Source organism: Macaca mulatta, chromosome 8 (assembly GCF_049350105.2).
Source record: "Macaca mulatta isolate MMU2019108-1 chromosome 8, T2T-MMU8v2.0, whole genome shotgun sequence".
NCBI classification, from domain to species: Eukaryota; Metazoa; Chordata; class Mammalia; order Primates; family Cercopithecidae; genus Macaca; species Macaca mulatta.
In genome coordinates this window covers 151,462,827-151,726,921 of record NC_133413.1, presented here as the reverse complement: position 1 = coordinate 151,726,921, position 264,095 = coordinate 151,462,827, and the positions used below count along the sequence as shown (strand labels likewise).

General features: G+C 53.9%; 3 protein-coding genes and 5 long non-coding RNA genes across 27 annotated transcripts; 4 read left to right on the top strand and 4 right to left on the bottom strand.

Moving 5' to 3' along the window:
* Positions 1–19,214: 19,214 nt before the first annotated feature.
* Positions 19,215–33,241, top strand: GPR20 (G protein-coupled receptor 20). The gene is made up of 2 exons (XM_001082031.5): positions 19,215–19,470; positions 28,913–33,241. Exon 2 carries the CDS (start codon positions 28,937–28,939, stop codon positions 30,014–30,016), a length of 1,080 nt encoding a protein of 359 aa, XP_001082031.2. The 5' UTR covers positions 19,215–19,470; positions 28,913–28,936; the 3' UTR covers positions 30,017–33,241.
* Positions 33,242–80,563: 47,322 nt separating this feature from the next.
* Positions 80,564–179,610, top strand: SLC45A4 (solute carrier family 45 member 4). 2 transcript variants are annotated; one of them, XM_077944141.1, is made up of 9 exons: positions 80,564–80,791; positions 131,775–132,414; positions 165,045–165,233; positions 167,030–167,209; positions 167,828–168,849; positions 169,658–169,757; positions 170,881–171,092; positions 174,242–174,601; positions 175,099–179,610. In XM_077944141.1, the coding sequence occupies exons 2-9, from the start codon at positions 132,174–132,176 to the stop codon at positions 175,222–175,224; spliced, it is 2,430 nt and encodes an 809-aa protein (XP_077800267.1). In that variant the 5' UTR covers positions 80,564–80,791; positions 131,775–132,173; the 3' UTR covers positions 175,225–179,610. The 2 variants fall into 2 exon arrangements, with proteins under 2 accessions (XP_077800267.1, XP_077800268.1); XM_077944142.1 differs by lacking the exon at positions 165,045–165,233 and having other exon boundaries at positions 174,242–179,610.
* LOC144330880 (uncharacterized) lies at positions 80,942–93,745 on the bottom strand. Its single transcript, XR_013397475.1, has 2 exons — positions 85,664–93,745; positions 80,942–84,767 (listed from the first exon to the last, which is right to left on the bottom strand). It is a non-coding gene; the product is annotated as an uncharacterized LOC144330880 (long non-coding RNA).
* Positions 146,001–151,163, bottom strand: LOC144330879 (uncharacterized). Its single transcript, XR_013397474.1, has 2 exons — positions 151,059–151,163; positions 146,001–148,986 (listed from the first exon to the last, which is right to left on the bottom strand). It is a non-coding gene; the product is annotated as an uncharacterized LOC144330879 (long non-coding RNA).
* Positions 179,611–180,740: 1,130 nt separating the features above from the next.
* LOC106999969 (uncharacterized) lies at positions 180,741–202,322 on the top strand. Of its 2 annotated transcripts, none has more exons than XR_013397470.1 (9): positions 180,741–181,585; positions 185,533–185,645; positions 185,729–186,392; positions 186,858–187,112; positions 187,772–187,862; positions 191,505–191,593; positions 192,655–192,911; positions 199,989–200,079; positions 201,454–202,322. It is a non-coding gene; the product is annotated as an uncharacterized LOC106999969 (long non-coding RNA). The 2 variants fall into 2 exon arrangements; XR_013397471.1 differs by lacking the exon at positions 185,729–186,392 and having other exon boundaries at positions 180,744–181,365; positions 181,465–181,585.
* DENND3 (DENN domain containing 3) lies at positions 189,279–258,759 on the bottom strand. 18 transcript variants are annotated; one of them, XM_077944134.1, is made up of 24 exons: positions 258,548–258,759; positions 257,707–257,845; positions 250,558–250,837; positions 249,304–249,419; positions 246,059–246,201; positions 242,936–243,047; positions 236,001–236,120; positions 234,839–235,057; positions 230,704–230,825; positions 225,593–225,748; positions 222,961–223,057; positions 221,071–221,174; positions 219,980–220,179; positions 218,407–218,928; positions 210,367–210,626; positions 209,093–209,263; positions 207,660–207,789; positions 205,061–205,168; positions 199,978–200,117; positions 195,818–195,984; positions 194,605–194,738; positions 192,579–192,697; positions 192,366–192,503; positions 189,279–190,996 (listed from the first exon to the last, which is right to left on the bottom strand). In XM_077944134.1, the coding sequence occupies exons 2-24, from the start codon at positions 257,749–257,751 to the stop codon at positions 190,796–190,798; spliced, it is 3,804 nt and encodes a 1,267-aa protein (XP_077800260.1). In that variant the 5' UTR covers positions 257,752–257,845; positions 258,548–258,759; the 3' UTR covers positions 189,279–190,795. The 18 variants fall into 18 exon arrangements, 15 of the variants coding, with proteins under 15 accessions (XP_077800260.1, XP_077800262.1, XP_077800264.1 ...); XM_077944136.1 differs by lacking the exon at positions 257,707–257,845 and adding an exon at positions 236,664–236,851; XM_077944138.1 differs by lacking the exon at positions 257,707–257,845 and adding an exon at positions 236,664–236,851 and having other exon boundaries at positions 192,366–192,500.
* On the bottom strand, positions 213,205–218,394 carry LOC144330878 (uncharacterized). The gene is made up of 2 exons (XR_013397473.1): positions 214,659–218,394; positions 213,205–214,492 (listed from the first exon to the last, which is right to left on the bottom strand). It is a non-coding gene; the product is annotated as an uncharacterized LOC144330878 (long non-coding RNA).
* Positions 258,760–259,001: 242 nt separating the features above from the next.
* LOC106999967 (uncharacterized) lies at positions 259,002–261,364 on the top strand. The gene is made up of 2 exons (XR_001446894.3): positions 259,002–259,289; positions 260,885–261,364. It is a non-coding gene; the product is annotated as an uncharacterized LOC106999967 (long non-coding RNA).
* The last annotated feature ends 2,731 nt before the right edge of the window (positions 261,365–264,095 follow it).

The window sequence follows — 264,095 nt, the reverse complement described above, 5'->3', positions numbered from 1 at the left end:
GCCTCACCTGGCCTCCTCATCTGCTGGGATTTAGGGGAGACGCCAGCAAAAAGCATGCACATGCCAGCCCTGCAGCACCCCATTCAGGGCGAGAGGCAGAGCTGCAGCCGGGGTCTGCTCCTCACCCCACAGTCCCGGTGAAGGAGGATGCGATCTGCAAGCCCAGAGCCCCCCGCTCAGTCCTTTGAGGCTGAGCGTGTTCACAGTCTGACTGACGCTCCCGCACACACGGCACGGCCAAAGGGAGACCTCTTGTGTGTCTGATGTGCCCCCATCCTGTGGCCCATCAAGGTGGGGTCCAGCTCCGTCCTCTCTGCCCTGCAGGGTCCAGCAGAGCCAGCCTGGAGCTGCTGGTGGGGAGAGTAGCAGGGCTTTGGGATACCGCAGCTGGGTGTGGCCCCAAGGGTGGTGGAGGGCTCGGGGACTCTCGGAGCAGGCCTGGCAGCTGGTGGGTGTCAGGGGGCTGGCCCAGCCACCACCCCCTACTTCCATCCATGGAGACTATGGCCCTGGGAGAGGCCTCCTCAGCACCCAGGGCTCCCGGGGGTCAGGACCCTCCCCCAGAGATCAGCCTGGGTGGGCCTGTCTTTTCACCCCCACCAAGGTAGGGAGAGCCCTCTCCATGAGTTGCCCCCACCAGGTCCTGAGGCCCAGAGCAGAAGCCCTCCCCAGGTATAGCCCAGACCACTGGCAAGTGGGGAGGGACAGGCTGGTCTGCAGGAAGACCCCCAGCTGGGCTTCAGCAAGCCCACCCCTCAGTGTGACTTAGGAAAATCTGTGTCTTCAGAGGGGCAGACCTCACAGGAGGTCTCCAGGGAGAGTGGGGAGTGGACTTCCGCCGGGGTCTGCCCAACTTACCCACCCACCCAGGTTCAGAACGCCCCTCTCCCCTGCACCCCTGGCCCACCAGGGGCCCCAGGAGTGGGGTTCCTGCCTCCTGTCCTAAAGCCCTCTCGTGTACCTCTGGGCAAGCGTATTGACAGAGGGCTTTCATCCCACCTCATTTTCTGGGAACCTCTTAGACCCTGGAGGGGCCCTCAGGGCTCAGAGACCACTGTCAAACCAGAAAAACACGCTGTTTCTGGCACTGAAGTTCCCAACCCTCAATCCAAGAACAATTTGGAGAATTTGTGATAAGGCTGTTTCTCCTGTTCTTTCCAGATTCAATGAATGTCCCTGAGCTGAGGAGAAGAGAGGAGAGATGAGGAAGGCAGAGAGGGGACAGGGGGAGGAAAGCAAGGAACAGAAGGAAGAAGGGGAGGACGGGGAAGGGAAAGAGAGGGAGGGAGAAAGGAGGGAGGTGGTGACGGGGAACATAAGAAGGGGAGGAGGCAGAAGATGTTTGGGGAAGGGATGAGAGATGGGCCTGGTGCCTGGGCCCCGTGCCTCCCACTCCTCAGCAGATGAGGCCTGTTGGGGAGGCTGAGGAAGGGAGATTGGTGTCCCCACAGGGAGCAGAGCAGGGCTGAATCTAGAGATGCAACAATGCAAAGGATCCAAATGTCCCCACCAGGCCCAGAAGAGGGCGGGGGCAGCTGGCTCCGGTGGGAGCCAGCTCCGGTGGGCTGTGCAGTGCCCAGCAGCAAGGAACGTGGGGCCAGGGCCTCCAGGCCTGATGTGTGCTGAGGCTGCATGCCGAGCCCCCCATGGGGAGCCCGGTGGGAAACAGAGGGCAGCCACAGAACAAGTGACCCTCCCTGGAGGTCGTGGGCCCCAAACACTGGATGCTGCCCAAGACACGGCAGGTCCAGGCTGAGGAACCCTGAGGTCCCGACCCTCTCACCATGGGACAGGGCCTGCAGGAGGCAGCCTCCAGGCCCCCTGAACCTGACAATACCTCGTCCTCCTGGTGTGTGGATCTGTCTTCCATGGGCTGGGATCCATCCGTGGTTGCCATCTCCCTCGTCCCCACCAGTGGGCACTCAGGGACAGGAGTTGAGTGAGGCTGCATATGCGATTCGGGGAACACAGGCACTGGTGGGAGCAGCATGGCTTGCTGGAGTCCCAGCTTCCTGGCCACTCTGGAGTCAAAGAAGGCTGTGGGTCTCATACCATGTCCTCAGAGCTGCTGACTGCCCTCCACAGGGGCCTTTTTCCCAGGAAAAATCTCTCATTCCTGGGACGCTACCACGGCCAAAAATATGACCTGACAGGTACCCATCTGACGGGTGCTCCTCAAGCAACCATCCGCGGACACATGCTGGACCTGTACGATGCTCTAAACGGGGGGTGCACACTGCAGCCCTCTCAGCATGGGGGCCATGCACCACCCGTTACCAGGAGAGTCCCCGTGGACATCGGATTACAGCCTGCTGGGCTGGGCTGGGGAAGTGGCCGCCTTCAGCGGGGCACATGCCTCTCCAATCATCCCAGTCCCCCTCTGCAATGACAGGGCCCCAGGGAGCTGTGGAGAAGGGGATTTCTTCTTGCAAACAAAACCCCACAGGGAACCCCAAGTTCTAGCTCTAGTTTATTCCTCTATCCAGCAAGCATCAGTCAAACACCTCCTGCCTGCCAGGCCTGTGCCAGGACAAGGCGACACCAGACCCTGTCCTCCGGCTACATCAGGGAGGAATTGGCGAACAAGGGAAGGAACAACAGGAAGGTAGCAGTGGAGAGGCCAGGCGCGTGCGGTGGCAGTGGTAGTCCTCTGTCCTGCAAATCATCCAAAACCAAACAGCAAGGAAATGCAGGCGGGGAAGCAAACCCAGGAGCCCCTGATGCCCACGCTCTTAGCCACCCATCCACCTGGGTTCGGAAGATGCTCTCGGGGTTCACACTGAGAGAGAGGCTGGAGCTGGGCGATGGCCCAAGTGAGTTCAGAACAGGCTGTGGGGCGGGGGCACTCCCACATCTCTAGCAGGGCTTAGAGAACAGTCAAAAGTGGATTCCAGTCTCGGCGAGGCAGTGAGCATCCCCTCCTTGGAAGGTAATCGAACCTCTCTGGGGACTCTTGGGATGGTAGATGGGAGAGGAGATTTCTCCCCAGAGGGGAGACCAGCCTGCTGTCCCGGGCTCGGCAGCAGCTGAAACTCCTTTTGGGGAATTTTCTTTGGAGCTGATTTATGAGGCACAGGAAGAGCCCAGTGTGGTGCAGCCCCACACCGCTTGTGTCCAAACACAGCTTGTTGCTGTGGGCACCCTCACCCCCTGCTCCTGGCCCAGGGTGGGGCGACTTGCCAGGGCACACAGAGGCCCCTACCAGGAGCTGGCCTGATCCCTGACCTCTGACCCTGGGAGCATTTGGGCAGTGCTGGCTGAGGAAGCAAAACCGCCAGTGTGGCGTCCATCACACTTTCTACGTGTTTTAGCAGCCGGGTTTTTGTTTGTTTGTTTAAGAGACAGGGTCTCGCTCTGTTGCCCAGGCTGGAGTGCCGTGGTGCAATCATGGCTCACTGCAGCCTTGAACAACTGGGCTCAAACGCTCCTCCTGCCTCAGCCTCCAGAGTTGCTAGGACTGTGGCATGTGCCTCCACGGCTGGCTAAGCAGCAGATTTCTTCTTGCAAACAAAACCTTACAAGGAGAAACTCCAAGTTAGAGAACTAGCTTATTCCTATACTAGCAAGCATCAGCCAAACACCTCCTGCATGTCAGGCCTGCACATGACAAGGTGATACCAGGCCCCGTCCTCCGGACACATCAGGGAGGGGTCAGTGAACAAGCTAAGGAATGACAGGAAGATGCTGTGAGCGTGGCCAGGCGCGTGCAGGGGCAGCGGCTGGTTCCCCTCCCTGCAGAACGCACCACCTAAGATAGAGGCTGCTCGTAACTGGAGATCAGCAACATCCCCTGTTCACAGAGAGGGAAACAGAGGCACGGAGGGAGCATGTGAATGCGGAGAGGGATCAGTTGAGGAAGGAATTCAATGGGATGAGGCGTAGGTATCTGCCCAAAAGAATTAAAAGCCAGGACTCAAACAAGAACTTGTGGGTGAACATGCGTAGCAGTGCTGTTCACAGTGGCCAAAGCCAGGAAACACTCAAATGTCCGTCAACCATGACTAGATGAACAGACAAAGAAAAGCTGGCGCATCTCTGCAGTGGAATGGCAGGCGGCCGTGAAAAGGAAGGGCACTCTGACCCAGGCTGCGGTGTGGACGATTCTTGAGAAAATGAGGCTGAGGGAAAGAAGCCAGACACGATAGACTGTATATTGCATGATTCCATGTACACAAAATGCCGAGAGTAGGCACATCATAGAGATGAGCACAGATTGGTGGTTGCCAGGGCTCGGCGGGAAGAATGGGGGTTCCTGTTCCGGGCGATGGAAATGTTTTGGAAGCAGAGATGATGGAGCTCCACCCTGTGAACGTACTAAATGAAGCCGAGGTGCACACTTTAACATGGTGACTTTTATGTTATGTGCATTTTTTTCCCAAATAAGAACAGGACGCCACTGTGAAGGGCAGAGACCGCTCATGGGGACTGGATGGCCAGGAAGCCACTGCTGTGTGCCAGGCCCCTTCCAGGCTTGGGGTCATGCCCCCTCATATTAGGCATGGCCACCAGTGTGAGTAGAAGAGATGAATGTGATGGGCACTTCAGGGACAAAGCTTTTAGGAACTGGTGCCCAGTTCTTCCACTCTCCCCTACCACAGGGGACCTGAAGCCTTGTGTTGAGACAGCACCAGCTGCAGGCAGTGGTGGAGCCTCTGTCATTCGGGTCCCCAGGCCACCAAGGAGGAAGAGCCCCATCCCCTACCGCACTGACCAGCAATTTGTGGTGTGAGTGACACCCACACCTCCATCAATAAGGCCACGGAAGAATCAGGGGTGTGTGTGGCTGCAGCAAACCCAGATGGTCCTGGCCACTCACCTGCCCTGAGGGGCCAACATTTGAGCTCGGCCCTCAATGAGGTGAGCAGTGACCGGCCTAAAGGAAGAGCGCTCCTGGCCGAGGGAGGAGCAGTGCCAAGGCCCCACAGCAGATGTGTGCCTGGTGTGTTCAAGGACAGTCAGTGGCTGGCAGAGCCCACAGTGGGAGGCACAGGCTGTGGGGCCCCGGCGGCCCAGGTGAAGCACTATGCTCCCTCATCAAGGGATGGGAGGCCCTGGCGGTTTTCAGCAGGGAGGGATGCAATCAGATGTGGGCTCTAGGAGGATGCTCTGGGCCGTGTGGACACTGGGTACTTTGAGAAGCAAGTGGCAGGATCCCAGGCTTCTCAGTGAGGAAATTCAGGAACTCACATAATGGGAAGTGCAGAGGGACTGTGGGCTCTAGGACATGGTGACCATACCCAGCTGTGCGTCTCTAAGATTTTCCCCACCCTCATTCTCAGGCAGGCTTCCCTCATGCTCACAAAAAGGCTGCCTGTCTATCCGGGGACAAGAGAGAGCTCAGAACCCACAATAAGCCTCTGGTCACCTGTCACTGGCCCAAAGCCGGCTAGGCTAACCCACCCTAAACCAATTACTGGCCAGGAGGAAGGGTAGCCAATCTGTGATTTGTCAGCAGTGACAATATAAAACCCTCACAACCCAGCCATGCAGAAAAGGCTTTGAGAGCTCAGACCCTCAGAAAGCCAGCTCCAGCACTGCTCAGCCACTTGCCAAAACTCCCCGCTGTCTATAGGGCAGAGCCCAGACTCCTGAGTGTGCCTTTCCAGGCTCTGTGTCCTTAGATGATTTCACCCTCGCAATGATCCTGAGAAGTTAATGTGATTACTCCCTTGAGAGATGAGGCAACCGAGGTATGGGGAAGTTAAGTAACGTGCCCAAGGCCACTCAGCCATCAGGTGGTGGTGGCAGGACTCACACCCAGACAGTGGCCCAGAGCCTCCCCTGCCCCTGCCGCCAGCATCTGACTAGCGCTCTCCATGGATGGCCGTGGATTTCAAGCCCTCTGGCTTCTGCCTGAGGTTTTCTCTGCGGGTCATGCTGTTCGCTCCATGGCAGGCAGGTTTGCTCCCTGGTCTTCACAGAAAACCAATTCGGGGATCCCCCACTCAAAAAGCTTTCCTGGGCTCGCTCCTCTTAGCAGCTTGAGGCCTCGCCTCAGCACTTCCCCTGGCCTGAGTGACCTCCAAGGCCTCGCCTGTGAGAACGAGGATGAGGCTGGGAACAGGGTGACCTGAGACACCGTGTGGAAAGGACGCCCCGAAACCCCTGTGGTCCCTGCCCTGTCTCCGGCCCCCCTCCCGCACCTGGAGTTTCCGCTGATGGTCCTAGTGTAAACACACCAAGGCGGGAGGAGAAGAAGTGTCAGCCTGGCCTTAAACAAACCTGCTCAGCCGGAGATGGGGAGCAGGCTTGCAGGCAGCAGGGGCTCTGGCTGGAGGGATTTGGATGGGATTTAAATAGGACTTGGTTTACAGAGGGAAAAAATAATTATCTACAAGGCCTCGGATAAAGTAAAGCCCATTTGTTCGTGAGTGAATGAAGGAACACGTGGAAACTGATGATGTCTACCTGAGACTGGGCTCAGGCAGTTACTCCGTGGGAGCCCGACTGGAGGCTGGCCGTGGGAAACAAGTGGGCTGACCCCCGGGATCCACTCGAACTGGCATCTCAGTGTGTGCACAGGAGCCAAAGGCCAGCTCAGGCACAGCCACCCTGGCAGCACATCAGAATCATGGCAGAGTCTTTAAAATGCTGATGACCGGCCCAGCGTGGTGGCTCACACCTGTAATCCCAGCACTTTGGGAGGCCGAGGTGGGTGGTCAGGAGTTCGAGACCAGTCTAGCAAACCTGGTGAAACCCCATCTCTACTAAAAATACAAAAATTAGCCAGGCATGGTAGCGGGCACCTGTAATCCCAGCTACTTGGGAGGCTGAGGCAGGAGAATTGCTTGAACCCTGGAGGTGGAGGTTGCAGTGAGCTGAGATCGTACCACTGCACTCCAGCCTGGGCCACAGAGTGAAACTCTGTCTCGGAAAAAAAAAAAAATGGTGATAACCAGGTCTCTGCCCAGACCATTAAAATCAGCCTGTCTGGGCCAGGCCTGGACACCCGCGTTTGATGGGAGCTCCCGGTGGTTCTGATGCACAGGCAGGCATGGGCACACATGGGCTCGCTGGACCCCACACAGCCACAGACCAGACCCAAACCACAACTGTTGCCTCATTTACTCCTCACACAGCCCCAAACATTGCTGTCCTCACTATGCGGATGGGGAAACTGAGGCACAGGGAGGCTAAGTAACTGCTTCTGGTAGGAGGCAGTGGGGCCTGGGTTGAGATCTAAATCTGCCATCCCAAAACGTCCCCATCACCCTGTTGATGGGTCAGTTTTCTGTTGCCTCCTCCCTCAGATCAGGGTCCCCAGGGCAGATACTGTCCTCATCAGACCTGCAGTCCTCAGGACCATGTCCTCCCTCCCTCCGGACTTGCTCCACAGGCTCCTGTGGGGAAGGAGCTGTGTGCTGGCATGGGTGGGCCTGGGTCTGAGTCCGGACTCTGCCCCCTGCCAGCTGAGTTGGGACCCCTGGGCCCTTGGGTAAAGGCTGGGTCCTGGCAGGCCTTGGGGTGGAGAGGGGGTTGGTTCCTGGGTCTGGGGCTCTGGGGCAGGCAGCTCTGGTGGGCAGGGAGGTGCTTCACCCCTGCCCTGCTCCTGCCCAGGTAGAGGACGTGACACATTAAGTATTCCCCCGGACAGTGGACAGGGCTGGGAGGCTTCCGTCGCCCTGCCGGGCAGTCCCACCCAGATGGACCCAAATGCTGAGTGAGGAAGTGCAGAGCCCATGGCCCAGCTCCCAGCACGAAGAACACTGAGCCAGGGGCAGGCTGGCCCTGAACACTCGTGGAACTTTGGCAATTCCCATGCCTCTGGGCTTCGGGTTCCTCATGGGTAAATTAAGGAGTCTGGACTCAATCCAGTCAGGGCCATGCTGCCCGCTGTGCTGGTCCAGTGGGCCGGTTTCCCAGAGGGCCCGGGGGAGGGTGTCCATCCAGGTTCCTGGGGAGCAAGAGCCTCATTGATTGGTGATAACTGCCTGGGACCAGCCAGGGATGAGGCAGGCGTGCACCAGGGCTTCTCTCCAGGCCTGCTGCACCCACGACCTGGGAAGGGAAGTCGGCATTGAGCGACACATTTCTTGTTTTTTTTTTTTTTGAGACGGAGTCTCGCTCTGTCGCCCAGGCTGGAGTGCAGTGGCCGGATCTCAGCTCACTGCAAGCTCCGCCTCCTGGGTTCACGCCATTCTCCTGCCTCAGCCTCCCGAGTAGCTGGGACTACAGGCGCCGCCACCTCGCCCGGCTAGTTTTTTGTATTTTTTTTAGTAGAGACGGGGTTTCACCATGTTAGCCAGGATGGTCTCGATCTCCTGACCTCGTGATCCGCCCGTCTCGGCCTCCCAAAGTGCTGGGATTACAGGCTTGAGCCACCGCGCCCGGCGAGCGACACATTTCTGCCTCTACTGGTGTATAGGCCTGATGGTGACATGCAAGTGACTGAACAATTAGACAGCAGAGGAGTTTCTGTACTAAAATTTATTTTGTATAAATTAATAATAAATACAAATCAGTGGAAAGAAGAAATTAACGGTCCCCTGCTTTCCCGCTGCCCAGAACGAATCCTTGCTAATGTCCTGCGAGCGTCGCTTCCAGTCGCTCCAGGCAGCTTTTCGCTGTTCTTTAAGGAAGAAAAGGACGTGTGTTTATAGAACGGCACGAGCTCACCGTAAAGATGTCAAACACGGCCAGGATGTACAAAGGTGAAGGACGAAAGCCTCCCAGACGCTGCTGCCTGGAAGTAACCCCACACAGCGGTGTCCGGCCCCCCCGGTGGCCTTCTCTGCCAGGGTCCCGGAGAAGGACAGATAGACGCATGGTCGATTGGACAAGTGAGGCGGATCTTCCACAGCCCATTTCTCTGTGGGTGTTGACGGGGCTCATCTGAGGCTCATCCCAGTCTCTCTGACAGAAATCTGCCCCTGGAGGAGGGTCTGGGGCATGGGGGCAGAGAAGCCCTTCCCAACAGCTGACCTGGCTCTAACCCTCCAACTCTCAGTGTGGCTTTGGGGACGGCCTGCCCCACTGGCACTGAACGGGGCCGGACCACGTGTGGTTCTAACCCACGTGGGTTTTTAGACCCTTGACAGCCCAGACGAACCCTCATGGCACAAACATGGGCAACTGCACACACACACAAGGTCTGGGGGTTCGTGAAGCCATTGGAGCTTCCCAGGACCCCAGATCCAGATCTCTGAATCAAAGGATGTTGCCCGCACTTCCCCAGCTAAAGAGACGAAAGAGTCTAAGAGCTTCCTCTTGGAGAATGTTTTCAAATGACCTGACTGCCCACCTGCCCCCCACACAGGAGGTGCCTGGTAGAGACAGAGGCTGGACTGGTGGCTAGGACCCCAGGGTCTTTGCTGGGTCTGAGAGGGCCACACCCCCTTCCCCACCCATGGCCATGCCCTGCCTGCCCACTCCCCAGACACCCACAGGCAGGACGAAGCAAGCATCTGCTTCTACACACACTCCCGCAGTAGTCCACCCCCAGCAGTCCTGCCCCTGCCCCCGGCCCACCCAGAACTGGCCCTCAGCCGTGACTCCCGCCTGAGACCTGCTGCCCCTCCCGCCACCCACCACTGGGGTCTCTCTCCTCCCACCCCTCCAGGAAGCCCCAACTGCTCCTCCACCGACCGCCAACCTTAATCCCACCTGCCACACCAGGCAGGGCCTTCAGGGACAGGGCTCCCCCGGGTCTGGCTGGGGTCTGCAGAGTTTCTCACTTGCAGCCCTTGCACCCCATGGCCCGGCCCTTGTGGGGAACAGCACAGGTGGCTCTGTGCCCTGGTGCGGGGCCACTGTCATGAGGATACTGCCATCACCACCATTGCTATCAGGAAGGCCATTTGTCCCCTTGTGTTTGTGGATCTGCTGCCTGGTTTCCTGCCGGGCTCAAGGCTCTCACACCCCCACAGAGAGGGGCCTGAGTCACAGGGTCAGGGAGGGCACCCAGTATGGGCACAAGGCTCATTTCCTGAGAGTGGGGCGGGGAGCGGGGGGAGTGGGGACTGGAGCCCAGAGTCCAGCTCGTCAGAGGGAATGCAGGGCCCCGAACCCAGACCATGACCCTCTTCAAAAGCAGAGGCCCGGGCAGGATAGGAACCGGGGAGCTGGCCCTCCAAAAGCACCCCTGGCCATGGGCAGCCACCCTGCAGCCTGAGAATGTGCCTGCCCCACCCAGGCGCCTTCACCTCTTCCCTGAGCTTCAGCCACTCCCAGTCGCTCCCACCAGCTAAGCAGCTTCCGGGCCTGCTCTCTGTCCTCCTGACACGCCTCATAAGCAGGAAGTGGTCTGGGGCCCTCCACAGGCAGGCCTGCTGGATACCAGACCCCAGCAGCTCTACTTGAGAAAGATGTGGGGAGCGCCTGGGAGGGGATGCAGGGAGTGCCTGGGAGGGGACTTTGAGCACCTCCCCATTCCTCACTGGAAGGAGGACCCTCACCTCCACCTCAGGTCAGGGCACAGAGGTCATGAGAAATGCCCGACATAGGGCCACCTGGGGTCTGTGAGAGGCTTTCTTAAGGGGGCCAGGGTAGATGGGGGGTAACCTGCATCGAACTGAGTGTCTTGATGGCTGACTCCAGTCAGAGGATGAGCCCTGATCCTGCTCACACACTGAGCCCTGATCCTGGTCACACACTGATCCTTGGTTCTACTCACAGCCTGAGCCCTGATCCTGGTCACACAGTGAACCCTGACCCAGGCCTCACATTTGACCCCCCATATGGCCTCACGAGTTGGTCAGGACAGAGAGGTCAATGCTCTCGACTCCAAGTGAGCCAGCTGAGGCTCTGAGCCATGAAGCCCTGGCCTTGGTCAGCTGTCATGCTGAGACCTGAGCCTGGGGCTTAGATTTTGAGCCTGGTTCTCAGACTTTGAGCCTGGTTCTCGCTCCCACCTCCGAAGCGCCTGAGGACTTGGCCTCAGCTGGTGCCCTGGAGGAGCAGTGACAGAGTTGAAGGAGGTAGCCCCTCCTGGATCAGCACCCACGGGGCTGAAGGCAGAGAGGGTCTGTGCGCCAGGCAGACAGTGAACAAAGGCTGGTAGGGGTCCAGAGCTAGGCAGAGCCAGGGCTGCCAGTGGGGGCTGAGCTCCCCTGGGAGGCCTCCAGGAAGACCGCTCAGGACAGAACAGGCCCATTTTAGGGGGTAGCAGAGACAGGGAAGGTACTTCCTTAGTGAGAGACTCCACAGCTCTTTGGACAACCTCAAACTGGGCCCCACCAGCAAGAGCTGGAATTCTGATCCCAAGGAGTCCTCGTCCCAGCTCCCAGGGCAGGCCCTGGCCACCCTCTGGTCCCTTTTTTAAGCCTCAGGTTTCTCATCTGTAAAATGCGGGAGACAATCAGGTTCCCAGTGGCTTGTAGAAACTATTGAGGCTGTGTGCATTTCAGGATCTGGTTCAGATTTTAGAAAGACAGTAAGATGCACCTAGCGGATGTCACATACTCACATGCACCCCATGGGGTCTGGGAAGCACCTCCACCACGCACACTGATGCTTCTGCCGCGAGCCTCGTTGATATGCCCACAGGGAGGGACAGATGGATTCTGAACACCCTCAGGCTGGGTTCAGTCAGTTTATGCGGCTGAGTGAGCTTGTGGCAAACCTACCTAAGTGCTTCCCTATCTCAGAGCAGTTTGGATTTCGGGATCCTGGGTTGGGGCTTCAGCAGGCACACATGAGATCTGGTCTGCAGCCCTCACCAGGGCTCCGCCTACCCTGTTGGGACCGCCCATTGGTGGGTGCCATCCACTCCCCTTTGCTTGGTTCCCAGTGCCCTCCCCTGCCTGCCAACCAGGACACTTGGCATCAGCCTTCCGGAAAGTAACCTACCCCGCCAACAACAGCTTCCCTCCTCCCATTCCTGAGCACTCCTCCAGGGCGGCAGGCAGTCGGCAGAGGCAGCAGGCCTCTATAAATAGTGGCCCTGACTCCTCCACCGCCTCGCTGGGGTTGTACCCCCACTGCCCAGATGGACAGACCCAGGTTGGGAAGGAGACAGGCCGGGACTTGCCCAGGGCTCCCCTGGGAGGTAGGGGTCAGCCCTGGTGAGTAGGGGAGGAACCCACTACAGGAAGGTCTCTGCACAGAGAAACGTGAGGCTCACAGCCAGGGGGGCCAGTCCGAGACCCTGGGCTCACCTGAATGGTTCAAATCCTGGCTCCACCTCCCAGTAGCTGGGGGGTTCCTCGGAGCTTTAGTTTCCTTGCTTATGACGGTGAAGGTGATATCAGCAGTCCATCCCATGCCGCCATCCCCCAAGACCACTGCATCCCTTTCACTCACTAAGAGATGGTCTCCTGGCCCCTAGGAGGAGAGGGCAGGGTGAATGGGTCCAGTTCTTAGGAGCCTCAAAACCTAGACAGAATGAGATGAAGCTGCAGCAGGAAGGACTAAGGTTAGAAACGGGAAAGAACTTCCTGTTCGTTAGAGCAGTGTGTGCCACCCCGGAAGGCTCTGTGGGGAAGTTTATACAGGCAGAAAAGAGGCCCAAGTGCTTGCAATGGGGCCATGCCAGCCTGGAGCCCTGCCCTTCCCACCCATTTTTAAAATGAGTAGGCATTTGCATTTATTGAGCTTCTGCTATATACCTTCCCACATGCTCAGCAACAGAAAGGAGGAAGAAACAAGTGAAATGTTGGCCTTGTCTCGGAGGAGTCAAACATTTGGCTGGAGACAAACTTGGCTCAGGAGAATCCCAGCAAATGATCCAGGCCCAGACTGCCCTCAGAATTCAGGGCTAAGACAAACCAGTCAGGGCAGGCTTCCTGAAAGAGGTGGCCATGTGGCTAGAGGCTGGTTTGGACCTGTGGGAAAGGCCTTCTAGGTGGCGAGAACAGTGGGGCAGAGTTGTGCAGGTGGGAAGGCTCTCAGGCTTCTGCAGAGATGGTGAGGGGAGACCTTGGGGTCGCATTCTCGGTCCTGTGCCGGTGGCCAGTGCCTGGGAGGACTTGCTCCGGAAACCCTGAACCCAAGCAACTTCCTTAAAGTCGCTCTCAGAGCCAGAGAGTTCAGAGCCTGGGTCCCCGCATCCCGCTCCGTAGAGGTCACCAGTTCCCCTGCCCGTCAGTGCCAGATGTCCAGCCAATAGCTTTTAGCATGTGCTGGCCTAGGTCGTTTCGGCCACTCACAGTGACCAAAGCTCATTGCTATGAGGGAAGGTGGAGGGGTCGGGCAGAGAACAGCAGCCACCACTGCAGCGTCCCTGCATGGACACTACCCCTGGACATCCATGCTCCCAGCTCCTAGGCCAGTGAGGAAGCCATGGTCGGGAGAACCCAGGTACCCAGGGCCGCTCCTCTGAGGCCTGCCGAGCAGACAGACACAGACAGACACAGCTATTCCCGTCCCAAGGGGCCGTCGGGGGCTGGGAAGTGCTGAAATAGAAAGCGGGTCCCGAGCCCTGCTGGGGACGTGGCCTGTTCTTGACCTGAGTGGACTGGGCCAACTCTGGAGGGAGTTGCAGCTCAGCCCAGCCCGGCCAGTTTGTGGTGGCCGGTCTGGGCCACCCCGGGCAGGCGCCTGGACCCAGAAGGGATCTTAGACCCCACACTCTCTCCCCTGGGGTTCCCAGGCTGTGGGGTCCTTGTCACAGTTCCCCAGGGGATGGGTTCCTGGAGCTTCCAGAGAGAAAGCAGGCCTGGCTCAGCGGGGCAATTTGGGGGCTTTGTAAAGGCTGAGAGACTCCAGCTCCACCCTCCTAACTGCGTGACCTTGGACACGTGACTGCCTCTCTGAGCCTCCCTTTCCTCTTCTGAAGATGGGAACAGGATGCCCCATTATAAGATTATTTGGTGAAGTAATCGACCTGAAGTGCTTCCCCTGTGCCTGGCACGCCAGAAGCGCTCAGTGAGTGGCAGCTGTTACAGGTTTGTCTCGGTGAGCACTGCTTATTGAGTGACTGACCTGCTAGACCAGTGGTTTCAACCTGTGGATTACATCCCAGCAGGGCTCCACGCAGCAGTGCCTCGTACTCGGCCCTGTTTTGTGTTCCAGTGCCTGCGATAAGAGGTGCCAAGCAGGGCCCACATGGCCACCACCCCCAACCACCAAGCCCGCTGGACCTGTGCTTGCTCTACCACCCCCAACCACCAAGCCCGCTGGACCTGTGCTTGCTCTGGCGCCTGTGCTGATCCCACTAGAGCCCTCCCTGGCTGGGCCAAGTGTCAGAGGAGGCCATGGAGGCAGGGAGCAGGGCCAGGCCCCTGAGAGGGCCCCAGGGCTTCCTCTCTCCCTCTCCCTGGGGAGTCTATTGCCCCAGCAGCCCCAACGGGGGTCAGACCCCAGAGTTTCGGCCGCCTCCTCAAACCCCAAGTGGAAGGCCCCGGGGTAGTGGGAGCCCAGTGGCCTGGCCTCTGAGCTCCCAGGTTCCCACCTGACTCTTCAGGGGCCAGCTGTGTGAGCCCAAGGGAGGGAAGGGACTTAGTCCCCTTGCTCCCTGTGGGGACCCTCACCAGGAGGTGGGTGATGATAAGTGCTAGTCCAGGCGCAGTCCAGGTGGAACGGGACACACGGGAAGCGATCCTCCCACGGTGGCAATCCTCGGTGCCCCCCACGGTGGCAATCCTCATCCTGCTGTCTCTGCCCTGGGGGAACCCGCCACTCACCCAGCACCTCACTCACCCAGCACCTCACTCACCCAGCACCTCACTCACCCAGCACCTCCTGGACTGGCCCTGGGTGGGCCTGGAGACCCAGATCATGGGAAGGGCACCCCCTCCCAACAGCAACCTGGCCGGCCACAAGGAGGCCAGGGCGTGAAGGGGCCCCCCTGCCCAGGTGGCAGGAAGACTGGCATGGAGCTGAGCTGCCTCAGAGCTTTGATAGCTGAACCCCCTCTCCGGGCCTTGGTCTCCTCATGTATAAAAGGTGGGGCCAACTTAGAGGATCCCAAGGTCCTCTGGTCTCAGTGTTCCCCCTGAGGCCCTGCTGCCCCATTCTGTAGGCTAAGACTCAGCTAGCCCCACCCACACGCCACACTCAGACCTCACCCCAGGCTCCTGGACACATGGCAAGGCCAGGCAGAGCCAGTGTGAATCCTGGGAGAGCCTGGGAGGCTTGTGACCAGACCTCCTCCACCAGCAATCCCTCCCGGACTGGGTCTTTGGAGCCTGGGACTTTCCCTCTGCCTTCTCACCAATGAGCCCAGCACCACCATCCCCCACCATTCCCTGCAGGGACCCTCCCTTGGCTCCATGGGGCTCAAGGTTGCAGCTTCTTCCATACGGGTCCCCGCAGCAGCACCAGCCCACGCTGGGTCTCACCACCGTGTGCCAGCCGTGGCCAGGGCCACAGCCCTGCCAGACCCCATGATGAGGCAGTGTTCTGGGGGTGCCCCTTCCCACAGTCCACGAGGCTGAGTTTAACAGAAGGATACTGGGAGGCTGCAAGCCAGGCATGGTTCCGGCCAGGGTCTGCATGCCCCCTTTGCTGTGTGACTTTGGACAGGCCTCCCTCCCTCTCTGGGCCTCAATTTCCCTGTGCGTAAGAGCAGGCGGTGAGATAAGATGCCCTGGAGGGACCCCTGAGTGTTGAGCAGGCATAGGGGGGTGTCTTGGGGCACTGAGGGAGCCAGCCCAGAGGGCAGCAGTACCAGCAGCCATGCCAGGATGACACCCTAGAGCTCCAGAGCCAAGCGCTAACTGTGCACCGGGCACAGCACCAGGTACCCTGGACGTCCCTGGTTGTGACTGGATTCCAGGCATTCATCCCATCTCTGGGTACCTCCCCACCCACCTCTCAAAGGCTCTGCCCTGCAGGGCCTCATAGACTGCTCTGGTTCCTCCAGCCTCCAACCCTTGGAGCCCCGACACGTTCTGCTACCGTCAAGTCCGCGTCTTCCCCTCAGATAGGAGGAGACCGCAGACTGAGCCCAGGCTGTCCCCTCACTGCTGTGGGCCTTGGGACTGGTCCTGCCCCTGCGCCCCCAACCCGGTTTCCTTGGTTCCCACTGTGGAGCTGAGCCTCCCTGTGGAGCTGCGATGTGGCCGGCAGGACCCGGCACTTCCTGAGAAGAGGGACACTGCTTCCCAGCCATCAGCACAGGCCACGGGGCTGAGGCTGAGGATCAGAGCAGACAAGAGAGACACCAGGCTGGGCTCGAACCCAGGGCTGTGCAAGGGGCCCCCACATTCCCTGGACACGCAGGCTCACCTCTCCCTGGGGCAGAGAAGGGCCCCTGCCCACCCCAGCTCTCTGGCAGGTGCCTGCCTGCTACCCAGCAAGTCCAGAGTGCAGGAGAGGGCCTGTGGGCACGGAACCCCCCAGGAAGGAGCCTGCAGGTCTCCCGATCGCCCCTCATCTGGAAGCTCTGCACTCCCCATCTGTCCCTCCTCCATAGCTCTGGCCTCTCGAGTAGGTGGGAGTCCTCCAGAGCTGGCTGGCATCACCCCATCTTGGCAGGTCCCCTCGGGCACGCCTCACCCCTCGACACATGGCAGGAAACCGCTGCCAGGGGCCCGCGGCTGTTTACATCCTCAAGTGGCACCAAGACAAGGGTCCCTCAGGAAGACAGACAAAGTCTGCAGTGTCAGGCACCAGCAGGGGTGGCAGAACCCGCCTGTCACCACCGTCTGCAGTTCCCTGTTATCCTGTGCCCTCTCCATCCTGTGGACTGCTCAGTGGCCCGTTGTTGGCTTAATCCCTCAGGATGGGGACCCTGTAGCACCAGCACTGCCCGTGATGGGCGGGGCTTGTCAATCCTGATTGCAGCATGGGCGGGGCTTGTCAGTCCTGATTGCAGCATGGGCGGGGCTTGTCAGTCCTGATTGCAGCATGGGCGGGGCTTGTCAGTCCTGATTGCAGCATTACAGGATTCCCAACTGCAGCCACCACAGCAAAAAGGCCTTGGCATCACAGGCCCATCCTCCTGGAAGCACAGGCTCTCGGACCCTCTCCAGGGTCACCGGAGCTGCAGGGTCGAGTCTTGGAGTCAAGGTCAAGGATGGAGGACAGGAGCCATGGGTCCACCTGGCTCCTATGGGGGTTCACAAGGGGCCACTTCTGCATCCTGCCCAGGGTGGCCTGGTAGCCCTGCTGGTGGCTCATGTGGAGATATCATTGTGGCACTTCCCTGCACCCCATGGGGAAGGAGGAATGGTTAGGCTGCTGATGCCTCACCGCTGGCAGGGCCTCCAAGGATGCTTCCATGGGCTTGAGAGGGCTCTCCACCAGGCCCAGTTCCCTCCAATGTCTGCCTAAGGGGCCCCTCCCACCCTGCAAAGTGTGCTGGAGCCCAGGATAAGCGGTAGGTGCGCTGGAGCCCAGGATGAGCGGTAGGTGCGCTGGAGCCCAGGATGAGCGGTAGGTGCGCTGGAGCCCAGGATGAGCGGTAGGTGTGCTGGAGCCCAGGATGAGAGGTAAGTAGGCTGGAGCCCAGGATGAGCGGTAGGTGTGCTGGAGCCCAGGATGAGCGGTCCTTCCCTGCGAAGGGCCAGTCAGATACACATGAAGGGATCCTGACCCTGGGCACAGCCACTCTCTGACCTCTGACCCCAGTCACAGACAGCCTGGTCTGACTCGCCAGCCTGGTAAAGATGACAAGGGGGAAATTGTCCCTGTGCCCAGTCTCTTCTGAGGGTTGTGGGGGGTTGGCTCTGAGCTCGGGACCCCCATCCCTGGCGTCCCCCCAAGAGGATCCCTGGGTCCTGCTGAGAAGAATCTCCCTGGGGGAGGAGTCAGGGAGGCTGGCCTGGGCTGTGACCCCTCCCCAGGCAGTTCCCCACTGTTTGCTGGGGGACCATCTCTGAGATTTCTTTGAGAACAAGCCTGAGTGCAAGGCTGGAGCCCCAGGCCCTCAGAGGTGGGCATGAGGCCTGGCACCAGTGCGGTAACTCAGCCACCCTCGCCTGCTCAGGAAATCCGAGGCTCCTCTGGCTCCAGCCCTGCCCAATCTGGGCTGCCTCCAGGCTACCCCCACACAAAAATGACATTGTGTCCACCCCCACCTTCCACAAGCCCGGTGAAACCCTGCCTGCCGGGAGCCAGTGCTGGTCCAGAGAGGTGCGAGAGGCTGATGGCCAGAGACTCCTGTGCCTCTCTGGGCCTCAGTTTCCCCAGCTAAAACAGACATGACAATGTTCTAAAGGAGATAATTGCAGCCTGTGGGCTCAGCCCTGCGGCAGCAGGGAGGCTGCTCCAGAGTAAACAAACCCTCCTCTCCCAGAACTGTCAATGGCTCCCCATTGCAGCACTCTGGTACCCATAGAGGCTGCTGAGACTCAGTGTGGAAGTCCCCTGCCCACTCCCAGCTTTGCTCCCCAGGAAGTATTCTGATGGCCTCCTGTCCCTCTGCCCATCTGGTCTGCCTGCCTCCCATTATACCTCCCTCTGCCCCCTCCAGGAAGACTTCCCAGACTGCATCCCTCCCCAGCAGGCTGTGTCAGGACCCCAGGACCCACCTACACTCTCTTGTTGTTCTGCATTGCAACCAGCCTGAGCTTGGGGATGCCCAGTGCCTCCTCTGGGGAGCCTTCCCTGAGTCTCCGGTGTGCAGCATAACCCACTCAGCAGGCCCTCGGCGCTCAGGTGGCTTGAAGATTAAAGTGTGAGTATGAACAGAAGCACATGGGATGGGAAAGAGAGGAGATGGCGCTCTCGGCAGAGGAGACAGTACACAGTCCCAACCACTCCTCAACAACCCTGCTGCCACCCCAGGCTGGCCACAAGGCCTCCCGACTCTGAGGCTGTCTAGGGGGAGGGGCCCTCCAGCAGCCCTCTGGGATCAAGCCTGTCAATGAGCTCACGCTTCCTCCAGCACTGAGGTCCGGGAGCCATGCGCTCTCCCCACCTGCTGGCCTGGGTCATGTCCAGGTCTTTCCCACACACCCAACCCCATATGCCACGTGCCGCCAGTGCGTGGGTGCCAACAGAGGCCCAGATGCCAGGCGTGCAGGCTCTCAGTCATGGGCACACATGGACACAGCCAGACCCAGGACACATGCAAAACAGAGAACCATGCAGGAACCTAGGCTTGCGTGGGCTGAAGCCTCCGTGCACATGCCCCTCCCGGGAAGGAGCCTGGGCTTTCATGTGTTCCCACCTCTGCCCTGTACACAGCACACACGAGTGCCAGCCACCGTCTCCTGGATGGTGCAGCTGAGGCTCAGCCCCTCCGTGCCTCAGTTTCCCACCTCCTGCCCCGCACACGACACACACAAGTGTCAGCCACCCTCTCCTGGATGGTGCAGCTGAGGCTCAGCCCCTCTGTGCCTCAGTTTCCCCCTCTGTCTCCAGTGGGTGTGGGGACTCTGGCACCCCAGGCCCCTCCGTGCCTCAGTTTCTCCTTCTGTCTCCAGTGGGTGTGGGGACTCTGGCGCCCCAGGCACCCTCCCTCGGGCTCTGAGCCTCGGCTCCTCCTGGGGGCGGGGAAGGAGCCTGCCCCGCCCCCACCCTGCCTTTGCCCAAAAGGAGCCCCAAGCGCTGGCCTGACGTCAGGCCCTAGGAAGGCGAGGTCCGGGCTGCATGCAGAGCTGAGAGCTGAGGACTCACATCTCCAGCCTGCCCGGGTGAAGCACGGTAAGTTCCCCTGTAGGCTAGCCCCAGCCTCCCTCTCCCCAGCTCCCCTAGACAGGAGGCTCCTGAGCTGCTCCCTGCTGGGGTTCTCACTCCCAGCCAAGCAGGAGTGGGAAGGGAAGGGCAAAGAAACTGCCTCCAGATCCAGTCTGGGGAGAGCTCAGAGCAGGTCCTGCCTGACAGGGAGCCATTTCTCAGATGAGAAAACGGAGACCCGAGGGAGAACGCGGGCGCGAGCTGGGCCGGCTGCATAAGGGGGAGCTGGCTGCCCACCCAATTCTGGATTTCATTCATTCACTCACTCACCCCTCCATTCAACACTCATCGAGCATCTGCTGGGCTCCCAGAGCTGGGTCTCGGTTTCCTCACCTGGCAAGGCAGCAGGGTTGCCCACAGGCCAGGCCAGGGACAGAGCTGGGGGACCTCAGAGGCTCTTGGCAGGCTCTGGGGCCTCGGCCACCACCACCCCGCAGCTGGGGCAGGGCCATGGTGAAGGCTTTGTAGACACGGGCTCCAACGCCATGCTCCCTCTTCAGAGTGCCCGTCCTGCCATCCCACAGCTCAGGCCCTCTGCAGCAGCCTTGGTGCTTTCTCTACCCCTTAGGGGTGGGGAAACTGAGGCCCAGGGAAGACTTGCTTGCCAGCCCCCAGTGTGGACCTGGAAGCTGGCTCTAGCCCTGCAAAGCTCACACTGGGGCTGCGCTGTGAGAAGGCGGCGGGACAGGGTCCCGAGGGGGCAGCGGGCTGGGAACTGGCCAGCAGCCAGGGTGCTGGCGGGGCAGACGTGGAGCAGCTGGTGACCTCGCAGGACGGGGAATGCACCCCACAGGAGGCTGGGCCTGTCCACTTGCCCTGTCTTCTTCCTTCAACAGCTGGCCGTCTTGGGGCTTCCCTCCCCTCTCCCCACAGGACTCATCCAGTCGCTGGGCTCCGGGGCGGTCTGCTGTGTGGCCATGGGCAAGTGGCTGCCCCTCTCTGAGCCACACGGTGCGGGCCCATCAGCAACGGTGGGGTCTGTGGCTGGAGAGCCGGGCGTGAGGGTCATGCAGTTTGGACCGTTTCTGAGCAGCTCCTGGGGTCCACAGGGGTGGTCTTGTTGTCTTCTTGTTAAGTAGTGTTAGCATCTCCTCTTTATAGATGAGGAAACTGAGGCTCAAAGAGATCAGAGGGGTCTTTTAAAATCATTTGCTCAGTCACTCAGCAGTGACTCAGTGACTCCGAGGGGCCAGCCAAGGCCAGGGCCCCTGAGGCACTCCAGTTCAGTGAGGGAGGCACAACCAACAGGAAAGCAGGGACGTAGGGAACTGCCCGTGGCAGGGCACTGCAAAGGGAGCCAGGCGGTGCAGGTGTGCAGGGCTGCGGGCTCGGGAGGGCCTCCCTGAGGAGGGACGTCCGGGCCCAAAGAAGCTTAAGTTGACCCCTCACCGTACGTCCAGAAGCCCTCCCCACACCCCTGGCATCTCACAGAGCCCTGAACACAGACTCTCCTTCCCACCTCTGGCCCTTCATGCTCACTGTGCCCTTCCCGCTGCCAGGAACACTGTTCCCTCTGATCCTCCCGAGGCCCATCCCGGCCGTGACCAGTCACCTCTCACCCTACCCCGAACTGTGAGATCGGAAAGGTGGGGCCAGGTCTGCCTGGGACCCCTCTGTGCTCCCAGCTATGGGGTCTAAGTCCCGGTGTGACACCTCCAAACTGCACGGGGCCGTGTGGCCTGGGGCCTCTGATTCCCTCTGCGCACAGGGCTGGGCACAGCAGAAGGCTGATCCCGGGCACTGGGACAAAGGGCCAGCAGGCAGATTGAGGCGGAGCTCAGCCCCTCCTGCACCCCAGCTGGGTGAGCCCGGGCACATGACTTAGCCCCTCTGTATTAGTTTCCCACAGGCACAGTGGGGCTGGAAGCACCCACCCGGGGCATCTTGAGGGAAGTCAATGAGACCCTGGGAAGGATGAGCCCAGCAGGTGCCCTTCGAATTGCGGGATCATAGCTCTCCCCCGGGGCAGGGGCATCCAGGGCACTAGGGCGTCAGAGGGGCTCAGGGAGGGCCCTGTGGGACAGTGACTGTGGGTGCCTGGAGCCTTCACCAGGTGGCACAGGCAGAGAAACAGCATTCCAGGCAGAGGGAACAGCACGTGCAGAGGGAACAGGCTGAGAGGACCAGGCTGAGGATCTTCAGGCGAAAGGACCAGGCTGAGGCCAGGCAGGTGTACATGACAGAATATGCCCGTCCCAGCAGCTGCTGGAGAGGATGAGGCTGGGGAGGGTATTTCAGGGGCTACTGCAGCTACAGCTATCCCAGCTAGAGGTGAGCAATGAACCCGGTGATGGAGAGGCAGGGAAGGGCTGGCAGGTGACATGCAGTACCTCCAACTGGCCATGCCCCTCCCAGAGACACTGGTGTTTCCGTCAAAGCCACGGTCTCAGCAAAAGGGTTCTCAGCTGGTGGAACTGAGGCAGAGTCGTGCCAGATGGGGCCCAGGTGTCCTTCCCCACAGAGCTCTGTCCGTGCCCACCAGCGACATCTCTCTCTGCACGGGGTGGAGGGAGCCCTGGCTTGTGGGTGTGGGGGCTGGGGAGAAAGACTTAGCTTCTGGCCAGGGCCACTTGGGACCTGCTAGGTGACCTGGGGTGAGTCTGACCCCATTTGGAGAGCTCAGCAAGCACCCACCCGCCTCTGGGTGGAAGAAACAGAGGCTCAGACTTTGTCAAAAACAGCAGGTGATAGTCAAAAGCAGATGCTGCCAAACCAAGAATAATCATAAAAATAAACAGGCAGACAGTTCCCCCAGTCATGGCTATTTTAGCCCTGGAAGGCCATGAGGGCCACCCCGTCTGGGGTGCAGGCTCAAGCACACACAGACCCGCGGGCACACATGCGGCCTCAGGGCCTCGAGAATCCCCCTGGGCACAAACTCCTGGTCCAGAGATGCCTAATCCAGCCCCTCTCTCCCCAGCCTGCGCTGCGCTCCACTCCGGCCTGCGCTGGGTCCTGCCAGCTTACCTGGGTCTGATTCCCAGCCCCACCAGCTCCATGCTGGGTAACCGTGAGGACACCACTCACCCCTCTGGGCCTCGGTTCCTCATCTGTAACAGCTGGGACTGCTGTGTGGATGCTCAGAGCCCCTCTGTGGGGAAAAGGCTGGGCCCATCCTCCACACCTCCACAGGCAGCACACAGGGTCCTGAGCCAGACCCCCAGGCAGGCTCAACAGTCACCCTGGGCCACCTGCTGCCCTGGGGCCGGGGCCACTCTGCTGCCTGGTCTCACATGTGGCACGACGGAGGCAGACAGTCTGCTGGGCAGCCAAGAGAGAACTCCCAGGTTGGGGGTGGGTTTGAGAGGAGCCCAGGGAAGTAAGGACACAGCCCTGCCCACCCACCTGCCAAGGAGGGAGGCTGGCATGACCCTGGTGCCCCCCTGGAGACCTCTGGGTAGGTGCCAGCACCCCAAGTCCGGGGATCTGGCCTTCCATGGCCAGGTGCCCAGCAGAAATTCAACAAGCTGTGGGTGGGGGCAGGGAGGCAGCAGCCCCCATCAGTGCTCTGGGCACGGAGTGGTGGTGTGGCCATTGGGATGTATGGAGCAGGAATCCCCGGGGAGGGGACAAGGTCGAATAACGTCCATGCTCGATGCTCATTGCCACCCCTTGGAAGGTTCCCAGGACTGTGAGCTTCACAAAGGCTCTGAGAAGTCCTGTGCTGAGCACACGTGTTGGCCCTGGCCTCTCCCCGCCTGTGAGCAGGCTGGTCCAGACAGGGCCCCATCCAGGTGCCAAAACCAGGAGCCTCCAGTGCTCCTATGTCACACATCTCCCGTGTTGGGGTATCTGCGGTGTTTCTCACTTAGTCCAGATACCCTGCCTGATTTCATCCATTCATTCAACAAGTATGGTTCCCAAAGTCCCAGCTGAGGGAACTGGGGCTCCCAGTGATGAAATGATTTGCCCGAGGCCTCGAAGGTGGCGGGTGGTAGAACTGGCTTGCAAACCAAAGACCATTGCCATCAAGAGTGGTGATGGGACCAGGTGCAATAGCTCACGCCTGTAATCCCAGTACTTTGGGAGGCCAACGTGGGTGGATCACTTGAGACCAGGAGTTTGAGACTAGCCTGGCCAACACGGTGAAACCCCATCTCTACCAAAAATACAAAAATTAGCCAGGTGTGGCGTGGGCACCTGTAATCCCAGCTACTCCGGAGGCTGAGGCATGAGAATCACTTGAACCCAGGAAATGGAGGTTGCAGTGAGCCGAGATTTCACCACTGCACTCCGTCTCCAGAAAAAAAAACAACAAAAAAAAGAAAAAGCAAGCAAGAAAGAGTGGTGATGGGAGATAGAGGGTGGGAAGGAATGTAAGTGTGGACACAATGGTCAGAGTGATTGGGACGGGCTTCCTGGAGGAGGTGTCAGCCTTGCTCGGCTGGGAGGACTTGTGGGTAGTGAGGATGGGGCTGGGAGTGGAAGCCAATTCCCAACCAGTACCAAGACACTAGGTAGGTAGGTTTCAGAGGGTCCAGGCCAGGTGGCATTCACCCTGAATGCCAGGGTGAGAAACCAGGCCACACCTTGCCAGCCTTGATGGGGCTTGCTCAGGGCATTCATGCAGCCGAAGGGGAAGACGGGTGCTGCTCTCTGCCAGGCCGATCTGGGTGTGGGCTGGTGGGAGCCCTGCCCCCACCCACAGCCCTGCCTCAAGATGCTCAGAGTCCAGTGGGGAAGCCTGCAGCACACAGCAGCGCCACAGGATGAGTCCTGGGCTTGAGGAAGCGCAGGGTGCCCTGGGAGGACGCACCAGGGAGAGGCAGCCCAGGGAGGAAGAAGAAGGCTTCCTTAAGGAGGCAAGTCCAGGCGGAAGGCCTAAAAATGGGCATGAATAAGCCGAAAGGGAGAGAGCAGGAACAGCTTGGGGACGGGCCTGGAGGGCACGTGGAGTGTTTAGGCCCCGCTAGCAGATTCCTCTGCAGAAGCATCAGTCAGGTGCAGTGACTGGAGAGGTGCGTCCCCAGCCCCGCCCAGCAGTCTAGGCCTCAGGCCCCTCCCAGGGAGAACCCCCGAGCCAGCAACAGTCCCACCTTGGAAGGCTGTTTTGCCATGTGATACCTATGGGGAGGGCATGAGGGGCATCCTTCTCCACCCTCTGCCCCCTCCCCTGGAGGAGTCAGCAAAGCCTTGAAAGGCTGGGGCTCTCAGCGGTGTGCCCACCTGGAGGGGCGGGGGCTCTAAGGGTCTGCCCACCTCAAGGGGTGGGCCAGAAGCAGAAAAGAAAGAGATGCCGCAGCACACCTGCCCCTGCCCCACCACACCTGCAGCTGGTGCTCCGTCTCAGCCAAGGCCCGAGACAGCCCTGCAGGGCAGCATGTCCGGCCATTCCCACTTCACAAGAGGAGAGACTGAGCCTCAGAGAGGACCCACCCAGGTCAGAGCCCTCCCTCCGTGCTGGCAGGGGCAGTGAGTAGTGTGGGAGCTGGACCTGGTCTAGGCTGCTCGCCCACTCGCCCTCTGAGTCCCCCGCTGGCAGCTTGTCCCATCCTTTCATCCTGAACCCCTACTCTGGGCTGGCACATCAGGACAAGAACCCTCAAGGGAGATTCTATTTTGCCCACTCTACAGATGAGGAAACTGAGGCTCAGAGACTGTAAGGCCACATAGTCCCTTCAGAGATGGAGTCAGGCTTTGGCAGGGCCATCCAGGCCAGAGCCGGGGCTCCATGGCCACACTCCAGGTCCCCACCCTGCCGGGTCTCCACTCACTGACTCTCAGCCCTGGAGAGCAGGCCCTTGTTCCCTCTGTTCTGTCCCCAAGGAAGTACTTGTGTGTGGGTAGGGAGCAGAGCAGGCCTGGGCCAGTGGGGAAGAGAAACCTCCCAGCCCTGGCACAGCCTCCAGGCCCTGAGCCCCAGTACCATGGCAGCACGGTCAGGACATGGTGCCAGCCCCTGCCTACGGGGCTCTGGCCAGTTGGCCCCAGCCATGGAGTCTGCTGTCTCAGACAGGCCCAGGGTACCTGCCAGGAAAGAGGGAGGAGGCAGGGCCATCTCCCCAACACCCAGGTTTGGCTTAGGGAAACTGGGCTTGAGGACAGGGCCCTGCCTCCCCTCTCTGGCCAGCTCTGAGGGGAGGACCACGCCTCTCGCCTCAGTCCAGGCTCCCAGGGTGAGGCAGAGCTGTGGAAGGCACAAGTGACCCCATTTAGCAGATGAGGACGGTCAGGCTCACTGACCAGGCCCAGGTCTCGGCTGAGGGAGTGGCAGAGCTGGACTCACACCTGGGTCTCTGTGCTGGTGACTGCGCGTCACCCGGGCCCTCCAGAAAGCAGAGTCTGTGCCTCTTCGGCAGGCAGAGCCAGGCAGTCCCGGGAGGGGCAGAACCTGCTCCTTTCCCTAGTCGCTCCCCAGGGGGCCACTTCCGTGGGCCCGTGAAGGGTCTGGAGTCCCCGCCTGCGTCCCTCCTCCCTCTGAACAAAGAGGGTGGTGAGTGGGAGCCCCAGAGAGGCCCCTTAATAATGGAATCCGGACATCCGTCACTGTGGGAGGCAGGTGGGGACTGACAATAAGGAGACAGACACAGCCAGACGAAGCTGGGAGAGGAGGGCAGAGACAGGGACAGAAGGTCTGGGCCGAGGGCCCAGGTCGTGGCTGGGATCAGGGCTCAGAGTGCCACAGGAATCAACGCCCATTGTGCTATTAGTTTTTGTTGTGTTTTTGTTTTTTTTTTGTTTTTTTTTTTTTTTTTTGAGACGGAGTCTCACTCTAACGCCCAGGCTGGAGTGCAGTGGCCCGATCTCGGCTCACTGCAAGCTCCGCCTCCTGGGTTCATGCCATTCTCCTGTCTCAGCCTCCCAAGTAGCTGGGACTACAGGCGCCTGCCACCGCGCTCGGCTAATTTTTTGTATTTTTAGCAGAGACAGGGTTTCACCATGTTAGCCAAGATGGTCTCGATCTCCTGACCTTGTGATCCGCCCGCCTCGGCCTCCCAAAGTGCTGGGATTACAGGCGTGAGCCACCGCGCTCGGCCCCATTGTGCTATTAGGATTGGGGTCAGTGTGTGACCAGGGTCAGGCTCAGAGTGGGACAGGGATCGAGGTTCATCACCTTACTGGGATCATGGCTCAGTGTGTCACCAAGATGAGGGCTCAGCTTTGTTTGAGATCAGGGTCAGACCCTTAGTGTTGGGAATCAGTGCATGCTTTGCTAGCTCCCTCTCCTCACCATTGTGGCCTCTGGGGTGTCCGGCACATTCTGCCCATCCCCCCAGCTCCAGAGGCTGCAGAGCCCCCACATCCCTAGCCAGGACCCCAACACCTCAGCGTTGTTGGTGAGCCTGATGGGCTGGCCCTGGGGAGTTTTCTGGGAGGGCAGAATCCCCAGGGGCCAGCGTCACCCTGGGACTCGCTCCCGGAGGAAACGTTCTGTGTTGTTTACGGTTTCTCTCTAATTGGGACACTAATATAGGCCCCGTACAGACAAATTGGAAAAGCAAAAGGCACACAGAAAGGAATCCCAAAATAGTTTTTGGCCCTGCAGTCTCTCAGTCCAGCTGCGGAGCCTCCTGGACCTTTTCTGACGGTGTTTCATCCACAGCAGAGGAGGGACCCATCTCCTTCCGGGGACCTTCTGGGGCTCCTGAAGCCCACAGCCTCGAGACGCCAGGTTCCCAGCCCCCATGTGCCCAGCCACCTCCCCTCCCCTGGCTGCCTGCTGTGGCCCAAACCCCCTGACTCTGGTGGCCCACCAGGACTGAGGGAGGACTGATCGATTCATCCAACAAATGCACCCATCCATGCCCGCGTCTCAGGGCCTGGGGATAGAGAGCTTGCTTGCAGTCGGGGGGAGCTGGGAGCTGAGCCTGGGCCCTTGTGTGGTGGGGGTGGCAGGAGGGGCTGGACACAGGCTTGGGCAGCACTTGACTCCTCCCAGCAGCCTCCAGGGTAGCACGCACCCAGGGCTGGGGTCCCAGAGGCAGAGGGCATGCTGGGTGACCTCATGCAGGCACTGACCTCTCTGACCCTGAGGAAGAAGGTGGCCGCCCACTGGAGGGACCTGGCCCTCTGAAAGCAAGAGTTCTTTGCTGCCCTGAGCCAGGCCAGGGGCTGTTTGAAGTCAGGGCTCGTTGTTCCCCAGGGGTGGGATGGGGCCACGCACTGGTCAGAGGGAGTGGCGGGGCGCAGCGTGTTTACAGCAGGCAGCCACCAGGAGGGGAGGGGGCAAGGGTCCTCCCTTCTCCAGCGGGTGGGGGAGGGGCGCTGTGCGGAAGAAACAGCCCACGAGCCTCCCCACCCTCCCTTACCCCAAAGGCTTCTCCTTTCTCCTGAAAAAGCCAGAATTGCCCTTATTTGGAGGGTCAGCCCAGCTCTAGGGTGGGGGTAGGGCCGTTAACCCTTCATTTATAAATAGAGGGATAAATCACTGCCGAGTTAAACACGCCAGGGCAGGAACATAAACAGAGTGGGTGGCTCCAGCACAGCCCCTCGACCGCTCCCCACCCCGGCCCCCCTGCCCAGGCCAGACGGGAGCTTGCTGTTTATTTGACTCACACCCTGGCTCCAGGCTTCAGCCCCAGCCAGCCACCCCACAGGGGCCTCTGTCTCCTTTTCTGTGGGTTGGGGGGATTATAGGGTGCCTGCCTCTCAGGGACAGTAGGAGCCTGGGGTGCCCAGTGGGACTGGACCTTGGCTCCCATCCAGCCCCACTGGACAGTCTAATTCCCTTTGTGAAGGCCCCTCATGAGGACCCCCGTCCAGGGCATTGACCTGACACTGGCCTTGGAGGAGGGGAGAACAGATGGGTGGTCCCGGAGGTTGGGGGCCATGACGGCGGGTGTGGGGACAGGGGAGTGGGCAGGGCAGTCAGAGGTCCCTACCACCAGCAAGGCTCTGGCCCAGCAGAACTGGTTCCTCGGCCACCAACTCTGCTGGTGCTGCTGTGCTGACCCGCTTGCTTCATCACCCCATCAGCAACGCTATCACAGTCATATAGATGAGGAAGCAGGTAGAGAGGCTACATGGCCTACCCGAGCACGCACACTAGTCAGTGGCACAGCCGGGTCTGGAGCCAGGCCCTGGAACTGCACACTGGAGCCCCGTGGTCGTGCCCTTATCAGCTCTCCATCCTGAGGACAGCCCTGCACTGCACATGTTTCCACCTCCTCCTCCTGCCAGGACGGTCGCAGAAACCTCCACATTTTGTCAAGGCTCCATGCTGGCCAGTGCCAGGGCTGGAATTTGAACCCGTGTCTGAATCTGAAAGCCTGTGCCTTTTCTGCTGACGTCCGAGGCTCCCTCTGGGTAGAGCCAAGGGAGCAGGCATTTGAGGCCCCGGACCAGGCGAGGGCATGGAGGTGGGGGCTGCTGGGTGTGCAGGGGCAGATGGGCTGGCTGAGTTCCGGGCCTCAGGGCAGGGCTTAAGGCCAGGCTGGCGCCTGGGGTGACCTGGTCTCCTTGCTTCCAGGCCTGGGGTGTGCAGGCTGCCATCATGCCCTCTGTGTCTCCAGTGGGGCCCTCGGCCGGGGCAGTCCCCAATGCCACCGCAGTGACAACAGTGTGGACCAATGCCAGCGGGCTGGAGGTACCCCTGTTCCACCTGTTTGCCCGGCTGGACGAGGAGCTGCATGGCACCTTCCCGGGCCTGTGGCTGGCGCTGATGGCGGTGCACGGAGCCATCTTCCTGGTGGGGCTGGTGCTCAACGGGCTGGCGCTGTACGTCTTCTGCTGCCGCACCCAGGCCAAGACACCATCAGTCATCTACACCATCAACCTGGTGGTGACCGATCTGCTGGTGGGGCTGTCCCTGCCCACGCGCTTCGCCGTGTACTACGGCGCCAGGGGCTGCCTGCACTGCGCCTTCCCGCACGTCCTAGGTTACTTCCTCAACATGCACTGCTCCATCCTCTTCCTCACCTGCATCTGTGTGGACCGCTACCTGGCCATCGTGCGGCCCGAAGGCTCCCGCCGCTGCCGCCAGCCTGCCTGTGCCAGGGCTGTGTGCGCCTTTGTGTGGCTGGCCGCCGGTGCTGTGACCCTGTCGGTGCTGGGCATGACGGGCGGCCGGCCCTGCTGCCGTGTCTTCGCGCTGACTGTTCTGGAGTTCCTTCTGCCCCTGCTGGTCATCAGCGTGTTCACCGGCCGTATCATGTGTGCACTGTCGCGGCCAGGTCTTCTCCGCCAGGGCCGCCAGCGCCGCGTGCGGGCCATGCAGCTCCTGCTCACGGTGCTCATCATCTTTCTCGTCTGCTTCACGCCCTTCCATGCCCGCCAGGTGGCCGTGGCGCTGTGGCCCGACATGCCACACCATGCAAGCCTCGTGGTCTACCACGTGGCCGTGACCCTCAGCAGCCTCAACAGCTGCATGGACCCCATCGTCTACTGCTTCGTCACCAGTGGCTTCCAGGCCACCGTCCGCGGCCTCTTCGGCCAGCACAGAGGAGAGCGTGAGCCCAGCAGCGGTGATGTGGTCAGCATGCACAGGAGCTCCAAGGGCTCGGGTCGTCATCACATCCTCAGTGCTGGCCCTCATGCCCTCACCCAGGCCCTGGCTAATGGGCCTGAGGCTTAGTCAGCAGGGCTCATGCCAGGGGCTGAAGGTCGGGGCTATCTGGGCATGCCAGCCTGGACACCCACCATGCCAGGGGTGGCAATCGGTTTCATCTCGATTGATTGGTGATGGCTACCCAGAACACCGCAATGAGTCTAAGGCCACTGTGCTGTGGTTGATTAGCAATGTCTGCCACTGGCTCCAGCTGGGAATGCCAGTGATTTGCTGTTCCTGGGGTATCGCGTGCCCACTGAAAACTCACAGGGGTAGCCAGGAGCTGCTCCTCACTTTGGCCAGTTTGTCTCCAGAAGGAGTTCCTCAGAAAAAAGGACAAAGTGGATTCCATTTATTAGAAGGATGAGATGAAAAAGAAAAAAGAAAAAAGAAAAAAGGACAAAGAAATAAAGGTACTCGGAATTCCCAAGAGAGTTAACAACAACAATGCTCCCTCCAACACCCACACAGAAGGAAAAACAAGGACAGAAAGCAAAGGCCAGGGAGCATTAATGTTGCATTAATTGAGGTGTGGGGGAGTGCATGTCTCTGCAAGACCCCCCCCCACTTGAGGCCTCTGTGAATTGCACGATAGAACAGCAGACACCCACAGGCCGCTCTGCTGTGAGCAAGCACTTTGATATTTGGGTTGACACTTGAACCCGCAACAACCCACAAAGAACAGGCGATTTTTCATCCATTTCTTGGTGCTGGAGGGGTCAAGTGACACACACAGGGGCCACAGCTGGGAAATGGCAGGGTCAGAATGAAAACCAGCCCCACCTCCTCCAGTGCCCTTGCACCTCCTTCCACAGAGACTGCACCATCTTCCCAAAGCCCTCACTCTAGGAATAGCCTCAGAACGGCCCACCTGCTGCCCCAGGCAGACGGCAGTGCTCACTGTCCCATCCTATGGGTAAGAAAACCAAGAATGAAGTCACACAGCAACGAACCCAGGCATGCCGGGCTGCAGCCACCATCTCCCCATGCAAAGAGCCATTTTTCTCCCCTCGGGGGGCAGAGAGGTCGTGACCAGCTGCTCTGGCCCAGCTCACTATGCGCCCCCCTGCCTTCACTAGGGAGGGAGCTTTTCTCTGGCTGGGGCCTCTGGCCATCTGCTCGGAGCTGGACTCCAGGACTGCCTGCCTTTGTACCTTCTGCGAGTGTCCAAGATTCCAACCCTTTCGGGACTGGTGTATGGGGAAGGGGGCCTGTGGCGACGGAGAGGAGTGTGGGCCATCCCTGGCACTTCTGGCTCCGAGGCCCTGCCATCATACCTGGCCATAGCCACTGAAGCAGGCGAGATGGGCTCGGGTGCCCAGGCCAGGCCTTTGGCTACAGAGAAGTCCTACACACTCAGGGTGACCGTGGCCTGTGTGGCTGCGAGCAGGAGGGGGAGGAGGAGGAAAAGACTGGGGCTCCCCGACTCGGCTCGAGGCAGAGTCTCCTATCCCCAGTTTAGGGTCCTGGACTTTATATCCCCGTGTTACAAATGGGGAAACTGAGGCTCAGAGGGAGAAAGGGGCTTGCCAAGGTCATAGAGTGAGTGTCTGAGTCATCCAAGGCCAGTACTGTCCTCACCAACCCCAACTGTGGCCATGTGGGGCAGCTGGAGTGGGGGGTGCTGGCCCAGAGGAGGCAGAGGCGTGCCCAGCAAGGTGGTGGAACTGCCAGGGCTGCTTCCTTCCTGGGTCCGGATGTCCAAGAAACAGTGGGTATCGCCATGGCCACCAGCATTCTTGACACTTACCAGGCACCAGGCACAATTTTGGAACCGTCCCCCAGCCCCTAGCTCTCTGGCGTGGTTCAGAGAGGGGCTGTGGCTTACTAGGGACGCAGGGTTCCACAAGGCAGAGGGGTCCAGAAAGGAGGCGGCTGGGGGACGGGGCTGTGCATGCAGAAAAACCCCACTGACCCCAGGAGCAACCTTCATGGCGGCTTTCAGGCAAGCAGGCACCAACGGCGAGCGAGCCGCCATTCCCAGGGCTGCGAGTCGGCACCCACGTGGTCACGCATCTAGAGCTGAGGAGCAAGGGGTCAGGGCTCAGGTGTCCTGCTCAGCCCAAGCCCAGCTGCGGGCGTCTCTTCCAGGCTCATGTGGCCCAGCAGTCCCTGAATGGCCTTGCTCCTCTGGGACACCCGCCCCCATGCTCACAAGTCATTCAGGGCCAGGGGCTCTGGACTCCACTCCTCCAGGGGCTGTGGGTCCTCCTGCTCCATCTTAGGGGGTGCCCAAAGCCCCAGAGACTACCTGCTGGCTCCTCAAGCAAGCTCTGCACGTGGCCTGGGGTATGACACCCCTCTGCCCTTGGTCCCACACTGTGCTGTGAAGATCCCTCCAGGCCGGGGCCGCAAGGAGGCAGGGGGCAGCGGGAAGGGGTGCTCAGGCGAGGGGAATGGCCTGGGCAAAGGTGAGGCCGAGCGCTGCCTCGCTGGGGCCAGTGAAGGGCCTTCCGTGCAGCTTCCCGGCCCCCATTCCCCTGCCAGTGTTTCCTGCCCCTCCTCCTCCAGTGTTCCCTGTCCCTTGGGCCTTCAGCTTCCCTGTCAGTGCCCCCCAACCTGGCTCCATTCCTGGTTGTCACTCTAATTCATGCTGAAGAGTGAATGGCTGACACTTGAGGATTGCTGTGCTCAAAGAGGCAGGGCTTGCAATTTTTCTGGAACAATCCCTGTCTTCAGGCGGAGGGCTCTCTAAGGCGGGTGAGCCAGGTCCCCCTTTTTGTCCCCATGTCTGAAATCCCATCATTCAACTTGGGTTCCTCGGGCCTCAGAGGCTTCTCAGACTGCAAGAGGTCAGGAGGGGAAGGAGCTCCCTTGATAGGCAAGCCTCAATTTCTCGACACCCTACTCCTCTTTCTCCTCTCCTCAGCCTTAGAGCTGGAGGGCAGGGGGCTGAGGGAGGGGGCACCCCAATGCCCTGGACTGCCCCACAGCTTCCCCAGCCGCTTGCTTTCTCCTCCCGATGGCTGGCTCCTTCCCACTTCAGCCTCCTCTGTACCCTCCACTGAGTCCCAGGAGCTTCAAAAGTCAGACCAAGACTGTCCTTGGTCCCACAGGGGCAGAGGTGAGATCTGTGCGCACCCCCTCTCCACACTTTCATGGGGACAGAGCGTGAGATTTTTGCGCCCCCTCCCCAAGATCCCCCTTTCCGGATTTTTAAAACGCCCCAGTGACGTGAAATGGTGTATTTATATCCGACATCAACAATCTCCTGCACGAGATGGCCTTGTCCGGAATTAAAGTTGTTTATTCTATTCCTGCCCACGACTCTGCTCCTGCCGCTGGTGGGGGGCATGGAGCTGGCGGAGGGTATGGAGCAGGGTGGCGGCCCTACACATGCTCCAACTCCGTGTCCTGCGGACCAGCAGGGCTCCACGGGGAGGCAGTGACGGCAGTTTCGTGGTTTTGTCATCCCTGCTGGGAGGCAGATTTAGGGGCCTTGAGCTCCGCCCAGCTCTGATGGGCAGTGGATGGAGGGGGCACAGGTGGCCGACTTGCCAGCAGGGTATGGGCACAGCAGCTTGGGTGGGGGTTGGCATGGACCAGCAGAACAAGGGGGCTCCATCCCTGATCCCAAGCCTGCCTACCCAGGGCAAGGACGTGGAGGTGGGTGAGGCAGCCAGACCACCCACAGCCACTGAGTCTCCTATCATATCAGCAGAGATACGGCCTAGAAGGAGAGGGAGCAGATGGGTCGGCTGCTCCGACACCCCAGGCAGAGGGAGGACTGGCCGCCTTGTGGGCCTACTAAGTGCTGCTGCGTGGCCCCTTCTCTGAACCTGGGAAGGTGGGATGGCCACCTCCATTCCCGGAGGAGAAACTGAGGGGGTGGCCAGGGAGGGGGCTCAAACCAGGGCCCCTGGGTGCCCAGTTCTTGGTGTCTGGTCTGGCACAGCGGAGCTCCGGGTGGGGAAGCGCTGTCTGGGGGCTCATCACTCCCACGGTCTGGCACCCGCGGCGGCCGGAGGCGTCTGGAGGTAAATATTAGGGTCTGTTTAGATTAAGCTCCATTAATAGCAGGAAATGTCGCCTGGGTGCCTGCCCCAGCTTCCTGGGGGCCTGAAGGCATGGGGCGGGGTGGGGGTGCACTGTCTGAGCTGGACACCCCTCCGTGTGCCCTATTGGAGCTGGACACCCCGTATCTCTACCCCTCCACGCCCTGCTTGCCGCCTCACTTAGCGGCTCCGATTCCAGCCTCCCTGCCTCTTCACACACAGTCCTTCCTCTCTCCTTCAGGGCCTCCGCAGCCCAGCGCTCTGTGTTCCCCACCCCATCCCCTCTTGGGGTAAGGCCTCATGGGATGAGAGGGGACCCACGGGGCCACATTTGCCTACCCTCCGGAGCTGGGCCCCCACCTGAAGGGGTCTGTGCGCCCAATTTACAGAGGAGAAAACCGAGGCTCAGAGACATCATGGGACCAACCCAACGTTCCCAGGCGCCACCTCAAAAAGGAGCTGGAATTCCCCTCCCAGCCCTGCCTGACTCCAGGGTCAAGGCCACCCCTACCTCCTGACCCCCTAACAGGAGTCACAGAAAGCTGTGGGCCAGGGAGAGGGGCAGTCAAGCTCAGCGTCTGCAGGTCTCTGACTGTGGAGGGGCGGGCCCAGGTGCAGGAGGGAGCGGAGGGATGAGTAGGAAAGGCGGGAGGGGAGAGAGGGGCCCAGGGGAGGGTCTGCGGTTGGAGGGCCAGGACAGGCCTGGGGAAGTGGCTCCGCCCATGAGACCAGAGTCTCCTGCTCCCAGGCCTGTCCCCTGCCATTCCCTCCCCCTGGATGGTCCCTCACCCAATCTCCTCGGACCACCTGCTCTGTGACTCCTGGCCCTCACCCCACTGGCCCAGCAGCCTGTGCTTATCCCTAGCCAGGGCCTTCCGCTTGTCATGTCCCAGCCCCTCCTCTGTCCCTGCTCTTCCTGGGGCCGCCTCTTGAAGCTAATTCCTCCCACCCCCACCCCCACCCCACCCCCACCCTAGGACAGGCCACAAGGCCGAGCCTCGCCCTCCAGACTGGACCCTGCCCCACCTTTCCTCGGCCTCACTGATCCCTCAAGGACTCAGCACAGATGACCCCTTCACCACCCCTCGGCTCGTTCTGGGCCTCCAGATGTGTCTACCTAACCCTCCCCTGCAGCACCTCCCCGGAACTCAGCTGGAGCTGACGCCAGGCCCCTGCAGAGCCCTGGGGAGTCCTGTGCTCTTGTGCACAGCTGCGGGGGTGCTCAGATCCTACCCCCATGTGGCCAGCCCCAGGGAGAACGGTCAAGTGTTGGGCACAGGACGGCGTCACCCAGGAGGGCTCCAGTGAGGAAGACGTGCTCGACGTCCTTCCCTCCCGGTCATCTCTTTGCCCACCTGGGCCAGAAGGGACTTCTTCCAGATGGCTCCCAGCTGGCCTCTCATGGAGGGTGTGGTGCTGGGAGCGCCAAGTGACGCAAAGATCTGGACAGGCCAGCAGGGCCAGAGGTGTCGTACCCCCGTTTTACAGATGAGCTCACCTACTGCGACCACACACCCTGCTGCCCTGTCCAGCTCGGCCCCTGATTCGCCGATTCCAGGTTGCCTCTGAGCCTGGGCTTTGCCCCTGTAGGTGGGAGCCTAACACCAAACTGCAGGTACCCCTCACACCTGCCCAAGGGAGGCAGTGGAGGCCTGGCAGCTCGGGGGTCCCCCTGAGACCTCAGCCATGTCCCTGCCCCTCTCTGGGCCTCAGTTTTCCCATCTGTAATCCAGAGCTTAGAACGAATGGATCCCTAGCCCTGGTGTGCGAGGCACCCACCCAGTGCCTCTGGGCCCTGCCCACCTCCACTGCTGCCCCAGCCCTCAGCACAGCCTCTGCCTATCACGCCTGCGTGGGGACGCCCTCCGAAGCTGACGCCAAGGGCTGCCGTGGGAGAAGCTCTCTTTTTTGTAAACCAGCCCCAGGCTCTCTGTCTGTCCTTCTCCTACAGCCCGCCAGCTCCCCAGGGCACCAGCGTGGGAGTCCCGGGCAGAGCGGGGAACTCCCCGAGCCACACCACAACCCAGGCAGGCCTCGGGACGCTCTGTGCTGAGACGGAGTGGAGGTGGGGTGTGAACCTGGGTGGGAGGAGTGGGCCAGGTGGGCTGTCACGTGTCCTGCACTGGAACATCGGGGACCCGGGTGCCTCCCTGGCACGTCACAGCATCGAGGGCCCCTGGGTGTCCAGTGTGCTGTCTGACCTCCCAGTGAGAGCTGCCCTTTGAACTACCACTTCACCCCAAGGGCCAATCAAGAAATGCCACATCATCGATGTGCTTACGATTTCGATGACATTGTAGCATCACTGGGTTTTGGGGAATCCTGGGTGTTTTACATAAAGGGAGTCCACAGGCATCTTCAGCCACCAAGGGTCCCTGGGGGAACAGACACCGACCATCTGAACCTGGTGTGTCTGGGCAGGGCTCCCAGGGGACTGGGAGGGCTGGGGCCACCACTCTCCTGGTACCTGCCGCACTGCCCATGAGAGGCCCATCCCCTTCCAAATGCATTGCACATTTTACAAACTATTCTGCTTGGAAACTCAGCAAACGAGCTACCTGTGCCGGGAGGGGGGCAGCACGAGGGCTCAGCACCCATCGGGCCTTCACATCCGGGCCAGCCCCTGTCTACTGCAGGCATCCAGGCGGTATCAGTGACCTAGGGTCAGGGTTCTCCACTCACCCCCACAGGCACCCCTCCTAGTGGTCTGGTGGGGTTGCAGGGTTGAGGTCCAGGAGTCCAAATCCCCCACCTCAACCATCCTTTCCAGAACAAAGCCATGGAAGGGTTCGGGGGAGCTCCCAGAACCCTAACTCAGAAGATCACAGAGAGGCTGCCACCCCCAGCCCAGAGCAGGCCCTCCAGAATACAGCCCAGGTAACAGAATGGCCCGGTCGCCGGGCCCCTGAATCACACTAGCCCCTGAGCAAGTTACACATCTTTCCTGAGCCTCAGTTTCCTCTATGTCAAGGGAAGATTACGGACACGCTCTGCCTTAAGGCAAGGTTGCAATAAGTAAATGAGTGCGTGTGGATCTGTGTGTAGGCATGTGTTGTGTATGCCTGCGTGTCTGTGTGTCTACATGTACGCAGGCATTCATGTGTACATGCAGGAATGTGTGTGTGTGCGTGTGTGTGTGTCTCAGTCCCCTTTCTGTTGCAATATCCACATGAACAGAACACTACAAACTGGGATAATTCCTAATGACTAGGAATTAATTGGCTCAACAAATTCCAGAGGCTGGGAAGTCCAAGATGGAGGGGCCCCAACTACTGAAGGCGAGACAGAGAGAGAGACGCAGAGACAGACAGCGTGCCAAACTTGTCCTTTCCTGAGCAACCCACTCCCAGGATAATGAACCATTCCCTGCTTTTACCTTTTGTTGCTTTGGGGGAAAAAGAACCATTCCTGAGATAATGCATTAATCCATTCATGAGGGTGGTGCCCCCATGACTCAAACACCTCCCAAAGGCCCCTCATTCCAACACTGTCACACTGGTGATTGAGTTTCTGATATGCGAACCTAGGGGGACCTGTGGGAACTGTAGCAGGATGCATGTGTGAGTGTGTGTGTACGTGTATGTATGTACAGTCATGCGTCACTTACTGGCAAGATACATGCTGAGAAATGCATCATTAGACCATTTCCTCACTAGGTGAACATCACAGACTGTCCTTACACCAACCCTTTCGGAATGGCCTCCAGCAGCCCTTGGCTGTACACTACAGCCTCTGTACACTACAGCCTCTGTACACTACAGCCTCTGTACACTACAGCCTCTGTACGCTACAGCCTCTGTACGCTACAGCCCCTGTACGCTACAGCCTCTGTACGCTACAGCCCCTGTACGCTACAGCCTCTGTACGCTACAGCCCCTGTACGCTACAGCCCCTGTACGCTACAGCCTCTGTACACTACAGCCTCTGTACACTACACCCTCTGTACACTACAGCCCCTGTACACTACAGCCCCTGTACACTACAGCCCCTGTACACTACAGCCTCTGTACACTACAGCCCCTGTACACTACAGCCTCTGTACACTACAGCCTCTGTACACTACAGCCTCTGTACCCTACAGCCTCTGTACGCTACAGCCTCTGTACGCTACAGCCTCTCTACGCTACAGCCTCTGTACGCTACAGCCTCTGTACGCTACAGCCTCTGTACGCTACAGCCTCTGTACGCTACAGCCTCTGCTCCTGGGCTGCAAACCTGTACCGCATGTTACTGTGCTGAATCCTGTAGGCAACTGTAACGCGGTGGTTGGCAACTGTAACGCGGTGGTAAACAATCTAAACTAGAAAAGGTAACTCATTGTGCCATAGTGTGAAGACTGCTAGGACATCATTGGGCAACAGCAATTTTTCAGCTATTTAGAATCTGATGGGACCACTGTCATAACAGGCAGCCCATCATTGACTCAAACGTTATGTGGAGCATGGTTGTATATGTGTCATGTATCTGTGTGTATGTTCGTGTATCTGTATGTGAGTCTGTGTGTATATTGGGTATGTATGTGCATATATATGTATGTGTATAGGCATGTGAGTCTGTGTGTATGTTTGTGAGTCTGTGTATGTATTGTATATGTGATGTGCGTATGTACGTGTGTATGTACGTGAGTCGGTATGTATGTCTGTGTGCACGTGTGTGTATGTTTGTGTTTGTATGTATATGTGTGTATATTTGTGTGTGAGTCTGTATATGTGTGTGTACATGCATTTATGTTTGCGAGTCTGTGTGTGTATGTGCCTATGTATGTGTATATGTGCATGAGTCTGTGTGTGTGTCTGTGTGTGAGTCTGTGTTTGTGTGTGTGTATGTGAGTCTGTGTGTCTGTGTGTATGTTAGTCTGTATGTGTGTGTATGTGTTGTGGGGGAAAGAAAGAGAGATCAAACTGTTACTGTGTCTATATAGAAAGAAGTAGACATAAGAGACTCCATTTTGTTCTGTATTTGAGATGCTGTTAATCTGTGACCCTACCCCCAACCTTGTCCTTGCAAGAGACATGTGCTGTGGTGACTCAAGGTTTAACGGATTTTGGACTGTGCAGGGTGTGCTTTGTTAAACAAGTGCCTGAAGGCAGTATGCTTGTGAAAGGTCATCACCATTCTCTTAATCTCAAGTACCCAGGAACACGTACACTGCCAAAGGTCACAGGGACCTCTGCCTAGGAAAGCTAGGTATTGTCTAAGGTTTCTCCCCATGTGATGGTCTGAAATATGGCCTCGTGGGAAGGGAAAGACCTGATCATCCCCCAGCCTGACACCCATGAAGGGTCTGTGCTGAGGAGGACTCGTATAAGAGGAAAGAAGGCCTCTTGGCAGTTGAGATAGAGAAAAGCATCTGTCTCCTGCCCGTCCCTGGGCAATGGAACATCTCCGTGTAAAACCGATTGTATGTTCTGTTCACTGAGAAAGCAGAAAACCGCCTTAGGGCTGAAGGTGGGACGTGCTAGCGGCAATGCTGCTCTTTATGTACTAGAAAGGTTTATGGAGATGTTTGCATATGCATATCAAGGCACAGCACTTTTCCTTAAACTTATTCGTGTCACACAGATCTTTATTCATATGTCTTACTGCTGACCTCCCTACGATGATCCTATTATCCTGCCACTTCCCTTTTTCTAAGATGGTAAAGATAATGATCAATAAATAGTGAGGGAACTCAGAGACCGGTACCGGCGCGGGTCCTCTGTATGCTGAGTGCTGGTCCCCTGGGCCCACTTTTTTTTTCTCTATACTTTGTCTCTGTGTCTCATTTCTTTTCTCAAGTCTCTCGTTCCACCTAACGAGAAAGGCCCACAGGTGTGGAGGGGCAGGCCGCCCCTTCAATGTGTGAGTGTGTATGAGTCTGTGTGTATGTGAGTCTGTGTGTGTATGTGAGTCTGTGTGTATATGTGAGTCTGTGTCTGTGTGTATGTGAGTCTGTATATGTGTATGTGAGTCTGTGTGTGTCTGTGTGTATGTGTGTGTATGTGAGTGTATGTATGTGTGTATGAGTCGGTGTCTATGTGAGTCTGTATGTGTGTGTCTGTGTGTATGTGAGTCTGTGTATGTGAGTCTGTATGTGTGTGTATGTGTGAGTGTGTATGAATCTGTGTGTATATGAGTCTGTGTGTATGTGAATTTGTGTGTATGTGAGTCTGTGTGTATCTGTGAGTCTGTGTGTGTGTGTATGTGTGTGTATGTGAGTCTATGTAAGTCTGTGTGTGTATGTGAATCTGTGTGTATGTGAGTCTGTGTGTGTGTGAGTCTGTATGTGTGTGTATGTGAGTCTGTGTGAGTCTGTGTGTGTATGTGAATCTGTGTGTATGTGAGTCTGTGTGTGTGTGAGTCTGTATGTGTGTGTATGTGAGTCTGTGTGAGTCTGTGTGTGTATGTGAGTGTGTGTGTATGTGTCCTCCCATAGTGTTTGGCACTCAATTAGTGATTGAACTGAGCTAATGAAAGCAGGGCTGTCCTCTGGAAGTCCCCAGCATGTTCATTTGTTAATTCAATCAACAGTTTCTCTACCCACCCAGTGCCAGGTGTAACTGAGTGCCTCACTCCCAGCAGAGCATTTGCCTACACACACACACACACACACACACACACACACACACACACACTTAGTCTATGCACCATGATCACAGTGGCCGACCCCTCCACTGGGGCTCATTCCCCTGGGGCCAGCCCTATTTTCTCTGGGCTTCCCCGGAACTTGCACACACGTGGGGGTGGGCAAAGCTAAGTGGGCACATTCTGGGCCCCAGACCAGCCGGGGCAAGCCACTCCAGCTGGCCCCAGCCCCTCCGCTGATCTGCTGGGAATGCCCACAGGAGGGAAGTGCCTGGGGCATGTGACCACCAGGTGGCGCTGCTGGCCTGGGAGAGGCTGCAGAGGCACCTGGACCCTCTGACCTTCCTCTGCCACCTGTCTCTCAAGGAGTTGTCACCAGAGCTGGGCAATCCGGGAAGAATGCTTGGAGGATCTGTGACTTCCTGACTGGCCTGTGAGAGACCGCCCCTCCCTCTAGGTCTCTTTCCCCGCCTAGGGGAGGGCTTGTGCTCAGGGGTCACAGCCTGGAGAGAATGTCTGTACTCCTCCCTACCTGAGTGACTTTGCAGGTTCCTTTGCCATCCCAACTTGGGGACAAGTGAGGACGTCTTCACCGTGTGCCTGCCCACTGCCAGCCTTGCAGATGGAGTCGGGTACAAGTGCCCTCCACCCTCCACGCACAGGCAGGCTAGCTCCTCCCCCCTCTGTATACCCGGACATGAGGGGCTCTTTTTTGTTTTGAGACGGAGTCTCCCACTGTCACCCAGGCAGGAGTGCTGTGGTGCGATCTCAGCTCACTGCAACCTCTGCCTCCCGGGTTCAAGCGATTCTCCTGCCTCAGCCCCCCAAGTAGCTGGGATTACAGGTGCGCACCACCACGCCCAGCTAATTTTTGTATCTTTAGTAGAGACAGGGTTTCCCCATGTTGGCCAGGATGGTCTTGACCTCGTGATCTGCCCGCCTCGGCCTCCCAAAGTGCTGGGATTACAGGTGTGAGCCACAGCGCCCGGCCTGGAGGGATTCTTACAACACCTCCTCCCAAGCAGAAGGAGGCTGAGGCACAGGAAGTGAGCCCTCGCTCTGCCCAGGGCACACAGCTGGGTGCAGAGCCCACTCCTCACCTTTGCCTTCTCTCCAGGTCCTGACGCAGTGTGCTGCCTCACAGAGAGAAACTGTTTTCCCTGTTGTAGAGATGGGTGGGGAGCATGCAGGGAGACAGAAAATGCCTTGTCTGGAGTCACCCCAGCGAAGAGCAGTGGGGCTGGGGCTGGGCAGCTGCATATGGATCAGGGGGCCGCTGGGGCGCTGCCTCTCCTTCTGGATGACAGGCTGCACTTGCAGGGACTTGGGGGAAGCCAAGAGTCCCCACGGCCATCCATGGTCCCCAGGTTAAAAACCTCATTCACCACCTGTGAGCCTAGAGAGGCCAGAGCCCTCCACCCCAAGTCACATAGCCTGGCAGCCGAGCCCACTGTGTCACACAGCCTGGCAGCCGAGCCCACTGTGTCACATAGCCTGGCAGCCGAGCCCACTGTGTGGGCAGGAGCGAGAAACCAGCCCGATGGCTCGGATGTCCTGACAGGCAGTCCTGAGCATTGCTAACCAGATCACTGGCACTTGCCCCAAAGCCGGGTGGCAAGGGAGAGAGTGCTTTGGTGTGTGTCACTCGGCGGTCTCTGGCCCCTTGGGTCAGGCAGAGGGGACAGGCCCCATCTGTAGGGACAGAGGGAGACAGTGACAGTGTCCAGTAGACCCCTGGCCCGACAGCTGGGCCATGCCCCTGCCTCTGTATCCATCTGCCCACTGAGGTTCAACTGAGGGTGGCCTGGCCTGGCAGGTGGGCACAAGGCCCAGGTCCCAGATTTCTAGAGAGGTCGATGGGACCTCCTGTCAGGGGGCCCAAGGGAGTGGGCAGTGTGGTCGCTGGGCCCTGAGACCCTCTGGGGAGCCCGGGCATGGCCAGGCCAGGGGTCTTTCCATCCCACTCCAGCTCCCAGGCTCCGAGTCGCCTGCCACCTGTCTCACTTCCTTCCTGTCCACCAGCCCGCAGGCTCCCTGCTGCCACCTGCTCCAGCGTTCACTCTGCCTCATCCATAGGCCTTTGCTGGACTAGGGGAGGCCGGAAAGATGGAAACAACTCCAGAAACCCAGAACCTTGATTCTTTTTGTTTGTTTTTAGTTTTGAGGCAGAGTCTTGCTCTGTCGCCCAGGCTGGAGTGCAGTGGTGCAATCACAGCTCACTGCAGCCTCGGCCTCCTGGGCTCAAGTGACCCGCTCACCTCAGCCACCCTCACCCCAATGCCCATAGCTGGGACTACAGGCACATGGAACCATGGTCAGATCTTTTATATATTTATATATATACTTTTAGTAGAGATGGGGTCTCAACATGTTGTCCAGGTTGGTCTCCAATTCCTGGGTTCAAGGGATCCTCCTGCCTCAGCCTCCTAAAGTGCTATAATTAAAGGCATGAGCCACCGTGCCTGGCTGATTCTTTAAACCAGGATTTGAAATTCTTTCTTTGTATCTTGTCCCTGCAGTAGCTAATAGTTCTAGAACCTTCTATCCATTCACTTCCCTCTTCCCCTGTGGCATGACCCCCACAAATCTTTCACAGAGGAAGCCTCAGGCCACAGTGCTTTCCAAGGACCCCTCTAAGGGGACAAGTTGGGGGCCAGCCTGAGGGAAGGGGCTCCCGCTGTGTCTGTGTGGGAGCCCTTGGGAGACGATGCTGGCCCCCCAGGGTGGGTGCTGGGCCTGCGGGGGAAGGTAGAGATGCCACACCTGAGAGCCAGCCCAGGGGTCCGTGGGGCCACGGGTGCAGGGGAAGGAGAGGCCGGGTGGTCAGATAATACACTGCCCACCCCAGGGCCCACCTGAGCCCATGCTAGGTACATTGTTTGTGGGGCTGGGACCAAATCCCAGGTCCAGCCCTTGACTGTTGTGTGACCTTGGAGGAGGTGAGTTCACCTCTGTAAGCCTGTTTGCTCCTCAGTAAAACAGCCATACTCATGCTAACTTCTTGGGTGGTTGAGATGAAATTCTGGGGAAGGGGCAAGGCACACAACTTAGCACCACACACAGCCCATCTATCATCCAGTATGCATTTATTGAGCACCTACTATAAGCCTTGGCATGGAATCAGGATGAATGAGGGACAATCCCTGCCCTCAAGGAGCCCGCAGCTCCAATCCCGGGCAGTGAGGGCCTGTCGGAAATGTAAGCCGGGCTCAACTGCCTGCGAGAGAGGTGGGAAAGGCTTTTCAGAGGAAGTGACATTTAGCTGGGTTTTGAAGAATGAGTAGGAGTCTGTATCTGGAAGGGCATCTGCTGCAGCAGGAACTGTGGGGGCAGAAGTAGAGATGCAGCTGTGTCGTGGAAGCACGGGGGTCACAGGGCCTGGCTGGCTGGCAGAGGAACCTCAGGAAGGTCACCTCCCCTCTCTGGGCCACAGTTTCCCTATCTCTGAATGAGGATAAGCATGTCCACCTCCCAAATGGGGCGGTGGCTGTGGCAAGCGCGAGGTGAATGCTAATGTTCCCCATTTAATTTTCCATGTTCTGTTTTGAGGCCAGTCAGGGTTATTTCGGTCCACACTCAGCTATTTCCAGGCCCAGAGTCCTCCTTTCCCACAGAGGACAGCGCTAGGCCTGCCCCAGCCCACTGCCTACTCCCAGGCCGTGGTGGGAGGCCGGGGCAAGGGGCACCTGGAGAAGAAATGCAGACTCAGGATGGATCAGAGGCAGGGTGCGGCCCCAGCCACTCCAGGAAGCCCAGGGCTTCAAGGCCCCGTGTGAGGTCCCCGAGGCCAAGCAGCCCCGTTCCAACCCCCTTTTCCAGGTGAGGTGGGATGGAAGCTCCCATGTAGTCAGGGTAAGAGAGCAGAACATTCACCATGCCCCCCAGAGACTGCCCCGCTGCTGCCCAGCCTGCCCAGGCAAGGAATCTTCCCATCCCCACAGCCACAGTCCTGGTGGGCCCCACCCGGGCCCCTCCCTGGTCTCCCAGCTGCGCAGTTCCCACCATCACCCGCATTCCGGCCCAAGGGGTTGACCCAGGGGTGTGACATCCGGGAAGACAAGGGGTGGGCGTAGGGTGCTGCCTGACCTTCTACAAAACAAGTTGTCTTCCTGGTAGCCCTGGGCAGCTGGCCAAGGGATGGCCCATGGGGGCCCCGCCCTCTAGCCAGGTTCCCTGCTGCTGGCCAAGAAGCTGGGGTGCTCTGGGCTGCCTCCCTCTCCCTTCTGCAAAGCCCCTGATCCCCACAACCTCTCTCCCACCCTGAGAGCCTGCCAAGGGTCCTTCCTGGCCGTCCCTGGGCTCGGCCTCCTTGTGGTGGGGCACAGGATTGGGTGGCAGGAAAGAACAGGGGTGGCTGGGGCTGGGCAGCCAAGGTGGGCAGAGAAGAGGCACAGAGTGGCAGGTGGGGAGGGAGGGGCACAGCTGGAGACAACAGTGTGTGGAGGCTCTGGGCAAACACATCTCATATCCAGCCCGTTCTGAGCGATCCATCAGTGTGGCTGCCCCTGGAATGTGCGGGGGTGCCAAGGCAGAGTTGCAGAGACTGTTACTGATATGCGTCGTGGGGTGAGTCGGGGTGGGGGACATATATTCCCACTTAGAATTCTGCATTGTAGATCCCATGCGTCCTGACACCTCAGTCTGCTAACATCTAGAAACCTCAGCATTTGAGAATCTTCAGGTCCAAGGGTTCTGAGAGCTTAGAATTGTAGGATTTGTGAATTCTAGAAACAGGCAGGAAGATCACCTGCAGGGTGTCTCCTCTGTTCATGCGGCCTGGAGGAACCTCTCGGTGATCCCTGGCCGACCCCTCCCCAGCACCCAGCCCAAGAAGCAGCCTCAAACACCTCCCTTCCCAGCCCAGGCAGTTGCCCAAGCTGCAATACCTCCTCCCATCCCCATCCTCAGACAGCGCATCCCTCCTGCAAGGTCCAGTCTGAAGCCGCCACCTCCCCCAGGAGGCTTAGCCGTCCTCCTCAGCCCAGCCTGACTCTCAGGATCACGCTCACCCTGGGGAGGCTGAAGCCACCAAGTCATGGTCCCAGTCCCAAGGGAAGGGCAGGCCTAGAGCAGGGGGAGGTGTGGTGAGAACACAGCCTCGGACCCACAAAGAGGAGTTCAAACCCCCTCTCCAGCCCAAATGGCCTGGGCAGTGCCCTTGCCCGTCCACTTCAGCGGCCTCACCCGACTACTCACGATGGCTGCAGATGGAAACCGCCCACGTGTCCCTCAGCAGCTGAAAGGATGACTCCACAGTGGACAATTACTCGGGTGTAAAAAGGAGCAAAGCACTGGCACATGCGACAACGTGAAGGGACCTCAAAGGCATCGTGCTAAGTGAAAGAAGCCGGACACGAAAGGCCACGTAGTGCACACGCCTCCAGAGACGTCCAGAACAGGCAAAGTCAGAGGCAGAACGCAGACGTGCCAGCCAGGACTGGCTCCCTCGGGGGCTCCCAGGGGGGATCTGTTTCCTTGCCTTTTCCAGCCCCTGGGGGCCCCCTGGACTCCGTGGCTGCGGGACCGGATGCCAAGGCCCTGGGGCAGGGCACGACCACCAGGACCCATTGGGAGTTGGCATCTGACTCCCTTCCTCTGCCCTGGGTGCCCCCAGTGAGGAAGAGCAGACTCTCAGCAGCTCTGCCCAGAGTGGCCTGGCCCATCAGCCACGTGCCCCCTCAGCCTTCCTGCAACCATTCAGAGATAGCAGTAAACCCTCCTCCATCCCAGTGTGTGGGCCCAAAGCTGAGATCCCAGCCCAGGTCTCCCAGCTCACAGCACTGCCCGGGGCCACCCTCCTGCTAGACGTCACCACATCAATGAGCATCTATCCTGTGCAAGGAAGAGGCCATCGATGGGGTCCAGGTGAGGGGACAGCCAAGCCCACCAGGAAGTGGCCTTCCCTCACCTGCCCGTTCTGGGCCAGGTCAGCTCCACCTGGAGTCCGAGCCCAGGCCCCTCCAGTGGCCTCTGCTGGCTGCAGCAGACTGACCACCCTGGAGACCCTCCTGTGCCTGCCCCAAGACCCTCCATGCCACCCTGCCTCCAACTTCTGTCTTCTGCCCCCACCGCGCCTTCGTGGCCCTGCAGGCCGCCCATGCTCTGTAAATCCAGCCCACCTGGGCACCCCGAGAGACATTGGACCCATCACATCCTGCTCCCTCCTCTGCCCCCACCCCCCATCCGACTGGCACTCCCTTAGGGCAGCTCCTTCGGGTGGTGTCCTCTCTGAGTCCCAGGGCCTGGCACTCAGCAGGCCCTGGGAACATCAACCAGGGGCCCTTGAAGCTGTGTCCCTGGACACAGTCCCTCTGCCCCAAGCCCTGGCACTCTCAGCCCAGGCTTGGCAAAAGCTCCTTGTCCTCCAAGGACTCGGCTGCACTAGCCACTCAAATAAATTGATGTTCCCATCTCCGCTGACTCACGGATGAGAACATGGGGACCCCTGCCAATGGCCACACGCACCCCCAGCCCCACCTGGGAATAGCCCTGCACCCTGCGGGGACAATGTCATGAGCCTGAGAAGCCACCAGCTTCCCCCACTCCATCAGCACCAAGCTTTAGCCTGCTTGAGCTGTTGGGGGCCCCCTGCCTTGGCACTGTTCCTAATAGAGCCTAGGCTGTTGTGTGAGCCCTACAAAGACGAGGGACACCAGGCATCATCTTACAAATGAGGAAACGGAGGCTTGGGAAGGGGAGGAGGTTGTGGGTCCCCGTTCCCTGCCTGCTGTAACACTGTAGGCTTGGGAAGGGGAGGAGGTTGTGGGTCCCCGTTCCCTGCCTGCTGTAACACTGTAGGCTTGGGAAGGGGAGGAGGTTGTGGGTCCCCGTTCCCTGCCTGCTGTAACACTGTAGGCTTGGGAAGGGGAGGAGGTTGTGGGTCCCCGTTCCCTGCCTGCTGTAACACTGTAGGACTCAGAACCTGGCCAATGCCTGGAGGCGGCTTCCTCGGCCAGAGCTGAGCCTCAGGCTGCTGCCACCCCATCTCTCCCCCAGTCCCATTGCATATGGAAACCAGAAAATCAATCCTAAGTCCCCTAGTCAAATGAACGGACCCTCCTCTTGGCCAAGGACATTCCAAAGTTAACCTGAAAAACGAGTTCAGGCTGCGGTGGGAAGCGGGAGCCAGATACACCTTGCTATCCCTCCTCCGTTTTGGAATTACTGGCAGAACGGTCTTTCAGTCTGATAAGAAACATCTACCATTGATTCTCTCTGAAGCCTGCTGCCTGGAGGCTTCATCTGCATGATGAAACCTTGGTCTGCACAACCCAGTATCTTAACCCAGACATTCCTATCTACTGACAATAACTCTTTCAACCAACTGCCAATCAGAAAAATCTTCCAATCTGCCTATGACCTGGAAGCATCCCTGCTGCCAGTGTTCCGCCTGTCTAGTGTAACCAATGTACAGCTTATGTGTATTGATTGATGCCTTGTGTCCCCCTAAAATGTAGGAAACCTAGCTGTGGCCTGACTACCTTGAGCACGTGGTCTCAGGGTCTCCTGGGGCTGTCATGGGCCACCAGCCATTCATCGTTGGCTCAGAATAAATGTCTCAAATACTTTAGGGAGTTTGACTTTTTGTTGATATATACCTCCAGGCAGGTCTCACTGCAGACTCACTGGGCCTCGGGGGCCTCAAGGACCAGTGTGGCCCCTCCTCTTGGAACAGACAGCAGAGGGAATCCCCCCAAGCCAAGAGGACTTGGGGACCCTGTGGCCCAAATGGGTCATTTCACAGAATGGGAGACTGAGGCCCACACAGGGAATGGAGGAGAGTGAGGTGGAGCAAGGCCCTTCCCAGCCCTGGACGGCCCCTTAACCCTTTTGTTCCCCCTCGCTGCCAGGCTTGTGGCTGGGTAGGCCTGGGTCTGCAGCCCTATGGGGCCTGGAGGGACAGCTGTGTGAGCAGAAGGTGCCTTGCGGGCCAAGGCAGAGGCATCAGGGCCCAGCCGCGTTCAGCAGGAAGAAGGTCTGTGAGTGGAATGTGGGGGTGCAGCAGGGTAGGGGGTGGCCAGCCTGCAGCTCAGATGCTGCTCTGGGGCCTCAGCTGTGACCACGCTCAGCCTCTGTGTCCTCCCCTGTAAAATGGGAGGAATCGCCTTCCACACAGGACTCAGGGCTGGATGAGGGCTGGGTGGCCACCACCACCTGCCCTGGGACAGCAGGAGCTGCAAAGTCAGTCTCAAGGCCTGGGGGAGGAACCCAGTGCTGGGTGCCCAGAGCCCAGACAAGATGGGTGTGGGGGCAAGGAACCTGGCGCTGGGTGCCCAGGGCCCACACAAGATGGGTGTGGGGGGAAGGAACCTGGTGCTGGGTGCCCAGGGCCCACATGAGATGGGTGTCGGAGGAAGACGACCCCTCCCAGGGCACCCCAACCAGGGCTCAGGGACTTTGCCCACAGGTTACCCTCTGGATCTTTTGGAACATTCTGCTGAATAAAAACTGGATTTTAAAAAAGAGGCCAGGCACGGTGGCTCACGCTTGTAACTCCGGCACTTTGGGAGGCCAAGGTGGGCAGATCACTTGAGATCAGGAGTTCAAGACCAGCCTGACCAACATGGTGAAACCCTGTCTCTACTAAAAATACAAAAATTAGCCTGGTGTGGTGGCGCATGCCTGTAATCCCAGCTACTTAGGAGGCTGAGACAGGAGAATCACTTGAAACCGGGAGGCGGAGGTTGCAGTGAGCTGAGATCGCGCCACTGCACTCCAGCCTAGGCAACAGAGAGAGACTCCATCTAAAAAAAAAAATGAAAAATAAAAAAGGTATATTCTATGAAACTCTATTTGGGGTGTGCTCTCGTTTTTAACAAGTATTTAAGAAGTATGCTGGTGCAAGGCGTCTCTAAATGCTTCACAGTGTTATCTTTAGCAAACATTTTATCTGATGGTCTTCTGAATGAGGAGCTCCTGAACATTCGGCAGAGGAGGCAGAACAGAAGAGAGGGCAGGCAGGGGCGTCTCCCTTCTAATCAAGGTATGACTAAGGGCACAACCTTATTTCCAAACTGAATAGTGGACAAACCGGGAGAGGGAGAGTCTGGCAGGTTGAAGCGATGCTATCAGTGCGGCTGTCATGTCAATCACGGGGCTGGCCACCGTTCACAGCTCTGAGGCTTCTGGATCTTTCCTGCTTCTCACCTCTACTCTGCTCAGGCAAGCCTAGCCAGGCAGGGACTGGAGTGGGGGGCTGTTTTCCAGTTCACAGAGGAAGTCACAAGGCCCTATGACACTCGGGGCCTCGGGAAAGCCAGCCAAGGACCAGGACAGCTGTTTCGGCCTGACAGCGTCTACTCTTGGGTTAAGCATCACCCTCCGTTTGAAAAATAGAAGTGAGGCTGGCAGTGGCTTATGCCTGTAACCCCAGCACTTTGGGAGGCCAAGGCGGGCAGATCACTTGAGGTCAGGAGTTCGAGATCAGTCTAGCCAACATGGTGAAACCCCCCATCTCTACTAAAAAATACAAAAAACTAGCCAGGCGAGGTGGCGGGCACCTGTAGTCCAAGCCACTCGGGAGGCTGAGGCAGGAGAATGGCGTAAACCCGGGAGGCTGAGCTTGCAGTGAGCTGAGATCCAGCCACCGCACTCCAGCCTGGGGACAGAGTGAGACTCCATCTCAAAAAAAAAAAAAAATACAAAAATTAGTCGGGCGTGGTGACAGACACCTGTAATCCCAGCTATTCAAGAGGTTGAGGCTGGAGAATTGCTTGAACCTAGGAGGCAGAGGTTGTGGTGAGCCGAGATTGCACCACTGCACTCCAGCCTGGGCAACAGAGCAAGACCCTGTCTCAATAAATAAATAAATAAAATTTTAAAAATAATAATAATAAAACAGGCTGGGCATGGTGGCTCACGCCTCTAATTCTAGCACTTTGGGAGGCCGAGGTGGGTGGATCACTTAAGGTCAGGAGTTCAAAACTAGCCAACATGGTGAAGCCCTGTCTCTACTGAAAATACAAAAAATTAGCGGGTGTGGTGGCATGCACCTGTAGTCCTAGCTACTTGGGAGGCTGAGGCAGGAGAATCACTTGAACCTGGGAGGTGGAGGTTGCAGTGAGCTGAGATCGTGTCACTGCACTCCAGCCTGGGTGACAAAGCAAGACTCCATCTCAAATAATAATAATAATAATAAAACAGAAGTGGCATGGTGGTTGACACATGTAATCCCAGTACTTTGGGAGACTGAGGCAGGCAGATCGCTTGAGCCCAGGAGTTCAACATTAGCCTGAGAAACATAGTGAGACTCCATCTCTACAAAAATAAATAAATTAATTAGCCAGGCATAGTGGTGCCCACCCATAGACCCAGTTACTCAGGGGGCTGAGGTGGGACGATTGCTTGAGCCTAGGAGTTCAAGACCAACCTGGGCAACATAGGAGACTTTGTCTCTATTAATAATTTTTTAAAATTAGCCACGCCTAGTGGCACGCACCTGTAGTACCAGCTACTTGGGAGGCTGAGGCAGGAGGATCACTTGAGCCCAGGATGTTGAGGCAGCAGTGAGCTGTGATCGTGCCACCACACTCCTGCCTGGGCAACACAGCAAGATCCTGTCTCTAAAAAGAAAAAAAAAAAAAAAGAAGCAGCAGCAGCATTCGAAGGAGGATCACAGAAGACCCCCAACTCCCTGGTGATGTCACCCTGAAGTCCAAGAGAGCTGAGGCTGGAGTCTTGAATGGAAGGACCTGGCCTGGATTGGGCTGCAGCCTTGGAGCTGGATGTAAGACACTGCTCTCTATCACGCCGGGCTTCCCCTGTGGCGTGGCACAGCGTGGGCTGGGCACCCTGTCTGGGATCAGCGTGCTCCCTGCAGGATGACAGGGTAGGCCTTAGGGACGTGTATGGGACTCACCACCCACAGCAGGGACCCAGGTCCTTCGCCATCTGGCTGGGGTCAGCCTGCCTGATGCATTGCTTCCTGCTCACCACCCCCAAGCAACACTGCAGTCACTGCTTACTTCCATACCAGGCCTTCGCTGCAGTCACTGCTTACCAGGCCTGTGCACTTGCTGTTCCCTCTGTTTCCCTGGCCTTTCCTCAGGAGAGCTTCTATGCCTCCTTCAACACACAGCTGGGCCGCTATGTGGTCTGGGAAGCTCTCTCTGAGCAGAGGCAGCCACTGTACCCCAAGGCCCGTGGGCCCTCGTCCTCACCTCCATTCAGCTGTGGCCCTGCTGGATGGTCACCATCCAAGTTGATACTCTTTCCCAGGGCCCTGTGAGCCCAGGGACTCCATCTGCTGTCCCCCGACTCCCTGCTGCACCTGGCCCAGGGTTCTCCACGAGGAGCTACTCCATGAAGGCTCAGGGACCAAATGTGGAAGCCCCAAACATGGGCTCCAGGGAGGAGGAGAGACAGGCAGGGGCATGCCGTCAGATAGGGACAGTGAGGACACAGTTCACATGCTGATCTGTGTCATCCACATAGGAACCTGGGGAGATGCCATTCTCTTCTTCCCAAGCTATAAGAAAGGGAAACTGAGGCTCAGAGACATAAGAAACCTGCTGGGTTTCAGGAGTCTAACCTACCAAGGACCCCAGGATGCCTCACACCCTCCCCAACCCCACTTCCCAGCACCAAGTTGAAGACAAACTGGACCCACACCCTGACCAAGGACCACCACCACCTGCCGCTGCCCACCTGCAGCCCCCGGTCTTCCTGCCTGGAAGCAGGCATGAGAGTGCGTGTGCACATGTCCACACAGGCATCTGCTGCACACCCACCGGCTTTCTGGTCCCCTAAACAATCTGTCAGCTGTGACTGCCCACGTCCTGGCCCAGGTGTGTGCAGAGGGGTGGGATTAGGGAGGGAGCCTGGAGGATCTGCAGGGAAGGCCAGGTCCGGGTCAGGGACTCAACCAAGATAACTGATGGGGTGGAGATGGCTCAGGCTTTGAGCAAGGACTTGGAATGTAATCCTGTGTCCAGATCCTTGTCAACAGGAGGCTTAAAACATGGGCAAAAGGTTGGCACTCAAGAAAGACTGGCCTGCCCCTCCAGGGCCCAGGTAGGGCGCACCTGTTGGGTCAAAGCTCTGGCTTCTGGTCCAGCAAGATCCAGCTGAAGATGGTTACTAAGAGGCCTAACTTCAGAAAACACCCTAAGCTCTATTACGTCCTGAGCCTCGGCCCTGGTCATTCCTGATACTCGTCGAGCCCTGACCTCAATCATAATCTGAGCCCTGGCCCTACCCACAGTCTCAACCAGGGGCCTTTATCGGGCAGTGCCAGTGCCCAATGAGTCCTTGAGCTGCAGCTCCATGACTTCTTGGCCCCAGCTCCAGCCCCTGAGGATGTCAGAGCTGCATCCCCTGCCTGCGAGCTGCCCCGTCTCTGGACCCCCAGCCTGCAGGTCAGTGGGAGTCCTCAGGGCTGGCAAGCGTGCTCCGCACGGATCTGGGCGCCAGGTGCTGGGTGGAAAGGTGCATTACATCTGCTCTCCTGGGCACCCAGCAGGAGGCTGAAACAAGGGACTGGAGCTGAGGGTGGCGATTTCTCTCCAGAATATTTCCCATGCTCATACTGTTTGCCAGGATCTGAAAGACTCACAGGCCCATGGGTTCCCCTCTCTCCCAGGCTGCGGTCCACAGAGGAGGTGCCGGCTGTGTGGGGTGCTGGGCATTTGAGCAGCCTCAGGCAGCCGGAGGTGTCAGCCAGGCAGAGTGGACAAGAGCCATGCAGACAGAAGTGCAGGGGCCACTGGGAGACCCCAACAGTCCACAGGAGGCTGGGGCATCTGGGTGGCAACAGGAGGGTGGGGAGGACCCAAGGCCTGGAGGTCAGAGAGGGGATGGCAGCAGACTCTGGGAGAGCAGTGGGGCTGGGACAGAGAGGGATGAGGGGCTGTGCATTTGCCGGGGTCTTGGCCTGTGGTTGGGAAGCCTGGGGTTGGGTGGGGCTGGGGATAAGGGCCTGAGCTGAGCCCCAGGGCTCTGGCGAGGAGGCTGGGAAAGCGGTGGAGGTAGAAGACTGGCAGGAGGTGTGTGTCTGTGCACACGGGCGTACACACACACACACACACACACTCACACTGTGTTTGCACCATTGACTCCTGGGCAGATGCTTTTCCCCACTACCATCATAACTTCCCTTCCCCTCCACCCTGCCAGGACATCTTTTCCCAGACTTCCCACTCCCAGGCCATTGCCCCACTTTCTCCCCATCTAAATCTTCCCAAACTGCCAGCTCTCCTCCTCCCGGAAGTCCTTCCTGCCAACTCCTGCCCCCAGGTCTCCCCATTTTGGCAGAGGTTGGCATGCAGTGACTGTCCCTCCCTTCCCCAGTATCCATCCAGCACCCACCGCAGCCAGACCTGTCCTGGATCCTGAGGGCTGAGGCACATGACATGTAGACATTCAGGGGACAGGTGGCATCCTACTGCACGTGCATATCCTCATCTAGCCCTCACACTCTGAGGGTGGGCACTGAGACAGTCCTGTTATGCAATGAGGAAACCGAGGCAGGAGGCTAAGACACTTACCCTCAGTCACAGAAGGAATTTTGTGTCTGAAAAAGACCAAACTCCCCGCCTCCAGGTCTCTGTAAACATCTCTGGGAAAGGGTTTGGCTGCCTCTGCCATGGGATCGGGGCTGGTCATGGCCTGCCTGCGGTCTCACCCACCTGTGTCCTCCGTGGGTCCCTGCACACAACCCCAGGCTTTCCTCCAGCCCTTTCTCTCACCCCTCCCTTCACGCTTTCCTCTGCTGCTTCCTCCTCCTCTTCCCTCCCACACTCCTGTCCATCTTTGGTGCAAAGACATGAACTTGCTTCCCACGGACCCTGATCCCATCCCTTCCAGGCCCCATCTTGACTTCTCTAGGTCTTTTCCTAAATAAATTCCAGGGAAGGACTGGGGGCTGGTCTCATGGTGATGGGCTTTGCTTCCTTTGCCAAGTGCTATCACATTTCATCTTTGCAGTGACCTGGCTTCATCCAAAGCACCAGGCCCAGCCCCTCCAGCCTCACCTCCCTCCACCAGCCGCCCCTTTCTCTGGCTCCAGCCCCTCCCTCCCACCTCCAGACCTGTCCCCAGGTGCACTCTCTCCACCCATCTCCTCCTTCACCTGCTCACCCCCTGCCCTCCACAGGTCCAGTTGAGATGCTCTTTGCTCCGGCAGCCATCCTGGCCTGCTCTGTCTCACCGATGATCCTTTGCAGTGTCCCTTCCCTCTGCCTGCAACACCCTGTCCCACCCTCCTTCTCTGGAAGCCTGGCTCTTTGTGCATCAGCAGGGGAGATGAACCAAATGCTCCGGATGGTCCAGAAATGCCATTCTTCTGGGCCTAGAAAAGAGAACTGGGTAGGAATCTCTTTTGAGGGGCCAAACCAGATGCCAAGCCCATGAGCCCAAGGATGGCATCTGCTCAGAGGGGATTTTTCTAGTTCTCAGGGAGGGCTGTAAACCTAAAGGCAGGCGCTGGCACAGTCACCCCGATGCCCAGGGGCACACTTCAGCCCTACCGGAACACCATTCCCTGCTCTGTGCCCCCTTTGCTAGAGATCAGTGTAAACACTAGCCCAATTATTTATTGTCAAACTAAATAGACAGGCTTCAGACTCTGGCAGGATCTTCCCATTGAATTCTCAAGAACATATTTTTGAATTATATCTTAGTATCCCATTTGATAAGAGGACACCAAGGCTCAGAGAGGTGAAGTAATTTGCTCAAGGGCACACAGCCCATTGTGACTGAGCAGAGCTCGAATCCAGAACTGCGGAAGCCCAAGGGCAGCCTCCCTCCCTCTCCGTCAGCTGCCTGGCTTCACCCAGCCTGCTTACAGGGACCTGCTGCCCCCACCTGGGTTAGGGGTGGGCTCTAAAGATGATCACGGTGCTCCTGGCCCCATCATCACATAGGCGGGGCTCCATCCTGCTTCTGCCACAAGCTGGGTGACCTTAGGCAACTTACCTAACCTCCCTGAGCTGCTGCTTTCTTTTCTGCAAATGAGTTACTAGGATTTATCCTGCATAAACAAGACATGTAAAAAATAAACCAAAAGGCTCAACACAAAGCCTGCTATGCAGATCACCCTCAGTACGTGTCAGCTTCTGCAACAGCTCATGACTGTATGCTTAACACTGGAAAATCAAGGAGTGTTACAGGACCAGAGCAATAAGGCCCCAGTGATGGGGTTTCAGGCACTGTGACAGCATTCAGGGGTACAGGAAGCTCCACAAAGGCCCTGAGGCCCATGGCCCCTCCCCCCGGCGGTCACCAGGACAGGTGGAGCAGTTATGGGCCCTCGGGATAGATGACCTGTTGCCGTCCATTCTTTTCGGGGTAAAGTGCTCCCCTCCTTTCAGGGAGTTTATGGGGAGCCCCCCTTTCTGCTTGGTCCTGGCCTGAGCATCTCCCAGCGTGGTGGTGCCACTGCTCTGTTCCCTGATGCCTCTGCCCAGACCTTGGCTGCAGGGCCCATGTAGCAGAGAATTACTCCCACTTCCATAGACAGTGCTGAGGCTAAGAGCAGAAGCAGGTGCTGGCCCAGCACCCACCTCTCGTCTTCATCCTTTCCCAGACTCCCTTCCTTCCTCCACACATCCTGGACATGCCCAGCTTGGGTCCTTGGCCGCACAGCCCTCAGCGTAAACCCAGAGGTCAAGTAGGTACCCCTGGCCACACGGGCATAGGAGCGAAGTCCTGCAGGGCTCCCCCTCCCCTAAGCTTCCAGCCAGTGCCCCCACCCCAGCTTCGTCTGGGCTTCGAAGGCTTGGTGGAGCCCCTGCGAGATGCTGCTCCCGCGGAGGAGGCCTGTCCCATTGCCGTGGGTTCACTCTTCTGCCACTTTATTTTCCCAGAAAGGCAAAAGACAACTTGGGATAGGAGAGTGGGGACAGAATAGAGTCTGATATACTTGAAATTGGAAGCAAAAATCCCAGCTCCCAGGGGCTGGGAGAGAGGCTGAGGGCAGTGAGAAGGTGGAGCGGGGACACACCAGGACGCAGGAGTCTGCAGGATCACAGCCGAGGGCGTGGGGCCCACCTGACCAAGCAAGAGCAGGGGGCCCAAATTAGGAACTTCCCGAGGGGAGCAAGCCCTGGAGCAAGCCCAGCGTGCCCGGCTGCCCTCTGCGTCCCCACGGGCTTCTACACCTCTAGCCCACAGGCGACCCAGGCAGGGACCTGACCTCGACTCTTCTTGCCCGCAACCTCCTGCACCAGCGCCAGCAAATGTTGCCCCTCCTGCTGCTCCCCAGCTTAATTCCCAGCTGAAAACAGAGGAAAGGCATTGGCAAGACCAAAGCCACTTCTTTCCGGAGGCCCTGGATTCTGAAGCAGGTGCCCAGGTGTACGGCCACACCGGACTCCCTCTCGATCCTCCCTGGATCTGAGCTAAGGCCAAGGGCCGGCCCCAGCCCTGGCTGCCTGGTAACTATGCCCAGAGGCCCAGCACAGAAGGTGTAGCCTGCAGAGGCACTGGGCAGAGGGACGGAGCCCTGAACGTGCGCAGAGGACACACCATCTGCGGGAAAGCAAGGCCATGGGACTGAGTGAGTGGTGCAAGGTGCACTGCCCACCAGCAGGGACCCCCATCCATGTGCTACGTGCTCCTCCCAGGCCATCCAGGTGCCTCTGCTAGAGACAGTCACAGTTTGTGATCTGTTCATTTGATTAGTGTCTGCCACAGCCTGTCAGCTCCCGGAGGGCAGGGTTCTGTCTCTGTCCCGTCCAGCTGGGCCCCCATATCCTAGCAGGAGCTCGGCCCATATTTGTGAGAAGAAGAGAAAGAGGGAAGGAGAAGCAGGCACCCTAGGGCCGGCACAGAGGGCAGGTTGGAGGGTCTGGGGAACTGATTCAGAAGATGGATGTGGAGCAGGGGTGAGTTACCCTCCACAGCAGCTCAGGGTTTGAGTCCTGGGAGCAGAGTTCAGCCCACGTGAGAAGAGGCCACATCCCAGGAATGAAGAGGTGGGCCTGACACCTTCCTTTGTGGCTGTGGACCGCTCTCCTTTAGGGACCACGTGCACTCACTGCCATCTCATGCTGGCCCTAGGAGGGGTGAACACCCTGATACCTCCATTTTCACAGAGGAGCAGCGGGAGTCCCAGAGGTGAAGGTCCTCACCAGGCAGGCAGCTGGGATCTGCTCCTACACTTGTCCTCTGCTGCCCCAGGTGCAGACAGGGGCCGAGGCTGAAGCAGGAGCTGGCCTGCTTGCCTGCTCTGTGTTCCCTGAGAACCCTGGCAGTCTAGTGGGGGCAACCCTGGCACTTCCAGAGACCCCGCGCTGTGCGGGGGAGCCCCTCATGGGCTCAGGCGCAGGTGCATGTCCTCCCTGCCCCAGAGGCTCTCGCCTCCTGCCACAGCTGGGGGCCGCCTTGGCTGAGCGCCCAACAAAGTGTGAAGTGCTTCCCGAGGGAGTCCCCGGGGAAGCCCCAGCCCCGCCTGCTGTGGCTGCATCAAGGAGGCGGCCTTCCTTCCGGGCTCATCGCCTGGGCCTCTGGGGTCAGGCCTCGGGTCACCCTCCGGCTGGGACAGGAAGCCTGACATGAGTCTGGAGTTGGGGGTAGGGCAGGGCCAGGAGCCGGCCCAGCGGGATGGGGATGCCGGCTGTCTGGGCAGACACCAGCAGGGTCAGGGAGGAGACTGGGGCAGGGTAGCTGCCCTGTGACCTGCCCCCCAGGGATGCCGCAGAGCCCAGGCCTGCCCCTCCCCTCCTGTGCAGGCTGTGATGGGCTGGCATCTGAGGGGAGGGCCAGGAATCCCGCCACAGCTCCAGGCCAGGCACCATCTTTCCTGCCCTGGAAAAGGGCCTCCCTGCCTCTACTCCGGCCACCACAGCCCGATGTCCACATCTGTGTCATCCAAGACTGCAGCCTGAGTCTCTTCCGAGTACGTGAGGTGCAGCTAGTCCGAACTGAGTTGTATAGTAAGCGTGGAATACGTCCCCACGTAGTATGGGACAGACAATGTGAAATACCCCATTCATACTTTGTTATATGAATGACACGTTGAGATAATATATTGGATATATTAGATTCCATAAAATATTTTATTAAAATAATTTGCATCAAATTCTTTTTCCCTTTTCCTAACGTGGCTACTAGAAAATTAGAAATTATTCACAAGGCTGGCATGAGATTTCTATTAGAGAGTGCTGTCTCTGACAGAGGGAGTGTCTCCAATCTAATTGACACCCATCCCTCCCTTGCTTAAATAAAGCCCATCGGGTCTGGGGAAAGTCTCCCGTATCCAGTGTAGACTTCTCCCAGGACTCAGTCTCACCTCTGCCTGCCAACCCCACCTTCCGGCTGCCCCTGTGGGGCCACATCTCCTCCCACTGCTGGGCCCCCGTAAGCTGCTCCTTCGCTAGGAGTGCCCTTCCCTAACCCTGCTTCCTCCTTTGTCTGGGGATGTCCTCTGGGCTTTCACAGATGCCGGGAGTGTCACCCTTTCTTCAGTGCTCCCATGCCCACCTCCCCTGTCCACCCCCAGCAGCCCCTGCCTCTACTCCACTGGCTTGGGCTCAAGAGGCGGGGCACGGTGCCGGGCTCAGGTAACTTGCCTCGGAGCGTCAGTTTGCTCATCTGTGAAATAGGACCCACACTCATGGGACCCACGTCCCAGGCGGTCACTCAGCTCAAGCGAGGTCATCTAGACAGCTCCCTCGGGGCTGCTGCACAGAAGGAAGCTTTGGCTGGAGGATTAAATGTCCAGGTCACCAAGCTGGCCACCCTCCTGAACAGAGCTGGTGAATTCTGAAAGAAACAGAAAAAGTGTTTCCTGAGCACCAGCCCTGCGCTGGGCCCGAAGGTGATCGAGCAGGTCCAGCCTGGCGCCTCCCAGTGCCGTGCTGAGAGGGCCTCTTCACCTAGGGCAGGGCTGGCTTTCAGACCAAATCTGGCCAGCCACCTGTTTCTGTAGGACTGCAATCTAAAATGGTTTTTACATTTTTAAATGGTTGAGAAGAAAACTAAAGAAGGGGCCAGGTGCAGTGGCTCACACCTGTAATCCCAGCACTTTGGGAGGCTGAGGCAGGCAGATGACCTGAAGTCAGGAGTTCAAGACCAGCCTGGTCAACATGGTGAAACCCCGTCTCTATTAAAAATACAAAAATTAGCTGGGCGTGGTGACGCGAACCTGTAATCCCAGCTACCAAGGAGGCTGAGGTGGGAGGATTGCTTGAACCCGGGAGGTGGAGGCTGCAGTGAGCCAAGATCGCACCACTGCACCCCAGCCTGGGTGACAGAGCGAGACCCTGTCTCAAAAAACAAACAAACAAAACGAAAACCAAAGAATGAGAATATTATATGAAGTTCTATTTTCAGTGTCCACGAATCAAGTTTTGTTGGAAGCCAGCCACACCCACTCCTTTACATCTGCTCTAAGGCTGCTCACAAACTGCAGCTGCAGAGGTGAGTCTTACAACATAGACCTCATGGCCCACAAAAGAGAAAAGATTTACTCCCTGGGCCCTTCCCGAAGGAGTTGGCCAACCCCTGCCTTAGGTAATCCTCCAACCCCTTGGGTGGGTGCTATTGGCCAAGGGAGAAACCGAAGCACAGAGGGACTAAGTGTGTCCCCTGAGGGTCCCAGCCTTTAGCTGTGCTCCTACCCGTCATGATGCCTGGTGCCCACCCCCAGCCCCCGGACCCAGAGGTCAACTACGAGTCCTGCTTTTCCCGCCCACCTCACACCCAATCTTGGTGTTGTCTTGTTTTGTTGGCTATGTGCCGTGTTCTTAACGTGAAGGAGTCACTCACACTTACCGGAGGCCCTCGTCTGCTGGGCGGTGCTCCGTGCCTCACACACATCTAAACAACCTTAACAACCCCCTGTCATCTGCCGGGGCTGCCGGAACAAAGTTCCACTCGCCAGGCCCAGGCGGCTGAAACAACAGGCATTTATTGCCTCGCAGCTCTGGAGGCCAGAAGTCTGAAATCAAGGTGTCAGCAGGCCGGGTCCCTCCGAGGGCCAGAGGGAGGGGTCTGTGCCAGGCCTACCTCCTTGGCTTGCAGAGGGCCGTCCTCTCCTTCATGTGGCACATCTGTCTCCAAATCTCCCTTTTTCTAAGGACACAGTCACATTGGATTAGGGCCACTCCAATGACCTTATTTAACTTGATTACCTCTGTAGAGACTCCCTCCAAAGAAGGTCACATTCTAAGGACTTCAATTTGAATTTGGGGAGTTGCAATTCAACCCGTAACACCCCAAGAAAGAAGACCCTCTCCCCATTTCACAGATGAAGAAAGAAGACCCGGCCGGGCGCGGTGGCTCAAGCCTGTAATCCCAGCACTTTGGGAGGCCGAGACGGGCGGATCACGAGGTCAGGAGATCGAGACCATCCTGGCTAACATAGTGAAACCCCGTCTCTATTAAGAAATACAAAAAACTAGCCGGGCGAGGCGGCGGGCGCCTGTAGTCCCAGCTACTCGGGAGGCTGAGGCTGGAGAATGGCGTGAACCCGGGAGGCGGAGCTTGCAGTGAGCTGAGATCCGGCCACTGCACTCCAGCCTGGGTGACAGAGTGAGACTCCGTCTCAAAAAAAAAAAAAAAAAAAAAAGAAGAAAGAAGACCCTCCCCCATTTCACAGACGAAGAAAGAAGACGCTCCCCCATTTCACAGACGAAGAGGGCTGGGACCCCTGCTTCAATGTGGGCTGGGGGCTGCAGCCCTCCCTGGAGAGGGAAGCTTCAGGAGAAAGTGGCTCCCAGCCTGGTGGGGCGAACCAAGTTTACCGGGATGATTGTCACAGCTACATTTCAAAATCTAGGCCCTTGCAACAGCCTCCTCCTCCTCGGCCTCCTCCTCCTCGACCTCCTCCTCCTCGATTAATTGACCTCAGGTGCCCACAGGGGTATTGGTGTGTCTTCTCCAGGTCCCACCCCGCCTGAGGAGCTGCCCTGGCACCTCCAGCCCGGCTGCCCCACCCCCGGTTGGCATATTCTCAGCTCGGCATATTCTCAGGTCAGCCTGCTGCCGTCTAGCTGTGCACCCCGGCAGGCATCTCTCTGTGCCCACCTGTGAAATGGGTGTGATGTAGCTCACATGAGTTCGTACTGTAGCAGGAAACCCCGAAGGAAACCCTGAGCCCTAGAAGGAGCTTTGCGGGAAGCACGCTGCCAGAGACCCCCCAGTAAGCAGTCACGGCCATCTGCTGAGCTCCGGGGTGAAAGCTGGCAAACTGGGGAAATATCTTCAGTGCTTAGGGCACTCCTGCAGGGCTGGACTTGCCTAACGGCGGGGTAGGCAAAGTAGAGCTGGACCTCGGGCTGCTTGCTCCAACCAAAGCTTCCCCTCCTCCACCCCTCCTTGTCCCCGCCCCTCGTCCTCCCTGGCCTCCAAGTCCCCACTGTCGGGGTATCCGTGTCCTTGAGCTGGTCCCAGCGCCTTTGTTCTTTTTTTTTTTTTTTTTTTTTTTTGAGACGGAGTCTCGCTTTGTTGCCCAGGCTGGAATGCAGTGGTGCGATCTCGGCTCACTGCAAGCTCCGCCTCCCGGGTTCACGCCATTCTCCTGCCTCAGCCTCCGAGTAGCTGGGACTACAGGCGCCCGCCACCTCGCCCGGCTAATTTTTTGTATTTTTAGTAGAGACGGGGTTTCACCACGTTAGCCAGGATGGTCTCGATCTCCCGACCTCATGATCCACCCGCCTCGGCCTCCCAAAGTGCTGGGATTACAGGCGTGAGCCACCGCGCCCGGCCCCCAGCGCCTTTGTTCCTGCTCTGGAATAGGAATGGCCAAGAAAGCCTTTGGGAGGGGTGCTGCGTTTTAGTTTAGATTGGAGGGCATGCGAGCTGGGCAAGGCCGGGCAGCATCTGACTGAAGGAACAGTGTGTGCAAAGAGGCCAGAGTGTGAATGACCTTTGACCCCAGGCCCTCTCTCCTTGCCCCCACCACCCCACCCCCGCCTTCTGTGGCTGTGGCCCTCCAAGGGGCTGGCAGCCTTAGAGAGTCTCCAGGCCTTGCTGTTTTTGCAGTGCTGCTCCTTCAGCCCGGAATGCCTTTCTATCTTCTCCGTCTGCAGAGACCCTGCCTGCCCCATACCTCCTGGCCAGGAGTCCAGTCCCCGTGTGCCCTTCACGTCCCTGGGCCTCAGTTTCTCCATTCACAAAGTGGGCTGATCCTGTCCTTGCCGCCCCTCATGGTGGGGGTTGGTTATAGGGTCGGCAGAGCCCCTGGGAGTAGAATCCTCTGTCAACCACATGATGTCCTATGTGTGTCGGGGCCACAGCAGGTGGCGGGGGGCTCAGACCCAGGCATGGCAGGCACCACGTGCAGCTTGCTCAGCAGCCCCAGGGCCTCCCCATCCCCCGGGGGGTCATGTAGCAGCAGCCACGCCACGGGGCGCTGCCAGGGTCCATGCCGAAGGCTGGCCAGTCTCAGGACCGGGGCCGGCTCTTGTCTCTTTGTTCTTCTTCACCGTTCTGGGTTCGATATCAAGGGACTGCCACGTGTTGATGCGAGAGCCCACTGTCGCCCCCAGAGCTCAGTCAGAGCTGGGGTTGTGCTTCCCGGGGTGTCATGCTAGGTGACCTAGACAGAATGCTTGTAGTTCCCCAGCAGCTTCCAGGAGCCTGAGAAGCTTCTGGAAGGAGCTCACTCTCAGGGGTGCTCTGGCCTTGGGCTGAAGAGCTTGTGTCTCATTGCTGCCGTCTCATCGCTGCCCGCTTTATGGAGGGCATATCACACCCTCCTGCAAGCCCTGTGGGCCGGTCGGGCTGCATTCCCTGTCACGGATGAGGAGACTAAGGCTCGAGGTGAAGGCTCCTCCCACCCAATGTGGGCAGAGTCCTGGGACGGAGCACAGGGTTCTTGAAGGAGCCACCAGGGATAAGCAGAGACCTTATTCAGGGGACCCCAGGATTATGGCCAGCTCCGGAGGCAGATGAGTGTCCTGGAGCCACCTGAATGGGGGATCAAGACCCTCCAGCCCATCCAAGTCGGCACCTCCTATAGCAGGCCAGCCTTCCTGGAGCCTCCGTGTGGCACCACTTCAGCCAGGGCCACCCATTAGTCCTCCCCTCCCAGGGCCCCTGAGGTGGGTACTGCTGGTGTTCCCACTGTACAGGTGAGGGGACCAAAGTAGAGCCCAGTGCTTCCCAGCAGCCAAGGTTGGAGCCAGCATTCCAGCCCAGCCCTCTGGCTTCTGAGCTGAGGCCCCGGCCCCTCCACCACACCCCACTCATGGCGACGAGGGGAGGGAGGGCCCCTGGACTCTTCGTCAGGACAGATACGTGAGGCCCAGAGGAGCACAAGGCCTTCCGGAGGGCTCCAAACACGGCCAGGACAGACTATGACCTGGGCCTGCACAGCTTCTGGTGGCTTCACCCTGGGGAGCCCAGAGCCCGGGCATGAGGCTTCTGGTCTTGTGTCTGCTGCAGGCCGGTCAGCAAGACTCTGTGCCTTGGACAGCCCTGGTTGGGCGGAGCAGCCATGTTTAAGGTGGGTGGGTTTTGTTCCTCACTGGCCTCCCACAGACCAGGCTCTGGGCTGGGCACCAGGATGGGATGGACAGCCTTAGTCCCTGCAGAAGTCACCAGGCGTCATCACGGGGGCCGCTGGGAGGTGGCAGCTGCGCATCAGGGTCCTCCCCCGAGAGGCATCTGTCCACCTGATCAGTGCTGTGCATGCAGCTGGACGCACAGGAGTCTGCACACAGGACTCGCCTGGTCAGTGAGGCCCGCATTTCCAAGCCCAGTGGGCCCACAGGACAGTGGCAAAGAGGCTGTGACTGGCATTCCTTGCAGAAAGCAGGGGTCTCCTCGAGGGGCGCCTGGAGACACGTCCCAGAACAGCTGCTGGGCCAAGAGCCAACAGGGTGCCCAGCACGGGTAGATGGAGCATCAGCCACTAACAGGAGGAGAGGTGGGGTGGCCTTGGCTTTCAGGGACCCCCACTGAGGCCCAGGCCATGGCAGCAGGAAGAAGGAGCTTTGGTCCTGCGCCTGGCCAGTTCCTGTTTCTCTGAAGCTGTTCAAACCCTTAAGCCCAGGGCAAACTCCCTCAGGAAGACGTGCACGACAGACAGAAGCGTGTGTCAGAAAAAAGGGCCAGGGGACAAAATGCAAAGCAAGACACCCTGGGGCTGGGGCATGGGACACTGAGGGACTGTGAGTGTGAGCAAGGGACAGGAGGGGTGTGTGTGTGCCTGTGCAGCGGGGCACACCCAGCGGGGCAGGATCTGTGGGCACACATAGACCAGCGGGACAGTGGCAAAAGGGGAGTGTGGGACAGCTGCCGGCGTGGGCACGTGGATGTGTACATGTTTGTGCATGCACACGTATGCGAACCTGTTCACCTGCAGTCTGAGGCAGAATGTGGGCACACCTGTGCGCTCTCAAATCCCCATCTGGTGCCCTGGTGGCCCCCACTCAATGGGCTACAAATCTCTCTCATTGGCATCAGAGAAGTGAATGCTCACAACAACGTGTACCAGTGCCATGTGCTATACACATGGGGAGACTGAGGCACAGAGCAGTGAAGCAGGTTGTCTGATGTCATAGCTTGCAGAGAGTGGAAGGGACTCCAACACCTGGGTCCGACTGTGCCTGTGCCCTTTGACCCCACCCCATCTTGGGGCCGGGATAGCCAGGATGCAGCCTCCAGGTGGGCCTGGGGTTCATTCATCCATGAAGCCAGCCTCTCATGGCCCTGGAACAAAGGGGCTGAGCTGTGGTGTGTCACCTGCTGGGCCAGCATTCACAGCAGAATCCCTGACCCTCCCCGGGCCTCTGTGAGGGGACGTCATGGCCGAATGTTGTATATGTGGAAAGTTGGCCTCGACCCTCCATGTGATCTCCCCAGTCACAGACCCGGCTCCCCGGACATGCCTGCCTCCCGCGGTGGCTGTGCACCTGCCCTCACCCTGGAAGCTGGTGGGACTGAGGCTTTGCCTGGAGGCCCAGGAGGGTCAAGCCCAGCTCCTCAAAGCCATGCTCTCTGGAGACTAAGGAGGATATCCCAAAGGCCCGGACCCCCCACGGCTGGGGCCCCCAGACCAGCTGCGGCCGCAGAAGTTCCTGCTTTGGGAAGGAGCGGGTGGGGAGGGCGTAGCCTGAGGGTGTTCCAGGTGTGGGGTGTCAGCAGGGTCAAACCAACCTAGCAGGTTGAGCAAGAACTGGGTTGGTCTCGTTCATTTCTGTACCCCACCCCTGCAGGATGAGAGTGACCTTATTACCGGCCTTAAGGACAGCCTGGGGCAATGGACACAGGGGCCAGGGCTCTGCCTTCCCCTAATGAGTGTCCAGGCCACTGGGCCACGCCCAGGCCCATTTCTGCATCGGTAAAGGGAGATCAGAATATGGCCCTAAAATTGCAGGTGGCCTCGAATGAGCAAGGGATGAAAAGTGTCTAGCATGGAAAATGCTCCATGGATGTCAGCTGTCATTGGTCATTGAGGCTCAAATGGCATCATGGCTGTGAGAGCAATGAGGTCATACCTGTGTCAGAAACCTGAACAGGAGTTGAGGGGCAGCAGGGGGTGAGGGGCTCCCCAAATGCCCAGTCACCTCTGGACTCAGAGATGGTATACTCTCACATCCAGCCCTTTGACCAACACAAGGCTCCAGTCTTTTTATTTTGTATTTTATTTTATGTATATTTTTATTTTTATTTATGTATTATTATTATTTTTTGAGACAGAGTCTCACTCTGTTGCCCAGGCTACAATGCAGTGGCGCGATCTCTGCTCACCGCAACCTCTGCCTCCCGAGTTCAAGTGATGATCCTGCCTCAGCCTCCCAAGTAGCTGGAATTACAGGCGCCCACCACCATGCCTGGCTAATTTTTGTACTTTTAATAGAGATGGGGTTTCACCATGTTGGCCAGGCTGGTTTCAAACTCCTGACCTCAAGTGATCCACCCGAAATCCCAGCCTCCCAAAGTGCTGGGATTATGGGTGTGAGCCACTGTGCCCAGCCATTTTTTGTATATTTTTATTTCATTTTATTTTGTTTTATTTTTAATTTTTAAAATTTTTTTGATTTTTATTTTTTGAGGTCGAGTCTCGCCATGTTGCCCAGGCTGAAGTGCAGTGGTGCAGTCTTGGCTCACTGCACGCTCCACCTCCAGGGTTTACGCCATCCTCCTGCCTCAGCCTCCCGCGTAGCTGGAACTACAGGTGCCTGCCACCACGCCCGGCTAATTTTTTGTATTTTTAGTAGAGACGGGTTTCACCGTGTTAGACAGGATGGTCTCGATCTCCTGACCTCATGATCCTCCTGCCTTGGCCTCCCAAAGTGCTGGGATTACAGGCGTGAGCCACCGCACCTGGCCCTTATGTATATTTTTAAATTTTTGGTAGAGACAGGGGTCTCACTTTGTTGCCCAGGCTGGTCTTGAACTCCGGGACTCAAGCGATCCTCTCACCTCAGCCTCCCAATGTGCTGGGATTACAGGCATGAGCCACCGCGCCCAGCCTTACTTTACTTCTCATTCGAGTCCTCTTGCTGGGGAAGAGGCTCCACTATTAATGACCCTGACCACTCTTGGGATCAGCAGTCTGGACTCTATGGCTGGGTGACTTTGATGTGTCACTTAACTGCTCCAGGTCTCAGTTTCCTCATCTGAGCAGAGGGAATCGTGTTAGCACCTGGTCCAATGAAGCAGGCTCTTAGAGGGTTGGATGAGTTGCTGTGAGAGGTGCTGGCCCTTCAATCCCACCAGCGCCCTGGCTGCCCCTGCCCTGCCCTGTCAGCAGGCTCAGGCCTCCTCCTCCCAGCCAGCCCCTGCACCCCAGTCCCTCCTGCTTTGGGGCCTCAGAGTTCTCCCGGGGAGGCACCCCCCTGCCCCTCCGACAGCCTGCACTCTCCCCAGCCCCGTCTCTGGTCTCTGGGGATGGGTTGCCAGGGGAAGGGGTGGGAAGGAATGAGGAGTCAGTTTTGAAAGAATTCTCAGATGGAAAGGCCTCAAAGGAGCTGGTCGCCTGGTCCAGGCCTTGGGGAGCAGGAGTGTCAAGAAGAAAAAGATGATTCTGGAAGCTCTGTGAAGATGGGCATGGAGAGGGCCAGGCTGGCCACCAAAGCTGAGGTCTCGGGGAGGTGGGAGGCCGGGGCCCAGCAAACCAAGGCCATGTAGCTCTGTCCTTCCAGGTGCCCACCCGCCCAGTCCCTGAGCCTGCACACCGCTGCACAGATGGCAGAGCAGAGGGCTTAGAGGTCCCCCAGGCAAAGCCTTCAAGCAAGAGGTGGGCGGATGGGGCCTCGAGGCTGCAGGGATTTGGCCATTCCATCAAGCTCCCAGAGGATGGTACCCACCCGTGGACTCAGCCACCAAGGTCCCCTCACACACCAGCGTGCCTCTTGTTGGGTTTTTTCTTTCCAGGGCACTCCCCACCCTCCCCTGCTCTCCACCCTGGCCTCACCCACCCTTCCGCACCCATCCGCCCCCTTCCACCCGCCATCCTTGTCTGCCTCACGCAGGTTCATTCCTTTCCATTGTCTTCTGGACTCTGGTCCACCCAAAGTGGGCGGCCTCCAGAGCAGGGAGTGCCCACCGGCTGCTAGAACAACTACTGTCACCTGGCAGGAACCCGCTGGGGCCACTCAGAGCCCGTGGAGACCCACTGTCTGATAACCAAGCCCTCTTCGCACACAGGTGACTCCAGCTCCCGACACTGGCCAAGCACTCATCTTGGCAACCAGCCTCTGTGCCTTTGCTCAGGTGGTACCTGCTGCCTGGAATGCCCACTCCTTCAAGTGACCCCGACTGCAAAGCCTTCTCCAGAGAGCCTTACTGAGTCCCTGGGGAGGGACGCCTCCCTGGCCCTCCCCGAGCCTCTAAATTATCTTGGTGTGTTGTACAATTGAGACCCGACTGGGCTGCCTGGGAAATGGGAGGTCATTCAGGGCTGGGACTGTGGCTAAGTGGCCGTTGAGTCTGTAGTACCTAGGACAGGTCCTGGCACAGAGAAGATGGTTCTCAAATGAAAGAGAAAGAATGATGAATGGGGCTACTGGTTCAGAGAAAAGAGACCAGGTCACCCTGAGTCCACTTTAGGGCTGTGACTGTCACATCACCTTCATGCTGAGTCCTGGCCTCAGTCACAGACTGAGTCTTGATGCCACTCCTTACCAATCCTCATAACTGACCGTCCTGATCCACACTGAACTCTCTAGTCACATTCTGAAACCTGTCACAGGCTGCACTTTAACCCTGGTCACACACTGAGCCCTGATCCTGGTCACACACCAAACCCTGATCCTGGTCACACACTGAGCCCTGACCCTGATCACACACTGAACCCTGATCCTAGTCACAGACAGAGCCCTGATCCTGGTCACTGAGCCCTGACCCTGGTCACACTCTGAGCCCTGATCCTGGTCACACACTGAGCCCTGAACCTGGTCACACTCTGAGCCCTGATCCCGGTCACACACTGAACCCTGATCCCAGTCACAGACAGAGCTCTGATCCTGGTCACACACTGAGCCCTGAACCTGGTCACACTCTGAGCCCTGATCCTGGTCATACACTGAGCCCTGAACCTGGTCACAGACAGAGCCCTGATCCTGGTCACACTCTGAGCCCTGATCCTGGTCACACACTGAGCCCTGATCCTGGTCACTGATCCTGGTCACACTCTGAGCCCTGACCCTGGTCACACTCTGAGCTCTGACCCTGATCACACACTGAGCCCTGACCCTGGTCACACACTGAGCCCTGATCCTGGTCATACACTGAGCCCTGACCCTGGTCACACTCTGGGCCCTGATCCTGGTCACAGACGGAGCCCCTGGTTACACATAGAGCCCTGGCCCTGGTCATAAACAAAGCCCTGATCCTGGTCACAGATGGAGCCCTGACCCTAGTCACATACTGAGCCCTGACCCTGGTCACAGACAGAGTCCTGGGCCCAGTCACACACTGATCCCTGATCCTGGTCACACACTGAACCCTGATCCTGGTCACACTCTGAGCCTTGATCCTGGTCACACACTGAGCTCTGTCCCTGGTCACACTCTGAGTGCTGATGCTGCTCACACACTGAGTTCTGACCCTAGTCACACTCTGAGCCCTGACCCTGGTCACACACTGAACCCTGACCCTGGTCATACCTTGAGTCCCGATCTTGGTTACATACTGAGTTCTGACCCTGGTCACACTCTGAGCCCTGATCCTGGTCACAGACTGAGCCCTTGCTTGGACATTAATCCCTGACCCTGGTTATATGTTAAACTCTGATCCTTTCCTCGACTTAGCATTGGCTCTCATTTTACCCACTAAGCCCTGACCCTATTTGCTTCCTGGCTGAGCCTAACCCTGTTGACTGACTTGTGACCTCTTTGCTATCTGCTGTACCCCTCCCTCACCAGGTAGCCTGGAAAAGGGCTCCCAGCTCAGCTCCACCCAAATCAGAGGTGGGCCTGGGAAGTGTCTGCTCCGGCTGCGGTTGAGGAGGGTGGAGCCTCCCTTCCCACTCATGGGTTGCCAGGCAGTCTGCTGCCTCCACCCTAACCCACTGGCCCAGGGTGGCATCAGCACAGCTGCCCCCACCTCCCAGCATGCTGTCGAGGGGCTGACCCTGGGCACTTGGCCCAAATACTCAGAGCCGGAGAGCCCAGTAAACACCCTGGAAAACAAGCCTCCTGGCACCACTGCCTCGGGAAATGGGGTCAGCCCTCTCTGCAGCCTGCGTTCCTGGCTCCAGACCTCAGGCACCCTGGGCAACTTCTCTTGGGCTGTCCCGCCTCAGGGCCAGACAGTAGCAACCCTGCCATGGGCAGCTGCCTAACAGGCTGCCACCCTTGACCCAGGATGCCCTGCTGCACCCAGTTGCTATGGCCCCAGTCGCCTTTGGCTTCAGCATTGCCCTATCCCACCTCCCTTTTTGTTTTTTTCTTTTGAGTCAGGGTCTCACTCCCATCGCCCAGGCTGGAGTGTAGTGGTGCAGTCTCATCTCACCGCAGCCTCAACTTCCCAGGCTCAGGTGATTCTCCTACCTCAGCCTCCCAAGTAGCTGGGACTACAAGCGCACCATCGTGCCCAGCTAATTGTTTGTATTTTTAGTAGAGATGGGGTTTCACCATGTTGGCCAGGCTGGTCTTGAAATTTCAGGCTCAAGTGATCTGCCCACCTCAGCCTCCCAAAGTGGTGAATTACCACTGGCTCACTGCAGCCTCAAACTCTTGAGCTCAAGTGATCCTCCCTCCTCACTTTCTGGAGTAGCTGGGACTAGAGGTGGGTGCCACCATGCCTGGCAAATTTTTAAAATTTTCTGTAGGGTCTCACTATGTTGCCCAGGCTTCAGCTGATCTTCCCACCTTGCCCTCCCAAGTGTTGAGGTTACAGGCACGAGCCAGCATGCCCAGCAAAAACCACTATTTGTTAAGTACCTGTGGGGTGTTGTGTACCCACGCTTAGACCAGTGCCCAGCATGGATGGGGCCCCATTGAGGCTTTGCTGAGCCAACGAGGGCTGGCTTCACACCCACATTTTCCCTGGTTGCTTCTCACTAGGGCCTTGGCAGTGAGGTGCTAGCACCCCACTTCACAGGTGAGAAAACTGAGGCTTCAGGAGGCTTATGTAAGCTTTTACAGTCGCGTTCTACTCCCAGCCCTCCAGTGATTGCGCCCTGCAGCTTCAATGTTTACCAAGAATCCAGCCACGGCTCCTCCACTGCCAGCACCCTGCCTGCAGCCATCAGCTCCCTGAATTGTCAAGAAGCATCCCACGCCCTGTGCCCTCCAGCCACCCTCAGCAGCAGCCTGAGCCTTTTTAAAATACCAAGATCCCTGAGTCCCTCCTCTGCTCAGACCCTCCTGGGGTTCCTGTACCCCACTCAGGGGGCTTTGCTGGTCACCTGCTATCCATAACAACACCTTCCTTGCTCTGCCCTCTTCGCGTATTTAGTACCACCCGGTCTTCCACTATGTATTTATGGCTGTGTTTCTTGGATGTGACACCCTTGAGAGCAGGAACTTTATCTATTTTGCTTCACACTCCATGGGACCCTGACCACCTGTGCTTCTTGCAGAATGGGAGGATGCATGAATGAACGCGTGTGTGCATGAACGCAGGAACGTGTGAGCACGTGAGTGAACAGGAGAGCATCAGACCTGGGATGTGCCCCATTGCCACTAGTTTCTCCAGGGCGTGCCATTTCCTACAGGGCCTCCTTCTAGGGGAGGGCACATGCCTGTACCCACCTGTACCCTAGACAAGATGCAGCTGGGAGCCAGGCCAGGCACGCTCGCTCATTCACTCCTTTCTTGTCCATTCCTTTGCAAGTTGTGAACTGTGTACCAGGGACCCAGGGATGGACAAGGTGAGCTAGAGCCCACCCACATAGTGCTCACAGCTGAGGGCAGTGGGTTGAAGGCAGCTGGGGCTGGAAGGGGGCTGGCTGGCAGGGCCAGGAGAACTGCAGCAAGGGGGCTCAGGGCAGCACTACTGTGCCTGATGGTGGGGTAGGGGGTGTCCAACTCCCACTGGGAGACCAAGCTAACTCCTCTGCCCATTCCCTCTCTTCCTTCAGGCCCCTCCTCAAAGTCCCCTTCAAGGGGGAGTCCCCCTGCCCCCTTCCCTGCATCTCCACAGCAGCTGTCACTGGCCAGCTTACTGCACGTCACTTGCTTCCTTGCTCCTTGGCCATCTCTCGGCGGGGATGCAGATTCGAGGAGGTGTGGCCTCCCTAGCATCTATGGCAGGGTGCCTGGAGCAGAGCAGGTGTTCAATGTTTTGTTTTTTTTTTTTTTTTGAGACAAAGTCTGGCTCTGTCACCCAGGCTGGAGGGCAGTGGCACGATCTCGGCTCACCGCAACCTCTGCCTCCCAGGTTCACACCATTCTCCTGCCTCAGCCTCCCGAGTAACTTGGACTATAGGCGCCTGCCACCACACCCGGCTAATTTTTTGTATTTTTAGTAGAAACGGGGTTTCACCGTGTTCACCAGGATGGTCTCGATCTCCTGACCTTGTGATCCACCCGCCTCGGCCTCCCAAAGTGCTGGGATTACAGGCGTGAACCACCGTGCCCGGCCAAGGTGCTCAATGTTTAGTGACTGAGTGAATGAACGAATGAATGATTAGAAATCACATAGGCCAGCCTTTGGCACCTGGGCAGGTCTCAGTGAGTATTAACTATTGGTGCAGTGACACCCCAGGTGAGCTCTGGTCCTGCCCTTGCCTTTTAGGCCCCCATCTGTAAGGGAAGACAAGAACTGACTCCACAGGTCTGCTCAGAGGCTCCAATGAGACTGTGGACAGGAAAAGCATGTTGTAAAGTATAGGTGATTCTTTAAATGATGATTCAGGACTTAAAGCCTAGGTGGGCTTTATTTTTGCTATGTGCTGGGGGAGGCAGGAATTATTGAGAGCTGGGGTGGTCTGGGAGGGCTTCCTGGAGGAGGACACATGGGACAGGCAGACCCAAGGGAAATGCTGGGCACTACCAGCAGGATGAGCAGTGTAAGCAAACCCAGGAAAAGGGAGAGCCAACCCAGAGGGCTGAGGGGGCTGCTGACTGAGCAGGGGCAGGGGTGGGAGTCTGGAGACGAAGCTAGGCTGAGGACCGTGGCCTGGAGGCGATGTCTGGGAGGGAGGCTTACCCTGGGTTCCACCCTGCCCTGGTGCCATCAGCAGGTGGGGCCTGCCCCAGGGACCTTGGGTGGGGTGACCCCAGACATCACCTGCCTTTAGCCTTCAATGTGAAAAGCCGTGCCAGATGCCCCAACCTGCTGGCTGCCCCAACCTGCTGGCTGCCCTGGGTGGCTGCCTCCCTGCCTCCTCTCCAGGTCACCCTGGTCACTTGGTTCATGGCTATGGCTCCAGTGCCAGCCCCTGTACTGGGCCCTGCCCCTCCACCCCATCCTGAGAGATGGGCTAGAGATGCTGGCAGATGCAGCAACCACTCCACACTCTGACAGTCTAGGAGCCCCTGGCAGGCCCCGTGACCTTGTGCAAGGGGGCACGAGGACTCAGAGCCAGATGGCCTGGATTCAAACCCTGGCACAGCCACTGACTCGCTACGTGGCCCTAGGCCTGCTACCTCCCCTCTCTGTGCCTCAGTTTCCTCTTCTAGCAGATGGGGAATCTAACGGCACCCAGGGCAGGGCTGCTGTCAGCACGAGATTACTGTGATCAGGCAGGGGCCCAGCTGGCTTCAGAGCCTTGTGGTAACTGATCCGCATCATTATCTGGGCCCTGACCGGCCCAGCTGAACAAGCACTAGCCAGCCGCTGCCCCACTAGGCTCTAGATCAAATTTCTCAGCCCCACCCCATATGCCCCACACACGGGCCTCAAGGAGCTCTGTAAGACCCCCATCTGGAGGCTTAAAGACCTCCTCAGGAAAGAGGCCAAATGCTGAGGCCCCTCAAACCTGGACAAAGTCAGTGTCTGATCATGTTGACTTATTTTCCAGGTTTCATTGTGAGATATAAGACAGCTACAGAGAAAGGCATAGCAGAGCCGCAAGCGTGCACATCCCGCTGCACATCCCCCCAGCCCCTCACCCCTCTCGTGCTTCTGAAACCTGGCCTTTGTCCAGGGAGGGCCCATGTGGGGAACGCCCTTCAGTGAAAACCTGCCTCAGTCTCTTCTGGGGAATCTTCAGGGTCTGCCCAGGCCTGGAGGACCAGCACTGTGCTGACAGCCACAGCCAGTCCTGGGCAGCTGCCCTCTCCTGGCACTGCGGTCACTGATGAGCTCTTCCTAGTAAATGACCTCCACTGGGCCCTGCACCATCATTTTCTCACATAATCCTCTCATACAGTCCTTTGTGCTAGAGAAACAAAGATTCTGTCCACCTCACCGATGAGGAAACTGAGGCTCAGGGAGGGGAGGGGGCTCACCAGGACACAGAAGCGGTGGAATGACCGGGATTGTATTGAACTTCCAATGAGACACACCAGTATCTGCAGCCGTGTGGCCCCAGGTGTCCATGTGACCTGGGGTATGACCCCGAGTGGCTAGATCACTCTATCACCAGGTAGCTGTGTGACTCCTGGTGATTGCGACCGTGGGCAATCGCATGCCTTCAGGTAGCCACGTGACCCCAAGAAGCTCACATCATAGGATGCCACATGACCCCTAGGTGGCCATATGACCCCGGGCAGCCGTATGACCCCAGGAGGAGAAGCTGTGGGACCCCAGAAGCCCACTGCTCTTAAGCCAGTTCAAGAACCTGGAGGTTCCAGGATTCGTGTCCCAGCCCTGGGGCTGCCCTGAAAGCCCTTGGCTGCCCAGGACACTGGGTGGGCACATGCCCTTTAGGGTCTCAGGTCCCCTCAGGGCACCTTTCCGGGACCTGAGGGGTGTGGACCCCCCACCTGCCTCCCAGGGCTCTGGCCCCTACCCTCTGCAGAGCTCACGCCCTCTCCATTTTGCCTCGGGGCTCGCAGAGATTAGGTATTTTCTCCAAGGTCACACAGTAAGCTAGAACTCTGCTCCGCGCCCTTAGCCACACCTAAGCAGAGGCTGCTCCTGGGGAAGGGGTGGAGCGGGAGGGAGGACGCTGGCAGGATGAGTAGACACAGCCTGAACATCAGCACCCTAACAGCGAGAGCCAAGCGGGGCAGTGTCTTAGGAACACCTGGCGACACATGAGCATGCTAATTGACATGTTGGGGCTTTGTGAACGAGTTTGTTTAAAAACGTGTTTGTTGCATTGAAAAGAGAAAAGATTTGTGAAGGAGCACAGGAAGTGTCACTAAGGGACTGTCTGGCTGGGACACTGCTTCAGCTCGTCCCCTCTCTTTCCTCCCTCTTTGGGACCCACCTACTTGCCCCGCGCCCTGCCGCCCCCGCCCCACCACTGTGTAGGCTGCAGTCTCTGGAGAGAATCTTGTGCCTCCCTTCTCTAAGGAAGCTGGGCAGGGGTGCAGGGTAGCTGGAGCACAGCAGGCCCTCAGTTAAAGGCGGGTTGTTGTTTGAATCATAGTAAAATTGGAGCCAGTTCATAGAGGGCTTCCATACGTACCACCTCCCTCCCTCCCTTTCCTTTCGAACTGGGATCAATGGTTATTGCTCTCAGACACTTTCTCATGGCAGGAGAGCACCAGGGACACTCACAGAAGAGAAAATGGCAAATGCCAAGGACCGGGGGTGGGCTCAAAAGGGTGGCACAGACAGTCACCTGGTGTGACAGAGGAGAGAGCCAGGGGAGGGGGGACCTGCCAGGCCTGCCAGGAATGTGGAGTTCCCGGCGCCCGCGGGCTCTGCTGGCACCCGCATGCCTCACCAGCCCTCTAGCCTCCACCTCCTTGGGGGCTTCCTGCCCGGAAGCCCTCCTGCTCTTCCTGGGAAGAGAGGCTGCTCAGGCAAGTCACGCTAACTCTGAGCCTTGGTTAGTTTGTCTGTGCAATGGAAAGGCTGACAGAGGGCCAGGGAACCTGAGGGCAGGGGCTGGAGAAGTCTGGGTGGCCTTCATTCCTTCTCCTTCTCTCTCGGTTTACGTGTTGTGTGGAACACCTTCTACCTCTCTCCCATGGCCCAGCGTGTTCACCACAAGGTCCGAAGAGGGGAGGCTTGTCTTTTCAACCAAGGTAGGAGTTGTCCACGCCAGGTCACCAGCTGGCCTCTGGCTTGGAGTAGGTCACAGCATGTTTGTGGGATGTGGATGTTTTGCACCAAACGGGTTCTTTCCCCTTCATTTATGAGGCACAGAGAAGGAAAGGAAGGGAATGATGCCCAGCAATGGTAAGATGGATGTGTTCACGGACATCATGCTTTCATTCATTCATTCAGCCCGTTCACCTAAACTAACCAGATATGACCCCGGTATAACTCCCGGCTCTATCTCCTATCAGCTGTGCAGCTGCAGGGACCAACAACCCATGTCGCAGCTTCCTCCTCCGCAGGATGACATCCATCTCACAGGAAGGTGTGCACACACGAGGGCTGGGGATGAGAGGGGCCTGGCCCCACTCCGAGGCATCCCCCGGTGAGGCATGGAGAAGACAAGGTTGGAACCTAAGCAGCAATGAAGGCCTCACACCCTGGACTCGCCCCAGCATCAGTGCGGGGTTTGTTGTGCTCACAAAGACGCAGGATTTGCCACAGCATTTGTAGGGCCCTTCTTCAAAGCAGTGAAGCATTTAAAGATGGCAACAGCAGAGCGCTAAGCCAAGCGTGGAGCTATTCTGAGCACTGGGTATGTGTGATTACACAGGTCACACACCCATGACAGCTAAGGGCCCAGGCACACCTGCTTCTGAGCCAGGCCAGAGTCCATGTCTTTCTGACCCCTGGGCAAGAGGGCTTCCCCTGTATCAAGCTCTCTCCTCACAGGACTGGGGGACCAGTCATTTAAGGAGGGTATGGAGTGGGGCAAAAATGTGTGGGGGCCCCGAGGATTCCATTCCCAGGCTTCCATGGGCAGCTGGACAGTGGGGCCATAGGCCATGGACACATCTCACCCTTCTTGGTGGTGGCAGGTGGGATGAGGCCCTGGCAGGGTAGGCTGGGAAAGAGTGCTGCAGGGTGGCCCTGCCACTGCCCTCTTGCACAGGCATGCACACACACATGCACATGCACACACATGCATACACACACATGCACATGCACGCATGCACACACGCACACACATGTGCACACACGCATGCACATGCACATGCACACACGCATGCACACACATGCACATGCACACACATGCACATACATGCACATGTACACACATGCATGCACACACACATGTTGAGGTGCTTGCACAATGGGGATATACTTTTTCTTTTATTTTATTTTTTCCAAGATGGAGTCTCGCTCTGTCACCTGGGCTGGAGTGCAGTGGCCAGATCTCAGCTCACTGCAAGCTCCGCCTCCCGGGTTTATACCATTCTCCTGCCTCAGCCTCCCGAGTAGCTGGGACTACAGGTGCCCTCCACCTCACCCGGCTAGTTTTTTTTTTTTTTTTTTGTATTTTTTAGTAGAGATGGGTTTTCACCATGTTAGCCAGGATGGTTTCGATCTCTGACCTCGTGATCTGCCCGTCTCGGCCTCCCAAAGTGCTGGGATTACAGGCTTGAGCCACCGTGCCCGGCCGATACACTTTTTCTTAACCTTACTCTGATCTCTGTGTTTAACTCCAGGTTATAGAAATAAATCAATTGGATGTTTCCACATCTCAGGCTTAGAAACTGCCTTCTAAGTTTCATTCACATGAAATTTCATGCCTACACTTCCATTTTTTTTTTTTTTTTTGAAACAGGGTCTAGCTCTGTCATCCAGGCTGGGGCACAGTGGTGCAATCATAGCTCACCGTAGCCTTGAACTCCCAGGCTCAAGTGATCCTCCTGCCTCAGCCTTCCGAGTGGCTGGGGTTACAGGCATGCGCCACCACACCCAGCTAATTTTTGAATTTTTTGTAGAGATGGGGCCTAGCTATGTTGCCAGCCTGGTGCATACACTTCTATACTTGCATTCAGTTACTCTTCTAGAAACTTTTTTTGTTTTTGAGATGGGGTTTCACTCTATCGCCCAGGCTGGAGTCCAGTGGTGCGATCTCAGCTCACTGCAACCTCTGCCTTCCAGGTTCAAGTGATTCTCCCGCCTCAGCCTCCCAAGTAGCTGGGACCACAGGTGCACACTGCCCCAATCAGCTAATTTTTGTATTCTTAATAAAGCTGAGGTTTCGCCATGTTGCCCAGGCTGGTCTAGCACTCTTGAGCTCAAGCAATCCACCACCTCAGCCTCCCACAGTGCTGGGATTACAGGCATGAGCCAACATGCCCAGCCCCAGTAAATATTTATGGAGTGCCTACTACAAGGCTGACCCTACACTGGGCTCCATGGCTACCATGGCTGGTATGTACCCCACTATGCGCTCCTTACGGAGAGAGATTGGATCGTGTTCCCAGCTCCAGTACTAGGACCCGGCAAAGCGTGTGGCACATAGTAGGTACACACTCAGTAGTTGGTTACTGCATGAATGATAATGAAGACAATTCAATCAATACTAGCAATTTGTGAATAAACAAAGTCTTTGCCTATCTGTCCTCCTGATTGTATTGTCATTTTTAAAAGCATTGTTTTGCTATTTTGTTTAAGCTTCATGACAACTTGTGAACTAGGTACTATTAGAATGCTCACTTACAGAAGAGGACTCAGGGAGGTTAAGTAGGCGCCCAGGCTCACACAGTTGGCTCACAGCACAGCTGGAATTGCCACTGCCGCCATCCTTTGGCCATTGAAATAAAAATCACCAGGGAAGTAGATATACTGGTTGACCACTCACGATGTGTCTGATGCTGCTTTGGACTCTCTGTCTACAGATCACTGATGTACTTATTAACCCTCTGTTGAGATAGTGCATACACATGGAAAAACACACACATCTTTTATTTATTTATTTACTTAAATAGAGATAGGGTCTTGCCATGTTGCCCAGGCTGGTCTCAAATTCCTGGGCTCAAGCAATCCACCCTCCTTGGCCTTCCAAAGTGTTAGAATTACAGGCGTGAACCACTGTGCCCAGCAGGCACATGCATCTTGACTGCACAGCTGGAAAAGTCATCACAAATTGAGCACACTGTAACCAGCACTCAGACCAAGACACAGAACACAGCCAGCCCCCTGACACGTCCTCTGTGCTCTGCTTCCTGGCTCTGGCACCCCTCCCTCCAAGGGTAACCACTATCCTGACTGCTAACCCATATACACATTCTACCACTTTATCCACATGGAAACATATATGGCTTTTTATCCTCTGGCTCCTTTTTCTCAACATCATTTGTGAGAGTCATCCATGTTGTTGTGTGTAGTTGTCGATTATTCACTGTCATTGCTGTCATTCCACCGTGTGAATATATCACAATTTATGTATCCATTTAATGGCTGACGAGCATTTCAGTAATTTCCAGTTTGGGGCAATTATAAACAGTGCTGCTATCAACAGAAACATGATGTTAGGTGTGTATCCAGGAGCAGAATTGCTGGGTAATCAAGGCCTTTCAAAAAGATTTTGAAAGTTGTACCACTTTGCATCCCCACCAACAGTGCCTGGGAGTTCCAGTTGCTCCACTTCCTTGTCAACACTTGATATTGTCAGATTTTCCCATTTCCGATGCTCTTGGAGACTCTGCTGTGCACTTCACTTCTAAATTCCTTTAGCAACGGGTGAGATGGATCTTACGATTTCTATTTTACAGATGAGGACACCAAGGATCGGAGAAATGAAGTAATCCCTCCAAAGCCACTTAAACCCTGGCGAGGGCACAGGGCTGGGACATTAACAGGGTTGGCCTCGGCCCATCACATCTGTCTGTTAAAGTCGCCTCCCCAGACCTTGTCTTGATGGGGTTTCCCAGCAGCCCTGCCCTAGGGATTGTGGCCCTTCTACACGTGGAGAGAGACGGATCAGTGCCCCTGGCAAGGGCCAGACCTGAGAGGGAGGCCCAGACTCCAGGAAGCTCTGGGTCGGGTCTTCTTCCCGCCCTGCTCTCCAGGCTGGAGAGGGGGCCCGCAGAGTGCGGGGCGTTGCGTCAGTTGGGGACGGGGTTGGCCCAGGACCAGGCAGGTCTTCGGAGGGTGCCAGGGAGGGGAAAACAGGAGAATTTTCTACTGCAGCGGAGGAGGGGCTGCAGCACCTGGGTGGGGCCCACCTCGCTGCGCCTCGGGCAGGGGCGGAGGGGCGGGAGGCTGCTTGCCAAGGGGCTGTGTTGCCGGGGGACGGGGCCTCGCGGCTAGCCGGACCCCTCTGCGAGAGAGGTGCGAGAGGAGCGGGGAGAGAAGGTGGGGATGGGCGGGGGCCACCTCCTACGGCTGCGGAGAGCGATAGGGTGGATTGGGGGCCAGCTCTTCAGGGGGGAGGGGGCGGACGCTCGGTGCCGAGGGGCCGGGGCCGGGGTCGGGGTCGTAGCGGGAGGAGGGCGGGGGCGGGGCTGGGCTAGGGCCGGGGGCGGGGCCACGGCTAGACGGGGGCGGGAGCCGTGGAACCCGCGGGGGCGGGGCAGGGGGCGCGGAGGGGCGGGGCGGCCGTTCGGGGGCGGGGTGGGCGGCGGAGGAGGCCAATGGGCGCGCGCGGCGCAGACCCCGCCCTCCGAATCCCCGTCCCGCGGCGGCGGGTGCTGCATAGTCATGAGGCGCAGGGGCCGGCGCTGCGTCAGCGGAAGCGGCGCGGAGCGGCTGTTTCCGACCCGATAAAGCGGCGTTGTCTCCGCGCGCCGGCCGCAGCCTCGCAGCGCTCCCTCCGCGCCCGCGTCGGTGACTGACTGACCGCCCGGCCGGCCGGCCGAGGGAGCAGCCCCCGCCCGGACCCGCCGCCGCCTCCCGACCCCGGTGCGCCCGGGGCTCCGCGCCCCCGTCGCCCCTGCCCGGCCCGGCCCGGCCGCCCCGCCGCCCCCGCGGCCCCGGCCGGAGGAGACAGGTGAGTGGCCTGCCGCCCGCAGCCGCCCACCCCACGGCCCTCTGCACCTCGCACCTGGGCGCTGGACACCTGCCGCCTCCCCACCCCCACCTCCCGCACGGCCTCGGCCTCCAGGTCGGGTCCGCGCGGCAGCCGCAGACCCGCACCTTCTCCGGGGGAGGGGACCTGCCCCCACCCGGCTTGCGCTGGCTCCTCAGGGTTCCCCCATTACTTCCCGCCTCCTCTTTTCGGATTGCACCTGCCCTGGTCCCCAGCCCTGCAGCCTCTCTGATTCCCCCACCCTGGCCTTCACCCTGGAGCGCGCGCCTTCATTTGGACCCGGCCCCCTTTCGCACCCATCAGTCCTCCCCACCCTCAGTTCCTCGGATTTCTCTACCCAGAGAGGAGCCTGGCGCCTCTAACTCCTGATCCTGACCCTGTCCTGTCCTCCTAACCCCTGCCTGCTGTCTCTAACTTCTGAGAATTCAACCAGGGATGCACCACTTGCGAAGTGGCCCCCTCTCCCCTGTCTGGACCGTTCCTCCCAACCCAACACACTTCCTTCTTCCCCTTCCCCCTCCCCTTCTTCTTCCCCTCCTTTCGCTCTCCCCAGTGCACACACGCCCCTCTCAGCACTGCTAGCCAGTGTCCCCCACCTCGGACCCCCAGCCTGCACCGCCAGACTGTGGCTCTGCCCCGGTCTCATCGGCACTGTGCTCCCTTGTGTCCCTTTGAAGATACCTTGATTTTCTGAGGCCGACCTTGTCCCTGGAGGAAAGAGGCCAGGGCATCAGTTCATCCAGGCCCAGAGTCCCTGCTCTGTGGAAGTCTCCGCACCTTTGCGTCTCAGCACCCGCTGCCCCTTTCCCCTTTGAGCTTAACCCGTTCCTCCCCCAGGTATCCTGCTCTGGATTGGAGCACATCCGGCAGAGGCTTTTCCAGCGGAGGCGGATCCACACGGGGCCCAGCCTCCTGGTTAGCTATTCAGAATGATTCTTGAAGGCGGGGGCTAGGGAGGGCTGGGAAGGGCCGCTTGACCTCCTAAGGAGCCTGAGGTTTCTTGTCTCTCCAGTGTGGGTCACTGATGGAGTGTGGCTTCAGGTTCACAGACCTAGCCATTGACCTCCATCTGATACCTCAGCTGACTCCAGCAAAACGGGGCTTGTCGTTTTTATTATTGTTATTGGGCTGTCTTTTCCAGTCTAGGACCCAGAGCGAGGAGGGTTTACCAGATGAGTGATTCAAGTAATTGTTGTGGGGTCATATGATTCTTGTGGGCTGGCAGATTCTGAATCGAAGCCCATTTCTGCTGGGGAGAAGCGCCACTGCATCTGCCTGGCATTACTGAGAGCGCCCTGCGCTTCCATTCCCCAGACGGTCTCATCCTTCCTGTGTCATTGGCAGACAGGTAGAGTGTGGTAGGAATCTTTTCCTTCTGCTATTTTGTGCTGGCTTTAGGAAAAAGTAAGAAAACAAAAAGCTGGAGTATTGGTGTACAGGTCAGGGAGTGTAACGCATGGGGATCAGAGCAGGTAACACTCACCGACCTTTAAATAAATGTATGATATCCTCACTTTCCTGCTAGGTTTGAATTATTGTTAAAAGATCAAACAGAGATTATTTAATGCTTGGGAGAGGTTTTGCAGAAGCCACTTGAGGATGAGAGGCAGTCGTGCAGGTTCCGGGTGGAGGAGACTCAGGCGCGGTTAAGAACTCATGTGCTTTTAGAGAGGCTGGGGAACTAGGTCGTCTTACACATTAAGGATTTCACATCCATTCAGGCTAATTGTTTTTGTGGCAGTGGCTGTAAAGGAAAGAAGCAAATCGTTTGAAATGTGTTTGAAATACATAACTGGGTATTTAAAGGTGTATTTTTGTGGTCCAGGTGTTCACAGGGCGGGGAGGGGGGAGGCTGCCCAGGGCCACCTCCCGGGGCTTGTGGGGGGAGTGGCCTGCTGCCCTGCCGAGATGCGAGCTGCAGCTTTGGCCCTTGTTGCATCGTGAAAGCCCACCAGAGATTGGACTGGGTGAGCTCCAAGGTGTCTTGCAGCTTGTAACACCCTCTAACTTTGCTTATTGGAGAGGAGGGGGTGGGGGAGGGGCGGAGCAAGCCTGTAAACCGGATTCTGCCTCCTTTCCGTGAGCCCTGAGATCCCTCCCCAGCCCGCCCCGCAGATCTGCAGGGAAGGAGAGGGCTGCGGCAGCGGCAGCTCCCCGCTTTCCCGATGGAGGAAAGGAGCGGAGGAAGGTATTTCAGCCGATCTTAAGGTTGCTCGGTGGTGAATGGATTGTATCTGTGTTGTCAGGAGAGAGGTGGGGAGGACGGAGGAGCGCAGCCCTGGGGTTCGGGCTGTGATTGGCGTTCTGACTGTGGTGCTTCCCAGTGCCCTCTCCCGCTCTTCCCGAGGGCCCCGACGCCCAGTGGCTGGCTGGGCTGGTTTGTGACCAACAGCCTCGTGGCCTGACACCGAGTGAGGGTGACTGACAAGCACTGTAGGTGGCAGACAACCCCAAATTGCCAGTGCCCTTCTTGGGAACACCCCTGGCAGAGTCATGTCTGTAATTTGTGGAGCCAGAATGTGCTGGAAGCCGCGTTCCTGCTAATGATGGGTGAGGACTGCTCCTCACTGGCCGCCTAGGTTCCCCAGGTTTTCATCACTGCGTAATTATGCTGACGGAGGCGCACTTAGTAAAACACCAGCAGCAGGGTTGTCTCCACCTGAGCCAGGAAACAGATCTGACCAGAGGGAGCGAACCTCTCAGCTGAAGAGCAGCCTTGTAGAAAGGAAGGGGTGAGAGAGGACCCCAAAAGCAGGCGTCTGCAGTGGGTTTTCATGCAGAGGACCTGAGCGACTGCACCTCCCCCACCCGCTCCTAGACAAGGTCCCCTTGTTTAGATTAGCTTAATTACCCCCACGAAAATCAATGAACAAGGATCTTTTTAAATGTGAAACTTTCAAAATGTGCTCCTACTGGCCTTTTCCCCCCAGTATCAAATGCTAACTAAGCCTTTGTGAAATCAGGCACTTTCAGAGGACTGGGAGACCTCTTTAATGTTCATGGAAATGAATCTTCTCTACTCTGGATCAGGAGGGGGCCTGCCGAAAGAGAAGCTTGACAGGTCATATCGCCATTTTCAACCCCTTGCCATTTGGGTGGAGGTGACAGGAGAAACAGCTAGTGGAGGCCTCATAGTGTTTATGAAGTGGCCTCCTTGGCAAGTGACTTTTCGAGGAGGCATTTTAAGATTAAAAACATCCACAGACTTAGAGGGCAGCCGCATAGCCCACTTAGTGTTTCATATCCCGGATAGAGTGGCCCTTGGAGAGCCGTGGGTGGGTCGCCATTGTCCCCACCTCAGACGACGTGGGTGTTAGTGCTCCAGAAAGGCAGTTGGTAGGGGTCATTTGTTGGTGCCACTAGTTAGATTTCGGGAAACAGCACAAAACCCTGATGATGGAGAGAAGGGCTCTGAGTTCTCTTTGGCTCAGCTGCTGTGTAGCTTGGGGACGTCAGGTGAGAGGGAGAGGTAGTTCTCTCTCTCCCTTTGTTTTTGATTTTTTGAGAGAGAGTCTCGCTCTGTCACCCAGGCTGGAGTGCAGTGGTGCAATCTTGGTTCACTGCAGCCTCCGCCTCCCAGGTTCAAGTAATTCTCCTGCCTCAGCCTCCCGAATAGCTGGGACTATAGGTGCACATCGCCATGCCCAGATAATTTTTGTATTTTTAGTAGACATGGAGTTTCACCATGTTGTCCAGGCTGGTCTTGAACTCCTGACCTCAAGTGATCTGCCCACCTGGGCCTCCCAAAGTGCTGGGATTATAATCTCTCTCCTTGACGTGCGTGTGTGTGCATGTGTGTGCGTGCATGCGTGTGTGTGCGTGCATGTGTGCGTGTGTGTGCATGCATGCGTGTGTGTGCATGTGTGTGCGTGCATGTGTGCGTGTGCGTGCATGCGTGTGCGTGCGTGCATGTGTGTGTGTTTAAGAGTCAGGGGATCTCATTGTGTTGCCTAAGCAGGTCTTGAACCCCTAGGATCAAGTGATCCTCCTGCCCCAGCTTCCCAAGTAGCTGCTGGGATTATAGGTTCGTACTACCACACCTGGTGGGATTTCTCTTAAGTGAGAGGGGCTGGGCTGCAGCTGCATTATTTTGAGGGTCGTCCCAAGGCCCACCTTCCTGTCTAGTGAGGGCTCCAGAACACAAGTTCACTCTGAGAGTCTGTGGGGAGCCCCGGGGGGCAGGGGTGTGTGTGTGGGAAGTAGTGCTGGGCATTTTGTCCCTAGCGCAGGAATAAGGGTGCCAGCCAGTCCAGAAGTGGGATCCTGAGGCAGCTGAAGGGATTTGCATAACCTTTCAAGTCATTGAGCCCGGCCATCTTACCCTCCCACCTCTGCTGGGCACAGGCCCTGGTGAGGGAGGTGTTGTTCAGACCTGGGTCTCGGTACTTTCATCCTCCTAAACCTGTGGAAGGATTTTGCTGGCAGTGAGAGGAAGCGTCATTCCTGAACTCTGGCCCAGAGGTGCTGAATTTGCTGCATTGAAAAGTGGCTCCCCCCCTGGGATTCTTTAGGCTGCTTGCTCTGAGTTTTTGTAGTTCGCCCCGAGGTTTCTCCTGGGGTTCTGCCTGGAAATCCTGGAGCCACCTGAATTGACTGGCAACCAAATTTTTCCTGTTTCAAAGGAAGGAACATCTTGAGTGAAAAATGCATAGCAAACCCTTGAAATAGATAATAAAGAGGGATCAACACAGTGTGCTTACCTGGTCAGGTGTGGTGGTCATTGTACTTTTATATATGACCCTGATTGCACAATTTTAGGACATCACTCAGGCCGGGCACAGAGGCTCGTTCCTGCAATCGCAGCACTCTTGGAGGCTGAGGCAGGAGGATCACTTGAGTCCAGGAGTTCCAGGCCAGCCTGAGCAGCATGGCAAAACCCCAGCTGTACAAAAAATACAAAAATTAGCCGGGCATGATGGCACATGCCTATAGTCCCAGCACCTTAGGGGGCTGAGGTGGGCAGATTGCCTGAGCCCAGGAGTTTGAGACCAGCCTGGACAACATGGCAAAACCCTGTCTCTATAAATACAAAAAAATTAGCCAGGTGCGGTGTCTCACATCTGTGGTCCCAGCTACTCGGGAGGCTGAGGCTGGAGGATTGCTGGAGCTCAGGAGGTCCAGGCTGCAGTGAGGGGAGATCACACCCATGCTGCACTCCAGCCGGAGCAACAGAGTGAGACCCTGTCTCAAAAAGAATAAAAATTAAAATTAAAAAAAAGACATTGTAAGTCCGGAAAACAACAAGTAAGTTCCTTGTCACCAACAATTTAGTCGTCATTTTAGGGAAATACATTTATTCAAGAGCATGGTTTTTGGTTTGGTATATGGGAAGGGAATATTTTTTAAGTTCTTCGACGGGGAGTGGTTTGACATCTCCACGATGGAGATGAAATCGCGTCTTAAGAGCATGTTAGACGTGAGGGGAGGGGGACTGCCTGAGTGTCGTAGACGCAGCTCTTCTGCTGTCAGTGATGGGTGAGTTAGGAATGGTTTTTAGAGTTACGTTGCTGTCAAGCAGAGGCCTGCAAATATTTTTGCTCATGTGTTCTGTAAAATAACTTTGAGGCCTGGCACGGTGGCTCACGCCTGTAATCCTAGCTCTTTGGGAGGCCAAGGCACGTGGATCACCTGACGTCAGGAGTTTGAGACCAGCCTGGCCAACATGGCAAAACCATCTCTGCTAAAAATACAAAAATTAGCCAGGTGTGGTGGTGCATGCCTGTAATCCCAGCTACTTAGGAGGCTAAAGCACAAGAATGGCTTGAACTGGGCAGGGGGGCGGCGAGGGGAGGTGGGTGGGTGGTGTTGGTAATGGTGATGGTGGTCATGGTGATGGTGGTGGTGGTGGTGGTGGTGAGCCGAGATTGCGTTACTTCACTCCAGCCTGCGCAAAACAGCCAGACTCCGTCTCCATCTTAAAAAAAAAAAAAAAAAAAAAAAAAACTTTGAAAAACAATAGACACGTTTTTAAGTTGACGTTTAAATTTTTTGGTCCTAATTTTAAACAACTGCAAAAGATGCAATTTCTAGCATAATGTTGGCATTTAAAAGTAACCCTAGTATTGCTTTTTAAAAGGTATCCAATGTTAAATATCCTAATGATGCCTGTCATTAGTCACCCTTTAATAAAATGAACAAACCGTTCTTAACAGTCTTGACATGTCATGTTTTTTCTTTGTGAACTTGTATGTTTGCTCCGTTTGAAAGTCTTTTTATCCCTCATTCTTCTTTTCCTTTTTTTGAGACAGTGTTTCCCTCGGTCACCCAGGCTGGAGTGCAGTGGTGGGATCAGGGCTCACTATAGCCTTGACCACCTAGGTCCATGCAATTCTCTCTCTTCAGCCTCCTGAGTAGCTGGGACCACAGGTGTACGTCATCGTGCCCAGCTAGTTTTTATTTTTATTTTTTGCAGAGATGGAGTCTCACTGTGTTGCCCAGGATGATTTTTTTTTTTTTTTTTTTTGACAGGGTCTTACTCTGTCCCCCGGGCTGGAGTCCTGTGGTGCGATCATGGCTCACTGCAACCTCGACCTCCTGGGCTCAAGTGATCCTCCCACCACCGTCCTCCAGGTAGCTGGGATTATGCCCAGCTAATTTTTTCTTTGTGCTTTTGGCAGAGACGGAGTTTCACCATGTTGCCCAGGCTGGTCATGAACTCCTGGCCTCAAGTGACCCTCCCTCCTGCCTCAGGCTCCCAGAGTGCTGGGATTGCAGGTGTGAGCCATCGTACCAACCTATGGACTGTTCTCCATACTTCTCTGTGACAAAAGTATATATATATTGCAATTTCAAACATTTCTGTGATCATTAGGCTATGTTAATATAATCCAGAAGAATGTTTTTTGTCATTGTAATTATCAGTACAGAATTGATCACAGAAGCATAAATATCATTGATCTTGATAAACAATTACTAAATGCACAAAATAAAATTACATTGGAAGGAGGTCTCAAAGAACTGGGGGGCGGGGCCCATTTAAGGTACCTTAATTAAAGGGATAATTGAACTGTTTTGGTATCAGGTACACCTCTGTTGCTGGAACATTGCCTGGGAAGAGTGCCTTCCTCTTGTCTAGGCGGGGCAGGTAGGGTGGAGGTGGGGGCTCCCTGGGCACTGGGACTCTCTCCACGGCAGCTTCTCAGGCAGTCCAGTTTTAGGAAGGCGTTTATGGGGACCTTGCGGCTCTCTGAGTTCCCCACACCGGAGGCCCTCTCAGGATGCCCCTGTGTTTGCACAGGGTGCTTGTGGTGCCACTGCGCTTAGTCCACAGGTAAGGCCCATGCCACTCTGTCAAATCACGGTACCCATGCTGCTCTGTATTAAGCTTTATTATTTAATTACATGTTTTCTAAATGTGCTATGTTAAAGGGCAGAAGATGAACCATTTCATGAGCAAGCATGTTGCAGCATTTTTATTTGGTTGGGCTAAAATAGTAAGCCTATGGAATTGTGCCTTGGGTTAAATTTTAATTCGACAGAAAGGTGTGTTAGAAGCAGAGAAGACCAACATGGCCAGACTTTAGATTTGTTAGAGGTTTTTGCCTGGCAGGAACCTGGTCACCCTGCTCCACCCTTCTTCCTGCAGGGGCATCACTGTGCCCGTTCTGGAGCGGGGCAGCTGGTCTCAGGCCATCAGGTCGCCGCTAGGATCAGGGCCATGGGGTGGATTGGGAAGGTGGGCCTCTCCCTGAGAACCAGATGAGGCGGGTGCGGGGCATTGATACTTGGTCTCCCTGAGAATTTGCGCAGATCTGGAGATGCTGAAAAAGTAGAAAGATTTACTATTTTTAGCCTTTAGATCTAATGAAATTAGGTATGAAAATCGGTTTAGTAACCAAAAAACAACTACTTCCCTTCCCACTCAGAAACAGCATGCTGAGGACTGAGTGCAGTAGAACTTTGCGTCGTGTGATGGTTTTATGACATAAGAGGAGATTTGATGGAGCTGGGGTCTCTGGTGTTTCCCAGCCACTCGCCCAACTCTGTGGAATCGGTAACGTGGGTCCGCCTGAAGTTTTAACCTGTCTTCTGTCCTCAGGGCTGGCCATTAGGAGTCCACTTAAGAATGCGTCACTTCCAATTCGGCTGTACAGATATTTGGGGAGGCAATGACGTCCTCCGTGGGGCCAGTGCCTTCGTTCCAGGGATGGGTGAGGAGAGGAGCAGTTCCAAGGTCATGTTCTAGGAATCCTGCGCTTCAAACACCGAAGAACAGGACCAGGAAGACAGGCCAGCCCCTAATCACCCCATAGAACCGGATTAGCCTCCTTTGGTCCCTTCTCCAAAGCAACAAATCCTTATTTTTTTTTTGGTATTTTGGGTGTCGATACTGAAATCAAGGTTTCAGGCTCTTAAAAGACTTTGAGAGACGTTTTGGCTGCTGAAGAAGACCAGGTGCAATGGAGTCCAGTTGTTTCTAGAAATTCCTGCCCGAACCTGGGGCTTTACTTCAGTATGCAAATCTGCTCCCAGCCAGGAGTACTAGAATAACTGCTAGTGGTTTTTTTCGTGTTGCTTACGTAAAACGGCATTAAAAGCTTGGAGTGTGGACGTCCTCCCCCATCAGGGCCTGCGCACCACCTCCCTCTGCTGGATGGAGCCAGATCCCGGGGCTGCGGCCACGGCTGCTCCGCCGTCGTCAACCGTGCCCATTCGAAAGGCAGCTCTGATTTGGTGGCAAGAACGAAGCCCACAGCTCAGGTGGTCTTGTTATGGACTTGCAGCACTTGCAGCCTGGAGCTGGTGTCCCTAGTGTGACAGCTGTCTCCCTAGGTAAGCTGAAGGCAGTGTCAGGGCTGTTGAAAACATGTCTAGCCCACTACTGAACTATTGAGGTGTTGAGAGCGTTTTTAATTCTTAAAGACATGGGGTTCCCCGTCTGCTTTCTCCTTCAGTGGAAACCTGAAGCCTGGCGTCCTCATTGTGGGTGGGGTACAGGGAGAGTTTACAGTCCGGGCTGGGCCCTCCTTGGCTTTGTGACCTTCCAGAAGCCACCCAGTGCTCAGAGTTTCTGCTTCCGTGTGGTAACTGGGACGTGTGAGGGGTCTGTCTCCAGCACTCAGTAGGCACCTGAGAAGGGGTCACAGCAGCACTCACGCTGCCAGACAGTGCGGCATCTGCATCCGTGCTGGGCGCCCAGCTGGGACCTCTGGAGCAGCGCCTGGTAAAGGCGCTGATGAGGGAGAGGAGCCACCGGGTACAGCCGGCCTAGTGCAGTTGTGGGCCCCTGGGTCGCACTGCTCCTCAGCTCCCCCACCCCCTACTGAAAAGTGCCTTTTGTCCTGTGCCTGGAGAAATGCGGCAGTGCCCTCCATGCCTTGGATTCGACTGAGGCAGCTTTTCGGTCATTCCCCATGCCGGGTAGGTGCTGCTGGAGGGGGCTCTGTGGCCAGCCCTGCCGTTGGCCCACACGAGATGCTGGTTCCCACACCCGTCTTCCCTGGCCAAGAGCTTGGAAGGAAGGACCGCTGTCTGCCACAGGTATGGGCAGCTGTGCCCAGCTGGCACTGCCCTCTGGGTTGGCTCCCTGGCTCCTGCAGAGGTCGGGGAGGAGGTGCTGCCGCTCCCTTTTGTTTCCTGGTTGTTTCTTTCAGGCTGTCCAGTTGGCTTGCTGGGTGAGCCTTTGGTGCCCACTTTTGCCCTCTTGTTGGGCACTGTCAGTAGGCTCAGACTGTGAGCTAGCAGGGGACTGGGCCTGCTGTGGGTCGTACGTTCCATTCTGGAGATGGTCCCTAGGTGGCTGCTCTGTGCCAGGCGTGAGGCAGGTGCCTGAGAAGCCAGCCATCTGGGCAGGGTGATGGGGCAGGCCTGGGAACCCCAAGGAGGGCATCTAACCCATGGCTGGGTGCGGAAAACGTCTGAGCAGGTGGTCCTTGAAAGAAACAGAATGTTGTTCTTAAAATCTTCTTACTATGGATGTTTCAAGACATGCCTAAAAGTAGTGAAAATAGTGTAATCATGTCATCCTCAATTCATCACCCGTTAGCAATTCTGTTGACTCTCGCTAGTCTTTGAACTGAGTTTTCAAGGACACGGCCTGTGGGATGAAGGGAAGAGCTTTGCAGAAAGAGCCTGGGGAATGTGGACATGAGGACACGGGGGATGGTGGGCCAGTCGGGTTTGCCACAGGGGCTGTGCCCGCGGCGGTGGGCCTTCCGAGCAGCACTGTGGTCCACCTTCCACAGCTGGAGTGAGGAGCTGGGTGAACAGTCACATGGAGAAGATACAGTTTTTTTGTTGTTGTTGTTGTTTTTGCGATTTTGGGTGTCGTCTTTCTCTTTAATACCATGGCTGTGTGTGAGAAAAATCTTGGTAACTTTTCCTGAAATGAAATGAGGTAATGTTTAAAGCTAATCAAATTTAAAATAAAATTGGAACATTGTTTTTCAACAAGTGAACTAGCCAGTGGCAGTTTTGCTAATTCAAAAATCTATGCAAAAAGAAGAAAGCATTTTGCCATTTCCTAGATCTCTGCAAATGGAAAGTCTGCAGGTGCAGGCTGTGTGTGGCAAGGCCGCTGGCCGGGCTATCAGTCCCGGGTTGGTTCCTGACAGTTCATGCCGTCTTCACAGCAGTGCGACTGTGCCGATAAGGGCCCTGTGGCTGGTTCCAGTTTGTGGTTGTAAAGTTCAGACAGGTTTTTGATGAAGTTTTCTGGGTCTGTGGGAGAGCCTGGAAGTTCTGTAAATGCAGGCTGTGGTTTCTGCCTGGTGATGATAGGGTTCTGGGAAATAGGTTTTAAACATTTCCATGTGGATTTTCTCCTGATCCCCTCAGAGCCTTGTCCATCTGGGGATTTATTTTTGCCCACACGGTTCTGCCTCGGCTTAGCAGGCCTTAGGCGTGGACCCCAGGCCTGCCTCCCCCGCCAGCATCCACTTGCCGCATTGCCAGGCAGGGAGAGTGCCCGGCGCCCACCAGGTGCCTGCCTCCTCTTGGTGGAGCCCTGTTGCATTTGGCTTTAATAACTCACAGGGGAAGGTGGCCAGGGAGCTGCCTGTGCTTTCTGAAGCACCATGTGGATGGTGTAGAGGAGAATCCAGAGGGAGCAGTTTCTGACCCTCCTCCCAAGGCCCTCACTGGTGTTTCTAGTACAGTGTGGCAAACCTTGGGGGGGGGGACTCAGTAACTTAGGGGGGTCAGGCTGCTTCAAACACATACCATAGACCAGGTGGCTTTGCAACAACAAACATTTCTTTCTCATGTTCTGGAAGCTGGAAGGCCAAGAACAGGGCACAGGCAGATGGGTGTCTCCTGAGGACCCATTTCCTGGTTCAGATGTCGCGCCGCCTTGCTCTGTCTTCGTGTGATAAAGGGCATGAGGGTCTTTCCCTCTACTTTTTTTTTTTTTTTTGCGCAACAGAGTCTCGCTTTGTCACCCAGGCTGGAGTACAGTGGCATGCTCTTGGCTCACTGCAACCTCTGCCTTGGTGGGGGGTTGGGGGGGTACAAGCAATTCTCCTGCCTCAGCCTCCTGAGTAGCTGGGACCACAGGTGTGCACCACCACACCCGGCTAATTTTTGTATTTTTAATGGGGGTGGGGTTTCACCATGTTGGCCAGGCTGGTCTTGAATTCCTGACCTCAGGTTATCCACCCACCCCGGCCTCCCAAAGTGTTGGGATTACTGGCGTGAGCCACCACGCCTGGCCTTCTTTTTTTCATTTTAATTAAAGTTTTTTTTTTTTTTTTAAATGAGGTCTTGCTCTGTCGCCCAGGCTGGAGTGCAGCAGCCCAGTCATAGCTCACTACAGCTTGAATTCCTGGGCTGAACCATCTTCCTGCCTCAGCCTCCTGAGTAACTGGGACTACAGGCGTGTGCCACCATGCCTGGCTAATTTATTATTATTTTCTGAGACAGGGTCTCACTCTGTTGCCCAGGCTGGAGTGCAGTGGTACCATCTCTCAACTCACTGCAACTTCTGCCTCCTGGATTGAAGCGATTCTCGTGCCTCAGCCTCTTGAGTAGCTGGGATTACAGGTATGTGCCACCATGTCTGCCTAATTTTTGTATTTTTAGCACAGACCAGGTTTCACTGTGTTGGCCAGGCTGGTCTCAAACTCCTGGCCTCATGTGATCCGCCCACCTCAGCCTCCCAAAGTGTTGGGATTACAGGCATCAGCCACTGTGCCCTGCTAATTTTAAGTATTTTTATATAGAGACGGTCTCACTATGTTGCCCAGGCTGGAAGCCTGTCTTCTAGGGGCCAGGCTTGGATGGTGGTCTTGCCGGGCTGACCCCGGGCTGTGGACACCTTGTCCCTTTGTGCCAGAGGGGGAAGAGCTCCGGCACCAGAGCCGGGGAGCCTCTCATGAGACGAACTCCGCACCATCCTGGGCTGTGCGGGGTATGGGGCTGCTGGGCTGCTGGGGCTCTCAAGGCCTTTAGCCTTGAGAAGTTGTTTTCTCTCATCACATTGGCTCAAAGGGTGACCTGCTTGGGTGCTTCCAGTCTCTGGAGACCTTTCAGACTGATGTTGGGTTCTGAGTGGTCAATCGAGGGGCGTCAGTCAGTGCTGCCGTGGGGCAGTTCAGGGAGGTAGAGTTGCGTTTTCTGCATCCCCCTGGGTGCTACGGAGTGGAAGTGGGTGCTCCAGACCAGCTTCTTTGTATCTTAGATGCCTTCACGTGATTGCAGAAGGGATTTCCTTATACCTGTCCCCTGCTGAGTGCTGTAGTTCCTGATAACATTGAAACTTTCAATGTTAATAGCCCTGTGATGTGCTGATATCTCCATTTTAAAAAGAGAGAGATCTTCATGGAGGCATGGAGCCTAACTTGGAAGGTGGCGGCCCTGGGAATTCTGCCTGGTGCTCTTGGGCTCTTCCTGCCAGGACCGGGAGGTCCTGCAGAGATTGGATCCTGGTGCTTCCCTCAGGGGCCTGGGGCAGATCTCTAAGTTCTGGGAGCCCCAGGGCCCCGCCCATAAAGCAGGCATGGTCCCAGCATCCCTCCTGCTTTCCTGTCACAGGGGCTGCCTTCCCTGGCTCACGTGCCTCCAGCCTGTGGCAGCTCCTCTCTGACCACACAGCGCTGCTTCCTCCTGTCCTGCATGTGTTCTCACTTCCCCCTCTGGAATGTCCACACCTCTCTGCCAACCCAAGATAGGCCTGCCTGCGGCTGTTTCCTGAAGCCCAGTGGGAGGAGTGTCCCCGGGGACCTGCTGCCCCCGCTCTGCTGGGCGTGAATGCTCCATTACCTGCCAGTTCCTGACTCACCTTCGAGCTGAGGCTGCCACCTGGGAGTGCCCTGGGAGCCCCCAGAGGGTTAGGTGAGGCCTGGGTTTGGCATTGGCCCCCAGTGGGGCTCTGCAAGTGGTGACTTAGGAGCTGACTGCCTCCCAGGGTGCCTCCCATCCAGGGGTCCTGCACCAACTGGGCCTGGGGCTCAGCACCACCACGCCCCTCCTGTGTATTGCCCTCTGTCTTCACACGTGTGTTTCTTCTGCCATGCCAGCTGGTGGCCCCCATTTAGCACAGGCTGGTGGCCCCAGTTTAGCACCCTGGGACATGGGTTACCATGTAGAGCTCACAGCCTTTCCTGCCATGGGAGTGCTGGTGCCGTTCCACTGCTCACGGGGAGCTGGCTGTGAGGGGACCGCTCTGGGGAGGCCTCATGGGGCTTCACAGTCCCAGCCTTGGACCAGCAGGGACCGTGTGTCCCAGCAAGCCTCAGGCCGGCCTTGTCCCCACTGGCCATCTGCCTGCAGTGCTGCCTTGGAATCAGGTTGGTGAGGCAGGTGCTTGGGTCAGGGCTGCCTCTGCGACCTCCTGCTCTGCTTCCAGGCAGGGGCTGCCCCAGGTGCACATTCCCTCTGCACACACTGGTCCCTCCTGATGCAGCTCACTCATCCACAGCAGGTGTTGACTGAGACCCCCTTCTGTCCAGCCACCCTGACCAGTGGCCATGGGTTTTCTCAGGTGGCACATGTCCCCAGGAGCTCAGGCAGGGTCCCTGTGCTGGGGGAGTGCTGTGCTAACCGTATGCAGAGACCCTGGTCCGCGGAGATCCTGGTCCAGGGACTCAGGGCCTCCTGGTCGGCAGCGTGGCATGCCCAGGGGTCTATTTTTTGCTCCCAGCTGGCCTGAATCCCCAACCAGATGTCTCAACCCTTTTTCAAACCACTCTTTCTCACTTTTTCTTGTGTAGATCTTTACATTGGATGAATTTTTTTTTTTTTTTTACATTTACTTTTTTTTTTTTCTTGAGACAGAGTCTTGCTCTATTGCCCAGGCTGGAGTGCAGTGGCACTATCTCGGCTCACTGCAAACTCCACCCTCCAGGTTCAAGCGATTCTTGTGCCTCAGCCTCCCAAGTAGCTGGGATTACAGGTGTGCACCGCCATATCCAACTGATTTTTGTGCTTCTAGTAGAGACGGGGTTTCACCATGTTGGCCAGGCTGGTTTCGAACTCCCAACCTCAGGCAATCCACCCGCCACCCGCCTCGGCCTCCCAAAGTGTTAGGATTACAGGCATGAGCCACCGCTCCTGGCCTGTTACCATTTTTTGATTGCAGAGAAGTTTTATACACAGAAAATGCATTTCCAAGCGTGCCTTCCCCCTTGTCCCAACACTCTTAAGCTAAGCTCAAAGGCTGCTATGCCACACTATCTTCATAGTACTTTTTGGATTCCATCCTATACTTTGTACAGTGCTGTGATATGTATTTTGTTTTATTTTATTTTATTTTATTTTATTTTTTGAGACAGAGTCTCGTTCTGTTGCTCAGGCTGGAGTGCAATGGCGTGATCTTGGTTCACTGCAATCTCCACCTCCTGGGTTTAAGCGATTCTCTTGCCTCAGCCTCCCAAGTAGCTGGGATTACAGGCACCTGCCGCCACTCCCGGCTAATTTTTTGTATTTTTAGTAGAGACGGGGTTTCACCATGTTGGCCAGGCTGGTCTCGAACTCCTGACCTCATGATCCACCTGCCTCAGCCTCCCAAAGTGTGGGGTTACAGGTGTGAGCCACTGCGCCTGGCCGCATTTTTTCACTCTGGGGGCTTGAGGAAGCAGGTGTCTGTAGTCACAGTGAATTGCTGGCATGCATTACGTAGGCCCACACATCCAGCCTCGGTGGGGGTGGGGGGTGGGGGCGCTGTCCTCGAGTCACCATGCGTGTGGGTGTCCGATCCCCATTTCTGATGACTGACCTGTAATCTGGGCCCTGGGGGGTACGTAGGCCTCTTGCCTGAGTGTCCCAGAGTCAGGCATCTGCGCACTCGTCTGTCCTGCAGTTTAGAACCAGCTTCAAGGCTGATGGTTCTAGTCTTGATTTGTTAACAAGCTGATCAAGAATTTCTTAGAGTCACCCTTCATCATTGTTGATAGGGTGTGGTTTTTGTCACTGACACCTTCCGTGACCCATGAGGACTCTGTCTGCCTGTGTGTGTTGTGGAGTGATGGAAGTTGCTGTGTCAGTCAGGTCCTCGTGTTGCCCGGCGGCAGGTGGCACCTGCAGAGAGAGAGAGGAGGCAGTGGAAGGACTGGACCGAGGGTCGGGCAGGGCTGAGGGACACCAGCAAGGAGGGGTGAAGCCTCATGCTGTTGCTTCCACTCCAGGCCCAAGTGGCACACAGAGCTGTTACTGGAACCCCCCAAGGGAGCAGGGGTGTAGGAGTGGGCCGCAGCCTTCTGAGGAGGGACCTGAGGAGCCTGCGTGCTTGGCCAGCCTCCCGCCCTGGGCATGTGGGGGCTCTTTGCTCCACGGCCTCCTTGTGTAGTTCCTTGTTGGGTGGGAACTGTGGCCATAAGTTTACGGTAACTTGGAGCCTTGGGAAGGAAGCAGAAGGAGGGGACTGTGTTGGCCCACGTAGCTGAGGAACCTGAGACCAGAGCCGGATTGGTGGGCCCATGTGCTGCGTGGCCTGAGCCCAGAGCAGGATTGGCAGGCCCAGGGTGCGGCGTGGCCTGGTCAGGGATGTATGCGGGTCTCCTGAGTGTGAGCCGCTCTTCTCCTGTGAGAACCTGCCCCGGGTTGTGCATGGATACCCGCTTGTCTGCTGCACACGGCTTCGAGGCAGCTCCAGGGCGGTGAGGGGTGGGGAGTAGGGCGCACGAGGTCTGGTTTCTCTGTGCTGTGATACCTGAGTTAGTGCATGGCCTCCCAGCACCTGGCACGCAGGAGCAGCAGCTCTGAGGGCCAGGCCAGTATGGTGGCCGGACCCCGGAATCTGAGGGTTGAGTGGTGGTGTCCCAACCGCTTCTTTAAACCTAACATGGAGATGAGATGAACGTTTTATCTGGAGGACGGCTCATGCTTTGGTTATGAAATGTGAAACCAGTATTTTGCTGTTTTTTTCTAGCTCAGTCTTTCCTTGGCTGGGTCTGTCCTGGGTTGCTTTTCAAAATGCATGAGTTAACACCCTATACGGAGGGTTCACTGCAAGCTCACTACTACCCTGGCAAGCCACGCCAGTGACATTTACCCAGGGACTCCACTCCAGACACCACTGCTCGCCTGATTTATTTTATTTGACAGATGCCACTAGTTTTACCTGTAGTTGTTCATACCTTTGTCCATTCCTCTGGGATCAGTTCTAGAAAATGCGGTTTGACTGTTGCTTTCTGGCATCACCAAGTATGTGTTTGATAAGCTTCAGAAAATCTCAGCTCTGTAATGATCTGCGCTGTTCCTTATAGCTTTTCCTAAACTTAGAGAATATATTTTCCTTTGTTTCTGTTTGCCTGTGGTTTTGTTTGTTTTTTTTTTGTTTCTGTTTGCCTGTGGGTTTTTTTTTTTGTATGAACCTAACTTGCTCAACTAAATTGTGAAGTAAACTGCAAAAGGGAGGACCCATTAAAATAAAAAAACTGTGAGAAGATAATGTAATAACCACATCACAACAAAAATTTATTTCGCCAGTTAGATGAACATGTGTGTGTCCCCCAGCCCTCTTTCTCCAGTCTGGGCTGGTTCTGGATCTTTTCTGGGTCATGATTCCTTTGAAGATCTGGTAAAAGCTATAAACTTGTTCTCACAAAAATGCAAATAGATGCAATTTTGTATACAATTTAGGGGATATTTTGCTAGTGCAGTGGCTCATGCCTGTAATCCCAGCACTTTGGGAGGCCGAGGCGGGTAGATCACCCCCAGCACTTTGAGAGGCCAAGGTGGGCGGATCACCTGAGGTCAGGAGTTTGAGACCAGCCTGGTCAACATGGTGAAACCCATCCCTACTAAAAATAACAAAAATTAGCCAGTCGTGGCGATGGGCGCCTGTAATCCCACGTACTCAGAAGGCTGAGGCAGGAGGATCACTTGAGCCCAGGAGGCGGAGGTTGCAGTGAACTGAGATCGCGCCACTGCACTCCAGCCTGGGTGACAGAGCGAGACCCTGTCTCAAACAAAACAAAACAATTTAGGGGGTGTTTGTGTGTGTCCAGGGAAGATCCTCCCCAGGCCCCCCACATCCCCGCAGTCTCAGGACCCCAGGTTAGGATCACACACAGCGTGGGCTGCCTGGTCTGTCTCTGGACCCAAGGACAATGTGCTTGGCCTGATCGTTCATGGGAGCTGTGTTTGCCAGCCCTGGAGGAGGGCAGCCTGGTTTCATCCCCAGTGGAGATGAATCCCAAGGGTGGCTGTCCTCACGCCTGGGTGGTTGTGTTTCATGTCGTTGTCGTGACCGAAACTGGCCGAATCTGCAGAGTGACTGGAACACTGCCATGGTGGTGGCATGGACACCTCATATTTACTTTGTGGGGAAACATCAGGTAGTTAAAATTAGCAATGAGCACCACGGAAAGTCAAGGTTGTCCAAAAGAATTGTGCAATGTCACATTGAGAAATGTGGCAGAGATAAGACTTGGCAGCGTTGGAGTGGCGGGTGGAATTCTCAACCCTGAGCCCAGCCTGAGTGGGAGGGCCGGGCTTGGAGCTGCAGTGCTCGGGGCCTTTCTGTGAGTGCTGAGGAATCCTGGAGAGGAGCCTGGGGTCAGACACCTGCACGTGTGGTGAGCTCACAGCCAGATGTGCACCACGCACTTAAAAAATTAGATTCCTTTATACACAGTGCAGTGTTTGATTACCGTAGAAGATATAGATCATGTATAATATATACGTGTATATATTATGATATATGGACATGTATAGTTATACATAGGATGTGTAATGGTTGTACTGTCTAGTATAATGTAACATAGTATGTTCTTTGCTTTTTACTTCTTTAAAGTTCTTTGTAGGGCGATGTCTGGATATCAGAGTTCTCTGCTAGCTCATTTTCCCTGCTGAAGTGAGGGACTGCATGCTTTGTAGGGGACTGAGATCTGGGATCTGAAGCTATAGGGCCAGGGGCACCCCACTCCAGTGTCCGGGGCCTCCAGGGCAGAGGTGGCACTTGGTGAGCTCCAAGTGCTGAGCCCACCAAGGGTGGTGGTGCCTTGGAGGGTGGTGAGGCCTTGCCTTACCTGGAGTGTTCCCTGGGCTGGGCTGGAAGACCCCGGGCCATGGGCTTTCTTTAGCCCCCACTCCTGGCCTCCCTGAGCCCCCCTCTGCAGAGGCCCCAGCCACAGGGGCCCCCTGAAGGTCCCTCTGGCCCCTGGCCTCTTAGCTCCTCTTACTACAGGAAGCTGACCCTTTCTAGCATGGCGTTTGCCAGAGCAGGAAGCTGGCTTCTCAGCAGGCCAGCGGCTCTTCTCTGCCCAAGGAAAACCCAGTCATACCCATTTGTAAAAATCGCCCCTCTGCACTCTTCAAATAAAACTGATAATTCTCAGCAATCTGTTTCCCATCTGGAGCCCTGAAAGATTAGAATCCTGGTTCGAATGCTGAGCCACGGTTGAGATAACATCTTTGTTATCTCAAAGACTTCACTCCAGACGACTGTCATAGATGGAAGGGGTGAGTGAGTTAAGGGGAGCTAAGGTTTGGGACTTAGGTTTTTGATCAGTGTAGGATTTAATGTCTTTCACTAAAAAGAACAAAAGTACAACCCCTGTTGTCTCCAAGTCTCCCAAGCAGCAGCCCTGTTTCTCGCCCCTTCTCGAAAGTGCAGTGTGCACTCCCACTCCATCCCCGCCTCTGCCCCTCCTGCTCTCGCCCTGGCCTCTGTGCCCACTGCTCCCTGGCACCACCTGCTTCCGCTCATCCTCTTCCCCAGGCCCTGACTCCATCGCGCACCTGGCTGGTTTCATGGCTGGCTGAGGCCCTGCTTATTCCTCTGGGACCACATCTCCTGCCTCTGCCTCCCTCTTGGGAGCTGGGATCCTTTCCTGGACCTCTTTTCCCACCCACGCCCAAGGATTAGTGCCTCCATGTTACTGACTCATCTCTCACTGCAGCCCAGACCGCTTCCCAAGTTCTCCTGCTGTGCCAGCTGCCTGGCCATCTGCATTTGGACAGGGAGTCCCACAGAAAATGTGGGTACATGGGGACTTGTGCCCCTTGCCCTGATCTTCCCCAACCCAGCAGTGGCTCTGCATGAAATAACCAGGGCCAGCACCCCACGTGAGTGCCGCAAGAGCAAGGGTCCCGTCCAGTCCCTGCTGTGTGTCCAGCAGACCTCAGGCAGTGCGACCCTGCTCTCTGCGGTTCGCTGGGCCCTGGCTGCCTCAGTCCTGCAGGACAGGACAGCACCATAGTCAGTACACAGGTCTGTGGCTGTGTGACGTAGGCCTGTAGGAGAAATTCCTGTGTCTAGACGAGCTGGGCTCCAGAAGATCTAACTTGGTGGGGCAGGAGAAGGGTGCTACTCATGAGCGGTCCAACCAGGCGTGGTCCCCATCAGACACGGTCAGGGCCTTTGCCTGGAGCCTTGTCCCGTGGTGGGTCACTGTGTCGTTTGTGAAAATGTGGCATACTGGTGCACTTGCAATTTACAATTCTCTTACTGGACGTGAGCTTGAACATCTCTAAGTGCCATTTGCACCTCCTTTTCTGTGAACTTTCTATTTCTAGTGTTGGTTTCGCACTGGGCCACCAGCCTTCTCCTGCAGGTTTTGAGTGAGTTGCTCAAGGGCAGCCCTCAAGGCTCTGAAGGGCAGCGTGAATATGAATTCCCAGTCTGTCTTAAAACATTGAAGACATACTCAAGCCTGTGGCCCAGGCTGCAGTGCAGTGGCAGGATCATGTTTCCTTGCAGCCTGAAAGCCCTGGACTCAAGTGATCCTCCTGCCTCAGCCTCCCAAAGTGTGAGCCACTGCCAGAAAGGAGGCTGCTGACGTGACATGGGCTTGAAGAGGCAGGGAGGGTGGGAGAAATGTGGGGGTCAGCGCAAAGCCGTCTAGTCCCCCTCGGTGACTGGGCAAGAGGGTACGAGATGGAGCTGCTCTTTCCCTGAGCCCTGTCTTCCTCCTGGTGCCCCTGGCCCGGGCCCTCCTGTGTGCTGCCCTGTGGACTGTGCCCTGGGAGGTCTGAGAGCTGTCTCCTCACCGCCCCCCTGAGGCCTGTCTGCAGATGCTGGAGATTCCAGCAGTTCCACCCGGCTGCCTGCTTCTGCCCAGCAGAGAGCCTGCTATACCTTGGCAGCTCTTGAATAGAGTGGCAGGTGAGAGGAGGCACTGTTCACCTGTTACGGCCTAAAGCATTCTCTCCCTAGACTGACAAGATGCTGCACAGAAGATCCTTTTTAGCTAAAGACATGCTAGTGTTCACATTAAAGACAGTACTCAACTGTCTGTAATTGTCCAGTCAGCCAGGGAGGCCAGAAGCCCGGCGTCCTGGCCATGGGAATGCGAAACTCCAGACTTGCTGTGAAGGGTTAACGAGGGACTTTGGGGAGAAGGCCGGTCTGTGGCAGGGGTACAGTCTGTGCTCTGTGCCTTGCCTGTGGGTTATTTCCTCTTGTGAAAACACCTGTAGTATCCAGGTGACCTCACCTATCAGCCCATCAGAGCAGCTGAGTCATGATGCTGTAAGTTAGTATCCTCCAGGAGAGGTTTTCATAGTTGCGGTTATGTCTTCTGCCTGTTAAAATCAGTCTTTTGAAGAAAGCGTGAGCTGTGCTGAGTTTATAGTCTGTCTATTATAGGTTGCTGCCGGGCTCTGAAGGCCTCTCTCTCATGATGATACACACGCCTTCGTGTGTGGTTTTCAGTTGTAGAATGAAAGCGTGTAGAAGTGGAAGGAACCAGGAAGGTGCTCTGTTCACACCCTAAGGCTTTGCACGTGACCTGGAGTGGTCAAGCGACTTCCTCAAGGTCACACGGTGCTTGGTCGGCCTGGGATGTTTTCTGATAGTCTTAGGATTCAGTGATAAAAGTGCTAAGTAGGATGAGTTCAGGAGGGAGCCCCATGGCCGACGGTGAGAGAACTCTGCAGCTCTTCCCCGCCACAGCTGACATTGAACTATGGAGTTATTTTGGTTGGCTTCATTGTAAGCTTTAAAGTAGTTCGTGAAGAGCAGCTGCTTCTGTTTTTCCCGAGTCTTGAACTTAACTGGGGAAAGATGTGGGAGAGGTTGGAGGCCTCTTGACTATGGGGTGGAGGCTGCTGCTAATAGGCAAACAGGTGGGAAAGTTAAAGGTGGGGCCTGACCCGTTCCTAGGGGCTCCCGGCTGACAACAGAGGGGTCACATTGCTGGGGGGCAGGCTCTGAAGAAAGCATGAGCAGGAAGCAGGGTCAAATGCAGGTGAGCGCAATTACTCTTTTAAATGTTCCTCAATGGGGAAGTACTTTCTTGTGAAGTATAAATTCCTCAGTTTGTACCTGCCTTCATCTGGAAAGAGTTCCAAGTGGTTTAAATAGGGAGTGTGGGTAAAGGGTGCCCCGAAAGGGACCAGGAAGATACATTGGTAGGCTTCTGTGCTTCCCTGGCTCTGCCTTTAACAACCGCACACGTGAGGCCACCTCTCGGAGTGTGAGTTTCCTGAGGGCGCAAATCCCATGTCTCACGCAGGGTGGTGAGGGTGGAGGCCTTTTCCGAACCTGCAGTAAACCGCCGCCGCCCATTCTCCTCGGCTCCCGAGGGAAGGAAGGGTGTCACGAGCCCACACCTCACCTTCCGGAGGAGGGGCTGTGGGCGCCCAGTGCCTTGGGCGCCTGAAGGGCTGGAGCCAGGCCTGTCTCCCCTTGTGCCTTTTTGACTCCTCTGGCCATAGCTCCTGACCAGGAAGTCCCCAGGGGAGGGAAGCCAGTGTGTCCTTGGTCTTTGCAATGCGACTGCCCACACCTGTGGGATCAGTAACAAGAGCCACAGAGCCATGAGGTGCTGCTGGAGTCTGCCCCCGCCCCAGGCAACCGCAGGCCCCTCACGCCGCTGGTTCTCCTGAGGAACAGCGTGAAGGAGATGCCTGGCTCTGTTCTGACGTGAGAAGCACCATACAGGTTCCAGAGGTCTTGAGGGTGCCCTATTGGGATCATGGCTGGAACTCATGATCTCACATCTTTAGGATGCACTCGGGAAAGACCCAAAGCCAAGGATGTCTTCAGGTGCCCTGGGCCGGTCAGAAGCGGGCACGGGGCGTTTGCAGACCCCTGCCTGTTGTCGTGCTTTCTGCCGTGGATCGTGTTCCTGCCTCTCGGTCTTGTCCTGTTGGTCCTCGTTATCTGAGGGTGGCACTTTCCTAACTTGGGGTGCGCGTCTCTTGGGGAAATATGTTTAAATGGACGCGGCCATGGATGTGCAGTGAGTGGAATGCAGACCTCACAGGACTTTTAAAGATGCATTTGTCAGAGGCTGACTGCTCGTGTGGGCTTTATACCCCGGTCTTGTCTGAAGTGGGGTCCTTGCGCAGAAAAACGCCAACACACCGTGACCTCGGGCCAAGTGCAAGGCCGGTCACCATGGAGTGGGGATTCGGTAAAGGTTTAGTGAAGGTCGAACCCGTGTAACTGGGGAGCACATGGGGGAACCACCTATCTTCCAACATAGACGAGGCCCCGTCAAGGCGCAGGCCGAGGAATCTCAGCCACAGCAGTAAAGGAAGCCTTGAGGCTCCGTGACCCGAGGATGGCCGCTGAGGTGCGGGTGCGTTATGGTTCCCAGTGGACGCTCTCTGATGGCTGCTGTTCCAGGCAGGGCGGGGCAATGACCACATGCTGAAGGCAGGAGCTGGCGTTTCACCCGCCCTCAGTCTGTGCTGGACCCCGCTGGGCCCCTGGAGAGGAGAAGCTGCCCATGAGGTGGGGGAAGCCTGCTTGGGAACCAGTGACCCCGAGCCCCACTGCCAGCTCTGGACCCTGTTCTGCTCAGGCCTCCGCTGGCTGCTGGTTCCTGTCAAGCCGGCCCTGCTGGGGGCCGAGGCCCCGGGGAGTTGGGGTGTGGGGCAGCTCTGCATGCCACGGCGGACACTTGGGACAGAGAGCTCCTAAATGTCAGCCGTTACTGGGACGGGGGCGGGGCAGGGGGCACGGGCAGCTGTTCTCTTCCACTGTCAGGCCCTGGTGGGGACACAGAAGGGCCTCCCGTGGTGGGGAGGGGCAAGGAGCCTCCTGCCCTTCAGCCCTTCTTCGTGGGACCCGGCAGACACCAGCAGGCTTTGTACTGGATTAGGCGTTTCATCCCCCAGGAGAACTTTGCCTTAACCAAATAAACAGAGTAGAGTTACTTGGGGCCACCGGCCAAACTAGAAATATTTTGGATCTGGTGATCTTTTTCTTTGGGTCACTTTTCACCGTAGGAGGTTTTGACCTGTAGTCCATTTCAGAATAGGAAGAACGGCCTATTTTTCAGAGTGGCAAATAAGGAAAAGAATGAGAGTATCTCAGAGTCTCTTTTCAGCGGCCCTCCTGGGAGAAACATTTTTATAGACACCAGACGTCCTCGTCAGCCCCGCCAACTTTCCATCCCCGGATGGCCGTGGAGTGCCGGGGCAGCCCCTCCTTCCCGAGCTGGTGCGAGGAGAGACCCGCACCGGCCAGGGTGGGCGCTGGGCAGGTTCCCTCAAGCACACACTGCCGCCCTGGCCCTGTGGCCACCTGTTCTTTGCTCTCGAGGCCCCAGGTCCCTGTGCCCACCAGCCGAGCTGTCTTTTGGGCTGTCCTTCTTACATCACAGACCTCAGAGTCTTCATGACTTGATGGTACACAATTGATCTAGGTGCAGGCAGTTTTGGGGAAGGTGACTGTCATCAAATGATCACTGAGACATTAAGCAAATTGCATAACGTGTACGTGAAAGCCAGTGGGGAAAATGCATCAGCAGTCCTCGTTAAAGAAAGCTCGTGCCATTAAGATGAGCAGGAAGACTTCACGTCTCAGGCTTCCTCAGCCTCTTCAGGTGCCATGAGCTCCACAGAGCCTGCTTGGGTCTGTGTAGGTGAAACTCTCCTTCCACAGAGCTCATGTTCAGAGCTGGGCTTTGATGTCCCTAAGTGCTTTGTAACACGCTGGTTCTGGGAGTTTTCTGTTTTCAAATGTCCGGCCATCACGGGCCCTGCTATGGTAGGGAGCAGGGTGGAGCCAGAGGTTTCCCTTTGTAACCTGGCTGCGGTTGATTCTTCTGGGTCCACGTGGAAGCGTGGCTGGGCTGTACCCACACTGACACTTTCCTTCAGCTCCTTCAAGCTGCCCAGCAGTCGCTGTAGGAAAATCCTTGAGGCTTTGTGCTTGGGTGGCTGAAAGCTGACTGACCACAGCCCCGTGGTGCCCTTTGTCCCTTGCTGCCCCCTGGGACTAGCCTAAAGCGTAGGCAGGGGTGACACCGATGTTGATGCCTGGAATTGATTTCTGGAGCGGTTGGGACATCCAGGGATGCAGTGTGAGAAACCTTCATTGGTTCTCCTCTCTGCTGCCTTACCTCTCCCAGGGCGCACTGCACTGGGAGCTAGAGGTAGGAGCTTTGGGGCTGGGAGGGAACCTTCCCAGGACATGAGACTGTTGGGCCTGCTAGGAGGCCAGGCACTGCCATGGGTGCTCCTTAGAGATAAGTACTGAGGCTGCCTGCTTGTCTTCGCAGAGGCTCCAGTGTTCTTGGGGTGTCTTAGCCTTGGCTCCCCCCAGAGTCAGGCTTCAGAGGTTCTGCTTCTAGCTCAGGACTTAAGGAATCACGTGTTTGTGAGGTTGTAGGATAGGAGAAGCAGTGATGTGACAAATTTTGGATGCAGAAAATCATAAAATCACAAACATTCCAGAGGCAATAGCGGTGGTTTATCGGCACTTCTTTATCCCTTCAGGCTTTGCCAGAAACTTCTGCCGGCTTCTGGTGCTGAGCCTCAGGCAGGATGCCGGTCTGCGACTTTGCTGCAGGGCTGTGCAGGTCTCCCCTGATGGCCTGGGCACAAGGCCATGCTGACATCGTGTGGCCCCTGCTCTGCATCTCTGACTCACGTGCCAGCCAGTCCAACTTCTGGGCACCCAGACGAGAAGTCACTGTGGCACTTGAGCAGGAAGGGAGCTGAGCTCAGGCCCACAGACTTGAAGCCGCGTGTTCAGGCGCTGGAGGCGTACAGCAGACTCTTGCGACGTCGTCCCAAATCGCGAAGGCAGTGCCAGCCCTGGGGAAGGTGGTTGACTTCTTGGCATCTGTTACCTGTAGCCCAGGCCTTGGATGATGGGTTGAAGTTTAATGTTGTGAAGTGCAGAGGGAAGGCGAGTGCAGAGTTCATGGGAAAGGGAGGGTCACATCCACGAGCTCTGCACGGGGGCGGTGTGAGCTGAGCGCAGCACCCCTGAGCGGCGGCCCAGCGGGAGGGCAGCGATGGAGAGGAAGGCTCAGAAGTGCAGTTTGGTGGAGGCGGGGCCCCCTAGCCAGTGAGCATGACAAGCAGCTGCTTAAGTTTGTGGAGCCTTCTTCGGACTCATTCAGAGCGGTTGGCCGGTTTTCAGGAAATTCAAGGAAACTCCATCGTGGGGCCACCTCGGAAGGCAGGGGGAGCATAGTGTCAGGTCGGCTCTGCTCATGCGTCATTGTCCTCTTTGCCGAGGGCCCCCCTTGGTCTCCCGGGCTCCGTTTCTGCCCTACAGGTTTGAGGTTGGGCAGAATCAGCTTGGATGCTCCTTCCATCCTCGACATCCTGAGACCTGGGCCTCCCTGTGTTTCTGACGATCGTCCTGCTTCCAAAGGAGGTTCCCATGCGTCCTTCGATTTGCTCTGGGTTTCTCCAGATGAGGAATCGGAGGTCAGTCCTGGAAGGCCCATGGCTGACCCATGTCCTCACCAGCCATTTGTCCTGGTGTTAGGAAAGGTGCCTTGCAGCTCAGGGCAGGAGCCAGCCATGTGTCCTGGCATTAGGAAAGGTGCTGTGCAGCTCTGGGCAGGGGCCAGGCTTTCACTGGCTTTCAGATAACCAATGCGAAGCACTTACTAACCTAAGGTTTTCGTTTTCCAAACCAAAAATGTATCCCTTTTAGTGACAACTGGGTAAAAATCCTCATGAAACCAATGATATCATCATTATTAGATGATTCTTTTATTATTTTGAGCCATTGAAACAAAAATTAGACCATGTTTAGTAGCTGCTGCTTTTCCGCTAGATCGTCCTGTGTTTTTTGTCTTTCAGGTTGAGTCTGTGTATGTGCAAACACTGTCATGTATCGAACCAAGGATTTGACTCATCCTAAGGCCATTTCAGAAAGTCGCCTTAGTTGATACTACCTTGTCTCTGAGAGCAGTCGAGGTGCCATGTGCTGCTGCAGCGCTTTAAGGCCAGTGGCAACCACTCTGTCCACGAGAGCCTGCTGTGACAGGCACTGCAGTGTGTCACCACCTGCCCTTTACAACACTCGCAGTGTTGCTCCCATTTACAGGTGGGGAAACTGAGGGCTGATCCTGTCACCGTCACAGCTACTGTAGAAGACTGATTCAGAGTATTTTGTTTTGTTTTGTTTTTGAGATGAGTCTTGCTATGTCCCCCAGGCTGGAATGCGGTGGTGTGGTCTCGGCTCACTGCAACCTCCGCCTCCTGGGTTCAAGTGATTCTCCTGCCTCAGCCTCCCGAGTAGCTGGGATTACAGGCCCCCGCCACCATGCCCTGCTAATTTTTGTACTTTTAGTAGAGACAGGGTTTCACTGTGTTGGCCAGGCTGGTCTCAAACTTCTGACCTCAGGTGATCCACCGGCCTTGGCCTCTCAAAGTGCTGGGATTACAGGCGTGAGCCACCACACTTGGCTGAGACTCATTCAGACTTTTAAAGTCCATTTCTCTACGCCAGGGGAACTCGTGCGATGCTGAGAGGATGCCTGGACCCCGCTGTCTTTGAGTAGGACTGTGTACAGGATGAAGGCAGCCTGGTGTAGGACGCACAGCCCGGTCTTGCGGAGACCTCACGAGGCCCTTTTCCCTTTCCTCCCCTGTGAGGAGCAAGGTCGTGCTAAGACAGTCCTTCGGGAGGTGCCTGGACAGGGCCCTGCTCTCTGCACACCCACCTGTTGGGGAGGATTCCAGTTACCTGTGCGAGTCAGGCTCTGTCCTGGCAGCTTGCTTCCTGTGTGTGTGGAGCTGCGCACTGTTGCATTACACGGACAAAGACCCCCATGGTGGAGTTATGGGTGGGGCAAAAACACACCGTGCAGAGGGTGGGCCGGCCCAGCACCCACTCAGCCTGGCTGTTTGGAGTCTCGACCTGGGATTGCTGATGGCGTGTGACCCACTGCCTCAGAGCTGGCGCCACCACCATGTTGCATTTGGTTACCCAGGCAATTAACTGTCTTTCAAGAAAGTAAGTTGGTATCAAATCTGAGCTTGAATGCTCCTTTGTTCCCTTTTATTCCAACAATCATCTTCAAACCTGTCCTTTTAGTTCTAAGTTCATTTTCCACCTATTTCTGTTTGCTGTGGGTGGCTTATCTGTTGCCAGGCACTTGGCCATCAGGGATCCAGGAGACAGAGTCGCAGCCCCACCTTCACGAGCCGGTGACCCCAGGACAGCGTGGGCAGGGGGCACGTGGGGCCCAGAGGATTGGTGCCCTTGCCCCGTCTCACGGTGCCCAAGGTGAGTCCTGCTCAGCTCGCAGGGGGCTGGATGCGGAGTGTGACACGGAGCGAGGGGCCAGTGTGGCGCTGGGTGCAAGGAGGTGCCTGGGGAGTCGAACTGTGTGCAGCAAGGCTGGAAGCAGTGCCTGGCCAGTGCCTCGCTGCCCTGTGGCCGCCGCCGCTGGTTCTTGCTTTAGAACTGCTGCCTTGGCAGCTTTCACTTCTCATGTAGGCGAGTCCCAAGCTAATATTTATCCTCCAAAGTATCTTAACAATGCTAGAGTGCTGAGTATTTGGGGGGTACTTTATTAATCTTTGAAAGAGTTATTGTTACGTTGATAAACTGAGGCACTGTTTACAATAGCCAGATTGTGTTTGGACTTGCAGCCTTTAATTCTGCAGTTAGTTTTTGTTTGCAGATGGAATTGTTTTGGCTGTTCTTGTAAAGACTCCTTTGTTCGTGTGGGTTTTGTTTGTTGCCGGCCAGCACGGGGCGTGTGCCAGCGAGGGCAGCCTGGCCAGGGAGGGGTGCGCAATGCGGTCAGGTGTTTCCACTGCATGATTGGCAGACTTCTCGGGAATGCGGAATTGTGTACTTGAAGCCCCCAACTTTTTATGAGTTGTCGATTTACAACTGAAGGCATCTCCTTCCAGAGGGAAGGCTGGCCTCCCTCATCAAAGACTTGCAACATATGTGAAAGAGCAAGTGGCAGATGTAAGAATGGGGTAGAGAGCATTGAGGTGTGGTCCGGAGGATTTCAGGTGTAAAGGAAAATTACACTGATAGCCAACTTGCTCCTTCAAACAGTCAGCTAGGAGTCTGTCCTGCAGAGGGTACTTTTTAGTAAAGCCAGACTTGTCCTGGCTGCCCTCCAGAACCGTTTCCTTCACCTGGCAGCCATCCTGAGCTTCTGAGTAGGCGGATGGGAGGCAAGGAAAGGGCGCTTGGCACGGTGGGGACGCAGCCAGGGCCCCGAGGCCACAGGGGCTCCCACGAGCATCGGCCCTTCCATCCCAGGCTGCGTGGGGGAAGGAGGCGAGAGGAGAACCAGCAGAACCTGGAGGTGGGTCCCAAAGAATGTGGGAGCCGTCACAGAGGTGGGGATCGTGGGGTGAAGGCTGGAGCTGGAAGGTCTGGAAGCCAGGCCCAGCTGAGCCTTTGGAGAGAAACTGTGCCCACAGGCTGGAGGCCAGGGTAGGGGCTGGGGCCTGGCTGGTCTGACCTTGAAGGGGACAGAGCAAGCTGAGGTGGGCTGCCCTGGAGGCTGGAGCCCTGGGACCCAGCAGCCTGGCAGTGAAATGTGCCTGGGGGCAGCAGGGACAGAGCCCGGGGCAGAGGATGCCCCCAGCAGGTCTGAGCAGCCCCGCTGTGCCCTGCAGTGCCGCCCACTCGCTTGCGGGTGCTTCTGTGCCCTGTTGAGACGTTAGCAAGGAGCCCAGCTTCCTCTCTGATCAGCTGACTGCATTGCGTTTTCCTGCTCACTCGCGGTTCCTCTATTTCCCCCACCTGCTTGCCTGCGCTGCCCCTGGGGGCTGTGGTCAGCAATCAGCTGCTGGTGGCCAGGGGGCGGAGGCCTGTCTGTCCTTCGGCCGACCGGCCACCCGCCCCACCTCCACCTCCACCTCCACCTCCACCACAGGTGCTCACCCCCGTCTTGCCAGTGTCCTCGCGGGTTTCACAGACCGAGGAATCCCCGTTGGCTCAGTTGTTTGGGTTGCACTGAGATCCCTTCGGGGAAACCCACTGTCTCACTAGTGTGGCCTCAGCCCAGGCTCCCCACGTGCCGCGGGAGCTCAGTTCAGCTGCCTGGTGCTGGGGCTGTCGGGGGGCTGCTGCTGAGGCAGATGCAAAAGTGTAAGGGTGTGTCCTGGAACTATCCGCAGATGAGAAGTGTACTGTATTTAAAACAGTGACTTATAAGCCAGGCATGGATGGTGGCATGCATCTGTAGTCCCAGCTGCTTGGGAGGCTGAGGCTGGAGGATTGATGGAGCCCAGAAGTTGGAGGTCACCCGTGAGCTGTGATTGAGCTGCTACATTCCAGCCTGGACCACATGGTGAGACCTTATCTCTTTTTTTTTTTTTTTTTTTTTTTTTTTGAGACGGAGTCTCACTCTGTTGCCCAGGCTGGAGTGCAGTGGCCGGATCTCAGCTCACTGCAAGCTCATCCTCCCAGGTTCACGCCATTCTCCTGCCTCAGCCTCCGAGTAGCTGGGACTACAGGCGCCCGCCACCTCGCCCGGCTAGTTTTTTGTATTTTTTAGTAGAGACGGGGTTTCACTGGGTTAGCCAGGATGGTCTCGATCTCCTGACCTCGTGATCCTCCCGTCTCAGCCTCCCAAAGTGCTGGGATTACAAGCTTGAGCCACCGTGCCCGGCCTACCTTATCTCTTAAAAAAATTTTTTTTGCACGTTGGGAGGCCGAGGCAGGTGGATCATGAGGTCAGGAGATTGAGACCATCCTGGCTAACACGGTGAAACCCCATCTCTACTAAAAAAGTACAAAAAAATTAGCCGGGCATAGTGACTGGCGGGCGCCTGTAGTCCCAGCTACTCTGGAGGCTGAGGCAGAAGAATGGTGTGAACCTGGGAGGCGGAGCTTGCAGTGAGCGGAGATCATGCCACTGCACTCCAGCCTGGGCAGCAGAACAAGACTGCGTTTCAAAAAAAAAAAAAAAAAAAGTTTAAAGATAACACAATTTAAAGTTTTTTTTTAAGTAACAGGATTGACTTTTTGGTGAACTAATAGTATAATCTCAAACATACATTAATCGTGTTTATTTTAGCACATGTGGTATCTGTGATAAGCTTTCAGGTCTCACTGTCATTTGAAGTTCACATAAAGTAAATACGGTTTATTGATGAATTTGAGGACTCCATTGTGACCAAAGTAGCTTGGCTTAATTATTTTTCTAGGTTTAAACACTGTTATGTGTCAGCTTCATGAACCTTTGTCCAGCGTTTAGCAAGGTTTTAATAGTCCGGCAGGGATGAGTTGACATTTCTGCAGTTAGTCTTGTTGGTGGCCCGTGATGGTCCTTTCATTCCAGTCCTCGCCGGACCCGAACCTGCCTTGTGTCCCCAGATGAGGAGGATTCTGATGAAGTTCGCCAGTGTCACAGGATGCAGACAAAATGATGTCTGCCCACGTGTGGCCGGCGTGTGTGGCTTTGCATTGCCCATTGCCGTTGTGGCGCACCCGTCTGTAGAAGGTGGCACAGGCGCCTCACCGCTGTCCTGGGCATCCTTCAGAGCCTGGCTAGCAGGTGTCCGAGGGCTCTGCCTGCCTTCCCTTGCTGCTGGGAGCTTGCTGGAGGTGACGTCCTATGCTGGCTCGCAGGAGGCCATCCAATCCTGGAGGGCAGTGCTGAGGCTGGGGGGACGTCAGCACCTAGGAATTAATGAGTTGGAAAGGTACCCGTTGATGTATTCAGCTGAGGAGCCCACGTGAGGCGTTTGGTCGTGGGAGTCCAGCGCTGTCTGGGCCTCAGGCAGGGGGGATGCTGTAAACTACTCAGACAAGAAGTAGAGCTTCTGAGCCCGCGTGGGCCTGTGGCAGGCCGTGTCCTGTGGTCTCTTTCAGCCTGGAAAGAAGGGAAAAGAGCAGTGGACTCCTTTCTCCCTGGTAGGCTCAGTGCCTTGTAGTTGGGGCTGACTCATACCTGTGAGTACAGTGCTGTGCAGAGGCCTGGGCGACACTGGGGCAGAGTCCCAGTGAGGTCCCCACCAAGGATCCTGGAGGAATGAATAGCACCCGGGTTTCAAGAACATTTGGGAGGAACCTGCTGTTTTCCTGGGTAGGGTTATGGACCTGCCCCTTTCATGCCGATGCCAGATCAGGGAAGGCTCCTGTAGTGTTTCTGTACCAAATGGCTGAACCCAGCAGCACCTCAGTGCAGTCAGCTTTTCAGACTCATTCTCCCTGCTGAGCTCCAGGAGCTGCTCACGTCCCAAGTCTCTGTTGGAAGGTCTAGGCCATCTGAGATTCAGTAAGTCATCTTAAAACACTCCTGAATGTTATATCATGTATCCAGACTTGTGTGATGTTGGACAGGGAACCAGAAAATCTGTTTTTAAAGGTAATTTATTGTTGGTTGGTTTGTTTTAATTAAAAGTAAATTTGGCCAGGCGAGGTGGCTCACACTTGTAATCCCAGCAATTTGCGAGGCTGAGGAGGGAGGATCGATCCCTTAAGCCCAGGAGTTCAAGGCCAGCCTGGGCAGCATAGTGAGATCCCATCTCAAACAATCAGCTAGGTGTGGTGGCACATACCTGTAGTCCCAGCTTCTTGGGAGACTGAAGTGGGAGGATTGCCTGAGCCCAGAAGGTGGAGGCTGCAGTCATCTGTGATTGAGCCACTGCACTCCAGCCTGGGTGACAGAGCAAGAGCCCGTCTCAAAAAAAAAAAAAACAAGTAAAGTTTAGGTGCTGTAGGAGCAGACAGACTCTATGAAACATGCAGAAATAACACCTTTTTATCTGCATCCATACCTTTCTAAAGAACTCATTGTGATCATAATGTACACTTGATTTATAACCCGCTTAAACTTAATAATGGGTGAGTATATTTGCATGTCAACAAATTGTCGTTCATCATGATTTTTATGTGGATGTGCCATACTTTATTTTACCAATCTTTTTTGGACATTTAAGGTGTAGTAAGCATTGCTCTGTAGTGTTTTGTGTTTGTTTTTTTGTTTTGTTTTGTTTTTGAGACGGGGTCTCACTATATTGTCCAGGCTAGAGCACGTCACCTATTCACAGGTGGAGTCATGGTTCACTGCAGCCCCGAATTCCAGGGCTCTAGCGATCCTCCTGCTTCAGCCAACTGAATAGCTGGGACCACAGGAGCATGCCACCAAGCCTGGCTTCCTGTGGCTTTGTTTTCTTATGATAAGTTCTAAAGGGTGAAATTTTGGGATCAAAAGTTGTACTCATTTTAAGTTTTTGATACGTATTAACCAGGACTCCAATTTTTAAGAAGTCATTTTTGTTGACTTCGGGACTGTCCCAATTAATTCGATAGGTGATATTGTTTATCTTGAACGTGGCTGCTGTCCATAATCCCAAGAAAATGCTTGGTTCTGAACAGCTGACTTTTCCAGATAAACGAGGGGCTACTCACTGAACTATCGACTGACTTTCCTCATCACAGAAAATGGGGGACCACGAGGTTATGGGACGACTCCTGTCTCGTAGAGGAGGGGAGATGTTCCGTGGGTTTTTAGTCGAAGCCCCAGTGTGGTTGGGGGAATTCGGAGCTGGCTCTCGCTGACACCACCTCCTCTAGAGTTGTCCAGCCACTTCCCTGCATGGAGACAGGAAAGCACGAGAGGAAGTGACCGTTCTGCCCTCTCTGCTGTCTCCCGTCTGCAGTGGCTCTCTGAACCGGAATGCCCCTGAGGCCCCCTTTTCCTCGTGGTGAACCCCTATTGTGAGTTTACACAAGGGGTCCACGAGGAAGTAGAAGGGCTTTGCAAAGGGCCACAGAGCATCATGAGATACCCTGTTGAAAGTGTTGTCTTGAGCCCATGTTTTTAGTGGCTCAGCCGTGCCATGCCATCCAGTAAGTAGCAGAGGTGACCCATTCTGTCCCTCGAGGTGGCTGGCCTTCAGCCTTACTTTCAGGCAGAGCCCCTGGTATTGAGGAGAGTGAAGGGGAGAGGGTCCCATGGTAGTTTTGTTGTTTTCTTGGTCTTAGAAAGTAGGAATAAATCTAGCCCCAGGCTAAGGCCATATGTAAGTTTTCGTCCTTCACCCATACTTTAGTTTTTTTTTTTTTTTTTTTTGATCCCAGGTTTGAGCGATTCTCCTGCCTCAGCCTCCCGAGTACCGGGGATTGCAGGCTCCCGCCTCCACGCTTGGCTAATTTTTGTATTTTTAACAGAGACTGAGTTTTACCGTGTTGGCCAGGCTGGTCTTGAACTGTTGACCTTGGGTGATCCACCCACCTTGGCATCCCAAAGTGCTGGGATTACAGGCGTGAAATACCACACCTGGCCCAAGCTGTATTTTTTTTTTTTTTTTGAGACGGAGTCTCGCTCTGTCGCCCAGGCTAGAGTGCAGTGGCATGATCTTGGCTCACTGCAAACTACGCCTCCCAGGTTCACACCATTCTCCTGCCTCAGCCTCCCGAGTAGCTGGGACTACAGGCGCCCGCCATCATGCCCGGCTAATTTTTTGTATTTTTAGTAGAGACGAGGTTTCACCGTGTTAGCCAGAATGGTCTCCATCTCCTGACCTCGTGATCTGCCCGCCTCAGCCTCCAAAAGTGCTAGGATTACAGGCGTGAGCCACCGCGCCTGGCTCAAACTTTACGTATTTTTAAAAATCGAGCTTTGACTTTAACATTTCCGAAATATCCATCATACTTCCCTTCAAACACAGGGACGTCGTGTGTCCTGAGTGCACACCATAATTGAAAGAGCTCTGTATCATTGGACAGTTAGCCGCTTGCGGTTTTCACTTTTGTAGCACTGCGTTCACTAATTTTCTGCTTGCGGATAAGTTCAGGACCTGGAAACCACTTTGATTTGACTTGATTTTACATGGAAGTACCATCAAAAGGTCTAATTCCATCTTGGCAGTCATTAGTGGTATCCCTAAATTGTGCCCTGTCTGTGAGGTCAGTGCTTGATTATATGTGTGTGATGTGAGGGTTTCTGCTTCCATGTTTTGAATACCATTTAGCTGCTTTGCCTGCTGTCAGGAACACGCGACCTGCCTCTCCCACGCTGCGCGTGACAGGCTGAGTTTATTTCTACCCGGGTTTGCTCCTAAAGTAACCGAGACTCAGAGGAGACCTAGTTTATCCTAGGACTTATGGGCATTTCAGGTCGATACTGGCGCCTGATTTTCCTGAGTTTCCCAGCTGAGATTTCAGGGGCTGCACAGGCTAGAAGCATGCCGCCGTTTCCATGGCAGCCAAAGCGTCCTTGGGACCCTGGCGCACACACCAGGTCAGTGCTTGAGTGTTTGGGAAGAAGGGCACACCCCTCATTGCCTCTTAATTGAAAATGCAAAAACCTAGTCAGCTGATCGTGCAAATCAAGGAGACTATATATAGGTAAGAAGGGAGATGAGCAAAACTTTGTTCTAGCAGAAACTCAGCGGTGCAGGGGATATTTTCTTTTGGGGGCAGCGTGTCCTTGTTTTCGTGTGATTTCCTCTTAAATGAGCTTTTCTCGCGTGTTTGCTACGTGTCGGACACTGCATCTTCTTCCTGTTGATATTTAGGTAACGGTTTGTTTTAGTAGATGAAGAGGGATTCTGTTTAAAAAGGTGTCTTATTTCAAATCGTAACGCCTTAACCCTTAAATTTTAGAAAGTGGAGTAGTAATTGGAGTATTTACTACCATGTAAATTGTCACTAGCCTTTGCCTGTTTAAGTACACTGTTGTGTTTACTTTACGTCTGGTGTTGTGGAGGGAAGGGGGAAAGCTGGGAGGCCTGTTGGAACTCAGCTCCAGGCAGCCCTGGCAGGGAGGCTGTTTGACCGATGTGCCTAGGACACCACCACTGAGGGGCAGCGGGCAGAGGTTATAGCAGGAGTGGGGTTGAGGGCCTGAGGGTTGCAGGGGCCATGTGGCAAGGGCCCTGTGGTTGGGCTGGGCTGGCAGGCTCTCCGGAAGGGCTTGGGGAGCCAGGTGGGACCCCGTGAGATGAGGAATGGCTGGTCTGACTCGGTGTTGTAAAGGACTACCCGGTTCACAGTATTGAGAGCGGGCACTGAGGGTAAGGGTGGAAGCTGTGAAACCAGTCATGACCCTCCTGTGGTAGCCCGGGCGGGAGATGCACTGGCGTGGAAGTGGAGAAGGTAGGAGGGGAGGTTCTGGGTGCACTGGCAGAGCCCGGTCTGTGAGATCAGCCGTAGCGTGTGAGCTGGTGAAAACCTCACCCATCACTTCCTGTTCAGATTTTGGCTTTAGTGTATTTTGGGGACTGTCCTTACCTGCGTCAGCAGGCTTCATAATCGTGATTCTAAACTGAATGAATTTCTGATTAGAATATGGCAACCAAGAAGACTGCATTTCCTGTCTCTATATGGTTCTTGAAGATCAGGAAGGTCAATGAAAATGACAATTTTTGAAAGAGACCCTTTCAGCTCAGCCTGCCTGTGTGTTGGGTGCACACATGAGTGCATGTGTGTGTACGCAGGTGTGTGTTGTGTGCACGTGTGTGAGTGCATGTGCATGGTGTGTTGCACGTGTGTGCGTGTGTACACAGGTGTGTTGCACATGCGAGTTTGAGTGCGTGTTGCGTGCACACGTGTGTGAGTGCATGTGTGTATGCAGGTGTGTTGTACACGTGGGTGTGAGTGCGTGTGTGCAGGTGTGTTGCACGCGTGTGTGGATGTGTGTACACAGGTGTGTTGCACACGCGGGTGAGTGCATGTGTGTACGCAGGTGTGCGTTGCATGCACACGTGTGAGTGCATGTGTGTACGCAGGTGTGTTGCACATGTGGGTGTGAGTGCATGTGTATGCAGGTGTTTTGCGTGCACACGTGTGTGCATGTGTGTGTACGCAGGTGTGTTGCACACGTGGGTGTGAGTGCATGTGTGTGTACACGTAGGTGTGTTGCATGCACACGTGTGTGTGCATGTGTGTATGCAGGTGTGGGTTGTGTGCACACGTGTGTGAGTGCAGGTGTGTGTTGCACACGCGGGTATGAGTGCATGTATTTGCAGGTGTGTTGCATGCACACGTGTGAGTGTAGGTGTTGCACACGCGGGTGTGAGTGCATGTGTGTACGCAGGTGTGTGTTGCATGCACACGTGTGAGTGCATGTGTGTGCAGATGTGTGGCACACGTGGGTGTGCATGCGTGTATACAGGTGTGTTGCGTGCACATGTGTGAATGCAGGTGTGTTGCAAATGTGTGTGAGTGCGTTTGTGTACACAGGTGTGTTGCACACAGGTGTAAGTGCGTGTGTGTATGTAGGTGTGTGTTGCATGCACGGGTGTGTGCATGTGTGTATGCAGGTGTGTGTTGCTTGCACACGTGTGTGAGTGCATGTGTGTGTACACAGGTGTGGGGCACATGTGGGTGTGAGTGCATGTGTATGCAGGTGTGTGTTGCGTGCACAGGTGTGTGATTGCAGGTGTGTGTACACAGGTATGTGTTGCACATGCAGGTGTGAGTGCGTGTGTGTGCACAGGTGTGCACACTCAGGTGTGAGTGCATGTGTGTGCACAGGTGTGTTGCACACATGGGTGTGAGTGCATGTGTGTGTACTCAGGTGTGTGTCGCGTGCACGTGTGTGAGTGCATGTGTGTCTACACAGGTGTGTTGCACATACGGATGTGAGTGCATGTGTGTGCACAGGTGTGTTGCACACGTGGGTGTGAGTGCATGTGTGTGCACGCAGGTGTGTGTTGCATGCGTGTGTGAGTGCATGTGTGTGCAGGTGTGTGTTGCATGCACACTTGTGTATATATACTCAGTGTCTGTCCTGTGCTGTGTCAGTGCTGGGGTGGTGTCAGGAAGCGTGTTGGTGAACTGCGGCTTACCCCCACACCCACGACCATATCTGTGAGCATGGCTACCCCCTGCCCCCCTGCCGCCCTTGCATCGCCAGTTGTTTGGGGGATAGAACAGTGTCTACTGGAGGAGAACTGAGCTTCCCTGTCCCATTCTAAAATGGGGTCAGGAAGGGGATTACCCTGCTGCCTGCTCCCATTGGATCCACCCACAGCCTCTCGAGGTAGAGGCAGGCACCCCGTTGTCCAGCTGTGTGTGGCCTTTCTGAATGATGTGGTTCTTGGGCATTTGAGCCAGTTGCCAGCCATGTGCCCTGCCCCACAGGTCCTGGGAGTTTCTGGTAAGATTCCACAGCTGTTGGTAAGTCTGAGGTTTGCCTTTGCAGATGGAAAAATGGCTTCCAGAATTGAGTGTGGTGCCAGCCAGGAGAGCCCAGGAGTTGTGAGGTGATGTTCTAGCCTGTGGGGCAGGGGCCTTGCCACCAGCGTCCTGCAGTTGGCTGTGACTTCACCAGCAGGAAGGTTATCTTCTCCAGGAAGTCTTTGGGCGCTCTTCTAGTGAGCTCAGTTGCCAGTGGATTTCTCAGCCATAATGTGTGGGGTTAGCCCCGTGTGCTGGGCTCCGGAGGGGTGCAAGCGTTCTGGCTCGTCAGTGACTATGAGAATAGCGTTATTGGTGTCAGTCAGAGCCTTTGTGGGAACAGCGCCGTTGTGGGTCCTTTACTCCGGCTTGGCGTTAGCACCCAAGATGCTTCCTTTGCTCATTTTCAGGTCGTTCTGAGTCCTTGTCTTGCCAGGCCATGCTCTCTGCCTGCCCCTGGGGTCAGGAATCTTGCAGTGGCTGGGGAGACACAAGCACAAGACTGACTAGACATGGAAGTACAAGCTGGTCGAGCTGGTGCTGGGGCCGTGGGGACCCAGAGGGAGTCCACCTTTTGTCATGGGGCCCAGGGAGCCCCGTGGGCCGGGGGAAGGGCCTTTCGGTATGTGCAGTTTACTGTTGAGAAAGCAGGCCCAGCAGAGGGAAATGAGTTTGCACCAGGCCTCCAGGAGGTCTGGGAGAGTCTGTGAGGTCACGCGGGCATCAGACACAGGACAGAGGCTCTGTCGCCCAAGTTGGAGGGCAGCGGTGCAATCTTGGCTCACTGTAGCCTCCACCTCTTGGTCTCAAGCGGTTCTCCCACCTCGGTCTCCTGAGTAGCTGGGACTACAGCTGTGTGCCACCAGACCTGGCTAATTTTTTTTTTTTTTTTTTTTTTTTTTTTTGGTAGAGATGGGGTTTTGCCATGTTGCCCAGGCTGGTCTGGAACTCCTGAGCTCAGGCGATCCTCCTGTGTCAGCCTCCCAAAGTGTTGGGATTACAGGCATGAGCTACTGCACCTAGCCTGTTTGTTTAATGCATTTATTTATGTAGAGATGGGGTCTCGCTATGTTGCCCAGGGTGGTCTTAAACTCCTGACCCCAAGCAATCCTCCCTCAGCCTCCCAAAGTGCTGGGATTGTAGTGGTGAGCCACCACACCCTGGTTTTCTTTATTAATGGAGTAATTATGGGTTGGTCTGGTCTTCTGCCTTTCGCACTTAGGGATTCATTTCTTTTAAAGACCATGTGGGTGCCTGTGCTGGGTGTGTGCTGGACCCAGAGGTAGTCCAAGCACACTGTGCCCTCAGGGTCTGTGGGGCAGGAGGCAAGGTCTGCAAGCAGGCGTGAAAAGGGGCAGGGCAGGGGTCTGGAGGAGGCAGGAGGAGCCAGGGCACTGTCTCGGCCTTGGGCCAGGCCACTCTGTATGGTCAGCAGAGAAGTGTAGGGGAAGGCATGCTCAGGGCATGGGCACTGGGCTGCTTCTGCTGTGGGGATGCCAGCCATAGACATGCTGTGGCCATACGGTGTCCACTCACTCCCGGGGGCCCTTCCAGAATTTCCTCGATTCAGTTTCTTCATACTTAGGGTATTTTATAAAGACACGCACAAATGTACAGACACAGACAGATATAGATCCAGAGATGCAGAGACAGACACACATGGACACAGACACACGTACACATACCCACACAGACTTAACACACACAGGCACACAGAGGCAGACACACGGACACACCCACACACCCCCCCCCCCGACACAGACACACAGGTATTGACACACAGACAAACCCACACATACACCCACACCCACACACACACATAGGCAGACATCGACACACACACACACCCCCCGCACGTACACAGACACATAGGCAGACATCGACACTCACACACACACACACACACCCCTGGCCTCTGCCCACTCCCCTGTGCCGCTGGAGGTTCACAGCACGCTCTGATTGAAAGGAGAGCAGAGAAGAAGGATGTGTGGTCTGCTGTGCGTCCTTTTCGGTTTCTGAAGTGCCCTGACTTGTGGCACAAAACACACAAAGAGGGTTATCGGAAGATGTAAAGCACAATTAAGCTTTAGATCATTCATTTCTAGAGTGTTGGGGTGTTGTTCTAACTGGGATACTCTGAGGGTAAAAGGGGGGACACAGTAGCCGCCCCGCCAGGGTGACAGCGCAGCCTGGAGCTGTTGGCGTGAGGCAGTGCTCGTGACGTCCCCTCTGCCGCGTGTGACTCAGGAGTGGCCGTGGTGCAGACTCTTGGTCTCTGATCCAGTGGGTCTGGGGGGAGCCCCAGAACCTGCAGTTAGGGAAGCCGCTCGACACTGGTCCACGTGAGGTGCTGAGTATTTGAAGGACGCCAGATGTCACATGGCCTCATTGAAACTGGTATGAACTTTGTATTTCTTTAGCCCACGTGTCTTGGGCTAGAGGCTCCTTGTGTGATGAGAGGCCGCCAAGCTGGGTTTCTACAGGCGATGCATAGCACACCTGGAGATGGGCGCCTCCGCGATTGGGCACTCTCAGGTGTAAGCAGGTGGCACAGAAAGCTTCCCCAAGTGCACGGCGGTCAGCATGGATGCCCCTTAATTCCTTTCTCATGAAGGGTTTTGGTTTCTTCCTAACCCTGGACAACAGGGGATTATCAGGAGTTTTTGATTGCCTTATTTATTTATGTAAATACAAGGACACAACATTGAAAATCAACAAACTTTACTTTCTAGAGCAGTTTTTTTTTTTTTTTTTTTTTTGAGACGGAGTCTGGCTCTGCCGCCCAGGCTGGAGTGCAGTGACCGGATCTCAGCTCACTGCAAGCTCCGCCTCCCGGGTTCACGCCATTCTCCTGCCTCAGCCTCCCGAGTAGTTGGGACTACAGGCGCCCACCACCTCGCCCGGCTAATTTTTTGTATTTTTTAGTAGAGACGGGGTTTCACCGTGTCAACCAGCATGGTCACGATCTCCTGACCTCGTGATCTGCCCGTCTCGGCCTCCCAAAGTGCTGGGATTACAGGCTTGAGCCACCGCGCCCGGCCAGCAGTTTTAAGTTCACAACAAAATTGAGAGGAAGATAACAGATTTCCCGTGTGCCCCTGCCCCCACTCCCAGCCTCCCCCAGTGTCCATGTCACCGGCCAGAGTGGGACATTGATTACGGTGGATGAGCCTGCAGTGACACGTCTCTGCCACCCCAGTGCGGAGGTCACGTCAGGGTCTCCACTCTGGGCGCTGCAGCTCCAGTAGGCTGGCAAATGCATAGTGACATGTGTCTGCCATTAGAGTGCCATACAGAGCAGTTCCACTGCCCCGACACCCTCCTCCGCCTCTCTTCCTCCCCAGGCCCTGGTCACCGCTGCTCCTTTTACTGTGTCCTTAGTTTTGCCACTTCCAGAAAGTCGTCTGGTTGGAATCATGCAGTTGGAAAAGCCGTTTCAGAGTGCCTTCTTTCCCTTAGAAATACGCATTCAGGGTGCCCGCGCATCTTTTCATGCATGGCTTCAGGGCTCATTTCCGTTTAGCGGCGAATGACACTCCATCGTCTAGATGTTCCACGGTTTATTCAGTCACCTATGCAAGGACGTCTTGGGTGCTTCCAAGTTTTGGTGATGATGAATAAAGTGGCTGTCACATCTGACAGCCGCACAGGTTTTTGTGTGGACATAAGTTCTCAGCTCTGTTTGGTAAATACCAAGGAACTTAGTTGCCGGATGGCATGGTTGAAAGTATGTTTGGTTTTGTGAGAAGTGGGCTAAGTGTCTTTCGGAGTGGTTGTGGCATTTTACATTTCTGCCAGCAGTGAGCGAGCGTTCCTGCCCGACATCCTCTCCTGCGTTTGCTGTTGTCGGTGCTCTAAGCCTTGGCCGTTCTGATAGGTGTGTGGTGGCACCGCGGCTACATCCGCTTGAGGACCTCGGGTGTGGAGCATCTTTCCATATGTTCATTTGCTGTCTGTGTATCATCTTTGGTGAGGTGTCTTCAGACTTTTTGCCATCTTTTCCCCCACATAGCAAAAGATCATTTATTGGCTCTTGTTCTTCCAGCTCTTTGCTTTGCAACTGAGCATACACTACTCTGTAAGCCTCAAAATCCAACACATCACGTGCATCATACTTTCTATAATGAGAATCCATCTCACACAGTGTAAAGCTACTGCACTGCCTCAAAACTGCAATTCCCCGGCACTGTCCGGCATCATCAAGTAGTCAGAGCATTCTTGCCCGCACAGGGCTTCTGTGAACTCTGCAGGCACGCATGTGCACAGTCGCACGCTCACCGGTGAGCCTGCCTCCCTCCCACAGCATCTCCACTCCAGTGCAGGAGCCTGGACTGTCAAACCGTATAGCCATGCAGGCCCCGCGGGACACGGCAGCATGTGGTCTGCAGGCTTCCCAGAGCTGCTGCCCTGGCACCGTTCCTGAAGGACAGCAGTGAAGCTGCTGAGGCCAAGGGAAGGCCAGAGTCCAAGGAAGGCTGTGGAAGTGTCACCAACGTCTCCTGGCTTGTGGTGAATGCAGCACTTGCTTTATGTGCACACCGATCTGGCCGTTCACAGGCAGGTCACCTTCCCCGTCCTGCTAGCCCCCACAGTTCAGGGGCCTGCCCACAGCTGTCCTGGGGCTCCCTTGCTGCGTCGTGTTGCTTGACTATGTGCCTACTCCGAGTCCAGTATAGCTCAAGACAGCTTGCCAGGCCAGGGTACCACAAATTGTTAGAAAATTAATATTTCCTTCATTTCAATATCTTAATGGTAGAGTGATGGCGAACATTTGTGGGAATACGGCACTTCAATATCTGGGTCCTCTTGTTAGGTCCGTTTTGGAAATTTCTGCCCTTCCAGCACACACTGCTTCCAGTCTTTGCCACTCGGAATGCCCCACACTTCCCGCCCAGCCAGGCACGTGCCAAATACACGGGGGGAGGAACTTGTAGAAGCGCTCATTTTCTTTTCGTTGAGTTTTAAGGACTCTTTGTATATTTTGGATGCCAGTCTTTTATCAGATAATGTCTTTTGCAAATACTTCTACCCCATTTGTGGCTTGTCATCATCTCTTGACACACACTGGTTTTGTGTTGGAAGTCAGTGGGATTTCTCACAAGCTTTTCAGGAAATAGCCTTAGAAGCAGAATTGCCAATGCTGCTATTAGTGTTCCTCTCCATGGCCATCTGGAGAGGCAGGAAGACACGTGCTGGCCGTGACTGGGGGAACTGCACTGGTGAAGATGGAACGGGGCCGTCTGAGGCTGATGGTAGTAGTGGGTTTGTCTGACTATGGGTGCCCCTACTCATGCCTGTTTCTAGGTGGTGGGTGCAGAAAACACACAGCTGTTCCGTGAGCTGGCCCCCATCAGCATGTGCCACCCACAGGCGGTGCCTGCACCCCACGGCGTCAGGCCCATGCATACATGTACATGCGCTTCTTGTGTAGGGCTGTGAAAGGAGCAGCGCATGTTTGTGGTCACCGTGCGGACGTGTGTTGTCCGGACTCGCTAGACCACTTCCCGGGAAGCGTGGCTCGTGGAATTCTCCTGTCGCTGTTGAACGCTGGTACTGTGCTGTAGATCTGAAAGTTTGACCCAAGCTTGAGATGTGTGTCAGCAGCAACTCTCCAGTTACCTTTTTGGTGAAATGTAAGTTGACAGCCAGCTTTTCCACTCAGCAAATTGTAGGAAGTCATGTGTTTTGGCATCAGTTACCCTTAAATTAGAAACAGGACAATAGAGGAAGTTGTTGATTGGAACAATTGTAGTTTCGCTTGTCTGAGTGCATCTGCGAATCATAACAAAATTGTTGTCACCGATTGCCCCGACAATCGCTGGAACAGGCTCCAAAGGGAAGCTTGCTTTTCTATGCTAGGGAAAATCTGCCCAAAAAGTTGCACTTTTCTTTTGAACATAAGATACCAGAACAGGTCACAACTTAACTTTTGAGCTTCTCTGCATTTAAAGCAGCTGAGGCGGCGGCGGCTCTCAGGGGTATAGGATTGCCTGTGCTGGGGGAAGGAGGGGCGTGACGTCATGCCTCGGTCGGCCGTTTTCAGCTCTGTACTGAGAAGAATCATTTTCCTGTTTTCAGATAATGCTTTCGTGCTTATAGAAAATAGTTTCCTTACAGAAAACAATTTGCTTGCTCTAAGAAAGTGACCTCATGGCTGTAGTTTGCTGGGCGTTGGACTGGTTTTATGGTGTCTGATTGCCCCCGCTCAGTGTGAAAACACACCCTGCGCTGGTGCCCGGCCCCTCCCTGCACACTCCTCCCTTCTCTTCTCAGAGCTGCTTTCCTTTCATTTCTTGTGAGGCCCTAGAGATGAAGTGACTGGGGGAGGCCGTGAAGGGAAGGATTTCAAACTGCCTCAGAGGCTTCGTGTTCAGGAAATATGCACCACATGGGCCCTTGTTCCAATCCCAGCGAGGGCTGTGGGTGAGGAGGACCAGAGGGCCTAGAGGTGTCCACTGCTGTCTCTCAGGAAATGGACCATCACATCCAAACATGTGTCCATGAACTTTGGAAATACGGTCCATCTTTAAGTGGGGGGCTGTGCATACTTTGGTAATGGTTTGGTAGACTTGCTAATTTGATTATATTCTTTTTTTTGTCCATTCTCGCTCAGACAACAAAAGAATTAGATTGTAAACTGAAAATATAAGAATGAATAGCCTTAATTAGATGGGAAGGGACACAGGGGCCTTTCCAGCATGATAGACGGGTTCTGTCTTGATAGGAATGTGTTGAAACTGTCTGAGTAGTACATTCTCACTGCATGTAAATTATACCTGACTTCGTAAACAACACTTACCAGCTGTCATGATCTAGCCAGTTAGAGAACATAAGGGCAGAGGAAATCCCATTTGCAGTGACCATGACAAAGGTTAATTAGGAGAAAACGTGGAAGACCGTGGAAGGGCTGCTTTTAAGTTCTCCCCAAAGGCGCTAGGGAGGACGTGGACAGGTGCAGGAGCGCTGTTGTTCTTGGAGAGAACAACTCAGCAGCCTGAGGATATCGGCTCCCCCCAGGCTAGTTTATAACATTAATGGAATCTCAATAAAAATACCAACAAAGACTTTTTTCCCAGAGCGAATCAGTCTGTTCTTAAAGTTCATAAAGTTCATGTGCTCATGAAGTTCTTGGCAATAAACATGAGAGAATTACTAGGACAGCGCTGATGGGGGAGAAGCAGCAACATCAGGACCCTCCCCTCCCCCAGCAGAGGTCGAGATGTCCCGACAGCCTCTCTGCCTCCCGCAGCTAGGTAGACAGGCACACGGGTGGGACAGATTGCAGCCTTGAGAAACGGAGACGCGCACGTCGACATTTGGTGTGTGCAAAAGAGCAGTCCCAGGGCTGGCAGTGGACTCTCAGATCAATCATACTGCGACACCCAGAGGGCCACTGGGAGACGCAAAGTGGCTGCTAACTCACACCACACTCGAGCATATGGATCTGAGGCCTCACAGGGACCCACATAGTTTTCCACTGGGAGCTGTCATCTGGGTTGAACATTCAGTAGCCTGTTACATGCATTTCCTGACCAAGACATGTTCTTGTGTTCTTAAATGTATCAGAATTTGCTAGTACCTTTCCCATGGGCTGCGGGCGCAGTAACCTGTCCTTCAGCCTTGGCCCTTTAACTGAAGAAATGCTCATGCTGGTGCTTCCGGCACCAACCCGGAGGCCACCAGCTCTCCTTTCAGAGTGGCCAGTGCTGGGGCCGGGTCACCATGGCCTTCCCTGTGTGCTGTCCCCTGCAGTTCCACCCGCTAGATCTTTCGGTATTGACTAGGTGATATGACCTTTAACTAACTAACTTTCTTTCTTTTTTCTTTTCTTTTGTTTTGTTTTCTTTTCTTTTCTTTTCTTTTCTTTTCTTTTCTTTTCTTTTCTTTTCTTTTCTTTCTTTCTTTCTTTCCCTCTCTCTCTCTTTCTCTTTCTCTTTCTCTTTCTCTTTCTCTTTCTTTCTTTCTTTCTTTCCTTTCGAGACGGAGTGTTGCTGTGTCACCCAGGCTGGAGTACGGGGGCGCAGTTTCGGCTCACTGCAACCTCTGCCTCCCGGGTCAAGCGATTCTCCTGTTTCAGCCTCCCCAGTAGCTGGGATTACAGGCACATGCTACCATGCCCAGCTAATTTTTTTTTTTTTTTTTTTTTTTTAAGTAGAGATGGCGTTTCACCATGCTGACCAGGATGGTCTTGATCTCCTGATCTCGTGATTCACCTGCCTCAGCCTCCCAAAGTGCTGGAATTACAGGCGTGAGTCACTGCACCCGGCCATGACCCTTGATTCTAAGTACAACACTTAAACTTTATTTTTAAATTATTTCCTGACTTCTCCTAAAATGCTTACAGAATCCCCAGGGCTTTGCAGAAATAAAATGTTTGGAAGCACCAGCTGCACCAGGTGGCATCCTGCTGTGAGCTGTTGGGTGTTGTCTCCAAGATACTCACCTTGAAAACTGGGTTAGTCCAATGGGTGCATATCCTTGAGGAAATTAAGGTTGGTTAACATGAGGTGATGTTGTTGTGATGGCTAATTTAGCCTTGTTAAGATTACTGTTTGGACAGTTGCCTCAACTTTGCCTGTTTTTAGAAGCTCGGAAGCTTGCATTGGTGTTGACACCCTAGGTTGATGACATTCCTTGGATAAGTTCATGAAGGTATGAGACATTTGGTAGATTTTTGTACTTACTGCTACTTTAAACAAAGTCAAGATGTCTAAAGATATTTGTTGTTTTCATCAATATAGATGCCAGTGGAGTCACCTGTGTAAAATCCGTGTACTGTGCCCCTGCCTCTGCCCTGCTTGAGGAAGGCAAGCCAGCTGTGTTCATGCGTAGGCTACTTGCATAACAGGTGACACCCGTGCCATGCTCATGCTGTTTCATGAGGACTTCAGGGAGGCATGAGCCGGTGGCTGGTCACCCGGAGCACCTGGGCATAACTTGAGCATATAAAATAGTTTCCTTAGAGACTGGTGGGGTGGGGAGTGGTTTTCCAGTGCAGACACCCCATAGTACCTATCAGCTGATCAGCCTTGTTTGTTCATTTGCTTCATTTGTTCATTTAACAAGCCTCATCGAGCTCTTACTGTGTGGCTGGAAATGGTGCATATGGAAGGGAAAGCCCAGGTTCAAGAAGGATGGACATTGCCCACTGGGGACTGATGCTGGGAGATCTGGGGACAGATGAAAGCAGGGGATGGGGGTCTCTTGAGGGGGCTTCTCTCACTGCCTGGCAGGGTTTGGCCATCCACCAGTAGCTGTCATAATCCTTTGTGCAAGATGGGGATCACCCATTCTAAAGGGGTCCAGTGAGGCCTGAGAAGAGTCTCTCAGACTGGGGTGGTTGAGCTGAAGGTGGGAAGGGCAAGAGGTGGAGATGCATGGCCGGCAGCATGGGCAGAGCCAGGCTCAGCAGAGAGACTGAAGGGAGCAGGCTGGCGGAGAGGCAGCCTGCTCCGAAGGGTGATCCCTCGACCGATGGGCAGCACTGCCCAGGCATGGTTCTAGAGCTAGGGGGCCTGACGTGGGGCCTGGGTGCACGGCTGAACGTGCAGCGCCGTCCCTGGCAGGCTGGGTCAGCAGTCCCCCAAGGTGTGAAGCCGTCGTGCTGGCCCCTCAGCCTGCTGAGCAGCGGTGTCTGGCGGCTCGCCCTGACCGTAGCCATGCAGATGCTCTGGCGGTGTGAGCTAGATGCCTTTCCCACCCAGCAGCTGGTCTCCCTCCTTTTCATCTTCTCTTTGAAAGGTCAGTTTTACACCGGTTGTTAGAAGTTTGGTAGGAAAGCCCCAACATTTCAGAGGAACTCCAGTGAGGTAGCTGACTTTCCATGTCAAGGGAGCCACTCCTGCACCACTCTGTCCTTCTGTGGATTTGCAACTCTGTTACTAAGAGTAACAGTACTGTCCCCTCCTCCCCCTGTTGTCGCAATCAGAGATGTCTCGAGTCATTGCCAAGTGTCCCTGGAGGGTGCAGAGTTGCCCCCGGTTGAGAATCGCTACCTTCAAATAATTCATATATTACTTTATTACAGACATTTATTGCCTAACTGTCAGCTCTTACTGAAATGAATCTTAGGAACAGAGACTGCTTCACTTCAGGCACAAGTCTCTGAGGACACCGCAATGGGACAAAGGGCCAATTGAGCAGAAGTGCAGGGTCTGATGTTTATAATTAAGTCATTAGGATTTCTTAGAAAACTAATTGCTTTTGTTCCTGCTCAAAACCCAGCTGATGTGTTCAGTCTTTGCAGACGTGTCTGGGTGTTATTTCTTCTCACAAAAATGCCTCCTCTTACCTGGTGGAAGAAAGCAGTTAAAATCATTGACCCTATTCTGGTACAAGATTGACAGACTGAAAACAGGGAAAATCGTGACATTTTCTGTTAGGAATGATTCCATAAAGGTGGGGGCGGAACAAGAATAGCAGAATGTTGGTCCTTGTTAAACCTGACGGTTTCTTATACTATTCTGTTTACTTTGTGTATGTTGGAAATAGTTCTGGCCGGGCGTAGTGGCCCACGCCTATAATCCCAGCACTTTGGGAGGAAGAGGCAGGTGGATCACGAGGTCAGGAGATCGAGACCAGCCTGGCCAACATGGTGAAACCCTGTCTCTACTAAAAATACAAAAATTAGCCGGGTGTGGTGGCACACGCCTGTAATCCCAGCTACTCGGGAGGCTGAGGCGGGAGAATCGCTTGAACCCGGGAGACAGAGGTTGCAGTGAGCCAAGATCGCGCCACCGCACTCCAGCCTGGGCAACAGAGCAAGACTGTCTCAAAAAAAAAAAAAAAGTTCCATGACAGAGTTTTTTGAAAAAATATTGCGGTAAGGTGACAGTTTGGAAACTCTTGTTTTAATTGAGGTGTTTCTATGGTAGAGGACATTTGGCAAAGTTGAAAGAATTCTCAGATAAGGGCTGTCGTGTGGAATTGTAGCGACGTTCGGGGGACGTAAGAAGCAAACACATAGGTAGCACTGCTTGAGCCTTTGGTTCTGAAGGAATTAGTAGGCATTCTGGTTTCCGCTGCGGCGTGAAAGAAGATGTAGGGAAGAGCTGGAACGGAAGAGCCAGGCGCACGGCTTCCTTAGGTGCTATACGGAACCTCCCGTACAGAGAGCCCTCTGTCTCCTGGGGCCCCCGCGCCGGGGACCCACCTTCTCCGTCGAGGCTGCGTGAGAGAGGAGCCAAGTGAAGACGGCACCTCAAGGTTTCTGGTCTCTGGGGAGAAAGAGAGGAGCTAATTAAGACCACCTTTGGTTCGGTGGAAATTAATGAGAAATACTTTTATTGAAGCCAGTTGTTGGAAAAATTCTCAGTAAGATATTGGCCCATAGACCGAGTGCGGTGGCTCATGCCTGAAATCCCAGCACTTTGGGAGGCTGAGGCAGGCGGATCTCGGGGTCAGGAAATTGAGACCATCCTGACAAACACAGTAAAATCCCATCTCTACTAAAAATAAAAAAAAATTAGCTGGGTGTGGTGGCGGGCGCCTGTAGTCCCAGCTACTCAGGAGGCTGAGGCAGGAGAATGGCGTGAACCCGGGAGGCGGAGCTTGCAGTGAGCCAAGATCGCGCCACTGCACTCTAGCCTGGGAGACAGAGTGAGACTCTGTCTGAAAATATAAAAAAATAAAAAATAAAAGAAAGATACTGGCCCACAGACCTACCTTCATATAACCTTAAACACCATTTAGGTATGTTTTCAGGGGCTCTTTCTGGCACTTCAATTGAACTGAACCCGGTGTCTGGAGACCTAACTCCAGAAGTTCTGAACTTGGGGTGTTCCACATCCCCGATCTTATCTTACCTGTGGAGAGATTGACCTCATTTCCTCAAACATTTCCAAGGCAGCATTTCCAGTTGGCTTATTTCTGCTTTATTGTATGTGTTTGTCCAGGTGGAGAATTTGTCACCAAGCTGGGTTTGTCACTGGAGGCAGGGTGGTGGAAACGCGAGGGTTGGGGTGATAGGGTTCCACAGACCCTAGCAAAGCTGCGTATGGGTTGGGAGTCTCCGAACCCGTAGGTACCATAGTCAGAGTTTGGCACATGCGTGCATTTTTTTCTGAAGAGAAGGTCTGTAATTTCATTTTATTACCAAGAGGTTTTATAACCTAAAGGCCAATATCACAGGGTTCCAGGTGCCTTTGGGTAGATTTCGAACTCCCTGCTGGACAGAGAATCATGCTATCCTCATTCCATCCAGCCTCCTCCTACTTTTAATTTTTCTTTTTTTTCTTTTTTTTTTTTTTGAGACAGGGTCTCTGTCACCCAGGCTGGAGTGCGGTGGTGCGATCTGGGCTTACTGCAGTCTCCACCTCCCGGGTTCAAGTGATTCTCCTGCCTCAGCCTCTGGAGTAGCTGGTATTACAGGCTCCCGCCACCATGCCTGGCTAATTTTTGTGTTTTTAGTAGAGACGGGGTTTCGCCATGTTGCCCAAGCAGGTCTCGAGCTCCTGACCTCAGGTGATCCACCTGCCTCAGCCCCCCAAAGTGCTGGGATTACAGATGTGAGCCACTGTGCCCAGCCTGCTTGTTTTTCATTTCCACCTGTCCAGGCAGGGTCTAAAGTTTCCCTTTTTGGCTGGGCACAGTGGCTCATGCTTGTAAATCCCAGTGCTTTGGGAGGCTGAGGCAGGGGAGATCGCTTGAGCTCAGGAGTTGGATACCAGCCTGGGCAATATAGTGGGGACCTTAGAAAAATTAGCTGGGTGTAGTGGTGCACACCTGTAGTCCCAGCTACTTGGGAGGATGAGGTGGGAGATCACTTGAGCTCAGGAGTTTGAGGCTGTGCACTCCACACTCCAGCCTGGGCAACAGAGCGAGACCTTGTCTCTAACAAATTAGACTTTTTTAAACAAAAGTTTAACCTTTTGATTCTCTTTTTCCTACCTTCCCCACTTTTCCCTTCACCTCCTTACTTCCCTCTCATGATATCTGCAGCCAAAGGGCGTCGTCGCCAGCCGCCTCCAGCCTGCTGGAATAGTTACGTGCTGTGGTATACGGGGTGGACGATATTGTTACTGGCCAAAGAGTGAATATTTCTAGCGTTTTTCTCTGTCTGCTCTTTGATCCTGCTTTCCTTGATTGCCCCACCTTTGTCCTTCCCCAGGATTCACTTCCACATGAGAAAATGTTTTTCGAGAACGTAGGTTTGGTTGTTAGCACGGACGTACCCAGAGTGAGTGGCAGAGAGGCGTGTGATCTCGGGGCAGGTCCTTGGGGCACACAGCTTGCTCGGGGGTCAGGCGGCGCTCCACAGGGCCATCTGCTGGCCGCCCCTGACTCTGGCCGGGTTGTTTTCCTGTTTTGCAGATCATCCAGTCACTCGATGGGGATTACCAGCGGAACACCTGTTTGTGTCACCTTCCCACCTCTCTGTAGCAAGAAAATTCACTTCAGCACCTCTTCAGTAATAATGATGAAACTGGTATTAACTGAATGGCAATTATGGATTTTTAACTCTAATTCACAGTAAACCAGCAAGCCATATGTTTAAAATCCAACCAAAAATCGTTGTGTGTTGCTGCATGTCTCATACCATTGTGAGAAGTTGTGAGACACCCACCTGTGCAAAGAGGAATGTAAGTGTTACTTGCCCGAGGAACACAACCGAAGCAGAAAGAGAAGACGTCTTATTTATCATTACAGATAGATGAAAGCATTATTTATATAGATAGAATATATAGATAAATATATATATTTTTGGTGGTAATGAAAATGGCTCCGCAGAATGCCGACCCGGAATCTATGCAAGTTCAAGAGTTATCCGTGCCCCTGCCGGACCCACAGAAAGCCGGAGGCGCAGAGGCCGAGAACTGCGAGACCATCAGCGAGGGGTCCATAGACCGAATCCCCGTGCGCCTGTGGGTGATGCACGGGGCGGTGATGTTTGGCAGGGAGTTCTGTTACGCCATGGAAACCGCTCTGGTCACACCAATACTGTTGCAGATTGGTAAGTCTCCTCCCCGTCTGTGCGCAGTGTACGCTGAGCAGAGTGCTAGCGGACTGGGCGTGGCTCTGATCCTCCGGAGGTGGAGGATGGCATGTCCTGGAGAACCGCGGGCACAGAAGTCTTGGTCTCCTCTCCCTTCAGCCTGCCCTGATGCTGGTTTTCTTCTCCTGTTTTTAGCGAGGTTTGGGGAGGAACGGTCTTCGTATGTTGACGCTGAATTACAGTTTTGGCAAAGTAGCTGAGTGTCTGGGGCAGATTGGCACTGATACATACTGACTCTCAGCCGGGGCCCATCTCCCCCGCTGTCCCTGCCAGGGCACAGTGAACGATGAGCAAAGGTTAGGGTCGCCAGCACTGACAGTCACTGGCTGTGTCATGCAGGCGAATTTGGGAGACCCGCTGTGCCACACTCTGATTCTTCGTGTGTAAAGTGATTGCAATCGCACACCAACCCAAGGAGGGTCCCAGGTGCACTTAGAACAGTGCCTGGCTGTGGGAGACACTGAAAGATGCTGTCATCTTATCATTGTTGCTGTTGACTTGAATCCAAGGTTATTGTGGACGGTAGATGGCTCAGTGACAGGCATTTCCAAAAGCATGAAAATTCACAGTCACATGCAGGTGGGCATGAAAACACGGAAATTCACAGATACGCAGGTGGGCATGAAAACATGGAAATTCACAGACACACGCAGGTGGGCATGAAAACATGGAAATTCACAGACACATGCAGGTGGGCATGAAAGCATGGAAATTCAGATGCGCAGGTGAGCAGGAAAACACGGAAATTCACAGACACTCAAGCGGGCGTGAAAACACGGAAATTCAGACACGCGCAGGTGAGCAGGAAAACACGGAAATTCACAGACACACTCAAGTGGGCGTGAAAACACGGAAATTCACAGACACGCAGGTGGGCATGAAAACATGGAAATTCACAGAGACACACACAGGTGGGCATGAAGGCACGGAAATTCAGACACACGCAGGTGACCAGGAAAATACGGAAATTCACAGACACACTCAAGTGGGCGTGAAAACACGGAAATTCAGACACGCGCAGGTGGGCATGAAAACACAGAAATTCACCAACACGCACAGGTGGGCATGAAAACATAGAAATTCAGAGACACTCAGGTGGGCATGAAAACACAGAAATTCGGACTCACAGATGGGCATGAAAGCACAGAAATTCAGACGCGCAGGTGAGCATCAAAATACGGAAATTCACAGAGGGGTACAGGTGGGCATGAAAACATGGAAATTCACAGACACACGCAGGTGGGCATGAACACATGGAAATTCACAGAGACACGCAGGCGGGCACGAAAACAACGGAAATTCACACACGCATAGGTGGGCGTGAAAACACGGAAATTCAGAGACACCCACAGGTAGGCATGAAAACACGGAAATTCACAGATGAGTGCAGGTGGGCATGAAAGCACGGAAATTCACAGACACAGGTGGGCGTGAAAACACGGAAATTCACAGAGACACGCAGATGGGTGTTAGAACACGGAAATTCACAGACACACACAGGTGGGTGTGAGAACACGGAAATTCACAGACACGCAGGTGGGCGTGAGAACACGGAAATTCACAGACAACGTGCAGGTGGGCGTGAGAACACGGAAATTCACAGAGACACGCACAGGTGGGTGTGAGAACACGGAAATTCACAAACACACGCAGGTGGGCATGACCAGGTTCACATGTGCAAGATGTGTTTCTTCCAGATTACTGGGCAAGAGAGCGGGGACCCTGTAGGGAGTCCCCACGGGGAGTGTCTTGGGCCCGAAAAGTTTTGTCAGAATGTTTAGTTTTCCTTATGATCTAAGGAAGTTTTGAGATCTGTCATTTTCCAAACCCTTAGCCATATAAGGTATCTGGGTAAGAGGCAGACAATTTAGAAGCATCAGTTTTATTCTAGAATTCCACATGTTGCACAGTAAAGTATTTTTAAGCCTACTTATTTTGGTGGTTTTAGGGATGTTTGTTGGTACAAACAAAGTGTTTCTTGTTCCGTGAGCGCTCACTCAGCCTCGCTGCAGTGCGGCTCCCTCGGTTACGTGCACGGATCTGACTCCAGCATGAAATTGTAGCGTTTTCTCCCCCTGTGTGCGGGGCGGCCCTGCTGGCATCGGCACCGACTCCCTGTCACCCTGCCGTGGAGCTGATGCTCATTATTACCGAAATCACAGGAGATACTGTGTCCATCCCTCGATCGTGTCGCTTAATACATTAATGAAAAAGCACTCATCTTACTTTTCCAGTGCTTCCATTATTGCATTTCAGCGTGCTTTTCCGTTTGCAGTCCTGTGTCTTTTTTGATCTTTAAAAACCTTGTTTTGAGAAGGCTTCGTGAGAAGGCCAGAGGACCTGGGGCTCAGACACGGTTAAAGGACTCTTTTCTGGAGGGCTGGGGAGTCGGACGTAGGGGACCGGGTTCAGGTCGCGCTTTCGTTCTCTCCTGTGTGTGTCACTCTACATTTATTCTGCTTGTGCTCCCTGGGTGCTCATCATATCCTAGGGCATGGAGGGTGGACAGGACCCACATCTGTGGGCTAGGGGGCTTTGCTCTGTGGCAGGGGGGCACTTCGAGAAAGAAAGTGACCCGACCAGCGAGGGAGAGAAACGGGCTGGGTCAGTGTGGGCAGGCCTGTATGGAGAGCAGGGCAAGGGCTCTTGGGCATCGCATCCAGAGGCCGAGGGAGGGGAGACCTGGATGTGTTCATGGAACTGAAGGACCACTTCTGCGACTAGACCTTAGCCAGGGAGAAGTTGGGTAGCAACTAATTTTACTAAACATTTATTTTGTCCCTTCAGTGTGTAAGGACTTGGCACTGAGGCAGTTATGAAAGCATTGTCATAACAAAGCTCAGGCGGTTGGAGTTACGAATTGGGCACCATCCTTCAGTTTCTGGACAATGAGTTCTGGTCGTGGTGACAAATACAAAATTTAGAACCTCTGGTTCCTGAGAATGAGTTGATATGATAAAGAGTCGTTAGGAACTGCTTTTCCCTAGTTTTCTCTATGGCGGATGATGTGTATTGTGGCTTTAAAAACCTGAATGCTTCCGCAACACCTTGGAATTTTCATACTTTATAGATGGTGGGTCTCAATTTCTATACAGCTTAGCACATTGCGTGGTTTGGTTTTGATTATTACATGAGACTTGTATAGATTTGAGAAAATTTCGGAGGACAAATACAGACGCTCCTCACCTTGCAGCGGGGCTACGTCCCAGTAAACCCATCGTTGAAAATATCTTAAGTTGAAAATGCGTTTAACACACCTACCCCACCGCACGTCATAGCACAGCCTCACCTTTCTTAACCATGCCCAGAACACTCACATCAGGCTGGGCACGCTGGCTCATGCCTGTAATCCCAACACTTTGGGAGGCCGAGGTGGGAGGATCACTTGAGCCCAGGAGTTCAAGACTAGCTAGGGCAACATACTGAAACTCCGTGTCTACAAAAAATAAAAAATTAGCTGGGTGTGGTGGTGTACACCTGTAATCACGGCTATTCAGGAGGCTGAGGTGGGAGGATTGCTTGCACCTGGGAGATGGAGGCTGCAGTGAGCCATGATCATGCCACTGCACTCCAGCCTGAATGACAGAGTGAGACCCTGTCTCAAAAACAAAACAAAACAAAACAAAACAAAAAAGAACCACTCATACCAGCCTATAGTTGGGCAAAATAATGTAACACAGAGCCTATTTTATAATAAAGTGTTGAAGATCTCATGTAATTTATTGAATACTGTACTCAAAGTGAAAACCAGTGTGTATGAGGACTCAAAATACGGTTTCCAGTGAATGTGTATGGCTTTCACATTAGCATGAAGTTGAACAATCGTAGGTCCAACCGTCATAAGCCCCAGGACCTGTCTGCATATGTACTTCACTACACTATATATGTAGTGCATATTAAAGGTAGCTTTCCGAAGTTGCAGGGGTGTCTGTTCCATATAAACCTCCAGAAATGGTGACTGAAATGGGAAGAGTTGTAGTAAGTGGTTAGGCTGCGGCAAACTGACCCTAACCAGATGAAAGTAACCTTTATTGACCCAAAGCACTACATAGTTCACGTAAAACTATAAGCCCTGGTCTGTGTTGAGCAGGAGAGTAGGAACTGTGAATAGAAGGTATTTTTACAGGTGATAGGAACAGGGCTTTAATGAGTTTGTTCTTAGATGTGCTTAGATTGAGTCCAGACAACAAAAGGCCCAATTTATTTCTCAAGGTTTGACTGAAATTACACTTACAAGGACAACGTAGTGACCCAAGTTTTCCCTGATCGGAGTGGGAGTTTCTTTAAAGAGTTGTCTGCCGTCCGTACCCAGAGATTTGGAAATACTGTTCCCCCAGTCTGGGCAGTTTGACAGTTGGCATGAGATATCCACAGTGGTGTGGCTGTCGCCATTAGGACCTAGAATATTTTCATCACCCCAAGGCTCCCAATGCCCCCCACATCAGCCACTGCACTGCCCCCAGCCACCACCAACCTGCCTCTGTTGTCATGGTGCTGCCCGTTCTGGAATCAATGTAAATGGAATCACATAGCATATGGTCTGGCTCTTGTCACTTAGCATAATACTTTTCTGATAGATTCATCCATGTTACTGCATGAATCAGTACTTTGCCCCTTTTCAGTGCTGACTAGTGCTCCACTGAATGGACGTGCCGTCATTTGTTTTCATCCATCAGGTGGTAGAGATTTGGGTTGTTTCCATTTTGGAGGCTGTGATAATAAAGCTGCTGTGAACATTGACCTGCAAGGCCCTGTGTGGATGTGTTTCATTTCTCATGAGTGAGTCACTGGGAGTGGCTTGCTGGGTCCAGTGCTTTCCAGGGCGTTGGTACCTCTTGCATTCCTACTGCAGTATAGGAGAGTTCCCATTTCTCCACATCCTCGCCAACACTTAGTGTTGTCAGTCTTTTTAAACTTCATTCATTGAAGTGGGTGTGAGCCATATCTCATTGCAGCTTTAATTTGCATGTTTTTTTTTTGTTTTTTTTTGTTTTTTTTAAGATGGGGTCTCACTCCGTCACCCAGGCTGGAGTGCCATGGCACTATCACAACTTACTGCAGCCATGACCTCCTGGGCTCAGCTGATTCTCCCACCTCAGCCTCCCAGATAGCTGGGACTACAGGTGTGCACCACCACACCCATCCAATTTTTGTATTTTTTGTAGAGATGGGGTTTCACCATGTTGCCCAGGCTGGTTTCAAACTTCTGGGCTCAAGCCATCTGCCCACCTCAGCCTCACCAAGTGCTGTAATTACAGGTGTGAGCTACTATGCCTAACCTGTGTGTGTGTGTGTGTGTGTGTGTGTGTGTGTGTGTGTGTGTGTGTATATATATATATATTTTTTTTTTTTCTTACACTTTATTGAAACAAGGTTTTGCTATGTCACCCAGGCCAGTCTTGAACTCTTGGACTTACGTGATCCTCCCACCGTGGTATCCCAAAGTGCTAGGGTTACAGGCGTGAGCCACTTTGTTTTGTTTTGTTTTAACAGGGACTCTGTTTCCCAGGCTGAAACACAGTGGTGTGATCATAGCTCTCTGCAGCCTCAACCTTCCTGGGCTCAAGCGATCCTTCCGCCTCAGCTTCCTGAGTAGCTTGGACTATAGGCACGCACCACCATACCTGGCTAATACTTTAAATTTTTTACGGAGATGGAGTCTCATTATGTTGCCCTGGTTAGTCTAGAACTCCCGTGCTCAAGTGATTCTCCTGCCTCAGTCCCAAAGTGCCTGGGCTATAGGCGTGAACCACTGTGCCAGGCTCCTCGTCATTTTTCTAATGATACCTTTCAGAAAGCAAAAGTTTTAAATTTTGATGAAATTTGGTGTATCAAATTTTTTTTTTGTTCTTTTTCAATTAAGAACTCTTTGCCTGATCTGAAGTCTTTTTAAGAGTTGGAGGGTCTCGCTACATTGCCTGGGCTGGAGTGTAGTACTGTGATCATGGCTCACTGCAGCTTCAACTCCTGGGCCTGAAGTCTTAATGATTTTCTCTTACGTTTCCTTCTAGATTCCTTAATAGTTCTCTCACCTAGGTCTGTGATCCATTTTGAGTTCATTTTTGTATACCGTAAGAGTTGAGGGGTTCCCCCTCCATCTGGCACGTGGAAATTGAGTTGTTCCAGCACCATGTGTAAAAAGGCTGTCCTTTCCCATTGAAATCCATGGCGCCCCTGTTGGCATTAACTGACCACCTATATTGTGAATCTGTTTCTAGGCACTGTTCTGTTCCTTGGATCTATGAGTCTGTTCTTGATACAATTGATTAATTTCTGTAGTTTTATGGTGCATCTTGAAATTAGGAAATATACCTACCTTTTGAAACTTGTTTTTGGCCAGGCATGGTGACTCACACCTGTAATACCAGCACTTTGGGAGGCCAAGGCAGGAAGATTGGTTGAACTCAGGCGTTCGAGACCAGCCCAGGCAACACAGCAAGACCTCATTTCTAAAAAAGAAAAAGAAAACTTGTTTTGGCTGTTGTAGGTCTTTCACATTTCCATATAAATTTTAGAATTATCAATTTCTACAAGAAGCCTGCTGGATTTTTACTGGGATTGCGTTGAATCTGTAGAGAATTGACATCTTAATTTTGAGTCCTTCAATCCATGAACATAATAGATCTTCTCGATACATTTAAGTCTTTAATTTCTCCTAGGAATGTCTCGTAATTTTCAGTATGTAGGTCTGTCACATACTTGAAGTATTTCATTGTATCATGTTATTGTAAATGGTACTGCCTTAATTTCCACTTCTGGTTCTTCATCGTTCTGTAGAGTAGTATAACTGATTTTTATATATTGACCTTATACCTTGCAATCTTGCCAGACTCACTTAGTAGTTCCAGTAACTTTTAATTATAAGACCTGTATTGGTGTTCCTTCTTTCCTGATATTGGTAATTTGATCAGTCTGGTTAAAGGTTTATCAATTTTGCTGGTCTTTTCAAAGACTCTGCTTTCAGCTTCATTCGGTTTTTTCTTCTGTTGTTCATTTCTATTCTGTTAATTTATGCTCTTATATTCATTTTGTTTTCTTCTGCTTACTGGTTTTTTTAATTTGCCATTTTTCTAGTTTATTATTTTTCTATTATTAGATGGGGTCTCACTGTGTTGCCCAGGCTGGCTGGACTGAAACTCCTGGGCTCAGGAGATCCTCCTGCCTCAGCCTCCTGAGTAGCTGGGATTGCAGGTGTGTACCACCACAACTGACTACTTTTTCTAGTTTAAGGTCGAGCCTAGAGCATTGGTTTTTTTTAGACTTTTTTTCCTAATAAAATCATTTATTAGAAATGGCTTCATTTCTAATAAATAAAATTGCTGGTACGCAGAGGGGTCAGGGAGGAATATCAAGAGACTGTAAGAGACCCCTGAGATACCCTCTGTGTGACCCCGGTGACCTTCATCCCCTGGTTTTCACGGCCTTGTGCAATCCCCTCCCCTTGAGTAATTCCTGTTAACCAATAGAATATGGCAGCACTGAGGGAATGTGGTCTGATGCGAACGTGTGACTCCACCTTGCTGGGAGATCCTCTCTGTTGCTGCCTTGGCCTGCACATTTTGATGAGTCAAGCTGCTTTCTTAGAAAGACCCATATGGCGAATAACTGAGCAGGAGGCCTCAGCCAACACCCCCAGGGCCGAGGCTGTCGGTCCGGGAGCCTGAGAGAGGCCCTAAGCCAGAGCTACCCCACAGAGCTGTGCCTGGATTCCCGGCCATAGGAGCTGTGTGGCCGTAACTGTCGCTCTGTGCCGCTGGATGCCGTGCAGTTTGTTACGCGGCAGCAGGAAACCAGAACACATGCTCAGAATATTCTGGTGGCCAGACTCTTGGACTGCACTGCTTCCCCCTGTATAACTTAGGGTGCGTTGGTATCTTTCCCATTGTCTGAATCCTCATCTTGGTAGAAGGGGTACGAAAGTACTGCAGATGAAGCATGTTTGTATTGATAAATATCTCAGCAAAAACCTTAGATGATAACTCGTTTTGAAATATCAAGCAATAGCAAGTCTGCCCTTTCTCTCTTCCCCAGAGAAAACTTTCCCTTTGGAAATCAGCAAACTGGAAGCTGTGAGAAGCAAATTAGCTCCATCTCTGCCATCAGCAGAATCAGTAGAGGAGTTGTTCGAAATCTAGGAGCAGCCAGCTGATGCCTGTGTGTGTGCGGTGGCCCTTGATGGCAGTTTCCTAAAGTGATTCACCCTGCACCATCCTTACTCCAGGCAGTGTGCCGTCTTCTGCAGACGTCAGTGGTGACACTGCCTGTGATGCTGCTGGCAGACAGTGCTGCTGCCCCTGGGAGGCCCCTCCCTTCCCCCCGGCAGACAATTCTGCCGCCCCTGGGAGGCCCCTCCCTTCCCCCTGCCCTTGATTCCTGGCCTGAAGGCTGGTCTTTAGGTTCCGTTGCTTCCTCTTACTTCCTCCCATGTGGCCTCCCTGGAGTCCTTGCACCACACACAGTGGGGTTGGGACACGCTGAGGGTCTGTGAGTCCCATCTGGCTCTAAGGGTCCAGCTTTCTCTGAGTGACAGGTTGGGAGCTGTCTGCCATCAGGTGACTTTGGTGTGCTCGTGATGCTGAGACCAACTTTTTGGGGTCTCCTGGGAGACCCTGATGCTCTGGGATTCTCCAGGCTGCCCCCTGGGTCAGCCCTGGGGGAGGCAAGCAGTAAGGGGGGCTCTGGGAACCCTGGACAGAAGAGCGGAAGGCCCATTGTTCGTTTAGTGATGAATTAACACTTTCCTTTATGATGATGATTCAAGTCCTGTTTCTGGTTTCTCTTTCATTTCCATTATTTGCTCAAGTGACAGAAATTTCCTGTCCCTCCCCAAAACGGTGGTGGTGGAGGTAGCAGCAGCCAACAACCCAATGTTGGCTCCTCTCGGAGAATCCAAAAATCGATCGTTTTCCATGTGTGCAGCCTTACTTGTCTCTGCAGATACCAGCATCTCGTTTGTTCTGGAAGCGTGTGCAGAGTTAACACATATGATGTGCTTAGAACAGAGCCTGTAATTTTAGCTGTTATTACTGTCATTATTTATTTTTTTTCTCCACTTGGGTTCCTAGTCACCAGCCTTGGTAACTTTCATCGAGGGCCTCCCTCGCACTGAGTGTTGAAAAGTCACTCAGTGGTTCAGTTTGCACCCCATTCATTGCACCCCAGTACAGCCCAGCCTCCACCTCCCCCCCAACCCCCACATGTCTTCTTGCTGAATGCACAGGGATGTCCTCATTTCCAGACTCGAGGTTTTCTGGGCCCTGGTGCTGGCCCTGTCTCCATCGCACAGGACTGAGTGGGCCTGGCTTCCAGCTCTGCCTTCCCTCACTCTTTTCCTGTGTGTGTCCTGTCCTGAGCCCCATCGGTGTCACACTGGACAACTCCAGGGTCTGTCACACTCAGTACGTTTGAGAGAGCAATGCTTTCAAAAATGGTGCTGTGTTGGATTTGATGAAACACAGCCCATCTATCTCCAGGCCAGACTTGTCTCTGCAGCTGTTTACTGCTCACGTCCGCCTGTCCTGGCCCCGCTGCATGCTCCCACTCAACACACTCCACAGTGTGCGCATCTCTTCAGTGTTCACGTTGCTCCAGGACCCCCTGCAGCCCTGTCTTTCCACCCCTTGTTCCTGCAGGATGCCCTCTCCCTCCTAGACGGTGCATCCCCTAAGGACCAGGTCCGACTCACCTTTGTTCCAAACCATGCCCAGCATGGAACAGAGGCTTGCGGGAATGAAGGAATGACTTGCTGATGAAGGGGAAATTGACATGCCTTAGGCGCCTCACATGACCACCGGCCAGAAGCTGATGCATTATATTCCAGAGGAGGCTAGAGGCCATTCTGCCTCCGGCCCAGGCATGGCTGGACTCCATCTGGAGCTGCTCACTTGGAGGAGGCACAGGGGAACCTCCTGCAGGCAGGGTAGGGAGGAGGCCTTTCAAACCCAGGTGTTACCAGTCAGCACTGTGGCCAAGACAGAACCTCCTGTGACCTCAGGACGGGCGGAGCGCACCGTGAAGAATCAGGGGCAGTCTCCCAAGTAGCCGAGTTGATTGGGAGGGCAATTGGGTATACAGCTGACCCTTAAGCAAGTCGGGTTAGGGGTGCTGACTCCCCGTGCAGTCAAAAATCCATGTGTATCTTTTGACTTCCCCTAAAACCTGACTACCGATAGCTTCCTGACTGGAAGCCTTACCAATCATGTAAGCAGGCAGTCAACACATCCCTTCTATGTTCTATGTGGTGTATGTTTACAGCCAAGTAACCTGAAGAAAACAGAGCTAAGAACAGTATAAAGAAGAGCAATGTATTTCCTATTCGTTATGTGGAAGCGGACCGTCATAAAGGCCTTCATCCTCATCTTCATGTTGAGTAGGCTGAGGAGGAACAGGGGTGGGTCTTGCTGTCTTGGGTGGCAGAGGCGGGAGAAAATCTGTGTAAGTGACCGGTACAGTTCAAACTCACATTGTTCAAGGGTCAGCTGTATTTAAATTTATTTTTGAGACAGGTCTCTGTCGCCCAGGCTGGAGCACAGTGGTGCGATTACGGCTCACTGCAACCGTGACCTCCCAGGCTCAAGCCATCCTACTGTCTCGGCCTCCCAAAGTGCTGAGATGGTAGGTGTGAGCCACTGTACCCGGCCTGTATTTAAATCTCGCAAAGTTTCTGGCAAATATCATTTCAGTGTTAGTATGGTTGATGGCAAGTGGTTCTGTTTTTCTGACAGTGGAAGGAATGGGTTTTCCTGTTCTTAAAAACCCTTTCTAGTTTGTGGGAATAAAAGCGCCATTGACACAGATGCCATTGCGCTTCCGTGCTTGCCGCAGCGGGGGACTGTGCACCTGGCGGAGCTGCCCTCGGTCACGTCCCCACACCACCGTGTAGGCTCGCTCACGCCTCGCTCTCACCCCCACATTGGAGGACCTGCTGAGCCACATGCGGTGTCTTGGGACACAGAAGGCAGACATAGGGTCCCCTGACCTTCTGGCAGCCCAGTGGGGAGAACAGTCGTGGAAACAGGTTGCTGCAAGGTGGTGCTCAGAGGGGGTCTGACAGTGTGTGGAGGGACCCCAGAGCAGGAGTAACACTCCCAACGCTAGCAGGTTTTTCTGTGGCTCCCAGCAAAGCCTTGGAGGTGGAGCCTCTGTCACCACCCGATAGACGGGTCCTGGCCCTGCTGGCTCCCTACTGCACATGGGCTGGCTTAGCTTTGAAAATCCTGTCTCCTCTTGTGAGATTCTACAGCCTCCTGCCACATTTCCTGGCCTGGGATCCACATTCAGGTCCACATTCAGCTTCCTTCGGTGTTCGTATAAACCCAGGATGGTGGTGGGTGGGCTCCCCCGACACGTGGCCTCCAGTCTCGGGCCTGTGCATTGAGGTGCTCGTGGAAGACAATATCTGCCGGCTCTCTTCCCAGCAGCCTGTGAGTGAGAGCAGGGAGTGGCAAGCTGCCTAATGGAGGAGTTTGGCTCAGCGACTTGTCCAGGGTCAGTGTGGGCTTGTTATCTGGGGCACTCATCGATGTACCACGGGAGCTGCGGCAAGCAACCAACCAAGCAACTTTGTATTCTCATGAGACCCTCAGGTTCTTTTTCCCAGCGCTCTCTTGCCTGTTCTTGATAATGGGGGAGTATGGTGTTCTGTCTGATACTGGAGCCTGCATTGCTAATCGCAGCACTTCCCGCACTGGTCTAAACATCCTCTGTGGGAGAACGATGTAGAATTGTCACAGCCAGGAGCCACGTTCATTCCCGCTGCGGAGGTCACTTGGGCCTGGCTTGTTAGATACCCAGGTTTAAGAAATGTAAAAATCATGATGATTCCAGTACTTACTTACTTTTATTTCTTAAATTCTATCTGTCACATGAGCTGGATTATTTAGAAGACTCTGGGCCTTTCGGTCATCGTCCTGGTCGTCACTGTTAGTTGTGCAGGATTTTGTTTTCCTTTTATGGTGAAGTTTGAGTCTGTGGGTTTTTATTTTCAGTTGCCAGTTGTCCCGTGATCTCAGCTAAATGTGCATATAATGATGGCCGCACTTGGCGGGATGCGCTTCCCTTTTCATCTCATCTGTGCCGGGAGCTTGAGGACAGGCTCCCGGCCACAAGGAGGACTGCCCACTCGCTCTTTTCTGTCTGACCTGGAGATTCGGGCGGTCCGCTGTCCATGCGAAGGCCACCGCACACTCCCTTGTCTTGTCCCTGTATGCACCATGACTTCACAGTGGCCATCTCTGTCCCGGCAGGAATGGCCCTGCGCCCCCTTCTTCCTGGCCAGGGTGGGACCTGAATCCTTGATTCCACACAGCCACCTCCTCTTCTGAAGGTGCTCTAGTGCAGAAGCAGTGCTCCCTCCTAGCGCTGCGGGGATTGCTGGGCTCCCAGGCCTGGGAGGAGAGGCTTGGAGGTGGCACAGAAGGCGGTGGGGGTGCCCGGACTGCTGGCTGGCTGTGAAGGGAGAGGTAGCCCACCTGTCCCCAGAGGGCCCTGTCAGCACCATCCCGTGAGCAGGTCCTGCCCCACAGAGCCAGCCCACCAGCGGTTCACAGACCCTCACCCAAAAGGGAAGCTGTTTTTCTTTCTCTTTTTTTTTCTTTGACTGTGTTGTAAAGGATGCAAAGGAACTGTTTTTAAAATATAAATTCTACTTTCTTAAATGGACAGTGCCTTCACCAAGTTCAGAGTTGAGAAGTTACCATAGGGCAGACTGCAAGGTTTCCATCCACTCCTGTCCCCCAGGCTCCCATCTCCCTTCTCCAAAGGCAGCAGCATCCCCAGCTTCTACACAGTTGCACCCCAGGCAAGCGTCCTTGGACCTCGCCACTGTCCCCAGAGCAGCTCTTGGAGAACAACAGTGCAGATAAAGCCCCTGGTTCTGCGTCCACCACGTTGCCCATGAACCGTCTGTCGCCCTCCTTGGCTGTGCTGCGCGGCGCCCTCCTGGCTGTGCTGCTCCTCCGCCTGCCCGCAGAGCCACTGCTCACTGCAGCCTGGCCTGTTTGTGAAGCTGTGTGTGTTGTGCACTACATTTCCACACCATTTATTGAATGATGCGCTTCTGGAGGAGACTTTTACAGATATGTACATTCTTAGCCCCAGGCTCAGAGTAAAGGAGTTGAGAACACACCCACAAACCGGTGCCCGTAGGCCCGCAGCACCACCCCGAAGTGGGGAGAGGGGAAGGGTGTGAAGTGGCCCCGATGTTAGTTGAGACCCAGGAAGATCCTCCCCGTCCCATGGATCCGGGCGTCTGCCCCCGGCTGCCCTCGCAGGATGGTCTGGAGGGCAGAGGAGGGCTCTGGGAAGCATCCTGCAGGCCCCGCTCTGCACATCCACGCGCGTCTCCCCTGCAGCACGGCAGGCGATGCGTGTGGCGTCTCAGAGCTGGGATCCAATCACAGTGTCGGGCAGCCAGTTTCTCATTTTACTTATTTATTTTTGAGACAGGGTCTCGCTCTGTTGCCCAGGCTGGAGTGCGGTTGTGTGATCACGGCTCACTACAGCCTCGACCTACCAGGCTCAAGCAATCTCAAGCGATCCTTTCACCTCAGCCTCCCAGAGTGCTGGGACGACAGGCACCGTCCCCACCACTGGGCCAAAAGGCACGTTGTGGAACCAGGCTCTCCGGAGCCCTTTGGGAGCCAGCCCCGTCTCTGAGTCACGCTCAGTTCCGTCGGAGCACCCTTCCCGCTGGGGTGTGTTGTTCCCATGTAGCCGTTTTCCCTTGGGAAGGAAAAGTCCCGTCTCCCCTCCTGTTGATTGTTTTCTTCTTGGTTCAGGAAGTATACTCAAGGGAAAAGGAAAATCATGTAAAAGAAAAAAGGGGCGTTCTTTGTTGCAGTCTCAGTTTGACTCATGAGTTAGAACTAGATTAACGTGAGAGCCTAACTTCTCTCCACTCGACAAAGATCATGAGCAATAGAGCATCTGAGAATGAAGAAGTGAAGTCTGCAGATTTATTTGTGGGGGAAGTCAGGTTTATTCTTGTCCGTCTCATTCAGGAGGCTGGGCGTGATGACTAAAGCTATGCTCACTTTATATTTGTCCATTTGTTTAAAACACCAGACTTTCCATTCTTCATTGTCGTTCCGTGTGAATCGAGATTCCTAGGATACGGTTTGTTGTAGCTTGAAGCTCGCCTTTTCTTCCTCTGGGAAAAGTCTACTCTTTAAAAGCCTGCCTCACACAAAACACTGGAAGTTTAAAAAAATACATGAAGTGCTGGTCACTTCCCTCCACTCCCTGAGTTGTGTGGGGCCCTGACCATTTGATGCCGGGTGCTGGTGGGAGCAGGTGTGCAGAGATGACTAGGCCTCAGCCCCACACTGAGTCACCTGCAGAGGCCATGCCCTCCAGAGCCCAGTCTCATGAGCCAAGCCCTTCTTAGGAACTCAGCATGTTGCCTCTAAAACTGGGAGCCTTCTTATGCAACTGACGATGGCTTAGTGTTGAAATCCACCTGAAAACACATCTTTGGCAAGAATTGAGAGACATTCCTACTGTGTTCAGGTGAAAATGCACCTCACGATGCTGTGTGCGTGCGTGTGCGTGTGCGTGTGTGTGCGTGTGTGTGTGCTTTGCTCCTGCACCCTCCTGGAGTAAGCACGCACTTTGCTAAGCAGGTGACTAAGCAGTTGGTTACTTTCTTTCTGCAGGACGTATCTAACTGGGCAACTGTGTGAAACTTGGAAGCTGAGTTGTGTTGCAATTCCCTTGCCTGGGAGGTTGGCAAGTATTTTAATAGTGCACTTCTGCAGTTCAGATACACTCGATGCCTTTCCGGAAGTTCCTGTGCGTGTGATGACACTCTGAAAGGGGTTCAGTAAACCTATTTTGTTTTGTCTGAAAACACCCAGTGACCCAGGGGTGTCTGCAGATACCACACTCTTGGTTTGTTTTCCGATTTTGAAAAACCACACTCAGCACCTAGCTAACCCTAAACAGTTTCCTTTCTGGCAGGAATAATTCCTAAGGGACATGTTTGCCCCAGTCACGGGGGTCACCCAGCAGGGCTTTGTCACAGCAGGCATCTGGGGACTAGAGTGGACCCTGCAGAAATTCACCACGTGGCCCAGGCAGCAGCCCTGGCTCATAGCATCCGGGTGGTTGAGATTTTCTCCGTCATGCTTCTGGTCTGATGGTTCTTTCCTCCCCATACTAACTCGGATGAGCTGGAAACTGCTGTTGAGGAACCTGGGGAGACTTTACTAGAAGAGTACCTTGCACTGGGGTTTCCCAGGCGTCCTTCATAGCACCTCCCACAGCCTGGGCTTTCATGGGGCTGCGTGTCTGCAGCTCCTCAGGGCAGGGCAGCCTGCTCTGCCCCCCGCCGGCCTCCTGGCAGCTATACTGTGGGTGCAGGCACCCCACGTCTAGTATCATGCCTGGTATTGGGGAGGGTGCTAAATAACTCTATACTCAAGGGCTCTTAGAAGTTACAGAGTGAGCAGTGTCTCTGTAGGGAGAGGGTGGTGGATGTTGGATGAAGCTGGAGAGCTTGGTGCCTACTGCCCTCCAGGGGCCAGGGGAGATGCGGTGGTCGGGGAGACTGTGAATGGCCATAGCTGGATAGACTCAGTGAAAAGCTGTGTGATTCCACTCCTAGGAGGGCCCTAGAAGTGTCAGATTCATAGAGACAGAAAGCAGAATGGTGGAGGCTGGAGGAGGAGAGAGGAGTGCATGTTTCGTGGGGACAGAGTTTCAGTTTGGGAAGATGACATTGCTCTGGGGTGAGTGGTGGTGATGGTTGCACAGCAGTCTAAGGGTACTTGCTGCCCCTGAGCTGTGCACTTACAGTGATTAAAAAGGTAAATTCGATGTTGTGTTGTTTGATCACAATATAAATGTGAAAAAAATTGAACGACTTGACAAAGCTAAAAGTTGCATTTCCTGCTGACTGGAGGCTTAAAGCTTGATGGTGACACAGGCCCAGGCTTGGAGCTGCGACTGCCCACTCTAGTCCAGTGGGAGAGGGTTTGGAGACTTGGGCAGGCATCTGCTGCCCCGGTGTCCTAGGCATCCACGGTGCAGCACAGGTGGCCTGTGGCCAGCTAGCTGCACACCAGAGGGAGAACCATGTATGTGGGCTGGACAGCATTCCAGAGATCTTGACCAAAATAGTTGAAAAACTTCTTGTGCAAGGATGTTTTGTTTAGACTGGAAGCCTGGATTTCCTTGCATTTCAGATCATTGTATTTTTTAAACAATAAAATGTCAACTATGGTAATTTTTCCCAAAGAGTTACACGCCTATTATTCTTTCATCAAGTACTTACGGAGCACCTACCTGCTAGGTGCTGGGCATCGTGCCCAGGGCTGGAGGTGAAACGGGCAGCCCGAGGCCTCCAGCTCACTTGGAGACACGAGCACGTGACCTGGCGCTCCCAGTTCGGTGAGGTGAGAAGCGTGCTGAGAGGAGATACTGGCCTGCTGTGCACTCGCTCCAGGGATCATGGAGCGCCACGTCCGGGAAGGCATGGAGGGCGGCGGTGAGGGACACCGTGTGGCTTTGGGGTGAGGGTTGTGATTTTTGCTGGAGGAGAAATATTAGGAAGGACAGTTAAAATACAAGGCATTAGCTGCTCGCTTCTAAAGGTAAGCATGGAGTGCAGGGGAACAAGGCAGACGGACACCCAGCGCCATGCAGACAGAAAGAGGGGCTGGAAGCCAGGGGGCGCTGTCTCCAAGTTGCAGGGGTGAGTAGGGGTCCGTGAAGTAAGGGTGGCCCTGGGCACAGTCTGGGCTGTGGTGTAGTGGGGAGACCGTGGCATTTATGGAAATGGTGACTAGTCTAGCATGGCAGAAGTGTGTGAGCTCAGTGCAGAGTGGTGTGACAGGCAGGGAAGGACCATATCACAGGAGGCCTTACATGCCACTCCAGGAAGGTGATTTACAGAGAAACCTGAGCAATTCTGCCCTTTTTCAATATTGTGCATATGAGCAGTGGTAAAGTAACAGTTTTTAAATCCTTTATGGTAAACAATATATCATATTTTGGCAATTTCCAAACTTACTAGATGACTATAATTTTCAAAATCTTAGAACATGAACCATAGACATTTGAATTAAGACCAAAAAATTCAATTATTTCTGCAGAAAAATGATCATTTAACAAAAGCCAAAAGGAAATTAAATATTAACAAAACATCACAAATATGTTTGAACCGATAGGACTAGATACCAGCTAGCTCAGGGACCGATGGAGGTTCGTGTTAATCTGTGGGGCCATGTGTTAGTGCTGTCTGTGGCCAGCCCTCTGCACCCTCATCCACTGGGCACCGCCCAGTGACTCTCTGAGGAAGGGTGCACTGTTCTCAAAGGAATTACTCCATAAATGTTTAATATTTCCCTTAAACATGTATCAAAATAAAGTTAAAGTACGGAAATACGTGGGCTTTTTGTGAAAGGAAGTTTTAGAATAAATACGGCAGTTACTTTGCCCTTAAAAGCAATTAGTATGCAATGTGTCCACCAGCAAGATGCTTCCCAGATGATGGTCATTTTGTCATTTAAAAAAACGGACTATTTAGATGTTACAGAAGATACGTACACGTGTGATTATGTGAGTAGTAAGTTAATAGGATTTGTCTTTGGGTGCAGAATAGGTTGTTCGCCCCCTTTTTAAAGTGAAGCATGGGCTTGGATGTGTAGACATATTTTCTAGCTTATACACGACTTGGGAACGTCACAGAAACATTAAATGTTGAATTGGAAGTAACTGTTAGACACTTAATACCAGAGGATTTAGGTATAGATGTGTTACACAATGGAAGACTTCGGGGAAACTGAGAGTTTGAGTTCCAGTGTGAGGGCAGTCAGGGCTGGGTGAGCGGGAAAGTCTGGGGACAGCTTTCTCTGGATGTCCGCATGTTGAGTTAAATATGGCTTGGGAAGCCAGTGCCTGGACTTTTGTGTTAGGGATGAAAGTCATCAGGGACAGTCGGCACTGCAGGCTCTACTCAGGCAGGGGAGAATCCAGGCACTGACTGTAATGTTTTTGTTTTTGTTTTTGAGACGGAGTCTCACCCTGTCACCCAGGCTGGAGTGCAGTGGCACGATCTTGGCTCACTCTAACCTCCACCTCCCGGGTTCAAGTGATTCTCCTACCTCAGCCTTCTGAGTAGCCAGGATTACAGGCACACACCACCACACCCGGCTAATTTTTTATATTTTCAGTAGAGATGGGATTTCACCATGTTGGCCAGGCTGATCTCGAACTCCTGACCTCAGGTGATCCGCTCACCTCAGCCTCCCCAAGTGCTGAGATTGCAGGCATGAGCCCACCACGCCCAGCCAATTCTTAATGTTTTGCACATTTCAATCCAGTTGTTTATTTAACTTTTTGAACATGCACACGCTTACATTTTTCATTTGAGAACGTGACTAATGAGAATTGCTGCCCATGTTTTGATGGCGAGGTTTCTTTTGTTTTTGACCTACTAGCAGTTTTGTGTAATGCCTGCCCCTCTCTTCCTCTTCCGTAAACCCAGGACCTGAGACCTAAGCTCTGAAACGCTTCCCCATTCTCTGCCAAGCCCAAGGCCAGCCTGGCTCCCTGTGGCTTTTTGTTTTCTTCGGATAATTCACCAGTTCTTATAAGCTTACTTTACGTTATAATCGTTGTGGGGTTCACAGAGGGTCTTTGGTCCTTCATATTCTTCAGAATACGAATACGTCCTCCTCCGTGACAGCCGAGCATGGTTTAACTGCAGCCGCACCGGAAGTGCACTCTGTGGACACACCGGCTGTGCCCTGGGTTGAAGTGCCCCTCACAGTAACCTGACACTCATGATTTATAAATGGAGCCGCCTGTGTGTCTCATGCATTTAAATTGCTTCACCTGCATGAAGAAGCGGGCGGCATTTGAGCAGTCAGTGCTGTTCCCTGTTGGTTTCATATCCCCTGCTTTTCAGCACTGCTGCTGCTGTGGATCAGGGACTTCAGAGTGTGACAATCCTGGACAAGCCTTAACAAGCCCAGCCATGGCTCCTGTGGGTAGAGAGCTGAGTGTGGTCACCTGCATCTTCACTAGGAGATGAAGCAACAAACTCAGTGCTGGGAAAGTCAGTTTTGGTTTGCAGAGTGCCTGCCGAGAACCTGCGAGGTAGCAGGCGCTTTTCTGTCCTCAGGGAAGGCAGACCAGCGCAGGGACACACATTTAAACAGCCGGTATCATGGTCACCAAGGGGGAAGGCCGTTCCAGGCTGGGGAGCAAAAGCTCACAGTGACGCAGTCCGGGGAGGTCGAGTCCCGCCGGAGCCCAGCTGTGCTGGGAGGAGGGGCCGGAGCAGAGTGTGGAGGTGAGCTGCATCCAGCTTTCCTGTGCCAGTGCAAGACCTCTCCGAGGCCTGTTGTCATTAGTGTAGTTATCAGGGAGGTCATCTCAGGCCACCACCACAGCCATGGCAGGGTCTAAGGGCCCTCTCCTGGCTGCGCACAGGAGAATATCCCAGGGCAGGCAGTCTGCATCAGGACCTGGGGTAGATTCAAGCTGGCAAGTTATACACTCCCTGTCCACCTCTGGACCCTTTGCTGGTGCACACGGAGTTCTTTTGGGGAAGCCAGGCCACCCAAGACCCTGTTTGGGTAGAAAGATGCTAAATATAGTAACAAGAAAGGGAAATGTCAAAATGGGATAGCAAATAGGGTTCAAATCGCCAGCCACGAGCAGGGAACAAACACGGATGCCCCTCTTCAACACTGGCCGGGGAGCCCACCCCGCACCTTTCAGTCCTGGGAAGAGCCCAGGCTAGGCCCACGAGGAGGTGGCCTCTCTGTCTCTAGAAACCAGGGCTCCAAAGGGAAAAGTGACCTCCTTGAGGTCCTGACGGCGAATGAAGAATCTGAATTGGAGCCACCCTTTCCTTCAAACCAGGATGCCCTCCACCAGCACCATCAGGCCAGGGCTGAGGTTTCCGAGGGACGAGATGTGAATTAGGCCTCAGTGGACATAGAGAAGTCCCCACTCAGGTGAGCAATGCAGGCCCCGATGTTGGCGATGATTCACTAATGGTTTATGCGGACAGCGAGCTGTTCAGGATGACTCAGTTCTCATAAAAGCCCAGTGATGATGTTTACAGATTTCTGCAGATCAGGAAACGGACACTCAACAGAGCTAGTCGATGGTGGAGCTGGGATTCAGACTCAGAATCAGCCTCCACTCAACCATGGTGCCATAGTGCCGGCCTCTGAAGGCCAGCTCAGCCCAGAATCAGGCCCAGCCACAGACCCACTCGACCTGCCTAGCCAAGGCCCCACACCAGGGAAAAGAGCAGAGCAAAACGGGTGCCACACTCCACAGTCGTTTCCCAGGGGCATGCCATCTTGGGCAGAAGTGTCATAAAGAGAGATATTGTTAGAGGGTTTTTTATTTCATTTTCTTATTTATTTGTTTGTTTATCGTGAGACAGCCTATGTTGCCCAGATTGGAGTGCAGTGGCGCACTCCTGGCTCACTGCAACCTCTGCCTCCTGGGTTCGAGTGATGCTTGTGTCTTAGTCTCCCAAGTAGCTGGGATTACAGGCGTCTGCCACCGTGCCTGGCTAATTGTTTTCTGTTTTTACTGCAGATGGCGTTTTACCATGTTGGCCAGGCTGGTCTCGAACTCCTGGCCTCAAGTGATCTTCCTCAGCCTCCTAAAGTGCTGGGATTACAGGTGTGAGCCACCGCACCTGGCTGGTTTTTTTTGTTTTTGTTTTTGTTTAATTTTTAAATACCCGAGATCTTTATTGAGAAACCGTAATAATAACCATCAGTAAGAATTCATTTTTTCCTTAATTTCCACAAGCTTGCTAGTTTTAACTTAATAGCATTCTCAAACCACTTCTAAACCAGTGTGTGGCAGGAGGCGGGGTATAATGAACAAATGTCTGCAGCCCAGCTGTGTGCTGGAACCAGCTCGTACTGGCTCCTGAGAGCCAACTTAAATTTTCAAAAACTTTGTGGGCTGATCGTTAAACACATGCATTGTGGAAAAGTTACGTGCTTACAGTTGATTTAGGTTAGCAGAGTTAACGCGCACTTAGCACTTCCTGTTGCCCGACTCCCTTTCGCCTCGGTGTGTCTGCCTGCCGTACCTGCAGGGCACAGGTGCTTCTCAGCACTGGCTGCCGCTCCTCTCGACTCCCGTTCAGTGACGTCACCTCAGCAGCTTGAGATTGGGCGGGGTGGTAGCGTCTGCACCACGGAAAGTGGCAGCCACTGAAAGGAGACGCCAGTCCAGCCCAAGCTGGTCGTGAGGCGCTTACCTGGGAGCCACTGAGTGTGTGTGTTCACCTTGCAGCTCGTGAGCACTCACCTGGGAGCCGTTGAGGGCATGTGTTCACGTTGCATCTAGTGAGCGCTCACCTGGGAGCCACTGAATGTGTGTGTTGACCTTGCAGCTTGCTCACCTGGGAGCCGTTGAGGGCGTGTGTTCACGTTGCATCTAGTGAGCGCTCACCTGGGAGCCACTGAATGTGTGTGTTGACCTTGCAGCTCGTGAGCGCTCACCTGGGAGCCACTGAATGTGTGTGTTGACCTTGCAGCTCGCTCACCTGGGAGCTGTTGAGGGCGTGGGTTCACCTTGCATCTCGTGAGCACTCACCTGGGAGCCGTTGAGGGCGTGTGTTGACCTTGCAGCTCGCTCACCTGGGAGCTGTTGAGGGCGTGTGTTCACCTTGCATCTCGTGAGCGCTCACCTGGGAGCCACTGAATGTGTGTGTTGACCTTGCAGCTTGCTCACCTGGGAGCCGTTGAGGGCGTGTGTTGACCTTGCAGCAGCAGCGTTCCCTGTCTTCACGTGAGGCCATGGTGTGATCATTCCCTGCTTGGGCATTTGGGGTGTTTCTGGCCATTCATTATAATCAAAGCTATAAACAGCAGTATATAAGGGTGGCAGTTGGGTTTCCCCTCTGTCCCTAATTCAAACCATAAAGCCTTATAGCTGAAGGGGACATTTGCTGTCATCTTATCCAAGCCTTGGACGTGAACCAGCCCATGGTCAAAGCATGGTGTGCAGAGCAGTGGGGCTGGTGTGTGATGGATTGTTGAGATTCCACGGCCTCATGTGCAGGAGTCTGAGGTGGGTTCCCCCGCTCAGTCCCTAGTATCTGTATGAGCTTGGGCAGATGATATAATCCATTGGAGGCTCAGCTTCACCCCTGAAGACCCCTTCTGTAGGCCGGCTGCAGAGGTGAGATGCAGAGCCTGAGTCGGGCACTTGGCATAGGGCCTGGCCCCACTGGAATGTGCTGTTTCTGCCATTTTAACTGGGCCTGGGCAGTGCTATGTGACCTGGAGCCTTGGTGACCTGGGCGCTACTTTCCAGTGCCCGTGGAGAGAGGAGAACCTTGGTAAAGAACGGAACTGGGGTCTCCTGATCTCGGGCCGTTTGCCCTCACCAGGCTCTGTTGAGAGGTGACCGGCACTTAGTGTCGCAGTGTACTGGGCCTTCCACACTCGGACCAGTCTCATGTGGCAGTAACTTCCTAGTGGCTCAGCGCCGTGTGGGGAGAGTGCTTCCTACTGTGCCTCTCAACGTAGTGGGCTGGGCAGGGCCCACAGTGGCTCTGTGTCTGATGGGGACGGGGGTCCCCCGTGGTCCCTGGGTCTCTGCCTGTGCCTTGGTTCTAGGGTTCTTTGTCTAGAAGATGCCAGGTGGCCGGGTGACCCGAACACTCAGTGTGGGTACCACAATGCCAGCTGTCCGCCCACCTGCTGTTGCTAGGTGCTCCCGCACATGACATCCGACTCCAGGTAGCTGCACAGCAGCCCTCTGGGAGCAGCCCTCCTAATGTGTCCTGTTGATCCAGTGGTGACCTCATGATCCAAGCTTTTGACCTCGGGGACTTGACTGGTCATCTGGTCCACTAGGTTGGACCAAACCGGCCTCCTCATGGTCCTCCCCCCACCAGCTTGCAGTGTGGCCTTCACGGGGACCTCCGTGTCCCAGCCCAGGCACCTTTGAGGGGTCCCTGCTGCCTCTGGCGTGAGGGGCCACGCCCTCAGCCCAGAGCCAAGGCCTTCCTGGCCTGGCTGCCGCTGCCCTGTCTCCGGCGCTCCTTCCCACACTGTGCCCTTCATCCTACCCTCTGCACCCGGCCTGGGACCTGCCAGGTCCTTTCTCTTCCGGGGTGACCTTCAGCCCTAGAAACGTGACCGAATGTGGCTCCTCCCACACTAGTGTTCTTTGTTTGCAGAGAGGGCCTGTCAGATGCTGGTCTTTCCCCCATTTCACAGGGGAGAAGACAGGCTGGGAGGGGTGGGGGAAATGCCTCACTGGGTGTCACATGCTGTTGCCGCTGCCACCATAGTGTCCCTGGAGCAGGAGGTGCTGCCCCAGCACCTGCATTCCTGAGTCCCCGGGTGGGGCAGGTCTGGTTCCACGTCATCAGAACTGTCATCAGCGCCGCGTCCCAGTTTGGCAAAACGCACTCACCACGTCTGTGCCACGTGCTCTTCGGCAGTATTGCTCTTCTTCTCATTTCTTCAGAAAATAGACAGTGTCAGCACTGCACTTCCCTGGGCAGGAGACTTCAGGTGGCTAATTCCACAGGAAGATAGTGTCAGGTGTAGGTGCCGGAGCAGCGGCCGGACCCTCCCCAGGTGCAGCGTGAGCTTGGGCAGCAAGGCCGGGGCAGCGGAGGCGGCACTGGCCTGGGCGCTGCTCCTGGCAGTCCCCAGCCATCAGGGCCCTTCCTGCCCCGCTGCTTACCCCATCCCAGAGCTGGGCACACCTGGGGCTTCAGACCTTCAGGTGGCCGCCGGAGCTGCTGTCTCAGGGCCTCTCTCTGGCACAGCTGTTTGTCTCCAAGGACTGTCCTGTGAGTGTACGAGGCCCTGCTGGCTGTGCTGGGAACCCTCGGCACCCACAGGTCTTCGCGGCCGCTTCCCTCTCTGCCTTCTGTCCCGAGAGGCTTTCTGATGGAAGGGCGGGGGCTTCAGGAGTGGCCCTCCCTTGTTGAGATGGGGTGCTCGATAGCGCCTTTAACTTTGAGGAACTCCGGGGCCCGGCCCTGATAGCCACAGTGGGTCTTACTTGAGTCGGTGATGCAGAAACGGAGGCCTGTGCTTCTTCACCTTCTGGGAAACCTACTTCCAAGAGTCTACTCACCGGGCCGGCTGTGTTGTGGAAAATAGTCTAATACGGCCTCTGATATGTAATTCATTTACCGAGAGTAAGTGGACTTGCAGAGAACTTTCTTACCATCGTATGATGGTGCTGTGGTGTTATCCTTCCAGCGTTTTGAACTCACTGCCCGTGGACGTCATCAGAACACCACGGCCGCAGGAGTGCAGGCAGGGATCTAGTGTTGGGCGCTGAGCTGTGCGCGCCGTGTTCTCCTTTAATCTCCAGAATGCCCACCTTTCCCAGCATGCCCATTTACATGCAGGGCAGCATGTTCGAAGCCCAGGCTGCTCCAAAGTCCCGCAGCCAGAGTCCTGCAAGCTCAGAGCTGAGCATCTCTGCCCGGAGGCCATGTGGTCCCTGCCGTTGGCCAGGCCCTGGCTGTGAGGGAGGTGCAGGTTGGGAAGTCTGGCTCATCACCCGGCGGGTCTGTGGCCAGGGCCCACCTAGCACGCGCTGGAGTGGCAGCAGGGTCTCTCCTATGGGTGGAGGCCGTGGTCTGCGGGCGCCGTCACCCACCATGTGCTTGTTGAGAGCCTCCTACAACGCGGTCCTGGACGGTACGGATGCCTTAAAGCTCATGGCCTTGGCAAAGGAGTGCCTGGACGCCAGGGGAGCCGCCCCTGCCCGGGGAAGGCACTGGCCGGGCCCTCCCCAGTGGCCATGGCTGAGGCCCTGAGTGGAATGTGAGCCTGGTGTTTTCTAGAAGAGGAGGTGGGGTGGGGTGGGTGGCTGGAGTCTGGTATGGAGAGGGAAGTGGCCTGGCATGGGCTGCCCAGACAGTGGGTAGGGTAGGGTCTTGCGGGCTGCAGACAGGAGGGTGGACTCTGAGGGCACTGGACGCCGTGGCGGGTGTGAGCAGTGAGTTTTTAGGTGGTCACTCTGGCTGCAGGTGGTGGGTGGGTTATAGAGGATGAGGGAGGAACCAGGGGTCAGTTGGAAGCCTGCTGTGCTCACAAAACTCTGCTCCTAAGAATGCAGCTCTTTTAAGGGCACTAAGCAGTTACTGAGTGTCAGGTAAGGGGGAAGGTCGAGTACTTCAGGCAGAGGCAGCAGTGTCTGTGACGGTCCCATGGGCGGGAGGAGCTGATAGGAGACAAGTGTATGACGGGGATGTGTGGCTGAGGAGGCAGCGGCACCTGGTGCCAGATGGGCTGTGTGGCGGGTGGTGTTGGTGCGCGGGGTCCTGCCAGCATGAATGGTGGGTGACAGAGCCTTTTCTCTGAGATAGGGGATCCCAGAGGAGGTCTAGATATGAAGCGGCAGATCAAGAGATGGGTTTGGGATGTATCGAATTAGAACTTTCCTTTCTCTCCTCTGCGGCCTGGGGTAGCTGTCGGCTTCTGAAACTGATGAGGCAGCTGAGGGTATGGCCAGCTTTGACCCCTAAGCTTAGCGAGGGCTGCAGGACATGGACTGCATTTTGTGCTCTTCAGGAAGCTTCCGGAATCTCAAACCAAAGGCCATATGGTTGCTTATACAGCTACGATAACATCACTGTGTCATCACAAAGATGTTTGCTTATTGCAACATCTGTTTGGAAGAGCCGTGAGGATGGGTGGCTGTGCCGATAGGGCAGAGAGCAGCCCATGTTCCAGCCGCGGGGGGTGCGAGCCCCATGAGCCAGCCAGTGAAGACAGGTGACTGCCAGTGAAGACAGGTGACTGCCAGTGAAGACAGGTGACTGCCAGTGAAGACAGGTGCCCACAAGTTGGACACAGGGGTCGGCTCTGAGACAGTACAGCAGCTGCAGAATGTTCCTGCTGGCTTTCTGGAGCGTCAGTGTCCTGCTTGAGCCTGGCCGAGGGCCTCTAGCCAGGCTGTTGAGGCGCCCGTCCTTGTTGAAGAGGAGAAACAGTGGCCCCCTAGGAGTTGCTGGGGGGCACTTGGCACAGGGCTGCAGGGACAGCATCATCGCCCTGGAAACGAAGTCCAGCCTCAGGGCCGTCCCGTCCAAAGACCCTTCGGAGTCTACTGAGGTCAAATTAATGGAGTCTTCAGAAAGGCTAGAATGCGCAATTTCAAAACAGCTGCCTCCACCCAAATCACCCCATGTAAAGCTTGCAGTGAGCCACAGCCTCTTGGGCACCCGACAGCTCCACTCCACACAGCTCTCCCCTCAGGGCTCTGCCTCACCCTCTAGAGATGAGGCGCTGGGTCCCGGCTTTCAAGTTTCAATTCCTCCTCTCCTATGAAAGGCCAAAGCCCGGGAACTTATTGTCTCCTGCCCCTTCACCGCCAGATTCCCCCGCAGGGCTCAGGGAGCCATAGCTGGCACTCTGGGAGGGGATGGGTGGGCCATGGGTGTTGGAGTGGGGAGGCAGCACATGTGAGAACACTCAAGATGCTGCTGTCCCCTCCACCCTAAATGACGGCCCGTTTGCAGTAGGCTCAGAAAAAGCACCTGATCTTGCCCTTCTTTTCACCCCCTCCCTGCCTTCCTGTGGCTCTAGTGGTTCTGGAACATTCCTTGCAGCTGTGGGGCCCTTGCCAGCACAGAGCCTCGGTGCCAGGGGACCCAGTGCCAGTGGCCCTTCCCCTCTTGCAAGCAGGTGGCCCGAGCCCTGGGGGCCGGGCTCCCCTGGCCCAGTGTGTTTCCTGTCTGAGGCCCTTCAGAAGTGGCTCCCGACAGGGTTCCTTGACTTAAATTCATCAGAGGTCACTCAAGGATGCTAAGCCTTTCCCACGCAGGACTTGTGCTCACGAGTTTCATGGCACTGTGGCATTTGGTCCCAGCACAAAAGTATATCTCTATGTGGAAGCTTTGTCCATTGAAAGAAAGGATGCAAGTTCCTGTTCCCATTGCGGATCTTTTGTTAAACATTTATAGGCGACTTTCCCACTCCCTGGCACACCCCCCCCCCGCCAGCCTCCCCCCACCAGAAAGTCCCAGTTTATCACACACGGCACTGTGAACAGGAGCCGCCACACGTGACCCGAGCGTCGCCTGTGACCTCACACAGCCCGCGGCCGAGCGGTGACACAGTGAGTATTTCCTGTGAACAGGGAACCTTCCTGGTCCCACCATTGTTGTTCAGCTTTTCCCTGGGAAAAAAACAAAACTTATTTACTGGGCCCGGCGTTGTGTTTGTGTGGAGCCGGGCTGGGAAATGCCCCATCGGAGGCGTCCCAGTGGCAGCCCCCTGCCGCGAACCGGGGAGACCGAGTTCTCACCACGGGGGACGGCGGAGCAGGATCCGCGAGGCAGGCAGGCGGCAGCTGTGCCCTCCCAGGGCCGCTTTGAAGATGTGATGAAAAATGTTTATTTTTCTTGCCAAGATGCTTAAAACAAAGGGAGCTGTCCCCTGTTACTCGGGACCACTCAGTCCTGCAGCCCGGCTCTGTGGGCACCCGGCGGGCATCCCGTGGCCGTGCTGCCTCAGGTGCTGGGGGCTGAGATGGAGCTGCTGCCTTCCTATTGGGCTTGAGCTTTCCTTGCAGCCTGGAATTGAAATTGACTTTTAGGCCGACTGGGGAGGGAAGAATGAGACACAGACACTGCTGGCCCTGTCCTGGCCCCCTGGCCTATCTCTCCATCCTCAGCCTGACCTGCTGGTGGTCCCTGCGGCCTTCACCCCATGACCACTCCCGAGGGAAGCCTCCTGCGCCCCTGGCAATGCTCCTTCCCTGCGTACCCCAGTCATGGGTCTCCTGCTCTGGCCAGATTCTGGGTTCCTCCAGAGGGGACAGGCCAGCACCTGGGGTGGTGCCAAGCCCACCGAGAGGTTCAGCAGCGACAGCTGTCGTTGGGTGTAGATGCTTGGTGCTAAGGTGCACCACCCCTTCCAGGGAAAGTGCACGGGGCGGGGCACCTTGCGCACCAGCATTGAGAGCGCCCCAGCAGGAGGCCCCATGTGGTTCTTGCAGCACGGAGCACCGTGGGTGGGAGGCACAGGTGGTGGTGCCACGGCGGGCTCTGCCTTTCCACTGGTCCCCTTAGAATGTGCCAAGTGCCAGTCCCGACGTGCAGACTTGGGCTTGTCTAAGCAGAGGGGAAAGATGAGAAAGGAAGCCCCGCAGTGTCTTGTTGAGGATTGGAACACGGCCCCTGACACCACAGGGTGTAAAGTTAAAATCACGATGTCAGGCCATGAGGAACAGTCAAAGGCTTCTAGGCACAGTTCGTGACAGCTGTGTGGTTTGAGGGGCCGCCCTGGGTCCCAAGGCAGGCCAGCCAGGTGTGGGGGTGAGTTAGTGGGGGGTCAGAGAGAGGCGTGGGGGGGCCTGACCTAGGGCTGGGGGCTGGCAACACAGGAGAGACCAGGGCCAGGGCTGCACAGGGGCCAGGTCAGCTGCAGGGGCTATAGGAGTCAGAGCTGAGGGCAGAGGGGAGGAGGCTTGCTGGTGGAGGAAGACCTGGGGCCAGGTCCCACCAGGCTCTGGAGGGACCTGTGGGGCAAGAGTGGAGAAGCGGCCTCTGCAGGAGGACTGGGAGCCAAGGGCCTGGTCTGGGCCCAGCGGTTCCCCCAGTGCCCTGTCTCTTGTCTCCTGGGGTGAGAAGCCTCCCTTGTGGGGACGGCTGCCTGGTCCAGGGCTGCTCGGACCCAGCGTCTTCCCGTCTCAGGGCTGGCAGCACGAAGGCAGGACAGGCCTGTGCACGCAGCACCCCCTCTAGATTGGGTGGGCTGGGTTGCACCTGCAGCTCCTCCCCGCCCTCCTGACACCCAGCCAGCGCTCGGGGCAGAAACCAAGTAGGAAGGTGACAACTGGAAGAGGGAATGCCTGGGTTTCTCACTTGGCACCGCTTTTAACCCGACTGTTGGCCTTTGTTGATGCAACACAGGGTGGCTAAAACTTGGATGGATAACTTCACTCTGCCTTTCTTGAAGAACCCACAGGCAGAGTTAGGGTGGAGTTAGGAGATGGGGCGGGAATTTCAAACCCTCATGTTAAATAAAACCATGGACACTCTCAGAGGAATGTAACAGTATAGTCTGTGACGTATCAGTCACAGTGGATACAACTAGGATACAACTCAGTGTTATTAGACATTTTTTTTTAAAAGGAAAAGGCGACCCTTGCTGGAGGATGGCAGCAGTGGAGGCTGACCCGCGATGTCACACGTCGCACTGGTCAGAGGGGTGTGTGTAACTGCGCCCAAGAACAGAAAGCACGCTCAGAATGGAGAGCAGGGAGTCCCAGCAGAGAAACGGTAGCTACAGAAAAAGAGCCAAGTGGAAATTCTAGGTCTGAAAAATAAAGTATCAAAATAGAAAATGAACCAGATGGGGTTAACAGCAGATTGGAGAGGACAGAAGAGTCAGTGGACTTAATGATTCGTCAATGGAAATGATCATACGGAGATTAAAGCTTGAAAAAAGAAATGAAGAATGCTCCAGGAAACAGAGGGATGATCTCAAAGGTCTGTCTGTCATGGGAACCTCAAAAGAAAGGAATTAGAGAATGGAACGTAAAACTTTTGCAGGGGCAGGTACAGTGGCTCAGCCTGTCAGCTCTTCAGGAGGCCGAGGTGGGCAGATTGCTTGAGCTCAGAAGTTTGAGACCAGCCTGGCCAACATGGCGAAACCCTATCTCTACAAAAAATACAAAATCTAGCCGCCGGGTGTGGTGCACACCTGTACCCAGCTACTCGAGAGGCTGAGGCACAAGAATTGCTTGAATCCAGGAGGCTGGAGGTTGCAGGGAGCCGAGATTGCACCATGGCACTCTAGCCTGGGTGACAGAGCAAGACTCTGTCTCAAAAAAAAAAAAAACCTCCACAGCTTTGAGGTAAGACATAATGGAATGTTTTCTAAACTTGGTGAAATGTATAAATCTACAAATTCATGAAGCTCCAGAAAGCCCAGCTAGGATGTGTGCACAGAAATCCGTATCTAGGCTCGTCATTGTCCAACTGCTGAAAAGTAGCAGTAAAGAGAATCTTTAAAGCAGCCGGAGGAAAAGAGATCATTACATACAAGAGGACACTCATGGGAATCACAACAGCCGCCCTGTCAGAAACCACGGGGTTCAGAACACAGTGGATCACATCTTCAAAGATCTGGGCTGGGAGGAATTAACCCAGAATTCTGTGTGCAGCAGAAATATTCTTCAAGAATAAAAGTGTAATAAAGAGAGTTCAGACAGAATCGAAGAGCATTTGTCAGCAGAGCCCCTCCTATTAGAAATGCTAAAAAAAAAAAAAAAAAAAAAAACCTACAGAAAATCCTTCAGGCTTAAGAGAAGGGCTATCAGATGAAAAGTCAGAGTTTTCAGAAAGGAAAGAGGACTGCTGGAAATGGTAAAGTGGGTTGGTTCAGGTCAGCTAGCATTCCAGCCCTCTGTGGGTCACAGGTCCCATCTGGTGCCAGACTGGGGCGAGTGGTGCGGAGAGAGGAGGGAGCGGTCTCTCGGGAGCGCAGTGGGCGGCTGAGGTGGCTTCAGTGCTGTGTGGAAAATGCAGGACCTGGCGTGCCCCGGGTGGGCGGGGGCCTCCTGGGTGGATGGCTCTCAAGGAGTTTGAAAAGTGACAGCAGGAGGGGTTCCCAGGCAGGGAGGTGAGAACCAGCGTGCTGCTAGAGGAGACAGAGCCCTTCTGGGAGCCCAATCCAGAGGAGCCAGGGCCGCACACGGGCCCCCTGCCTGTCTGTGTCGCTCAGGAGCAGCCCTCCCCTCCCCACCATGACCGAGATGCGGGGGGAACAACGTGGCTTCCCAGGGCTATGTCCTTGGGGGTGGTCCTGCCCAAATGTGACCCAGAGGCAGCCAGCTTGGGAGCCCCAGCTGGGTTTGCTGACATATTGGTACAATCTGCATGTGGTGGGAGTAATAACCGCCTCCCATTCTTTCTGAAGTTTTGAGTGTCGCGCCCTCTGCGTAGTTTTGATAAAGAGACTTTTCTGGGAAATAGGCTTCCTGATGGATAATTATTAACAAGGGCAGGGACTCGGCTCCAGTGAAGCTGAGGAACCCGCGTCTGCCATGTAAACTCTCACCCATCCAGCGGACATGCTCCACAGACTTCTCGCTTCCCGAAACATCAGTCCTTTCTGCTGACTTCTAGTAGGAATAAAATTCACCCTTCCTGAAGTTGTGTGCAGTGCAAAGGTCAAAGCAAACACCTTAAATTCTCGGCCGAACGCGTATTTGAGTGGACACATTAGCAATAATTTTAAAAGGTGCTTCCCTCCTCCTCTGAAAATGATTTCCTCCTCCCACACAAGCTTATTTTTCTTGCTAGTTCAGCACAATATTCTCAATGGATTTTGGCAGTGTAAAATGTTAGCCAGATGAACCGCTGGTGTGCCAAGCACCTTTACTTTGTGAGGAAGCGTTTTACTGACATACAGCATGGGGAGAGGGCATAGATCTCAAGTCCCCTGCGGGATGAATTGGCACCACGTGATTGAAGCGTGGGACTCCCATCCGGATCAAGAACAGACACCCGGCCCCGAAGCCCACCCCACTTCAGCCACTGCCCCCTGCGAGGGCAACCGGCACCCGAGTTCTCACAGTGGAGAGTCCTTTCCACGCCTTTGGACGTCACACGACAGGCGTCAGAGGTGTGTGGTCATCTGTGTGGGCTTCGCTGAGCACTGCGAGTGGGCTCGTGTGCACGGCTGCACGAGGCAGCTGCCCGTTCCCATGCCGTGGTGCTTGTGACTGCTGACATTGCGTGCCCGCCTGGTTGGCGATGGACACACAGGTTTCTGTGATAGGGAGGCAGCGTGTAAACTCAGGGACAGAGTTTGAAATCAGGTAACCCTGGGCTGAAATCCTAGCTGTGTGACCTGGGGTAGATTACCTAACCTCTCTGAGCTTCAGTTTCCCTGTCTACAATAGGCACAGTATTTCCTACCTCCCTGGATGGTCAGGAAGGAGAATGTGAGCGTGATAGGTGCCATCTGCAACCCTTTGGCTCCAGCTGGACACACTTATGGTGCATCCCCCCACCCCCACTCAGTAGCCACACAGAACAGCCTTTTGCCGGCAGTGGGGACCCTCCGCAGGACCCTCTGTGGTACATTTTCAGCCAATGAGGTCCGAAGTCGTGGGCCCTTCCTGCCTCTGTGAAGCTGCAGTCACCGTCCTGCTCTTGTAGACCGTCTGGTGTCAAGGGACAGTGGCCCTGTGCCTGCCACCCTCAAAGTGGCCTTCAGCAGCCCCGAGGCCCTGGTCAGCGCCAGCAGTGTGGAGGGGCTCTCAGCCCTGTGTCCAGCCCCGGGCGGGGCGCCCTCCATGTGCCTGCACAGTCAGTGTGTGCTGCCCCTTAGGCTGGGGCCTGTGCAGGTGGGGCCCACTGGCCCTCCAAGGCCTGGGTGCTTTTCTCTGGCCACCTGATGCTTATAGTTGGGGCCGGGTTGATTTCAGATCATCTGGCCTTGCAGAAAAAGGGAAGTCTACTTCGTGGAGACAACCTGAGCGGGGGGTGTGCGCATGCATGCATGTACACAGCGGCACCTGCCTGTCGCGGGGCTCCCAGGCAGACTGTGGCAGAGCCCGGCCAGTGCCTGCGTGTGCGACGGCCCTCGTGTCCCTTGCAGGCCTTCCGGAGCAGTACTACAGCCTCACCTGGTTCCTGAGCCCCATCCTTGGCCTCATCTTCACACCTCTCATTGGGTCTGCGAGTGACCGGTGCACCCTGAGCTGGGGCCGCCGGCGGCCTTTCATCCTCGCCCTCTGCGTTGGTGTCCTCTTTGGCGTTGCACTTTTCCTTAACGGCTCTGCCATCGGTAAGTTTCTCGGCCACACCTGGCGTCCTCACAACACAGACGAGGGCCTGGCCCTGGGTAGCTCCACTCAGTAAAAGCTGAATGGTGTTGAATATTCAGGCTGACCCTCTGTGGGCCTGGCTGGGCAGCCGAGGCCGCCCTGGCGGTAATCACCCGTGGTAGCGCTGAAGCCGGCCCCGTGTGGGAAAGCTGGAGGAACCTGTTCACAGGGAAACGCTTCCTGTTGTGATCATTTGTTTTTAATGCGTATCTGACACCACGTCCTGTTTCCAGCATTCTTTCAGAAATTATCTTTTCTTTTTTTGTTCTCCTTTTCTTCGACTTGGTGTTAAAATGTCCAGAACCTGGTTTGATGTTTGTGTTTTGCCTTCTTGGTTGTTGTTTCCTTTTGAATTAAAGCACCTCTGTGTGGGAAAATAGTTTTTGCCTTGAGGGCACCCATCAAAAACTGTTAAAAACATTTTTCTGGCAACAGCTTTTTGAGACAGAGGAGCTTAATCTGTCTTCTGAACTAGAGGAACTTGCCCTGGGTCTGCACTGATGCAGAGGGAGCTGAGGAAGTTGAGCGGCAGGAGGAGAGGCCCTGGGACGCTTCTCAGAGCCCGAGTGGTCACTGGCCGTGGGGTGGGCTTTGTCGCCAACAGGCGATGCCTCTGATTGTGTGCAGGGGTGCGGCTGCCCTGGCGCCTGCTGGGCGCGGAGCTGCCGGCCCCCTGTCTGTCTGTGTCCCTCAGGAGCAGCCCTCCCCTCCCCACCATGACCGAGATGCGGGGGGAACAACGTGGCTTCCCAGGGCTGTGTCCTTGGGGGTGGTCCTGCCCAAATGTGACCCAGAGGCAGCCAGCTTGGGAGCCCCAGCCCCTCTGCCTCGGAGCCGTCGCCTGCCCGTGGTCTGAGGAGGCCAGCAAGGACCACCTGGGCAGAAAGCCCGTCTCCCGCGCCTCCCGAGACGGGGCAGGTGTATCTGCGTTCAGGCTAATCACAGCACCTTGGGCCTGGGTCCCGGGCCCTGGCCCGCAATCCTCTCATCTTGTCAGGAGGGCACTGCGTGTCTCCCTGATGGGAAGTGGAGACCCAAGTTGAGCCTCAGCCATCAACATTGATCTGGATTCAGGGCCAGACTCCCCTGAGGCAGGAGGGACATGTGTGGGGACAGCTGCTTTTGAGTGCCGGCAGCCCACTGCAGGAGGACTCGTAGGTGAGGTGAGGCCCCTGGCACCTTCCTCTGCAGAGCCACATCTCCTGAACCCAGGCTGCCCTGAGAGTTTGTGTGCAAAACCCCCAGAGTTTGGGGCATCGTTTCCTTTCAGACCTAGATCAGGCCCAGTAAAACCCCCTGCGCCTGCCTTGCCAAGTCTTGTCAGTGTCCCCTGCGGGTTGTCTGTGGCGTGAGCACTTTTCCCCGTGGGCGTCTGCTCTACCATGTGTGGCCTTCTTAGCAACACTGAATTCATGCTTCCAGCACAGCAGCCGTCCTCTGACCGCCAGGGTCGAAAGGTCCATTCTAACCCTTTCTGTTTGAAAAAATGTCAAGGGCAAGTAAACCCTTGGAGGTGCGGTAAACAGCTAACTGAATGGGGAGAAAATCCCTGGAACCCACAGAAGTGTGTAAAACAAAGCCCAGCTCCTTTCCACTGCCTTTGTGCCTAAGAGCCTCTCTCTGTCTTGCACAGGAAGGCTGGCGTGGTTTTGCGGCCGTGCCCCCTCCGCATGCCCCTTCCATGTGGCTGTTTGCTCTCAGGCCCACCCTGGCCAGTGCTTGAGTACCTGACCGCCCTTCCGTGTGCTCTGCGCAGGTCTGGCCCTCGGCGATGTCCCCAACCGGCAGCCCATCGGCATCGTGCTCACGGTGCTGGGGGTGGTGGTCCTGGACTTCAGCGCCGATGCCACTGAGGGGCCCATCCGCGCCTATCTGCTGGACGTGGTGGACAGTGAGGAGCAGGACATGGCCCTCAACATCCACGCCTTCTCTGCCGGTAACGCTGCTGCACTGAGCCAGTGTGGCTGGGCCCCAACGTGCCTGGACCTGGTGTGGGGAGGGGACGGGAGCCTGTGTTGTCGGCGCTGCCTCATCAGGCTGCATGGAGGGTTGAAGCAGTGGGCAGGGTCTCAGGACTGGAAGGTAACCAGGGGCAGCCCCTCCTGACCACTGAGCACAGTAGGGCCGAAGCACTGAGGAGCCTCAAGGGGCAGGAGGCCAGGCCTGCAGGGAGTGATGTGCATGCTTGCACAGTGAACCTCCCGGCCCTGCCCTGACATCGCCCTCCAGCAGGGTGTGTTCCCACCCAAGGTGAACGTGGCCAGCTCCTGATGCAGAGGGAATGCCCATCAGTGCAGAGAGGCGTCCACTTGTGTCTGCCCGGGGGTAGTCTGCCCTTCACTGATCAAGCGGCAGTTCTGTTGGGTCGGAATTCTCAGACCCAGGAGCAGCTGCAGTTTCTTATTTTGCTTTTCCTACTGCTTTCTCCTTCTCCATCCCCTGACTCCTATCATGAGGGCATCCCTGGCCCCCTGTTAGAGGGAGAGGCCCTCCCAGAGCTTTCCCCCGTGGCCTGGTGCCACCAGCTCACTGGCTGCTGCTTCCTCCCACACAGGCCTCGGCGGGGCCATCGGCTACGTGCTGGGTGGGCTGGACTGGACCCAGACCTTCCTGGGCAGCTGGTTTCGGACCCAGAACCAGGTGCTCTTCTTCTTCGCCGCCATCATCTTCACGGTGTCCGTGGCCCTGCACCTGTTCAGCATCGAAGAGGAACAGTACAGCCCACAGCAGGAGCGCAGCACTGAGGAGCCCGGCGCCCTGGACGAGGGCGAGCTGCACAGCATCCCTGCCTTCCCGGACGAGGTGCAGTCGGAGCACGAGCTGGCCCTGGACTACCTGGACGTGGACATCGTGCGCAGCAAGAGTGACTCGGCATTGCATGTGCCGGACTCTGCACTGGACCTGGAGCCCGAGCTGCTCTTCCTGCACGGCATCGAGCCCTCCATCTTCCACGACGCCTCCTACCCTGCCACCCCCAGCAGCACCAGCCAGGAGCTCTCCAAGACCAAGCTGCCCCGCCTGGTCACCTTCCTCAAGGAAGCCGCCAAGGAGGACGAGACTTTGCTGGATAATCACTTGAATGAAGCCAAAGTCCCCAACGGAAGCGGCTCCCCCACAAAGGATGCCCTCGGCGGCTACAGCAGGGTGGACATGAAGCCCTTGGCCACGTCGGGCTCCGTGCGGCGGCGGCGGCATGCATTCCGCAGGCAGGCCTCCAGCACCTTCTCCTACTACGGCAAGCTCGGGTCCCACTGCTACCGCTACCGGCGAGCCAACGCGGTGGTGCTGATCAAGCCGTCGCGCAGCATGAGCGACCTGTATGACATGCAGAAGCGGCAGCGGCAGCGGCACCGGCACCGGAACCAGAGCGGGGCCACCACCTCCAGCGGGGACACCGAGAGTGAGGAGGGGGAGGGCGAGACCACCGTGCGCCTGCTGTGGCTCTCCATGCTGAAGATGCCCAGGGAGCTGATGCGGCTGTGCCTCTGCCACCTCCTCACCTGGTTCTCCGTCATCGCCGAGGCCGTGTTCTACACCGACTTCATGGGCCAGGTCATCTTCGAAGGCGACCCCAAGGTGAGTGCTCAGCCACCGGAGCGGAGCCGCCCTCTCTGCCCACCTGCAGGTCACTGAGAAGCTCAAGGGCTAGGCCGGGAGGCCTCTTCCTTGTGCCCACGCATGTCAGGGAGGCCGCAGGGTGCCTCCTGTGCAGGTGAGGGACCCACGGCCGGCAGCTAGCCCACACTCTCCTCTGGGAACTTGGTGGGGGCCATCCTGGGGTCACGGGGTGGGTTGCAGTGAGGCCCGTGGTGAGCAGTCGTGAATGTTGATTCTGGTGTGAACGGGGTGTCTGTTACTGTGTGTAACAGCAAGTAGTAAGATAATGGCCTGCTGTCGCCCATGCCAGGCTCCTTGGCGGCTCTTCTGGTCCCTGTGGTAACGGCTGGGTCACACCTGTGGCTGCGTTTGCCAGGAGAACCAAGGTGCCCTCAGCACGTGCTCGGGCCTCCTGTCTCCACACGGTCCCTCCGTTCCTGGGTCCAGTCTGAGCTGCTCCATGCAGTGGCTCCGAGGGCTATGGCAGAGGCTGCGGGAGTGTCACTTCTGCAAATCCAGACCAGTCCAGACTGGGGACAGGGGAGTGCACCGAACACTCCGCCCTCGCTGCGTTGGCAGAGTCACATCACAGACCGTTCGCGGTCGGGGAGGCATGGAAATGCTTCACAGATAGCAACTGACTTGGGGTGGGCTCTCCTCCTGGATGGGACTTTCCCGTCACCGCTCTTAGAATGAGCAGCCGGCCAGCAGTTCCCATGGGAAATACGCTCCTGGGCCTGGAGGGCCTAGCGGATGCCCTCGTCAGCCCGTCTCATTTCCGGAACAGGCCTCCTCGAACTCGACCACCTGGCAAGCCTACAACGCCGGGGTCAAGATGGGCTGCTGGGGCCTGGTCATTTATGCCGCCACTGGTGCTATTTGTTCAGGTAAGAGATCCCCAAGTCAGGTCAGCACTCGCACCCCAGAAAACTCTCAGCGATTAGAAATGCGGACAAGAGAATCCTGCACCTTAGAAGCTGGGGCCATCAGTCACACCCTGATTTCTGGGTCCCTCAGAACAGGACAGTCCCTTGGGGAGAAGCATCGAAATTCCCATTTCCTCGTTTTAGGGAAAAAGGCCGCTGTGGGCTGGCACCAGGAGCAGTGTGTTTTGAGACCTCTTTGGGGCCTGTCCTGCTTGTGCGGTCCCATGATGCCGTCCCATGTCAATGGCGCCTCCTGACACGCTGTCCCTGGCCCCAGCACAGAGCTGGATGGAGGCCTGGCGATCAGAGCGGTGGTGGAGCAGGGCCCAGGCACGTTTCACCCTGAGGGATGGGGCTGGGGTGGCAGGCTTCCATCCTGCAGCGAGGCTCACCAGGAACCAGGGGTAATTGGGTCGGGGGTCTCTGAGCCGAGTACAAATCGGGCTGGCCCGCCTGGACTCTGAACATGGGAAGGCCAGCTTCATTTCAGCCTCAGCTGGATGTGAGGATGGCCGAAGTAAATGCCTCTTGGTCAGTGGCAACCAGCGCAATGGTAAACAGCGTTGCCACTACTTGAACAGAGGAATTCTCAGCAGAGCACTTTCCCAGAGGAGGTGACATCTGAGCCGCCGGGTCAGGAAGGGTGAGGGAAGAACAGAGCGGTGCCCATGAGAAAAAACAGCAAAAATGCGTGTTCCCAAGGCAGGACTGTCCACTGCTGCCCACATCAGGAGAAGAAATAGTCCCAGGTGTACAGCCGGAGAAGGCCCTGAGTGGACCAGATTGGCCTGGCAGGGCAGGAAGGCCCCTGGGAGCTGCAGGAAGGGCCGGGTTATGAGGTCTGGGACAAGGAGGGCCGACTTCTGTCTGTGGTGCTGGAGCCACTGGGCATCCCAGCGGGCCCGTGAGCTTACAAGCAGGTGCCGGAGGCCTGTGCTGGCTGTGCCTGCCTGAGCGGGTCTGGGTTCAGCTGGAATGAGTGGAGGTCGGAGGGAATGTGGGGGGTAAGGGAGGGATGGTGGAGGGAGCCTGACAGGAGCCAGCCACCTGCCTACTGTCCCTGTCCCTGTTCCCCTCTCTGCAGCCCTGTTACAGAAGTACTTGGACAACTACGACCTGAGCGTCAGGGTGATCTACGTGCTGGGGACGCTGGGCTTCTCCGTCGGCACAGCCGTGATGGCCATGTTTCCCAACGTCTACGTCGCCATGGTCACCATCAGCACCATGGGCATCGTCTCCATGAGCATCTCCTACTGCCCTTATGCCCTGCTGGGCCAGTACCATGACATCAAGCAGGTGCGTCCCACTGTAGCCGTGAGAGCTGCACTCCAGCCTCCTGAGCGCCTTCCCTCCACACAGAGCAGAGCCCTGCGCTTCATGACGCAGATGGCCCTCCTCCCTCTCCGGTTCTGAGATGGCCCCTTCCAAAGCCCACAGAGCCACCACCTGCCCCTGGTTGGTCCCTGGCCACAAAGGGTCTTTTCCTTCAGCCACTCCCACCCCCTAGCACCTCCCAGAGGCTTCTGGAGGCAAAAGCACGTCCCTGCCCCTTCGGTCCCCTCAGGCCCAATCACGTTTCCCCGAGGGGGAAGCTCCAGCCCAGCCTTGTCCACTTGGATGGGAGGAAAACCACCCAGGTATGCCTATACTTCCTGGTAGCCACATTTAGAAAGTGAAAAGGCCAGTGAAAACCATTTTCATAGCATATTTTATCTAACCTGGTGTATCTAAAACATTATTTCAACATGTACTCACGAAGAAAGTCATACCTTACACTCTTGCTAATCGTTGAAATTGGGTGTATGTTACATCAGAGCACATCACAGATGAGACAAGCTTTATCTCAAATGCCCAGTAGCCGCAGCACAGGCAGACTCTTGCCTCTTTCTGGACTTTATGCAGCTGAAACATCTGGCTTCTTCCTCTGGGATTCACTCGCTTGCTGGCGGCAGCATGGCCAGCCTTTTCATGTCACAGTGTGTGGCCAGATGCACCCTGCTTTGTGGACCTTTGGGTGCTTCCAGGTTGGGGCTGTTGCAGGTAGCACTGCAGGAATGTCCCTTGCCATAAACACCTCCTGTTGTGCCCATGCTCTTGGTTGATAGTCTCCTTGGAGAAGATGTGGTGTGTGTGGTTTGAGGTAGGGATTCAAGACTTTTATTTTTTTCCCTACATATGGGTGTCTGCCCAGGTCATGACCCAGCGCTGTTCCCCGGCCCTCTGTGCAGTGCCATCTTTGCCATAAATTGGGCTTCCATGTAAGCGTGTGTTTCCGCTTTCTTCTCTTCCGCTAGTATGTTTGTTCTTGGACAAATGTCAACTGTCTCAAACTAGTTTTATAATAAGTCCTGAACACTGGTAGTAGAAATCCCTCAACTTTGTTCTTCAAGATCGTCTTGGGTATTCTTAACCATTTATTTGTCATCTAAATGTTAGGTTCAGCTTATGGGCTTTTAAAATTAAAAACACATTATATGGGTCAATTTGGGAGAGTGAATGACTTTGTAGTATGGAACTTCCTATCCCTAAGTGTGACATACCCTTCTATTATTAATCCTCAGTGCATCTGGAGATTCTTTGGGCCATCTACTTACACAGCCACATCATCTGTGTCTAATGAGCGCTGTTTTCTCCTTCCTGATCCTTCATACCTGTTATTTATTTTCCTTGCCTTCTTGGAATGGCAGGAACCTCCAATACTAAATACATAGAAGTGGTGTTTGCTCTTTCAAACCCAACAGGGGAATATTTAATATCTTACTAGGAAGTATGATGCTTTTTTTTTTTTTTTTTTGAGATAGAGTCTTGCTCTGTTGCCCAGGCTGGAGTGCAGTGGTGTGCTCTCGGCTCACTGCAACCTCCACCTCCCAGCTACTCAGCCTCCTGAGTAGCTGGAATTACAGGCGCCTGCCACTACACCCGGCTAATTTTTGTATTTTTAGTAGAGATGAGTTTTCACCATGTTGGCCAGGCTGGTCTCGAACTCCAGACCTCAGGTGATCCACCCATCTCGGCCTCCCAAAGTGTTGGGATTACAGATGGAAGCCACTGTGCCCAGCCCAGAAGTATGATGCTTTATTTGTGTTTTTTTGAGAATGCGTCCATTTCATCTGCACTTTCAGAATTATTAGCATTAAATTGTTTTCTTATGATCTAATGTGATGGAACCTATAGTGATAACACCTTTTTCCTCCTCTATTAGTTATCTGAGACTTTATTGATTTTATCTGTGTTTCAAAGAACCTTTGGTGTCTCAGTCCTCCCTGCCGCGTGTCCGCGTGCTTGTGCGTTCATTGCCACCCTTTGCTGTCTCCTGCCTTCCGTTATGTCTTGGTTTAATTTGCTGTTGCTCATTTCTTACTCTGATTTCCAGCCTAATATTTGCATTTAAGGTCAGTTTTCCTCTACACACACCTTTAGCTGCACCGTGCAGGTTTTAATGTTGTGTTTACTTTTAAAAGATTTTTATAATTTTCATTGTGATTTCTATTTTGAACCATGAATTATTTAGAAGGACATAGATGGATTTCTGACATTTGGGCTTTTTCCAGTTGTCATGTTGTTACTGATTTCCGGCGTGATTCCTTAATGGCTAGAGAACATACCCCATGTGACTGCAGCCTTACAGTTAGCTGGGGCTTCCTTTGCGGCCCAGCACATCACGCATGTCGGTAAATGTTCCATGTGCGCCTGGAAAGAATGTGGGTCCTGCATCTAGTGCCCCGTCTCTGTCAGTGAGGTCAACCTTGACATTGCTTAGCTCTTCTCTCCTCTTATTGCTTTTGTCTGTTTTATGAAAGGTGTATTACAGTCTCTCACTGTGATTATGGTACACACATTCAGAGCTGCTTTAAAAGTTGTTTTAGCTTCTTAATGGACTGACCTTTTTTTCCCACTATCTCTAGGAAAAAGCCTCTGCGGAGATGCTGTCTAATAGTAGTAATAGATGTACGGCAGCTTTCTCTTGTATGTTTGTGCAAGAAACACAAGTGAAACTGCTCACTCTTTCCGTGGGTCCGGCCTCTTTGTTGCACGTGGCCACCTGCAGTTATACTTTGGGAGGCATCAACCTGGGCTCACAGGACCCCTCTCCCCTCAGCCCCTGCTGGAGACCACCAGGGTGAGGGGGAGCCTGCCTGGTGGAGCGTGGCCCTGCCACCTCTCCTTGAGACTCGAGGCCAGGTTCCTGGGAAGCCCACGTCCCGATTGGATTGACAGAGTTGCTTCCACGCCTGCCCTCTCCTTGAGCTAGAACTTCCCACCTCTCCCGCCTGCAGTGCTGGGCAGGAGTTGGGGGCTGAGGGTGCTCAGGCAGGAGTGGTTGCCAAGAGACTCGGTGGAAGACAGGTCGTGTTTCCAGGCTTCTGGGTTAATATTCACAGTTTTGAAGTGCTGGTGGCGGCTGCCTTCTCCAGCCACTCACCGCCTTGTTTCCTCTCTTGCAGTATGTCCACCACAGCCCCGGGAACTCCAAGCGAGGGTTTGGCATAGATTGCGCCATCCTGTCCTGCCAAGTGTACATCTCACAGATCCTGGTGGCCTCCGCTCTCGGGGGCGTGGTCGACGCAGTGGGGACTGTCCGCGTCATCCCCATGGTGGCCTCTGTGGGCTCTTTCCTGGGCTTCCTGACGGCCACATTCCTGGTGATCTATCCTGACGTGTCAGAGGAGGCCAAGGAGGAGCAGAAAGGCCTGTCTTCCCAGCTGGCCAGCGAAGGCGGGGCCGGTGGGAGCAGCGAAAAGCCCACCGCGCTAAAGCTCACGCGGAAGGAGGGCCTGCAGGGACTGGTGGAGACGGAGTCCGTGGTCTGAGCCACACTCCCGTTTACACACATTCCACCGGCGGGCGGGCGGGCGGGCGGGTGGTGGGGCCAGGCCACAGGCGGGAGCAGAGACACCGCGGAACCCTGCAGCTGCTGTGGCAGACCCGGCAGTGCGGGCCAGAACCCCTCCGCCCCCATAGCCACGATTCAGCAGTCGTAGCGTAGGTTTGAGCTACTAGGCAAAAATACCACACTAACCACTTTTTCGATAATTAAAAAAATCATTTGAAATATTTTTTTTAATTGAAAAAGATCTTTTAATTTCAGCTCTTTTATTCTGCAGGTATATTATTCTGCATGTTTTAAAATTATATAAAACATTTATAGAGACAAGCAATTTAGAAAAAATAAGATTTTGCATTTCTAAAATTATAATTGAAAACAAAATCTGACATTCTCTGCTACGTCTTATCTGAATGGTTCAGATAATGGTAGTGTAGCCAGTGACTAAAGTATTTTTACCAAATTTCCTCTCTGTAGACGCCTGCAGGTATTGACGTCTGTCAGGTCTCGTCGCGTTGGCTGGTGCCGCAGCTGTTGGAGAGTCTTTTTCTTTATGATTATTTTAGAAAAAAAATTTTCTTTTCCGCAATGTGGTTTTCTTAGAAGAACAGCATGTCTTTTCCTCAGCGAGTTTGGCACATTGTGCCCCGGGCAGCCCTGTCCTTGGGCAGCGGCCGCACACCAAAGCTGGGAGGAGGCTGGTCCGGGAGGCCTGGGCAGAAGACAGTGATTCGCAGGGGCGGCTCCCAGACACCGTGCCCAGGGATGGGATGGGCACCACCTGGGGGCGGAGCGTGAGCCCCAGACGGGCTCCTGCGTGTGCGCGCGAGTGTCTGCGCCCAGCCACGGGACGCCGCTGGTCCCGTCTGAAGGACTCTCTTAGGAGGCCAGGTTGCCCCTCCAGACCCCTCCCAACATCGGGGAAGGAAACGTTGACTTTCACTGCACTTTGATGCGTCTCTAAACCATTTGCTGGGGATTCCTGAGAGCAGAGCTCCCGGTGGGCCCTGCCTCCCCCGCCGCAAGGCTACCTCGGGCGTGTGGATGTGCGAGGGCCTCCCCGCTTGTGAAGGGGACATGCGTGCTGGAACCTGTCAGAACTCCATGCCTTCCTCGCCTGCTCACCTGTTCGACGCTGGAATCAGGACAGGTGCAAAGGGAAGCGTACGTCTGGGACAGCGAAGGCCCATGTCACTGGAGGGTTCCGCACAGTCGTTCTGGTTTCAGCAAATAAGCAAAACTCGGGCAAGTACTGCAGCTATTTGGAAATGTTTTCCAAACCAGTCTCTTTAGAACTAAGCCGTTGCTGCTCTTCTGATTTGAAGCGGTCAGTGTAAGCTTACTGAGATCAGGAGACGGAGGCCCCGCACATCATACGGATCAAGTCAGACAATTGTAATACTTTTGCTGCCTCAAGTTGTTTTTTAAATAAAGTACTTTGAAATGCATGAGAATCATGCTGCAACATAATCATTCTAGAGCAAATATATATATACACACATATATATATATATTTCAAGATGAAGCTAAAGCAGTTTTGGAATAAATTACTTGAATTTTCTGTGTATTTAGAGGAACGACTGTTTAATGTACTTGATGGGCCTCTGGTCTTGCCATGTCTCCTGCCGCTGGTGGCACTTTGTAGATTGTGTGTTTGTGTCCGGGTGGCAGTTGGGTGCCTGCTCACGCATGGTGTGTCCGCCAGGCCACGGTGTCCCAGGATCGCAGAGGACTGACTTCAAGAACATTTTCTGTATGTGTGGAAACTTGAGAATGGCCTTGTGAATCTCGTGCTTGGACAGGGTGAGTCCGACTACTGAAAGTGCTGCCAGCTTTGCTGCGAGCCCTCCGGCCAGCGGGAGCCCCGTGGACTGGGCACTCTGGCCCTTCTTCTCTGGGGGACGGCACCCCTGGCTTCCTCACCTCAGCCGGGCATCTGTGGCAGCTCACTCTATGCAACTTGATCCTCTAGTGGCTTTAAGACTGTAGGTCCCCTCTCTGAGACCTGGCTGTGCTTGTCAGGACCTCGAGGCACAGCCCCCGTTGTAGCTGGTTTCTCCAGCTTCTCATCCGGACGACTGTAAAACAGATGGCGGCAAGAGAGCAGCAGACATGGGGTGGCAGCGGCCTGACCCGAGTCAAGATCCGACCCAAACCACACCAAACATGGGTTCAGCTGGGGGCCGCCCCTTGCCCAAGGCTTCCCACCCTCATCTGAAGGTCCAGGGACCGGATCCAGGGCTCACCAAAGCCGATTCCTCACCAGCTGGGAGCGCAGAAATCTCAGGGCCTGGCTGCGACTTGAGTTTGAGGAGGAAGAGGGGCCTCGCAACCCCCGTCTGAACAGTGTGTGAACCCTTGAGATCCCAGCCTCGACTAATCTGAAGTAAGGATAACAAAGACCATTCAGTGCCCTGCGCATGACCTTGCCACAGTCGCTGTCAGAGTATGAACGCGCCGGAAGCCAGGGCCAGCCAGGGACAGGCGTGACTGTCAGGTGCTCCTCGGTGACAGGAGTCAGTGGCCGCACACTTTGTAGACTCGTCAAGTTATCAGCCCTTCAGGTGTTTGCAAGCAAAGCCCTTCTTAGTGTGCAGGTCAGTGTGCGGACCCCAAATGTGGGCACCGCGGGGGCTGGGGTCCGGGGTCAGTAGAGTCGGTTTCTGGAGCTGCCTTCCTGGGAGGCAGGCACGGGTGACCAGGGCCCTCGCAGTGCGTGTGGGCCCGGCCTGGTCACAGCGAGGACCAGATCGCTGCATCCTTTAGCCTCAACCCCTCCCTTGCACTGAGATTATTTCCAGATTGCACTCACTTGAACCTGTCCGTGTCGTCACCTTGTGTCTTAAGGGAAGCCGAGAAGGGCAGGCGGGCCGGCTGTCTTGTCTGCAATGCGCCATTGTGCCCGCAGCTTGTGTTGGTCAGGCTGCCGCTCAGGTGTCTGTGGCTTCTAACCTTGTACCTCAGATAGATGCAGTACCAAGGCGGGGCTGGGGACACTGGTCAATGTCAAAGGGGAGGTGCTCTGGCTGGCAGCCTTGCCCCAGAGGAAGAGGAGGCCGTGCAGGTGCCCCTTGGGGAAGGTGGCCAGCTATCCAGTGCTGAGGACGCAGCTGGAGTATGGCTCATGGCACCCTTGGGGTTTGGGCTGTGCAAGCTGGTGTCCCAGGTGCCTCTGCGCGCTGGCTGGAGTGTCAGGCAGGGTGTTGGTGCGTCGAGTCTTGTGTGATGCGCACAGACCGGTTACCAAACTAGGAGAACGTTGATCTCGTTTGTGGTGGTTTTGTTCCCTATACAAGTCAGCTAAGTAAAAAATCTTTTAACGAGCTTCCCCTTAACACACGGCAGAAGTTTCCAGGTGCCGGAATGCGAGCTGGTGGGAAGGGGCAGAGAGGCTGTGAGCTCCCAGCTGGGCCGGTCTTCCTGTGACCCCTTTCCCAGGTCTGTCGACAGACTGGCATCATGACGTCCCTGGCGGCTGAAGAGCTAGCTTTGGAGTGTTGTTTTTCTCACTCCCAGGCAGGCGTCTTAGCTGGAACCATCCGACCTGCCACTGAACATGCCAGCGCCGTGTGCTGTCTCTTGGATACCTGTCCTTGAAAACTTCAGGCCCCTGGGAGAAGCACTCCGTCCAGTCCTGTCCCCTGGGGGGAGGCAGGGCCGCTGAGCCCTCCTCAGATGGTTAGTGGCTTCCAGCAGCTCTCAGGAGTGTTTCCTGAAGACCCCAGGTGTGGAGGACTTGGTCTGTGACCATCTAGAACCCCAGAGCTGAACAGGAAGCCGTCCTTGCAGCAACAAGAGGGGTGGAAGGGGTGCTGCGGGCTGCCCTCGGCTCTCCCACCTCTGGGGCGGTGATGTTCAGGTGATAAGTTTGAAAAATACTCAAAGATACCAACTCTTCCTTTCTATGGCTAATGGTTTGTGCAGCCACCAGCGATGGCGGCCCCTATTAGAGACCCAGTTTGTAAAACACCAAATACTGCTGCTGTCCACACTAGACATTAACCGAAAAGATGGACACCTTTTCCCACGCTGTTTCGCTTCTGCCTCAACTTTGGTCCAGCTTTAGCCACCACACAGCGTGCGAGGGACTGCTGCTGCGGAATCGGCCTCATCTGTCCCTCCGCCTCCCACCAGCACATGCCGCTTCTGAGAGACACCAGCTCCCTGCCTCCAAGCCTGCTACCACAGGCCTGTCGTGAGGGACCCCCGCTTCCGAGAGCTCCTGGGGGGGGTTCTGCCCTTCACCGCCTGGGAGAGGTGTCAGTTCAGTTCCGGGTTAAAGAGGCCCGTGCACACAGCATGTTGGGGACCCAGCCTAAAGTTCTTGTCACCTCCTCATGCAAAGCCAGCCATCACTCTCCGGCCAGATCCCCCAAACCTCAAGGTGGCCCCTTGACCAGCCCCTCCTTGGGGCCTCCAGGAGGACTGAGCACCCCTCCCAGCGGCATCCCCTTGCCCTCCACAGGGCTGCCAGGGGCACGTCGCAGGGGCACCGTGGACTGAAACCAGCCCCTGGTGACAGAACGACCCGTTTGTTGGAAATGCCTCGTTGCCAGAGGAACTCCCCAGGCATCTCGGAATGAAACTATTTAGTTCCATTGTGAACTGGCCACAGGACAGCTTTTTATCAACTTATTAAGTTGGAGCACTATAATAGCTCTTGCTGATTTAGCAATGGTATAAGTGTGTGTTAAACACATAATGTTACATTTTATGAGGAGGTCGTAAGGAAGGGTCGTATCACTCGACTCTCTTCTATTAGTTGGGTGACAGTGGCCTCATGTTTGTGTCTGTGTGTACACAGAGCCCTTGGGTTCTGCTCTGTTTCTTTGCCAGGTGAATGTTTGTGGCATGCGCTGCTGTCCACGCCCCTCTGTCCTGCACAGGGTTCAGCTGTGCAGTGCCCTGATTTCTTCCATGCACAGAGAACCTCCTTGCGTCTGTTTCTCTGTTCCTCTGTGGCTGACTCAATAAACTTTTTCCCTCTGACATGATGCTGTGGGTGTGTCTGTCACTTCCCTATGGTCTCCTGCCTTCTGCCTTCCTGGAGCCTAGTGGGTCTAGTAGGCTGAGGCCTGCAGAGAGGAGCCGGGCCCAAGTATGACAGCATTTGTTCCCCAGAGACCCTGTCAGCTCACAAACCTGGGGCCTGTCCCTGCAACCCGCGCACAGGCCCCCTCAGCCGTAGCCCCTCCATGGGTGCTCCTTGTGCCTGGAGGTGTGAGGGGTCTTGGCTCAGGCAGGGTTGAGGCCTAGGCCTTCTGCAGGCCTGTTCTGGTGGAGTCAGGGTGGGGCCCGCAGTCTGCCTCTGCTGAAGGGTTCCTGACTGTCTGAAGCCAGTGTCCTAAGGAGGCAGCCTGTTTGCTGTTGCTGCCAGCAGGAGTGGCCATGCTGGGCTGAGGACGGGGCGCCCGGTGTGTGCGTCTGGCTTTGGCACCCCAGGGGACATAACAGGGTCCTGGGGCGGCCGGAAGAGCGCTCCATTGACCTTCCTACAGGCAGAATGAGTCATCTCTGTCCTCTGGCACCTCACTGAGGGTTGTGGCTGGCAGTTGGCAGTGAAGGAAATGAAAGGGAGGGGACTTGCCCCAGGTTACCCGGCAGCTGGGGTTTGAATCCGGAAGCGAGTTTTCTTCAATGGCTCTTCTGATTTGTGGGGCATGGAAGGGGTCCCAGCAGGGTGGGGGTGTGGGGTAGAAGGGATCTGCTTAGGCTAGGGAGAAAGGGAGGAGGGACTTTGATAGTTGGGGGGTGTCACCCCAGGGCTCCTGGATGGGACCTGTGCAGTTGGGGGCCCACGGAAGCCAGGAGCCTCCGGACCTGGGGACAAGTCCCAACTGGGCCAGTCTGGCGCTGTTACCTGGGTGCCCTGCTGCAAAACGCAGGCTGATCGCCCTGTCGTGGGGACTAAAGGGATGGCCGCCGTCCTTCGGCCAGATGGGAGTAGGGCGGAGAGCCAAGGCTGCCCAGACTCCGCAGCCAAGACCCCATTTGCCCTCTGGGACTCCGCTTGCCCTCTGGGACTTTGCCCGGGACCCTGCCCCACGCCTTGGCTGATGAGAGCCCACGGCGTCCCCCGTCGTCCTCCCGGTAAGCGCAGCCCCGCCCTATCCCGCCCCGCCTTCCCTGGCAGGGAGGGGCCGCGGGAGCCTCCGCCCACCATGGCACGCCCCGCGCCCCCAGAAGTGGGGCTGGGCTTTGGGAACACAGGTGGAGGCTCACGGCCGCGGAGGGCGGCAGGACCCAAAATCCAGGCGCTTCTCTCCCAGGTGGAGGAGGCAGCCAGCGAGAACAGCTTCCTGCAGGGGACGCCCGGCCACCGCACCACTGTGGCCACGGAGACGCTCCCCGCCGGGGCGGGCCTGGAGCAGTGGGAGCCCGAGACACCGGGAGCCCCGCACCCCTGTGGCCGCCCGGGGCCCAGTGCCTGTGGGCAGGGAGGTGGAATAGGCACCCCACGAGGACCCCCGCCCCCGGGTCGTGGGCGGCCATGACGGCGGGGCAGGGGCGAGGGGCGTGTGTTTCTCCGCCCCCCTAGCTGCCTCACCCGGCGCGGGTGCCTGGCCCGCCTGAGCGAGCACCAGACCTGCACCCCGCCAACGCGCCCCCGAGCGACCAGGCTAGGAGCGGACGCCCGGCACTGCGCCCCTTTCCTGGCCTTTCCCCAGGATGCTCACCAAGGATGACCCCTGTGTGCCCAACGGCCATCACAGGGCAAGAAGAAGTCGCCAAGACAGAGAATCGGTGCCCCAGGCCTCCCAACCTGCAGTCTTTTTGTGTGTGTGTGTGTGTTTGTTTGTTTGTTTGTTTGTTTTTGAGACGGTGTCTCACTTTGTCACCCAGGCTGGAGCGCAATGGTACAATCTCAGGTGACTGCAACCTCCGCTTCCCAGGTTCAAGCGATTCTCCCGCCTCAGCCTCCCAAGTAGCTGGGATTACTGGCTCCTGCACCCGGCTAATTTTTGTACGTTTAGTAGAGATGGGGTTTCACTATTTTGGCCAGGCTGGGCTCGAACTCCTGACCTCAAATGATCAGCTTGCCTCAACACTTGGTCTCCCAAAGTGCTGGGATTACAGGCATCTTTGTTTGTCTCCACACTACTGTTATTTTTTTTTTTTTAATGAAATTTGGACCACTATGCAGAGTTTTGCAATCTACATTTTTTATTGTTTAGCAAAATATCTTAAACTTTCCTTGTTCCTGCATGTAGACCAACTGCATTCTTTAATAGCTGTTAGCATTCTAGGGTATGACTTTTCTTTTTTCTTTTTTTTTTCTTTGAGACAGGGTCTCCCTCTGTTACCCAGGCTGGAGTGCCTAAGCTTGATCATGGCTCACTGAAGCATCCTGGGCTCTGGCCATCTTCCTGCCTCAGCCTCCTGAGTAGCTGGGACTGAAGGTGCACACCACCATGCCCTGCTTTTTTTTTTTTTTTTTTTTTTTGTAGAAATAGGGTTTCCCTATGTTGCCTGGGCTGGTCTTGAACTCCTGGGCTCAAGCAGTCCTCCTGCCTTGCTCAGCCTCCCAAAGTTCTGGGATTACAGGTATGAGCCATTTGTTTGCCCATTTTTAAATTGAGCTGTTCATCTTGTTATTGATTTGTAAAAACTCTTTATATATTTTGGATAAAAATTATTTGTCAGATACAGTATTGCAAATATTTTCTTTTTTCCTTAATGATATATTTTGATAAAGTCTAATTTATCAATTTTTTCTTTAGTGTTTAGCTTTTTTTGTGTGTGCTTTCTAGAAAAATCTTTGCACCAAGGTGGCAAGGATATGCTTGTTTCTAGAGCTTCTAGCTTTACAGTTAGGTCAGTGAGCCACCTTGAGTTAAATTCTGTGTAGTGAGATAAGTGTTGAGCTGCTTCCCTTTTCCATACATTTATCCAGTCGTTGCAGCACCATTTGCTGAGCAGACTTTCGTTACTGAATTGTCTTGGAATTTTTGTTTTGTACAGTCAGCTGACTTTATGCTTGTGCATCTAGACCCTACATTTTGTTCCATTGGTTTAATTATCTATATTTATGTCAAATCCTACCCTATTTTAATTACTACAGCTTTTTGGTAAAGCATAAAGGTATACCAGGCTTCTAGCTTGAGCCATCCCACCTGGCTTGATCTTCTTTTTGAAGGTTATCTTAAATATTCTACTTTGCATTTCCATATATATTATAATCAAATTCGCAACTTCTTTTTTAAAAATTATGTTACCATTTTGATTGGGATTAAATTGAATCTATCAGGTCAATTTGAAGATAACTAACATCTTTAAAATATTTAATCTCCCAGTCCATGAAAATGGTATATCTTTTATTTTGGTCTTTAACATTTTCTCTGAGCAATGTTTTTGAGTTTTCAGTCTTTTATATCATTCATTAAATTTATTTCTACTGAATGTGTTCTTTTATGTTACTGTATTTTAAAAGTTTACAAGTTGTTTTCTGTTAGAATATAGTAATGCAATGATTGTATATTGACCTTGTATCCAGTACCTTATAGAAAAAAACTAGAAAAATATTCTAGTTTTTAAAATAGATTCTTTAGGATTTATATAAATGGTCTTGCTGTCTTCTAATAAAGACGGCTTTGCCTCTTCCAGTACAATTATCTTTTTTTTGCCCCTCATGTTCTGCTGAACCAGTACAATCTTTATGCCTTTTTTTCCCCCTATTGCCCTGGCTAGTATCTCTACTACAATGTTAATAGTAAGGGAGAAAGTGAATATCCCTGCCTTGTTCCCATTCTTAGGGGGAAGGCAATTAGTCTTTCACCATTAAGTATGATGCTTGTTGTAGGTTTCTTGTAAATGCCCTTTATCAATTTGAGGAAGTTCCTTTTTTCTGCACCTATCGAGATGATCGTTGCTCTTCTCCATTGTTCTACTGATATGTTAAGTTACATTGACTGAATTTTGAATGTTAAATTCACCTTGCATTTTGCAACCCCACTTGGTCATGATATATTAACCTTTAAAAATATTGCTGGATTTGATCTGCTAATATTTTGTTTAAGAAAGTTGCATCTGTGGTTTGGTTTGGTTTGGTTTGGTTTTTGAGACAGAGTTTCACTCTTGTTGCCCACGCTGGAGTGCAATGGCACAATCTTAGCTCACTGCAACCTTTGCCTCCCAGGTTCAAGCAGTTCTCCTGCCTCAGCCTCCCGACTAGCTGGGATTACAGGCATGCACCACCATGCCCAGCTAATTTTTTTTGTATTTTTAGCAGAGATGGGGCTTCTCCATGTTGGTCAGGCTAGTCTCAAACTCCTAACCTCAGGTGATCTGCCCACCTTGGCCTCCCAAAGTGCTGGGATTACAGGCGTGAGCCACCGTGTCTGGCCCTTTTGTTGTTGTTGTTTAATTGAAGTTTTTGAGGAACAGGTGGTGGTTGGTTACATGGATAAGTTCCTTGGCGGTGATTTGAGATTTTTGTGTACCATCACCTGAGCAGTGTACACTGTACCCAATGTGTAATCTTTCATCCCTTGCCCCTGTCTCACCATTCCCCTCTGAGTCCCTAAAGTCCATTGTATCATTCTCATGCCTTTGCATCCTCATAGCTTAGCTCCCACATATCAGTGAGAACATATGATGTTCTCCATTCTTAGAATAATGGTCTCTAATTCTATCCAGGTTGCTGTGGATACCATTACTTCATTCCTTTTTATGGCTGAGTAGTATTCCATGATGTAAATACACCACATTTTCTTTATCCACTCGCTGATTGATGGGCATTTGGGCTAGTTCCATATTTTTGCAATTGCGAATTGTGCCGCTATAAATATGCACATACAAGTGACTTTTTCATATCATGACTTATTTTCCTCTGGGTAGATACCCAAGGAATTTTGCATCTATATTTCTGATGGAAATTGATCTATAATTTTACTTTCCTTTAAGATCTTTGTCAATTATAGGTTCATGCTGGTCTCCTAACATGCGTTTGGAAGGGTTCTCTCCTCTTCTATTCTTCTGAAAGGGTTTCTGTAAATTCTATTATACCATACTTAAGGGTTTATTAGAATTAACTAGCGAAAGCAATTGAGCCTAGAGAGCTCGTCTTTCTGGGAGATGTCTTCTTTCTGGGAGATTTTTGACTACAAACCAATTGCCTTTATAGACGTAAGACTCCTCAGATTTTATTCCTCTTTGTGTTGGTTTCATGAAGTTATTTTTAAGAAATTTGCATATTTTATCTAAACTAGTTATTCATAATATCTTTGTGACATATGTAAGATTTGCATCCCATTTCATTCCTGATATTGGAGTGAAATTCGTGCATGGGTGTGTTTTTCTTGATCAGCCTTGATAGGGGTTATCAATTAGAGAACCAACTTTTGCCTTTGCTGATTGTGTTCCCTTTCATTGAGTTTTGGTCTTTATTATTACCTTCCTTTACTTATTTTGTTTAAGTATGCATTTATTTTCTACATTCTTATGCTTAAAATTTAGATAGCTGATTTGAAACCTTTCTGCTAATAGAGGCATTTAAAGTTATAATTGTTCTCCTTAGCTACATCTCATACATTTTGGTTTTTAATCTTCTTTAAAAATGAAGAGAGAGCATCTCCCTGTGTTGCCCAGGCTGGTCTCGAACTCCTGGGCTCAAGGGGTCCTCCTGCCTTGGCCTCCCAAAGTGCTAGGATTATAGGCATGCGCCACTATGCCCGGCCTGCATCCCACACATTCTGATATATTGCGTTTTCACTATCATTCAGTTCAAAATATTTTCTAATTTCCTTTGTGTTTCTTCTTTGACTGATGGGTTATTTTGAAGTATGTTAATTTCCGAACAAAATTTTAATTTTGGGATTTTTAGGCATATTATCACTGTTGATATCCCATTCCATTTCTGTGTGGTCAGAGAACATAGTCTGTAATATTTAAATCTTCAAATTTATTTTATAGCCCAGCATGTGATCCAGCTTGATCCCAGCATATGATCCAGCTTGATGAACGTTCCCTGTGCACATGAAAAGAATGGATATTCTTCTGTTGTTGGCTGTAGTGTTCTATGTCAGGTCAGGCTGGTTGACAGTGTTGCTAAATCTATATCCTTGCTAATTTTTTATTTACTTTTTCTTTTCTTTTTTTTTTTTTTTAGACGGAGTCTCGCTCTATCGCCCAGGCTGGAGTGCAGTGGCGCGATCTCCGCTCACTGCAAGCTCCGCCTCCCGGGTTCACGCCATTCTCCTGCCTCAGCCTCCCGAGCAGCTGGGACTACAGGCGCCCGCCACCTCGCCCGGCTAGTTTTTTTTTTTTAGTGGAGACGGGGTTTCACCGTGTTAGCCAGCATGGTCTCGATCTCCTGACCTCGTGATCCGCCCGTCTCGGCCTCCCAAAGTGCTGGGATTACAGGCTTGAGCCACCGCGCCCGGCTATTTACTTTTTCTATCAATTTCTGAGAGAAGAGTGTTAAAATCTCTATGATTGTGGATTTTGCCTGTTTTCTCCTATAGTTCTACCATGCTTGCTTCATAACTCTTAAGTCTCTATTATTAGTTAATTCATCTTCTTGATGAATTGACCTTATTATTATTATGCTTTCCCTGTTTGTTTCTTGTAGTGTACCATGAAGTATGTTTTGTCTGACAGTAATGTAACCATACCAGCTTTTTAATACTTACTGTTGGCATAGTAAAACTTTTTCTTTTTCTTTGTTTTCAGACAGGGTCTCACTCTGTCACCCAGGCTGAGTGCAGTGACATGATCACAGTTCACTGCAGCATTGACCTCCCAGGCTCAAGCGATCCTCCCACCTCAGCCCCGTGAGTAGGTGGGCTACAGGTCCACACCACCACATCCGGCTAATTTTTAAATGTTTTTATAGAGATGGGGGTCTCACTGTGTTACCCAGGCTGGTCCTGAATTCCTGGGCCCAAGTGATCCTCCTGCCTCAGCTTCCCAAAGTGCTAAGATTATAGGTGTGAGCCACCACATCCAGCCTAAAACTTTTTTCATCCTTCTACTCTTACCTCATTTGTGTTTTTATATTTAAAGTGAGTCACTTATAGACAACTTATAGTTGGGTTTCCTTTTAGATCTAGTTTGACAGCCTCTGCCTTTTAATTGGAGTATTGCATCCATTTACACTTAATGTAATTATCAATATGGTTAGGTGGAAGTCTACCATCTTGCTACTTATTTTCTGCTTGTCACATCTGGCTTTTTGTTCCTCTGTCACTGCTTTCCTGTCTTTTTTGGTAAATCTTTTTTAATATTTAATTTTGTAGCCATCCCTGTGGGGATGTCAGTGATGCTCAGGCCCCACTACCTGCACCATTGTCCTACTGCATCTCCTTTGAGCCTCCTGTCAACCTCTGTACACAGGGCCTCAGCCCCTAGCCCCGGATGCCTACCACTAGACCCAGCAGAACTGCAGCAGTGGTTTGCTGGCCCAGCACCTAAAGCCGCAGAATACGCCCCCTTGGCCCTCAGGGAAAGATGCAGAGCTAGTGCGACTTACTCTTCTCCACCACCAAAGTAAGGTGAGTTTACCCCCTCCTTCATCCCAGGATCCTCCCTGAATGGGCCAGGGGCTAACACATCTCAGGACCACCAGCCTCAGCCCCTCCCAGTGCCTTGTTAAAGGTGAGAGCACTGGCGGAAAGAAAGGCTGCACGCCAGGGCAAGAGCAGCTTCTGAGGGCCTCCCGAAGGCCAGCCCTACCTTCTTGGAGGGAGGAGTATATGCCCTCAACCTCCGCTTTGCTCTTAGTACTTGGACCATAGTATCCTGGGTGTAAAATGGGGGTGATCCTCTCCATGCCACAGGGTCCTGAGGGTCATACACAACCGTGCCCCTAAAGCCCCTGGCACAACACCTGACCCCGGGGCACACGGGCAACACACAGGCAACAAACGAGCTGGGAGAGTTTCCTGTGGCTGCCAGAACAAACACCGCAAACAGGCGTGGCGGTGGGGGTCATGCACCTGACATTTATTTTCTCACCGTTCTGGAGGCCAGAAGTCTGAGATCCAGGGGCCGGTAGGGCCACACCCACTCTGAAGGCTCCGGGGGAAGAAGCGTCCTGGCCTCTTCCAGCTCCCCATGGCTCCAGGATCCTGGGCTTGTGGCTGCATCGCTCCTGCCTCTGCCCCTGTCTTCACGTGGCCTCTCCTTATGTGTCTTTTCCTCTCCTCCTTAGGATATTTGTCGCTGGATTTAGGGCCCGCCCAGAATCCAGGAGGGGCTCATCTTCAGATCCTTAATTACATCTGCAAAGACCCTTTATCTAGGTAAGGTCAGATTGACAGGTCCCGGGGGTCAGGACATGGACATATGTTTTTGAGGGCGCCATTCAACCCGCAACAGGAGCCATCGCATTCTCATTTCTCCTCCCTTAATGTTTTCACGGGCCCAGCACACAGGCCAGGATGGCCCATTCTTTGAGATGTTCCTGGGAGCTGGGTGTTCAGTGTGCCCCCGTCGGTCTCCATGTGGGCCCTGCAAGAAGGAACACCCCCGCTTTACAGGGGATTCAGGGCTTGTGGCCGGATCTGCAGCTAGGCCTGGATAGCTCTGCAGCTAGGCCTCCCAACTGGCCCCAGTGCATCTGCCGTGCCCGTGACCCCAGGCTGTGTCTCTAAGAATCCACCAAGGTTCCAGGGCAGATAACTGCAGAGCTCCTCGCAGTCCTATGCACGCCTCGGCTCACACTGCAGCTCAGCGGCAGCAACGCAGGCGACAGAAGCCAGCCCTGGGTCTGTGAGCCTCTGCCTTGCCTTCTGGGGGATGGCACAGTATTGCTCCAAGACATGCAGACAGCTGCGGACAGCAGAGACAGTGAGGCAACCCTGCCGCACTCTCCAGCCATGCCCTCCTCAGCCATGCGGAGAAAGCACCCCTTCATCTGTGCAAGCAATCCTCAAGAAGCAGACAAAATTCACGCACTTTCAATTCAGATGTTACAGTCACATCCAATGCTAAGGGCTGTCCTTTGAAAACAGCTGATGTACACACATCTTCCAAGAACAAATCATGGAAATGTTACCAGGTGATTGTCTCTACAACCTCTGCCTCAGTGATGGGGACTTGGGGTAAGCTTTTGGTTGGCGTTGTGAACAGTGCCCGCTCCCTAAAGCAAGCTTTCTTTTCTGTTGTTTGAAATACGGCAGGAGAACTTAAATTCTATTAAAATATTTCCGGTTCAAGAGAAATACTTTTTTGCCCCAATTTAATTCAGGTTTCTAAAGCAGAGGCAGGGACGGCATCACAGTCTGTTGAATGAATTCCGGCTCATTTGGGGCCTTTCCATGACAAATCGCTCCTAATGGAATCTCTCCGAAGCACAGGGAAAAACATCGAAGGCATCAGAGTGCCCTTTCCATTTCAGTAAACACTGGCCGGGATTCTGTTTGCATCACACAGAATCAACGTGGAACCCAGGCCTGCCCAGCACATGTTCTCCCTGGCTAGCACCTCGTTCACGTCTGTTTTCTCTTTTATATGAGTGACCATTTCCTAAAACGCAACACCCTGTCAAGTAAGATCTTGGAAGTTATCACCATGGAGAAAAGACCTGAAGAATCTGCATTAAAATAACGTGACCGGTGCCTAGAGTGAGGAAGGAGCCCGTTCAGAATGGTCCTGGGTCATTTTCAAGACCTTCCCCCAGTCACTGTTGGGTGAAGCGAGGAAGCTGGACATCGGTGTTTATTAAACCAAATTTATTCTCCACAAGCTGAAGATACCTGAGGTTACATGAGGACTGGCATTAAATAATGTATACATGTATTGCTGACAGGCTTTTATCATAAGGATTCATGTATTTACAGAAGCAAAACCCAACCTCTCCCCAGCTAGAAAGTGGAAAGGTGTTCCCGCTGCAGGCACAGCCTTGGGGGAGGATGAGGCCACACAGTTCTGCTCCGCCCACATTCTCAGACTGCCCCAAGGAGTTAGTGGCTACGCAAAGCTGAGCCTTGGGGGAAAACCTGGTCCATGGTGTGGACTCTCCAAAATGCAGACCCAACCAGAGACCAGGCCCACCTTTCCATCCGGAGGCACTGCAGAGTTTCTGAGAGTGGCCCATCCCAGGAGCCTGGCAAACACCCCCAGAGACCCTCAGGATGAGCCAGCTCTGGGGCTGCGTCTTGGGAAGCCAGGGCTCCATGGCCCAGCTTTTGGATGGGTGCCCAGGGGGCAGGCCCCACGCCCTCAGCACGTGCTGAGATGCTCCCTCCAGCTCCAACCACCACACCAGAACCTTCCATAGAACATTTAAGTAATGAAATCTCAACATTACAGTAAAAAGGTGCGAAGGGTCTCTTCTGCAAATATTTCTGTACAGCTAAGATCTTGCTTTCAGTAAAGCATCTTGCACGTACACATGTGCAGTGCGCACGCAAGTTCCGGGAAACTGAACGGCACACTGCAAGACGAGCTCATACATGATGGTATTTTCCTGTTGATCCCGTGTAGTTTCCTGAGCATTGTATTTTAGATGCAACTTTTTCTGGTCTGTGATCTTTGGTAGAAAAAAGGTCTCTAGGATTATTATAAAAATTTTACATTTACTAAAAAGAAAAGGAAAAAAGACAGCTTGCCTCAGCTGGCCCAACCCCTGTCTCAAACACCTGGTCCCAGGGTGGTCCCCTCCATCTGAGTAGGCCCTGTCCACCTTCTCTGATGGGAGAGAGACCACAGTGGTTACCTGAACCACCCTTCTCCCAGGCCTCTCTGGAGGTCCCGGGGCCCCCGGCTCACTGTCATGTGCCCAGCCCAGTGTTCCTCGGTGACTCATAAGGACTGGGTGAGTGAATGAATGAAGTAAGGAAAGGTAAAACCAGAGACGTGAGGGCTACGGGTCACCTGTGACTCGGCCAAGCTGCTGGCTTCAGTGCCAGCCCCTGGTTGTGGATTCCAGAACTTTCTAGGCAACACACAAAGTAACCTCCCAGTAGAGGTTATCACAAACAAGATGCAGCTGCCCGCCTGAGACACACCCCAACAGGAAACACCCTTGGTGCAGTCTAACCGGGGTGCCCGAAGGCCTGAGAGAAGGTGCGTGGCCATGGGTCTTGCGGCTGGCCACACGGTAAGCGGGCTCCACGCCGAGCCTGGGCTGCCCTGTCCCGCCACTCCTCTGGGCTTCTGATCCTGGCGGGCTCTAGGGGGCAGCCTGTCCCCACACATAGGGCACGGTTCCACTCGGCAGGCTCAGCCATGTTTACTCCCCTTTCCAAATGGCGATCTTCCCCTCCTCCCTGCCCGACCCACTCAGCACGTATCTGTCCTCGGCCGAGCACAGTGTCCTCACGGTGTCCGTGTGCGCCACCAGCTCCTTCTCCACGGTCTTCCTCTCCGCATCAATCACGTAGATTTTCCCCCTGGGTGTTCCCTGCCACAGCCCTCGGCTGCCCACCCAGACCTGCCAGGGAGAAACAGGAGTGGTCAGTGGGGAAAGAAGCCCCTCCCAGGCATGCCAGGGCTTTGACCGGCTACCCGGAATGGACGCGTGTGCCTCCAAATCTATGGCCTTCCTGGAGAGGGGCTCTGCCGCCTGAGGGTCAGGGCCACCTGGCAGGTGCAGAGGACCTTTCTCAGGCTTAGAACTTAATGGCCAAGGGGCCTCTAGGGAACAAGACTGCACTGCGTGCTGGAAAGGTGCTGGGGGTGCATCTTAAGTGTTCTCACCAAACAAAAAACGCCACCTGTGTGACGTGACAGATACGGTAATTAGCTTGTGATTGTTTCACAATGTATATCGAAATATCACCTTGTATACCTTAGATATATATAATTTTGTCAATTATATCCCAATTAAGTTATGGGGGAAAATGCTAAATGAATTCACCTCTCCCGCCCCCGCCCCACCATGTCTCAGACTTGCTCGGGGCCTGGAAGTCCAGCTTTCCTTCCAATTTCTCCCTTTTCAGATGAGAATGTCTAGCCTCTGCCCGGCCCAGCCTTGTATTTTGGGAAGAGATGACTGTTTCTAGCTGCGCAGGTTCACCGTGGAAGAGAGGTGAGTTCTGCCCCAGGTGGGACCCGCCCACAGCTCACCCACATCGGAGGGCACTGGCTTCACTTGGAGATCTGGGGCTCCGAACTGATGCTGGCATATGGGCTAGGACTTCGGGGGATGCAGTGACAGAGGGGGTGTATTTTGCATGTGGGACAGATGTGGATTTGGGGGGCCAGAGGGCAGACTCTAATGGGTTGAACGGTGTCCCCCCAAATCCATGTCCTCCCTGAACCTCAGAATGTGAGCTTCTTTGGAAACAGTCTGCAGATAGTTCAGATGTGGTTAATCCAGTATGACCAGCATCCCCATAAGAGACACACACACGGAGAGAGAGCGCCGTGTGGCGCAGGCACAGATTAGAGTGCCACGTCCACAGTCAGGGCACGCCAAGGATGGCGGCCACACGAGCGGGTGGCGGAGAGAAGGGCCTGGAGTGCACACTCCCCCCGAACCCCCAAGGGAAGCAGCTCTGGTGACACCTTGGTTTTGGACCTCCGGCCTCGAGAACTGTGAGAAAATTAAATTCTGTCATTTGAAGCCATCCAGTTTGGGGGAATGCACTGTGGAGTGCTTGGACCACACCATGAAACCAGCACATGGTGACCTGTGGGCCCGCTGGTGCCAACCCTGCGCGTGCCTATTAGGAGGGGGGCCTGAGAGGCTAAGGCAGGAGGGCACGAGGGCGTGCGGCTGGCTCTCGGGAGCATGGGGACGCAGTCAGGGCAAGTGAGACCTGGAGGGGATGCAGGGGGTGGCGGGCCCTCCACCCTACCTGCTTTTTCACCCGGATCATGCAGATGATCTCAGAGCAGTCCTTGAGGGGCACCCTCTGCGGGAGCTGGGCCAGGTCCTTCAGGCTCCAGATGTAAACCTCGCTGCGTCCTGCACAGGCCGCCCACAGCTGCTCCTGCTGAAACACAGGGCACAGTGTGGGCTGTGGGCCCGGGCCACGCGCATGCTAGGCCCACAGCCCCTGCTGGGATACCTCGGGAAGGAGCTGGAAGGCCAGGAAGGAGGTACTGATGTCTTTGAAGTGCTCTTCAATCTTCAATTCTTGACAGAGGAATCCATTCGTTGTCATGACCATGATGCTGTTACCTGTGCCTGCGGAAGGAAGGCGCTAGGATGGGGCTAGGCAGCGCCATTGGCAATGTAAGAGGCCAGCACCAGAGCCGGGCCCACTGCTCTTTCCAGCGTGGTGACAGGGGTATCGCCATGTGCCACATGGCGCCTGAGGTGCGCACGGGTGAGGTCTACCGGGAAAAAATGCAAGATAGAAACCTGGGTCTTTAAGAAGAAATGAAGGTCACCAGAAAAGGTAAATATGTGGGCAATTTCTTAATTTTTCTTAATTTTCTTGAAAGATCATTGACTGCTTAAGCAAAAAATTGTAAAGAATATATTATTGGGATTACCACAGTTGACACTGTTGTAAACTTCTTACCCTATCTGTGAAGCAGTATCATAGTTAGTTAAGGAGGAGGGTGATCGGTTAAGGTTGCATATTGCAATTCTTAGAGCAACCACTGAAAAATAAAACAAAAATATAATGCTTAAAAACAATAAGAAGATTAAATTAAACATAAAAATATTCAATACAAAAGAGGGCAAGAAAGGAAGACAAACAACAGATGAGGTGAAGAAGGACAATTGCTGGCTTGCACCCAACCACGTTGCTACTGGCCCTGAAAGTGAGCGGAACAGTGGGCGGGGGCCTGCACGGGCACTGTTCCAGAGGAGGCGTCAGTGGGCACCGGGCACATGACAGAGTGCTCAGCACCATCAGCCGTGAGGGAGCCACAAATCCAAACCACAGGACACCACTTCACTCCCGCTGGGATGGTGTCAGTAAAAACAGGTGAGAACCAGTTTGGGTGAGGATGTGAAGAAATGAAGCCTGAGACTGCTGGTGGGGTGGAAGCTGATGCCGCCACTTCAGAAAACAGTCTGACAGTTTTTCAAACAGTTAAGCAGAGTTAACCCAGTGCCCACTTGGGGCAGGGGAAGGATGAGCAAGTTGTTCCATATGCACACAATGGAATATGACCCTGCAAGAAGGAACGAGCTATTGATATTGATGCTCAGAACGTCAGCGATGAATACCGTAAACATTCTGCTGACTGAATAAAGCCAGATACAGAAGAAGGCATACTGTAGAGCCCATTTATAGAAAGTTCTGTAAAAATCAAACTCAGAGTGACAGAACTAAGAGCACTTGTATCCCTGGAATGGGAGCATGGCCTGGAAAGGGGCGCAGACGCTTTCAGCTGTGATGGAAACGCTGCATATCTTGACTTGTTTCATGGTTATGTAGTTTAGATGTTTGTCAAAACACAACAAACTGAGCAGTTTTTGGCAGGCTTTACTATATGTGAAACATGCTTCCATTACAAAGAAGAAAATGGATTTCCAGCCGTCACTCATGTAATCTGGCACACGCCGAGGAAGACCTCAAAGTGCAGGCAACTTCCGTGCTCTGGGGTGTCCAGAAATGCAGACACAGCCACCAGGCAAAGCACCTGCTCCTCCCATCACCCCCTGGCAAAATGCCCAGTCTGGGTCCACGGAGAGTCCCAGGCTGCAGCTCTGTGCCAAGCGGCCGAGGGTAACAGGACACGGGCTTGCCAGCTGCCCAGGTGTGGAGACATGACACACACAGAGGCCTCCCAAGAGGAGCAGCCGTGACTCCGGGGGACACCTGGGCCAGCTTCAATCCCAGAGCAGGGCACAGCGAAAGCCAAGGTGAGGGGCAGGAGAGCAGTGGTGCCTCCGGGCAAGGCAGGTGTCCCATCAGCCACCGGGTGGAAAAGCTGAGGGAGGCCTGGGGAACCCGCAGGAGCAGCAGTGCAGGTGGAGTAAAGGTTTCTGTGGCCACAGAAAGGGAACCCAAGTTTAAAATAAAGACCGGAAAGGCATGAAGCAAAGGAAGGAGGCTTTCTGCTCTCGTTCAGCATCCTTTTCCCAGAGCAGGGAGGTAGGCTGCCCGCTCTGAGGGCAGGGGCCGGACTTACAGCACCACAGGCGGCCGCCGTGCAGTCTGATGGACGTGAGGCCGCCGCTCGACAGCTGGAAGCGGCCGGTCACCTGCAGTGTGCTCACATTCCACGCCAGCACCGTGCCGTCCATGCTGCATGAGTACACCTCGCTGGGGGCACAAAACACACACCCACACACCTTTAACTTGGGCCCTTGAAAACACTGCGCAAGTTTTAACCCAGGGAAGAACCAAGTCGCCATGAGAGAAAATGTGCTCAACATGATAACCTGCAAACATGATAATAACGTGCAAACATACTGTGAATGCGGCCACAGCCAGGCTTGGCTCAAATGTAACTGACTCGGCAGAAAAAGACGGGTTTCTCGGGACATGCACCTCTCCCACTACCGCAAACCACAGGGTCAGTGAGGTGTTGGTCATAGAACCACAACATGACCATGAACTGAAATGGAACCTCGTCACAAGGGACCAGGGAGCCAGCACGCTCCTCAGAGCTCTCAGGTGACATGGGCTGGCTGCAGGTGCAGGTGCAGGTGGCTGTGGGGCGGGGCTGGGCTCGAGCCTGCACCCTGCGCCACCCTTGCACCTCCTGAGCCAGCTTTGTTTCCAGGCTAGCACCTCCCTTCCCACCCCAGCAGGGCCTGACACAGGCACCCCTGACACTGAGTCAGGGGAAAAAGGAGTGGGGAGTGGAGCCCCTCCCCCAGGGCTGGGGCTGCCTGGACCAAGTGGGCAGCCTTGAGCACCTTCCCCACCACGGGCCTCTGCTTGAGGAGACCCCACCTCCTCCTCCCATCTCCCTAGACGCCCACTGTGTCCACCACTGCTCCCACTGTGGGACACGGCAACAAACCGGCAGCCCAAGGCCAACACTGAGCACGCAGGCGATTCCCAGGCGAGTCCAGGCTTCTGACACCATGGCTGGTGCTCCTCTGGGAGGCTGTGCCCTCTTGGGGCTGCCCCAGGCCACCATGCCCACAGCAAGCTCAGCAGGAAGGCCAGGTGTGGAGCCTTCATCACCACGCTTGGCCCCCGATGGTCTCATGGGTTCTCCGCACCCGTGAGCAGAAGTGGACCGAGGACACCACCCAGCTTTCCTCGTTCCAGATCCACTTCACTCTGTACGCCCTGCCTGGCCCCTGTGGGCATAAGCCTTGGGAGCCCTACCCGCTGTACCCTCTGCCCACCCATGAGCCAAACAATCCCTTCTCCCCAGCAGAGCCCACCTGCACCTGGGTACCCTCTGTCCGTCCTGCACAATCAAGTCCGTGACACTGGAGCAGTGGTCTGTGAGCTGCTTGTTGCAGGACATGCTGTGGACGTTGATGATGTAGATGACGGAGTCTTCTGAGCCAACCCACACCTGGTTCTGGTCGGCCATCACCATGCAGTTCTAATGGGAGGCCACGGGAATGTGAGAAATCAGTCAGTCTCGATACTGGTGAAGTCATATTCTATACATTTACTGCAAATGCTGAATTAGCAGATATGGAGCCACTGCTCCTAGGGGACACGCCGGCTCAGGGTCCTGGGAGCCTCTGGCCCTGACATTCTCATCCACCCATCAGTGCATAACCTTGTTCTCTGCGTGCTCTGTTTACAGACACCTCATTGACTATGTATGGTTGACTCATTAACACGGAACCCACGGCTGCCAGCACTATCACTGCGGCCTGAACCAAGCTCATCTCACACATGCATTTTCTCTGCAAGACACGCCAACGCCTCCTCATGCTTAGGGAGCTGGATGCTTGAGGCTATCTGAAATGGCAAAATCACCAACAAAAAGCAAAAACGCGTGAAAACCGTGGCACCAGTCAGGCCAAGGAAAGGACACCCATTGGCCCAGAAAATACACATCGGGCGACTCAAGTTTCTCCCCACTCTGTGCACGTGCATGTCTGTGGATCGCCAAGAAAATGCCACGAGTATCTGTTTTGGGAGTTACAAGTAAATATTAGCAGGTAGTCGAATTTGCAAATACAGACTCTCTAAATGATGAGATCGATTATATATGAACGAGCAGAACTGGCAGTGCTCCCAGGGTCTAGAGGGTGTGCTCAGGGTTTCTGGCTAAGCAAAGTCAACACAATGATTGCGTTTGGACTTTTTGAAATCAGAAATTTTTAAATTTAAATTTAAATTTTAATTTTTTGAAACAGGATCTCACTCTGTCACCCAAGCTGGAGTGCAGTGGCATGATCATGGCTCACTGCAGCCTCAGCCTCCGGGGCTCAAGCGATTCTCTCGCTTCAGCCCCCCGAGTAGCCGGGACTAGAGTCATGCGCCACCACGCCTGGCTAATGTTTGGCATTTTTAGTAGAGATGGTGTTTCCCCATGTTGCCCAGGCTGGTCTCCAACTCCTGGATTCAAGCAATCTTCCTGCTTCGGCCCCGCAAAGTGCTGGGATTATAGGCGTGAGCCACTGCGCCCAGGCTTGACATGCTTGTAACTAAGAATGAGCTGAAAAAAATTAAATTTAGAAAAATAATTTCCCTAATTTTTCCTATTTTTTTTGTTTCATCTAAAGCATTACTAGACTTTTGTCAATATTTTTACTGTATCATGGATCTTATTTATCATCTGAGACTCATGATTTGAATATGGGGGGAAATGACTTAGCAATCTCTTATTACCTTGCTAACATGTAAAGTTTGCTATTCAGGTATCTCAGAGTGGTCCCACCCTCTTGGTGGTATGTACTTGAATTCACAGTATTTGTTTTATAGCAGTTTTGCAAGCACATACTGTACCATGGATTGCCACATTATTTTTAGACAAGGGAGCACAGCCATCAAAATTGATGCCACGGCCGAGTGTAGCGGCTCACACCTGTAATCCCAGCACTTTGGGGGTCCGAGGCAGGAGGATTGCTTGAGCCCAGGAGTTTGAGACCAGCCTGAGCAGCATGGTGAAACCCACTTCTACTCAAAATACAAAAATTAGCCGGCTGTGGTGGTGCGCACCTATAACCCCAGCTATTCGGGAGGCTGAGGCGGGGGTATCGCTTAAGCCAGGAGGTCAGGGCTGCAGTGGGCAGTGACTGCACCACTACACTCCAACCATGGGCAATGCGAGTGAGACGCTGTCAAAAAAAAAAAAAAGATACCAACCAATGCCTAATATATACTTAGGTATATACTCCATTGGAGTGTTCTTTTCACATTAAACATGGGAAAAAAAAATAAATCCTATCATGCTCGAGGAATAAGGCATGAGCGTTTCTCGGCAGATCCCATGATGCGGTGGCTGCTCAGAGGGTGAACCCACTGGATAGGAGGACAGTATAGATGCGAAAATATTTTGAAAAGTATAAAATGCAATTTAAATGTGAAAATCATCTGCAAATCCGTGAGCAAGAACAGAAGAAACATGGACAAAGGGCGCGCAGCCCACGGTGCCGGGGAGTGTGGGGCCACAGAGCATGGGGAGCTACTCGGCAGCCTCTCGGGCAACAGGGAAGTGCACACAGATCTGCAGGGAGGGGCAGCTCCAGCTCTGACAAGCAAACAGGGAAAATCCCCAAGAAATGATAGTCTGGAGGCAGGAGGGGCCGCCGGAGGCCTGGAGGGATGAGCAGGGCCGGAATCCCAGCTTCCACACTCAGGATACCACAGTCATGGAAGAGGCGACACCATGGCACTGCCAAGGACACATTACTAAAAATGTATTAACAGTTGTACTTGTTTTAAAATTATCAGAAGCAATTCAAAGTTGCTTTAAATCGGGGGCATGCAATCTTTTGGCTTCCCTGAGCCACACTGGAAGAAGAATTGTCTTGGGCCACACATAAAATACACTCACATTAACGATCGCTGACGAGCTAAAAGGAAAAAGATTGCCAAAAAAGCTTATCATGTTTTAAGAACGTTTACGAATTTGTGTTGGGCCTCATTCAAAGCCTTCCTGGGCCACGTGCAGCCTGCAGGCCACAGGTTGGACAAGCTTGCTCTAAATGAAAGGCCCAATGTGCGACGAGTGGACACTGAGTTTTGCTGGGCCCTGGTCTCTGCCACCTGGCACAGGGGGACAGGATAACACTCAAGTCACTGCAGAGGCAGTTGTCTCCTCTTTTGGTCCAAAAGAGACCCAGTAACCACTATGCCACAAGGAAACACCAGGGTTCCCAGGAAACTCTGCAGGTTCATTTGAAGGCCCTGGTCCATGGGAATCTTAGTGCTGCAGTACGGGATGGAAGACACTGTTCCCAGCCTGGGCAACATGGCAAAACCTCATCTCTACAAAAAATACAAAATTAGCCAGGCATGGTGGCGGGCACCTGTAGTCCCAGCTACTCAGGAGACTGAGGTGGGAGGATCACTTGAGCCCAGAAGGTCGAGGCTGCAGTGAGCCGTGGTTGAACCACTGCACTCCAGCCTGAGCAACAGAGCAAGATCCTGTCTCAAAAAAGAAAAAAAAAGGAAATTGTTCCCAAAGGGTCATGTGAGGCCCCTAATAAGCAGGCAGAGACCACAATGGCTCCACTTCACAGAACTGACATCTATTTTTTTATTATTGTTTGTTTGAGACAGGGTATGGCTCTGTCACCCAGGCTAGAGTGCAGTGGCGCAATCCTGGCTCACTGCAGCCTCGACCTCCTGGGCTCAAGTGATCCTTCCGCCTCAGCTTCCCAAGTAACTGGGACCACAGGCACGTTCCACCATGCCTGGCTAATCTTTGTAGAGATGGGATCTCACTCTGTTGCCCAGGCTGGTCTCAAACTCCTGGGCTCAAGGCAATCCACCCACCTCAGCCTCCCAAAGTGCTGAGATTACAGGTGTGAGCCCCTGCAATCTACCTTTATTTATTTATTTATTTATTTATTTTTGAGACGGAGTCTTGCTCTGTCACCCAAGCTGGAGTGTAGTAGCCCGATTTCGGCTCACTGCAAGCTCCGCCTCCCGGGTTCACGCCATTCTCCTGCCTCAGCCTCTCGAGTAGCTGGGACTACAGGCGCCCACCACCATGCCCGGCTAATTTTTTGTATTTTTTTAGTAGAGACAGGGTTTCACCGTGTTAGCCAGGATGGTCTTGATCTCCTGATCTCGTGATCCGCCCACCTCGGCCTTCCAAAGTGCTGGGATTACAGGCGTGAGCCACCATGCCCGGCCGAAATCTATTTTTAGATGGGGGCCTGAAATCTACTTTTAGATGAGAAAGTCAAAGCCATTATCTTCTCCTTCAATAAGGACATTTAAGTAGAAGGTTGGTACAAGCTTACATTTAATTTAAAAACACTAGGTAAAAGTTAAGACCCCCTGTTTACAGAAACTGAGTGATGCTGTGGAATAGTTTGTATCCTCCTGTCGAATATGGATGAACACACTTAGGTTTCAGAAATCACGTGAATCCAGAGGCTTCTTTCCTGACACTTCATGTACTCACCACTTTTGCAGTGCCCACTTTAAAGGAGTGCTGGTGGATGGTCCAGGAAGAAGCATCGAACACAGTCACCTTGCCATCGCTCAGAGCACACCATAACTTGGGGTGAGCATCTTCAACTTTTTCGGCTGGGTCAAGATGCCCTAAAGAAGAGAGAGCAGCCCAAAACTGTTCGGAGGGAACGCTTTTGCTGTAGCACCAGGTGACTGGTGCCATTACTCAGGTGTCTCTTGGACCCGCCTAAGAGCCATGTTAGGTGCTGGACATACAAAGATGTGCCCAGGCAGAGGCTGCCCTGCCCTCTGGGAGCTCAGAATCAGAGGGGGCAGCTGGCTGGTGGGGGGGCCACACAGATAGGGGCAGAGCCACAGGCGGACGCAGAGCCGAATGCCCGCGAGCTTTGCTAAGCCAGGAGCTGCCGGCTGAGTGATCATTCACTAGAGAAAACAGCCAGGCAGAGGGAACCGGAAGAGGAGCAGGTGGGCACAGAGGGAGGGAGGCAGGGAGGGCGGGCAGCTGGAGAGATGGCGGCAGGGGCCATGGCGCCCCCCTCACCCTCGCATGCTGCGGGCTCCACATCCTTCTCAACACTTGGTGGTGTCCATCTTTTTAATTTTGGCCATTCTAAGGGTGTGGAGCTTTTGGCTTTTAAATTGTGCTTTAAGTGCATTTCTCTAATTGCTAATGAGCCTGATGGCTTTAACTAGCCATCCCCATGCCCTCCTGTGGGAAATGTCTGTGTCTCGTTCTCCCTAGTTTGTAACTGTTATTATTATTTTTGCTTTATTTATTTATTTATTTATTTTTTTTTTTTTTTTTTTTTTTTTGAGACAGAGTCTCGTTCTGTCGCCCAGGCTGGAGTGCAGTGGCCGGATCTCAGCTCACTGCAAGCTCTGCCTCCCGGGTTCACGCCATTCTCCTGCCTCAGCCTCCGAGTAGCTGGGACTACAGGCGCCCGCCACCTCGCCCAGCTAGTTTTTGTATTTTTTTTTTTTTAGTAGAGACAGGGTTTCACCGTGTTAGCCATGATGGTCTCAATCTCCTGACCTCGTGATCCACCCGTCTCGGCCTCCCAAAGTGCTGGGATTACAGGCGTGAGCCACCGCGCCCGGCCTATTTATTTATTTTTTTAATAGACGAGGTCTTGCCATGTTGCCCAGGCTGGAATGCAGCAGCATTCACAGGTGCGATCACAGCAAACCACAGGCTCTGACTCCAGGGCTCCGGCCACCCTCCCGCCTCGCTGGGACCACAGGCACGCCCAGCCAGCTGTCCCGGTGTTCTGGATATGAGCCCCTAACTGACTCCATGGTGCTGTATTCATAAATTACATATCAAAATACCATAAAGCAAAAGACTGGTGAATCTGACTACATTAAACACAATGATTTTAGCAGCAGCCATTTTAAAGACCCTTCCCAGTCTGCAGCTTGCATCTGCAACCTCTCAGAAGTGTCTTCTGTCCATTTCCTGTGGCAGGGTCTGGTAAAGGGGCCGTAGGCACCGTGTCCGACCATGAAGATGGCAAGAAGCCTCCGAGACAGCCCAAGAAGCAGGCCCAGGAGAGGGACAGGGATGATGAGGCTTCCAGCAGAAAGCAAAATGGACCAGAACCTCAAGGGGCCGAAAGCACAGGCCGCAGGGAGGCCCAGCCACAGCTGGAACTAAGACCCCTGGCGGAAAGCACGTGCTCCCTGTGCCTGGGCGGTGGCGGCCTGGACTCCACTCCTGTTTCAACACCTGCATCCCTGCCAGGACAGCTTTTGCCATCTTCACCTAGAGTGAGCGTTGCCCTGGAGCCTGTTGCACGTTCAAGAATAAACTTTAAAAATCTGACAGTGGCACGTCACGTGACACCTCTAGTGGCTTCTCACCGTCATTCCCACCTGAGCTGTGAATGTAAGGTAAAGCCGCCCAGAAGCCTGCCAGAGGGCGCTCTTTGGTCTTCTCCCCTCAATTCTGTATCACCATGAATTAAACCAGCTCATTTGAAAGGAGGAAAAAAAAGGGTCTTCTTTTTAAAATCATTGCTTTAGGCCAGCTGTGGTGGCTCACACCTGTAACCCAGCACTTTGGAGGCCAAATCCGGCAGATTGCTCGAGCTCAGGAGTTCAAGACCAGCCTGAGCAACATGGCAAAACTCCATCTCTACAAAAAAATATATATACAGAAATTGGCTGGGCGAAGTGGTGTGCAGCTGTAGTCCAGCTAATCAGGAGGCTGACGGGGGAGGATCGCTGGAGCGCAGGAGGCAGAGGTGGCAGTGAGGCGTGATCGCGCCGCTGCACCTGGGTGACAGCCAGACCCTGTCTCAGAAAACATAAAAATAATAAAATCATTGCTTTTAATATAGTCAAATTCAACACTGTTTTCCTTTATGGTTAGTGTTTTTATATACAATTTACGAATTTTTTCTTTACCATAAACTCATGAAAATATTCTTCTACCCTGTCGCCTAGAAGTTTGCTTGCTTTCATTGTTCACATTTGCCTGCTTTTACCACCGCATTTAGATTTCAGCCTCCTTGGGCCTGACCCTGGTGCGGTCTGAAGGGGCGAGGTTTCACCTTTCCCCCGAGGATATTCAAGCGACCCCCGGCCCTGGGGAGCTGCCTCCGTCCTGAGTCCAGAAGGGCAGGCCTCCCGGTCTCTCTGGGGTGCGATTCCAGTGGGCTGTTGCTCCGATGGGTGAGACACTGCCCTGAGGGGCACGCTCCCCCTGGGCAGAGCCTGGGCTGACCTGCGGCCTTACGGCCTGCGGGTTGGTTCTCCTCACTCCTTGGAACCTGTCGGAGACCCAGCCCCAAGCTAACGGGAGTAACAGGACTCCCGCTTCTTGATGGGGCCTGACCACCTCTTGTCCCTGTAATCCCAAAAGGCTTGCAAAAGCCCTGCTCGGCTACCAGCTTCTCGGCCACCCCTTCCAGAACTGGCAGCCACAGGAAAAGGCGGCTTCCCCATTCTCCACGGCTGCTTTACACGCTCTCTGCAGGCCTTTGAGATGCTCCTGGAGGGGAAGCCGCCTGAACTCCTCGCTCATCACAACGGGAAGCCCAGAGTGAGTTTCATTTCAGTGAAACCAACCGGGACCTAAAAATACCATGCATTCCAATGCCATGGCCTAAGTGTCTTGATCTGTGGAGTTATCTCTGGCGAAGTCGGCACAGAGCCCGGCTTAGACACATCGGGTAGGCCTCACGCGGGGCGGCCCTGATGACGCTGCCTGCTTGCTCAGACAGGGTCTATGGCGTTCTTGGGTTTCTTGGCATCCCGTGAAGAGAGAAAAACTCTCTTATGGGGAAATCGCTTCACACACAGCTTCTCTGCCCACCTGAAGCATGAGCTCTGTGTGTGAACAGCCAGGTGCTCTGTGAAGCCGCAGACACGGCCTGTGAGAAGCGGTGACGCCTACGGCTGACACCTGCAGACGCAGATGCAACAAAGTGACGATTTTAAAAATCCCTTCTGGGCTGAGTGCAGTGGCTCACATCCGTAATCCCAGCGCCTTGGGATGTCAAGGCGGGGAGATATCTCTTGAGCCCAGGAGTTCGAGATCAACCTAGGCAACATGGCGAAACCCCGTCCGTTTTTAAAAAACCCGTAATTTTTTAAAATCACCTGGTTTTGGTGGCACATGCCTGGGTTTGGTGGCACGAGCCTGGGGTCCCAGCTACCTAGGAGGCTGAGGCAAGAGGATCACTTGAACCCAGGAGGTCGAGGCTGCAATGAGCCGTGATTGCACAGCTACACTCCAGCCTGGGCAACAGAGCAAGACCCTGACTCAAAAAAATAAAAAACATAGCCGGGCACGGTGGCTCAAGCCTGTAATCCCAGCACTTTGGGAGGCCGAGATGGGCGGATCACGAGGTCAGGAGATCAAGACCATCCTGGCTAACATGGTGAAACCCCGTCTCTATTAAAAAATATAAACAAACAAAACTAGCTGGGCGTGATGGCAGGCACCTGTAGTCCCAGCTACTCGGGGGAGGCTGAGGCAGGAGAATGGTGTAAACCCAGGAGGCGGAGCTTGCAGTGAGCTGAGATCTGGCCCCTGCACTCCAGCCTGGGCGACAGAGCGAGACTCCGACTCAAACAAAACAAAACAAAACAAAAAATAAAAAATAAAAATCTTTTCTGCCTAGAACTGTATTCCTTTGTTATCCCACACCATGAACCCTCAACATAAGCTTCCCTGCTGCATTCTCCATAAGCCAGAATTAAATAAAACTGTTTTCCACAGTTTAAACGTGCAACATGACAGCCATCTTTGTTTATACCAAGACCCTTGGCCGCGCCCATTTCCTTCTCCTGCCACCACCCTGATGCGGCATGCAGGGTCCCAGGAAAGTCAAGCACAGTAGGCAGGTGCAGGTGCACCCAACGGAGAAGAGGGACTGGCAGGCACTTAGGGCTGCACAGGCTCCTTGTCATTCCAGTTGCTATGACAACAAACATCTGAGGCGTCATCACCTTATCACAGTGACAAAAAGATCCGATTAAGAGCTTCTGGGGAAACAGTGTGAGCGAGAATCACCTTATCACAGTGACAAAAGGATCCGATTAAGAGCTTCTGGGGAAACAGTGTGAGCGAGAGTGCTTTAGAAAGTGCCAGTGTGTTAGCCGGGCATGGTGGCAGGTGCCTGGAGTCCCAGCTACTCGGGAGGCTGAGGCCGGAGAATCACTTGAATCCAGGAGTTGGAGGTTGCAGTGAGCCGAGATTGCACCACTGCACTCCAGCCTGGGTGACACAGCAAGACTCCGTCTCAAAAACAGAAAGAGCTAGGGAGACTGTCGACTGCTCTAGAAGGTGAGGGATGGCAGCCCTGGGGCGGGAGCTCAAGTGCTGGTGCCATTTCCATCAACCGTGGGCTCTCAGGCTCCGGTCACCGTGAGGCCAAGTCCACAGAGCGGTTGGACCAGCTGCACACATGTCACTCAGCACTTCACCTCAGAAAGCAACAGGCACCTTGTCCCCACTTACTCCGTGACACTGGCTCCCCTTTCACTTCGGGGCTGACCCTGAACCCACCCTGAGCGTGTCAGGTTGTCTGAAAACTGGCAGCGAGGAGTGGGCAGAGGGGCCTTACCCGGAGTGTAGAGCAGCGCGTCCACCGCTTGTGGGAACATCTCCCCTGCCGAGGGGTTGATTTTATGCTTCAGTGTTTCCACGGTTGTCTTCGGAAGTCCCATGGGCACTGAAACACAAGACACTTGGAGTGTTACTGTCACGGCCTCGAGGAGATGGACGCGACGCAACAGCCTCACGCACTCTGATTTCTGCAGAGTATCAGTTTGCAGGTAAAACTTCCTAATTTGTGAAAACGAAACTCTCTTGGACCCGGGGCGCTGAAAGAAAGTCACACACTCTCGGCCTCCTTTCCTGGTTGTCACCTGGTGTGCGAGTGAGTGGCCAGGCGCATCCCCCACCTGTGTCCACACCACGCCTCCACGCCCCTATGCCTCGAGCTGCCTTTGTTTAATCGCAGCCTTCTTCTCTGCTCCTGAGCCATCCCATCTGCTTGCTACACCCAAACATAACACAATGCCCAGCAAAGCGGAAACATAACATTCTCCTCAGTAACGAAGGCTTCCCAAGATGAAACCCAGAGACCTAACCCATGAGCGCAGTTTCCCAACCTAGAACCAGGGGCACGTGGGGCTGGATAATCCTGGCTGTGGGCGAATGCCCGGCATCCTGTGTGCCGTGGGATGTTGAGCATCATAAGATGCCAGTAGCATCTCACACACAACCACAGATATCTCCAGGCGCTGCCAAATGCCTGTCCGCAGGGAGGGGTGCAACGTCGCCCCTGTTCAAAACCACTGCTCCTCAGGATATCCTAACGCTCCTCTTGCTATCCAATCCAACCCATGTTTCCAGGCAAAACCTAAAGCGGCCTCCCGCCTGGAGGCCCCTGGGGCCAGCCTGCTCTGCGGCCTCTCCTGCCATCCCCTGCGGGCGCCTCGGCCTCCTGCATCAAGGACTTCCTCAGTCCGCGCCGTCCAGGGCCTGCCCCTTAAGTGCTTCTCTTCCATCATTTTGTTACTCTCACGACCACCTGAGAGACTGGTCCCGTTATCCCCATTTTGAGAAAAGAAAGATGAAGAACCCGACACACATCAACATCCGTGATCGACTGAGGATCGCACTGTCAGCAGGGGGTTGAGCAGGACTCCGCACGAGGCTGACGGGCTCCACCGGGCTGCAGTGAAAGCCAGCTGGCCGCGGCCAACGCCTCTTCAGCTCCTGCCTCGGATTATGACACCTTCGGTTATTATTTAATTCCGTACAGTCGGAGACCTTCCATCATGACTTGCCCATAAGCTACTAAATTAAGCTCAGGCTCATGTGTCATGAGCTTTACCCATGGGAAAATGTTTTCGGATTTGAGGAGGGCGCGGGAGCCAGCGCACCGCACCGAGTGACACCAGCGTGGCAGCCCCCCTCTGCCGTCATGCGCTGCTAGCAGAGGTGTTAGAAGGCTTTCCTGTAAACGCCCGACAGAGATTAGTCATGAGTTTGGAATGAGATCAACCGCTGAAGTAGGGCGGTTGTTTGATTTTGTTCCCAAGAGAAAAAAAAGAGCAATCAATGTCTGGTTCCAGGACTGCTGGACAAAAGCTCCTTCAGGCCACTCGGCCGGCCTTGCAGGAACACAAGCACCTGGGCCTGGCTGCTGCTGCAGCTCAAGGTCCCCCGGGTCACGTGGGAGAGGGATTCTGTGCCCAGAAAGTGGCAGAGGTCCTGCAGTTGGTGACAGACGCCACAAAGAGAGCAAACTGTACCCAAGCGAATAAACACGTAAGTGAGGTTTGTTCCTAATTCTGGGACAATGTTTTAAAAAGCCAGAGTCCCCTAGATCTATGCCCAAGGGAAATGAAAACAGGTGTGCACACCAGAGCTTGCACATGAATGACCACAGCAGCCACAACGCAGAGACCACGCCAGCGCTCACTCACTGATGAAGGGACAGACCAAACGTCCTTCACCCGAACAATGTCTATCACTCAGTCACAAAAAGACCAGAAAACCCTCGGCTTGAAGACCTTCACGAGAAGGAAATGGGAGTCCAGCAGCAGCCCCTGTGGCTTCCAGAATGCAAGAGCCAGATCCACATCTACAGGATGGCCAGAGGGTTCCTGTCTGGGACAGCTGACCCCATCAAGAAAACAGCGGATCCTGACGTGCAGGGCCTCTCCTCACCCACGCAGCGGCGAAGCCCATCAGTCAACAGGCCGGCTGTGCAGAGGTGCCCAGCTTCTCAGCAGGTGCGTTCCTAACTGCAAGCCCCAGACACGCGCTCCCCGCCAGTCAGAGATTCCAGGAGCCGCTCCACAGCCTCCCACAGGTTTCCACTGTGCTTCCGCCAGCCAGAGGAAAGGCTGCTGTTTGCAACTAAGAATCACCACAAATGCTTGCAGCGTACTCTGGAATGCTATCCAGACACACAAACGACGAGGTGCCTCAATCGGATGGATGAGCAAGGGGCTCCAAGGTGCACTGTGCAGTGAAGGAAGGAAAGATGCCGGACAAGGTGTGCGACTCGAAAGTAAATTACAAATATAAAAGAAAAAACCGGGAGATCTGGGCTCGGTTCTACTTGATAAAACAGACATCGACCAGATAGAATCACTTAAGGTGTGTAATCGGGACAATGATCCACGCTAAGAACGAGCATATCTTACCTTCTTTCCTCATCTTATCGAAGTAGGATAACTTGGAGGCAGCGTAGATGGCGCCTGGTGACTGCAGCGTGCCCACGACGGCGTCCATCAGCAAGACGTGGGTCAGCGCCTGCTGGACGTACTGAGGGTCCTAGAACAGAAACACGTGCCTTTCAAAACAGCAAGAATCGCTAAGGTCAGTTCACTGGAGACCTTGTCTCCTCACACAGAACAATCCTTCCAAAACGCATGTTTTCAAAGTGACATGAAGAGTTTAAATCACCGATGAATTTGGATCTTATGTCATATATTTTTTCTCTTAGTTAAGACAAATATGGATTGTTCATACCAGGGCTTGGCCAGTGTTTTCTAGAAGGGGCTAGGCAGGAGGCATTTCAAGCTTTGTGGCCAGTCTCAGCTGAGATCACCCGCTGCCTGCCACTGCGGCACGGGAGCACCCGGGGACATTTCATAAACAAGCAGGCAGGACAGTGTTCCAGTAAAACTTTACTTACAAAGACAGTCCATAGCCCTACGGGCTTTGGTTTGACTATGCTGGTGTATGCTCTATAAACCAGTGGGTACAGCATCGGATGGCTAGTCCAAAAGCCACAGGGCACTGGAATCTTAGACAGGACCCAGTCACCCTCCGCCCTGTGACCGGGAACTTCCTGTATTAACAGCAGCCCTCCTGCTGTGGCCCCATTGTTTCTCCTAGCACTGCCACTGCAGTGGGTGCCATCGTCCCCGGCAATTCTCTGAGGATTGGTGGGGCTATGCACCTCCTCATAACCTGGTGAGCGGTTCCCTTTCTATGAGTTCCACGTTCATGGTCTTCGCCCATTTGCTAAGGTGTCTTCCTGTCTTGTCCCACCCTTGAGCGGCGTGGATGCTTCCCCTACACACCACCTGCCCATGGCTCCCTTCATTATGGTGCAACTGTCATTTGATATCATCAAAGCTATCAATTTGGCCCAAAGTAAATCAAGGTACAACAATCCCTAGAAAATCATCTTAACCCTGTAGAAGGAAAGCAGCACTGTCCCTGCCAGATTCCAAATCCCGTGACCGTGAAGAGTCGCTCAGAGCAGGGGAGCCCAAAACCCCCAACTCCAGCCTGCGGGTGTGGAAGCACCAGCACCGCCCAGCCCCTAGCCCCACTCTCTGGGACGTCACCACCCCGGAGCGGGCAGTGGAGCACCCACACCTGCCCAGACCGCCCTGCGTCTTCTCATCATGCCCTTCCCTAGCGCCAGGAGGCCTCTCGCTGGGTCACACAGACCACGACATCTTCAATGCTCCTGTCAAGATGGTGCCCGACAAACTCACTCTGCTTAGGAGACCCAGACCTGACCCCGAGCACTCACGGCGGAGGACCACCACAGGACCCACAGGTGGTGAGAGGCCCCCCGAGGCAGCCACAGCAAAGGGCAGAGGGGACCCGCGTCTCCCACCTTGTGGTCATCGGCCAGCTTCTTCCCAGCCCACATCTCCTTCACCATCAGGTGCCAAAGGTCACACTCAGTTTTCAGGTTGGCTTCGAAGACTTCTTTCTTGGACGCCACTTTGATTTTTAGAGCGGGTATTCTCCTAAGTAGAAATGCAGTAGAGGCGCTCCTCACCTCCTGCAGAGGCAGAAAAGAAAGAGTTAGGAAGGTCACACTCAGAGAACACGTGGATTAACCAGAGACGGTGGCAGAGCGGGCTCTGGAACCAAGAGGCAGATGGGCTGCAGGCACGCACCCTGCTGGCACGCGGAAGGCAGGGCCGGGCCAAGGGGCGGTATTCCCGTGGACGGCAGGCGGGATTCGCCGGGGTGCAGCACCTACACGCACCCACACAGCTGGGCTCGCCCAGTGTCTGAAGGCGGCGCATTCTTTCACAACCTGAAATACGTCTCTCTCCCGCTTTTTTTTTTTTACTTCCATCTCCCTTTCTTGGTACTTATTTACCTTTCTTTGGAATTCTAGAAGGAAGTCTGGCAAAGCAGGTGTGGAGAAAAGAATACACTGAAGGCCAACAGCAAGAGGTGGATCTACTGGCCGAGCATTTACTATGGGCTGCGACTGTGGCTTGACTGCCCTTCCGGCTTCTATGACCACTCAGCAGGTGATCACATAAAACACTCGGGTATCTGACGTGCCTCTTATAGTCCCCTTAAATCTGGGAAAACAACTACAGGCGTAAGATGAATCAGGATGAAATTCAGATTTCCTCGACAGGGAAAATGACTACCTTTAACGTATGATGCTAAAACTGTTCGAAGATTTTTTAATTGTTATAAAATAAACTTGTTATGTTTTACATGAACCAGGTCTGACTGTGACTAGAAAATGTGAGCTACTGTGGCTCACTGTGGCCGGCACACAGCAGTTTCTCAGTAGACATCTCGGATGAATGAACGCATCCTACTGTCCCTAATGAGAATGTCAGCCCACACTGCTTCTTGCTTCCTGCCTCCCAGATGCAAGTCAGTTGTGTTAGAAAAGCAGTTACCATTCTAAGCCTGCTCCGTACGTAAACGATTCAATCCCCACCACCCACTGAGAAGGTATCAGCCTTATTCCTGCTTTACGGATGAGCAAACTGAGGGACAGGAAGCCAAGGGGTCTGCAGAAGGCCTGCGGCTGGTACTTGGCATGGCTGGCAGAGTGCTCAGGGCCCGCTCCAGCCATCTGCCTCCTAAACACAGGTGGGGTCCGGCGCCGCCTGCCCGTGCTGCCCTTACCTCTATATTTCTGAAGGTGGAAATCTCCACGTAGCCTGGCCTTCCTTCGGTTAGGAGGAACAGACGCTTCTGGGTCATGGCGATCTTGCCAACGCCTAGGTTCGTCCTGACGGAGCTGGACAACTTATACACACACTCGTTTTTATCCAGGTGTTCCATCACCAGCCACGGCAGACTGACCTCCTGGGCTTCTGCTTCTGTCTCCTTCCAGCAGTTGTAGAAATCTTTGAATGTTTCTGGGTCGATTTGTTTCTGCTGTCCTTAGTTTTATAAGAAGAAAAGAGAGGTATCTTACAGGCACGTACATCGGGAGCCGCAAGGGCCTCTGCACGACCTGAAGAAACCACGAACTACCGGAACCCGGCAGCAGGTGGCGCCAGCACTGGGCACTGGATGGAAACTGCCTAGAAGGTTTTCCGGGGCCTTCCCGGGCAGCCCAGGTGTGTCCAGCTGTCAAGGGAGGGGCACACGATCTAGGCTGAGCCCGCAGCCCTTTCCAGCCCCCCACTCTGGGACGGCCATGGGACCTGCTTCAGGTAGTCACAGCAACTCCTACCTTTGGGTAGGAAAGTCCTTCGGAACAAGGACACTCTTCTAATGGTGACAAAGACCTTCCTCATCACTAGAACTGGTGGCCACTGTCTCGGGGTCACGAGGGGAGCTAGTGCTAGGATGAAGCTAATGCCGGGAAGGTTGGATCCTTAGCGACACTGCCCTGCCACTGAGTCCGCCTCACCTGAAACTGGCCTGACCTCCACACTCTTTTATTACAAGCAAATCATTCACTTTTGTTGTTTGCAACTGAAATCATCTCCGCTGATGAGAAGCGGTCACCTTCCCGCGAGGCCAGCACGCACGGGCTCTGGAGTCAGAGGGGCCTGAGCCTGAGGCCGGCTTCATGGCTGTTCACAGAGACTCCTGGCAAGTCGTGGAACGAACCTGCTTATCTATCAGCTGGAGATGGGACGACCCCTTGGAAATCCCAAGTCCCTGCCGGCAGGTCCTGCCAACTCAAGCCCCTAGCCTGCCTGCTCGGCTCTGCCTCCACCCTGTGTCCCAAGCCTGTCTGTCCCTCTCTCCATCCCCTGACGTGCGGCAAGTCCCCCTCAATTCTGCACAGGAAACCCCTTCTCAGTGGCTCCTGCCTTCAGAGCCAGCCCCACTCACAGCCTGCTTCATTCGGCACTCAGAGCCACTTTTCTAAGATGCAAGGAGGAGCTCCCGCTCCCGTTTTCAACACTCAGGGCTGCTTCTGTACACCACCGCCACATTCCTCCAAGATTGGGCCCCACCTACCCACCCACAGCCCAGGCGTACCACGCATGCTCCCAAACGGGGCGTGTTGTTACACACACACACACACACACACACACTCATCCTGCCTGCTCACACCAGGAAACTCCTACCCATCCCTCAACACCCGGGTAGACGTGCCCACGCACAGCCTTCCCTGATAAGAAACAGACATCCTGGCCAGGCCACTGCTGAGCTGCACACACGCTTCCCTCACGGCACTGCTGTGTCCAGCAATACTTGCTATACGCCAAGAACCACAATTCACTCGATATGGGGTCCTACTTACAGCCACCTTGTGAATGAGGTGGCTCATTCACAAGGGGAAACTGAGACATGGAGAGGAAAGCCCTTTGCCAGCACACCTGGGCTGTGAGGCCTGGCAGACGGTCTGCCCAGAGCTGGGGTATGCCTTCCTGCTGGTCGCTACTTGAAAGGGGAGTACCTGTGACCCCAGATCCTCAGATCCTCAGATCCCGAGTCTGAAACCAGAAGACGTGGCTAGTGGTCCAGCTCTGCCACGCCCCTGCTCCGATTCCATACCGAAGCGTCAACAGCGACGCCTGTCTAGGGAATCTGCTCTCATGGCCACAGCTGAGTCCGGGACAACTGAGTTGTCACGGCAGCAACTTAAAGAGGAACGCCACGGGAAGAGAGTCAGCGCTGTCACAGGCTCAGGAGGAATTTTTTTTTTTTTTTTTTTTTTTGAGACGGAGTCTCGCTGTGTCTCCCAGGCTGGAGTGCAGTGGCGCGGTCTCGGCTCACTGCAAGCTCCGCCTCCCGGGTTTGCGCCATTCTCCTGTCTCAGCCTCCCTAGTAGCTGGGACTACAGGCGCCGCCACCTCGCCCGGCTAGTTTTTTGTATTTTTTAGTAGAGACGGGGTTTCACCGTGTTAGCCGGGATGGTCTCGATCTTCTGACCTCGTGATCCTCCCGTCTCAGCCTCCCAAAGTGCTGAGATTACAGGCTTGAGCCACCGCTCAGGAGGACTCTTAGTCTCACTTCGGAGTCACAGGCACTGGGGGCCCTGCAGGGTGAGCTGAGCAGGAAGGCAGGCTTCAGCACACGGCGGCGCAGGCGCCAGGCGGTTATGCGAAAATCTCCACCAGGTGGCGGGATTCCCAATGAACTCTTCTTTTTGCCTGTCTGTATTTTCTAGTCACCAGATCCAAACAGAAGAGAAATATGCAGCAGTAAGGGTCTCTCTAGGTGCAGGGTGATTGTTCCAAAGAAGTCACAGAAGAAGACAAAGGAGGGTGCTGTGGCCCGGTGGGCAAGGCCTGTCAGGCCAGGTCTCTGCAGCCCCTGTGCTGGGCAGTAAGGTCATCTGTGAGGTCGCAAAGAGCATGTAGGTCCTCCCCCGACTCCACACCTAAGACTGTTTGCCAGAGTCCCTCTTCTGTTTCAGAAATACCATTCAACACAGCCACCTCCGCCTCGGCCTGGGGCGCCTCAGCCTACACTTCCCAAGGGTTCTGAGTTGCTGGATTTATTTTAGTTTTTATTTTATTTTACTTATTTCATTTTCTTTTTAAAAAATTTAGAGACAGGGTCTTGCTCTGTCACCCAGGCGGGAGTGCAGTGGTGTGATCATAGCTCACTGCAGCCTCAAATTCCTGGGCTCAAGCCATCCTCTAGCCTTGGCCTCTCAAAATGTTAGGATCACAGGCATAAGCCAAGGCACAGACTCTGGGTTTAAGGCAGAAGCACTTGTTATGTGAATCACATCACATAAAACAATCTTTTGGTCAGGTGGCCAGGCGAGGAGAGGCCCAAAAAACAGGAAAAGGAGAGTGAGTGAGAATGAATGGGCAAAGCCATCACCTAATGAAGGAGCCAGACACCCTGAGTGTGGAGCCCCAGCCACGGGTCCTGCCCCTTGCACCACTCAGGGCAAATCTTCTAGCTACCTGGTCCACAGCAGTTACTGGGGCTGGGCAGGGTGAAGTGAGTGTCACCAGAGCCTGATGCAGCTTCTTCTCACAGACAACGGTGCTGACCTCAGGGTGAGGGCACTCAGGGCTCTAGAAAACCCCAACCATGGGAGGAGCAGCAAGACCAAAGTCCCATCAGGCAAGAAGCAACACTCACCGCAGCTGCCGCCAGTGCTCAGCCAGCTGTGGACACCACGCCACCAGCACTGCAGCAGAACAAGACAGTGCATGCCCAAGGTCACTGTGCACACCCACCACCACGCATACCCACAGGCACTGTGCACACCAACCGCCACTGTGCACATCCACTGTGCACACCTACCCCAGTGCACACCCACAGACACTGTGCACGCCCACCACTGTGCACACCCACCCTCACTGCACACACCCACAGTGCAGCACGCCAACGACTATGCTCACCCATAGACACTGTGCACACCCACCGTGCATGCCCACCACCGTGCACACCCACCACCATGGCACACACACATACTATGCAGCACGCCCACCACTATGCTCACCCACAGGCACCATGCACACCCACAGACACCATTATGCTCACCCACAGGCACCATGCACACCCACAGACATCGTTATGCTCACCCACAGGCACCATGCACACCCACATACACCGTTATGCTCACCCACAGGCACCGTGCACACCCACAGACACCCCGTTATGCACACCCAGACACTGTGCATACCTACCAAAGTGCAGCCACTGTGCACACCACTGTGCACACCTACCACAGTGCACACCCCCAGACACTGCACACACACCCCACCAGCACCATGCATACCCATGGCCACTGTGCACACCCATTATGCACACCGACCACTGTGCACACCCAGACTGCATGCCCACTACCGTGCACACCCACGGCCACTGTGCACACCCACTGTGCAGTACAGCCACCACTATGCACACCCACAGACACCATGTACACCCGCAGCCACTGTGCACACCCACTACTGTGCACACCCATTATGCACACCGACCACTGTGCACACCCAGACTGTGCATGCCCACTACCGTGCACACCCACGGCCACCGTGCACACCCACTGTGCAGTACAGCCACCACTATGCACACCCACAGACACCATGTACACCCGCAGCCACTGTGCACACCCACTACTGTGCACACCCACGGCTACTATGCAAACCCACAGCCACTGTGCACACCTCTGGACACCAGGCACACTCAGGAGCCTGTGCGATCCACAGCAGCTGCCAGGCACGCGCTTGTTGCACAGGCCCACGTGGGCACAGTGCCCAGTCCTCATTTGACTCCAGTTCCACACAAACACCAGCTGTTAACCTCGCTCTCGTCACCCACACGCCTCCAATACAACTGTTCCTGCTCAGCTCGGTGGCGTGCAGGCGACGTCACCAATGGAGCTGTCCATGGATGTCTTGCTTCCGCACGGCCACGCTGGAGGCGGCAGACACGTCAGCGTCCCTGGGGAGGGCCACCTCACGGGCAGCTGCAACAGGGAGCATATTGGCCTTGCGCTGTTAATAGCATATTTTGCCATTAAAGTATGTAATGATGAAATTGCAATAATTTTTTTGAATAAAATCTCTGATGTATTCTTGTATCACATAAATTCATCCAAAGATGGTGACACTGAGCTCTGACCACTTTTTTTTAACAAATGCCCATTTGGCCAAAACATATATTAGGTGCTGCTTTACACTGGTAACTTCAGGCTCACATATCCCAGAATCAAGACCATTTCCCAACCTAATCGGCAACGTAAGCAAGGCCAAAGTGACAACAGGGCCACTGATGGCATTATCCCAACCAGCCAGGTCTGCTGGACAGGGCCCACACACCCCACTGCAAACCCCCTTCCCGGGCTCCCTTGCAACTGGGCGGCCACATGACACGATTCTGCCCAATGAGAGGAAACAGAAGTCACTGTGTGGCAGGGGCGGAGGTGCCTTAAAAGGTGGACGGACCCTGCTCTTGTGGTGCTAATGCCCACGGCCGGCTCGTGACCAGGAGTCAGCAGGCTGCTCCAGGCCACAGAGGAGTGACAGAAGGAGCTGGCCCGAGATGACTCCTGTCACATGAGAGACAGGCACCCCCAGTGGGATTCAGCCCCTGCCCTGCCCCACAGGTGGCTGCTGGGTTGTGCTCACCATCCACAGGAGCTCGACGGAAGTGGGTCCCACCCTGCCCTGCTTGGCTGGTGCCTCGTCGCAGTGTCCCCAAAGCACAGCACGGGAAGTGACCACAGAGCATCTGAGCTCACCCTCATTGGACTCAACAACTGGGACCAGTGAGCGCACGATCTGATGGCTTCACCACACAGGGAGAGGTATAGCGCGTGCACACACACACGCAGCCTCTCACACACATATACATACACACATTTTCACACCCACACACATTCATATACACACACACACACATTTTCACACCCACACACATATACACACGTACACACACACATTTTCACACCCACACACATTCATATACACACACACACACATTTTCACACCCACACACATTCATATACACACACACACACATTTTCACACCCACACACATTCATATACACACATACACACAATTTTCACACCCACACACATATACACACATACACACACACATTTTCACACCCACACACATTCATATACACACATACACACATTTTCACACCCACACACATTCATATACACACACACATTTTCACACACACATTCATATACACACATATACACACATTTTCACACCCACACACATTCATATACACACATACACATTTTCACACCCACACACATTCATATACACACATACACACATTTTCACACCCACACACATTCATATACACATACACACACACATTTTCACACCCACACAAATTCATATACACACATACACACACACATTTTCATACACACACATTCATATACACACATACACATTTTCACACACACACATTCATATACACACATACACACTCGGCCATGACATCCCTCAGAGGCCACAGACAAGATAAGCAAGGAAACCGCATTCCGCAGCACCTGTTCACAGCCAGAAGAGCGACCTGCCAGGCCTCTGTCACCAGGACAGCTTCTCCCGAGGGCCTGAAGATCCCTACACATCCGTAAGGAAAGGAAAAGCAGCCCAAGATAAAAATGGGCAAAGATCATGGCAACGCAGCTCACAGAAAAGAAACCAGAACTGCTCCCGAGCACGTGTGCTGTTTGCGACGTCAGTGTGGCATCCTTGCACACTCACAACGGGTGAGAGTCGAGACCGAGGAACGTGTGCTGCCTGGCAGGATGGAAGCGCAGCCCTCGCCAAGCCCGAACGACGGTTCTCACATCTCAAAGCAGGCCCTGGGTACACATCTGAGAGGGACTGACCCACACATACTCCAGGAAACAGGTGCGACACCACTGATGGTGAAACAGGTGGATAAAAGGTGCCCACACACTACAGCACAGGCAGTGGTTGAAGTGAATGAACCCAGCGGATGTGGAGCGACACAGATACGTCTCAAAAACACCATGAGTGAACAGCACGTGCAAACTCAGACATACGGTGGGACAATTCCCATTCTCCCGCTTTTGTGTTTAAACTCACAAAACCTAGGCCCTGTGTCAGGTGCATCCGTTTGTAGTAAATGCATAAAAACATGGCCAGATAAAAGAGCTCCAGCTTGGGACAATGGCTCCCTCTGGGGAGGGAGGGACAGAGGCGCACGGGGCCCGCGCTGGGTCTAAGCACAAGCCCACTGCACTCCATGGGAAACGCAGCAGATGTCAGTCTGGGCGCAGGACCGTGACATTTGTCACAGGACCCTGGCATTTGTCCCATGTCCCTGCTTTTGCATGTGTCTGCAGCATTTCAGCCGAGGCCATGGTTCTGTATAGATGCTGATCAATTCTCCCAGGCAAGGAGCGTCTTCATCTCCCATCAGCAATTCTACGTCCCTTCCACCCACACAGAGCGCAACTCAGAGCCCAGCCTGGCGACATGTTTAAGATCTCAGCGACAGGCACATTGCCTAAGGGCCCCGCCAACCACACCCGTTCCCAGGTAAGTGCCCAGCGCAACAGTAAAGACCACGGTGCTGCAGCGGTCTTGCCTGTCACCTGCTGGCGGCTTACCTCACCACTGCTGTTACCTGACCATTGTCGTTAAGTATTTAAAATATATGGGACCAGCCATGGTGGCTGACGCCTGTAATCCCAGCACTTTGGGGGGCCAAGGCAGGTGGATCATCTTGAGGTCAGGAGTTCGAGACCAGCCTGGCCAACATGGTGAAACCCTGTCTCTACAAAAATACAAAAATTAGCTGGGTGTGGAGGCACATGCCTATAATCCCAGCTACTCGGGAGGCTAAGACAGGAGAATCACTTGAACCCAGGAGGTGGAGGCTGCAGTGAGCCAAGATCGTGCCATTGCACTCCAGCCTGAGAGACAGAACAAGACTCTGTCTCAAAAATCAATAAAGTAAAATAAAATATATGGGCCTGGCTCAGTGGCTCACGCTTGTAATCTCAGCACTTAGGGAGGCCGAGGTGGGTGGATCACTTGAGCCCAGGAGTTCGAGACCAGCCTGGGCAACATACTGAAACCCTGTCCCTACAAAAAATACTAAAATTAGCTGGGCTCAGTGTCACATACCTGTAGTCCCAGTTACTCGGAAGGCTGAGGTGGGAGGACTGCTTGAGCCCAGGAGGTAGAGGTTGCAGTGAGCTGTGATTGCACCAGTCCACTCCAGCCTAGGCGACAGAGCCAGACCCTGTCTCTAAATAATAAAATCGGTGATGGTGCCAGGCGTCCTCTTACCTACAGTCAAGGCCTCGAACAGCCGCTGGATGGTGCTGGCGTCCTTCACGATCCCTGACTCCTGGACCCGCTTCATGAAGTCGTCCAGCTGCATGTACTCCTTGGGCAGCTCGAAGTTCTTCACGTGGTCGTCCAGCTTCGAGGCCTCGTGCGGCTTGTCCAGGATCTCGCTGATGAGCCGCATCAGCTCCGGCGCCCGCTCCGCCTGCGCCCGCTCGGGGGCAGACATGGATTCCACCGTCCTCTTCACCAAATCAGTGGGAAAGATCCGTATGTCTGTTTTATACAGATTCTGGAAGTCCAAGAGGGCGCTCAGCAGCTGTCCTTGCATCAGATGAACGAGCCCTCGGAGGTAGAAATAGCGGGCCAGGAGCAGAGAGTTATCAGGGGTCAGAAAGTCCATGGCCTTGCTCAGCAGGGTGACAAAGTCAGCATAGTACGTCTGCACGCACTCGCTCACCAGCGGAAAGTGGATTTCGGGAATCTTGAATGTATATGGGGACTTCGGCGTCACATTCAGAACTAAAACATTAAGGGGAAAAAGGAGACCATTAGCACAGCCCTTACAAATGAACACGTGTCCCTGTGACATCATCTTGTCAAGGACGATGTTTCTCTGGATGCAAAATAAAATGAGAATGGGTGTGTCCCTCCAGAAAGCTCCACGCACCCACCGCCCTGGGAGGCATGAGAGAACCCTCACTTTGCTCCCATGGTACCCCCAGGAAAACAGCAGCTAGCATTCACTGAGCAATCTGACTTGCTACAACCACTAATACTATTGAGGTATCGGGTACTGAGGCTTTATTTGAGGATGAAGCTAATAGTCGAAGCCAAGATGTACTTGCTAGGCAGGATGACCATAGCCCTCGGGGTCATCAAGCTGTCGCTCATGCGGCTCCTGGGGTCCGAGCACAGTGATCAGGAGGAGCCGCGTGGTGCTTGCTGCCTGGGCCTGAGACAGCAGCTGCAGGTGCCCCGGGGGTCAAGGCCCCGGCCTCCCAACAGTTTCTCCCATCCACTAGGGACAGGATGTACCTCCCTGAGAAGGCGCCAGGCAGGACTCAGCCTCTCCATGCACTCCCGTCTCTGTAGAAATGTCCCAACCACAGTCACAGCCCCTCCCCATCCCTGGCCCTGCTCACTTTAGCCCTGGCCCTGGAATGCCAGCTCCACGAGGGCAGGGGCACTGGGCTCCTTCACAGCTCTGGCTCTAGAAAGTGCCTGATGCCCCCGCCTCCTATCACACATGTGTATGTGTAAATATGTTATTTATACACATGCAATCCACACACACACAGACACACATAGCCTGCGCTTGTGAAGGATGCCGAACCATGCAGAGCGCCCGTTATCTTTAGCAGTGACACTGGGTGGCAGAAAATACAGACAAGAAACAATTTTCTAGAAGGCACACAGTTGGCAAAATGAATATTCTAAACATTTCAAATAACTCGGCTGCTAAAACAAGCCCACTCCTCTCCCCTGAAACAAGTTCCAGTTTTGCTCAACGACTTGCAGTGCAGGAATGGGGGGACCGACACACAGCACCACGATGGGGGGCAGCCCTTACCTGCGCTGCTGCCCGTACAGCCTGCGGTGTCCGTCAGCCGGAGCGAGGAGTTCCTGGGTGCCAGCTCAGGCATGGCGATGTCCTGCAGGTTGGGCATGCTGACCACCATGCGCCTGTGGGTGACCTGCAGGTGCGAGGACTTCCGAGACGCTATTTTCTCAACAGTCGGTCTCCTTGGACTTACAAGCGTTCCATTTATTCTGGGGTAGGAAAAAGCAACACTTTACTTTATAGACACAATAATGATTGCAGAATAAGCCTAAACTAAGCATTTTCCCCAGTGTAACGAAGAGCATGTGATACTCTTACAGACCAGTGGAAAACAGACTGGTAAGAACGTGTTGCCCAAATCTCACCAAGTGCAGCCTCAGGGAGACCCAGACGCAAGCCCAGAAGAAACCATCATAAGCCAACAGGAGCCCTGACTGCAGCGGACGCATGTTGGAGGGTGCTCAGGCAAAGAGCAAGGAAGAGATGGAAAACAACAGGCTTCGAGGATGGGGGTAGGTGGGAAGAGAGAAAGGAGATGGGAGAGAGTGACACCAAGGAAGACACAGGGCCGCAAACCACGGGGAGCACGCTAACATCAGGCATGTTTCAAGCGTTCCCTCAAGAAGTAGAAACAGGCCAGGAGTGGTGGCTCATGCCTGTAATCCCAGCACTTTGGGAGGCTGAGGTGGGTGGATCACCTGAGGTCAGGAGTTTGAGACCAGCCTGGCCAACATGATGAAACCCCATCTCTACAAAAATACAAAAATTAGCCAGGCATGATGGTGGGTGTCTCTAATCCCAGCTACTTAGGAAGCTGAGGCAGGAGAATCACTTGAACCCAGGAAGCAGAGGTCGCAGTGAGCTAAGATTGCGCCACTGCACCCCAGCCTGGGCAACAAGAGTGAGACTCTGTCTCAAAAAAAAAAAAGAGGTAGAAGCGTAGAGAGAAGAGCTTCCCAGCTGTTGCCCAGTTCATCATGAGTTTCTAAGCACAAGGCATTTCCTGTTGACTTTCTCGTTTACTCATTTGAATAAAACTGAGGTCCTTGGACACTGTGATCCCTAAAGAGCTGTGGATCCAAAACACGACAGTGAAGCACCTGTCCTCCTCCGACTGGGTGTCGAGGTCCATCTGAGCAAAGGCGTCCATCCTCCTATTGAGCCGGGCTTTAAGGAAAGAATGGAACATGTAGGTGTCTAAGACCTGGAAAAGACAGAAGGCTGGTCACTGGGCTGTGCCAACTCCCCAGGTCCCTGCTCCAAAGCCCCTGAGCCTCCTGGCACAGAACTGGGCACCACCACTCATGCCCAGTGGATACTGAGTGAACCAACTCGAGGGTTTTCTGTTCTTCCTCATTCACAGAGGAGAAGAAATGGCGGCCATACATTCACACAGCGGGGCCCACATACCCACCCCGTGAACAAAAGCGTATTTCATCATAGCTAAAAGAGGTGGACACATGCTTCTGGCCATAAGGCACTAGGCAAGGCTCAGACATATCCTCTTGACATAAACTGTGAGGAAACTCGATAAAAAAGAGAAACGACTGTTTTCAGACACTGGACAAGAGGCAGGCTCGTGGCTGGTACAGCCGCAGCACTGAGGGTGTGGAGGGAGCTCACAGAGGCTGGGGCAGCCGGAAGCCTCGGGCAGGGCTCTGGAAAGGAGGGAATGATACAGGGAGCCTGTATCAGGTCTGTATTAGGAGCCTGTATTAGGAAACCTGCATCAGGGTCTCCCTAAGCCTTTGCTGAATACCCCGCTGCCCAGGCATAGGGCGAAACCGCATCAAACCAAAGAACGACTGGGAAGCTGTCAGCAAAACTCTCCAAGCTCACAAGGGCAGAGAGCCAGTCACGCTCCCAACAGCCAGGGCGGAGGGTCCTGGCTGACCCCCAGCCATTCAGGAGACCCGGGGGGGCGGGGGCACATCACTTAGCAGATGGGCTAGGTTATAAACCAACCCTAGAGAAAGGCTATTCTCGGCCTACCCCAAAGCTGTAAAAAAAAAAAAAAAAAACCCAAAAGGATCAAGGGACTCTTCAGGCAGCTTCTATCGCCTGCCAGGGCAAAGCCCCCGACGTGATTATTTTTTTGTAATAGTCACAAATGGAAAAACCCAAATGCTCAGTAGCAGGTGGACAGAAGAACGAAGCGCACTCTGTCCCAACCACAGGACATTCCTAGCAAAAAAAGGAGCTGCTGCTGAGACACACAGTAGCCCAGCTCGGTCCGAGGCAGGAGGCTGAGGGAGAGAGGCAGACAGAGCGCAGACCGTACGACTGCACAGCCTGAGACTCTGAGACGGGCTGACCGTCTATGGGGACGCACGCAGGTAGAGTTGCCAGGACCTGGGGAGGGATGGGGCTGACTGGGGTCATGGGAATGTTCTTTCTATGTCCAGGTTGAGGAAGTAGTGATACAGATATGTACATTTGTCAAAATCCATCAAACCACACACTTGAAATGGCCATATTTTAAGTAAATTTTATATATATATATATTTTTTTGAGACGGAATCTTGCTCTGTCACCCAGGCTGGAGTGTAGTGGCACCATCTTGGATCACTGCAACCTCCACTCCCCAGGTTCAAGCAATTCTCCTGCCTCAGCCTCCTGAGTAGCTGGGATTACAGGCACCCGCCACCACGCCTGGCTCATTTTTGTATTTTTAGTAGAGACAGGGTTTCACTATGTTGGTCAGTCTGGTCTCAAACTCCTAACCTCAAGTGATCTGCCCGCCTCACCTCCCAAAGTGCTGGGATTACAGGCGTGAGCCACTGTGCCTGGCCATAAGTAAATTATACTCTTAAAAAGCTGATTTTTTAAAAAAAGAGGGAGAGTCACATGACCAAAAGGAACCGTGCTAAAACAAACTTTTTGGAAAAATTGATACACTTGAGAAAATTTATTTTGAAAAGTATTTAAATACAGAAAAGGATAATGGACTGAACACACATAGGACTGAACCCACATCCCACAGCTCTCACCTGCTTATAAAACTGATGGTCCCCTGCAGCCCTGGTTTTGAGAAATTCTTCACTATTAAAGACTCTGTGTTCATAATTTAAATGATTCTTTACATCTCTGACAAAGAGAAAGATAGTCTGAGTGCTAAAACATTCTTAAATACATGAAAAAATAGACCACTTTTAGTAGCAGAAAAATGGTTACAAGAGATACAAAGTTTGAAAAAGCTGTATTCTTCAGAAAGATTCTTGATTACCAAAATGATACGACATGGATGTATTTCATGGTCAAGCATAAATTTCCCCCAACTAGAATGAAACTCCAGGAGGCAGTGTTCCTGTCCTCACCTTCCTCCAGCCCACCAGTTCCTTATGCAAATTAAGACACAAAAATCAGTTGTGGTTCACACACATGAAACTGAGTTCAGGGTGGGGAGCCCAGAGGGGCAGCTAGACTCTCCAAGTGCTAACCAGCTTGGCCGCCAGCCTCCCCAGACAAGTCATTTCACCTCTGTGTTTGCTTGTTTGTTTAGATGGGGTCTCGCTCTATGGCCCAGGCTGGAGTGCAGTGGCACAATCTTGGCTCACTGCAACCTCTGCCTCCCGGGTTCAAGTGATTCTCCTGCCTCAGCCTCCCAAGTAGCTGGGATTACAGGGACACACCACCACACCTGGCTAATTTTCATATTTTTTGTAGACATGGGGTTTCACCACGTTGGCCAGACTGGTCTCAAACTCTTGACCTCAGGTGATACACCCACCTTGGCCTCCCAAAGTGCTGGGATTACAGGCGTGAGCCACCACACCTGGCCCACTTCACGTCTTGGTACCCAGTTTCCTCAGATCATGTTATAAACCCATCGAGATTTTAGCACGTGATCTCCCAGATCTAAAGTAATATACAAATAGAACGAACAACCTTACAGGGCATAGTTAGTACATAACCTGTTTAGTGTTTTCCTTGAGAGAATAAGTTATTTCATCTAGGGGAAATAAAGTTTTATCATCTGTAATCATATCTTCTGCTTCTTTTTATAAAGAGCCAGGATCTTGCTATGTCGTCCAGGCTGTTCTCAAACTCCTAGGCTCAAGGGATCCTCCCGCCTCAGCCTCTCGAGTGGCTGGGACTATTCTGCTTTTCTGTCAACTCACTGAGCTTGTAAAATATTAAGAAATTAAAAAAAAAAAAACTTGTTCATAAAATATTTCATTTTCAAAGAACAAAAGGAAAACAACATATTTAGGACCACACTAATTATGCCTCTTTGGGCAAAGATAATATCACATGTCTGTAATACACCATCCCATTTTTTCCTAATAAATTATTCACTTTATGCAAACAAATACATCAAAAGAATAGGCCATTCAGGCCCAGCGCGGTAGCTCACACCTGTAATCCCAGCACGTTGGGTGGCCAAGGCAGGAGGATCACCTGAGGTCAGGATTTGGTGACTGCCCTGGCAAACATGGTGAAATGGCCACGTTTTGGCCCCGTCTCTACTAAAAATACAAAAAATTAGCTAGGCGTGGTGGTGTGTGCCTGTAGTCCCAGATACTTCTGAGGCCGAGGCAGGAGAATCACTTGCACCTGGGAGGCGGCAGTTGCAGTGAGCCGAGATGGCGTCACCGCACTCCAGCCTGGGTGACCGAGTAAGACTCTGTCTCAATAAAAAAAAAAAAAAAAAAAGCCATTTAAATTTCCATTTTGAAATAATTACACAGAGTACGATCAAGCCAGCAGCCTCTGTGCTAACCCCCTTCCAAAGCAGAAGGCCCCTCAGGAACAGATGAGGCTAGCATCGGGGGTGCCTCCTGGACTCAGGGAGTAACCAGCGAGAAGGAGAGGAGGAACACTGCCAGAGAAAGAAAGGGTGGGTGGGAGAAGGCCCAAAGGCTTTTGTATTACCAAGTACTTATCTATGAAGCTATCATTTTTGCCAAACATTCCTTAAGTGACCGCATATTTAGGCCAGAAATAGCAACTCAATACCTGCACCGTATCACACTGAAATAAACACACTTGACTTGTCCACTTAACCAATTCTAGCTCAAGCACTGGGGAAGCAATAGCATGCGGGAGGCAGCTAATGCAGTAATTCCTGGAATGAGGAGAAAGAAAACTCGCTAACGGGCACATCTTGAGTGTCCCACCCGTCCTGTGGCTCTCCCATAAATGGTTTCATCATCTAGCTTACGAGTCACATCAAAATGGCCTGTCTGTCCCTCACCAGCCCCTGGATGCAGGCCTCGTGGGACAGAGCCCTCCGTGGACTGAGCCAGAGACCGGAGCCAGCACAGGCCAGAGTGACAGGTGCTCCCTGCAGGTTAATCAGATTTGTGTCTTCCTAGAGGGCTGTCCCAAAACAGCCACCTGCAGGGGGTCACCAGGAGAGGGTGTTAGGAAGGCACAGTCACCAGCAGGAGAGGGCGTTAGGAAGGCACAGGCAGGGTCAGAGTCAAAAGAACAAACTTCCCGTAACTGCTGATTGTAACAGTCACAAGAAAAGCTTTGGCGGGGCGGGGACCGCTGGTGTTTGCCAGGCAGATGGTGCTAATGGCCTGCCCTCTGGGGCAGGGTGCACGATCCCCATGAAATGAATGGCTGACTGGCTGGTTACCTCCTCATGGACGCCGGAAACGTTCTCTCACGTACCTGAAGATGCTCACAAGCAGCTGCAGGGTGGTCTGCTGTATCTGGCAGTTGAGTTTCTGCTGCCAGGCCCGCCGGTGGGCTTGGGCCTCGTTCAGGTCTGTGCTGGAGAGGAGGTGGGCGGCATGCAGCTCGTGGTGGAGCTGGAGGCTCTGCACCCTGGAAGGAGGCAGACCGAAGCTGGCTCAGTCCCAGCGCCACGGGCCACGGCCGCCCACCAGCGGCACACGGCCCACCAGGTAAATGAACACTTCGCAGGCTCAAATACCGATCAATAATTTGAGGGGCGGGTGATCGTTAAAAGTACATCACTGGGGCTGGGCGCGGTGGCTCACGCCTGTAATCCCAGCACTTTGGGAGGCCGAGGCGGGTGGATCACCTGAGGTCAGGAGTTCAAGACCGGCCTGGCCAATGTGGTGAAACCCCGTCTCTACTAAAAATACAAAAATTAGCCAGGCGTGGTGGTGGGAGCCTGTGATCCCAGCTACTCGGGAGGCTGAGGCAGGAGAATCGCTTGAACCTGGGAGGTGGAGGTTGCAGTGAGCCGAGATCGTGCCACTGCACTCCAGCCTGGTGGACAGGAGGGAAACTCTGTCTAAAAAAAAAAAAAGAAAAGTACATAACTGGAAGAGTGGGTTCACCTCCACACACGGACTCACATGGGCCTCGACTTGGACTCCGCACACTTCACCCAGGCCAGATCATTCCCTCCTGCCACTGTAGTGAGGGCACTCCCCCTTCTAGGACACCAAAGGCTTCCAGGTAAGGCTGCCTCTTGACAGGTCACTCAGGGCTGCCTAGAAGGGACAGTCACGGCTCCCCCATGGCTTCCCCTCTGTACTTCCTGCCCAGACAGGATCAGATGCCCCTCTGTGCCCTGCAACAAACGTCCTGAGTGTCACCACTCTTGGCCCACCAGGACATGGCCACAGGCTCACCCCAGAGGGCCTTACTCAGGGACAGGAACTCACAGATATCTGTCAATCCTGAGTCACCATGAGATTGGACCCCTGGCCTTCCCAACACCACTCAAGGCTGCATGTCTAGAGGGACGTTAGAAATATACAAAATAAACAGAACCAACGCATATCTGGTCACACATATTTCTTGAGGACCTACTATATCCTACTTTTGCCATACACTGATCTGTGTGCTGGGGAAGGGTGGTGGACACAGGCCAAGCCCCTGCCTGCATGGCACTTTCATGTGAGTGGGAGGAAGTAGGAAAAGAGACAAATCAAGAAAACAGGAGATAATAGGGACATCAGGCAGAGACGCACGTCAGAGCGATGGGCTAGAGAGACGTGATGGTCAGATTGAGCGAGTGGAGAAGAGTTCTCCCAGGAGATGACCTGGAACCAGAGATGTGACAGGAAGATGCAGACGGGGGACCTGATGGACCCAGTGCAGCCCAGCATGGTGGCCGGGGTGGGGGAGGGTGTGGGCCGGGTCAGCATGGCTGGCAGGAGCCAATCTTCTCTGTGATGGGAAGGGCGCATTGGCCACAGGCCCCTGCCGCTGCCTGATCCTCCTGGAGACAGGGACAGAAAAAGGGAAGAACAGGATTCTGGGTGGAGTGGCCCACCAGGGGAGTGGCAGGCAGGCGGCGCCACAGCCAGGGTTCTCTCCAAACATGCTGAGGGGCCAGCCCAGCCCTGGCTGACCAGACTCACAGGACTTGGGCAACTACCCCTGCCTAGAGGAGTCTCAAGAACTGCGATGTTTACCAGCATTAAACTGGCCTTTCATCTGGAAGAACACGTAGAATGCAAGGGAAAGAAATTTTGATGACTTCCCTCATGTAAAAAGGGCTATGATGCCACCTGGAGTGGCAGCTTCTCTTTCTGCATCTTCTGGTGCAGGGACAGTGGGGTCTGAAGGAGACGGCCATCCCCTCCCCCGGGATCCCGTGCCTCCCTCACCCAAGACGCAGCCAGCACAGCCCTGAGCTGGGGACCCTGCCCCTGCTGCCCAGGGAGAGAGTGACTTCCATCAGAGACGAGGACAGCAGTGCAGAGAGTGACCAAGAACCAAGGGTGCTGGGGAAAGCTGGGGAAGAAGGGGGCTGCCCTGTCCCTCCCAGTCACATGCCTAGGTGCAGAGAGATGCACATTGCACTCTGGAGCCCCCTGAGGACGCCCCCCGACACACACCGCAGCCCACAGCCCGTATTATGAGCTCAGAGGCCTCTTATAGACAGGTCACCTATGGCACATGGATTAGCTCGTGTTTATAAAATAGTCTCCAAAAATGAGACTGTGGGAGACACAACATCCTGCATCCCCATTCTGGGGGATCTAGCCAAAGTGGGGTCCAGCCTCCGCACCGTGTGCTTTCCTATTCCGGAATTCTAACAAGACGACGAGGACACAGGCGGAATCCCACCTTCCTGGAAATGCTCAGAGCTCCACCACAGTCTCACAAAGCTCAGTTCTGTTTCAGAATGCCACACTCTAAAAGTCAAGGAAGCAGCTGTGGCTTACCAGAAAGCAACTGAGATTGGGAAAGCACGTGTCTCCTTCAAAGTTCACACAGACGACAGCTGCCAACAGAACGGCTGCTCAGGTGCCCCTGGCTGGGGAGGAGAGTCAGCGATTCCACAGCCCAAGCAAACAGAAACAAACCTTGCCTGTGCGAGACCATCGCTTGGCTTTAAGGCCTTAGGGAATTTTTTAAGATGCAAGAACAATAATAAAGGTAGTTCTCTGGCCGGGTGCGGTGGCTCACACCTGTAATCTGAGCACTTTGGGAGACCCAGGCAGGTGGATCACCTGAGGTCAGAAGTTCGAGACCAGCCTCGCCAACATGGTGAAACCCCGTCTCTACTAAAAATACAAAAATTAGTCAGGCGTGGTGGCGGGTGCCTGTAATCCCGGCTACTAGGGAGGCTGAGGCAGAAGAATCACTTGAACCTGGAAGGCGGAGGTTGCAGAGAGCCGAGATCATGCCACTGCACCCCAGCCTGGGTGACAGAGCAAGACTCCATCTCCAAAAAATAAAAAGGTAGTTCTCCTAAACATTTACAGAAAACTTCCAGGTAGAAGGAATAATCCACACCAAGGTAAGAGTCAGAAATCAGAAAAGCCAGGTGAAAGGCCAGGCCAGAAACCCCGCTCCTCCTTCCCACTCCTCCCAACGCAAAGACAAAGGAAGGCGGAGAGAAGACAGGTGACTGCTGACCCAAATCCAGACTGCATCACAGGCTTCACCAGGAGCAAGTACAGCCTGGCTGTCTGCAAGCCTCAGCGCTCTGCTCCCTCCAGCATCACCTCCACGACCCGCACTCGGGGCCTGACTGCAGTTGGATCCCACAGGCTGTGAGGACTCAAGAGCAGGATCTCTCCTGCTATCATTTTATAAAATGCTGAAGGGAAAAATGAGCTCCCCCAGAGCAACCCCGAGGGAGCCCTGGCACCGAAGCTGAGTCACTGCTTGGGGCACACCCAAGACGACCCAACACCTCCGTCCTGACATCATTAGCAACTACACCTCCTCTCACCCTCCCCTGACCAAATCCCTGCCAAGCCTCTCCACCTCAACAGAGGCCTCAGGGCCCCCAAAGCCTGAAATATTATTTGACCCTTGTTGGAAAAAGTTTGCTGATGCCTGATCTAAGCCAATGAGGTTGAGTAACAGAGATGAAAGAAAACATAAACTATAAAACACTACGAAAAAATTAAGTTCCAGGCCGAGCACGGTGGTTCACACTTGTAATCCAGCACTTTGGAAGGCCAAGGTAGGCAGATCATGAGGTCAGGAGTTCAAGACCAGCCTGGCCAACATAGTGAAACTCCATCTCAACTAAAAATACAAAAAATTAGCCAGGCATGGAGGTGCAATCCCAGCTACTTGGGAGGCTGAGGCAGGAGAATTGCTTGAACCCGGGAGGCGGAGGTTGCAGTGAGCCAAGATGGCGCCAATGCACTCCAGCCCAAGCAACAGTGTGAGACTCCATCTCAAAAAAAAAAAAAAAAAAAGAGAGAGAAAGAAAAAGGAAAGTGCCAATACAGTGCCAGGAGTGAAAGAAATGGACAACTTCTAGCTCGGAGAGAATGGGTCATACCCATCAGAACCCAGCAGACTGACGAAGTCATGGGACAGGGGCCATGGCTGTCCTGTCATTAGTACACAGGCACTGCCCAATTCCGGGTATATGTTGGGGATGCAATACACATCCAGTGAGTGAATGAATGAATGAATGAATGAGTGAATGAATGGATAGGGAACTTCAAGGATCACAGGCACAGGAGCCTGGGGCACAGGAGAGGTTGGGTAGGTTTCCTGGGGGATGTCACTGTCTCTCGACTTGAATTAATATTCAGACAAGATTGGAATAAAGACAAATCACTTTCATTTCAAAATATTCACGGCTGGGCGTGGTGGCTCATGCCTGTAATCCCAGCACTTTGGGAAGCCAAGGCGGGCGGATCACTTGAGGTCAGGAGTTTAAGACCAGCCTGGCCAACATGGCAAAAACTGAAAATACAAAAATTAGCCAGGCATGGTGGCGGGCACCTGTAATTCTAGCTACTTGGGAGGCTGAGGCAGGAGAATCACTTGAACCCGGGAGGCAGAGGTTGCAGTAAGCCGAGATTGCGCCACCGCACCCCAGCCTGGGCAACAAGAGTGAGACTCCATCTCAAAAAAAAAAAAATTCACAAATAATTTCCAAACTATAATACATAAAACATCTATCAATTATATAAAATTGGGGCCAGGCGCGGTGGCTCACGCCTGTAATCCCAGCACTTTGGGAGGCCGAGACGGGCAGACCACGAGGTCAGGAGATCAAAACCATCCTGGCTAACATGGTGAAACCCCGTCTCTACTAAAAATACAAAAATTAGCCGGGCGCAGTGGCAGGTGCCTATAGTCCCAGCTACATGGGAGGCTGAGGCAGGAGAATGGCGTGAACCCGGGAGGCGGAGCTTGCAGTGAGCCGAGATCATGCCACTGCACTCCAGCCTGGGCGACAGAGAGAGACTCCGTCTCAAAAAAATAAATAAATAAATAAATAAAAATAAAAAAATAAAATAGGAAAAGATACTTGAAGTGGCAAATACAGAATCTGAACAAAGACAGTCTGAAATTCATACTATTATGTTTCCCATTACCTCTGAATAAACGTCTGGGCCGCCAGGAGGGGGACATCAGGAATGTCCACATTATCGTCCGTGGACTTGGAGTAGGTGATGCTCCCATGATCAATATTTACCAGAACTAAACCGTCAGCTTCCTAGAAAACAAGGAATCATCTGTAAAGATTGACAGAAGAATCTCAGAATTTGTATACCTCTTTGAAAACACATAAATATGTTTTGAGTTCACTAAGACAGTGTCATCGTTAATTAAATGACCCTCTTTAAAATGCACACATAGGCTGGGCGCAGTGACTCATACCTGTAATCCCAGCACTTTGAGAGGCCAAGGCAGGCAGACTACTTGAGCCCAGGAGTTTGAGACCAGCCTGAGCAACACAGTAATACCCTGTCCCTACAAAAAATTTAAAAGAAATTAGCCGAGTGTGGTAGCATGTGCCTGTGGTCCCAGCTACTCGGGAGGCTGAGGCAGGAGGATCCCTTGAGCACAGGAGGTTGAGGCTGCAGTGAGCTGAGATCACACCACTGCACTGAAGCCTGGGCAACAGAGCGAGACCCTACCTCAAATAATAATAATAATAAAATAAAATAAATGCACACATAGCCTCATATGTTCTACACCTCATATGTTCTACACAAAAATCTAGTATATATCATGAGCTACGTTAATGGGCTAAATTTGATTAAATATGCCTCTCTCTTATTTTTCTTAATTGTGGTAAAATAAACTGTATCAATGTAACCATTGTTAAGGGTGCAGCTCGACAGTGTAAGTGCATTTGAGTAGCTGTGCAAGCATCTCCCCCATCCATCCCGGAATGCTTTCATCATCCCAAACAAACTCTCACTATCCAGCACAGCTCCCAGCCTCCCCTCCACACGCGCACTAATCTGCTTTCTGTCTCCATGAATTTGACTCCTCTGGGGACCTCAAATGAGTAGATTCATGAACAACATTTGTTCTTTTGGGACTGGCCTATTTCACTCCACGTTGACGTCTGTGAGGCTCACCCATCTGTGGCATGTGTCAGAACGTCCTTGCTTCTTCAGCCTGAATAGTCCATTATGTGGAAAGACCACATTTTGCTTACCCATATGCCTTTCTCTTTCAGTGAAGATTCCAATACAGGCCGGGTGTGGTGGCTCACACCTGTAATCCCAACACTTTGGGAGGCCGAGGCGGGTGGATCATGAGGTCAGGAGTTTGAGACCAGCCTGGCCAACATGGTGGAACCTCGTCTCTACTAAAAATACAAAAATTAGCCAGGCATGCTGGTGTGTGCCTACAATCCCAGCTACTCAGGAGACTGAGGCAGGAGAATCGCTTGAACCCGGGAGGCGAAGGTTGTGGTGAGCTGAGATCACACCATCACATTCCAGCCTGGGCAACAAGAACGAAACTCCATCTCAAAAAAAAAAAAAAAGAAAAAGGAAAGAAAAGATTCCAGTACATGTTGTTGTCAAGGTTTCTCCTACCCTGGTATAAACACTGCATGTACTGCTTTTTGGGAGTCTTAGAGGGAGCATTCCAGAACTTCAGTGAGGGCACCACCAACCCCCAACGTCCACTGTGTTGGCTCAGCTCCCCAGCCAGCTCTGCCCCTCCAAGCACGGGAGCACGGGTAGGGGCCTGGGCTAAGAGACCACACAACCCTGGAATGTTTGAGATATGCACCTGATGACTTGGAGAGGCTATTGTGACAGAGTACACAAATACTGAGTCATGTGCCTGAACCCCGCACTTCAATAGCCCCGGAACGCGATGCCAGGTTCCCGAGGAAGGCCCCGACTCCCCGGCTCTCATTCTGGGCCCGCCCTTTAGAGTGCGGTTCAGGCGGCTACGTGAAATATGCGCAAACACATTCTTGGCCTCAAAACCTTACAAGGCAAATACACAAAATGCTAAAGCAGCGAGGCACGTGGCTGGTCCCCTGGACGTGTGAACGCCCAGCATCTTTGGGAGATGCAAGAGGGTTTTGTGGAGGCGCATAGGATCACTCCAGCTCCTTCCTGCAGATCGCACCGCCAGCCACAAAAAACAAAAACACCCAAACAAACCCAGAAGAGCAGCTGCTTCTCCTCGTATTTTTCACAACAGGTAAGTGCCTCAAAGGTGTCCCCCGCTGCTGACTGGAACTGCTAGGCTAACGTGAAAAAAAGCTGTCCGCCTAAAACAGCCTGAAACACGATTTTCTTCCCCTAATGACTAAAAAAAGAAACAACTTTAAACTGCAGAACACAGCTTATTTTCTCCTCGTCTGCGAGGCGGGATGGATGACGCTTTTCCGTTCCTTCCACGGAGGTCTGCCTGGCCTTTTCCTGAAGTGTGTTTTCCCCAGTGAGTCACTCACCTTGGCAGGAACACACAAGCACGGTTCTCCCCTGCAGCGGGGACCCTGGCCCGGCCCAACCAACGGGCCCTTCCCAGCACCTGCGGGGGAAGCATCTGGAGCCTGGGATTTGCTTTAAAATGCTCTGGGAAAAGCGGGGCTGGGGGTGACTGCGAAGCTGGCAACAGGCTGAAGACTGTGAGGGGTACATGACACACGCTGTGTTCTTCTATTTTTGTGCACACTTAGAAATTTTCAAAACGGGGCAAGGCATGGTGGCTCGCGCCTGTAATCCCAGCACTTTGGGAGGCTGAGGTGGGTGGATCACTTGAGGCCAGGAGTTTGAGACCAGCCTGGGTGACATGGTGAAACCCCGTCACTACTAAAAATACAAAAATTAGCCAGGTGTGGTGGCATGTGCCTGTAATCCCAGCTACTTGGGAGGCTGAGACAGGAGAATCGCTTGAACCCGGGAGGCAGAGGTTGCAGGGAGCCGAGATCAAGTCATTGCACTCCAGCCTGGGCAACAGAGCGAGACTCTGTCTCAAAAAAAAAAAAAAAGAAAAGAAAGACATTGTTCAAAATGGAAAGTTAAATGTAAACCTACCCTGTACAAACCACCAATAAGCACAGGAAAAGACGCTGAACATCATTTGTCACGAGGGAAGTGCATATCAAACCACAGTGAGATATCAGCTCCTCCTCACCAGGAGGGCTACCATTAAAAAGGCAGACAACAACCAGCGCCGGCGAGGACGTTAGGAGAAGCTGGAACCCTCGTACTGCGAGTGGGAGTGTAAAGTGGCACGGCTGCCTTGCGAAAACAGCTTCGCAGTTCCTCAAAGGGTTAAACAAAGAGCTGCCTAACGACCCAGCAATTCCACTCCTGGGGACGCACCCGAGAGAAACGAAAGCACACATCCACACAAAAACTTGCACACAAGTGTTCACAGCAGCCAACAGGTATAAACAACCCGCATGGTCATCACTGAACAGTGTGATGAAGATTTTATCACGACGACCTCATTGTGAGTGGATGAACAAAATTCAGTCTATTTATACGATGAAACCCTAGTTAGCAATAAAAATAAAGTGCTGAGAGATGCTACCACGTGGAGGAGTCTCAGATCCAGGATGCGAAGTGGAAGGAGCCAGATGGAAGGACCATGGGTGGAGCGACTCTGTTCCCACCAGAGGTCCAGAACCGGCAAACCCAGAGACAAAGCGCATGGGCGAGGCTGTCAGGCCCTGGGGGCTGACTGCTAACGTGTGATGAAAATTTCCCTTCTAAAATCGGACGGCGGAGGATGGTTACACAACTCTACAAATATCCTAAAACCCACTGAATCATACATTTTCATTGGGTAAACTTTGAGGTATGTAAATTGTATCTCAATAAAGCTATTTTTAAAAACCAAACCCAGTCCGCCTCCTGGCATCACCGCAAGATTTAGCACGAATCCATCAGCTCACCCACTAAAAACACGCTGTGTCAGATGCACAGAGGGGCCGCAACAGCAGCACCTGTGAACACCTCCCTGCTGTGGGCCCGGGCTGGCAACCGCCTCACTCGGCCCCCACCGGGACAATGAGGTGGGCACACTCACTGGCCCGTCTCCACTAGGAGACTAAGGGGTCCCGACTTCACCACAGGACAATGACACAGCCAGAGAACAGCTGCTTCTCACGGTACCCGTGACCTCTCCGAGGTGCGCAGACCCCGCCTTCACCACAGAGCACTGTCAGACGTGTCTTCCCATGTGTCCCCGTGATGGACTCACGGGAATTTAGCATTCCAAATCAAAGGTTCACTACTTAACCTTGCTGACTTCTTCGAAGTGGTCGAGATGGCAGCCCATGAGGAAGGACGTGGGGGCCATGACGAAATCTAGCATCTGGTCCGACAGGATGGGCACGAAGGGGTGCTGCCACTGCAGCGGATACAGGTAGGCCATGAAGCACTCGGCGACCAGCGTCAGCAGAGCCCAGTCCGAGGAGAAGAAGACGATCCGCTGTTCTGTCAGGAAGCATGTCAGGACCTGAGGGGAGAACCCGCCGCACTGAGTACACGCTTTAAAAAAAAAAAAAAGGGCCGGGCGCAGTGGCTCAAGCCTGTAATCCCAGCACTTTGGGAGGCCAAGATGGGTGGATCACGAGGTTAGGAGATCGAGACCATCCTGGCTAACCCGGTGAAACCCCATCTCTACTAAAAAATGCAAAAAACTAGCCGGGCGAGGTGGCGGGTGCCTATAGTCCCAGCTACTCGGGAGGCTGAGGCAGGAGAATGGCATAAACCCGGGAGGCGGAGCTTGCAGTGAGCTGAGATCCGGCCACTGCACTCCAGCCTGGGTGACAGAGCGAGACTCCATCTCAAAAAAAAAAAAAAAGGTACAGACAGGGTCTCGCTGTGTTGCCCAGGCTGTGATCATAGCTCACTGCGGCCTTGAACTCCTGGGCTTAAGCAATCCTCCCACCTTGGCCTTCCCAGCAGCTGGGACCACAAGAACGTGTCTCCACATCCAGCTCATTTTAAAATTTTTTTGTAGAGACAGGGTCTCCCTATGTTGCTCAGGCCGGTCTCAAACTCCTGGCCTTAAGCAATCCTTACACTTCGGCCTCCCAAAGTGCTGGGATTACAGGCACGAGCCACCGCACCAGCCCATATACACCGCACCAGCCCGGTACAATAAAGAGAAAATGCTCGTAAACACACCACCCAACAAAACCAGACAAACTGCGGGCTCTTCCCTGGTCTCTCAGCTCCACCTGCCAAACAAAAGCCACCTGAGACCCTGCAACGAGTGCCATTTGCAAATACCATGCACTGCAGGGAACGCTGGCTTTAAAAAATAATAATATACATTTCGAGTATACCGGTCGGTACATTGTGGAATAAACTTGCATCTTCATCTCTGATCATCACTCTGATGCCCCACTGAGCCAGGGAGCACAAGACGTGCTGGTCGGGGCAGGGATGCGCACCTGCAGCACCTTCTCAGGCCGGAAGCACAGCAGGGGCAGGTGAAGGTCCAGGTCCAGGATGGGGCTTTCGGGGTCTGCTCGGGCAGGAAACACAATCTGGAGCGGCTTCATGTGAAATACCTACGACAGCCAGTGCCCACCATTAGTTCAGAGAGCGGCTCCGGGCAGAGGCTGACATGCACTAGAGTCACTATTTCGGCGCCCAGGGCATCAGACTTAGAAAATGTCTCTGAAGACACAGGCTGCCACGTTCGATTCTGCAGAACAATCGAATGGTCTAGAGATACACAGAACTGCCGAGAAAGGCTCAAACATAAATTAAGTACTTAATGTCTTTTTCTAAGTAAGCCACAATTCCTTAAGCTCTAATTAATCAGCAGACTACTCATTGCCTAGACAGAGATAAACTACAAAGCAGATATTTGTCCCAATTAAGACAAATTCTAAATCAAGCATGTTCAAATTATTCTTAGGTATTATATATTCTTTTTAGTTACTGTATGCTATGAACTCTCTTAATATTTTCAATTGAACAGTCAAAGCTCCTTCAAGACATGTACAGTTAAAATTTTAAGAAAGACATTTTTCTAAATGTATTACTTTGAAGTCACACTTTGGTTCAAATTTTGTATTCACAGAATGGCTACTGAGACACGGCTGGACCTGGCAGAGGAAATCCAGAGGAGGAGGTTCAGTTCCTTCACTGAGGGAGGGCTTCTGAGCCTGCCAGGAAACGGGCTGCCAACAGCGAGTTCCCGCCACCCGGGTGCTGGCACGTGGGAGGCCCTCAGGAAATGCTGGGTGCCCGGCTCGGCACCCGAAGCTCCAGGAAACGAGCAGAATGGACGGATCTAAGTATAAGCAAAGCACAGGGAGACAGAGGAGAGACGTGATCAGAGCAGACGGCTGAGACTCCATCACGGGAGCGCCTGGAAGGGTGAGAAATCAAGAGAATCGGGGAGCCGAGGTTGGCTGGGGGAACAGGTCACAAACAAGGTCTCCAGTGGCCCTGCTTTCTCCCAGTCACCCAAGTCTGTATTCTAAGCATGCCTGCATACGAGAAACTGAAAACAAGAAAAGGTGGTAATTTCTTGGTGGTGGGGATACCAGCATTGCTTCCTAACGAGACGCAGGTCCTTGAATAATGTCATTTTGTTAGAATGTTGATAAGAAAAAGGAATTGCGTCCCAGCGGGGGGCACCTTCACATTCTCCTTGTGCCCGTGCCCGGCTAGGTTTTTTCCAGATCTTCTGGTTTCCTGCCACATCCTGAAGCCCAACTGGCCCATGCGGACAGGTCCCGGTGTGAGCAAGCACGGGAGAGCATGGGATTGGCCCTGCCATAAGACAGCATCTGGCCAGGGCTAGTTCTTGCCTTGGCCCTAAGCTGCTGGGATGGGCTTTGTCCACCCTCAACCCTGAACTGCAATAAGCAGGTAAATGATGTTCTTCCTTATTTTAATCAATTGTTCTTAAATGTGTGTACAACTCCCATCTACTTCAATGTTTAATATCAGAAGTGCTTTGGGTCTTTATTTAGAAGTTCGGTAATGTTTTTATGACCAGTAGTATGCCATAGGAACTTAACTCTTGTCTGTATCAATTAGTTGATGGTGAAATTGATTTTGTGACCCAGGGCTTAATGTCGCAGTTTCTGAGAACCTGCCAGCCACACTAAGGACCTACTGTGCTTGGGTATCTTTGCTTTCTTGTTACCAGTTTGTTTACAGAAGCAAGACATGTTAAAAATTAGGCAAATTCAGCCAGGTGCGGTGGCTCACGCCTATAATCCCAGCACTTTGGGAGGCTAAGGCAGGTGGATCACCTGAGGGAATTCAAGACCAGCCTGATCAACATGGAGAAACCTTGTCTCTACTAAAAATATAAAATTAGCCAGGCACCGTGGTACATGCCTATAATCCCAGCTACTCGGGAGGCTGAGGCAGGAGAATCGCTTGAACCCAGGAGGTGGAGGTTGCAGTGAGCCGAGATAGCACCATTGCACTCCAGCCTGGGCAACAAGAGTGAAACTCTGTCTCAAAAAATAAATAAATAAATAAATAAAGGCAGATTCATTTATGTCAATAAAGTTCTTTTATGTAAAAGAAAAGAAAGCAAAGTTAAATTATCCAACTCGTGGCACAGTATTAATAAATGTCAAGTTTATGTGAAACATTTTAAATATTTCAAAAAATACGGTGGCTCACGCCTGTAATCCCAGCACTTTGGGAGGACCATCCTGGCTAACACGATGAAACCCCGTCTCTACTAAAAATACAAAAAATTAGGCGGGCATGGTGGCGGGCACCTGTAGTCCCAGCTACTAGGGAGGCTGAGGCAGGAGAATGGCGTGAACCCGGGAGACGGAGCTTGCAGTGAGCCGAGATCGCACCACTGCACTCCAGCCTGGGCGACAGAGCGAGACTCTGTCTCAAAAAAATAAATAAATAAAAAGAAATGTGTCAACCAGCTATCCAATTAAAGATTAAAAAAAAAAATACAAATGCTAATCACTCCACCAGCCTTTGGTTGGTCTCTAGAAAATCACTAGAGATTTTCTAGCATATAATATCCATAGTCTCTGAAGTGGGCTGTTATTTCACCCACTCCACAGAGGAAGAGACTGAGGAGAGAGATGTTTAAGGTAAACAGTTTCCAAATCTCAGCTTGATTTGAGCCCCAGGAAAGAGCAGGTGTCACACATAAAGCAACATAGAAAATGACTCAGGTACAGTACATGAGTGTGTGTGTGTGTGTGTGTGTGATTTTGCACACCCAATTAAGCCCAAGATTTGTAAAGCAAGTAAAATCAGTCCCTCTGGCAGGCAAGAAAATGCAGATGAGCGCAGAGTGAGGCTGTTTCTAGTCTTTGCCCTGCTCTGGCTGGTGGTCCATGCACCATCAGAGGAAGGAAGCTGAACGGGAACCAGGGAGCCAAGGCACAGGGCACGGCCCTCTCCTCTACTCCCTGTGCTATGGGGCCCCTCCCTCCTCCCTCCTTTCCACCAGCATAGATCAGAGATAACCCAGACCAGAAGTAACAAGACACAGACACACACACACTCAAAACACAAGACCCGTCTCACTGCTGCTCTCTAAAACAGCCTCGAAGCTACCTTGTTTGAGTTGGGTTCTAGAAAATACGGCTGGGTTAGCTCCTGCACCAGACGAGAACCTTGGCCTACACTGACCTCTTGGATTTATTCAAAACAATCAACATTCATATATGACAGTCCCTAAAACAGATCATGAGCATTATACCAACTTAGAGCCAGTAGCTAATTAGACTTGATATGGAGAGCCGCACTGAGTCAAGCCCGATACAGACTGTCACTCATTTAGACACTGTGTCATTTAGACACACGCACAGGACACAGATCAGCGGGCACTGACTGGCTAACACTGGCACCCGAGGCATCCCTGCATGCGCTCGCCCACCACACAGCTCACTGCTGGGCAGCTCTGTGTGGGCCTGGCTGTGAGCCCTGGATATGCAGTGCTGGGTGTGGTCTCTACCTTCATGCAGCTCAGAGTCTGATGAGGGAGATGAACATTAAACAAACACACACACACAGAAGCCCTAATTACAAACTGTGCTGTGCCCTGCGGGATGAGAACTGGGTGCTATCAGAGAGACGGGGAGCGGGGGTCACTCAGGGAGGACGATCCAAAGACCTGACCGCTGAGAGTGACCAGAGATGAGCCATAGCTGGCCACGAGAAAACAGAGGAAACGCTGTTTCTGGAAACAGTGTGTGCAAGGGCCCTGTGGCGGTAGCTTCAGGGAACGGACAGGAGTCCAGTGAGGCCGGAGAGCAGCACGCCATGGGGAGTGGCATAAACAGAGCTGGAGAGTGAGACAGGGTCCGGGCTGCAGGAGTGAGGAAGGCAGACAATGAGAAACTGTTGTGGGGCTTGGGGAAGAGAAGCAATGTCCATGTGTTAATAATCTCTGCAGCCACCGTGCAGAGGACAAATGGAAGGGTCAAGAATGAACCAAAGCAGACAGGCCAGTGGTCCCCAAGTCACGCAGCGGGGAGCAGCTGGTGACCCAGAATTAAGTGGCAGCAAGGAAACGGGCAAACTGGAAAGGAACGCTGAAGGTAGTCCGGCCAGGCTGAGTGATGGACGGAATGGGTGAGGGAAGAGCAGGCCAGTGGCGACCCTCAGTCACCTTCCTCACGGGTGTGTCGAGATCAAGGAGCCAAGAGTCATCAGCCCAGGAGACATGGAAAAGCACTGGGAGTGCTACGCGCTCATTCCTTATGTTCAAAGGCCGAGTGCGGCTCATTACTGCTGACCCTGAGACTGCTTTGGAGCCAGAGGTCTGGCTCTGTTCACTGATCGCACAGGCTCTCAGTAAATACTTGCTGAGTCCACAGAACAAGAACATAAACTTTAATGATTTCACTGCACATACTGTTGACAAGAAAATACCAACTATCCACATAAAACAGATGTACAAAACACATGGCCAATAAACATTCCCTACAAAGGCTTCTGGGAGCAGAGCTGATGGAGACCTGCGGCCTGCTCTGTATCTGGACTGGAACGCACTGGTAGGATTTTCCACCCAGCAGACTGGTGGGGTTGGGGTAATGTTAAAAACGCACATTTTAAGTTCACGATCATGTGTCTTCTGATATGAGAAACTTATTTTTTCCATTGTCAGTAAAGAAAAATGTAGAAGATCAAGATTAAGACATATAATCTTTCAGAGGACTAACATAATGAAACTGAATCGACATTTACTAAACATTTTGAGACGTTTGACAGGTGTCTATTAAAGGAAAAAATAAAAAGCAGCATCCTAAGTACGGTTAAAATTAGTTTGGAACATGCTGAGTCAAACGGGTTTCTTCACGGAGCTCAGCAACCTGACATGTTTCTCAACAAACAAAAGGGGAAGGCGGCCAGCCACGTCTCCAGCTTCACTTAACCCCAAACCCTGTGTCTTGAAATCACCAATAACATCTCTCAGAAAAAAAACCAGCTTGGGAAATGTTTGCCTGTTCATTAAATAACACAGCACTACATCTAAGAGTAACAAAAAATATAAAACCAGTTACTTCTCATTAATCACACTGTACAAGAGAAAACACTAACAAATGAAATACAATATCCAGGCCGGGCGTGGTGGTTCACGCCTGTAATCCCAGCACTTTGCGAGGCCGAGGCAGGCGGATCACAAGGTCAGGAGATCAAGACCATCCTGGTGAAATCCCGTCTCTACTGAAAATACAAAAAATTAGCCGGGAGTGGTGGCAGCGCCTGTAGTCCCAGCTACTCGGGAGGCTGAGGCAGGAGAATGGCGTGAGCCTGGGAGGCGGAGCTTGCAATGAGCCAAGATCGTGCCACTGCACTCCAGCCTGGGCAACAGAGCAAGACTCCACCTAAAAAACAAACAAACAAACAAAAAACAAACACAAAATGAAATACAATATCCAATATTAAAGACAAATAAATAAATGAGAAATCTGTAATTTGAATAAATTATTCTACAAAGGATTCAGGTTTCCATGTATTATCTGCATAGGGAGCTATGAACTGACGTCCTAACCACTGAAGTACCCACGACATGTTACTAGCTCTGTTTATCACAGGCCGCTCTGTAAAACTCAAGTCTAAATATTTAACTTTTCACCTTTAGAAAGAGTATATAACAGTTTCCACAAGGACCTTGAGAAACATAACGTAAGCACAGCGTTAATGGAAAAATCAAACTCTCTAAAATATTTTAAAGGGGTTTATTCCCAGATGGCCGGGTTACAGTTTGGTTTTGTGCATTTTACAGAGACAGGAGTGACGGGCAAACACATACATCAGTCCCTGGAGGGTGATGTTGGTTTGGCCCAAAAAGGTGGGGCATCTCAAAGAGGAAGGAGGGCATAGTCATAGGCAGGTTTTAGGGATTCTTTACTTGACAATTGGTTGAGAAAGTTGAGCTACTGTCTAAAGACCTGAAGTCAGTGGGAAAGAAGGACTGAGTCAAGATAAGGGGGTGTGGGGCCGAGGCCCTTGTTACATGGAGGAAGCTTCACGGGTGGCAGCCCTCAGAGGGAAGAGATGGTGAACGGCTCTTTTCACACTTTAAAAGCGTCAGGCTCTCAGTTCATCGCTCCTAGATCTGGGAAAGGCCGAGAAAGGCAGGCCTGGCTGCATGAATAGACTCTCTACAGATGCAAATTTCCCCCAAAAAGACAGCTTTGCAGTGCCATTTCAAAATATGTCAAAGCAACATACTTTGCAGTAAAATACTTTGATTTTCTTCAGGGTCTGCTATCTGTCGTGGATGCTATAGCAGAGTCAGGCTGGAAAGTAAGCTACGTTATACCCGTTTAAGGAGCCCTTATGGTTGGTGAGGAGTGACTTCACCCTTGCTTTGCGTGACCTTAGGTTTTGTTCGTAATTTGGAATCTTATGGCCACAGAGAGTCTGTTCTGTCGGTCTCAGGATCTCCATTTTAACCTAACGCCGGTCAGCGGTGCCTAAACTCCAAAAGGCAGCGGGCATAACAAGGCATGTCTGACCTTCCTTCCTGGCATGGCCGGGAATTTCATTTTTAAGGTTTTTCTGGGGTCCTGTTGGCCAAGAGGGAACCGTTCAGTCGGTAGGGAGGCTTAGGATTTTAGTTTTAGTTTACAACCCTATACACAAACACCCCACACACGCACGCAAGAGGGAGAGGGTAGAACCAGGCGTGTCTGATCTCCCTTCCATTCTGGCCAGTAATTCTGTTTTTTGGGTTTCTCTGGGGGCCCCTTGGCCAAAAGGGAGTCTAGTTAGTCAGCTGTGGGCGGGGAGGAGGCTTAGAATTTTATTTTAGATTGACAACAGCTAGAACTTCAGAAATAGTTTTAAACATTTACATTATCTTCAACGTCTTACTTTTACTATTTGCAAAGAGAAAACAATAGAATTTTCAGATATACTTTACCAAATGCAGTGGTCCAGGTGGCGGGCTGGGTATTAAAGATAGCTTGGCAGCAAAATCTTTTATAGGACTGTCAACTTCAAAATCTTTACAGAGCTTTAGATTAGCCAATAAACTGAAATTCAGAAAACAAAAATCAAACCGCAAAATAAAAATGAGAACCCAGTTATCATCCTTAGCGTTTCTAATCATACTGGAATCTCCCCAGGGTCTGCAGCAGCGGCTCCAGGACCTTGCATCAAGAGCAGAGTCACCAAGCTGTTGGACGGTAGCAGAGTGGCCCCAGGTTGGCAGTAGTGCCTGAAAGGTGGCACAAAGGGAGGTTTATTTTCAAAGGGGGAGGCCTGGTCATGCTCTGTTTCCTCATCTGGGTGCTAGTGACATGTGTGTGTTCAATTTGTGGAAAATCACTGGAATTTGTGTGTTTTTCTGTATGTGTGTTTTACTCCAGTAAGGAATAAAAGAACAAACATCTGGAAGGAGAGTGCTTGAAAAAGTCTGTTTCCAAAATGGACTCTGACTTTTAAAGTACTGTACACAATTTAAAATTGTAAGAGGGGCCGGGTACGGTGGCTCATGCCTGTAATCCCAGCACTTTGGGAGGCCGAGGCAGGTGGATCATGAGGTCAGGAGATCGAGACCATCCTGGCTAACATTGTGAAACCCCGTCTCTACTAAAAATACAAAAAATTAGCCGGGCATGGTGGCGGGCACCTGTAGTCCCAGCTACTCGGGAGGCTGAGGCAGGAGAATGGCGTGAACCCGGGAGGCGGAGCTTGCAGTAGGCCGAGATAGTGCCACTGCACTCCAGCCTGGGGGACAGAGTGAGACTCTGTCTCAAAAAAAAAAAAAAAACTATAAGAGAGGTGGGTGTGGTGGCTCACACTGGTATTCCCAGCACTTTGGGAGTCCGAGGCGGGAAAATCACTTGAGGCCAGGAGTTCAAGACCAGCCTGCGCAAAATAGTGAGACCCCCGTCTCTACAAAATATTTAAAAATTATCCTGGTGTGGTGGTGCGCGCCTGTAGTCCCAGCTACCTGGGAGATGGAGCTGGGAGGATCACTTGAGCCTGGGAGTTTGAGGATGCAGTGGGCTATGATAGCGGCACTGCACTGCAGCCTGAGTGACTGTGAGACCTTGTCTCTCAAAAAAATTTGTCAATAAAAATTTAAAAAACAACTGCCCATACTCTGATTCCCAAAACACAATTAAATATACTCTTGCCCATTTTTTGTCCATGTGGAGACATATTTTGCATATTATCACGCTAACAGAACCGTTTTTTTTAAACTACAAATTCATGTTGTCACACTGCAATTTGAATCTCTGTCATTTGCCTCTTTTAGCTGCATTCTGTTTCCGTATTTTGCCCCTTCTAGTTCTGATCACACAGTAACGGGCACTGAGAAAGAAAGAAGCATGAAAATGAGCACATTTTTCAAGTTAAATATGTGTTTGCATTAATGTCTAGCAGGAGGATATGTGTTGCCAATCACAACACCTCCTTTCTTCCTGTCTTCCCAGGACATCTGTCTGGCCACCACCCGTTCATTTCAGCTAACAAAAGGTGGAACTAACCATCTACATTTTACAGAAGAGGAAACTAGAGACTAGTGAAAATGTTGTTTACCTTCAGGTAATGAAGATCATCAGTTAGTAAATAAAAGGGGACCATGTCCAGGCTTACTCTGTCACTTCCTGGGCACTGGTGACAGACATTCAGCAAACATGCGTATCCTCAATTCACCTGCTCATTGACTACGACCCAGTCAGCTCTCTGTTCTCAAACATATTTTATGTCTATGGCAATAAAATGTAGATTAGACCCAAACTATGTCTAAAAGCCAGTTATATTTTAAGACGTAAACCACTAAAGTGCTGGGATTAGAATTACAAGTCATTGATTTGAACAGTAAGGTTCCAGCTCACTCCCCATGGGGCTCATCCCTCTGGTCAAGGCAGAAGGTCTCAAATGACTGTGCTTTTCAAGAAACAGAATAGCACCAATTCAGCGATTTGCCATAGCTCATTCTCCAGCACGATGACACAAAAGGGAACGTTGTTAACTGCTTTCTCCTCGACCTTTAATCAAACAAGTACAAATTCTAAGACTGTAACTTTACGAGACTCAAAAGAAACGGCTCCATGCACAAGTGCCCACTGGGACTGACCATGTCTGAACTCGGACTACAGCCCCCGAAGTCACAAAAGCATCCTTTGATAACGAGAGCCTACTGGGTTCTACACGATGTCTTTCTGATTTTTCACAAGTTCTTTACGTTCTCAGCCTTTCTACTTACTATCAGCAGGGAGACAGTTACAGGTTCTACAAAACAAGATGGCAGGGTCTTGCTTTGTCATCTAGGCTGGAGTGCTGTGGTGCAATCACAGCTCACTGCAGCCTTGAACCCCTAGGCTCAAGCCATCCTTCTGCCTCAGCCTCCCCAGTAGCTGGGACTACAGGCACATACCACCACACCCAGTTAGTTTTTAAATTGTTTTTTAGAGACAGGGTATTGCTATGTTTCCCAGGCTTGTCTCAAACTCCTGGGCTCAAACAATCCTCCCATCTTAGCCTCCCAATACACTGGGATTACAGGTGTGAGCCACCACACCCAGCCAAGGTCATCTTTAAAATGTCAATAAACCTCATTGGAACAAACAGCAGCCTCCTAATATTCCCAGCTAGGAAAAGAGTTTTTCCTAATATATGCCTCTTTGTGAAAATCTAAACAAAATGAAAATCCTGCACATCAACCTTACTTCCCACAGTGTGGCTTTATCCCTTTCCTACCACGCCATTACCGTATGTTACCAGTCACAGAGAGGAGCGCCTGCTGCCGCACCCCCCTGCCCACTGCCCCCAGCCTTAAGCAGCAGCCTAAGAGGCACAGAGAACTGCCCCTCCTACCGCCCCCAGCCCCCGGTCCCCCAGCTCACTAGGGGAGGCACAGACAGCTGCACCCCCACCACCTCCAGCCCCCTGGTCCCTTGGCTCACCAGGAGAGGCACAGAGAGCTGCCCCCCAACCGTCCCCGCCCCCCAACCCCCCGGTGCCCTGGCTCACCTGGAGAGGCACAGAGAACTGCCCCCCACCACCCCCAGCCCCCGGTGCCCCAGCTCACCAGGAGAGGCAGTCCTTGAGGGAGTTGTAATAGGGGAACCTGGAGACCACACACACGGCGTAGGGCACAAAGCAGCCAGCAGCGCCCACGGCCGGCCAGGACGGCTCCCAGTGTGTTGTGCCATTGTAGAAACAGTACTCATCCTACATGAAAAGCAACAGTGACATTGTCACCTCCCCACCTTGGCAATTCCAGTATCTGTTTCCAGTTGGGTCATGTTTCAGCACAGAACAAGGTGAGAGTCCACCATCCCCACCCCTGCAACGCGTCCAAGCCAGCACTGGCCCTCCAGTCAAAGTCTACAGGGTCTCTATTTGGTGCTTGCACCATTTGAGGTGCTGAGGCTACAAAGAGAGCAAGATGCATTCCTGCCCCAGAGAAGCTGACAGCCTTGAGATAAGAAGGAATGCATGATTAGAACACAGTAAGACCCAAGACACACAAAGGACTCTGCTTTACAAGGGGGGAAAATGCAGGAGCCACGCACAGGAAGCGGCACCCGCACGTGCCCAGGAGGACAGAGCAGGAGAGGAGGCCTCAGCCTGTGTGGGAGCCACAGCAGTAGTGTTCTAGAAGACCCAGAACACCGCAGGGCTTACAAGTGGCAAAGTATTTGGGGCTCACCAACTGGGCCCTGGGGAAGTGTTGTCAGTTTGGGGTTTTTTGTAGGGATGGAAGGGCATGATGATAGCTTCAGTTTGGGAAATGGCTGGATTTAGGGTACCTATAAGATATCCAGGTAAAGGGAGACGTCCAGGAAATAGTCAGCTACATCATTCGTTTATCTAGCAAAATTTAATAAACATCCGCTTTCCGAGGGTCAGTCTACTCAATTCCAACCCTGCCTGCTGCTGTGTCATCTCGGGCGGGTCTTTTAACCGGTCTCTATCACCATGTCTCCATCTGTCATTTCCCAACCTCATTCACTGTGGTTAGGATTAAATGAATGACTCTACACAAAGTGCTTACATCATGCCTGGTGCTGAGCTGCTCACGCGCGCGCGTGGCAGCTGCTGCTATTGTTACAGTAGCCGGGGGGAGCTGCAGCTACCCAGACACAATATGGTTCCCACCCTCAAGTCATGTAGTGTCAAATCACGTAGTGTCGGAGGAAAGGCAGAGGAGAGTGTATGAGAGGGGCTGGGGCTGTGCTATCAATAGAACGATAGTTGCGGGCTGGGCATGCAGCTCACACCTGTCATCCCAACACTTTTGGAGGCTGAGGCAGGATTCCAGTAGTTCAAGATCAGCATAGGCAACATAGCAAGACCTCATCTCTACAAAAAATAAGAAATATTAGCTGGCACGGTGGCGCGCACCCGTGGTCCCAGCTACTCAGGAGACTGAGGTGGGAGAATCCCTTGAGCTAGCCCTGGAGATCAAGGATGAAGTGAGCCGTGATCGCACCACTGCACTCCAGCCTGGGCGACACAGCGAGACCGTCTCAAAAAAAAAGAAAGAACAATAGATATAGCAGTCATCCGGATACATGGTGAAGAAGGGGAGGTGAGTGCTGTGGGGCCTGGGGACACCCCGAAACTACACAGCTGCTAGGAGGGCAGGAGCGGGGCCAGGCATGCCCACGCCAGGCCAGCAAAGTGGGAACAGTGGCATCTGCTGTACTAACGCAAACCAGAGGGGCTGCTCCTTTGTTTAACATGTGTATTTAGTGATAACGAAAATAACATGCTCATTGCTCCTGGTAGGTGTTACTTCACAGACAAACTCCCAAGGTGCTTTTCTGAAAGATCCAACATTGTGGATCCTTTCTCATCTGGAACACCGGCTACACGGAGGGGCAGGATTCTCCACCTTCCTTTCATCCCTCATTAACATAACCCTGGAAGAAAGGCCAGGCACTGCTGGCAGCCAGGTCACAGAGGCAGACGCCGGTCCCCTGCATGCACCGCCCGAGATCTGACCTTGGTTCTGCTCTCAGCACACTGTGAAAATGACCTTTCCCAAAAACATAAGATTATGCATTCAGAGCATCAAGTAGTAAGTTTTGCTCCTGCATATTCATTAAGAACATCCGGGCCTGTCAGTGCTGCCCCATGAGTTTCCAGGGACAGAATCCATGTGATTATACCTCACACCTCCCAACACTCAGTGTCACACGTGTCAGCACGCTTCTATCAACAAAGAAAACACGTGCCCTGGGCTCCGAGGGAATCCAGGCCAGCCACTTCTCTCGACTGCATGGAACTCACAGACTTCCCTTCATGGCACCAGGGCACCTAAACTAAGGCTCTGGCTCACTTTTTGCTTCAGGAAACCCTCTGGACGTGTGCAGCTGGTCACCCTGCAACTTTGGATGCATCATTTCCCCTACAAGTTCCCCAAAGGCCCTCTGATTCACACACGGCCCTACCCACACAACACTCGCAATATGTGTGACAGACCTAATATGCTGTAAAGTCCAAACTCCAATCGCTCACACCAAAGACAAAAGGCAGAAACAACCCACAGGTCTGTCGACGGATACATGGAGAAATAAAATGCGGTCCATCCAAACGATGGAATGTCATTCAGCCATAAAAGGCCACGGGGCACTGACACATGCGTCCACGCACAGGAACATCAAAACATGCTAAAGGGAACAAGCCAGACAAGCAGGCCACGTGTTATAGGAGTCCACTCACACGAAGTGGCCAGAATAGATACATCCAGAGACAGAAAGGGGATTAGCCAGCCAGGCGCAGCGCTCACACCTGGAATCCCAGCACTTTGGGAGGCTGAGGCGAGTGGACCACCTGAGGTCAGCAGTTCGAAACCAGCCTGGCCAAATGGTGAAATCTCGTCTCTACTAAAAACACAAAAATTAGCTGGGCCTGGTGGTGGGCGCCTGTAGTCCCAGCTACTCAGGAGGCTGAGGCAGGAGAACCACTTGAACCCAGGAGGTGGAGGTTGCAGTGAGCTGAGATGTGCCACTGCACTCCACCCTGGGCGACAGAGTGAGACTCCATCTCAAAAAAAGAAAAAAAAAAAAAAAAGGCAGCAGATTAGCCATCGCCAGGCAGGAAGGGGAAGCAGGACTGAAGCCTTAATGGTATGGGGTTTTCAGGGATGATGAAAACGTTTTGGACCCAGACACTGGTGGCGGTTGCACAATGCTGTGGATGTACTTAATGCTATGGAACTGCACACTTTAAAATGGTTAAAATGGTGAATGTTGTGTTATGTGTATTTCACTATAATAAAAAATCTAAACCCAATGTCAGAGGGGAGTAACGGGAACCACCTACGTGCAGGGGCCGGTAGTACTGGGCCACCACGCCGTAGGTCCTATTCCCGCAGACATCGGTCAGCACCAGGAAGTGGACGCGATCCTCCTTGGGTTCAGTGGCCACGCACACACCCCCTGCAAGCAGAGAGAGACAAAGAAGAATCCTGTTCTTGCCATGTGGCCTGGGTTACCCACGAGCTGATTACTTCACAGTGTTCAGGACACACCTCTCCAGTCATCAGTGGCAGCGCCTTCACGTCCAAGGTGAGTTCATTCTTCCGATCATGCCTCTGGCCATCTCTCCTCCCTGTGTCCCTCCCCACACAGCAATTTCTTTACAAGCTCTCAAGCACCTGCTAGCCAGTGCCAGTGCTTGCTGGGCGCAGCCGCCCATCTGGCACCTGTCCTGAGTTTATAATCCCTGTGACCAGGAAATAGCACCAAGTTCTGAGGTGGGTGCTTATGCTAGGTGCTTTGTCTGACTTTCCTGAAGGCCACCAGAAAAATAAAGCCCCAAAACGCAAGCTCACCTGTTAACCGGAACTGGTGAGCCTGGGGACTAAGTGCAGGCCTGTGCTTCTTGCCCCAGTGAAACGGAAAACAGGAGGTGGGAGGGGGAAGCTCAGGCATGCTGGGGTGGAACAGTTGCAGATGAACTGGGTATATTTTTAACCCACCTGTCAACCACTGCAAGACTTCATTTTAAGTGGAAGGGGAAAAGCCTTGAATGCACCAGGAACAAATGGTTTTACCTGGCAGTCCACACAGCCTCCCTTCCAGGACTCAATTCTCCAAAACACCAGGACCACACTCAATGATTTACATTTCTTTCAGCTTTAAAATCCCAGCACTTTGGAAGGCCAAGGCGGGTGGATCACTTGAGGCCAAGAGTTCAAGACCAGCCTGGCCAACATGGTGAAACCCCTTTCTACTAAAGACATAAAAGCCAGGCGTGGTGGTGGGCACCTGTAATCCCAGCTACTTGAGAGGCTGACGCAGAAGAATCACTTGAACCCAGGAGGCGGAGGTTGAAGTGAGCAGAGATTGTGCCACTGAACTCCAACCTGAGCAACAGAGTGAGACTCTGTCTCCACACACACACACACACAAATCCCCAAGATTAAGAAAACTAAATCCCACAGAAGAGGAGGCAGTGAGGGTCCCTGGCTCTGCCGCTCGCGCCACTTCCCTTTGCCTGTGGGTTTCTGGGAACAGATCACTCTGGGCGGCCGGCAGCAGGAGGCCCCTAGTGGTGCCCACCTCCCAGACATACCTGGAAAGCACAGCTGGGGCAGGGCGAGGAGGTCCACGCCGCCAGGGACGGTGACATCCTCAGGCTCTGGCACTCTGGAGGGCCCTGAGAGGCCTTTCCACTGCTCTGGTCTGGGCCTCTCTCTCTTCTTTCTGAAGGATCGCCTCCTGGTTTTACCGAGAGTGCCGCAGTTTGCACCAGCCATTTGACTGTCCCCTTTACAGATAAAAGGAGGCACGAAAATGGACAAGACCTCTGGATCAAGAGCAGAAAGATGTTTGACTCCCTTTTTCTGAGCAACCTAAGAAAGGGAAAAATAAGAGTTACTTCTTGTTCCAGGGTGCCCTTTCTGTCTGAGCTTCACTGTTTTTCTCCTCCCCTCGGTGCCCACAAACACTAGCGCCTCAGCACTGTCATTCAAAGGTGTCACTGGTGTGAGTGGCTTTTCCCACCTGAGGCTCCTGACAGTAAAGGGCTCCTGGGAAGCGTGTTTTAGGAACCTGCCAGGCCCTACAATCAGGGAAGCCATGTAGCCTCGCAGAGCCTGGCTCTTCAGCTGTGCACATGGACAGCAGGACCTTGCCTCCTTCCTATAAAGCACTGCGGTCCAGCCTGGGGACTGGGATCCAGACCTGAGCTCAAGTCCTGGCTGTGCCTCCACCTCCTGGCAGCAAGCTTCTTTGTCCCTTTAAGGGGCGAGTACAGGGAATAAGGGAGACAATGTAGGTCCAGTACTCAGCCCAGTGGGGCTGCCAGGAGCCCATGGATATACTTACTGTTCAGCCCGCCCTGGGTGGGGGGCAGGCTCTATATTGTCAAACCCCATACACACATTTACCAGGGCCACGGCCTCCGCGCCCCCACCCGGGCCGGTGCTGCCTCCTTTCTACCACACGGATCTGGGAAGATGCATGGGGTGAGAAACGGCACTGGTGGGTACAGAGGAGACACGTGCCCTTCCTCGGCTGACCAAAGAGCCCTCGAATCAATAAAAGGGGGGCATTTGGCCTGTCTCCACTTTAACTTGGCATAATTTTTGTTTTCGCCTTTTTTCTTCCCATCCTTCCCTAAAATAATATAAAGCACATGGGCTGTCCCTTCGATCTCTCTTCCATGTTACTACTATGCCCAATACAGCTCCTCGTACTGAGCTAGCACTAAACAAATACTGCTGCCCGGCTGAGTTCAGATCTTTCCAAGGTGGGTAAGCTGCAGTCTGTGAGCGAGAAGGAAGTGGTTCCGGTGCTAAACTAGCCTGAAACAGCAAAGCCTGAAGCAAGAGGCCCTGGGTACCCAAGGCATGGAGAGACAGGAAGCGGCCGAGGGCAGGTAGTCAAGGGTCTTTTTTTTTTTTTTTGAGACGGAGTCTCGCTCTGTCACCCAGGCTGGAGTGCAGTGGCCGGATCTCAGCTCACTGCAAGCTCCGCCTCCCGGGTTTACGCCATTCTCCTGCCTCAGCCTCCCGAGTAGCTGGGACTACAGGCGCCTGCCACCTCGCCCGGCTAAGTTTTTGTATTTTTAGTAGAGACGGGGTTTCACTGTGTTAGCCAGAATGGTCTCGATCTCCTGACCTCGTGATCCGTCTGTCTCGGCCTCCCAAAGTGCTGGGATTACAGGCTTGAGCCACCGCGCCCGGCCTGGTAGTCAAGGGTCTTTAAGGGACCCTAGAAAGGACAGCATTGCCGGGCACAGTGGCTCATGCCTGTGATCCCAGCACTTTGGGAGGCCAGAGCAGAAGGACTGCTTGAGCCCAGGAGTTCAAGGCCAGCCTGGGCAACAAAATAAGACCTCGTCTCTACAAAAAATAAAAAAATTAGCCAGGCATGGTGGCGCATGCCTGTGGTCCCAGCTACACGGGAGGCTAAGGCAGGAGGATCACCTGAGCCTAGGAGGCTGAGGCTGCAGTGAGCTGTGATCACACCACTGTACTCTGGCCTGGGTGAAAGAGCAAGACCTGGTCTCAAAAAAAAAAAAAAAGGAAGGAAGGAAGGAAAGAAAAAAGGAAGGAAGGAAGGAGGAAGGAAGGAAGGAAGGAAGGAAGGAAGGAAGGAAGGAAGGAAGGAAGGAAGGAAGGAGGGAGGGAGGGAGGGAGTGAGGGAGGGAGGGAGGAAGGAAAAGAAGGAAAGAAGGAAAGAAGGAAAGAAGGAAAGAAGGAAAGAAGGAAAGAAAGAAAGAAAGAAAGAAAGAAAGAAAGAAAGAAAGAAAGAAAGAAAGAAAGAAAGAAAGAAAGAAAGAAAGAAAGAAAGGATAGCACCACCGCCCAGAGAAATGGGACCTTGGCTGATAGAAAAGGCACAGCCAACACTCAACATTCCAGTAAGATGCAGCAGTGATAAAAGGGGAGCTCTTACGCTGGAAGAAATTTCAACAACGGCAGCAGTTTCCATCAGTAAGCACACTCTAATCTCTATATGACGATTTGCATGCTACATCACTCAAATTCCGTCAACAATTGCTTTACATTTGGAGAAAAAAAGGTACCAGTAGGAACCAGGACAAAACACGGGAAATCCATATTATTGTATAATGTAAAAGCTCTAGTGTAGCACGCATTAAAGAAGTCCATTTCCTCAATTACATGTCACTTTCTCTAAAACTTTCCTATCAGAATTGGACAGTTCTGACCTAACAAACGGAGCATGTTCAAGGCAGCACATGAGATGAGTGAGCAGCCCTCCTCCTGGATCCTGGAACTGCCTTGATCCCGCCTCCCTTCTGGTTTCCCTTGGTCTGACAGCTCCTCTCTGGCCCCCACAGACCCTTTTCAGTCCTGCTTACATGTTGCGACTCCCAGGCCTGGGTCCTTCGCCTTCCTCCTGGAGGACCTCAGCACTCATAGCACAGGCCCAAACGGACAGCCCAGAGCCCTACTCCCAGTCTACACCTCTTTCCAGTCCCAGGCTCCCCCTGACTGCCTCCTGCCACCCTCACAGCACCTCTGGGGTCCCTTAAACTTACAGTCTCAAAAGTTAAGCTCCTGCTAGTTTCCAAAAAGCCTGATCTTCCACCTAAGTTCTCTGCAACAAACACAGTGCAGTTCAGGTCTTCAGAGCTGGGACTCCAGACCCTTGGGCCCTGCCCCCATCATGCCCCACCTGCAGACCCACACCTCAGCCACTGGTCCTGGAGAGCCTCTCCATCAGCTCGCCGCTGCCTCACTGCACCATGTTTGCACACCAAGCACCTGCGTGACCCGTGGCTCCGGGCAGGTAGCGAGTAACCAGAAGCAAAGCCGTGGAGGTTTCCGTCAGGAGAAGAAGGAAGACACTGCCTCCCACCCAGCCCAGGGCTCCCCACTAGCATCTGTGTCCACTCTCTCAAAGAGGGACGTCCCTGTCTGACTGCAGACCAGATACTTTGTGGCCCCAACCCAGCCCTGAAGCATCACAGTCCCATCCCCACATTGAAGAAAGCATGTTTGTGTCGCCACGTCATGATACTACATCTTCCCATGTGTCATACGTGGGCATGAGTCATAGGACAGTGCACCCCTGAGCAGCAAGCCAGCTCACTCCCTAAGCCAGGATGCCCCCAGAGCCAAGCATGACTAAGCCCCCTGGGGTTCTCAGGACACACAGCACCTCTGCAATGACCCTGCTTTTACCCTGCTTTCCCCTGCTCTTCCATGGGCTCAGGGCCCAGCCCCTCACTGCTCCACCTGCGCTGGGGCAGACCCTCCACCCCCCACACTCACTGAAGAAGGTCTTTGCCACCCTGCAGCCAGGACCACAGGCTCCTCCAGGCCTCCACCTCCCAGCTCATCACCCCCGGAGCATCTCGGCCCTGCCCAGCGGTATTCCACTACCTTCCATTTGAGGAGGTGCGGTGCAGCAGAAATTGTGTTGTATTCCTCTCTGTCCCCACATTTAGCAGAGAAGATGACTGACGCGATACTGTTCCTCATTCACACTCCTGGCACCTGGGATCTCTTAGAGGCACTCTCAGCCTGGACGGAATATTGGTTCGGTTGACTTGACTAGTTCAGTTGGTTGACTAGAGTCAACACCTGACCTGTCATTCCTCTAGTTATCTCTAGTCACTTATAATGATGTGCCCCAGATCCAATCAACTTGGCATTCAGTTGCTCACCATACACCTGTTTTTTCTCAGGATGAAATATCTGTTGTCTTTTCTGAATGGACAAGCAATACAATCTCATTTTGAAAAATAACAATATAGAGGCCAGGCACAGTGGCTCATGCCTGTAATCCCAGCACTTTGGGAGGCTGAGGTGGGCAGATCACCTGAGGTTGGGAGTTCAAGACTAGCCTGACCAACATGGAGAAACCCCCTGTCTACTAAAAATACAAAATTAGCCAGGCATAGTGGTACATGCCTGTAATCCCAGCTACTCGGGTGGCTCAGACAGGAGAATCACTTGAACCTGGGAGGCGGAGGTTGTGATGAGCCGAGATTGCACCATTGCACTCCAGCCTGGGCAACGAGAGCGAAACTCCGTCCCCCCCCAAAAAAAATAAATAAATAACAATATAGAAATAATAAAGGAGCTAATAGAAAGGGACGACATACTTTGTACAAGGTGGCTACATCCTTCCCATTTTATGCATTTTTATGCATTTTATACATTTTAATGCATGTATAAATGTATAAATTTGTTTCACAAATGTAGTAATCCTACATAACAGGTTCCATTAGCTGTTTTAACTACTCCATGTGGCTGACCTCCCTATTCACAACTGTGCAGTATCACAATAACACAGCATGTGTCAACTCAGTCATGTATTGACCCAGCCTCCTCCCAAGAGATGTGTGGGTGGCTCTCAAGTCTTCACCACACTGAACAGAGCAGTGACACACACTTGCACGCACCCAGTTCTTTCCCCAGAATAAATTCCTGAAAATGGAAGTCTTGGCACAAGAGTGTTCAGAGGTTACTTGGTGATATAAGCTGTGGCTGCCCTCAGCCACCAGACCCCACCACCACTGAGATGCTAGTCACCTCTGCCAGTCTGTGGCAAGACGTGAGGTCATTTCCCGTTCTTCTGTCCCGGGTGCGGACTTACTAAACCCCTACCCAATCACCATCATTTTGGTTTTTAAAACTGCTAATTAAAAAGCAAAAACCAGAACACTCTAATTGACTTGAGTTACTTAATTTCTAAGTTAGAACACACAGTGGAATTCATCTTTGCTATAGGATTGGCCATTATTAAGGGGATAAAACAAATTCATAGATTTTTTTTTTACTACTCTCCAACTGTTTAGTTAGAATTAAATGAAATTTAAAATCCAGTTTCTCAGCTCACTGGCCACTCTACAAGCTCAGTGACCATATGGCCAGTGGCTATTGTACTGGACGGTGCAAAGAGAGGACACAGACTGCCATCACCCAGGAAGATCGGCTGGCCGGTGCTGTTCCGAAATGGAAAGTCAGGATGATGTCCACTAAAAACCATAATAATGGAGCTTCACACGCACAAATTATGCAGGTGACCTGCACTATGGAAGGTACTCAGAACACTTTCCACCCCTGTGTGATGGATTTATGATGGATCCCGTCACACCTATGTCTAGTCTCCATAGCAACTAATAAAGGGGTGGCGGTGAAGGGCTCTATATTAAAGGGGTGGAGGGGAATGTAACTAACCACAGTAACTAACATCAGTCTACGTTCTCAAATTCTCCGTCACCATTCCCAACAAAACAAACACTACTCCCCCTTCTAGGAAATGAAACAAAAAGGGGCCTCCGCTATCCAACATGAAGCTGGATATTCCTCACACCTCCTGACCTCTGTTTTCATGTGTCATCAAGAAGGAATGCCTGGGCCACAGAGAAATGGGGATTTGTAAAAGTCAAGGTAAAACTTATTTAAAAGTCTTCGACATTCAGGCCAGGTGCGGTGGCTCACGCCTGTAATCCCAGCACTTTGGGAGGCCAAGGTGGGCAGATCACAAGGTCAGGAGATAGAGACCATCCTGGCTAACAGGGTGAAACCCCATTTCTACTAAAAATACCCAAAAAAATCTGCTGGGCATGGTAGCAGGCACCTGTAGTCCCAGCTACTCGGGAGGCTGAGGCAGGGGAATGGCGTGAAGCTCCAGGGAGCGGAGCTTGCAGTGAGCTGAGATTGCACCACTGCACTCCAGCCTGGGAGACAGAGCAAGACTCCAACTAAAAAAAAAAAAAAAAAAAAAAAAAGCCTTGGACATTCAAAATAGAACTGCCAGAAAAAACCTAAATAAATAAAATCATATGTTTGCTTAACTATAACATCAATGTTGACCTTAAAAGTAGGATGGATCCAAGAAATTGAATCCATCCCCTAATGCTCCTTATTTTCTTAGTCCTTCACCATTTTTCTTTCTGCCCTTTGCCAAACCCCTAACAGAATCAAAAGACAAAGTAAAGAGGACAAAGTTAAACACGCACAGTAGCACACTGTCCATACTCTCACTTAACCTGGGAACATGAAAATGTTGTAGCATGTTTAGTTCAGGAATGCACCATTGGCAGGGCGCGGTGGCTCACTCCTGTAATCCCAGCACTTTGGGAGGCTGAGGTGGGAGGATCACTTGAGCTCAGGAATTGGAGACGAGCCTGGGCGACACAGTGAGACCTCCTCTCTATTATAAAATAGGAATAATAATAAAGAAATTAAAAAAAAAAAAAGGAAAGCACCACTGCAAATATTCCAGTTGATTCACTCTGCTCTCAAAAGACATGTCTCACACCAAGCAACTAATACCATGTTGTAACCGCCCCGGAGGAAAGACTTCCAACAGCTGAGGAGACCACAGCAGCAACTAGGTCATTTCCTATTCGAAGAAAAAGGAGGCAATGCCATTTGGCAAATTCGAGGTAGAGAGACAAATCAATCCATGACGTTGCGAGGAGACAGAGTTCAAACGGGATCTACTGACATGACAGGGCATTGAGGGGAAGGAAAGGTTGAGGGAAACGCGGAAACTATTTCCATAGGAGAAGGCTTTTTCACTGAAGTCGAAACTGGCTTTGTACTGACGCCTAGCAAGGGAAACTCCCTGGACACTCACAGACATTCATCTGGTTACTTGCAGGAACATTCACCTTTCCGGGTGACACCCTCTGCCCTGCAGTCTTTATTTTCCCTGGATAGCCCAGTGTCATTTAAATACTCAGAAGCCTCTCTGCCTTTCAATGCTGTCATCTGCAAAGAGATGAACGGACCTGTGCAGACAGCTGGCCAGTGATGCCGGGATCTCCTGGTAACATGACCCAGTCACTGTGTCACAGACAGGCGGGCCAGGAGGAAACCAGAGCCACAGATGGATTCCAGGGAAAGCCAGCGTTACAGAATTAGGAAAAGCTGGGGAAGAAAAAGGAAAACGAGAATTTCCAAAACTGCCGCTTTCCCAGCAGAAGGGAGATGAAGTTGTCACTTTGGCTGCGAGGGTGCAGAGATGGAGGAAGGGTTGGGGGTGGGGATGGTACTGCAAGTGAGAAGAATAGCTATAGGCTTCATTGCAAAGCGGTTCATGCAGAATACGCGAGGCCGGCGGCTAACTCCAAGACTTGCTCTCTCATTATTCCGTTCTGGTGCAGAACCCACTACGCAGGTGACAACACATCCCAGCATAAAGAATGAAATCATTCAGGGCTGGGCCCGCTAGACCGTGAGGCTCCGGCGGCTTTCGCCCGTTGTCTGGTGCACCCCACCTTCAGCACCTGCCCAGGATGGGGGCGATTGAAGACAGAGGCCCCAGAGACGCTCCGAGGCGAGGCACCCCCAGATTCCCGGCTGGCAGCCCAAGTTCGCAGCCGAGGGCCCAGGGCGGGGAGAGGAGGGGAAAGGAAGGAAGAGGAGCAGGACGCTGCTCCGGGGCACCTGCCTGAGTTCAGACGCGGTCCCCGGCCACAGGCGCGCAGGGTCAACGCCGGGGGGACCAGGACTCAGCCCTCGGAAAGTCCGCCCCAGCCCGCGGGGCACCCGGGCACCCGCTCTCCGACTACTGCCCCGGCTGCCGCCTCGCGGCCCACGTCCGCCTCAGTTTCCCCTCCCGCCCCTTACCTGCTCGAGACCTCGGAGGCTGTCCCGGGGGGCGCCCAGCAGCGCGCACAGCTCCAGCAGCCTCGAGGGCAGCGACAAGTGCTGCGACGCAGCCTCCGCCATGGCTGCCCGCCGCCCGCTGCGGGTACCGCGCTCGGGTGCCTCGGCCGCTCAGCCGCCCGCAGACCCCTGGGGACCGGCCGCGCCGCCTGGGGTTCGGGTGCGCTGCGAGCGCCGTCCGCGGGGCGGGGCTGGAGGCAGGGCCTGGAGGGGCGGGGCCCGAGCCGAGGCGGGGCCTGGAGAGCCCCCGCGGATCCCGCGGGGAGACAGAGCTTGGGGGCGGGGCTTGACTGGATGGGGAGGTGCTGGGCGGGGCCTGGAGTGGCTGGCCCGGCCCCAGGGCCGGGGACTTAGGGGCGGGGCCAGTCCTGGGGCGGGTGCTGCTGGAGACCCGCGCGCGGTCGTCATTTCCGAACCAGCCTGCGGGCTCTGGCGCGTGCGCGGCGTCGTAGCACGCGCCCCCTTCCTTCTGCCCCGCCCCGCCCCCCGGCAGCCCGCTCCCTGGGGAACCGAGGGAGGAACGGGCGGGGTCCTCAGGTGCCCGGCGACGTCATCCAGCCCCCAAGGCTCCAGGGCGCAAAGGGTCCCCTGATCTGGCAGTCCCCGGACCCACCCTGGAGAGCGTGGGGGCACAAAGGCCGGACGCGCCGCCCGCCGCCGCCTCCAGGAAGGCCTCCCTTGCCAGGACAGCGGAGTTGGCCGGGTGTGGACAGCAGGAAGGGCCGGCGGGAAGGGGGTTGGAAAGATCCACTCCTGGTTAATAACTCTGCCGGGTTAACCTAGGGCCGGCCATGTCCAGTACGGACTTGAGTAAAATTCAGCAGGAAAGGGAGCAGGGTGGGCGCTGCTAGAAGGAGGCTTCAGGACTGAGGGTCAGAGGCCCAAGGCCTGGCAGGGCCCTTACGTCGTGAGCTCCAGGGAAGCTCCAGCTCCATCAGGTTGGCCTGATGACCGGTGGACCACGGGCCTCTTCCAGCCTCAGGCTGACCCCAGAGAAAGGGCAGCCCACAAGCCCTGGAGGCCGACTTGCTGCCTGGTCATTGCTGCAAAGCCTGGAGGGGGCCCAGGCTCAGTCCCCGCTGACCTTCGGCTCCCTTTACCCTGCCATAGCCATCTGTGTAACCCAGGGGAAATGATTCCAAAGGGACTTCCACTTCTGATAATCTATGATTCTGTTTTTTAAAAAACAAAACTCTAAATTGCTTAATGTCAAACATCTGTCATCTGCTGAACAGGAAAAGGAACAGTAGGTACAAAGCAAGGCAACATCAGAAAGGGGAGCCCTGAGGAATGTCTCCCTCCTTCCGCAAGCTGGGTGAGGTCGTGACTGCAGCCTGACTCACCGGTTTTCTTTTGCTTACTAACTAAAGATGGTGAGGATCCACTGGTTCTCCCTCAGGCCTGGAGGCTGCCTGCCATGGGTGGCTCTCATCGGTGATCTGAGGCCACAGTTGTTATAGTCTCCGACTTCAAAAGAAAGACCGATTTCACGCACAATTGCCTGTCTCTCTCGACAGTGGCATCGGTTTTTTGTTGTTGTCTTTCTGTTTGTTTTTGAGACAGAGTTTTGCTCTTGTAGCCCAGGCTGCAGTGCGATGGCGTGATCTCAGCTCACCGCAACCTCCACCTCCCAGGTTCAAGCGATTCTCCTGCCTCAGCCTCCAGAGTAGCTGGGATTACCCACCACCACACCTGGCTAATTTTTGTATTTTTAGTGGAGATGGGGTTTCACCATGTTAGCCAAGCTGGTCTCAAACTCCTGACCTTAGGTGATCTACCTGCCTTGGCCTCCCAAAGTGCTGGGATTACAGGCGTGAGCCACCACGCCCAGCCTCGGTGGCCTCATTTTTAGCAGCCTCTGCAAAGCGCACAGTCTGAGTCCATCGCCCAGAGTCCCCAGCATGCAGGAGAGAGGCTCTCAGCCTGGGCTGGAGCCATGAGCTACTCCCTGAGGGCCTGGATCTGGCTCCTTTGTGTGTTGCTGTGTGACAGGTGAGCTCAACGGCCCTAAGCCATGACTTCCTGAGGGGCAGTGGTCAAGATTCAAGGAGGTAAACACATGGCAGCTCTTGCCACAAGGACCCAGTGAGGCTCAAGTGAGAGTAGGTCTCTGCTGTCCCTTTATTGCCAGAAGGCCAAATGCTTTAAGGAAGAGAGCTCCAGCAGTGCACAGAGCTTGCAGTTGACTCCTTTAGGCCCCCTTTTCTTCCTCCTTAAAACCAGATAATTGGGCCAGATGACCTCTGAGGGGCTCCCAGCTCTGCGCTTGTTAATACATTCCTGTCTCTCGTGCCACAGGTCCTTCCAAAGTGCCTACAGAAAGCTTTGGCCCATCCTTGAAAAATTGCTGATGGGTTTGGAGATACAAGGTGGAGATGACTAGCAGTCAAGCTCAAAGGTGGAAAAGTCACATCGAGGCAGATGAGCAGATGAGGGGACCTAGAGAAGAAGAGAGGGGCATGGAGAGCCCAGCCAGCAGGAACAATTGCCCCAGTAGGCAGCACTGCCGCACATCAGAGTCAAGGAAAGCAAAGCTCAGACTGGATAAAAGAAACCTGCAAACACAGTCAGTGCTCACTGCATGTGGGCTCAGAGCACGTGACCCTCCTTCCCTGTGTATTCCTGTGAAATGGGTTTACTGCTCTAACTCTCAGGGACACTGTGAAGATCAAACAAGAAAATAGAAATAAACATAATTTATAAACCTTAAACTACCGATACCAAAAGAGGGGCGAGCTCAACATTGCGAATGTGCTGATACTAAACGGTTCACTTTAAGATGGTCTTACGGTGTGTGAATTTCACTCGAATAAATTTTTTTAATGGAGTTTATGGGGATGCTGCAGGATGTCAATAACCTTTGGACATTTTAGCAGCACTTTAGGCATTAAAATTATTTTTTAAAAAATATAGGATGAAGGGAAAAGCTTCTTGACATTGGATTTGGCAGTGATTCCTTGGATATGACCCCAAAAGCACAGATAACAAAAGAAAAAATAGTTAAATTGTCTTCATCAAAATTAAAACTTTTGTACATCAAAGAACTCTTTCAAAAGAGTGAAAAAGTCACAGAATAAGAGAAAATGTTTGCTGATCATATACCTGATAAAGAATTAATATTGGGAGCCAGATGCAGTAGCTCATACCTGTAATCCCAGCACTTTGGGATGCCAAGGCAGGCAGATCACTTGAGGTCAGGAGTTCGAGACAAGCCCAGCCAAAATGGTGAAACCCCAGCTCTACTAAAAATGCAAAAAGTAGCCAGGCGTGGTGGCGGGCACCTAGCTATTCGGGAAGCTGAGGCAGGAGAATCGCTTGAACCCAGAAGGCAGAGGTTGCAGTTAACCAAGATCATGCGACTGTACGTACTCCAGCCTGGGTGACAAAGTGAGACTCCATCTCAAAAAAAAAAAAAAGAGTCACTATTCAGAATATATTAAGAATTCCTACAACTCAACAACAAAAAATATCCAGCCCAATTAAAAAATGGGCACGGACCCAAATTGACATTTCTTAGAAGACACACAAATGGTCAATAAGCTCATGAAAAGATGTTTAACATCACTAAGCATTAGGGAAGTGCACATCAAAGCTAAAATGAGATACCACGTCACACTTATTAGATGTTATTTTTTAAAAATAACACAACAACAAAAAATAAATGTGGGCGAGGATGTGAAGAAATGGAAACCCTTGTGGACTGTTGTTGGGGATGTAAAATGGCACAGCTGCTGTGGAAAACAGTATGGCAGTTCCTCACAAAACTAAACAGAATTACCACATGACCCAGCGATCCTACCTCTGACATATACTGGAAAGAACTGAAATAAGGCGCTGGAACAGACACTTGTAACCCAGGTTCACAGCTGCACTATTCATAGTAGCCAAAAGGTGGGAGTAACCCGAATGTCCATCAGTGGATGAACGGGTAAATAGATTTTCTTTCACTGGCAGTAAAAGCTGTGACTCTGGAGGCAACTGCATTTCACACAGCTCTCCACACGGGTGAGTGCACGGCTGTCTCGTCTCTTTCCTATGCTGTGTCTTCAGAGCTAGCTATGATACGACATGTTGTGATATGTACGTATTGAATATACGTCCTTCACATACAAATGCAGCCAGTTTATTGAGGGCTTGATGGAGGATGTGGAGTGTGGGGGAACCGTCTTACATTTCCAATTTAAAAATCTCAACAACAACAAAATAGGGGACAGAAGGGCAAGAGTTTTGGTGTTCTCTAGAGCAATGGCACTCTGTCCCTAGAAGAATGGTAGGAGCGGGGCATGTTCATATGTCCTTGAGGTGTGACCGCACATGGGCACACGGTAGCCCAAAGCACATCCCAGCCGGGAGCAGTTCCTTTTATGGGGCCGCCTGGGCAGGAGCCAAGGTGCTGGGTTTGAAACAAAAAGGAGTGACTGTCCCACACTAAGTAACTCACCAAACCTCACTGACCTCAGTTTTCTTATCTGTAAAAAGAGCAATGCGGGGCCTGGCTCAGTGGCTCACGCCTGTAATCCCAGCACTTTGGGAGGCCGAGACAGGTGGATCACCTGAGGTCAAGAGTTTGAGACCAGCCTGGCCAACATGGTGAAATCCTGTCTCTACTGAAAGTACAAAAATTAGCCAGGTGTGGTGGTTCATGCCTGTAATCCGAGCTATTCAGGAGGTTGAGGCAGGAGAATCGCTCGAACCCAGGGGACGGAGGTTGCAGGGAGCTGAGATCGAGTCACTGCCTCCAGCCTAGGTGACAGAGCGAGAGTCCATCTCAGGAAAAAAAAAAAAAAAAAAAGCAATGCCTACATTGCAAGGCTGCTGGGAAAATCAAATATGCCAATAGATGTGGACAAGCCCCATACAGAGAACGGAAAGCTGCCTGCATAACTATTATATTAGAGTGTTTGGACAGACTAGGGAGCTATCATACCTGCATTAAAGGTCAAACTTTGGGGCATCTACGAGACCCATCACAGTCTGGCCTCAAATAAGTGTTCCCATCGCACCCCTCCTGAACAACTGTGACTCACCCACTGTCCCCCTAAACATGCCCTTCCCTGCAGGCTGCCCAGGACACACTTTTCCTACTCAGTCTGAAACCCACCTACTCGTCCTTCCAGGTCTTGCTCAAACAGCACCTTCAGGGGAGCCGTCCCTCCCCTCATCCCCAACTCTCCCGGTGAGAAGTGGGGCTCCCCCTCTAAACTCCAGAACCCTCCACCCTGCATTCCAGGCGTTTCATTCTCAATGGCCTGGTACAAATCCTGACCCGATATTGGTAAGTATTTGACCTTGCACAATGCGTGGAGTGTCACAGAGACCGTGGTCGGTGATAAAGGTGCAATCGGCGTTGCCCTCTGCTGTCATCGTTCACAGAGATTCTCCACAAGGGCCGGTCTCCCAGCTTGATGGTGAATGGGGAGCAGGTGAAGTTGACACACATACCCCAGAGTGCACAGCCCTGAACGTCCACACATGACAAACACACAATCCCGTGTGTAGTATTTGGATG

What these genes read in the sequence shown, in the direction of transcription:
- GPR20 (XM_001082031.5), top strand. Translation starts at nt 28,937, where the DNA reads ATGCCCTCTGTGTCTCCAGTGGGGCCCTCGGCCGGGGCAGTCCCCAAT.
- SLC45A4 (XM_077944141.1), top strand. Translation starts at nt 132,174, where the DNA reads ATGAAAATGGCTCCGCAGAATGCCGACCCGGAATCTATGCAAGTTCAA. An exon ending in CCTTAACGGCTCTGCCATCG is followed by an intron (nt 165,234 to 167,029) that starts GTAAGTTTCTCG and finishes TGCTCTGCGCAG; the next exon opens with GTCTGGCCCTCGGCGATGTC. An exon ending in TGGTGGAGACGGAGTCCGTG is followed by an intron (nt 174,602 to 175,098) that starts GTCTGAGCCACA and finishes TCCTCTCTGTAG; the next exon opens with ACGCCTGCAGGTATTGACGT.
- DENND3 (XM_077944129.1), bottom strand. Translation starts at nt 258,649, where the DNA reads ATGGCGGAGGCTGCGTCGCAGCACTTGTCGCTGCCCTCGAGGCTGCTG. An exon ending in GCCCAGTACTACCGGCCCCT is followed by an intron (nt 246,202 to 249,307) that starts GCACGTAGGTGG and finishes CTTTTCATGTAG; the next exon opens with GATGAGTACTGTTTCTACAA. An exon ending in CTCAAGGACTGCCTCTCCTG is followed by an intron (nt 236,852 to 246,058) that starts GTGAGCTGGGGC and finishes GCTTATACTTAG; the next exon opens with ATCCGTCCATTCTGCTCGTT.